The 220,954-nt window shown below is 40.7% G+C and overlaps 37 protein-coding genes across 53 annotated transcripts; 18 read left to right on the top strand and 19 right to left on the bottom strand.

Annotated features, from left to right (window-relative positions):
• Positions 1-3,613: 3,613 nt before the first annotated feature.
• On the top strand, positions 3,614-8,404 carry LOC108048412 (CLIP-associating protein). Its single transcript, XM_017129019.2, is given in 3 exon segments — positions 3,614-3,629; positions 3,701-5,307; positions 5,309-8,404. Coding segments are annotated over 2 exon segments (4,488 nt in total). The 5' UTR covers positions 3,614-3,629; positions 3,701-3,768; the 3' UTR covers positions 8,258-8,404.
• A 753-nt stretch (positions 8,405-9,157) lies between these two features.
• LOC108048413 (DNA-directed RNA polymerase II subunit RPB1) lies at positions 9,158-20,228 on the bottom strand. 2 transcript variants are annotated; one of them, XM_017129022.2, is made up of 6 exons: positions 19,720-20,228; positions 15,336-16,504; positions 12,292-12,500; positions 11,237-11,587; positions 10,309-10,707; positions 9,158-9,374 (listed from the first exon to the last, which is right to left on the bottom strand). In XM_017129022.2, the coding sequence occupies exons 2-5, from the start codon at positions 16,246-16,248 to the stop codon at positions 10,351-10,353; spliced, it is 1,830 nt and encodes a 609-aa protein (XP_016984511.2). In that variant the 5' UTR covers positions 16,249-16,504; positions 19,720-20,228; the 3' UTR covers positions 9,158-9,374; positions 10,309-10,350. The 2 variants fall into 2 exon arrangements, with proteins under 2 accessions (XP_016984511.2, XP_016984510.2); XM_017129021.2 differs by having other exon boundaries at positions 9,327-10,707; positions 19,720-19,879; positions 19,976-20,228.
• A 1,639-nt stretch (positions 20,229-21,867) lies between these two features.
• Positions 21,868-24,142, bottom strand: LOC108048414 (E3 ubiquitin-protein ligase parkin). Of its 2 annotated transcripts, XM_044456673.1 has the most exons (7): positions 24,066-24,142; positions 23,721-23,944; positions 23,469-23,661; positions 23,065-23,410; positions 22,298-22,742; positions 22,141-22,237; positions 21,868-22,063 (listed from the first exon to the last, which is right to left on the bottom strand). In XM_044456673.1, the coding sequence occupies exons 1-7, from the start codon at positions 24,091-24,093 to the stop codon at positions 21,954-21,956; spliced, it is 1,443 nt and encodes a 480-aa protein (XP_044312608.1). In that variant the 5' UTR covers positions 24,094-24,142; the 3' UTR covers positions 21,868-21,953. The 2 variants fall into 2 exon arrangements, with proteins under 2 accessions (XP_044312608.1, XP_016984512.1); XM_017129023.1 differs by lacking the exon at positions 24,066-24,142 and having other exon boundaries at positions 23,721-24,019.
• Positions 24,094-25,146, top strand: LOC108048416 (ADP-ribose glycohydrolase OARD1). The gene is made up of 3 exons (XM_017129027.2): positions 24,094-24,307; positions 24,371-24,545; positions 24,602-25,146. The coding sequence occupies exons 1-3, from the start codon at positions 24,186-24,188 to the stop codon at positions 24,749-24,751; spliced, it is 447 nt and encodes a 148-aa protein (XP_016984516.1). The 5' UTR covers positions 24,094-24,185; the 3' UTR covers positions 24,752-25,146.
• LOC108048417 (ADP-ribose glycohydrolase OARD1) lies at positions 24,691-31,045 on the bottom strand. 3 transcript variants are annotated; one of them, XM_044456678.1, is made up of 3 exons: positions 30,959-31,045; positions 25,244-25,587; positions 24,691-24,935 (listed from the first exon to the last, which is right to left on the bottom strand). In XM_044456678.1, the coding sequence occupies exons 2-3, from the start codon at positions 25,547-25,549 to the stop codon at positions 24,780-24,782; spliced, it is 462 nt and encodes a 153-aa protein (XP_044312613.1). In that variant the 5' UTR covers positions 25,550-25,587; positions 30,959-31,045; the 3' UTR covers positions 24,691-24,779. The 3 variants fall into 3 exon arrangements, with proteins under 3 accessions (XP_044312613.1, XP_044312612.1, XP_044312611.1); XM_044456677.1 differs by having other exon boundaries at positions 30,931-31,039; XM_044456676.1 differs by lacking the exon at positions 30,959-31,045 and having other exon boundaries at positions 25,244-25,609.
• LOC108048415 lies at positions 25,818-31,052 on the bottom strand. 2 transcript variants are annotated; one of them, XM_017129026.2, is made up of 6 exons: positions 30,959-31,052; positions 28,240-28,338; positions 27,836-28,161; positions 26,786-26,944; positions 26,428-26,730; positions 25,818-26,298 (listed from the first exon to the last, which is right to left on the bottom strand). In XM_017129026.2, exons 3-6 carry the CDS (start codon positions 28,136-28,138, stop codon positions 26,029-26,031), a joined length of 1,035 nt encoding a protein of 344 aa, XP_016984515.1. In that variant the 5' UTR covers positions 28,139-28,161; positions 28,240-28,338; positions 30,959-31,052; the 3' UTR covers positions 25,818-26,028. The 2 variants fall into 2 exon arrangements, with proteins under 2 accessions (XP_016984515.1, XP_016984513.1); XM_017129024.2 differs by having other exon boundaries at positions 30,931-31,044.
• A 212-nt stretch (positions 31,053-31,264) lies between these two features.
• On the top strand, positions 31,265-37,868 carry LOC108037662 (uncharacterized oxidoreductase YjmC). Its single transcript, XM_044456675.1, has 3 exons — positions 31,265-31,504; positions 34,541-35,490; positions 37,186-37,868. The coding sequence occupies exons 1-3, from the start codon at positions 31,279-31,281 to the stop codon at positions 37,342-37,344; spliced, it is 1,335 nt and encodes a 444-aa protein (XP_044312610.1). The 5' UTR covers positions 31,265-31,278; the 3' UTR covers positions 37,345-37,868.
• Positions 37,869-38,019: 151 nt separating this feature from the next.
• LOC123037155 (dynein regulatory complex subunit 2) lies at positions 38,020-40,890 on the bottom strand. The gene is made up of 3 exons (XM_044456735.1): positions 40,635-40,890; positions 39,158-40,033; positions 38,020-38,633 (listed from the first exon to the last, which is right to left on the bottom strand). The coding sequence occupies exons 1-3, from the start codon at positions 40,803-40,805 to the stop codon at positions 38,106-38,108; spliced, it is 1,575 nt and encodes a 524-aa protein (XP_044312670.1). The 5' UTR covers positions 40,806-40,890; the 3' UTR covers positions 38,020-38,105.
• A 185-nt stretch (positions 40,891-41,075) lies between these two features.
• LOC108041846 lies at positions 41,076-48,330 on the top strand. 5 transcript variants are annotated; one of them, XM_017119894.2, is made up of 10 exons: positions 41,076-41,591; positions 43,219-43,327; positions 43,432-43,590; positions 44,707-44,882; positions 45,058-45,426; positions 46,112-46,365; positions 46,418-46,640; positions 46,896-47,396; positions 47,639-47,773; positions 48,051-48,330. In XM_017119894.2, exons 1-10 carry the CDS (start codon positions 41,518-41,520, stop codon positions 48,256-48,258), a joined length of 2,208 nt encoding a protein of 735 aa, XP_016975383.1. In that variant the 5' UTR covers positions 41,076-41,517; the 3' UTR covers positions 48,259-48,330. The 5 variants fall into 5 exon arrangements, with proteins under 5 accessions (XP_016975383.1, XP_016975382.1, XP_016975384.1 ...); XM_017119893.2 differs by having other exon boundaries at positions 43,429-43,590; XM_017119895.2 differs by lacking the exon at positions 45,058-45,426 and having other exon boundaries at positions 43,429-43,590.
• Positions 48,331-48,444: 114 nt separating this feature from the next.
• On the bottom strand, positions 48,445-49,468 carry LOC108041848 (multifunctional methyltransferase subunit TRM112-like protein). The gene is made up of 3 exons (XM_017119898.2): positions 49,279-49,468; positions 49,103-49,204; positions 48,445-48,767 (listed from the first exon to the last, which is right to left on the bottom strand). Exons 1-3 carry the CDS (start codon positions 49,354-49,356, stop codon positions 48,573-48,575), a joined length of 375 nt encoding a protein of 124 aa, XP_016975387.1. The 5' UTR covers positions 49,357-49,468; the 3' UTR covers positions 48,445-48,572.
• Positions 49,469-49,542: 74 nt separating this feature from the next.
• Positions 49,543-52,001, top strand: LOC108041849 (integrin-linked protein kinase). The gene is made up of 4 exons (XM_017119900.2): positions 49,543-49,784; positions 50,315-50,480; positions 50,538-51,083; positions 51,149-52,001. The coding sequence occupies exons 1-4, from the start codon at positions 49,696-49,698 to the stop codon at positions 51,692-51,694; spliced, it is 1,347 nt and encodes a 448-aa protein (XP_016975389.1). The 5' UTR covers positions 49,543-49,695; the 3' UTR covers positions 51,695-52,001.
• Positions 52,002-53,214: 1,213 nt separating this feature from the next.
• On the top strand, positions 53,215-101,714 carry LOC108041845 (ecdysone-induced protein 78C). Of its 3 annotated transcripts, none has more exons than XM_044456681.1 (7): positions 53,215-53,737; positions 56,153-56,352; positions 65,812-66,047; positions 66,110-66,251; positions 96,325-96,956; positions 98,467-98,760; positions 99,251-101,714. In XM_044456681.1, exons 1-7 carry the CDS (start codon positions 53,652-53,654, stop codon positions 99,626-99,628), a joined length of 1,968 nt encoding a protein of 655 aa, XP_044312616.1. In that variant the 5' UTR covers positions 53,215-53,651; the 3' UTR covers positions 99,629-101,714. The 3 variants fall into 3 exon arrangements, 2 of the variants coding, with proteins under 2 accessions (XP_044312616.1, XP_044312614.1); XM_044456679.1 differs by lacking the exons at positions 53,215-53,737; positions 56,153-56,352 and adding exons at positions 61,613-62,457; positions 62,575-62,648 and having other exon boundaries at positions 98,467-98,742; XR_006417385.1 differs by lacking the exons at positions 53,215-53,737; positions 56,153-56,352; positions 65,812-66,047; ... (1 more) ...; positions 98,467-98,760; positions 99,251-101,714 and adding an exon at positions 76,781-77,259 and having other exon boundaries at positions 96,325-96,429.
• Positions 101,715-101,875: 161 nt separating this feature from the next.
• LOC108042213 (inositol monophosphatase 1) lies at positions 101,876-103,880 on the bottom strand. Its single transcript, XM_017120394.2, has 5 exons — positions 103,776-103,880; positions 103,272-103,386; positions 103,062-103,195; positions 102,638-103,006; positions 101,876-102,300 (listed from the first exon to the last, which is right to left on the bottom strand). Exons 1-5 carry the CDS (start codon positions 103,862-103,864, stop codon positions 102,036-102,038), a joined length of 972 nt encoding a protein of 323 aa, XP_016975883.1. The 5' UTR covers positions 103,865-103,880; the 3' UTR covers positions 101,876-102,035.
• A 517-nt stretch (positions 103,881-104,397) lies between these two features.
• Positions 104,398-107,498, bottom strand: LOC108042219. The gene is given in 4 exon segments (XM_017120399.2): positions 104,398-104,881; positions 104,943-105,208; positions 105,210-105,315; positions 105,713-107,498. Coding segments are annotated over 4 exon segments (1,818 nt in total). The 5' UTR covers positions 106,756-107,498; the 3' UTR covers positions 104,398-104,478.
• A 112-nt stretch (positions 107,499-107,610) lies between these two features.
• Positions 107,611-117,316, bottom strand: LOC108042218 (acetyl-coenzyme A synthetase). Its single transcript, XM_017120398.2, has 6 exons — positions 116,428-117,316; positions 109,861-110,599; positions 109,634-109,788; positions 108,970-109,138; positions 108,719-108,908; positions 107,611-108,556 (listed from the first exon to the last, which is right to left on the bottom strand). The coding sequence occupies exons 1-6, from the start codon at positions 116,736-116,738 to the stop codon at positions 108,108-108,110; spliced, it is 2,013 nt and encodes a 670-aa protein (XP_016975887.1). The 5' UTR covers positions 116,739-117,316; the 3' UTR covers positions 107,611-108,107.
• A 122-nt stretch (positions 117,317-117,438) lies between these two features.
• LOC108042220 (glycine cleavage system H protein, mitochondrial) lies at positions 117,439-118,436 on the bottom strand. Its single transcript, XM_017120400.2, has 3 exons — positions 118,109-118,436; positions 117,776-118,054; positions 117,439-117,713 (listed from the first exon to the last, which is right to left on the bottom strand). Exons 1-3 carry the CDS (start codon positions 118,224-118,226, stop codon positions 117,613-117,615), a joined length of 498 nt encoding a protein of 165 aa, XP_016975889.1. The 5' UTR covers positions 118,227-118,436; the 3' UTR covers positions 117,439-117,612.
• A 679-nt stretch (positions 118,437-119,115) lies between these two features.
• On the bottom strand, positions 119,116-123,549 carry LOC108042223. The gene is made up of 5 exons (XM_017120402.2): positions 123,160-123,549; positions 121,919-122,207; positions 120,494-120,825; positions 119,698-119,777; positions 119,116-119,638 (listed from the first exon to the last, which is right to left on the bottom strand). The coding sequence occupies exons 1-5, from the start codon at positions 123,238-123,240 to the stop codon at positions 119,320-119,322; spliced, it is 1,101 nt and encodes a 366-aa protein (XP_016975891.1). The 5' UTR covers positions 123,241-123,549; the 3' UTR covers positions 119,116-119,319.
• A 684-nt stretch (positions 123,550-124,233) lies between these two features.
• Positions 124,234-128,243, top strand: LOC108042221. Its single transcript, XM_017120401.2, has 3 exons — positions 124,234-125,213; positions 125,275-127,693; positions 127,753-128,243. Exons 1-2 carry the CDS (start codon positions 124,571-124,573, stop codon positions 127,632-127,634), a joined length of 3,003 nt encoding a protein of 1,000 aa, XP_016975890.1. The 5' UTR covers positions 124,234-124,570; the 3' UTR covers positions 127,635-127,693; positions 127,753-128,243.
• Positions 128,244-130,318: 2,075 nt separating this feature from the next.
• LOC108042217 (pupal cuticle protein Edg-78E) lies at positions 130,319-130,769 on the bottom strand. Its single transcript, XM_017120397.1, has 2 exons — positions 130,752-130,769; positions 130,319-130,678 (listed from the first exon to the last, which is right to left on the bottom strand). Exons 1-2 carry the CDS (start codon positions 130,767-130,769, stop codon positions 130,319-130,321), a joined length of 378 nt encoding a protein of 125 aa, XP_016975886.1.
• Positions 130,770-133,495: 2,726 nt separating this feature from the next.
• Positions 133,496-135,097, top strand: LOC108042214 (pupal cuticle protein Edg-78E). 2 transcript variants are annotated; one of them, XR_001769195.2, is made up of 3 exons: positions 133,496-133,680; positions 133,766-134,268; positions 134,600-135,097. XR_001769195.2 is itself a non-coding variant. In XM_017120395.2 (2 exons), exons 1-2 carry the CDS (start codon positions 133,669-133,671, stop codon positions 134,174-134,176), a joined length of 423 nt encoding a protein of 140 aa, XP_016975884.1. In that variant the 5' UTR covers positions 133,496-133,668; the 3' UTR covers positions 134,177-135,097. The 2 variants fall into 2 exon arrangements, 1 of the variants encoding a protein (XP_016975884.1); XM_017120395.2 differs by having other exon boundaries at positions 133,766-135,097.
• A 3,124-nt stretch (positions 135,098-138,221) lies between these two features.
• LOC108042216 lies at positions 138,222-140,095 on the top strand. Its single transcript, XM_017120396.2, has 3 exons — positions 138,222-138,464; positions 139,103-139,686; positions 139,744-140,095. Exons 1-3 carry the CDS (start codon positions 138,287-138,289, stop codon positions 139,873-139,875), a joined length of 894 nt encoding a protein of 297 aa, XP_016975885.2. The 5' UTR covers positions 138,222-138,286; the 3' UTR covers positions 139,876-140,095.
• A 387-nt stretch (positions 140,096-140,482) lies between these two features.
• Positions 140,483-141,036, bottom strand: LOC108042211 (pupal cuticle protein Edg-78E). Its single transcript, XM_017120392.2, has 2 exons — positions 141,007-141,036; positions 140,483-140,883 (listed from the first exon to the last, which is right to left on the bottom strand). Exons 1-2 carry the CDS (start codon positions 141,034-141,036, stop codon positions 140,527-140,529), a joined length of 387 nt encoding a protein of 128 aa, XP_016975881.2. The 3' UTR covers positions 140,483-140,526.
• A 2,068-nt stretch (positions 141,037-143,104) lies between these two features.
• LOC108040026 lies at positions 143,105-145,163 on the top strand. The gene is made up of 3 exons (XM_017117254.2): positions 143,105-143,380; positions 144,018-144,601; positions 144,659-145,163. Exons 1-3 carry the CDS (start codon positions 143,203-143,205, stop codon positions 144,788-144,790), a joined length of 894 nt encoding a protein of 297 aa, XP_016972743.2. The 5' UTR covers positions 143,105-143,202; the 3' UTR covers positions 144,791-145,163.
• A 269-nt stretch (positions 145,164-145,432) lies between these two features.
• LOC108040027 (pupal cuticle protein Edg-78E) lies at positions 145,433-145,941 on the bottom strand. The gene is made up of 2 exons (XM_017117256.2): positions 145,863-145,941; positions 145,433-145,798 (listed from the first exon to the last, which is right to left on the bottom strand). Exons 1-2 carry the CDS (start codon positions 145,872-145,874, stop codon positions 145,433-145,435), a joined length of 378 nt encoding a protein of 125 aa, XP_016972745.2. The 5' UTR covers positions 145,875-145,941.
• Positions 145,942-148,749: 2,808 nt separating this feature from the next.
• Positions 148,750-149,398, top strand: LOC108040032 (pupal cuticle protein Edg-78E). The gene is made up of 2 exons (XM_017117262.1): positions 148,750-148,845; positions 148,902-149,398. Exons 1-2 carry the CDS (start codon positions 148,834-148,836, stop codon positions 149,247-149,249), a joined length of 360 nt encoding a protein of 119 aa, XP_016972751.1. The 5' UTR covers positions 148,750-148,833; the 3' UTR covers positions 149,250-149,398.
• A 1,249-nt stretch (positions 149,399-150,647) lies between these two features.
• LOC108040030 (probable serine hydrolase) lies at positions 150,648-152,720 on the bottom strand. The gene is made up of 3 exons (XM_017117260.2): positions 152,589-152,720; positions 152,180-152,346; positions 150,648-151,727 (listed from the first exon to the last, which is right to left on the bottom strand). The coding sequence occupies exons 2-3, from the start codon at positions 152,276-152,278 to the stop codon at positions 150,783-150,785; spliced, it is 1,044 nt and encodes a 347-aa protein (XP_016972749.1). The 5' UTR covers positions 152,279-152,346; positions 152,589-152,720; the 3' UTR covers positions 150,648-150,782.
• Positions 152,721-152,967: 247 nt separating this feature from the next.
• Positions 152,968-154,490, top strand: LOC108040031 (probable serine hydrolase). Of its 2 annotated transcripts, XM_044456789.1 has the most exons (3): positions 152,968-153,144; positions 153,198-153,290; positions 153,350-154,490. In XM_044456789.1, the coding sequence occupies exon 3, from the start codon at positions 153,434-153,436 to the stop codon at positions 154,241-154,243; it is 810 nt and encodes a 269-aa protein (XP_044312724.1). In that variant the 5' UTR covers positions 152,968-153,144; positions 153,198-153,290; positions 153,350-153,433; the 3' UTR covers positions 154,244-154,490. The 2 variants fall into 2 exon arrangements, with proteins under 2 accessions (XP_044312724.1, XP_016972750.1); XM_017117261.2 differs by having other exon boundaries at positions 152,968-153,290.
• A 473-nt stretch (positions 154,491-154,963) lies between these two features.
• Positions 154,964-157,180, bottom strand: LOC108040029 (polycomb group protein Pc). Its single transcript, XM_017117259.1, has 2 exons — positions 156,958-157,180; positions 154,964-156,655 (listed from the first exon to the last, which is right to left on the bottom strand). The coding sequence occupies exons 1-2, from the start codon at positions 157,072-157,074 to the stop codon at positions 155,585-155,587; spliced, it is 1,188 nt and encodes a 395-aa protein (XP_016972748.1). The 5' UTR covers positions 157,075-157,180; the 3' UTR covers positions 154,964-155,584.
• A 617-nt stretch (positions 157,181-157,797) lies between these two features.
• On the top strand, positions 157,798-159,397 carry LOC123037167 (ras-related protein Rab-26-like). Its single transcript, XM_044456790.1, has one exon. The coding sequence runs from the start codon at positions 159,106-159,108 to the stop codon at positions 159,388-159,390; it is 285 nt and encodes a 94-aa protein (XP_044312725.1). The 5' UTR covers positions 157,798-159,105; the 3' UTR covers positions 159,391-159,397.
• Positions 159,398-168,471: 9,074 nt separating this feature from the next.
• On the top strand, positions 168,472-176,955 carry LOC108040028 (ras-related protein Rab-26). The gene is made up of 6 exons (XM_017117257.2): positions 168,472-169,155; positions 171,199-171,309; positions 174,108-174,216; positions 174,835-174,945; positions 175,018-175,162; positions 175,846-176,955. Exons 1-6 carry the CDS (start codon positions 168,508-168,510, stop codon positions 175,961-175,963), a joined length of 1,242 nt encoding a protein of 413 aa, XP_016972746.1. The 5' UTR covers positions 168,472-168,507; the 3' UTR covers positions 175,964-176,955.
• A 544-nt stretch (positions 176,956-177,499) lies between these two features.
• On the top strand, positions 177,500-180,541 carry LOC108040035 (pre-rRNA-processing protein TSR1 homolog). The gene is made up of 4 exons (XM_017117265.2): positions 177,500-177,713; positions 177,781-179,345; positions 179,407-179,673; positions 179,731-180,541. The coding sequence occupies exons 1-4, from the start codon at positions 177,608-177,610 to the stop codon at positions 180,238-180,240; spliced, it is 2,448 nt and encodes an 815-aa protein (XP_016972754.1). The 5' UTR covers positions 177,500-177,607; the 3' UTR covers positions 180,241-180,541.
• Positions 180,449-186,365, bottom strand: LOC108040033 (TBC1 domain family member 9). Of its 2 annotated transcripts, XM_017117264.2 has the most exons (11): positions 186,230-186,365; positions 185,597-185,763; positions 184,590-184,848; positions 183,967-184,528; positions 183,758-183,906; positions 182,300-183,695; positions 182,020-182,237; positions 181,702-181,931; positions 181,246-181,596; positions 181,071-181,165; positions 180,449-181,010 (listed from the first exon to the last, which is right to left on the bottom strand). In XM_017117264.2, exons 1-11 carry the CDS (start codon positions 186,271-186,273, stop codon positions 180,699-180,701), a joined length of 3,783 nt encoding a protein of 1,260 aa, XP_016972753.1. In that variant the 5' UTR covers positions 186,274-186,365; the 3' UTR covers positions 180,449-180,698. The 2 variants fall into 2 exon arrangements, with proteins under 2 accessions (XP_016972753.1, XP_016972752.1); XM_017117263.2 differs by having other exon boundaries at positions 181,246-181,931.
• A 603-nt stretch (positions 186,366-186,968) lies between these two features.
• LOC108040025 lies at positions 186,969-201,725 on the top strand. Of its 2 annotated transcripts, XM_044456736.1 has the most exons (5): positions 186,969-187,601; positions 195,128-195,374; positions 195,450-195,573; positions 195,912-198,376; positions 199,791-201,725. In XM_044456736.1, the coding sequence occupies exons 1-5, from the start codon at positions 187,047-187,049 to the stop codon at positions 201,614-201,616; spliced, it is 5,217 nt and encodes a 1,738-aa protein (XP_044312671.1). In that variant the 5' UTR covers positions 186,969-187,046; the 3' UTR covers positions 201,617-201,725. The 2 variants fall into 2 exon arrangements, with proteins under 2 accessions (XP_044312671.1, XP_044312672.1); XM_044456737.1 differs by lacking the exon at positions 186,969-187,601 and having other exon boundaries at positions 195,190-195,374; positions 195,431-195,573.
• On the bottom strand, positions 187,670-194,208 carry LOC108040036. Of its 2 annotated transcripts, none has more exons than XM_044456739.1 (3): positions 193,971-194,208; positions 190,915-191,172; positions 187,670-188,954 (listed from the first exon to the last, which is right to left on the bottom strand). In XM_044456739.1, the coding sequence occupies exons 2-3, from the start codon at positions 190,972-190,974 to the stop codon at positions 187,926-187,928; spliced, it is 1,089 nt and encodes a 362-aa protein (XP_044312674.1). In that variant the 5' UTR covers positions 190,975-191,172; positions 193,971-194,208; the 3' UTR covers positions 187,670-187,925. The 2 variants fall into 2 exon arrangements, with proteins under 2 accessions (XP_044312674.1, XP_044312675.1); XM_044456740.1 differs by lacking the exon at positions 193,971-194,208 and adding an exon at positions 191,255-191,420.
• Positions 201,726-202,262: 537 nt separating the features above from the next.
• LOC108041956 (nuclear transcription factor Y subunit beta) lies at positions 202,263-203,918 on the bottom strand. Its single transcript, XM_044456766.1, has 3 exons — positions 203,806-203,918; positions 203,533-203,620; positions 202,263-203,074 (listed from the first exon to the last, which is right to left on the bottom strand). The coding sequence occupies exons 1-3, from the start codon at positions 203,916-203,918 to the stop codon at positions 202,346-202,348; spliced, it is 930 nt and encodes a 309-aa protein (XP_044312701.1). The 3' UTR covers positions 202,263-202,345.
• A 1,278-nt stretch (positions 203,919-205,196) lies between these two features.
• LOC108041958 lies at positions 205,197-207,810 on the top strand. The gene has a single exon (XM_017120033.1). It carries the CDS (start codon positions 205,360-205,362, stop codon positions 207,727-207,729), a length of 2,370 nt encoding a protein of 789 aa, XP_016975522.1. The 5' UTR covers positions 205,197-205,359; the 3' UTR covers positions 207,730-207,810.
• Positions 207,811-208,503: 693 nt separating this feature from the next.
• LOC108041955 lies at positions 208,504-212,161 on the top strand. The gene is made up of 2 exons (XM_044456759.1): positions 208,504-208,857; positions 211,877-212,161. The coding sequence occupies exons 1-2, from the start codon at positions 208,679-208,681 to the stop codon at positions 211,965-211,967; spliced, it is 270 nt and encodes an 89-aa protein (XP_044312694.1). The 5' UTR covers positions 208,504-208,678; the 3' UTR covers positions 211,968-212,161.
• Positions 212,162-220,954: the final 8,793 nt, after the last annotated feature.

The raw sequence follows: 220,954 nt of genomic DNA, 5'->3' as shown, positions 1-220,954 counted from the left end.
AGCAACAATGTAGTCATCGTTATCTTTACTTTTTGTATCGCTTATGAATGGATATATTCTTATATTCATACCTGAGGACGCAGTTTTTTAGTTCGTACACTTTATATTTTTTAAAATACTCTTGTATCTGTTTATTTAAAAATCTTTCACAGTTATCATTTATTTTAAACAAAAAACTATTAAATACAGTACACCGGCTTAAATATTAAATCGACAATTTACTTTAGAAATGAAAGTTTAGTTTTAAAACCTTCTTCAAACTTTTTACAGAACTTTACAGATTTTATAGATTAAATGGTCTTGAAAAAAATTTGAATTAGTTGGAATCTTGAAAAAAGCCAGTAAGGTATCAAGCTCAACAATACGCCGGTAAATCGACTTTATTGGTTTTTTTGAACCTGATATACGCGTATATAATATTTCCATTATAATTAAAGTTGTTGTAAGACATTTTTTTTGATTTTTTAAAGACTTATAGTACATGTCAAAAATTTAAAATAATAGTAATTATAAAAACTCCCATAATATTTTGATTCAACAAAAATAGTAACACAGGCTTTTTTTATTCTAACCCAAAACATATTTAGCTTAAAAATTTTATTTTCAAAAAATTTTAAAAATAAAGGTTGTTTTTACATTAATTTGACGGCGCCGGTAGTTGGCAACGCCGAACCAGTGTTGAGTAACGACAAATAATACTTTTTGGTATACTTTTAAGAACAAATTAAAAAAGTAAATACATTTAAAAAGTCATAACCTGACAAAATTAAATAAATTATATTAACAAACACACAACCATTTAAAATGCTTAAACTTTCCTTTGACACATGCTAAAGTAGTTTTAGTATATTTTCCTGAGCCAGACATTGGTATTTCCGCTCTGCGTCCGTGCGGTCACACTGTGTGTAATTTTTTTCGCAACGCAACGGGCTGGCGATTTGCTGCTGAAATTAAGCCAAAAACCGTGTAATTAACTGCAAGCCGTGGCAGACAAACGAACCGATGCCGAGGCGCAACAAAATGTGATGTTTGCCGGGCACAGCAAACGCTCGGCGACCGCAAACAAAGTGCAAAACCAAAACCTCTGACCCCAAGCGCGTCATCTCTAAAGCTAGAGAGAGAGTAAGAGAGGGAGAAAAACTAGCGCTGTTGGAATTTCGTGGCTTTTGTTGTTGTCGCAGCCAGCAATAACGGTAGAGAGACGGCAACAACAAATACCAATGACAAAGTGAAACTGCGCTGCCCAAATACAACAACAAGAAAACAAACGAATTAGGAAGAGCAAAACTGTGATCTCTACTTTTTTTTGGGGGCAATTGTTCAATTTGGCTGTGCTCGAAAGTAAATTTAGTCAACTCGTTACGCGTATTTGCGGTATTTGGCATCGCTTTTTCCAACCGACGTCTGGAAAATCAATTCTTCGGCTTGCCAAAGGGCAACAACAGTTAGCAGTTGTTGATTTTTTATTGCTGCTGCGGCCCAGCCCAAAACAAAAAAGCAAAGAAGAAGAGGAGGAGGAGAAGCAGGAAGAAGAAGAAGCAGCGCAGCCGGATTTGCAAATAGGTATGTGTGTGTGTGTCAGAGTGCGTATCTTGAAGATACAAAAACAAAATGTGTTAAAATAAGGCACTTTTTCCGCTCTTTCTTCTCTCTTTTTCACTCTCTTTTTGTGACATTTAGCCGCTGAATGACGTCGTCGCCGGCTATTTTTTATCAATTAATTAACCAAAAAAAATCAGACGACCAGCTGCTGGCAAACATTTTCTTAGGTTAATTTTAACCTCGAATACCAACAGTTTGATTAACAAGTTCATATCTTATCGCAGCGAAAAGCCCTGAAAAATAGTTACGAAAGCAAGTTCTGTTGATGTTTTTTATAAATAGAAAATTGCGTATGCAAATGCTAATTTTTAGTTGAGTGAGAAACCAATTCTCCATTAAGATCCCACTCTCTTTCGCTCTCTCAACAAGTCGCTGTTGTTGCTTAGTAATTTAGATATATTATCTCATTCTGCCCATTCCATTTTTACACAGAAAGAAAAATAGATAGGATATAGGGATCAATTTCATGATATAAGATACCTTTCTATACCACACGTATCAGCAAGTATTTGATTAATAAAATATAAAATTATAATAAAATATAAAATTATAATAAAATATAAAAATATAAAATTATATTTTATTAATCAAATACTTGCTAATACGTGTGGTATAGAAAGGTATCTTATATCATGAAATTGATCCCTATATCCTATCTATTTTTCAAAAATAATCACAAATTTTATTATTTACGGATCGTGATTAAGTTAATAATAAAAATTTTATCTAAAATACGTACAAATGTTTGGCCCTGCAGTTGTATTTGAACTCGAGTTATTTTTCCAAAGACAGCTACTTTACGATAAAGCCTAGCAGTCCTTAGGCAATGAAATGTTGAATCCATTTGGAAATGAAACCTTAAAATATTGAAATATATTTTTGATTTGATATTTTGCTGCTTAATTTGCAGTGCTTATAAATAATATTGCTCTCCTCACGCAAATTGTTGTTTTGTGACGGCAGCGCGCAATGCCAAAAATGTTGCCATTCGAATCCCCATATAGAAATCCATAGACAGAGCACGTTGCTTCCTGTCCGCCACCCACTTTTCCCCTGACTTCGTCACGCTCTCGGCGCCCCTGAGATGATTCACGTTTCGTGCACGTAACAACGCCCCACCATCTGGGTGTCTGTAGCCCCCCAAAACCCTCCTGCAACTCTGGCAGTCAAGTATCCAAGTATCCATATATCCATACTACCATGTATCCATGCCCATTCCCACCCGCACAGCCGTTCACCTACTTTTCCAGCTCTCTTTGGGCCCACTTCGCCACTCCTCTCTCGTTTTATCGTTATTCTGGCTTTGTGACTTCACCTCACACGCAAATTGTTGGCCAACTTACTGCGGCTGTTGCTGCTGCTACTTCTTGCCGCTTTTTGAGGCTCTACTGCGCACGAGCGGTCCACAATTGAAAAACGATAAATGAGCAAGTACAGGATTTGGCGGGAACATTTCACCAGGGAGGATACAGCATCATATTAGTCACTACTGTTGATTTTCAAACAAAAGATATCTTGGAAATCCTCACCTTTCCTGACAGCAAGCTTATTTTCTAACAAAACGTCTCGTATCATTTCCACAGTAAGCCTCAAGTTTCTTATAATTCTTCGAAGCTATAATGTTGTGATGATGTGTTCTTAAAAACTTACAAAGTACGAGTAAACAAACAATATATAATTTCTACTGAAGCGGTTTGCTTAAATAAAGAAATTATATTGCCGTTTATTTGCAAAATAATGTAAACCGGCGACTTTGAACCTCTGCACTTCATTTTTAGTTTCAAGCTAAAAGTTGTCATTATTGGCCAAATAAAAGATAATATCAGCAAAAAAGATAAACATAAAATATATATCACATAGTATTTAGATGTTTCAAATACCGAATTCTCGGCTTAAATCTTAGTTTGATTTGTATTGTACACTTTTAAACATTCTGTCAAACACAAAAAACACATTTTCTCACTCCTCTCCGAAACCTTCCCTGGTTTTGCCATCAATTTCCAATTTAATAGTCCTTCACTTTTATGGTAACTGCATCCTTGCGCCAAAATTTGCCCCAGTCTCATGAAACTTTAATTTAATTTGCCAAACACTGCAGCAACACTAACACGGAATCCTGGTTTATTGCAGCAGCAGCAGCACGTAGGACGATAGATACACGGAACGATGGCCTACCGCAAGCCCAGCGATCTGGATGGATTCATCCAGCAGATGCCCAAGGCGGACATGCGTGTAAAGGTGCAGCTCGCCGAGGATCTGGTGACATTCCTGAGCGACGAAACAAACTCGATTGTCTGCACGGACATGGGCTTCCTAATCGACGGGTTGATGCCCTGGCTGACGGGCAGCCACTTTAAGATTGCACAAAAGTCCCTGGAAGCATTCTCGGAGCTAATCAAGCGATTGGGCAGCGATTTCAATGCATACACAGCCACCGTTTTGCCACATGTGATTGATCGGTTGGGGGACAGCAGGGACACGGTTCGCGAGAAGGCGCAACTCCTGCTGCGCGACCTCATGGAGCACCGAGTGCTTCCGCCCCAGGCGCTGATCGACAAGCTGGCCACCAGCTGCTTCAAGCACAAGAACGCCAAGGTGCGCGAGGAGTTCCTGCAGACGATAGTGAATGCTCTCCATGAGTACGGCACCCAGCAGCTGAGCGTGCGCGTCTATATTTCACCAGTTTGTGCCCTTCTTGGAGATCCCACGGTGAATGTAAGAGAGGCGGCCATTCAGACGCTGGTTGAGATCTACAAACATGTGGGGGATCGCCTGCGGCCAGACCTACGCCGCATGGATGATGTGCCTGCTTCCAAATTAGCGATGCTGGAACAAAAATTCGATCAGGTCAAGCAAGAGGGTCTATTGCTGCCTTCAGCCCTGAAGAACACCAATGGCAATGGCAACGGAGTGGGCTTGGACGAGGCGGACAACATTGGGGTGAGGGAGAGACCCACCCGGATGATCAAGCGGCCACTGCACTCGGCCGTCTCCTCATCGCTGCGCCCCAAACCCAGTGTAAACGATGTGAGCGGCGATGCCGGCGCTGTTACCATGGAGACCTTCGAGTCAAGCTTTGAGTCGGTCCCGCAGTTAAACATTTTCCATGCCAAGGACATGGACGACATCTACAAGCAAATACTGGTGATCATCAGCGATAAGAACTCGGATTGGGAGAAGCGCGTGGATGCTCTGAAGAAGATCCGTTCGCTGCTTATACTCAGCTACCACTCCCAGCCGCAATTTGTGGCCGTGCAACTAAAGGACCTGTCGTTGAGCTTCCTGGACATCCTCAAAGAGGAACTGCGCTCACAGGTGATCCGCGAGGCGTGCATCACCATCGCCTACATGTCTAAGACACTACGGAATAAACTGGATGCCTTCTGCTGGAGCATTTTGGAGCAGCTGATCAATCTGATCCAAAACAGCGCCAAGGTCATAGCCTCCGCCTCCACGTTGGCTCTTAAGTACATCATTAAGTACACGCACGCTCCGAAGCTGCTCAAGATCTACACGGACACACTTAATCAGTCAAAGTCGAAAGATATTAGATCCACACTCTGTGAGCTGATGGTGCTGCTCTTCGAGGAGTGGCAGACCAAGGCGTTGGAGCGGCATTCCACCATTCTGCGGGATACCTTGAAGAAGTCCATTGGCGATGCGGACAGCGATGCGCGCCGCCATTCCAGGTGTGCTTACTGGGCCTTTTAGGCGGCACTTTCCGGATCTGGCGGATCAGATATATGGCACTTTGGACATAGCTGCCCAGCGAGCTTTAGAAAGAGAACGAGAGGGAGGCGGAGGAGGAGGAGGTGGAAGTGTTGCCCCACCGGAAACGAGACGCACTGTATCCCGCATAGGCCGAACACCAGGAACTCTGCAGAAGCCCACTCCTAGTATGAGATCCATTTCAGCTGTGGACACGGCTGCTGCACAGAGAGCCAAAGCCCGGGCCCAGTACACCCTTTATTCAAGGCAACGGAAGCCGCTGGGGCCCAGCAACTCCAACCAGACAACGGGGACTGGTGCAGCGGCCAGCGGATCACTGCCCAGGCCACGTCTGAATTCCAACAGCGGTTCCACGCCGGCCACCACACCCGGAACGGTTACGCCACGGCCCCGTGGACGAGCCGGTGTCTCTCAGTCACAGCCAGGATCACGTTCCACCTCGCCAAGCACAAAGCTGCGGGATCAGTACGGCGGAATAAGTAGCTATTATCGGGGAGCCACTGGGGCCATACCCAAAAAGGCCTCTGGAATACCCCGAAGCACAGCCAGCTCCAGGGAAACGAGTCCAACTAGGTCAGGCGGTGGCCTGATGAAGCGCAGTATGTACTCGACGGGATCAGGATCGCGAAGGACGCCGGAGAGAAATAATCCGGTCAGGCCTTCGGCGGCAGCTCGACTCTTGGCCCAATCTCGTGAGGCAGAACACACACTAGGCTTCGGAGATGATGGACAGCCGGATTACGTGTCCGGGGACTACATGCGCAGCAGCGGAATGCGGATGGGCAGGAAGCTCCTGGGACGCGATGAGTCCGACGACATAGACTCCGAGGCCAGTTCCGTGTGCTCGGAGCGATCTTGCGACTCCAGCTACACTAGAGGTAATAAGTCGAACTATTCGCTGAGTGGAAGCCACACCCGTTTGGACTGGAGCACGCAGAGGGCGCCTTTCGACGATATTGAAACTATCATTCAGTTCTGCGCCTCGACGCATTGGTCTGAAAGGAAGGATGGACTGATCAGCCTCACACAGTATCTGGCGGATGGCAAGGAGCTTTCGCAGCAGCAGCTCCAGTGTGTTCTGGACATGTTCCGCAAGATGTTCATGGACACGCACACCAAGGTGTACTCTCTGTTCCTGGACACGGTTACTGAGCTAATCCTGGTTCATGCGCCCGAGCTGCACGACTGGCTATTTATCCTGCTGACGCGTCTATTCAACAAACTGGGCACCGATCTCCTCAACTCGATGCACAGCAAGATCTGGAAGACGCTGCAAGTGGTGCACGAGTACTTCCCCACGCAGTTACAGCTTAAGGAGCTATTCAGGATCATTTCGGACTCCACGCAGACGCCAACCACCAAGACACGCCTCGCCATCTTGCGCTTCCTCACGGATCTGGCCAACACGTACTGCAAGAGCAGCGACTTTCCCAGCGACCAGAGCCAGGCCTGCGAACGGACGGTCCTTAAGTTGGCCCAGCTGGCGTCGGACCAGAAGTCGATGGAGCTACGCTCCCAGGCCAGATCCTGCCTGGTGGCCCTGTACAATTTGAACACCCCGCAGATGACTCGGCTATTGGCCAACCTGCCAAAGGGATACCAAGACTCGGCCCGCTCCTGTATCCAGTCAAACATGCGCAGACAGAGCCAAAGTGGCAATTCGGGTGCCAACTCGCCTAGCAGCTCTCCACTGAGCAGTAGCAGTCCCAAGCCGTTGCAGAGTCCCTCGGTGGGTCCTTTTGCCTCGCTCCAGAGCCACCACCAGCTCAGCCTGAGCTCCACTAGTCCCCGCTCGCGGCAGTCATCCGTGGAGCAGGAGCTGCTCTTCTCCTCGGAGCTGGATGCCATCCAGCACAACATCCAGAAGACGTCGGAGGAGATCCGACACTGCTTTGGTGGCCAGTACCAGACGGCGCTGGCGCCCAATGGCTTCAACGGACACCTGCAGTATCACGATCTGGGTCAGCAGGACTCGTGTGCCTCCCTGTCTTCCAACTCCAAGACGCAGTCGTCGGCTAACACAACCCAGTCGAACACGCCGGAGTCGGCCACCATGCGGCTGGACAACCTGGAGCGGGACAGAGCAGGCCAGAATGCCAAATCCCCGCACCCAACAGGGGATGCCAAGGTGCCAACGGTCTCACTAAATATGGCGGAGAACGGGGAACTTATCCTGGCCAGCGACCTGATGGAGAGCGAAGTGGTGCGTGTGGCCCTGACGCTGACAAAGGATCAGCCCGTGGAGCTGCTGCAAACGTCGCTGACGAATCTGGGCATCTGCATCAAGGGCGGAAACTGTGAGCTGCCCAACAAGCACTTTAGATCGATCATGCGCATGCTGCTAAACATTCTGGAGGCGGAGCACACGGACGTGGTCATCGCCGGCCTGCACGTGCTCAGTAAGATAATGCGCAGCAATAAAATGCGCCACAACTGGATGCACTTCCTGGAGCTGATTCTGCTAAAGATCATTCAATGCTATCAGCACAGCAAGGAGGCTTTGCGGGATATCGATTCGATGATACCAAGAATAGCACCATCTCTGCCGCTGGATCTGTCCATCAACATTGTCAACCCGGTGATTGCGACGGGCGAATTTCCAACGAATCTGTGCGCCATCAAGATCCTGCTGGAGGTGACCGAGCATCATGGTTCTGAGATCACGGACGCCCACCTGGACATTGTGTTCCCGAATCTGGCACGATCCGCGGACGACACGCAATCGATGGTGCGCAAGGCGGCAGTGTTCTGCATTGTCAAACTGTATTTCGTGCTGGGCGAGGAGAAGGTCAAACCGAAGCTCTCCGTGCTGAATCCCAGCAAGGTGAGGCTGCTCAACGTGTACATCGAGAAGCAGCGCAACTGCATCAGCGGTGGCGGCGGCGGCAGCTCCACAAAGAACTCGTCGGCGGCATCATCGTCATGATTGCGGGAGCCCTTGCCAGGATTCCTGCACCAGCATCATCACCACAAACAAGACACGGACGCAGCGGCGTCCCTTGGCCTGCGAAGGAAGTGAGGAGCGGCGAACATTTAATGATATATAATACATTAACTAATTATTTATAACTAATTATTACCGATGATCCGATAATTGTGTAACTGTTTGATGCGTATATAAAGCGGATGCAAACGAACCCCAAACAAAAACCCCAAGGGCCATCGCCCTTCTGATGTGAGCAGAAAAACTATTTATACATGTACGGGAACTAAAGCGATACAACCAGCAAATTGTACTAAAATTGTAGCCAACTCCGCACCCCTCACACCACTGTGTACCCCCAATCGCTCAGTTTTATGTGTTTAACCAGCTCTTAACTATTTACTCTGCTTCTGTTTAGTTCTTAAGCCTATATACCGCCCTTTTTTGGAACCACAGACGTATGCTTTTGTACTTTAGTTCCAGGCGCCTTCGTATCCTTATTTCGTTTCCGCTCAACTAAATTCTAATTACTATTATTACTACGATTCTGCTCTTCTTACAACTGAACTATTTTTGTAATTAATTTAAACACACAAACCCACACAAAAAGATAAAAACAATAAACACTTCTAGGTTATGTAATAATATTTATAAATTAATTAAACGAATAAAACAGTTAAACAAAAGTCCCAAAATACAATGATGTAAGCAACAAGTCAGCGTTTTGTTTACCAACATCCTTTGCTAATCGTTTTGCGTGATTTATTTCATAAAATTCAAACTTTCAAATATTTATTTACACACGGACTTAATTATACTAAATACTTGGTTTTCATATTGTTTCGTCCTCGGTTTTTGTTCCTTCATTTTGTTGAAGACATCCAAATAGTTGGCATAAAATGTCAACGCTACAAGGTTTTCTTTGTTTTTTTGTTGGTGAGTAGTTTCTTTACATATTAACTAGTTTTTTGTAATTGCTATTAAACATTTTTGAATGTCGCTCGATGTGTTTGGATTTTTTTCCGTTTTGGTATTTCGGTTGTTTTTGTCTTCATTGATTTGTTCGATTTGCATTTGAAATTTTGTTGGGCCCCTTTGAAACCTGAACTTGGTTGTTTCTCTACAAGTAAATCATACAAATTCGTTACGTTTATTTGTTCACGCACATATATTGGAAATAAATTCAATTAAATTAAGGCACTCAATGCAACAAAGAAATCGATTCGAAAATGAATAAGTTGTTAGTAAATCGATAGAAAATAAATCAATTTTGCCAAGTACAAATTAGTGCGGTGGTTTGAGTGTGTCTCTGTATGGGTGTAATTGTATCTGTGTATATGTGTGTGTCAGTGTCCTAGTCTAAAATGTACTGCATTGCTTTAACATTAACTATCCGGCTTTAGATTACCGTAGCTAATCTTTAATTTGTATTTGTATTGTACATAAACGTAATTCCTAAATTATGGTGTTTTTAATTAAAGATATTTTTCAATGGCACATCTTTTTGCTAAATGTAAGATTTTTGATCCTTTTTTTTTTTTATTTTTTTGGGGGTGATTTCGGAATTTTGTGCCCCGTAAAATGTTTCCAATCGGAAACGGTGCTGTAAACAATTTTGAGTGTTCATTACATTTACGTAGAAGTTGAGAAAAAATGTCTCCTAACTCCTGGAGGCCTCGACAACTTTTAGATCCCTTTACCAACTGCCCAAGTAGCTTGACTATATCTAGAGTTACATATACGAAATGCATTTTTATGTACAGTGGGACAAGATTTCAACTTACATTCTGAATCGATTTAAAACGCTTTCGATTTAAAATACATTGAACTACTTAATTGATTATTCATTTACATGTAGATGGTTTTCTAACAATATTTTGGCTTCTTGTTTCTTTTGTTTTTTTCTTGTGGTAAATTTTGAACGCACTTATTGCCAACAATGCCCCCGACAACAACAACTTTTCGGGGGAATTCATTGTCCAATTTTGACCGAAAAAGGCACACACAGAGAATATCGAATGACAACGACTATGCACGACTACAACAACACTAACCCCTAAGCTATATATGATCCGCTCAACATCGGTCGACCGTATCTAGTAGCCGTTGCAGCGGATTTCCCCGTACCGAGCTCTTGGTCTCCCGGCTCCGTAGGCCGCATATCGCTCATACGCCATGTAGTCCGGCATCTCGTAGCCATAGCCTCGCATTCGATTCCTGGGATAGCCGCCTTGGTTCTGCTCCTCGTAGGGAAAGTAGTTTTGTGTGGGCGTAGCCGGGGGCTCTATGTAGCTTCCAGCTGGATGAGATGGGAAGTTGCTGGGCGAACTGACTAAGTATTCTTCTGTCAATCGCTCCATCAGCGATTCGGGGGTCTGCAGAAATCTCTCGGAGAAACGCCCGATTTCAGTGGATCCGAATGCCTGCAGGAAACCCGGCAAAGGCTTGATGTCCTGCGGGTGTTTTGAGGGATAGTATTAGTAGAGATTTTTGAATTCTAATGTAGTTTTTTGTATTATTCTGTATTTATGAATATGAGTTAATGGTAGTTTTCACTTTACGTTCATCTCTAAAACTACTTTTAAAATATTAATATAATTTTTGTGAAACCAATATTTATTAAATCCTATACAAATATTTTACTGTTAAAAAAACAAGTGTTGGTGGAGGTGTTTTTCAAAAACAATTCACCTATTTCTACTATTATAACTTTTAATCATATAAAACTATATTATTATTACATTATTTTATTTTGGAATAAGTTTCCAATTCAATTAAGTATTGTTTTGTTTAAGTTATTTTTTTTTTTAATAAAATTAATTTATCCTTGAATAATCATATTAATTTATTATTTGAGTTTAAGTCCATTTAGTCTTTGAACCTTTTAACAAATTTTATTATTAGGGATATATTTTTTGTTGAAAATACGTTTTTTTTACTAAAATCAATTCTAATTTAAAATTAATATTGTACTTTACTTACCCTAATTTGTTCCCTAACAACGGGCTCCATGTTCTCGCACTCGCCAGCTTCCTTTTTGGCCGCCTTCCGTTTTGATTTCTTGCTCGGAATGAGATCGCACTCGATGATGCGGTTGTTGCTGCTGACGCAGATGCTGCTGCTGCTGCGATTCCTGCCAGATGTTGCACACCGCTTGAGGTTGCTGGCCTGCTGTTGCAGCTGCAGCTGCTGCTGCTGTTGCTGTTGCAGCAGAGGGGCCAAGGCGGGTGGCACGGTCGCATTCTGGCCAAAACCAATGGGCGAGTTCTGGGGCGCCGGCGGAGTGCGCGGGCGTCGTGGCGTTGGACTCCAGTTGGTCGTCACAGGATTTTGCTGTTGCAAGTGGTAAGGAAAAAAATCGATTTAGTTATTTTCCAAGCCGTTTTGCAGCGGCAAAGTTGTTACGCTCAAGTGGCGGGCACTTGAACAACTTTGAGCTGCCAGTCTCCCCATTGGACTACCCGTTCCCCATTCCCCGCCAGCTGGGTGGCGCGTGCTCGCTGCTGGCAGCTCGTGTTACCAGGCAACCCCCAAAAGAGCCACCTTCTCCTTTTCCGAACCAGCTCCAATCTTACCAGCCAGCCACCGTCAGCCGGGTGAAGTTCAACGTAGCGCCCCAAAAATCAATAGGCGCCCCTTTTTTGTGTACGGCTCGGCTGGAACACCCTGTAAAAAGGCTTCCGGCTGAGGCGCTCTCTGGGAGAGCTTTCACCGTGCTTTCTCCCGTTTCCACCAAACTCCTTCTCAGAGTTTTACAATGAGTAAAGCCGGTCGATGGAGCTAAACGCATTTCGCTTTTGGCCTTTTCTCTATTTTGGCCAGGATGGTGAGGAGTGGCGTTCGTGTGGGCGGCTGTCATTATCAGGCTCTGGTTGCTCGTTTGCTTTGGCCTAATTTATCTCGAAAGGATAAGAGGATGGCCCCCCAGATTGCCTCTTAATTAGACCCCTTATACATCGCTGAGCTGCACGCTGCACCTGCAGTTTTAATTGCAATTTTTCCCGCCCGCCGCTAATTTGATTTCATTCAACACTTACCGCATGTCCTGTCTTCTCGTCGGTCGGCTCGATTATTGGATCACCGTTGGCATCCTGCGGCGTCGTCGGCGCATCGGAGGGTGCTCCTGCCCTTACTCCTGTCTCCTGCTGCAAATTGATTTCCGCACGCTTGGCAACTTCGGGCGGAGTGGGCGGCGCAGGTTTCACCTTATCACTGGCCACTGGTGGCGACGTGGCGCTTATGTCATCTGGAAAACAAGTTGGGAAATAAGTTGGAGGAGGCCACAGAAAGAAAAAATCAATAGGTCTGAAGCGATTTGGCTCCCTGGGTGGAATTTTGCGAATTTCTGGGGCTCTAATTATTTTGTCATGCGTGCAGGCGGCAATCAAGGGTTAAAAACCAGGCCCAGAACAGTGACCATTCGGCGTGGAATCGAAGGGCTTTTTCGCACGCGCTTATCAAATCATTTTTCCCGAGGCCAAATAAAGGAAAGAGAGAGAGAGAGAGGAAAGTCCGGAGAGCGTCATGCACTTGTTGAACGTGGCTGGCACACACTGACACACCCGCTCTCACCCATAGGAATAAAAGAGAGGAGAGAGTGGCGAAAAAGCATCAAAAAGTGTAGCGCACTTCTCGGCGCATGCGACTCAGACTGCAATGTTTACGTATTTCCATCAAGCTTGGCTATATTTTCGGACATGTTGTTGCCATTGTGGCAGTTACTGCAATGCATTTAAAGCTGCAATCAGTTGCGTCGATAAATCAATTATTGTTGCAAAAGGATTTTTAGCATATGCAGGTGATCAACTCGATTTTACGAGTTTAAGCTAATCCTTTCAGTTACAGTAGTATATTATTAAATGTTTAATTTTTTTAATCATAACAAAAAGTATCTTATTTATTTTAATAAAATTTTGTGATATTTAATTTGAATTTATTTTTAACAAGTCCGGTTTTTAAGGTTTTTTTATCTATCAAAAAATTACATTACTGATAAGATTACATTACTTTTTAGAAATACGAGCCTATTATAACAAAGAAAAGTTAATTATAATTGTATATTCAGTCTTTTTGCGGAAATATCCCCTAAATTGAATTCCTTTTTTAACTGCACTTCATTTCACATAACGGACATTGATTTTTGCCTCCATATGGTGGCCAGAATCGGAGGTTGAGGTTGAAGTTGAATTTGAGCCCTGGCTATTGCACCAGGGAGCTGTTCCTATTCCTGTTCCTCTTATTATTTCAGGGTGTCGCTGGTTCCTCCCTTGATTAGTGCACAGGAAAAAATATTGAATGCTTATTTTCAAAACGCAAGGCAAGCTGATATTTAGTAATGTTCGAAACCCGATATTTATTGGAAAATTTATTAAGACACTGTAATACAATAATATATTATTTATATTGACCCTATATTGAAAAATCTTAAACGATCTTTACTTTTTCCTGTGCATGTGTTTGTGGGTGTTCGGGTGTGTTTGCTGTCTGTGTGGGTGGGTTTGACTAACGGTAGTAAGTCGGCAAAAGCAGCGGCAACCACCGCATTACGCTGAAAAGTTCATTTACATGTTGGCTGTGATGACATTTCACGCACACACAGTTGGCAAGAAAGACACCCTTAGATAAGGCTGTGTGGGTGTTTTGTGTGTGAAAGTCAAACGCCCATTGATAACGACGTAGCTTTACAAAAAACCGCCCACAAACACAGGCAAACATGAAATCACACTGGAAATAAAATGTTCTTGATTATACATTTTACAATACAAATCTAACTTTTTATGCCATATCCCTAACGGATTTTAGGTATCTACGATTTTTAAAATGAAAGTATTCTTTCTTTTCTAAAACAAGTCACATTTTCATTGACTGTTTTGATGACTTACGTAAAAAAATTATTTGTTTAGTTTTTAACCAAAAATTCTTTAAATCATTTCCAAATTGAACTAGACAACGACTACTAATTATATTTTTCTGAAACTTGAATCTGATTTATAATTTTTCTAAGTGCACAAAGTTCGTTTGCACTGCAAAATATTCAGAAAAAAGATGTGGGTTCACTTCGCACCTGGTGGGTCATCCACATACACAGTTGACTTATTGATTTGCACACACGACAAAAAAATTAAAAAGCCACACATCACAGGGCAAAGTTGGGGAGTCTCTGGTATTCGCGTGCCTAAATAGACAGCTAATTTTGAAGTCCTGCGAAGCAGCATGACGTAGGCGCCCCAAAGCCACCCGCTCTGCCAACCGCCCACCCATAAAGCAAGCCCTCCTGTCAGGAAACGGAAGTATTTCAGCAGTTAACCAACGCTGATTGGTTGAGTGTTTGAAAAACGTCGGCTTGTCAGGCTTGTGCCTTGTGTAGGCGATTGGAGGGATGGCGGGGAATTGGAATCGGAGGAGCTGGTGGAAAGCCTGACGGACATTGCTTTACGGACGACACTCCGACCACGATGACAACGATGACGGCAACACGAACGGACAGTTCTTGCATTAATTTGCATGCAGAATCAAGCATAAGTAAAATGCGCCACAGTGGTACTGGTGATATTACTAAATTCCAATACCATTTACCTAGGTTTCTTTTAAGAAATAACTTTATTTCTCAAAAGTAAAGAAAAGGTCGATGAAAAATAGGTCTGATTTTATTTTAATTTTTGCCGCCAATGTTTTACTGAATATCTGTATTTTTGGTACAGAAGTGGATCGTTAAAAAATTAATATATTTAAAAACTTCTGTGGACATGTACTCCAAATGCTCCAAATCTCTTTTTCCATTCTAAATTTTCTGGAAACATTTCCCCATATCAATGATATTAAACCGAACATTTACACCCCATTAACCGATCGATCCCATACCTTACCACTGTGTCTTCAATCGTTGATTTCCGCTGAAGTAACTGCCCGTTGGCTGCCGCCCTTGCTGACTTCAATACTTGTTACATAATCTTCCCTGACATATGTTTGCATAAAATTACGAATTCTCCCCCGCGGCCGCGCATAATTGCAAATTAAATAGAGTGTAATGAAGAAACGACAGGCGATGCGATGCGATGCGATAAAAAAGCTGACAACTTACCGGGCATATCGAGCGGAGTGTCCGCCCTCCTGGTCTCCGCCATCGCCGGTGGCTGGAGCTCCTCCTCCTCGTAGTCCCTGCCGTCCGCCGGACAGTGATATGGCACACAGGAGGCGGACTCCACGGACATGTTAACCGGATACTCGCCACTGTAAATGGGCGTGCTCTGACTACTGTCACTTCGCGCCCGAGTGCTGCAATTGCTGATGCCGCTGTCCGTTCCGGTGGCGCTGATCATGGGCGGCGATGTGGTCAACCGCTGGGCGGGGGACTCCGCCACCGCCTCCACTTCGATGTCCGGGTCCTCGAGCTTTGGTGTGGCCACCAGCGGGCGATGCTGCAATTGCTGCTGGGCGAGATGTTGCTGCTGGCTCAGCAATTGCTGCTCGGCGCTGTAGCTGCGAAGTGGTTCCAAATAGCTGGGCGGCAGCACTGTGCGATTTGGAGCCGGCGTGGAGGATCTGCCCGGCGGGGCATAGTGGGGCGTGGGACCCGTGTAGCCACCGAAGCCACGGGACTGGTAGGAGGCGGAAGAACTGTATGGCAAGGGAGGAGGTGGCTCGTAGCCAGGCTGAGATTGCTGCTGGTGCTGCTGGTAGGGATGCGACCTGGGCGGATAGTGCAGCACGCTGGAGGGGATTAGCTGCTGCCCAGCCGGCGTGAACATCCCCTGGTGGTGCTGGCTGTAGTGCGGCGAGGCGTACGGCGCATAGCGGTAGTAGTTGGGCATGTAAGAAGCACTAGAAGACCCGTAGCCATAGCCATAGGGATGGTAGCCGGTGTAACCCGATCTGTAGGGCTGCGGCGGATAGTGCGACATGGTGGTCGTGTGATGTGGATGGTGGGCTAGCTGGTGATGCTGCTGCTGCTGCTGCTGCTGATCGTAGAAGCTGGCTGGATACCGGTCCGACATGGTAGTCCCTTGAATTCGTTACTTATTCCGCAACAACTGGAGGCTAGGAGTCGTCTGCCCCATGCCTTTCCGAGTGGCCACCATATTGCTTATGCCCGGTGTCCTCTTACATGTGGCTATTATTGATTTTCCCTTTTCGGCCAATCGCAAATCCTTCGGCTTCTTGCTTTTGTTGTCCTTGTCTGGCCACGCTTGGCTGCCCTTTATTTATGTTCGAATCAATTTTCGCCACACTTGCAGTTTTCTTATTGTCCTCCTGTGAATGGAGTGCAAAAAAAGAGAGAGCAAAGTGTGTGGGTTTATTATCAGGCAAAAATAGTGTCCTTTGTGTGTGTGCATGTGTGTGTTTCCCCGCTCTTTAATGGCTGGACATTTAATGGCCCTCCGGAAATGGGAATGCCAATGGCGAGATCGTTAAACAGTTGCCCATGGTTGCAAGCAACGAGACAATTGCGTACGGAGGGCCGCAGACAATTCAATTAACATCGGGCCAATAACATTTTATGTGAGGTACATGGTCCTGGGTTTTGTGATGGGTGCAAACTATGTGGTTTCGAGACTACTAATCTGACGGGGATAAAGAGATAAGTAGGGCTTTATTGAACTGCTCACAGGCTCCTTACGACATTTTCTTATTATTATTATTTCACATGAAATGTACATAAATAATGATACAATTGAAGGATCCTTTAAGGTCTAAAATTAATGAAAAATTATAAGTCTTTAATAAAGATGTTTATAACGTAATTATTAAAACTTTTTTAGAATTGATTTATAATAATAAAATATAAAATATGCAAATATATATATTATATTATTATTAAGAAATAATAATAATATGTACAACGTTTACTGATTTTTTTTGTAAAATAAAATAAAATATTAAATATTAAAATTTACCAAAGAGGAATTTACAGGGAAGTGTTGTAAACTTAAACAATATTTTCATAACATTCAAATGATTAAGAATATGCAGAGCAAGTAAGTTTTAAGATTCATATACTTTTGTAATCGTAAATTCCTTTCCCTTTTAAAATTGCCCCTCAGCGTTGTGCATGAAAATGCGAAAACCACAAATGCCTCAATTGTGGATCCTTGAGTTTAACTGAGTGCAATCCTGACATTCCACACATGCTAATGAGAGCCAGCAACTCGCCGAATATCCCACTCATGTTATGATGCACGAAATGCGGCTGCCGACTGAAGATGGCTGGGAAATGGAAAATTCAGGGGGCTGGTAATTGGGGATATGACGGCGGTGGAAGGACCCTGACGTTTGGGTGCATCTCTTGATGGGCCATGCGCAAAATTCCGTTTGTTTTGCACTCACGCACAGGCAGCTGAGGCACCACAACAACGACAACAAACAGCCACTCAACTTATCGAGCGCATCTCCCACACACACACCATTGCCTTCGCATTCAATGAATAACCGCATGCATTTTGGCCGCATGCAAACCGTTAATGAGCCACAAAAGTGCACACATCTGGAGTGGGATTGATAAGGACCAGCGGGTGGATGTAGGATGGGACGGTGGGTGGTTCAAAGTCGTCACCAAGCAACGCCGAATGTCTTCCAACAGCTTCTCTTAGCCACAAAACCACCCGTCACACACCCGGGACATTACATATCAGCACACACAAATACTGTACACAGAGCAAAACAAATTGTATTCGAAAAACACCTTTAATAAACCCATTTAAAGAACTATGATCCCATGCTAAGAATATGTTCTTGACTCCCATTTATATACATTTTTATAAGTTGATAAAAATTTAAATGAATATTTTTAAAAAAGGTGTTAAGCCATTTTTAAATAATTATATTAGCTTTAAAAGCATTTAAACAATGTTGTTTTAACTAAAAAAAGATTTAGTTATTGAAATCGTAATCGAATTAGTGTATTTTGTTACTAAGAGGCATAAATCTATATTCCATACAGTTGTCTTGATCTCATTTTGTGTATTGCTATATTTTCTGTGCACCGCAGTTACTTGTGGGCGTCTGTAAGTTTGTTCTTGACGTGTGCGTTTATTGATTAATAAACTTTTTTTTTCGCAAAAACACCAGAAAAAAGGCGAAAAATAATAATTGAAGGCAATCGGTAGTGGGTGGCCAGCGCGGGAAAGCGTTAGCTGGGGCAACCTTTATTGATTGGAGCGCCCGAGCAAGTGACGTTTTAGATGAGGTGGATGATGATGATGATGATGATGTCCTGGCAGCAAATTAGCAAGTCAGAAGGAGGAGGGGCAGGACAACTCTATTAGCAAAGTCAAACACGGGGGCGGAGTGGATAACATAATCAATGTAAACACAAGTTGGCCAAGAGAGTGAGAGAAAGCGAGCCATTAGCCGGCGAAGAGAGCACGGGAGAGCATTCTCGAGAGAGAGAGAGTGGCGGAGAGAGCTTTCGAGGCCCAAAGGGTTAGGTAAAACAAAAACCATCAGCCATAAATGAAATGAGCCTCGAAATAAGTTAAGTTAAGCAACGCAACTGCAATCGCTGGGGCCCCGAAAAGGTGGCAAGTCTGGGTTCTCTCTCTCCCATTCGCTCTTTGGATCCTGCGACAGGAAACGGAAGTTGAGCACGACGGCAGCCGTGTAAATGGCGTTGGCGATGGATGCTGCCCGCGTATGTATGTGTTGGTGGTGCCTCTTTTTGGGACATTGCGACACAACAGCGACGGCAGCAACAGAACAGCCTCCCACTCGCCGCCACCGTGTATATATAAATCAATAAAAACAGCAGCCCGAGACGGGTTTTCGCCTCAGCTCTTGCACTGTTTCTGTACTTTTCTTTATTTTTGTTTTCCTCCTCTGCGTCCAGCAGCAGCAGTAACCAAAGAAGGAGCAGGAGCAGAAGCACGAGCTGCTGGTGTACACAATCATTACACGGACCCGCGCGCGTCACACGTTGCGTATGTGCAATGTGGCCCGAGCGAAGCGCCCGAATGTATGCAGCGGAATATTGCGATTTTAATTGAGTCTCTGCGTGGAGGAGGATTTCCAATAAATGGGGCAGGACCTCAAGTGCGTGGGCGTATTGTAAAAATATCATAAGGTGTAACAAAATAATATTTTGCAGAAGAATATTTATAGTATTGTTTAATAATTTGTGAGCGAATTTAAGTTTAAGCATCCATACATTAAATAAACTTAAATTACTTAGCTTAAACATAAAAGTCAATATTACAAATTATTAATTTCAGTCTACAAATTATTTTAAAAAAGTAAAAAATAGTTTTACAAGATAAATACAATAAATTAAAGGAGAAGCTTTTAAAAGAACTGTAAAACAAAATAAATAAGTAAGGACAAATAATGATTGCAACCTTTAAAAAATTAATGAATTAACTAAACAAAATAAAAGCATCACCCATTTTTAAAAGTTTTTTGTAAAATAGATTTTCATTCTTTAATTATAAATGTAAAACTCTGTTAAATACTCTTTATACAATATCTTTAATTACCTTGTTTCTGATCGTTAGTTTGTTTAGTTTGGAAACTTTTACACGTCCGTTTAAAATGCCAATATTTATTTTTCACTGTTGCCTTTTTTAAAGTTTAATATTCCGCTTTTGCAATCTATTATTGAATTAAAATGTTTTATTTTTACCTTCCCTTCATTCACTACAGTCGAAAATTAAATTTTCACTAATTGATGCAATTAAAAACCTCGCCTCTGATTTCGAAAACTCTCTCCACGTTTTTCCCATTCGCACATACCACGAAAAGCCGTTAAATTTTAAATTCTAGTGCCCACGAAGAACAGTTCACAATGGTTCACTCGTGAGAGGCACTTTGCCACCGACTTTTCCGATTTTCTCTTCGAGGCTCGCGCGGAAAAATCGAAGAGCGGCCGGACCAAAACGCCAAGTGATCGGAGCACGGCGGCGTTTCTCGGACGGAGGTCTCAGTTCGATGCGGAGTCCGCCGTGTCTTGGGACGCGTTACGTATACGCCGAGTGTGTGGCGCGCGCTAAAGTCCAACGTAGACTGAAATGCGATACGCGGGCGCGCTGCCATTTATACACCGAAGGCCTCCCAAAGCAGAAGAAGCAGAAAAGCTGGCAAAAGACAAGCACCGCAGCAAGGAGCAGACGGAAAAAAAATAAATAGAAAAAAAAACACAGAAGCTGCTGCACTGGGAACTTTGTGACCCGATTCGATGGGCAACCTGCCCACATGCGCGAGCGAGCTTTTCCTTTTGCCATTCGAGGGCGGAAAATTCGCTGCACTTCGCTCTCTCTCCGGCTCTCTGGGAAATGCCAGTGGAAACTATTCGCTTTGCTTACGAATTAGAGCACAAAACAGAAACCAAACCAAAACAGAGCGGCAAGCCGAAAGGAATCTAGAACGTGGCGTTACTTCTAAATGGGCGAGAGATGGGAGAATCCCAGAGAGAAACGGCGAGGGAGAGCGAGAGAAAGCAGTGAGTGCGCAGCGAATTTTTCCTTCAGAGTCCCGCTTGGGGCTTTCCCACGTTCGGTGTGTGTGAATGAGGTATGTATAGGCTGGATTTATCGATGTCCGGGCCACGAATTTCCACCAATATGCGAAAAACCCCAGCACGCTTTCTGGCGCACTCGTAGTTCTCTCCGTCAAGGGATGTTTCCGTTTATATTAGCTTCCCATGAACCTGTGGCATTTCGCCAGCCCAACTTTTGATGACCGATAAGGCATTGGGCAGACTGATAACCAGCCAGGTGGACTTTCAAATGGACAGGCTTACTTCCTCAGCTCAACATTCTCTAATTTTTTTATAAAACGAAGTTAGGACTTCAAACGAGTTATGCTAATATATTTTGATAATGCAAGGGTAGGCTTTCTTAACAATTTTTTTGCTTTTATAAAAAATGATAGGCATTCTAAGCAGACTGTGATATTTTGTATATTCTAACATAGTTTTGATCTTATTAATATATTTAACTCCAAAATATCTTGCTTTATCAGTAAAATGCTTTTTAATAAAAATAATATGCCGGTACCAGAGAAATCCCAATTATATTGAAATAAGTTATTTTTCCTGCACATACATATATACATCTGTAAAACGATAGTACAACCAACAAGGTACAAATTACGGCTACTAATGAAATATTTATTCGTACTGTTATTTATACATATTATATATGTTTATTAACACTGAAGAAAACAATAATAATAAAGGAAAGTTAAGTACCTTCTACTTAAGTTCTACTGTACTTTAGGGTCTCTTTCTTAAAATAAAGGATAAACTTCTTCAAAACAAAAAAATAGATCCCAAATAAGGAATTCGAAAACCCTCATAGCAAATTTTTGAAATGCCTTAGCTGTCTCCTAATCAATTATTGGGGGTCCCCTTGTGGCTACGCGCCTGGGTTTCATGAGCTCAGTACCGCTGGCCACCCACTGCGCATCCGCCGCACTCTCTTGCTCCGTCCGTGGCCAAGTGCACGTGTTTGTTGCGGTTTTCGCATGCCAGCCCAAAGAGGAAAGTCCTCAAAATATTTGTGGGCGAGCGATGGAAAAACGTAAACAAAGTTTCGTGCGCACGCAACGAAGGAACAGAGTGGGGTAGGATGAGCTCCGCGGTCCTTGTCAGGGGTGTTTCTGCTATTGATTGCGTAGACGACAAACAGGGTGTTGCTCGAGCAGTCTTTACTATGGTATACAATTTAAAAGTAGTCAACAAACAAAATGGCCACTTTGGGCCGACGAACGACTAGCCGAACCAGTGAGCGCCCATGCAGTCGCGTGTCCACTCAGTCTGGCAAACCCAGCACCACTCGAATCCGCAGCCAGCGCGTGTGCAGACCATGTGCATGCAGCCGCCTGAAAGGAGGGAAAAGGATGGGTTAGGATGTATAACGAACTGCGTCTTGGATATCCCACTCCCCCACCAAACTTACCATCTCGCTCCGTGGGCGTTCGACATTTGGGGCAGGGCTTGGTGCTGACTTTGATGGTGACATTGCTGGCCTCCTCCCATCGCGCCTCGGCAGCTCGCTAAGAAAAGCACATGATTACACAAGCGGGTACGATTGCGCCTCACAGCAACAAACTTACGTTCGGGTCCACGGTGTACTCGCAGGAATTCTGGGCACTAGCACCCGTCCCCTCGGGCAGGCACTCCCCGATGTGGTAGCCCTGCAGGCAGTTGCGACAGAAGACATAGCCACAACCATTCTGGCAGGTCACCTTGCGGCACTCGGGGTCCACCAAGAGGCCCATGCCACATCCTGGTTGAGGACAGAGTACTCCGCCAGCCTGCAGGACATATTCCTCGGTGGCGAATCTCTGGTAGCGATCGTACTCCTCGCGCGTCAGCAGCTTGAAGTGGTGGATCTCCTCGATGAACGAGTGCTCGCAGCCGGCGGGACAGGGCAAAGTATAGCCAAAGTCCGGATGCGGCATAAACTGACGTTCGCCCAATCGGGAACGGCAATAGTGGCGAAAGCATTCGATGCAGGTGACGTGCTGCGAAGCACAGGGGAAGACCAAAACAGTTTCACTGCAAAAGAGAGAAGGTAAAAAAAATGTATTCTTCAAGGAACCATAACAAATCTATAAAATATATCTCTGTGTATAGAAATCTGTTCAGCACACGGATCTGTGATATTATATATATTCTACATTTAAATTCATGTTATAGCGGATTATCGTTATAGTGCTATTTTTAAACAAATAAAAATAAGTTGCTTTTTTTTAAATCGGCAAGATGATTGTATACTTATTACACAATCATAAAAAATAACTTGCACTAAACTTTTTTTAGTAGACTCTAATAAATATAAAGCCACGTCATAAAATATGCAATTTGATTAAATAATCACCTCACATCTGTGCAGGCTAGGCAAGGAACATCTTTGATGTTGTTCTTGATAAGGTTCAAGGGAGCAGCAAAGTCCTTCTCTCCGCCGGACACGTGCTCTGCACACTTGAAGAAGAACTCGGCGAAGGGCGGATCCCCCGCCTCGTTGTCCACACAGGCCACCTCCAGACTTTCACAGTGTCCGGGAATGCGGCGTGGCTTGAGGACATCATCCCAGCACTCCGGATCTCGATGGACAGTGAAGGCGCCACCTTTGCAGAGGGAGCAGCGCACCCGGAGTTTGCCATTGCACAGCTTGTCGCACTGGCTGCAGTGTACGAAGAAGTGAGCCTTGGCACGAACTCTTTCTGAAGAACATTAGGGAGTATTACGAGGAATTTACTCTTGAAAACACCTGTTGCCTACCCTCATCGGTGATGTTGAGTCGCTCCTCACTTTGCAGCTGCAAGTCCAGAAGGGTTTCATTGAGGGGTTTCGAGGGTTCTTCGCCCAGAGAAGGTTCCTCCTCCTCCAAAGTGGCCGACTGGATTTTCTGGCGTTGCACAGGCGGTCGCAAACGGATAGCATGCAAAATGCTCTGCTGGCCCAAATCACATTGCTACTGGAAGATGGGAAAATTTAACATTTTAAAGGGAGTTTAATTCTGGACTGACCTACCTCTATAGTAGTTGCATCACTCAGTTCCTTTCCTGCAAATATGATTTTTAAATCATCCGGTTGGAGTCCCAATTGCGGGGCCACCAGTTCCTTTACATTCTTGATATCCCACTGGGGCTCCAAGTTCACGGTCAAAGTTTTTCCCGTATTTGTTTTTACATAAATGCTTAACGTGTGCGTCAAGGTCTTTCCACCAAATTGCAGAAGCTCCAGCATTTTGCGTACAAAAGTGGCAATAAATTTAAAAATAAAACTCATTTGTTATCAGCTGATCGAAGTTCTTTTTGAGTGTGACCTTATATGCAATGAGGACTGCGGCAGTGTTGCAAGGTGGGGATTACTTACGCGTTGCCAAACACCAGCTGGCAGCCATTTGAAGGGAAACGCAGACACGGGAAATGCGCACAATTGAAAAAAAAAGTTTGTGGAAAAGTTATAATTTATAAAGCTAAAAAACTATTGAAAATGGCAAGTTTTACTTACAAAGAAGTCAAAGGCGACTTATTCAGTTGCAAGAGTGACTATTCCATGTGCCATTGTGTGGCCGCAGATTTGCGTATGGGCAAAGGCATAGCTATAAAGTTTCGGTAGGCCAAAATGTGTTATACTATCAGGTTTAATGATTAATTATATATTTTCCGATTCTTTAGCAACAAATTTGGGCAATTGCTGAACTTGCAGAATCAGAATGTTCAGCCCGGGGGCGTGGCCATCATTCAGGATCAGCAGCGTTATATATACTATCTGATAACGAAGAAATACAGTTGGGGAAAGCCTAGCTATGAACTCCTTCACAACTCCTTGATTGCAATGCGACAGCATATGGTAAGCGGGTCTATTTGCCGTCGCTATAAACTATAATGCCCCATAATTACCAACAGATCTCCCACCAAGTCGCCAAGTTAGCCATGCCCCGCATAGGATGCCGTTTAGATGGCCTAAAATGGCAAAAAGTAAAGGAACTCGTCTGCACGGTTTTCCAATCCGATGCAGTGGAACTGGTTGTTTATAATTTTAAAGCTCAGAAGTAAATGGCACAAAATATGCATAAATATTCCATTATTTGTTCTGCGGTGGAACAAAGTTGTAGACCACAATCTCCAGCGGTTCCTGGCCAAAAACGTACTCTAGAACTCCACTGACTTTGTCCCACTCCAAGCCATCGATGCCGCAGCCTATTCGTGGTATAGCCAGCTTATCCACGTTGTTATGGCGCTAATATAAGATATAGGTTGATTATTATAGTGTCGATATAGGGCTCTGTATTTAAATTCTCAACAAATAGCAGAATGAAAATATCTTGCTAAATAGCCTGAACATGTACATATATCTACTAAGAACTGGAAAGATGAAATGAAAAATTGCTTAAGCACGATTTTAAACATTTGCTAGTTGCTTTATAATAAAGTTGGAATTCACCACAGAATAATCTTATTTTTCAATTAATGAGATTAAATATACTTTTACAAAGAATTCCTGTAGTCTTTAAAACAAAATAATATTTTTAGCTAATTTATATTTACCATGTGCTCCCGCATTTGCTCCAGGGATGCCTGCAGAGATTCGTAGGTGGGTTTTCCCCAGCTTTGAGACTTGGTTACCAAATAGTATATGTAGCGCTGGTCATCCTTAAGCACCGCTACATCGCCACTGCCTGCTTGTTGGGCTTTCAGTTCGTCCACCTTGCCGTAGACCTTCTTGAACTGCACTGCGATTCCAGCACCCATTGCAAGATCGGCGCCCACACAATGGGCCAGTGAATAGTCCTTGGGGGCGGAGAAAAGGTCACCGTCCACCTCGCTTAGACTGTATTGTGGTTTTGATGACATTCCGACTACAAAAGCCCGTCGAAATGCGTTACGTAAATCTAGAAGTTTAGGAGAATACATTTTGTATTATTTAAATTGTTAATTAAAAGTACTGAGAGTTAGGGCGGAACTACTAGATTTCTTATAAATTCTATGGGGTGTCACAAAAATCTATAGCGATTTAAACGTTTTTTCGTCTTTTAGAAAATATTTCCTAGCATTTTTTAAAAAGTTCTGATTTCTAACAATCAGAAGAAATAACAGCATATATCAAATTAAAACTTCAACCTTTGGTTAATACCCTCTCGAGGGCGTGTTTCGTTTATTAATTTAAATACAATATAAATACCCAAAAATATAAATTTTCCGTGCATGAAAGCTCTTAGGTGTATATTCTTAACAGCTATATAAGTTTTTGGTGCATTCGGTGCCACAAGTCCCAAGTAAAACCATTTCGAATGTCATACGAAGATTTTTATATACAGAGTCTCTGCCCGCAATTAAAACGGGGTCTTTTCGCGGTGCAGGGATTGCCTAGATCCGCTGACGGATCTCGATGGCAAATGGATGGTCTTCATGTGACGACAGGTGGGGCACACCACATTCAGAGTGTCCTTGACCATTTGTGGCGGAGTGTAAAAGAAGGCAATGATGTCCACATTGTCCTCGGCGAAAACCAGATCCAGCAAACTGCGCACGCGCAACCAATCCAAGCGATCGATGCCGCACCCCAGTCGGGGAATGGCCAACTTGGTTACTCCATGCTCCCTCTAAAAAGGAAATGAAATTATAATTCAAATAATTTATGATTTGTGTGATCGAAAAGTAAGTAATATACTAGGTCACTTTATAAATTAGTCATTCAGTTGTTATCTCTTTTTATAGATATTATTTCTCACCATATGTTCACGCATGGCCAAGAGGGCATAATAGAGAGCTGTGTAAGTGCACTTTTCGTGGCTCCGTTCCTTGGTCACCAAGTTGTAGATATAGCGACCATCCTGTTCCAGAACTGCCACATTTCCGGTGTGTCGGTTCTGTCGCTTCAGCTCATCCACATGGCCGAATTTGCAGCGGAACTGGAGGTTAATGCCCGCACACATGGCGAAATCCGCACTGACAGAGTGCACCAATGCATAGTTTTCCGGGGCACTGAATAGATTCCCCCTGGCCTCCGTAATCTGACACTTGGGCGCAGCGAGCTGTGGATTAACCGGGTATGTTAATTGTTCTATATAACGATCTTGGATTGCTTACCTCCTTGGACATGTCATCATGCTCACAGATGAGTATCTCGATGGGATACTCGCTCTGGGAGAAGGTTTGCTGCACCAGGCGCTTTACTTGCCTCCACTCGAGGCCATCTTTGCCGCAGCAGATCCGGGGCATGGCCACTTTGGTGATCTCGTGGTTGCGCTGGAAGACAGTACAGTGGACATTGGTTAATAGAAACTTTGGAAGAGTGAACTTAAAAAGCCTTCCCATTTAAATAAGTACCGTTTCATAAAATTCTTAGAAGTAGTTTTAACTGCCTTATAAAACATATTAAATTAAACTACAAAATAAAAAACGGATTAATCATACTTAGATATTTGTCACCGCTGAAGTAATAATTTGTGGAGCCACAAAAATCTAAGTTTACAAATCACAAATTTATATTATCATTTTTTTAAGTAATTTTTTACGCACCTCCTAAAATTAACTTAATTCACTAAAATTGTCTATTGACCACCGCTATAAAAAAATAAAAAATATAAATGTGCAAACTAAGAATAAATTATAAAAAATAACTTCAAAATATTTGTTGGGCTAGCAATGTTAAAAAAATGTAATCTTTTTCCATTCTCAAGAGCAAAGAAAAAGTTTTAAATTTTAAGATAAGCATTGTGCTACAATGTTATTTAAATCTTTACTTTCTCCTCTGCAATTATAGTTAACCGAAAGACATACTTTAGCTAAAGAAAATAGCAATTTAGATGGGGACACCAGTTAACCGATAACTACTGTATCTCCAAAGTTCAAATAAATTAACTGTATGCAAATTCCTTTAAATCGTTTTATGACTAAACATTTTTAAACAAGTCAAACACTTTAAAGTTTGATGACAAAAAGGGGAACTGTTGTGAGATATTTACTGTATTTCAATGTACAAATAAATTAACTGTAAATTGACGAAGGCAGTGGCAAAGAAACCAGTTTTCCGAGCGTCGAAGTGCGGTTACTCTTTGGGGGGAAATGTCACTTGTATTGTATTTTTTTCGGGGAAACCCCCACCCCGTCTCGAAGACCACACTCCCTAGCACTCACCATATGTTCCCGCATACAGATCAAAGCCGCCTGGACATCATCATAGGTGCTGACCTCGTAGAGATTCGATTTGGTGACCAGATAGTATATAAATCGGGCATTATGCTCCAGCACGGCGCAGTTTCCCCTGGCAACTCTCCTCTGCCTGAGCTCATCCACATCCCCGTAGATCAGGGCAAACTGCCATGCCAAGGATCCCCGTTCCGCCACAAAGGATGACTCCACGGCATGGGCCAGGGCATGGGTCTGCGGGGCCTGAAAAATGTCCAGCTTGGACTCCACAATCTTCACATTCGCAGCCATGGCACACTTCGTGTGTATATCAACTGCAATTAAGCGGAAATTATTCTGATTGCCAACCGAAACAGCAGACGCTCAATGCCAAAAATGATTTTCGTACTTACGTGCACGCAGCGGTGGAAACTTTCACGTCGAGGTCGAAACTCGCGATAAAAACTTTATTCGGCTTCGGAATGGTTTTCAGTTTTGAGTTCGGTTTTGGACTGCACAGAAAACCAGAATGAAAACAAAGCAATTAGCGGACGCGATGCGGATTCTGAACAGTTAGCGGCTAGTTGGGAGCTTGTTTATTTTTTGGCGATTCGCCGATTTCCCACTCTCGATTCCGTTGGAGATTATTAATGAATCGACTGCCTCGGCCGGCGGTCTGCAGCGGAATGCGCATTGGGATCGGGCGAAGCGACGTGCCGGGCGAAAGCCCAGCGAGAATCTTCGAGCCCCAGTGACAACATTTCGCCCAGAGGCGCCGCCGCAGGGGGCGCCCAAAATTAATGATTGCACAGCGGAAAAAAACATAATTTTCCACTTAATATTAACAAACGCAAATATTATCCAATTTATAAATTTTTTTGATATTCATATTAAGGAATTGCAAAAACTATTTTATCTTGGCTGTTGGGAACTTTATGGTCTGAATGGCAAACTTTAAGTATTGATAAAACAGAACAGCAAATTAGGAATTACAATTTAGTGTGCATACTTTTTACTTCTATTTGATCTGTATTTAAAAATGTAAGTAAATTATAATACAATAAGTAATTAAATATGAAAAGCTTATTAAAAGATCAGATAAGTTATGCCTTATCCAATATTTTAAACAAATTTCTCAGAAGGGTTTTTAAGTACCAGCGAAATTTCAAATAACAACATTAAAAAAATGGTTTTAGAGGAAGATCGTAAAAGTTAAGTTTTAATTATTTTTATGGACTTTAGGAATTAAAGATTATTGCATCATAATTGAATCATTTAAATACACAAAAAATGTTAATCTTAAACAAACCAGTGCGAAATATAAGCAGAGCATTGAAGCTTGGCTTAGATTCTTCTTCTTTGCATCAGAAAAAAAAGACTATTGTACTTATTGCCAAGATAGAATTTGTTTGTTAAAGAATTCCGTTTTTTTGAGTGTAAAATCCACCACCAAGCATGACGATCCACTGAGTCATAATGATGATGATGATGGCGGTGATGATGACATACATGTGCTAGTAAGTGTTAGCCTGATATCGCTTGGTTTGTTTGTTTGTTTTAGCGACAAGTTGACTTGGCATCTCCCAAAATCGTCAAACCCGCTGTAACTACCAATTAAGAACTTGTGCAGGCTTCTGATAGCGCTCTATAGATTATCGACGATGGATCGTTATTAATCGTAGCCCCTGTTTACATGTACATTTGTACCTGTGCGTGGGCCTCTGTCAAAGGTAATCTCCGCCCATGTGCTAAATAGGGGCAGTCAACCGACTAGCGACATTATTCGTTGGCATGTATAAATATAAATATGACTTAAATTATTCATTAATTGAAAGGCAGGTGAAATGAGATATAAACACACGTACAAACACCAAACAAATAACCATATTAAGCGACAAGTTGTTTTCTAAAACAAACAAAACAGACAGCAGAGCAGCAACAGCTTCGATTCAATGTGAGATAAAAACATTTACATTTTGGTCGATTGTTTACTCATATTGAAAACTAAATATTGAAGTTTCTAGTTATTAAAAGCAAACCCTTTCCAGCAAATAGAAAGGTCGTTATAAGACAACAATGATTCCTTTTGAATGTTTTTAATACGCTCTTATTTAAATAAGTGGCAAATGTTGACTCATTCTATATTAATATAAATATATATGTAAATATAAATTTAGCTTATCTAAATATATATTTGTAATCCAGAGACTTAAAGCTGAAATACACTTTACATGTATATCAATATTGAGGTACAATTTTGATCCTCCTACCTTTTAAAGTTAATAGAAATATTTTTATTAAAAAGACAATTTGATTGACCTAGCATATGCATTGCAGCACTATAAAAATTGTTTTTAATTGTTTTGGATATGTCTACAAATATTCATAATAAATTCTTTTTACAATTTCTAATCATTTAAATATTTAAGCTGGTAAGAACCCACATTATTTATTAATCATTTTTAACAGTTATTACCAAATATCCTTTTTGCTTTTTAGCTTTAATTCCAACTGGAACACACATTGCGTGGGTGAGAGTCCCGACTAATGGTCAATACGTAACGGTGTAAGTGGGCGTCATCCAAGACTAACACCAATGTTTTTTGCAGCTTTTTGCAAAGCAAAAAAAAAACAAGAAAAACTAGCAAAAACAAAACTAAATTGTTGATGCTTTTAAATATAACAATTTCTTAGCGAAAACACGTTTGTTTATAAATTAAACTGTTAAACTTATTTGCTGTAAAATAAACCACTTTCCCCCTTTTAGCAACCTATTTAATACACATGTCACGCGGCAGCTTTGAATCGAAATTGTTATATTTAAATTTCGATTTCGCTTTTCCTCCCGATGGGGCACCTTGTGTGGAAAAGCGATAGCTGCGAACGATGCCAGTTCACGGCAGTTCAGACTGTCGCCTCGAACGATAAAGACGCCCGATCCGGAGAGCTATAATATTAGCTTTATAGCCCAGCTCTGATTGGAATTTGGCGTGCCAATTGGCGCTAGTAGCTTTTGTTGTTGTTGTTATTGCTGTTGTTGTTTTGTTTGTTGTGCTAATTACGTAAATTGCGTGTTTGTTTGTTAGTTGATTTAAATACATTACTTAGTAGTGGTGTGATTAGTTGACGGACCGCCAGTGTTTCTGTTTGCTTTTTATTATTTTCTGGGCAATTAATCCGCGCGCGAGTAAATCTCCCAAAACAATAAGAGAAACGTTGTGAGTCACTTGAGAATTAGAGAATAACTAAAAAGTGCAGGCGAAAAAGCAAAGCTCACAGCCGTCACGTCAGCTGATTGTGATTCTGATTCCACCCCTCTCTCGCTTACGTATACGTAATATATTACGTAGCAGACCTATTCTCAGGTTCTCCTCTCTCACTACCTCTCTTTTCGCATCTCTTTTCTTGTCTGTTTTGGTTACCTTTTTTTGTGTCTTACCTTATTTGTCGTCATGACTGCGTTGACATTGCTCCGACGATCAATTACGGCGGTCAGCTGCGATGTTTACGCCCACACTCGCGTTGCCAATTGGCGGTTTTTGCCCCGGCTTCAAAGGCGCCAATTGCATTTGCACACCTGTGGGCGTCATTCTGCACTTTTGGCCGGCAAAACAACAACCACAACAGCAGCAGCAGCGGCAGCTGCGCAGGCGCCAAACACGATTGCTAATGCCAGCGGTAAGTTCAAAACTCTATTTATGCAAATTGCGCGTGCAGTCGTTGATTTATGATGCGGCAGAAGAAGCAGTGATTCAAACCCCAATAGAAGCATATAACGTTAACCGATAGTAACCGATTCAAAGTTAAGACAACGTACAGTTACTTACACAGTAGCCAAAGCTAGGATTTCATTTCATCGGCTTGTAAATATAGGTAAATAAATATGACGTACCTATTTGGAAATCTAACCATATCCAAAAACAAGCTATTAAAAACACCCACTAAAAGAGAAACACAGCTAAATTAAACATAAATAAACATACAAAACAAACAAAAATAAGATATCAATTTTCCAAGAACATATTTCCGAACCCAGCTGAATAAAACTAAGGAGCTCCAAGTTTATTAATCCAGATGTGTATTTTTTTAAGCTAGAAATATTGTTATTGTCACAAATCTCTAATATTTCGTTATTAATAAGAGATAAGACATAACCTCTATATGTGCGTTTAACTTAAAATAATTCACTTGTTAATGACTTTAAAAGTGCTTGATCTCTGCCTAATCAGAATGAAAAAAAACTTAATTTTCTGTGTTAAATTATATTTTTATTTTTCTCAATATATTACACTAAGGGATTTTTTTGTTTTCATATAAAATTTTGAAAATAGTATTTCGAAAAGATGACAGCCCTGTCATTTTTAAATTTCGTCTGTTTCTTGTTGTCCCTCTCTCAAATTCATTCTCCCTCTTTTTTCATATTTCAGCCGGTTTTTGCTAAATTTTCTCGTAATGACTCCCACACGCCGAGCTAACGAATTGCTTTAGACTTTTATAATTAAAACAAATGTTTATATTTTGCAAACCAAGCACAGCCCAAAAAACGATTTGACGAACAAGTGGATATTTTATAAAGAAAAGGGGGACTGGCTCTTAATTAACGATAAAAACAAAAAAAAAGGAATCGGAATTCCAATGGGATGGGTGGCGTCACTTGGTCTACCTTGCATTTATTACTACTCACATTTTGTTTGCCTTATTAAAAGCTCATTAAGCACTTGCTCTTCCTAAAACAATTTAAGAACTGGTTTCATTTCAATTGCCATTTTATCAATTTAACACCCGCCGCAACAACGCTCGATCGATCATTTTTCTGCTATTACTCAAAAAAGGTGTTAATGAGCCCAGCAAATCGGTCATAAAACTTGTTTACCTAAACCCAACAGTTGTTGTTTATTATTATTACTTAACGTACTCGTCTACTCCAGATTGATTAGGACCAGAACCAGGCCTACGAAGCTCAACAAATGTATTTTGGACTACGGGCTAAATCTGATAAGATAAGGGGGCAGATGATGGAGAAATCCTCTAAACGCTTTCAAAATATTAAATAATTAGCAGATGGGCGTTGGCTATTTTTATTCCATCACAGAAAATATAAACCAAGTCGTGTTTGAGCCATTTAAAACGAATGCGAGTCAGCTTTTGTTGGGAAATAAACTTTGAGATGTTCTAGAACTCGGTTAATATCTATTTGTATTGTTTAACAATTTATTTAGTACAGTATTAGTTGTTATTATTAATATTTGCTTGCATAATTTACCATTAAACAAGAGAGAACGCTATAGTCGGGAGCCCCGACTATCAGATACCCGTTACTCAGGTAAATGGAGTGCGAGGGAGATGGAGATAGAAACTTTGATCACGCATAACTTTTTAACGAATGGTCCGATTTGAAAAATTTCTTCTACATTTCGATAGGTATTGATAAACACAATAAAACTGCATTTTTACTTTTCCGAAATATTTAAATTTTTAAAATCGTATATTAGCGATTGTGGGCGTTAAAGGGGGCGTGGCACCATTTTGAAACAAACTTGCGCTGCGTAGGAACTCCTAGAATCTGCATGCAAAATGCCAATCTTCTAGCTTTTATAGTTTCCGAGATCTCAGCGTTCATACGGACAGACAGACGGACAGACAGACGGACAGACGGACAGACGGACATGGCTATATCGACTCGGCTAGTGACCCTGATCAAGAATATATATACTTTATAGGGTCGGAAACGCTTCCTTCTAGCTGTTACATACTTTTGCACGAATACAATATACCCTTTTACTCTACGAGTAACGGGTATAATCAGTTAATTTTCCAGACTCTATACTGTATTTTTTGCCCAATTTAATTTTTTGGAGTGGTTCAACTGGGTACCGATAAGATAATGCTCGTAAACCCATCAACTTAATGGGGTGTTAGCTGTGTGCTTATTTGTGTGCCATGTGGCCCATCCGTCACACTCGCTTTCATTGTGTAAGGTCAACAAAATTATATGGATTACATGGAAATACGAAAAATCCCCTTCCCCTCTCACCAAACATTCAGCAAGTAAATGAACTCAAATTGAAATGCCCTAGACCATCACTTTTCTTTGAACTCGATCACTTGCCATTCATTTCAACGCATTAATTTCAAAGTACAGAAATAATTTCCACAAGTTCAAGGTCATTACCAGGCGCACACAGATACTCTACCCACACACGCAGCGGAAATAACTTGAAATACTCGCACACAAATAATAAATAAGCAGCGAATGAATAAATAAAGTGGGTATATAGACTTGCGAGCCCCCTATAATAGAAAATATAGAGAGGCAGATTCGAAAGAAATACAAAAACATGTTACACGCGCGAGACAATTTCAGAGATTGCGATTCCATTATATACCAAATACATCAGGTAGAGAACCCCTCGAAGACCCAGTAGAAACCTGACCAAACATAATGCTGATAAGCATATTCGCTTCAAGAATTTCGGGTTTGCCAAAAAGAATAAATAAACAGAGGCAGATAGAGCATATAGAGCCCCTTTGGGTTGTTTCCAACCGCCTAGGGTTTTGGTATGGGTGAGAGATTGCCAGAACAATTAGAAGTCCGCTTCGGTTGCCTCAGACCATTTTATATGGCTTTTGCCTCCAGTCGCTCATACGCCGCGTATCCGAAAGCACACGCTCTGCTCATCTATAAATTCTAAAGTAACATACCCCTTTTTGCAGACCGTTCTATAACCCACCGCACCATGTCCTCCGCCGCCCCGAAACTTGTGGCCGTTGCCGAGTCGCGTCGCTTCATGATCGATTGCTTCAAGGCGGTGAAGGTGCCCCAGGCGCATGCCGAGGCCCAGGCGGATCTCCTGGTGGCCGCCGATCACCGGGGTCACTTTAGCCACGGCATGAACCGCCTGGAGATGTACATCAACGACCTGGCCATCAACTCCACGGACGGAGGAGCTGTGCCCAAGATCCTGAAGGAGACCCCCGCCACCGCCTGGGTGGATGGCCTCAATGGTTTGGGCGCCGTGGTGGGCAACTACTGCATGGATCTGGCCTGCCAGAAGGCCAAGAACGTGGGCGTTGGCTGGGTGTGTGCCAAGGGATCGAACCACTACGGCATGGCCGGCTGGTATGCCATCAGGGCCATGGAGCAGGGTCTGGTGGGCATGTCCATGACGAACACCTCGCCGCTGATGGCACCCACCCGCGCCAAGGAGGCTGCCCTGGGCACCAACCCTTTGTCCCTGGGCGCCAATGCCACCAATGGCGACAAGTTCCTGCTGGACATGGCCACCACCGCCGTGGCCGTGGGCAAGATCGAGATCCAGCGCAGGAAGGGAGCCCCACTGCCCGATGGCTGGGCCCAGGATCCCAATGGAGCGGTGACCAATGACGCGGACCTGGGCTTCAGCACCGGCTGCCTGATGCCGCTGGGCGGATCCGAGCTGACCTCCGGCTACAAGGGCTATGGCCTGGGCGCCATGGTGGACATCCTGTCGGGCGTGATGTCCGGCGCCAACTACTCCACGAAGGTCAGGAAGTGGACCCACGCTGGCGCCGATTCGGCCGCTGATCTCGGCCAGGTCTTCATCGCCGTGGATCCCAACTGTTTCGCTCCCAACTTCGAGGAGCGCATGACTGACTTCAATGCCCGCCTGAGGGGCACCACTCCGGTAAGGATATATCCTTTTTTAATATAAATATTGAATTACAGAAGGTCATCAAGATATTTAATTTTGAAACTACACTAGTTTAGTAAGCGGTAGTGATTAGGAGACGATTCGACCCTATAAATACTATATATTCTTGACAGGATCAATAAGTCGATATAGCCATGTCCGTCTGTCCGTCTGTCCGTCTGTTTCAATACCGCTTGAAAGCCTGTTTAAAAGCCCAGCATCTAAAACTTTCACCTACTTGAAACTTGTGAACGCAGATCAAGTTTGAAAATCTGCCCATAGTCTATATCCTACCATAGGAAAATCATTTATCTTGCTAAGAATTGATATATTTCGCGCAGTGTAAAAGCTATTGACATAGAACTCTTTCCAAATCGTATTTTTAGGATATAGTAAAAGCTACTCGACTTCTATATCCTATTTAACTCCCATTTAAAAAATAGGGTAAAAATCGGTCCAAATTTTAATTTTTTTCATGAATATTTCGCCTGTTAAAAAGCAACTATATTATTTTTTCAATTATCGTATTTTCTTAACTCCCCCATCAACCTCGGTAAAAGCGTGCTGCTCGGACGTCTATATCCTATAGCTCCATAGGAACAATCGGATATAACTTTCAAGAATGGAAGATATTTGGCAGTGTAAAAGCTATTAACATAAATCTTTCCAAATCTTATTTTTTATGCATAACTTGATCAGGTTAAGTACCTGGCGATCGGACGTCTATATCCTATAGCTCCCATAGGAACAATACGGTGAAATCGGTTAAAATTTAATGATTTTTAGGATATTTCGCACAGTATATAAGCAATTGACATGAATCTTTCCAAATCGTATTTTTTATGCATACCTTGATTAGGGTAAAAGCACGTGACGATCGGACGTCTATATCCTACAGCTCCCATAGGAACAACAGGTGAAATCGGTCCAAATTTGTTGGTTTTCGAATTTTCGCGTAGTGTGTAAGCTACTACACACATTTTTCCAAGTCTTATTTATTTACGCATATCTTGATTAGGGTAAAAGCCCGATCGGACGTCTATTTCTTATAGCTTCCGTAGGAAAAATAGTTAAAGGCTGCAAAGTATCCCTTTTTCCATTTTTATATACACTTTTGCAGTATAAAAGCAATTGACATCAAACGACGCAAATCTAGTTTATTTATGTATACCTTATTCCTTTCGCTACTTTTTCATTTTAGCAATTTCGGCAAAGTCTGCAAGTATTAAAACTTGGCTTGCCGAAGTTAGCTCTCCTCGTTTTGATATAAATATTAAATTACAATTATCATCACGATATTTAATTTTTAAACTACACTGGTTGACTAAGCGGTAATGATTAAAAAAGTAATAATAATGTTAATACTAATACTGAACGGAATATTTTTTAAAGTATTAATAATTAGAAATTTTGATAAGAAAACAGTTCCAGCGAAATCAGTTTACGTAACTTAGAACTATATTCCTCATCGTTTGGATATAAGCCAATAAGTCTTATCTTCATTTTATTGTTTAAAAAAATCATATCAAATTTAATTATTAATTTAAAAGACTATCAGTAAAAATATAAATAGGTACAATAATAAATAAATTAATTTAACTATTAATTGAATATTTTGCTACTTAATATTTAGTTACTAAGCAAACATATATTTTATGATTTTATTAATTTTATCGATTTTCTTAACAGACCGATCCCAGCAACCCCGTTCTTCTGGCTGGTGACAAGGAGCGGAATGGAATGGCTGGTGTGGACGCTGCCGGCGGTATCCAGTATCTGGAGAACCAGCTCAAGACCTGCGCCAACCTGGCCGAGAAACTCAATATCAAACCCCTGACTTTTGTCTAAACTAAAGAGGATTGGAGGACTTAAAGTAGGGAGCCAAGCTCACCCATTGCCATATGCTGGAGACGCTTCTGCATTTTGCCGGACCAAAGCACTATGTTACTTTACACTGCAAGAAATATTGATATTCGCAACAGTTTGATTTGCGCTGGTGCTGATTTATAGTTTGTTACATATCCTCGTGTTGCACTTAAAACATATTCCTAGTTTTCTAAAAGTCTGTCATAACTGAGAAAAGCTGTTCTCGTTTAAAAGTTTTACGAACCATTTGGATGTTAAACTAAAATTGTAATTAACTAAAACACATGGTAAAGAGTAACGACATTCTTTCAGTAAACTGGCAATATAAAGTAGAGTAAAGACTTGCAGTTTGCACATTTATTATAAGTAAAACGACGTCTAAATTTCCATTTAGAAAAAAACTATCCGTTATACAAACAATTTATTGCTTTTGGCACTTATAAATATCCATGTTATGTGTTCAGCAAATACGTAATTATTAAATGAAGATTATACTCTATGACAAACAAAATGTGTTTATACTTGTCTTGAATGATTTAAGGTGGATTATAATGGCTAATATCTTATATATATATATTTTCCAGATATTGGAAAATATTTTAAAGGCATTTCAAACATGTTTGCCTTATTTATTTGGGTTTAAATTAAACATGAAAATACTTTTTTAAACTGAAAGCACTATAATTCTAAAATTTAATATCACCTTTAACGAATATGTTGGTCTCATATTTGGATTAAACACTTTAAATATATTCACTGATCACATCGTTCAAAATGGCTTCGGATTCGAATTTGGCCTCCTTGTGAGCCGTCGGCGACCTCGGGACTTTCCTGGATCTATATTCCTGGCACTTGCTGTCGAAGAGCTTGGGTGGCATCGGCTGAGTTGGAGAGGACACATGCATGGCGGTTCGCAGCTCCTCGGGATCCTCGGTGACGGTCTTGGACTTGAGGAAGTTGATCAGGCGCTGGTTGTCCTCTGTGAGGCGGCGCTTCTCCTCGAGCATCAGCAAATTCTGTGCCTCGGCCATCGCCTGACGACGCCAGAAGTTTTTCAGGCTCTTGTTCAGCTCCACCAGCTCCTCCTCGGTCATGTCCACGTGGTCCTTCAGGTTGAGCGTCTGCAGCTTGAAGTTCTCCTCCACCTGCAGCTCAGTGTCGTCGAAGACCTCGCCGCCCAGGATTACCTTCTCCGCCTCCGTCTGAAGTTTCCTGCAGGTGATGGACAGGGCCAAAAGCAACTCCCCACTCTTCACATGCTTCTCCATTTGCTAAAATACGGTTGTAATAGGAATTTGGTTTTTATCTCTCAAAAATATTTGTATACACTCTTAAAAAAATTTTGTAATTGTTTTAAAACAAAATAAGGTATTAAGGATAAAAAATCACAAAAGTGCCTTCTCTTATTTAATACAACATTTTATTATTAAAAAAATATATTTTGATTTATTTTAATTAATTTACCTTTTTAATTATTTTTTTATTTTTGTGTTAGCATTATTTATTTTTTTATTTTATAATACTAGGTGTATAAATAAATTTTATATTTAATTTCGTCATGCATTTTGGTTTAATTATATATTGTATTTTTAAATATAACTATTATTTGTGATAATAAGTGAGCTGATTAAATGAACTTTAATTGCAAACTATTGCTTAAAAATTAGTTATTTCGAATTAACGCGATATTTTAATGAAAAAAAAGAAGTTACATACTTTGTAAAACCAGAAAAAGTTAATTTTTAGTTTTTTAAAACGAATGAATGTTTTTTGGAGTGTAGGTTAATGGGCTTACCTTGGTCAGCTCGTAGCACTCTCCAGTGAGGATGCGCAGCTTCTCGTGGGTGATGTCCCGGTCCATCTCCTGGTTGAGCTCGATCTTCTTGCGCACATTGGTGAAGTACTGGAACTCCAGGCGGAGATCGTTGAGCGTGGAGTTGTTCTCCACATCCATGCGAACCATTTCGCGCTGGAGCTCAGCCTGCATGTTGATGTACTTGGACTCCTCGGCGTTCAGCTTGCGCGACTCCTCCATGAAGGCCTCCTGGCGCTCCGTCAGCCAGTGGATCTTCTCGTACTTGTGGGCATCCAGTTCGGTGCTCCTCAGCGACTCCACGAAGTCGTTGAGCTGCTGCTGCATGAACGACATCCGGCGGACAACTTGATCCCGGGTCTTGAACCTGTTCTCCACCTCGGTGTTGACGCGATCGTCGCGCTGCTCCAGATAGATGGTGTAGTCCTCCTTGATCTGATCCCGGGTGGTGATATTCGTGGCATGGATGATGTTGTCGGAGTTGGTCTGCATCGCCTCCAGCTCCTCGGTGCGCCGGCGCACCTCCTCGTAGTAGTCTCGCAACATCTCGTCCGCCTGCTGGTCGTACATGCTCCTCACCCCGCCCAGCATCACGTGGAAGCAGTCCCGGATGTGGTCGATCAGCTCCACCGTCTTGCTGTAGCTGCGCACATGCTGGTCCTGCGTCTGCAACATGTCGTCCAGCAGCATCTTGATGTGGTCGTTCTTCGCCAGGATGTTCCGCTCCGTGCGCTCGCCCCACACGACCATCTCCTCGTTCAGCTCCTTGATCTTGATCTCGCGGCACATCTCGTGCCACTCCTCGTTGCCCTGCTGCTCCATGCGCTTGCCCATCTCTAATTCCCGCATCAGGGCATCCTAAAAAGGATACAAAGAGAACTTAGAGAGAAATCTAAAAAATGATATTGGTTTATTTTCATTTGCATATCTTTAATTTAATTTAATTTTAATTTAAGATTTGCCTAAAGCAAGGCAACATCAAAATGTTATTTCGGAAGTAAGACTAAAAAAATGGATTATTTTAGTATTTTCGGAAGAGCAGGTTTTCTTATGCTAAATATAATTAAATAAACAAAATATCTTAATTGTGCGTTTGCATGAAGATTCACGCCAAATCTAAGTTGATCAAGATGGCTAAACTTCTCATTGAAAGATAGCATAACAAGTCAATCTCTAAAACAATTACATTAATCGTCACTTTTTGAATGTACTATTGAAAATCATTAATCAAATGAGAAGTTTACAATCAGTGTATTAGTAAAATTTATTGCATTTCTGTAAAGCTAATCAACTATTTTTGTCAGATAAATAATAAAATCATCAATTTCAGTTATCAATCATTCAGTAATCATCAATTTAAGTAATATTACTTATCTGAAATATCATTTTCGCTTATAATTGTACTATATTTTATATGCGCTCCTTATAACCAGAGTAGTATTTTTAAAGTTTTACCCACCCGCATGATCAGGCGCTTCTCCTCGATCATCGCCTGCCGCTTGGCCTCCTTCTTGGCGGCCTTTTTCTGGGCCCTGGTCGGCTTGGGTGGTTCCTGCGGCTCCTGCGCCTCCTCCATTTCCTGGAGATAGTTCTCCGAAATGCGCGTTATTCTCGCCAAAATGTCCGCCATATCGCTGCTGCGTTATATAACCAATAAATCAAAAGCGGAAATATAAGGTACAATTTAAGTTTGTCGGTTATCAAGTTAAATTTGAATTGTGCTACTCTACTCGAGTTGGCTTGAAAGCTAAGTCAAAGTTTCGCCACAGCTTTCTATAAGTGAATTCCAACACTGGATAAAGGCTTTCATAACGGGTTTCTCTCTTTTTTGGGCTTTGGCGCAGCATCTGAAGCTTCAATTCAACGCCCGACAGTGATTTCCTCAGTTGACGCTCAAAGCTTGGCTCGCGAGGTTGTTTACAGCTCCGTCTTCTGCGGGACTTGAGTTTCCCCCAAAGCGTGTCCTTTCCGGGTAGTTAATCCCCATCCACCCACTCGCCCACTGAAGGCACGCCATAACAGTGTGTGCTGTGGTCCTTTTTCCCGGCAGGCAGTGCCTTGTAAACAAAAATAACTCTGCTGTCAGGGTGGTTACAACCCCCGAGTGCTCGAATATACCAATCTGCGTCCAAGCCAACTACAAAGCTCCGCCGGATAAGTGGCAAGGGCACTCCTGGCTGCCAACTTTTTCGGGGTTGCAGACAGTCGGCAAACAAGCTGCGAATGCGACTTTAAATGTCCATAAACATTCGGTGAAAATAAAAAACAACAATCGAGACGCGTATCTTTAACTCGCATCTGCAAGTGCAGTCGTATTTTGTATCTGTATCTGAGCGGTGAAAATGAGCGAATCCGGTGGCTATCAGAAAATGCCGCCCGGTTGGGACTGCAAATACGATCAGACAACTGGAAATTGGTGAGCAGCGAGTGCACATATAGCAAGATGTCGTAAATATTCATGCATGCATTAACCACAATGTCGTGAGAAGCGGACTGTACTGCCAGATGTGTTGGCCAGTTGAGGGGGAGGTGGGGAATTTGATAGGTTGCCCCGGGAGACGGCTGATAAATTTGCGTGCCACCGTTGCCTTGGGCGGCACTTTCGGTGGGTGGTGGTTGTGTTTGGTGGGTGGCGGGGGCCTTGGGAGCTTGAGCCCGTCACTGATTGCCACGGCGACTTTAAAATGCCAAGTGGGTGGTGGGTGCACAGTGAAGTAAAGGTTTTACGATGCCTGCTTTTACGTTGGGAAAATTGTTCAAATGCTAACGTTTATTTTTAAACCCATTTCTTATAGTTATTCTCCAACGTACTAAAGGTTTATGGTCTATTATAAAGAGTTCTTTTTCGACCATCATTTAAAGTTAACAAACTGAAAAGGGTACAATGTAATGATTCAAATTTAACTTGTTTGTACATATTTATAAATTACTTTAATAATATTTGCTTGTTCTGGATTCAAACATTATACATTCAGTAGATAAAAAATTTTTTTTAATATTTAATCAGAAACTCTAAACTTTACATTTTCCTACCTAACACTTATTAAAATAGAAAATGGAATCACACAAACATTCTCAAGCAAACGCTAAAGTTTAATGTGTTTCTAAGAATTCTTAAAGTGTAAGCGTTGGTTAAAATTCGGCTGGAATGTTTCTATAATGCAATATATTCAAAATTCCACCGAAGAGATTTATGTGTCACCCCAAACATAGCAAATAAATATGTTTCTAATCTATGTTGAATGTTTGTGCTACTCAGCATATCCGCTTCAATTCAATTACCCATTGATGCTATGTTTTTTAAAAGCTTCTAATTTCATTCAATTAATTCAATCCAAATCTGTTTATTTGTTTTTTTGTGAAATACCAAATAAATGAATGCAATCTTATTCCACGGTTTACATTAATCTGACTTAAATATGCCGCTGTTTTAAACTCCAAAGTCCTCGTGTGACAGAACCATTCCTCCGTGGACTACTTAGGGCTCCTTAGGCACTCCAATTGGCCTCATTTCAGCGGCATAGCATAAATTGTGTCACTTCCGCATCGTCGGATGCCAGCGGGGTCTTTAACTTCGCCTTAGCCTCTCCAAAATAACCCACTCCCATTTTTAGAAAGCACTGTGCAATTAAGCAACAAGCCCAACGACTGTCATACGTTAATTCAAGAGGCCACTCAGCCGGAGACGAGTTTTCCATCCACATCCACCCATCCACCCATTCCATTTCCAAATCAGAGCGAGGATGGCCTGCCAAACGGAGATGAAAATGACGACTGTGCGTCCGCCTTTTGGCAGCTACTTGGCACGTGCCTCCGTTTTGGGGGGATCCCCTTTACCCTTTACCTGTCCGCTTCCCCCAAAGGACCATCAACATGTGGCCGGGATCCAAATGTGAATCCACATCCAAAACACCACCAACCGGCCGGCTTTGGAAATCCACCCTTGGCCTGAATCCCGGAGCTTTCGATTGGCCCTGGGTGGGAGGTCATTTAATGGCCTTTGATTTGCGACAAGCTCATCTTCCAATCGGTTCCCTTTGCAGCTATTACATAAACTATCTGACCAAGGCCATGCAGCTGGAGGATCCGCGCGGCCGCAGTTACAGGCAGCTGCAGAACGAGCGCTGCTCCACGGAGTCGATAGCCTTGCAGGTAACCTCCACTGTGCCCCTCCGGGGTCCTTTGCACTTTATTGATTTTACATTTGGCCTGCAACCTGGCACTCTGATACTCTGATACTCTGGCACTTGCAGCAGTTGGTCACTCAGCCGCAGACGTCGCACAACAGCTCGCCGTACCACGTCCATCCCAGCAACAACTTGACCGCGATTCGGGCCTTCCAAGAGCGCCAGCAACCCACGCTGCAGAACGTCTCGACCAGTCCACTACTATCGGCCTCCTCCAGGGGACAATTGGTAAGCTTTCTAAATATTATTGTAGCCCAGAAACCGCAACCATATTTGTCGTTCAAATGGCTTATTAGCTGAAATCTGGTGTGGGAGCGCTCCAGAAAAGCATAGAACATTATGGAACGTCAATTAAAGTGTATACAAGTAGATATTTCCATACAAATTTTTTAAATGTCCCACAGAAACTTCTAACGAAACCATAAGTAAAGCTGCTTGAAATTATTTAAGTTAAAACATTATAATTCGGCGTCTACCTAATAAAAAATTATTATTTATTTGAACGCCTATTGATTTATATACCTCAACGTGTGAGTTGAAGCCTTCACAAAGTTATGTGAATTTTTAAAGAGTACCTTTAAAAAGTTAAAAAGTTGTATTCTGTTCAGTATTAGTTTTTTTTTTAATGGCCTTTTATGAACAAGTAAAGATTAAACATTGAACACTGTTTCTGGTATTTTAACGAATGTGACTTGCTTGTGTGAGCTTGTGACAAACCACACATACTAATCCTAAAACAAGAAAACGCATAGTCCGACTATCAGATACCTTACTCAGCTAAAGGGAGGCGAGGGAGATAGAAACTTTGATCACGCATAACTTTTAACGAATGGTCCGATTTGAAAAATTTCTTCTACATTTCGATAGGTATTGATAAACACAATAAAACTGCATTTTTACTTTTTCGAAATATTTAAATTTTTAAAATCGTATATAAGCGATTGTGGGCGTTAAAGGGGGTGGCACCATTTTGAAACAAACTTGCGCTGCGTAGGAACTTCTAAAATCTACATGCAAAATGCCAATCTTCTAGCTTTTTTAGTTTCCGAGATCTCAGCGTTCATACGGACAGACAGACGGACAGACAGACGGACAGACAGACGGACAGACAGACGGACAGACGGACAGACGGACATGGCTAAATCGACTCGGCTTGTGATCCTAATCAAGAATATATATACTTTATAGTGTCGGAAACGCTTCCTTCTAGCTGTTACATACTTTTGCACGAATACAATATACCCTTTTACTCTACGAGTAACGGGTATAAAAACTGAGATTTATCAAAATATAAGATTGTTTTAAAAGTGAAACTTAGTTATTATTTATCTCCTAAACCCACAGGAAATGTCTTCACCCTTACCCTTTCAACGAGCTCGCCTGGGTCCGAATCTCTCTCGGCGTTCCACCATCCAGGAGACCTCGTTCACCACCCAAGCGGAAACAGATGCCGTGGTGACCAAGATCCAGAACATGTTTCCCACCGCTGGCGAGAATCATATACGGCTTTTGCTCAAGCGGTAAGAAAAACTGGTGGTAGTTTCTGGCCAAAGCTTCCGTCCAAGTCTGCTAATCCCCACTAATCTGCGTACTTACATCTCTGTCTTCTCACACGCTGCCTAACGCTGCTTACTGCACCTGTCTAACCCCACGAATTACCACTAATCCCACGCTTACTAACCCACGAACCCACAGCTACTATAATAGCGAGGCCGTCGTCATCAGCGCCCTGCAGGTGGAGAAGCACCCGGTGACCATGCCGGGTCCCTTCGTGACGCCCCCCTCGCAGCGGCACCTCTTCCACAGCAGCTCCGCCTTCTACATGACCCCACCGGCGCGTCGTCCGGACACGGTGGCTAGTCGTCGCACCTCGCGCACGGCCAGTCCCTTGCCCGGCGGACGCTTCGGTAGTCTCGTGAGCGTGCAGAGCGGCCCAGGTGGTCCTGGAGGTCCTGGCCACCAAGTAACCCTGCCTCCGGGGTCAGCTGTTGCGCCTGCTCTGCACGGATCGCCCCAGTGGCGCAGCTCGCCCAGACCGCACTCGTCGCCCAAAATGAAACTGAGGTTCGGCGGGGTTTACATTTAGGGGAATAATACATAGAGTAGATCCTCGATTTGATTTGGATTGTTGTCCGCTAAGTTGTCCGCTTAAGAGAGTGTTGTCCGCTAATAATACATTATTTCAGAATCGGTATAGAAAAACTACCTCTTGTTTCTTTGTCGACGAGTTTTAATTTCCTAATAAGGAATATATTTCCAAGACTTCTGCCCCACGCATACAAAACACAACGCCCTTAAGAAAAATAATTATAAAATCACAGCTTTTAAGGGACCTCTTATTTACAGCTTAAGGGAATTAGGAGATTACTAATTTGACGTCAATATATCCAAAACATTTGCCAATTTTACCTTGAGCATTTCCAAATATGTTAGAACAGTTTTAAGTTTATTAAACTAAAAATGTTATAATGTTTATCATCTCTTATTTTACCAATATGATATTGACAATGTCCGTCCAAGAAAGTGCCCACAAGTACCTTGTTAACTAGTTGCTAATTAGGACATTATATTCATTATATATCTAATCGAACTTGAAGAATATCCTTTCCAACACCTAAGATAACTCTCGAAAGCTACAATTATTCAGAATCTAAATGTTGCAAGCAAATATGAAGTATTTTTTATTTCTCTCGGTTTAACCTAACTAGAAATTAGAAAAGCTTGTTTAAAACCCTCACTTTCCCCATAGATACATGAAAAACATATTTCCCAAGGCGGATGAGGAGCTTCTCTTGGATATCCTGGCCAATTCGGATAACAATGTGCAGTTTGCCTCGGAGAAGTTGATATCTTTGGGCTATACAAAACGCGAGATGCAGCAGCCACATAGACCTAATAATCGTCCTCCGGAGTTGAGTCAAGATCAGAAGGCAGGCGGGGATCAGGGTACTATCCACATTCCGCTGAGACCCAAGGAATATACAGAGGAGGAGAAGACCAAAAGTGAGTGGAATTAAAGTACTTTATTCTCATCTAACTACTTTTTAATTCGCAGTGCAAACTTTGCTCAAGGAGAAGTATCCAGAAATTGCCGAGCGCATTATACTGATGGCTTTGGAGTCGGTGAACTATGCCGAGGATCGGGCCACCCAGATCCTGCAGATCGTGCAGGACGAGGATGAGCAGAGGGCTCAGAAGCAGACCTCCTCGAATCCCAAACATCTGGAGCTGACCAAGATCACGGGAACCGAACAGGTGGATGGTGCCACCGGAGACAGGTAGCTTTTGACTTTACCTTTTTCCCACTCGCAAGCCAAACGATCATCGCCAAGGTCGTGGTTGCTTTTCCACCTGCTTTTCCCACCCACTCAAACCATGTTGTTTCTCTCTTTGGCCCGCTGCTTTATCCGTTTGTTAATCGACTGCCTATTTTCTATGTGAACTTTTGTTGCCGCCTCTGACTAAAACCCCGAACCAAAAAAAAAAATCGAAATCCACACTGTCCGCTTGCTTTGCGCCACTCGATCATCCAGCCTGCTCACTGTGGTGGAGCCCGCCACCTCATCCGCATCCAAAACGAAGCCACCGCACAAGCGCCACATAATGCCATCGATCAATGTCACCACACCGTCGACGTTCACCACCCAGATCATTTTGGCCCAGGCCACGCCCACGTCCACACCCACAATGGAGGAGAAGCTGGAGACCCATCTGTCATCCATATCGAGTGCATCCTCATCGCATTCATATGCCTCACCCGCACAATCACCCTGCATCCGCCAGAAAAGCTACGAGCGCCTGACCACCAAGAGCATCCTGGCCAAGAGCGGCTATAACCACTTTGGCCACAGCGATTCTAACAACTACAGCATCGGCGGCTACCTGCATGGCTCCTCGAATGCTAGCTCCTACTCCTCCTACTCCGCATCAATGACGTCCTCATCGCTGGCCTCGTCGGCCCAGTCCAACTCCTCATCCATCGCGAGGAGGCCAGCATTCGAAAGTCGCGCTCGCACCAAAACCGATTCACTGAAGTATGCCCGCCCGCTAAACCCGATACCGTTAACTTCAACCGTTTCCGTTACCGTTTCGCTAAGTAGATTCAAAATCAGTCGTTTGCGCATGCGTTTTTCAGGATTTCGCATGGATTATAGCAGGGAATCCAGTTTTGACCGATTTTTTTAAACTCTTTACTCTTATTTTTTGGCATGCCTAAAGCTAATATTCTCTTTAAGCTTTATCACGTGTAATATTAAATATTTACTTTCTCTAACAGACACCGCCAGCAATCCTTGGGCTTTGGCAACTCCCACAACTCGGAGTCAGCTGAATTTCAGTCTATCATCGAACGAATGGCCAGTTTGGGACCCAATTCGCAGCTTAGCAAGGGCGCAGATGAAAATCTATTGCTGTAAGTAGTTAAAGGAGATTTTAAAGAATTAGAAGCCACCTATTTCTAAACCACGATTAAATTTTAATATTTGGAAATATAGTTAGCTTTTTGATATTTCAATATGATGATTTTGTGTCAAATCTTTGAAGAATAACGTGATCATAATATCCCTATTTTCTTAAATAATTTTTAAGTCATTTCCATTTTCTAAAAAACTACATTTAAAATTTTATTTTAAAACTTTAAAGAAGAATATATTAAAATTGAATGGCTTTTCTTATATTATTCTTTGCAGAGCCGACTATGTCACCTGGAATGGACCCAATACCAAGTTGATCCAAAAGCAAGCTACTCAAGGACCAGATGCCGGTCTTTTGGCAGAGCGGAGCTACAAGCCCCGGGGCGGGAATTCGGAGCTCTGCAAAGGAGCTCAGTCTGGATTGGCCAAGGGTAGCATCTACGCCCAAGGCAGCAACAAGAGTCCCAACATCAAATGCAACTAGGCGGTAGTGCGCAATCTCGAATCTCCCCCAGAGTGCCAAAGAAAAGGAGATGAATCTTAGTAACTAGCCAAGCACCACCCTCCAAAAGTTTCAGACTTACCATTTGTATGTGTCGTAAAGTGTTTTTTGCTCTTTCCCAAACCACGAGTACGTAGATCTCAACACCCCAAAAAAAAAAAAAACATATTCCATCCAAGCTCCAATTATTTTTTAGTAACTCGTAAATAAACTGACTTTAAAACTAACAAACTTACTTAATATTAATGTGGTTTTGGAGAGGGAATTATGTTACAGAAAAACATTAATGGGTTGATCTAGACTTCGTCCTCGTTGAGGAGCATGTTGGGTATGCCATCGGTGATGGGAAACACCCGTCCTGTTTCTGGGCACTCCAGTTGACCCTCGAGCACGTCGATCTCGAAGAGCAGATGGTGCAGCTTCTGAAGGAGTACCTCATTCTCGCCAATGTTCTCCGGCTGCACGGCGGGTATGTCTTCTGTGAGTTCCGCCTGGAAAAAGGAATATTAAGGAACATTTAATAGTGGTTCTTTTTATTATTATGAGGTAAACACACTGCCACATGTTTGAAAAATTGTATTATTAAAAGGTTGATAATATTACCATAAAAAGGTTTGTGGTTTCTAAAATTATATATATGATAATTTCTAAATATAGAAATACAATGCAAATCACGTTAAGAGAAAAACCATGTTTCTTAGAAAAGACTAAAAAAGTCCTTTAAATAATTTTGTAATTCTTTTAGTAAATTTAGAATATTTTAAAGGTTTTAACTATTTTGGAAAACTGTCCAGTAGCCAAAGGGCATAGAATCCATCCTACTCACCACCTGAGCAGCTCCATAAACCGCTGACCAGTCCAATTTTGGAAGAATTCGCTCCACAAATGTGGGATTAAACTCACTTTCCACCACATCTTTTTTGTTTATCTGTGGAAACATAAATAATGAAAATAAATTCTATGAAACAATCAATAGCAGGCACACCAGGCTCCAGTACTCACCGTCAGTTTCAGGGGGAAACCAACTTTCACACCCTTGATGGCCATCGAGGTAAGGAAGTTGTAGGTGCTAAGTTTCATTTTTTAGCTTTAAAATCTTTTATTTAGACCAGTAATTCAGACAAATACAACTGTTTTCAAATAAAATCTTTGCGGCGCACGTTGTATTCCTTCTTTTTCTTTCCAATTTGGGCATTCACTTAGTACGCCTTATATCGATAGTTAAATCTGCCCCTATCGATAGTTGGCAACGCGAACCGTTGGTCGGTATTTCAAACGGTCACACTGCTAAAATTTTCTAAATAGAAATTCTCCCAACTGTCGCATTTTTAAAGTTTTTAGCCGTTTATAGATGTAATTTAGGTTGAAAAACCTTTAAAAACAGTGACTGAAAGCGGAATAAAGGCGTGAGGAGTAACAATGGAAGACATATTCCACTGGTGCCGCGAGGGCAACTCGATTCAAGTGCGCCTCTGGTTAGATGAAACTGAAAACGACAACAATTTGGGGTAAAACTAAAACAAGTAACTAACTAAGATTTTGGGCTTTGTCTAATTGCTTAGTAAGTGCTACTAAGAAGTTATCGCCTCGAGGAGCAAGTTCCCTTCCCAGAAGCCCCCATTTAGTCATCGCCTTTAATACGCCCAACTTTTCGAGGGTCTTTCGACTCTCAGTGACGTCATGATTTATTCTTGTGTTGTGTAAACAGACGCATCAAAAATTATTTATATATTTGTATGTGTGCATATCGCGAGCATAAAACCCGCTTCCCACACAAAGATTGCCTTTGAATTCTAAATATTTCCATGCCATATAATCTCGTATTCCAAGTACATTATTTCTAGATAAGGATCATAAGCTCATGATCTTAAAAAAAAAACTTATATTTGTATTTTGAAACGATTGAAGGGCAATATTTCAGATCTACTATACAAATCGATCCCTCTTAATCATCAAAATATATATGTATTCTTTTATTATTGAAAACATCTCTTTAAATCAAACACCTGGCATGTCTTATAATTTTGTTCTTTTTTAGAGACGACCATGGCTTCAGTCCGTTGCACTGGGTGGCCAAGGAGGGGCACGCCAAGCTGGTGGAGACTTTGCTGCAGCGTGGAGCTCGGGTAAATGCCACTAACATGGGCGACGACATCCCACTCCATTTGGCAGCGGCTCACGGCCATCGCGATGTGGTTCAGATGGTAAGATAACGTACCCAACCAGCAATCTTTTTAACAAACATAAATCTCCCACTTCAGTTGATAAAAGAGCGCAGCGATGTAAACGCGGTGAACGAGTATGGCAACACACCCCTGCACTACGCCTGCTTCTGGGGCTACGACATGATCTGCGAGGATCTGCTGAACGCGGGAGCCCAGGTGGGAATCGCCAACAAGGACGGGCACACACCCATCGAGAAAGCCAAGCCCAGCTTGGCCAAGAGGCTGCACGATCTGGTGGAGAAGAGCGGCAGGGAGGTGAAGGTGATCAGCTTCAAGGAGCAGAGCTGGCAGGGCATGAAGACTAGGTCAAGGGATGCTACCCTATCCCGCTTTAAGGGCATCAGCATGGGAGACTTGGACCTGCACACCAAGCTCTCTGTTACGGCATCAGGAGAAACCTGGCGAGGACGCTGGCAAAAGAACGATGTGGTGGCTAAGATTCTAGCCGTGCGCCAGTGCACGCCGCGTATATCGAGGGATTTCAACGAGGAGTTCCCCAAGCTGCGCATCTTCTCGCATCCCAACATTTTGCCTATAATAGGGGCTTGTAACTCGCCGCCTAATTTGGTGACAATTAGTCAGGTGAGTTGGTTTAAAAAAACTTGTGATCATATTAAAACCTAACATAACTACTCTTTCCTCCAAAGTTCATGCCACGCTCGTCACTGTTTAGTCTGCTCCATGGAGCCACTGGCGTGGTGGTCGACACCAGCCAGGCGGTTAGCTTTGCCTTGGACGTTGCCCGCGGAATGGCCTTCCTGCACTCGCTGGAGCGTATCATACCCACGTATCACCTGAACAGCCATCACGTGATGATCGACGAGGATCTGACTGCCCGGATCAACATGGGCGACGCGAAATTCTCGTTCCAGGAGAAAGGACGCATCTACCAGCCAGCCTGGATGTCGCCCGAGGCACTGCAGCGCAAGCAGGCGGATCGAAACTGGGAGGCTTGCGACATGTGGAGCTTTGCCATACTTATTTGGGAGCTGACCACGCGCGAGGTGCCCTTCGCCGAGTGGACCCCAATGGAGTGCGGCATGAAGATTGCGCTGGAGGGACTGCGGGTAAAAATTCCGCCCGGCACCTCGTCGCACATGTCCAAGCTGATCGGTATTTGCATGAACGAGGATCCTGGCAAGCGGCCCAAATTCGACATGGTGGTGCCCATTCTGGAGAAGATGAGGCGCTGAAGAGAAGAAGGAGCAATATCAATATTTGCCGAGCCAAAATGTGCCTTGAGAAACCTTCGTTTTGCCAACTAATTGTAATTACTACTTGTGTTATCTTTGTCTAACTGAGCCTAACCGAAAACCGAACCGAAATGGCAAACAAATGCAACTGCTCTGTCTAGAATTTATGTTTCTGTGTCTCACTGTTCCCTACTCATGATTTTCCGTCGATGTTTATTGCGGGTGCTCGATTTTGTCGTACATTTTAAGTTCGATAACCTTTAGGATCGTATTTATACAGAAATATATTTGTTACTAATTAATTAAATGCACTGTGTATGATCTAGAGGCAGTACCACTTACGGGTGCACAATTGAGAGCTTTAATCCATAGAGCTTGTTCGCTGAGAAGCAAAACAAGACGGGAGCTTTCCGCCGGAGTGGGTGGCGATGCAGGAGCGCCGCGGGTCGGGGTTGGGTAACGTGAGCAAGGCGGCCCTGACCTGGTTTCCATCGCATGCACGCGATGTTGTGCAGCTCGCGTGGGCAGAGTAAACTTTGCGATTCGAGAAGAGAGCGCCGGCGTGAGAAATGCGCTGCGAGAGGAGACGAATTATTGCTTTTGCTTAAAAATAATTTTATATTTATTATGTGAAATGTTTACTTTTGCGGAAACTACTGGAAATAATATTGATTTTGTATTTTTTCTGCCCGTAAAAATTGACAGTGATATTTTTTTAACCCGTTCTGAAAAATGGTTTAGAAGAACGTAAAGGATTTTATTTGCTTTATTATTATCCAAAATTATTTTAAAAAGCTTATTAAAAATATAATTAATCATTGTATTTTGTATTTAGTTAAAAACGTTTTAAATCGTTTGCGTTTCACAGTTTAAAAATAATGTAGTGAAATGCATTTTAATGCACAATTTAAAAGAAAAAAATCCCTTTTATTTTAGAAAGTTTTTACAATAACATTATTTTTCAAAAAATATTTGTACTTTGATTATTATTTGTGTATGGTTTTTTTTATTATTTTTCTGAACTTTTCTTTTTTTTTACTTATACTTTTGTTTTCTATTTTAGTCATGATTTACATTTTTAAAAAACTACTATTTACACCTGCGTTTTCACTTAATTTCGAAAAGGTTGTGCATATTTTGTTTTTTGAAATGGCTTATATTTTTAAGTAACAATATCATTTTTAAAATTTATTTAGGCATACGTTTTGGATTAGTAGTTCTCTGCCTTTCTCCGCACTCTCTTTTTGGCACGGCTCTCACCGGCTTGTGGCTCTCTGTTTATGTTTTTGCGGCATCGCTTTATTCGGGCCATAATGTTGTTGCTGCGGCAAGCTTGCACTGAGCCATGTGATTGTTTTGCTGGCTCGCTCTTGCCTCACATCCTGTGCCAGGTCCTTTTTTGTTGCTGTTGCTGCTGCAGCTTTAAAAAGTTTTTGCTGCATTTTGTTGTCGCCGTCGTCCTGTCGCTGTCGTAGTCGTAGTCGTCGGCGCTTTTCGGGCCCAGAGGCTGGTCGCTCGGTCTCCGCACGGGCTAAAACGGAAAAACGGCAAAACTGCAGTGGCCAAAAGCCGATTTACAGTATTCCACGCCAGTTATGACGGCAGCCAGCCAAACGGCAAGAGCATTTCCGCAAGGATTCTCCCTCAGCCAGAAAGACATCCAATAAATCCGGATGGATTCTCCAGTGCAAACGTAAAACAAATATACATTTAAAGAAAAACTCAGAGCTTTGAAAATTAAATCCGCCTTCACACAAACTCACACACATCAACGTTGTGCAGTGAAAGTGAAAAATAAAGTGGCATCTTTTAGGCGCAGCGCAAAAGGCGATTGGGGTACTTTCACATCGAAGGCTTGCAATACATTTTGTTTGCCTGGAATTAGTGGTGCAACTGCTTAAATGTATTTTAGTGACAGTTCGGAAAAACAGCCAGCCCCTTGGAGGGCCGGCAATCCATGGAGTATTCAAACACCACGGGTTTGAATCACATCAAAGTCGAGGAGACGCAGTATCCGGAGCCAGAGCAGCCTACCAAAACCAGGTTAGTACTTATAAACAGTGCGCACACATGCCCCATTTAATGACCACACCTGAGCCAAAGGGATTGCCCCCTTTCGTGCTTTCACTTTTTTTATTCTACCTATCTCTTATTTCAATTAACCATACAATTGCCCGGGATAAAAATGAAAAAAACCGAGGAGAATGGGAACTTTTCAGCCACAGTTTGCCGCAGTTACTCCATCATTCATTTGGCTGACGAGTGAGCCACTAACCTACTTCCTTCACACACAAAAGCCGCAGTTGCAGGCAGCATCTGCTGTGTTGCAGCCGTGGTTATTGTTGCTGCTGCTACCGCTGTTGCCGGCATGCCACGCCCACACAATGGGCGCTGGGAGAAGGAGGCCTCGTGGCAAGCCATCCCATGGAGATGACGTTGGCGTTGATGAGTAAAAATGTGAAAATTACATGGCAGTCGGATGGAAATAAACGACGACAGTGCATAGCAAATGATGAGATTTACTTCGCACATGCAGGCTCTTCTATGGAAGAGAAAAAAAAAACCTTAAAGCGATCGATGAGCGGCTGAATAAATCAAAAGTTGCATTTGTGCCGATTTCAGCACAGAGGGAGCGCGAACAAAAAGCCATAGAATAAAAAACGAAGAAAATGGAAGAGGGCTCCTTGCCAAACTAAAATGCCACATGGGCAAATATTTCACTTGTGCTTTCGAGCGGCGCATTGAAAAGCGAAAATATTGTGACAATATAAGCAGCAGAAACATCAGCAACAGCAACAACAGCAGACCCAAGTGTCTTCCACTTGTGTGAAGTGCATAACAACGTGGAAATATTGTAAAGGCAAAACTACACACACAGGGAAATAGCAACTAAATGCAATGACAGGCAACAGCATCAGCCGCAAAGTGGAAAAGGCAAAAAAAAATAGAAAAAAAAAATACAAAAAGGACATGTGGAAATGCGAAAAGCAGCCGCAGGATGTGAAAAGATGGCAAGGCGACGGCACATGCAAAGCATCTATTGATTTTTATCCCTTTGCCGCAAGCGCTGGCTTTGGTTTTGGCTTAAGCCACAGGGCGTATGAGTAATGCAGATTGCGTATACTTGATTTATACGGCCAGCTAGATTTGTTGCTCCCAAGCTGCCGCCATCAACTTAAGCTGCAAGTGCAATAAATCTCAAGATCTCCACGGCAACGGCTCCAACTTTAAAAACAGGAAAAGCAAACAAAGTCCTCTTAAATTTCAAGCACTGCTAAAACTATCGATCAAAGTGGGAGAAACTGGACGTTATCAAGTGTTCCCACCCACAAAACGCTGATGTTCAATAAATTCTATGCCGGGCCCGAACTAGGGAAAATGGCCAATTACGAGGCAAAACGAGTTAAGAATTGTGCCAGGAGAGAGATGGCCGATACAGAAGCACTCCGTCTTGCCCCTCCCGCCGCTATATATCTCTTGGAATAAATGGCCATAGCCGCCTGCACTTAACATGAATGGCCATTTTTCCAATCAATTACGTACAATAGGGGCGGGGGGCGGTCGAGGGGGTCGGATGGCACCGGAAAATAGAGAAAAGAGTTGAATACGTGCAAGGCAAATAAAAAAGGGATGGGGCTCCAGTGCGGGTCACTCCAGCTAACGATAATTATTTGAATTTTTAAGCAACATTGCTGCTTTTCTTCCGCCGCAATTACATTTGGCATTGACATTGTGGAAACTCAGGAAAGAAAATATTTTGCCACCCCCCGGGTAATTGCGAACTAACTTGCAGACAACTAAATTGTATTCAACTGGAGCTTACCTATTTTTCTGTTATTTATATTTTTAAAGCTCATTTAATTAGGACTAATAATATTAGTCTTAGAGAATATCATCCTTAAAACACACTTGTTGTGTAATTTATCTTATATTAAAGTGAAGCCTTGGAAAATCTTTAAAAATGTATTTAAGTTTATAAAAAAAAATAAAAAAAAAGTTGACTTAAAAATTATTGAAATGTATTTATGTATTTACAATAAACTTTAGACATATAGTTAAAAGATATCTTGCTATTCATATTCGTTAAAAAATTGTGTATTTAACAATTTAATTTATTCCTAAAATAACAAGTTTTTAAAAGTAATTTAAATAAATAGGAATGATAGAACTTGTTTTCGAAGATTGTAAGGTGTATTCTAAAGATTTCTTTAGAATAGTGCTCCATTTTAAGGCAATTAAATTGTGGTTAAAGTCGGTCATGGGTAATTAATAAGGTGGTGTGGTTATAGGAGTCGGTCGTGACAGTCACGGCTGAGAATCCATGGGTCCGCAGGGAATCGTCTGCGGAGACGCCGTTGACCCAATAGAGTGGCAAGAAAAAGTTGTTTTGCCAATATTTATTATTTTTTTAAGCAAGCTATGATTGACTATAATTTCTTACCATTTTTTTCGTTGCAGACTGTCTGTGTTTGGAAGCTATATCAAGATTGAATCGCCGAACGGATCGCAGCCGATAGCTTTGGGCAGCCAGCGTTGCCTCAATACGCCCCCGACCACGCCCAGCAGTCCGCTGAGGGAAGCGCCCCAGAGTCCGTCGGACGGACACGTCTCCTCGCTGAGCTCGCATTCCGGATCGGGATGCAGTGACATTCTGTTGGGTGAGTTGTGTGAGTTGTGTGAGCTGGGAGTCCCGGCCTTTGGCCCCCGACTTTGCCCCGTTTCGTTTGATTGCATTTCCCGGTGGCTGTTATTTATAGCTGCCCACGAAACAGATCATGACCTAGGGAGTGAAGAAATGCCGGCGAATGGCAACATTTTATTGAGGTTGCTGACATTCGTCGCCGCAAGGCTCCCCTCTCCCCCTCGCTGCTCCTCCCACTCTGCGCCACTTTTGGCTAAGTTTACTGTACTTGCAACCGGCACCCAGTAAAAAGTGTTGGCCAGAAATACCAGCCCACCCTGCAACAATCTGTGCCAGATTGCTACGTGCACTGTGAAAAATATTGTTAGAAACGTGCACTGTGAAAAATTATGTTAAAAACAAATAAGCAACTTACATACAATTGCCAACACATTATTTTAAAAAGAGAATTTATTTGCTCAATTAAAACCTTCCTAAAAGAGGTCAACCATTTGATTAAAAAGTTCTACTTCAAATACTAAAATAATTGAGAAAATTTTATATAAACTTAAAAAAAAATGTTCTGTCCTAAGGTATGTATAAAAATTTGGGAAAAATTGTGGAAAATTATATAACGTTGGTGATAATTTATTATTATTTATTACTTATAATTCGATATTAAGCTAAACAGACAGGCCGCTCTTTTTTCTCTAAGTGTAAAAGTAGGTTTTCCTGCTCTGTCATTTGCATGGGCATCTCCGCGTTTTACATTTTGTATTTTCTGGCATTCTGACATTAACACGGCGTCATGGGTATGGAAATATAATAGTTTTGAGCTTGAGTTGCGAATTTTAGTTGTTTGCTGTTCCGCTTAAATTCGGCCATTGTGTGATCTTTGGCTTTGCGAAACTTTTCCTTCCATTCGCTTGTCCATCGAGTGATAATTTCTAACGCTCACTGAGGCAAAGTTTGTTTACCAGCCGAGTGCTATCAAAATCAGTCAGGCCTCAACAACAATAGCAACAATTGGTGGCGAAAGAAAAATGCGCAATGTAAACAAGAGCCAGCATTCAAGCGTCTAAAATCTAGAACCTACACCGCAAACTATTTCGAATCTTTTATATTATACAAAATTGTATCTTATTATAAAAAGTTAAGCAAACTTGTTTGAATGCGTTTGATAAATTATCACTGCTATAAACCGAGACGCCACTGCTATTAAATGTGAAAAACGGATTAATTTTAAGCGGAATAAAATGTTAAAAAAAATATCAGAAAATAAATGTTTAGACATACAAAGAAATTTATATGGTTAAAAAAAATCGTTTTTAAAAATATTTAATTTTCTAACCGATTTTTGGATTGCCCTTTGCATAGGTTTTTATCTTCGAAATATTTGTATTGTATATTTGGCATAGCTAGGATAATATTTTTAAAAATTCAGGAGTGTTAGTTAATATAGTTTTTGAATAACTCATACCCTTTTTGTTCAGTTTTGTTGAGTGTAGAGCATAGAGGCGATAGTGGCATAATAATAAGCAAATAAATAAAACTAAACGCATTTTGCGCCACTTTGTTGCTGCCCGCGCCCAGTTGTTGCTACTGTTGCTGGTGTTGTTGTTGTTTTTGCTACTGTTGTTGGTGTTGTTGTTGCTGCTGCTGTTGCTGCCTTAGATATTGTTGTTGCTGCCTCAGATGTTGCCCATGACGTTGCCCACAAGTCATTGAACTTAGACCGACGACGTAGAGCCAACAATAGCAAAATAAATAAAACGCGAAAAAGCGAAGAAGCCAAGGCAACCACCACCCCCCTCGTCGACCACCCCCTTTTGATGATAAGTGAAATGCAGTAATAATAAGAATAGTGCACCCCCCTTTTCGCCCGCCCAACCTCAACAACTCTCACTCACACACACACACCAATACACACTCAATTCGATTACACAATCTTTGCGAGCCGAGCGGCATTTTCATTTTTCTCTTCCTGGTTCGTCGTCATCGCGTGTCTCTTTGTATGGGTGAGCTTCTCTGGAGGAGTGTGCGTTCGTATCTGTGTGCCTGTGCGGAGATCAGGTTTTATCGCCCGACGCAATCGAACATATAGTATAGTTTAGTATGGTACTGTATAGCTTGGGTGGATCGGTGGGGGCGGCGGAGTTATCGCCTCGATTGGTCGTCGTACTTCGGCTTTTCGCCTGCTTTTCGCTTTCGCGGAGGATCGTGGATATATAGCTCCGCCGATCGCCCAGTTGCCGTTTTCTTGTTATTTACAGTTTCTGGTTGCTTTCGCTGCCCGTTGGAAAAATGGCAAGCTAGTATGCGGTTGGCGTCGCCGTTGCCACTGATCATTGACTTTCGTTGGTTCCCTTTTGGGGCAGGCATTCGTCAGGGAAATTGTGCAATGGGTTAGGGAAAATGGGGAAAAGTATGGGCATTACTAAATTCAGGGATTTTTTTTAAGATTTTGGAAACTCCCTTTCCGAAAATTAAATTATTTTTGTTCGTATTCCCATCCACCTATTTATTTTGTTTCTTATGGATATTTAAAATGCAATTGTTAATGCAACTGTCCCTCTCCATTATGACAATCTTAACATTTTTTATTCTTTTAAATCTGAAGTATTTAGCAGTTATCGTTTTGTTTTTGAATCCTAAAATATTATTTTCGAAGGACAACCATCAGATCATAATTTATCTTTAATAACAACTAGGTTATAAATTTATTCAGCCTTCGTTAAAAATGTCAATTGGATACGTTTTAATTCGAAAACAATTAGTACAATTGTAAAAGAAAAAAACTTGTAAAATTTAAGTGTAAAAAACTATGTATGGTTAATTAATTTTTAACAGAAAATTATTTAATTTATTATATATATATTATACATATATATAATTTCACTTTGTTACCAAAAATTAGTTTTACGATCAATTAAGTTTATAACTTTATCTTAACTGTAAATACACTACCAACATGCAATATTATTCCTCAATATATGTATTTAAAAGATACTATTTTTATTGATCTTCAAAAATAATTTTGAAGAGAGTACTCTTGTGCCAAAAACTCAAGTATACCACTTTCTTTTGAGTAGAAATCAACCGAAAACGCAGCAGCAACATGCAACATTTAAACTTCCGCATTGCAGAATTGTCTCTCCCACTTGGCGTTCGCCCTTTCTCTTTCTCGCCTGCTCAACTGAAGGTTCTTTGACCCCCCTTTAAGGCGCCCCCACTTCTGCTCTCTCTCTGTCGCACAACCATATTCTATTGCCCTCTCCCTCGAGGATAGTGCAAACTAAGTAACGGTCCGCTCTCGCTCGCTCTCCTGCCCTGCACTGGTGTGTGTGAAATTGATCTTGAGTGGAAGTATGGAAGTGTGGCTGCACTTGGAAACGTTGGAAGCCGACGCCGGCAGCGACGTCGGCAGAGGCAATAGAAATTGAAAATAGCAACCAGGAAAAGAGTTTGCAAATGGAAAAGTGCAGCAACAACACGAAGGCAGCGAGAGTGGCAATGCATGTTGCTGGTGTGTCGTTGTTGTTGCAAGTCGAGTTGTTGTTGCTGTAGCTGGTATAGTTGCTGTTGTAGCTGCAATAGTTGCTCCTGTGGTTGTTACTATTGCTTCTATTGCCGCAATTGCTGCATTTTCTATTGCTGTGGTTGTTGCTGTTGCAGTTGATGTTGTTGTTTCTACTGCTATGGCAGTTTCTAGTGTTGTTGTTGTTATCTCCTCAGTTGTTGCTATTGCTGCTTTTTGCTGTGACTGTTGTTCTTGAGGTGGTTGCTGTTGCAGAGTGTGTTGCTGCTGTTATTTCCCTGGTTGTTGCTGTTGCAGCTTGTGTTGTTGCTGTCAATCCTTTGGTTGTTGCTATTGCAGCTTGAGTTGCTGCTGTTACTGCCCTTGTTGTTGCTGTTGCAGCTTGTGTTGCTGCTGTTACTGGTGCTGTTGCTGTTGCTGGTGGAGATTAGAAAGATAGAAGCTCCAGCGGTCGCAGCACATTGACTCTCTCGCTCCGCCAGCCTTTCCCCCGATCTCCTCCAGCGATTCTGCCTCGTGCTGCGGCGGCGGCGCTTCGCAGTTTTCCCACTCCATTGGGCCACACAGCCGCATTGCATTCTATTTTCCTGCTCTTTCCACACTCACACCAGCACACCCTCACTTACACTGGCGCACAAACATCGTTCTTGTTCTTCTGCGTCGCTGCCGTCGTCTTGGACTTTTGTGTGTTGTCGTAGGTTCTGCAGTTTGGCTTGGATTTTCCCTGGCGCATTTGGAGCGCTGCGAAGTTGGCGCTTGGATCTCGACGAGGCGAGAGTTTCGTACGCGCGATCACCATTTCTCCCAAAAATATCGAGAGTCGCGAGTGCCGCCGCCCCATAACGAACATATATCATATCGATCGGCCGATTTTTGGAATACGCTTGAACTTGGAAACGAAGGACTTCGAATACAACACGGAAGTGAATTGAAAATTTATGCTAAAAACGCTATTGCGATGGAAGTGTGCAAGTGATAAATCAAAACGAGGGGGATTAGGGATGAGAAAGGCGGAATGATAGTGATAATTTAATCAACCCGTTTATGAGAAATTGTGCACACAAATTAGAAAGGGCAATTTGTCATGATTTAATTATGTGGTCAGGAATTAAAAGAGTTATGGAGTCTGGAAAAGGGTGATGATGAGGCGTAAACTCAAACTAATTGAAACTTTGGTTTCGAAAATTATACAGTTTTTACTTTTTCAATTTAAGTCTTCTCTTATCATCCAATTAATAATAAAAGATATTAAAAATAAATAAAATTTCTATAAGGATTTTAAAGGTTTATTATGGTTTTTTGCTAATTTTTTTTTACCAATTTAAAATGAGTTGGCTAGCTCTTCAAAACATCAAGACTAATATTTTTCTGGAAGTAGCTAAAGCTTTGGAAGATTTCCGTTTCAGCCTCTTAGCTTAGGCAATTTTGGGAAAGTGGTTAGGAAAAAGTTGTAGCAAAACATCAAGGGACTTAACCAAACCCTAGAGACTCCAAAGCTGAAATGACTTTGGAAGTTGCTAATGTCTAAGTTTTCCTTTCAATCAAACCGCAGCTAGAACCTAATTAAAAACTCAAATATTCGCAAGAGACTGTGCCGAACCCTTTTAAAAGACTTTATTCGAATTCCCCGTTAAGTGCCAAATAATACAGAATCGCAAAGATTTCCCACAAACATGCTGAGCGGGCGCCATCGCGGGTTGCCAACATCGATTTCCGCCAGCAGGACGATGATGAAGATGATGGATGGCCATCTGACCGATCCGATCCGAGCAACATGGATGTATACCAAATAGAGCTGGAGGCACAGGCACAAATCCGCTCCAATCTTCTGGTCGAAACCTGCGTGAAGCACTCCTCGGAGCAGCAGCAGCAGCTCCAGGTCAAGGAGGAGGACCTCATCAAGGATTTTGCTCGGGGCCAGGAACAGCATAGTGAGGAAGAGGAGAAGGAGGAGGAGGAGGAGGAAGAAGACGAGGAAGAGGACGACGACGACGACGGGGCAGAGGAAGAGGAGGAGGACGACTGCGAAGGCGAAGTTGCCCTGCTGCCGGCGGTCAATTTTAATGCAAATTCAGACTTTAATTTGCATTTCTTTGACACACCAGAGGACTCGTCCACCCAAGGGGCCTACAGCGAAGCCAATAGCTTGGAGTCCGAGCAGGAAGAGGAGGAGCAGCATCCTCCGCAGCAACAGCAGCCACATCACCGGGAATTGCAGGATTGCCTAAGTGCCATTGAAGCCGATCCCCTGCAGTTGTTGCAGTGCGACGACTTCTACAGAACAGCAGCGCCAGTAGAGAGTGTTGCAGCCAGCCTAGCCCCCGCACAACAGCAACTTGCCCACCAGCAACAGCAGCAACAGCAGCAGCAGCAACACCCTGGACAGCAGCAACACCAGCTCAACTGCACGCTGAGCAATGGTGGAGGTGCTCTGTACACCATCAGCAGTGTGCATCAGTTCGGTCCGGCCAGCGGTTCCCCCTCCTCCAGCGGCGCCCACTCCTCGCCGGACAGCGGCTGCTCGTCGGCCTCCTCCTCCGGATCGTCGGGATCCTGTGGATCCAGTGGGTCCGCCTCCTCCCACGCGGTCTCCTCCTCGTCGTCGTCCAGCTGCTCGGAGCACTTTGCACGGAGTACAGTTGTCAATGTCAGCGGCCACGCTCATACATCCTCGTCAGCGGTCAGCAGCAGCAACAACAACAACAGCAGCAACAACGGCAGCTGCAACAACAACGCCAGCAACAACAGCTCCAACCCCGCAGCAACATCTTCATCTGTTGCGCATCTGAACAAAGGTACGTGCAACTTGCAACTTGCAACTTCGACTCTTCCGCGTTGTCGACTCTCTTCTGCGGACCATTGTTGTCGCTGTTGGAAATTATGTTCAATAAATTTGCATTCATTGCATAACAGCAGCAAAAGCAATTGAAAGTCGTTGGGGCTTCGGTTTCTTCTCTTTTTGAGGAAACTATTAAAGCGCAGCATGAAAAATGTGAAAATGAATATAATTCCCTGTTATTGGCCAATGGCTGTTGCTATTTCGCCTTTCCTTTCGCAGTGCACACGAGGAAATTGCTTTTCATGTTGCAGGTCTGTCAATGTGGTTGCCTTTGCCGTTGCGATTGCGATTGGGTGCAATTGAAAGCCATGGCAAAAATGTTTTCATTTTCATAAATCGCCTTGAATTGGTCTTGGATCTCGGATTGCCTTGAATGTGGCATTTGAATGGGCTCAGCTGGGGGAGTTTTTCGTTGCCCTAATGGAATAGGTACTGAGAACTGAGCCGGAAAATGCAACACAAATTAAGTCTAATAACTATTACGGTCAGCTGCTGTCTACACAAAAGAAAAGAAATGAATAGCACAAGGGTACTTTTTATGTTGTTTTGAATCTAAAATGAAGTTTAACTATTTTTAATGACAAAATAACTTAATAACCATTTATACAACTAACACTATTTGAAGTAAAAACATTAATATATATTGATTATACTCATCTTTGTGACAAATATTATCTTTTTTTTCAATTTATTTATTTTATTCATGAAAATATTATTTTCTGATAATATATATTATTTTTTTCTATTTTCTAACGAATTTGGTATGCAAATGGAGCATTTTAAAAAAATGTTGCATATTGAAAACCATAAGAAGCATTTTTGGTTGCAAGGATTTGTTGTTAATAAAATCAATTATTCCTTGAGAAGCCATTTAAAACCTCCGATATCACTAAATGTATTAATTAAGCAGAGCGCTTAGTTGTAGACTGGAAATGTTTTAAAATTCTTCACAAGCAATTTTGAGGTCGAAAGTGTTAAGAAATATATTTTTCATACTATTCTGATATTTAAATTATCATATTTTAGATAATTGTTGTTTACCAAAAAATTAGTTGAAGTGCACTAATTTGATATGGGTATATAGTTTCATAGTTATGTTAGGCCAAAATCGTACTTAAAGTCATGTTTTAATCAATTTTTTACATAGAAAAATACGTTATTCTCCGTGCAAACTCCTCCGACCATAAAAACCATAGGCACTTGGGCAAATTTGTCTTGGCCAGACTGCTAATTGCCTGGACTTGCTGCCAAGGATTTCATTTTGCGGCTCACAACGGCAACATTTAATTGCAGCAATTAGTGCGGGCAGTTGCAGGCGAATGCAAATTGCAAGCAAATTAAATCAGTGTAACGGGGCTTGGGGGGGAAAACCAAATAGGAATTCATCAAGGAGAAGTCGAAAAGTCGACTGCTTTTCCCCGGCACTCCAATTGATATTTGCTGCGGCAAGTAATGTCTGCCATTCGCCATTCCCCACTCAATCAGTTGTCTTCGCTCAGATAAATGCAGGCAATGGAAACGGAAAAAATCGAGGAAAATATGAAGTCTTTGTCGTCTATCGTCCATGGCCTGCCTCTGACTTGTCTGACAACGCGGAAATGCCAAGCAGTTTTCCGCCAGCCCCCACTGCACCTCACCCCTTTCTTCGGCTGGGTAAACAATGGCGTTTCAAATTGTCAACTTACAAAAGCCACCAAATGATTTGCATTTGAACGCGGCGCGAAAATGAAAAGAAGGCACTTGAGTTTCCTTTGGGTTTTTCTTTTTCATTCCTGCCCGGGCCGACGACATTTTCCAGACAACGTTGTTGCTGTTGCCGGCAGGCCAATGGTGAAAATTCAATTTGCAATTGCACAAGCGCGTAACGCGCCATGCACTAATAAAAATGTTGACCACTTTCAAAGGATGCATATTAAACAAAAATTGTTTATGTCTTTTCGAATGTTAAATATGAACATTTAAATAAAAATTCAATATTCATTTTAAACTCAACTGTCTATTTTTAAATAAGTATTTTAGCTTGAAAATTAAAAATTTAATTTTTAATAATTCATATCAACCTTTGAATATTTGTTGATTTTCGAAACAGTGTCTACCTGCTACTAAAAATATTTAACGAAAGTAAATGTAAATGTGTTTGATTTATAAGGATTTTTTATAGTATTTATACATCCATTATACAATGGATTTGATTAGTAACCTTTGCAATTTGAATCAATCTAATTAAGTATACAAAAAAATGTTAATATTTATTTCTCAAAACTTCTTTCTGTGTGGCCCAATCTTTTCTTTTTCTTTCCTTTCGTCTGTTTGTCGGCGCGTGCAAGTTGCACATTAATTTCATTTTGTTTCGCATTTTTGAGGTGTGGCAACGCCAATTGGCACTGCAGCAACTAGCAACACCAACAACCAGCAACACCAGCAGCAACAACAACAGCGGCAGTTCAAACTCCGCGCTTAGTTCATTTGCCTCTTCCTCCTGCATTAGAAAAGCGAAAAAATAAAAGCAAGAAATGCAGTCAAATTGAATTCGAAATGAAATGCCAAGAAGCAAACATTGCTGTCTGGCTCCAGTTTTTCTTTGCTGCCTGCTCTTCTGTTTTCCTTCTTTTTTTTTTTGTAATTTGCAATGCAAATTTTTTTCGGCTCTCGCTGTGAAAATTGTGCGGCTGCAGTTTTTCCTCGTGACTGCCGTTTTTACAGGCAATTTATTGTAGGCGGTGGCGTATACGTGATTTTTTGGCATTTCTTCTTATCGCACATCGCTGTCGAGTTGAATGCACTCTGTGGCTAATGCATTTGACTTTGATTGCCAGCTGGCTTAAGGATGATTAAGATATGAGTCTAAAGGCTGCCGGAAAAATTGATTTTAGCCATTAGGTGGGTAAATTCAATAGTCTGCGACAGTTGTCGATTGATTGTGGCTGCCCCGTGTTGCAAGTGTGACAACCGGAGAGATGGCGTGTGGGTGATACCGTCGGTGACAGCTAACTCATTTGGCAAATTGCACAGCGAGTGTTGCACATGCGGCGTATGAGCAATGTGCCATTGCATAAGCAACCAGCTGGACAACTTTCCAGCGGAGGAAATGTGTAAACCAATGCATTTTTCCCTTGCAGAGCAACAGCAGCAGCCGCAGACGACGACACAGCTGCAGCAGCAACACCAGCACCAGCAATTGCAACACCCGCAGCAGCAATCTTTTGGCCAAGCGGACAGCAGCAACAACAACAGCAGCAACAGCAACGGCAGCAACAACAACGGGGTCTCCTCGAAATCATTTGTCCCCTGCAAAGTTTGTGGCGACAAGGCATCGGGCTACCATTATGGAGTAACCTCCTGCGAGGGTTGCAAGGTGAGCTCTTATTTTATAATTTTAAATTGCTTCCCCCTCGTAATTTATTGTCTCTCTGCCAGGGTTTCTTTCGTCGCAGCATCCAGAAACAAATCGAATACCGCTGTTTGCGGGACGGCAAGTGTCTGGTCATCCGGCTGAATCGAAATCGCTGCCAGTATTGCCGCTTCAAGAAATGCCTCTCCGCTGGCATGAGCCGCGATTGTGAGTACTAAACCTAAACTATACCTTCTGCACCCAAAGAAATATGATTAAGCCAAAACCCAAATGCCAACCGTTTGGGGCCAAAGTGAAGGGGAGGCTGCACCTCTCTGGTTTTGGTTTTTGCCCCCTTGATAACTTTATTAGCTGCGAAACCACTGGCAGATTTCTGCCAAGAGATCGCAGATTGTGTCAGTTGGCTGTCGGTGGAAATTGGCAACTCAGAGATAAAACTTTAGAGGAGCAATTTATACTACACAGAAAAAAAAGCGGGGAAGACTTGTGTTAGATGTCGGAATATCTGCGATTAAATTAAGAAGAACATATATCACATTCTAAATTATTAATGCGGTTAGTAAGAACATCTATTAATTAATACTCTTAGATCCATTTTCTCGTCCTCATTGCGTATTATTGTAAGTAGGTTTTAAGCTGCAAAGTTCCAAATGTTTTTTTTCACTTTAAAACCAACTTTTAGCTAACCATAAGGACTAGAAAACGGGCCTTAAGCTGAAAACATTGCATTATAAAACTTGTATTTTTTATAACTTTTAAGAAAAAATAAATCTTAAGTATGGAAGCCATAAAAAGAATTGCAGGCTTTTTATTTTATTTTCTCCAATAGGCTTGATAATTTAATCATCGAGCAACAGTTAATCGGTTAACTAATGCCCGCTTAAACGCTGTAAAACCTTTACTCGGGATAATTCGCCCATTTAAAAACCCAATTTGTGGACAGGGGCCGCTCATCCAGCCTTAAAACGGGTTTACAATCCGCCCAACCTTTTAGCTAAGCACCCATAAAGAACTCCAGACTCGCCGCAGCAATGTGAAGCGGGCGGAAACCACAGCTTAAATGCAGTTGAAGTTGGGTTAGCCACAAATTTTCCCCCAGCCGGCTTGGGAAATACTTCCTGCAAAGCCGAAATCCACCCACGGACCAAAAGAGCGAAATTAGTTTTTATGACTGTTGTCAGCAGCAGCAACAAGCCAAGCTAAAGCTGCAACAGCAACTGCTCCAGGGATCCCTTGGCTTTCAAATGCAATTTATTTGATGTTGCGCAATTAATTGCCCAAAAAGATCGGAAACAAGAGAGCCGGCTCATAAAATCAGGCAACGGGCGAGTGTATTGCTGCTGTCACTGTTGCTGTTGCTGTCGCTGTTGCTGTCGCTGTTGCTGTCGCCGTTGCTGTCGCCGTTGCTGCACGCGAGCAACATTTATTAGCCAAGTCTATTGGCTGCAACATTTGTTGCCATTTTTTATGGCATTTGTCTCGCTAAGAGTCGGGCCTACAGTGTTGAGCAAACATTTCCTTAATTTTCCTCGTCGCCCACGCAAAGTGAACCACAAGGAAATCCCCCACGACCCACACGACCAAGTCATGTTGCTGCCTTTTACCACATTTAATAGGTTTGCACTGCAAAGCTTTTTCATCTAACCGACTTTTAATGCCTTAAATTTAACAGATTTTTTGATTCTTATTTGCTTTATTACTATAATCGGCAAATATTTAATATTAAACAGTAACTCAATTTTTTCAATATTTATTAATATTTATGATATCACTCTTTTTAACTTTATTAACTATAACTATCAAGACCGATGTTCTCTTTCATCTAAAATATTTTTTTGTTCTTCAAAAATCTTGGTGGAATATTAAATCCTATTAAAAAAACTACATTTCTCTTTTATTTATTTATGTAAATTGCCAAACTATAAACATTATTTACTGCTCATTGTAGAAAATTATAATTTCACAGATTTAAAACCGGCACCGCAGCGATTTAAGAAGTAGTAAACCATTTTTATGCTTAAGAGGTCATAAAAGTTACATCATCATCATTTATAACTTATCGTTACTCCGTCCTATATTACTCAGCCATATTTTATTTGCCTAGATTAATGGTGTGCTCTCGCAGAGCATAGCAGCTTCGTTTCAGAGCAAAACAGTTTTTCATTTTCCATATTTTCCCAACAGCACTTTACTGATTCTTCGTCCCTGCTGGCTTTTACTTTGCGACTTTTCCTTTGCCCCAATGCATATGGAAAGTTCAATAATTTACTTAAATTGCTTGTGAGGCAAGTTTTGTTTGGGCCTGAATGGGATGTTGCTGCTGCGCCTGCGATGTTGCTGTTGCTGTTGTCGGTAGGCGGTTGCAACTTTCGAGGCGCCTTATGATTTTACTTGCTCGCTTTAATTAGACTTTGCCACAGACTTTGTTGAATCGGATGAGGTTATTACGGCCTATGGGTTATGGCAATGCTGCAGCTGTCAATTGCTGATTGCCGATTGCTGTTGCAGTTGCCGTGAGAGATTTTCCAATTAAGTTGGCTTAGGGGGCTGCTAAAATCGTTGAAAGCCAAAAACTAACTTTAATTTTAGCGTTTCCCCGTGCAAATGTTCGAGTTTAAGGATTTTAATGGGTCAACCCATTATTACCCTGCAGCTCTCCCCTGAAAAAACAAAAAACAAATGCAATTATACTGCCTGTGTGTATATGAGTGGGCGTGGCATGACTTTTATTTAATTTGCAAAGCTTTTGTTGGCAGTGGGACAAAGTACAATGAAAAAAAGGAAAAATAGCGCGATGCTTGCCAAGCAGAAATTGCATTTCGGATGTTGCAGCAGCAACAGCAACACCGTCGACGTCAACAGCAACACTTTGCATGGCTCTACAGGAATTTGGGTCAAACATAAAGCACATAACACACACACACACAGCCGCCCAAAGTTTTCATGCCGGCATGCGGCATTTTGTGGCAATATCAACATAGCTGCCAGCAACAGCAACAGCAGCAACCATGCCATGCCGGCAGCAACATCTGCCTCCCTTTTCCTAAGCCAATTATTTCTCAAACAATTTGATAAACTTTCAGTCATATTTATTTACATTTAGGATAAAATAAAGAGGGGTAATGAAGAACATGAAAATGTTTAGCGAATCACTGCTTCATACTTACTCTCTGGTATTTTTGACCCCATTAAAAATTTACAAATTGAGTAAACGATATTTGAATTTTTTCTTTTTCATGATTTTTAATAAAGTCTGATAGGTTTTAAGCGCTGAATGCGACTATTTATTTCACTTCATTTTAGAGTGGGATAACATAATCACTTATAAATATTTAAACTGGAAATTATTATCTAAGAAATTATCAATTATTTTAAGACATCTACAAAAATTGAATTCAGATCAAATATTTAAATATTAACCAACAATTTTTTGTTTATTAAAGATTCTAAAGTTAGCAATTAACTTATGAAAAAGATTATTATTATAATTTAATATGTTCCATATGTGGTTTTATATGTAATTCTTACATAATAACATAATATATTTTGTTCCTGCTCGAGAAAGCTCAAGGTAATATAATTTGTAAGTTTTCCTAAATTCTAAGGGCACAAGTTTTTTTCTCTCTACAAAAGTACTAAACTTGGATCCAGAGCTGCCGGCAGTAATCTAATTTATGTGAGAAGATTCGTCTGAGTTGGCTAATTGAAAAGTTTCCGGCCTGCTCTCTTTCTCCGCTTTTCTTTCCTATGTTATTTCTAATGCCGCCGTCAATCAAATTGGCCGCAAATCAAAATGCAATTAAAGCGCCAAGCGGGCCACAGAACTTTTTGGACAAAGTTCTGGTTGTCTGCTGTCGACTGTTTTCTGTCTGCTTGGGAATGGGCACAGAGCTGTCGCTGCCAGCGGCAACATCACCGGCAGCAGCAGCAGCAGCAGCAACAGCAACATCAACCGCCAAAGCGACACAGTAACACAGAATCAAACTACTCTCGACTCAATTGTAGTCAATTTGAAAGCCAACTATCAAATGTCAGCTACAAAGATTCGAGATTCGTTGCCACGACTCTTCTAGACGCCCAAAATCGAGTGCAAAACGAAACTGTTGCTGCCAAAAACTTCATGTTGCCGCTGCGCCTGCGCAGTGACAGCGGCAACCACAGCAACAACAGGCAACAACAAAAGCCGGAGAGCAAGACAGGCTTATAATTGTGGCGTAAACTGGGTCAGTTGCCAACTCAGGCCAATCCAAATCCAACAGCCAGACCCCGTTGCCAGTTGTACCGGAGTGCGAATGCTCATTGTTGCTGCTAGTTTCGTTCTTTGACTGGCGGCCCATTGTGGCTGCTCGCTCTGTTTCTGCGCTTCTGACAATTGTCTTTTGTTTGGCCGTCGGTTACATTAAAGTTTAGCCGCAGCCACAGCTTTATTTTGCCATTGTTTCGCCCGCGAAATTTTATTATTATTTGGCAATAGGCAAAACGGCCGAGAATGCAAAGAAAACATTCTCGAACATTGCACGGTCTTTGATTGCCAACTGTCAAATTTCCATAGCCGCTGCACGGTAAGATAAATTTATTATAAGCGATTTATTGCTCAAAAACAAACTTTAAATACGAAAATCATTATTCATCCCTTTGTTTCCTCATTTATAACTTTTAATTTTAACTGGTAATGTGAATATAAACTCATTTAAACACAACATTAAATTTTCCCATAAATGGATTAAAAATGAAAGTCAATCACTTACATATTTAATAGATTATTTTAGATTTTATAAACTAAAAGAAAATATACCTTTTCAAGTCTGTAAAGCCTTATTTCAACTGATATCTTGTTTTAATATAAAGGAACAAAGCTAAACATCCTGAGATAATGAAATGTTGATGCCCCTAGTTTGTACATAAAATAATATGCCGTTTTTCAACATTTTAAAAATATTACAAAAATTGTAATTTGTTAAAGATACAAAAAGGAATAGTAATTTAAGAATTTCATGCAGATAGTTATTGAATCAAGCTACAAGCCTTTAAATATATATTAATTTAATTTATTTTTTGGCAATTTTAAGCTTATACATTTTGGTTAGAATTTCATATCTGGGTCAGCTTTCTGAAGTCTTTTTAATAAACCGTCAATGTATAATACGGCTTAAAGTTTATAAATATTTTCCGGTAATTCCCGGAATTTAAAGATGCAAATAAATTATTAATATTTGTTTTATTTGTCCGAAATTATCACCTCAAATATTAAAGTTCACGATTATCTCTCTGGATTTCATTCAACTTTTTATCGATTTCCTCATGAAGTTCACCAAACCTCCGGACTTCGATTCCGTTTTCGAATTGAACTCCCCGAGTGCCAGCCTTCCGCTTCCTTTGAAATTCCCCCAGCGCCTTTCACTTTCAGTTGTTGCTGCTGTGCTGCTTCCGCTGCCATTGCCCAACTTCCCATCGAAGTCCCCTTCGAAAACCCCCTCCTCTTCCACAGAACGCAAAGTCCAATGCTCGCAGTGTTTATGACTTTTCGCGAAACAAATCAGCCACAACAGCAAACACAAAATGCAATAAAAGCAAGAACACAAACAACACAGCGAAAAGTAAATAAAATATTGCCAAAAAATTTGTATCCGCTGAAACATCATTTAATTTTTTAATTACGTATTTAAAGTGTTGTTATTGCCGCGCGACTCGTTTGTAAACAATTCGCCAAGCTGGCTGCATAAGCTGAAAGGTTGAGTAAACAGTTCGGCCAGAAATGAAAAACCGATCGTTAAACAATTTAATATAATAACAAAAGCGGATTGCGCCCGCACCTGTTGCAGGTGAATGAGTCAATCTCCTGATGTTTTGTGATCTGGTGGACAGCGAGTTATTGTTGTGTTGCTGCTGCTGCTGTCGTTGCCCTCGGGTGTTGCAACATGTTCTCTTTGACTAATTGGTAATGTTAATTTATGCAATCGCCTTTGCTGCGGCTCATTGTTCTCGTGTGTGTCGCATGTTGCTGCCGTGTTACGCATGCGTGCCCCGCAGCAACATCGCTGGCGACGCGAGCAATCTGTCCGCCAATTACAACGAAACTCGTTTGTATCCGCCCGGTAGATGTGCCGCCGATTGCCGATGCAGTTGTCCCTCTATTTATAGTTCAATTAACACCTTGTCGCCTTGCCAAGCTCGCAAAAAAAAAACAATAAAACACAAACCTAAACGTATGATTAAAATAATAGCTAGCAATGTAAGCTTTTTTGGCTTTGAGAAAAATCGAAGTAAAAAAATATCAAATACATTTACCTAAAATATAAAATATGAGTTTTTTAACAACAAGTACATGCAAATTCAAGCTATTTAACTTTAGTTAAAATACTCAGAAGATTCTGGAAGCGTTTTTAAAATACATAATTACTTGAAGCTTTCATTTTGTTTCAAGTATTTATTTATTTTCAGTCCTGGAAAATTTTCTTAAGAACCATAAATACTTTTGCTTAATCACATTTTATATTTCTCTGAGTTTATTAAACTTTGTGATCCCCAACAACAAACGCTTACTCACAGCTTGCTGTGCAATTGGCACATTTCTGCATCACTTGCAACTTAAAAGAAGAACATTTTTGTGAGTCAGTAACTTTCCAGAGAGCCTATGCGTAATTTGGTTCTATTTACCCGAGAAGATCACAGGTGAACAAATTGTCAAATATGGCACAAAAATTGTCATTGTCCGTGGGATTTCCCCTCGAAACAAATACTTATTTGTGGTTGGGAAAAGTCATAGCCCATGAAATGCATGAGTAGATAGTAGAACTCATTAGCAATTATAGCTATAATCGATTGTTCTCGTTTCCGATTTAAATCGCATTGAACAATTATGGGACCCCCGCCCTCAACACCCAATTAATGTCATAAACCATCGACAAATCGCCAAGAAATGTCGCACACTTACAGGGGGTGGTGCTGGTCGAGGGGGGGGAGGAACAGTGGGTGGGTGGTTGACAAAGACAATGACGGCAAAGCCACCGCAGCAGCAGCAACAGCAACAAAGCCACCCGAACGTTGACTTCTAAATGTCAATCACTGCGGACTCCCCTCTGTGTGTTTTCCCCCTTAACCAACGTGCCCGGCATAAGAATGTCTTAGTAAATATCATAAAAAACGTATATGCAAAGTGAGAAAAAAGAAGAAATTTAAAGCGAAAAACAAATCACTGGCGATGCAGAAGAAAAGAAGTTTATAAAATTAGCCAGCGCACTTTGTGTTGTTGTCTAGTGCGAAAATAAATGATTATGATGCGCTGCCATTCCCCATTCTCCATTCCCCATAATTCCCCCACAATCCCCACAAATAGTTGACAACGCATCGCCCGAGCGGCGGCAATTGCACCCGCCTTTGGGTTCAACGCCCGGGAGCAGCAGCAGCAGCAGCAGCAACAACATCAGCAGCACGCATTTTTCTTGGCGCTTCCGCGATTCTGGCCATCGACTTCAGGAATACAAGTACCAGGGCATTATCAGCCAAGTGGGGAGTGGAATTGGGGAACCAAGTGCCTTGATTAAGCTGCCAATAACATGAGCAGCTGCTTAGGTCGCTGCCACACTTGATGATGTTGCTGCTGCAAGTGCAATTTGGATGATGTTGCTGCTCCATCTGCAACTTCACGCGTCGTTGAAGGCTTACTGCCACCCGGAAGAAGCCAAAACTTGACCAATTTGGCACAGCTTAATGGGTGGATTCCAGCTGCTGGTTCTATGCAAAGCCAAGAAAAACCTTTTTTATTATAATTGCAATGGCCAGAAGCGGGAAATTAGACAGAGATTAAAGTCTACACAGTGGATAATCAAGATTCTAATCAGTTTCTTTAGTTATTTTTGTTATCTTATACATATTTATTAATACACTTTAAGGCATTGCACTTTAATTAAATTGATTAATTTGATTAAAAGATTATAATTTGAATCTATATCAATCAATCATAGATAATAGTGAAGCATAAAAGCAACTTAAAATACTTAAATATTTGTTATATTAATATTTCTAATTCCTGATATATATTATGTACGCAAACATACATATATATTTCTGGAAAGGGGATTATATTTTTTATAAAGTAAGCTATAGTATTTAAAAACTAAAAGAGTTATCAAATAGTAAGCTGGCCAATAAAAAGAAATCCCATTAATGAGGAACTGTAACGGGTTGTGTTCCAATTCAAAATAAATTAAAAATATTAAGCTACCATCGAATTTTAGTTGTTTCTTTTTGGAAACATACGTTTATGGTTAATATTTTTTTTATGTGTACTGTTATGAGCTTGTGCATGCCGCAGAAATGAGGAAGCAACTTCAAATGCTGCAGCAACCATTGCATTACAGCGAGTTGCCGCTGCCAACGCAGAAATCAGTGAAGCGTTTTGGATTTCGAACAGGCTGGCCAGCTGTATAGCTGCATTACCCCCCCTCAACTCACCCAAACCCCCCTTTGCCCCCTTTGCCATGGGTGCCTGTCTTCAATTAACACGCCGCTGCCATGTTGCTGTTGTTGTGTGGCATTTCCCTTTGCGATTTTGCAGAATGCGTTGACCTTTTTGCCGGGGAAAAGGGGCCAAGGAAAAGGCGGAGTGATGTGTGCTCTCGAGTGTGGCCACAGATGACGATGATGATCATCATGGTGGCGGCCACTTTGACGGCTTGTTGGGAACACCTTCACCGCTCCTCCTCCTCCGTTTCGGAGTTAACTGCTTAATCAAGCTGAAGCCGAGGATGGACGGAGGTTGAGGTTGCATGGTAAATTGCTCAAGCTGCTGATCTGCGGCTGATCTCAATGCACAACCTTATGAAAACGATAAAGATGATGGTGCTGCTGCTGGAGAAGCGTGATCGATGGTGGCTCCCTGTTCCAAGTACTCAAGTTCTCCGACTCTTCACCTCATCTTTAAGTTGCTACTAAATTAAATCAAAACTGGCAGCGTGTTAAGACGTGCCTGACATGCCAAAAAGGGCACGGGCATGGGCATGGGCATGGCCATCGAGGGGAAAAAGGGGTGGTTGCATTGGTTTACTGGAGGAAGTCGGCACTTGAGACGCCTGCAATTCCCGGGGACAGAGGAGATTGCCGGAGATGGATGGGGAGGAAGAGCTGGTCATAATACGTTTTTTAATACACACTTAACCGCTGTGTGTTGCGTGTTGTAAATTAGCCAGAACTACTCTAACGGCTTCCCAACTAGAATAAGGTTCACCCTAATTTATGAAGTGCATTTGCGCCCATGTTTAGCACTGCTAAAGCCTCAATTAGTTGGCTAAATCAGGGAAAATATGGTACTAACAGCAATTTAATTTAAACGTAAAGTCTTCTTGTAATTTATTTCAAAACATTTTATAATTAGTTTTGCACTTTTATAAGTGGAATGTCATTATGCTAAATATTTTAAAGTCTTAGTTTTAGTTTAATAATAGGTAATAAAATTAATTCAGTAAAGTGCTGTACGTTTACTCTAGATGTAAAACAAGAATACTTTATTAATCTTAGTTTAAGTTTATTTATAGGTAATAAAATTAATTCAGTAAGCTGAGATGTAATTGCTGTAAGAATAAGAATAAGAATATAGAATAGAATACTTTTTTAATAATTTTTTTGTTTAAAAATAATGATAATTACCTCTGGTATATCATTTCAAATAGTAGTGTAAGCTTATGATTAGAAAAAAAAAATATCAAATTCATTCAAATTTATTATTTGTAAAAGTTTATTTTAAACGTACTTTTTTCTATAGGTTTTATTTTAAAGACGTATTCCCAGTGTATACGTTCGAGACACTTTCCCAGCCTCGTTTAGCCAATCAAAGGCGAAACTTTCATTGCAAATCGACTCGATTTTTGAATATCCAGCGGATGTCATTTGGTTTTGTGTGGGAAAACTAACGAAAACTGGCTGAAAGGCAGGAAATTGTCAAGCGATGCGTCCTGTTGTCCCCGGGCAATCAGATCCAATAAAAAGCCAAGCAATTGCAACTGCAACAGCAACACTGACACGAAAAGTCACTTCCTTATTGCAAAGCTCACGCATACATGCACATTTAAGCCATCATCTAAATCAAGGCTTATGTAACTTCGGCTAAAGCTGAGACTGCCTTTTCCTTGGCTCGTTTTTCATTTTGATTTTTTGTGCCAACGGCCACGTTGCCAAACTGCTGAGGAAAAACTTGTAAAAAAAAAGATGCAAATGCATCTAACACCGGTTAGGCAGCTTTTTTTTTGTCTGCAGCAGCCAAGATATTGCAGCAGCGGCCGCCGTTGCATGCAACATACACAGCGGCAACAGCACAACAGCAACATCACGCAGCAGCAACATCAACAAATCTTGTTACTCAATTTCAATTGGTGCTCTGCCGGCGTCGCTGCAACTGCAATGCTTCCTGCTGCACTCGAAAGTTCTGCCGAGCCAAAAAGCTCTCTCCATGCTCTCTTTCTACCCGTCTCTTTCGTTTTTCTATACCCCTCCCTCTCTGATTATTAGCCCCTTCTCTTTCTGGTTTTGAAGCCGCCTGCTCTTTTCGCTTCTTTGTTTTGCTTGGGGTATTCTTCAGCTGCTGTGTTGTTGCTGCTGGCGTGCTGTAAAAGCTTTGCCGCTGCTGCCGGCGTCAACGTCAACTGCGACAGCGACGCCGGCTGAGGCAGCGACTGCGGCAGCGGCGTTGGCCACTTTTCGTTGCCTTCGTTTCGCTGTCGTTTTCAGTTGTCTCTCGTTGCTCAAAGCGCGCGGCACGCGAACGCTCCGAAAAATCTCAAGTCACAGCAGCAACACTAAGCAGCAACATCAAGCAGCAACACCCCACCCAGCAGCAACAACACTGGCTGGCAAACAAACAAACATCGTTTTTGTGTATCAATTCCCGGCCCAAAACTTCACATAAAAGTGCGTTCAATACGAAATATATATAGAAACCCAAACGCCCGCACCCGTTGCATAAATTGATTTCGGGGCATTGTGTGATTTGAATTTCAAAACCCCAGAGCAGAAGAACTCCTCTTCCTTAGCCCCGAAAAATAAAATAAAATTTAACAAAAGCAGAGCAGTGAAATTAAAGCACAAGAATAAAGAAAAAATCAAAAAATCAAAAAAGAAAAGAAAACCAGCTTAAGTGAAGTTTCCGAAATTTAAAACATCAGAAGCCCACGTACCGAGAAGGAGCCTATTTTTGGATAACCTCCGCGGCAGGAGCTGAATGGTAAATGCCTTATTTTTTCGGTTCATTTCCGGGGAGAAAATCCGGGGTTATAGAGGCTGTGTGTATTTAGCATACACGGCGTATACGCAATATCGAGTTATCACTCGACAATCGGCTGACTAATCATCCGCATCACGGGGTCAGCGCACTTCCTGTCTTTGTGGTGGGCCAATTTTACTTCCTATTTGCTTGCCAATTGCCATTTTCCTTCGTATTTAACTTTACAACTGGGCCCCCCCCAAAAAAAAAACTGGTTTGCATTGCGAAACTGGTTGGGCGTTTTTCCTTTTTGTTTTGTGTAAGTCTCTCTGGCTTTGATTTGACTCCTTTGGCCCGCGGGGCAATTGATTTGCATTCCTTGAGATCGAGATTCCCGCCGCTTCTAATCAGAACCGGAAACATAAAAAGCCAGGCGAATGAACAGGTGCATAGAGCCAATGCCGATTCCTATTAGGGCTAAATGGCAGCTGCTTCTGCGACTTCAGCTCGGGTTTCGTTGGATATCTCGACGAATCTCGGCCTGTGCATATGTACATTGGTGTCCATTATGTGTGTAATACGGCCACGGGCTATCTACATACATATGGCCGAGGCCTCGCATAAAATAGTTGACAAATTCGCAACTATACAAACAATGCCCCGAGATACATAGAAACATAGATACGTGGATACACAGATACAGATGGAGATACTCGAACTCATACTGGTGCACTTGTTTGCCGAGTTCATTAACATTAAGTGTTGTCCTTGTGCGTTTTTAGCTTTTTGCTAAGCGAATCAAATGCATAGTTTGGGGTGACTCGACTAAGGAATACCCTCGAATGGGGACACAATGGAAGAAATATAAGTATTACTATATTATGTGAGACCCTTTGGAATGAACAGAATTTAAATTAGATTCAAGATTCAAGTTTAAAGAATATCTTTAAAAAAAGTTAAAAGTTTTGATGGGTAAATATAACATTTTATTATTATTTGTTGATTAACAAAAGTTTAACACATTTAACTGGAAAATAAATGAAATGAACTTCACAGTTTAAACGGGTAAAAACATTTTTGATAGCTTAATTAATTTAATTTAGCTAAATTCAAAGTAAAAAGCGATTGTTATGCCAGATTTACCCCACAGATGGGAGCTTTTGTTTGGTTTCAGTAAAGGGTAACCAAAAGCACTAATAAATAAATGATTTGCTACAACAACTGGGTTAAGTAGGCACCAAGTTTTTGGCCAGGTTTCACCTTTATCAAAAGGCAGCAGGAGGAGCAGTGGCAAGGAGGACATAGATACACACTTGGGCCTGGGTAAATATATACCTACCCAGCGAATAACCAACAGAACGCCGATGATGATCTTTATCGTCATAATCAACGTTCGCCGGCGTCATCATCGAAAAGTCAGTCGAAGCCAAGCGAAGCGAACGAACGGTATTTGTAGTAAAAAGCGGCCAATAAACTGAACGCGTGCGGTTCAAGGTTTGGCCAAAGCCAAAAATGAAACTAAAACGTAAGGCAGAGAAACAAAAAAAAAACCAACGAAAAAAAAAGCACGAACACACAGACGACAGACCGAATGAATAACAATTAAATCTCAAAAGCATGAAATCATCTGCCGAGCGGGGCTAAACTAGCACAGCTACTAAAACTTAAGAAAAATGTATCCATGAGATAGCGAGATACGCGGCATCTGAATCCGAAGCTCATTGACCAAAAAGTCGCCGAGCGGTGGCTTCTGTTACCGTTAAGCCAAGCCAAGCGCCCATTAACAGTTAAGCTGCGAGCGGCACTGGGGCCAATTACCCAACTCAGGGTAATTGACTTGGCCAAAAGACCAAAAGAGAGTGGGGGTCATGGCTCCGGGTGCTGCCTGGAATCGGCTAAAATCATTTGCAGCTCCAGTTCCTACAGATTCTGGCCGGGAATCTGGGAAACTCGCGCAAAGTTCTGGCTTTTGCCGTCTAGTTTATTACAAAATTGACCTACATATTCCTTCTGCGAGCCAACCAGCCACCAGATACATTTGTATCTCTCGGTATCTCTGCGCGTTTGTCTGTGTTTCTTGTTATTTATTCATTATAATTTTATTTCGTCTGCTTTGTGTGTCATTAGCAAACGAATGGGTGGGTTCGCATTGTCCGTTGACATTAATGAACTTATATGGATTGGTTGGCTTGGTTAGATTGTTTGGATGGCCAAACAGCCAAATAGCCAAATATCCCATTGCAGAGTGAGAGCCCAACGTTTCGCCACTCAAATGGAGAACTTTCAAAACCATTTTGTGGGCCAGTGGATTGTGTGTTTGGTTAGCCCTCGTCATAATTGACAGTTTTGTGCCAAGAATATACCGCAAACTGTTTTAGTTTTGATTTGGACTGGCAGCCGCCGCAGAATGATTCGCTTGGCTGCATTGGCAGGTCGAGATACAGTAACAAAAAGATACATAAACCGATACCCAGTCGAGTTGCAGTTGGTAGCTGAACAAGAAGTGACCTCTAAATTCTAAGAACTCAAGTGCCAGACGCCCTCACTCGCAGCTCTCAAATCTCCGGTGTTCAGTCTCTATAGATACCATTTACGTGTTCTCAAAGTATCTAGATATGACCACAAGTGAGGCAAGGTGGCGAGCATAACCACAAAATGATAATAATGTTGTTGATGAAGGAACTGTAGCACGCTAAAAATCCGTTTAATAAGTGCATTTAATGTTGTGTTTACCTTAAGCACTGAGGCAAAACATTATATTTTGAAATCTGTAATCTAATTCCATTCTTTTGCCATATTAAAACTAACTTAGTTGCAAATCAGACTTTAAAAGAAATTAATTGTTAGATGTTCCATATTAAAAAATGGATTCTTTGAAAAAGTTTTTGGTTCTAATTGGAACTAAAGTTTTCATTTAAAGACATTCCACTAATCGACAACATTTTACGCAGTTTTAATTGAGGCAAAAATATTTTCTATCCAATTAAACACAACATTAAATTATAAGTATAAATACAATTCGACTAGCTTGCAGCATAAAAAAATTATTTTTAAGGATGAAAAAAATTAAAATAGTAATTAAAACATATTTTTTTATGAGGGGGCCTAACACGGTTGTAATTTTTATTAGGCCCAGAAGCTACTGTAGTTTTTCTTAGTGCTGTAACAACATGTGATTGACAGACTGAGGCTATTGCTTTATAACTATGACTGGGGCCTGCCACAAATGGAGACGGGTCGGCTGCTCCATTCAGAGCGCTAAACAGAACAGAACCGAGAACTGAGAACCGAGTGCCGAGTGGATCCAAGTCCCAGAGAACTAAGTCAAACCGAAGTGAACTGAACTGAACTGAGTGGAATGGACAGGGGCGTCGTCAGCAACTGTTCTGTGGGGTGGGGGTGGCTCACACTCGAGGGGAAGTTAGAAGGTGCTGGAGTCGGAGAAGCTTATCTCGTCAGTTACTTGCGAGCCGCCATTTAATGACGTCTGTTTTTATTACAAAATGTATTATAATGTTGTACAGGTGGTTTTTGTCGGTTGCCTAGCAGAAAGGGGCGGGGGAGGGGCTTACGAGGGGGGGGGGGGTTTTGCTCGGGTGGAGCTGCAGCGACGACTCCGTGTGTTGATGAGCCTATTAAATGCTGTTGATGGCTCTCAGCGGAGCCCGGGGCAAAAACAGAGGCTGTTTCCGAGGCTCCGTCTCCGGCCGATGAGACATGCGATGGATCTGCAGATAAAGATGGAGTTTTTGTCGGCTGGCTAATGACTGTGACTGTGTGCCCCGAAAACAGACAAGTTTAAAGTGGGTTAAACGCGTGGATCGGGGTCGCTGGGAAATGTCTGCGGCCAAACTTGAACACGCCTAACATGATTTCGAGGGGGGATTTGGGTAACAGTAGGCGCTGCTATTAACTTGGCAAATTTGTGTTAATTAAGCTCTATTGAATTAGCGTTTTTTTATGTGTCCAACGTAAAAAAAATGAATCTTTCAAGTGGATATGTACTGATGAAAATGATATATTAAGTTGTTCCTTATTCAAGAAAAACATTACAATTTAATTTTACATATACAATCTCAAACAGAGTTTTATCAATTTTTGAGATTTTACTAAGTCCAAAGTTTATTATTAATACAAATGCTTACTAAACGTGAGAATTAAAGTACACGAATAAATAAATAAGTTTCGTATCATTTGATTTTTTAATGTATTTTGAACAAATAAACTTAAACTTCCATTTTGTATATTTACAATAATTTAAAATATTTATTATGTGTGAAGTAAGGGTTAATAGTATGATTCTCATAGCTTAGGACATGCATTTACACCTTTCAAAGTATACCCATAATTTATGTATGTAAAATCTTTAGTTCCGCCGTACTTTGCATAGTAAATCTCTGCACTGAAGTCCATTTAAAGCACTTACCAGTAAGGTCTGCAATCCACTGCACTTTAGATCCTCCTTAGCACCTCCTCCTCCATCTGCTCCCCCCTCTCACTAGAAAACTCCTAACCCTTGAGCTAATGTGTGCCCATTTCATATTTATGCGAAGCCAGCTCAGCTCATTAGCAAACGCCAGACGTTGGATGGGTGATGGTTGATGTGCGATGGGAGTTGGGGATCGGGGGCATCTCCTCTTGGTAGATGCCACAAAAAGCAATCAGCAAGGAGGTGGGAAAGAGCTGGGAGACACACTGCCGAGAAAGAGATAGCGTTAGCACTTGGCAACTCCATCTTCAGCAATTTTCACTTGCACTTCCACGCTGTGGCAATCGCTGGAGTTAATTTTATTTGCAAAATAAAGCGAAACAAACTTTAAATGGAGTCAAATGCCAATGCACACACACAAAAACGCACACAAAAACACACTCACATACACACACGCACTCACACAGATACTCACTCACACCAGTGAAAGCCAGACGTCTGCCGAACAAAGATTGCACGCCAAACAACGCAGCACAAAAAGTTCAAACGCCAGACAAGGATGCACCAAAGTGCAAAGGCAGCCAGCGAACAAACGAAGCAACGACCCAGCTGCAGGGGCGTACCAGGGGACTGAGGGGCTGTAAGGAGGAGGGGAGGAAGACCAGGGACCAGGGGCGGAGCAGGGCCGGGGGAGGAGGGGCTGCCAGGCGGCTGGGCAGGCACTCGAGTCAGACGTCGACCAGGCGACGTTGCAAGGAAAGGGATAGAACACAGCGCACAAAAACTTAGAACGGTTTTTATACCAGCTATGATTTAAAATGTATTATGTTTAAGTTTTTAGTATTGTTTATTTGGCATTGCTAAAATGTGATCCTTCTATGCTTCTTAAATATAAAAACAATTTTTTTTTTCAATTTTAGTTATCTTATTTTTGTATTGCTTAAATATGAACACTCCTGACTCATAACTTTGCCTTTTAAACAAAGATTTTAATATTGTTAATCTTTGAAAATTTGGGACTTAATTCTTTATCATCCTGCATACAAATTTGTTTTTTAAATTTTAGGGCCAAGATATAACAATGAAGGTCTTGTGATAAGGCTAGTGACCCCAACTTTTTATAATTTAATACAATAAATTTTAAAATCGACTTATTTTGTTAACCTCTTATAATTATATTTCATAAATTAAGCCCAAAATATAATCTTGCTAAAATTTACTGCGATAAGTTGTTTAATATAGATTCTTGACACAACGAAAGAAAGTTTTTTATTAAATATTGAAATAATTTTGTTTTTCAAACGAATTAATTCCCTTGTAATTCCTATCATTAAGTGTGCTTATATTTTCTGAGTGTAATGGTTGCTGGAGGAACAGTGCTTGAAAAACGGAAAGCAAAAAGGATTGAGCAACCTGGGTGCTCAGTGGCGGGGGCGGAGAGGGGGCTGGTTGGCCAGGGGCTTATGCTGAGGGGAACGGAATAAGGGGAATGGGGGAGAAGGGGGGTCTGCCCAAACAGCAGGAGGCGACGCACGTGAAGACGACGCAGTCAAGCACACACGCACTACGCCGGCAAACACAATCACACAGTCGCACAAACAGAGAAACACAAAGGCACACACGCGCACATAAATGCGCTGCTGGTTGAAACAAGAACAAGTGCATTGACACTTTACGAACGGACAGCGGGGGAGGGGTACGGTGAGGGGGAGGAGGGGGAGGAGGCTAAGCGGACAGACGGCGGCAAGGCGACTGCAAAGGGTGAAGCACCGACAGCGCTGCATTTTGATAGCAATCCGCAAGCAGAGCAGAGCCCATAAAGGGATCGACCTCAGGGCAGCAACAGCAACACCACCGAACACAGCAGCAACATCAACGAACCCCGCAGCAATATTAACCGACCAGCTGATCGATCAACACTTACAGAAAATCATATCGACTGATGTTGAAATGATGTATTTTATTGCACTATTATAAAAACAACAACGACCAAACAAAAATATTTATATACTTTACCAGGTCCAATACAAAAAGGTTTTATTTATTTCATTTAAAAAAAATCATACGATGCATTTTTAAAACATTTTAGAAAACCTGAATTGAAATAATTCCTTTACATGTTTTTGTTATTTTTTTTATGAATATTAAGATTTATTTTTAAAGGAATCATAAACCTTTAGTAACACTAAAACCAATTTGTTCCGTGAAAAGAATACAACAAATTTGTTTACTGTGCAAAAGTGAACTTGAGGGAAAGATACAGATACGGAGTCAGAACAACTCACCGAAATATACCCAAAAAAAAAAAAAAATTCGCGTTCGTTGCACCGAATCCGAATTGCTAAATGAGCAGAGTAAAAAAAAAAAGGAACGAGGGGAGCAGTGGAGGAGGGCTACTGATTATGATATTGCAAAACAAGCAGGCAAACTCCAGGCCAGACTCTCATAATGATGACGATCGTAATCGCTTGCTGATGACGATGACGTTGCCAAACAACGCACAGCAAAAAGTCAAGAATGAAATGCCCCAGCAAGAACAACGAAGAACGACGTTTATAGTTCAACGCACTGGTCCCCTTCTCCTTCCCCTTCCCCTTTTCCCCCTTCCCGATCGGTAGCCACTGGCCAGTGCCCTGGAACTCCTGCAATGGCAGGAGAGGATCGGGGAGTCGAGGAAGTGGAGGGGACCTGGGGGACCTGGGGGAATCGGGGAAGTCACTCACGCGCCTGCAACTCTCCGTCGCGGTCAATGATCGTCTGGCTGTGTGTGGAGTATCTGTGCGAGAGTGCTCCTCATAATGAAGACAACGACTCTTGTTGACTTTCATTGACAATATGGTGACGGATCTGATGTTGATCTTATTATGCTGAGACAGTAGGGGCCGTCGGACAGGAAGCTGCTGATATCGATGCCGCTCGGCGGGATCTGATTATGCCCGGATTCGAACAGAATACGACGGGTCTTACACGGGATCAGCAAATCGAGGGGCAAACTAAAGTCGCCGATCGATAATGTTATTATATATTCAAGGTAAATTTTAACTTTTAACCAATGGGAGTTAGCAAAGGTTAAAAAAACTTCAAAAGGAAATCTGATCAACTGAGAATGATTAAGTAGAACAGCTAACTAATGTCTTTAATTGATTAAACAGTAATTGCTCAGCTAAAAATCAAAGATTTTAAATTGTAAAGTATCAACATATCAGGTTTCAGTAGACAATTCTATATAATCGATCAATGGAAATGTCTTCATTAATTTGTGACAGATAACAACAAAAACATTCTTAATGATAATTAATCAATATTATAATTTTTTCATTATCAATCAAAGCCTTCAAAGCCTTAATAAGTGTTATAATTAAATCTTTAAAATTTAATATTTTGCTTGCTCAATAACAAATAAATGTAATCAAAAATTGTTTTTGTTATTCTACTTTTTCCTCAGAATAAATAAAATATTTTTCTTGTTATTTAAAATAAGAACATTTTTATTGTTTTATTGTTTTATATAATATATGAAATGTTTTTTTATTAAATGTATTTATCAGAAATATTATAAACGAATCTTCTTAGAATTACTTTTTTAAAGCTCTACAAAAATTGAAATTTAAAACAACATGTTCATTTAGTTGGCTTTCACTGAAAACTTTCTCAAAACTCATTAATCAGCTATCATTTCTAAGAATATCATCACTCTCAGAAATTATTTTAGCCTCATAAAGTTTTCTTGTAAACCTTTAAGTTGCCAAATTTAGTAGAAAGCATACTGATTAGTTATTTGTTATTGACAAGATATGAAGTGATCATCTTAGTCTTGAAAGGGCTTTTTCGAGGGCTTCTGTCTATGGAGATCGATCCGCATATGTATATGATAATTATTATCCACTATTGTGATCCATATCTGGGTTGTTGTGATAGCTGCAGACACTCCGGCAGCTTCTGCCGATGAAAGCGCCCACGAAACGCATGCCGTTCCACTTGGCTCGCGATCATTGATCTTACCTACTTGGCGCTGTTAATTCGTATTATTAATTCAATCAATCACGGGTTGGATTGGATCGGATTGGATTGGCTGCCTGGCTGGTTGGCAGCAGCTGCCCTAACGATCGATCACCCGGCGATCGCCAATCGACAGATCTGCTGGGAGCGTTGATCTCATCTTCTGGGTGTATCTGTATCCCATCGTCTGTGCAAATGTATCTGCGTGTGTCTTTGGCATTTCACAAATGTGGCGGCGTTCTAGTTTTGCCCTGTCGATTCGCATTTTTGTCTTCGGCCTGACGTTTGCCTCTTGGCTAATTTAATTGTTTGTTTTTTCATTAAGGCTCCCTCGGCCAGATAGATGGGATCCGAAGGCTTTTTAGTTCATTGAAACATTTATAGCACAAACGCGCGTTCGCTGGGCTGGCATTTAATTCGCTAATTGCTAATGCGCTCGGCGCTTATCAAATTGGAGCATCAAAACCTATTTTGCCTCTTCTATATTTTTTTCGTGTCTGTCTTGTTTTACTTTTTTTGGCTGGTTGCTTTCGTTGGTTGTTTTGCTTTGTTTTAATTTAGTCGCACATTTTAGTGCAAATATTTGATAAGACCACTCGAAGTCGCACGTCTCGCGGCGATAATTCGGCGGCATTACTCATACGCCGCGTTGCTCTCGACTTGTTTGCCCGCTTTGCGGTTAACAGTTAGAATTGCTTCCGGCAGTTAAACGCTTTTGATTCAACCCGCTTTAATTTTTAATTTTGCATGCCTAATTCGAGGCTGAATTTCATTTTCGATTCTGACGCAGCGCAACACGTAAATGCGGTTTAAGAAAATGCTTTTTCGAGCAGGTTCAAAATACGTTTAATGATGTGGTAATTCCACTGAATTTACACATCAACAAAAATTACTGTTAATACTGCAGCTTAACGATGGTAATTCTTGTTTTAGCTCGTAGTATTTTTTCAGAAATATGATTTTTTAATGCGTTCCATATATGTATTTAATTACTATTAATCCAGCAGATCTTCACAGAGACAATTGATTTTTTTTCTGCTGCTAAATGCAGATTATTTTACTTTTAATGTGTGGTTCGTTTATTATACCCGTTACTCGTAGAGTAAAAGGGTATATTGTATTCGTGCAAAAGTATGTAACAGCTAGAAGGAAGCGTTTCCGACCCTATAAAGTATATATATTCTTGATCAGGGTCACTAGCCGAGTCGATATAGCCATGTCCGTCTGTCCGTCTGTCTGTCCGTCTGTCTGTCCGTCTGTCTGTCCGTCCGTATGAACGCTGAGATCTCGGAAACTATAAAAGCTAGAAGATTGGCATTTTGCATGCAGATTCTAGGAGTTCCTACGCAGCGCAAGTTTGTTTCAAAAAGGTGCCACGCCTCCTTTAATGCCCACAATCGCTTATATACGATTTTAAAATTTTAAATATTTCGGAAAAGTAAAAATGCAGTTTTATTGTGTTTATCAATACCTATCGAAATGTAGAAGAAATTTTTCAAATCGGACCATTCGTTAAAAAGTTATGCGTGATCAAAGTTTCTATCTCCATCTCCCTCGCACTCCCTTTACCTGAGTAACGGGTATCTGATAGTCGGGGCACCCGACTATAGCGTTCTCTCTTGTTTTAAAAATGGTTTTTAGCATTTGTAAACCTCCAAATTTTTAAATAAATACATTTTTGTATTCTTTCAATTAGATACTATAATTGCAAAATGGTAATAATTTAAAATTTTAGGATTTCTGACAAATTTCTCAAGACGTCTTAATTCTTTTGAGTGTGTTTTTTATATTTGGCGGTTGGCAGACTGCTAACGATAATCTGCGCTAAGCTGATGGCTAATTGAAATGTTTATGGCCGGACGTGAAGCGCGCCAGTTATTACAGATTTCTGATGAAGCCTTGTCTCTGGCAATTTATCTAAATTTCTACCCATTAGAGGGGTCGTTTCTGACTTCGATCTAGCCACTCTATCAGCGAGACTCCAACCACCCAGGATTCTCCGGTTTTATCTAATTAGGTAGTCAAAACAAAACCAAAACAAAAAAAAAAGAGACTGCCATATAAACTGTGTCACTAAACAAAAATCCAAGCGGAGGGGCTGAGGGAACTCAACTTTGCCCACAGAATTGTGTCAAATAGATAAAAAAGAAAAACGATGCCAGCGGCAACGACTGCGACAGCGATGATGATGATAATGATGATGATGATGGCGATGATGATGGTTATAACGATAACTGCAGAGATGGAAAAAGGCGTCGGGGCAGCCACTCCTTTCAGCGCTATAATTATAACCCCGATTCCAGCTTAATGGGAGAAAACTGGCCCCGAAAATTGTGGAGCATTTGAATAATTTGACAAGAATGCAATCAACATGAAAACAGAACGTAAAAGAAGTAAGAGCGAGAGATTGTCAAAAAAAAAAGTAGGCGGCGGCTTTTGTTGATTTAAATGGCACCCAAAAGTCCGGGGGAGGGGAGAAACTTCGGCTATATGGACAACTATTCAAATTGAGGTCATTCATCTCGCTTCGTTGAGCGCGCTTAAGTGAATTATGTATACGTAGATATATGTGGGGAAACGGGGAGCAGGGGGTCTGGAGTATTCGAAGGCGGGTCAGCAGCTTAGATGAGCATGTGAATGGAGGCAGGGAAACAACAAAAAAAAATAGAATATACACACACCCCACTAGCACCTTTGTCGCTTTGCCCCCCGAGCAAGAAATGGGTTCCATTTACACTTCATGGAAAGCCTTTCTCCAAGTCCCCGCTAATTGCCCGCAATTTGCCTTGGAATCTGTCACCCTCCTGCTGTTCGCAAATTCAGAAAATCTGATTGATTGACTCGGGATCGACGCCCTCCGCCGTGGATTTGCATAAATATTTGCCAGCTCTTTGGAATTTTGATATTATTGCCGTTCTCTATCTGCCTCGTTTCGGTTTAGTTTCGTTCCGTTTCGTATCGTTTCGCTTGACTTTATTTGATTTTCTTATGGGAGTAGGTCAGTTCAAAATTTGCATATATGGCCGCTCTGCTGGCTGCCTTTGATTTCTCGCTCGATTTTTTATTCATATTCTGACTGTTTGCCCTGCCCCAAAAACGTAAATGTGCGAACACGTGCTATACATATGATGATATTACATCGACTTGGTTGCGTTGAGTTTGTTTCGGACTAATATCTTTGCCGATGATTGGTTATAAAATAAACATTGACTGCCCACTATCTGAAGTGGAAATTCATGTCCTAACGAACGGGTATATCCCCTGGGAGTTGGGTCAATTGCAAAGTCAATAGATTGCAACAAAGTCCAGATATTGTGTCACTATTAAATGCCTATAAAAAGGCTTGTATTTTCCGCAAAAACTTAGTTGTCATTCTGATATATTACTAAAAGCATGAAGTTGGGTGAGCAATAGCTGGATTCCGATTATATATCCTTTTTCTAAGGATGGACTCGTACTTTGCAGTTTGGATATTTCTTGGAGGACTCCTGATCCTTGGAAACTATACTACCTATGGTCAGTATTTTTCTTATGGACCGGATACCACTTGCGTTTGCTCGGGTCACCCAGTGGGCGATTTGGTACCGGATTGCGAGGATTGCTCCGGTTACTACCTTTGCGGCGATGGTTATGCTGAGAAAAATAAGTGTACTCCCGGTCTGATCTTTGACATCAACATACAAGCCTGTGTGGTCGGTGAGTGTCCGAGGTGGGATGGCACTTGCTCGACTCCACCATCAACTCCAACAACTCCAGGAACTCCAGAAACTCCAGAAACTCCAGAAACTCCAGGAACTCCAGAAACTCCTGGGACTCCTGGAACGCCTGGAACTCCTGGAACTCCTGGAACTCCAGGACCGTCAGAGCCTCCAGGAACCTGTAGCAATAATGTAAAATGTAGATTCCATGGCGAAATTATTGCCCATCCCCAACACTGTCGATTGTTTTACACCTGCGTGGAAAATTGTCCTACTTTGGGCTTTTGTGAGCTGGGCAAATGGTTCGATAGGGAGAACTTTGTGTGTGATTATCCACAAAATGTCCGCAATTGTCCCTCCAATAAGGACTAGGACATGGTTTTTGATTTGCGACATATAATTTTCTACTTACCAAATAAGCCTTTTCTCAAGGCAATGAATTAATACAAATCATCCAAAAAAATTAAATACTTAACCAATAAAAGTAGTTACGGTTAAATAAAATCTATGCTTTTCAATAATTTATAAATTTTACTTAAAGACTCAACATATTCGTATTTTAAAAGCTGAATGCTAACTAATTAAACTGAAAATCAATAAAACTGTGACTCTAAAAAGTGTTTTAATTTTGATTATTTCTAGAAACTTATTTTTATTTGATCACATTTTTGACAAAATCGTTCAACTATTTCTCATTTATGACATATTAATTCATAAAATAGTGGCAATAGATGTCTTATTATTTTATTTTCTTATTTAATTCAAGTGTTTGTATTTATGTACATTGTATACGATCAAGTAATCAAAACGAAATCTTTTCTTAACTTTAAGACCATATTAGATATTAATTTAAGATTCATTTCCAACTGCAATCGGAGAAAAATCAAATCAAATAAATATGTGTCATGGCAAATCGAAGTGAGGCAAAGTTAATTTGAACGGTCATTAAACTGCAATTGTCCTCATGAATAGGCAGAGCGAATAGGCAAAAGCCAGCGAGCAGCGCCCAACAACATGGCGATAATTTACGCAAATTGCTTGACACAATTTTGCATTTGTTGTTGGTGCTGCTGCTTATGTTGTTGCTGTTGTTGTTGTTGTTGTTGCTTCGGGCGTGTGGGCGGTTGCTGCGTGTGAATTGTTGTTGTTGCTGTTGCTGGTGCTGCTACCGCTGGCAGAAAGCAACAAATTTAGCACGCAACTAACAATTTTAGCTGTTCCAGATAGAGCGACACTCGCAAACACTCGCTGACTGGCACACCCAGGTGCATATGAAAACAAACAAAAGAAGCTTCAAAAGTGGAGTTTAGTTTCGTACACGCCACGAAAAGTGGATAGACTTTTCCCTTGTCATTCCGGGAAAATTTTAGTAAAATTGGGGCCGTTTTGCAAAGTCTATTGGCTATAGTACCTCAAATGGCTTTAAAGAATTTGGGCTTAATATTTATCATTAAAAACCATTAAAATAAAACTATGTATACACCCAAAGGTTTTTAAAAAATGTTGCTAACAAATTTTAAAATTAGAATATGACTATATATAAAATGGGTCTTTCAAATTTGTTGTTAAACCAATTTAAATTTAAATATGTCAGAACTATGAAACAAATTTATGTTATATATATTTCGTTGTCTTTCTGAATTCCTAAAAACAAATATATTAATAATTTACGAGTAACTACATAAATCTTAAAAGCATTTTAGATAATTCTACAGTTTTAAATGAACTAATTTTAAAGAACATTTAAGCTTTAGTTTCGATATAATACTTAAAGTGTTTTAAAACTTTTTATTTTAACAGCACAAATAAAAGAATGAATTCCTTTTCAAAAGCTTTTAAAGATAAAGGTAGAGTAATCAAAAAATAGCCATCGTTTTGTGGAGCAGCAAACAAACAACAAACTTTCACCCGGCAGTAAGCCGCAGCATTTTGGACAATTTCGTAACTGGGTAAACACACACACCACCACACACACACACACACACTGGCACACCCAGGCAGTCATGCAAATGTAGAGTGCATAAAGTGCATAAAGTGCAGCTAGCAGCGACAGGTGAACGAACGACCTCAAACGAGGTCAGTAGTTGGGTGGTGGGAGGGGGCCATGGAAGAGGGGAGGGGCTATGGATGGGGAGGAGGAAGGGGAAACCGGGGCCATTCATGCGCACGATAAAGCCGAAAAAATATCAACTATATATTATGTATACATCCGTGTCTGTGCATGTGTGTTACCACAGCGTGGAACTTTGGCAGTTGGATGTTGCCTGTTGGCATTTGGCATTTTGGCCCTCTTCGCATGCTAATGGCCCGGTTCGGTCCGAAAAGCGACGAAAGACTACGGACCAAAAGTTGGGGCAAAAAAACAAGCTAAATGTGGGCAACATTTGGCCACTTTACGAGGCGATGCTGCCGCTTCTCGCACTTCTGCTGCCTCAGATTTCGGTGACCTAAATCCTTTTTTACCCAGGCCAGAAGTGGGAGCTCAGCTTAGCAAGAAACCCCTCCCCCTACTTTGTGCACTGAAAAAAAATATTATTTCGAATATGGTTTGTTTAGCAGGTTTATCTGTGAGGAACCTAATTAAAAACAAGAAAGGAACGCTAACTTGGAGCCGAAGGTGATATACCCTGCAAATACTCTTAAATTAATCCAAAATTATTCATATAATGCATTCTTAATACTCATAAAAATCCCAACTTCCTAGCTTACAAACACGAAAGTTAGGCATTTCCGATCAATCAGTTATATGGCAGCTATAGAAACTTGTCGGCCGATCACGTATGAAATTTTGTAGGTCGGATGGATTGGCCAAATATAAAACAAAATTTCAACTTCCTAACTTTACAAACGAAATTATGGCATTTCCGATAAATCAGTTATATGGCAGCTATAGGATAAAGTCGGCGATCCTTTAAATTTGGTGAGTCGGATTGATTGGCCAAATATAAAATCTATCGAAAATTTAAACTTCCTAACTTTAAAAAAAGAAAAATTAGGCATTTCCGATCAATCAGTTATATGGCAGCTATTGGATATAGTCGGCCGATCCTTATAAATTTGGTGAGTCGGATTGATTGGCCAAATTTAAAACCCATAGAAAACAAACTTGCGAACTGTCAAACACGTTATGGAACTTCCGATCAATCAGTCTATATGGCAAAGAAATAGTCAGCATCCCGGCCGTTCTAGACTTTTATAGTTTCCAAGAAGATCTCAGCGTTCGATAGCTTTAAAAGAACAGTTTCGAAACAGACAGACGGACAGACAGACAGACGGACAGACAGACGGACAGACGGACAGACGGACAGACGGACAGACGGACATGGCTATATCGACTCAGGTAGTGATCCTGATCAAGAATATATATACTTTATAGGGTCGGAAACGCTTCCTTCTAGCTGTTACATACTTTTGCACGAATACAATATACCCTTTTACTCTACGAGTAACGGGTATAATTATTACTTTTTAGCTATGGTCTATTTAAGAAATATGTTGCTGCCAAAATATTATATTATCATAATTTATATGTTGTCCTTAGGCAACTGCAAATATAATATCGGAAAGAAATGTTCAATTTAAATTGTGAACCAAATAGAAATGATAAGATATAGACGCCCCATATATTACGTAACCATTGAGGAGGTTATCAGTGAGATGATTACTTCTATAGGTCTTCCCTTTATGGCAAAATAATGAAATTAAGGGGAAATTTATATGATTAAGTTATCTTAAATTGTAACAAATGGGTTATATATTTCAGAACCTGAATGTTTTAAAAGAAACTTATGTAAAGCCTAAAAACATTAAATAAAAAGATAGTTTCAAGTTTCTTAAAATTTTTCAAGTGCATGATGTATTTTTCCAAGTGTGATTCTGCCTGTGAATCTGGCCTAAACGAGTTTTTCCGCCCTCTTCTTGCTCCGCACTCCCCCCTCTGCCGCTCGCCATTTGGCTGCACTAAATCACTTAAGATGCTTTTAGCTGGGAAAAAAAGTTTGAGCTTAGGCCAGCAACGCTCCACTTATTTATGTGGGCTTGGGCTCCCCAACTTGGCCCGAAGCGTGTGTAATGGATGGTGTTGACCTGGTCTGAATGGGGCCTGCTCCGTGGGTGGTGACAGGTGACAGGAGACGGGAGACAGGCGAGGGGGTCCAGGTCCGTCAGGTCCAGGTCGATTGAATAAGTAATGACGGGGATTATGCTGGGGCCATTTGGGGCAGTACTGCTCCCAATTCCGCAATGATAGATACTCCACTTCCACTCGGGCTGAAGCAGCCATCGATCTGCTCCACTTCTCGACGACTTCAGCAGCCCCTCGAATCTGGATTTGCGATGGTAAAATCTTCAAAATCAATAAACCGCAGCCCTGGGTCGCTAATTGAAAACACCTTAGAACAAACAGAGCAAGAACGCCGAGTGCCCGCCATGAGCAATTAGCGGCATATCGAAGGTGGCAGCCTCAAAAACCAATGGCCAAGTATTATGCATGCCTATATGGGGGTGCAGTGTGTGTGGTGTGGCGAATTATGCCATAATTAATTTACGAGCTGTGACAATTAACGCCAACGAGACGTTTTATGATCAACGCTCTTTGGTGGGCGGTGAAAAGCGTGACTCGAGCACAATGAGAACCTAGAAATCATAGAAAACCTAGAGTTAAGAGCGTGACAAGGCTGGAACTGAAACCTCGTCTGACGGCGGTCGTAATGGGATCATGTTGCCGCCAAACTAAGGTCAGGGAAGCTCTGGCTCAGGGTCTTCTAGAGCTGCGAAATCTATCACCAAAATGGGTCATCATTTCGGTGTTTACCTTATCAATTTCGATTTATTCGCTGGCATATAAGCATGACATTCAAAATATTATAATAATGCTTTTACTATTATATTTATTAACTGATTATGAGTTTGCTGATAATGATACAATTGATAAAAAGATAGCAACCTTATCCGAAAACTTAAAATTTCCTATTCATAAGACACAGTAAGATCGTACTAAACTTTTGAGAAACAAACAAAGAACAATAATAAAATGTTTTTAAAATAAAATTGAAAACGTTAATTAAAACACTCCATTTGTTTTTAGGGTTTCTATTTAATTTCTATTTAATATTGCAAATAATTTGTCATAAGGAAATGGTTTTATTTTTCATGATCCAACACAAAACTTCAAGTCCCTCTCTTCATAATTTTTAAATTTACATAAAATTATTTTTGTGGAAATAATTTGCGGAATGTATGCATTTATATATATTTCTTGTTGTGTAGGGCAAACGACCTTTTCGACCCTCGACCAGCACAGATGCCATGTTTTGGTGTTGTCATAAATGGGTCAGTGTGTTGGCCATCTTTCACTTGGCCAGCTGCCTTCTGGCATTTGCTGGCGATGCTTTGCGTGCAGAAGAGTTTTCCGGCTTCCCCTGTCCACGCTGCGTATGCGCAATGCATGCGAAGTTTCTTTCACTTTTGCCGTGCTCTTTCTTTTGCCTCCACATTTTGCCGTATTTTATGTGATTTTACGATGTTGTCAGCCCGAAATGCTGACGCATAGTAAGAGCAGAGGCTTTCGTCATTAGTGTTGTTATTGTGACCGTTTGTTTGGAAACCGCCGGCGGCGGCTACCGCCAGACCACAATAACAACACAGCACAACACAACTCGGCAAAGCCGAAGAAATACCCGCACATAAACTCATATAAGGCAAGAGGAAAAACAAAAAGCGGCGGCAACGAAATCACTTGCCTCCGTTTTCATATTGAGCGCAGTGGGTCAATGTCCCACTGATAAAGTGAGCACTGAATGCCGGCAACTGGAGCAGCTGCGTCTGTTTCTTTTTCTGTCTGTCTGCACTGGCTTTTGGGCAGCCAAATGCGATTTTAATTAATAAAATATGTGTAGTCTTCGGTTGCACAAAGCAAAATTTCACGTTGTGCAATTTTCACAGACAAACAAAACTGAGAAATGCCGAAAACCTCTAGCTAATGAACACTTCAAACGATGAACGAAAATTGAAATTAATTATTTTCCCCGACAGAATGTATCGCATTTCGACAGACCAACAACTTGTAGGACACGCAAATTTTCTAGTTGATAGCACAGAAATGTTGGCAATTTGCTAGAGATACTCGAAAGTATCCACAAGTGTGTGACGCATTTATAAGATTTATGCGTGTGCCAGTTTTTCTGCTTCCCAACTAAATACAAAGTATACATCAACACTCGGTGGATGCTATAATAAGTTAATCGTGTGTTTTGTAGGGAATGAATTTTCGAATTTAAATAGTCGGATGACTAACAAGCTACAAACTATAAGGCAAATACGCACTATTTTATTGGCTCAACATTATGTGCGTATCAGTTTTCTGTGGGAAAATTAAATGGGAAATGTAAAATTTAAATGAGCTTTTTTGTGGCATACTTTTGGGGTGGCGCATTAAAAATGGGCGGAAATAAGTACACAGCTCTCATTTCCCTTTTTTGCCATCATGTTTTTTCAATTACTTGAAAATATATTATTAATTAAAGGCAATATGAGTTTGTTTTGCTAATAAGTTCAATTGCCATTGAAAATAGCAATTATTTATTTAAAACAGAAACTAAATATTTCTGTGCATAAATGAAAATGCATTAAATATAGGAGGAAAAAGTATTCAACAGTACTTAAATCTAAAGTTTAATTTATTTTGAATAGTTTTATTGCAAATATATTTAAATTAAAAATGAGAATATGTGTATGTTCGCGATTTCAATATTTAGAACAATTTAAAAAAAATAATTTAGATTTTCTTTTGGAGTGCCAGTTAACTTATTGAATAGCCAGTAAGGTAATTGCAATTTAAGTTAAATACCACAGCTTGTCTATTTAAATATGCAACTTACCGTGGGGTTATTTCACTCGCAAGAATGCAATTAACTAAGTAACTAATTACCCCATTTCTCCCCCATTTTTTGTCCCTTGCAGCTGTACGTTATGGTCGCGTTCCCAAGCGTTCCCGTGAGCTGAACGGAGCAGCCGCCGCCTCCGCCGCTGCAGGCGCTCCATCTGCCATAAATGTGGATGACACCTCCGGCAGCACACTGCAACCCAATCAGTTACAGCAGCAACAGCAACAGCAGCAACATCTCCTGCAGCAGCAGCAGCAGCAGCAACATCAGCAACAGCAACATCAGCAACAACAGCAGCAACCGCATGTGAGCGGAGCTAGAGTGAAGACACCGAGTACTCCACAAACGCCACAAATGTGTTCGATCGCCTCCTCGCCATCGGAGCTGGGCGGTTGCAATAGTGCCAATAACAATAATAATAATAACAACAATAGCAGCGGCAATGCCAGCGGCGGCAGCGGCGTAAGCGTCGGCGTTGTTGTTGTGGGCGGACACCAGCAACTGGTGGGCGGCAGCATGGTGGGCGTGGGCATGGGCACGGATCACCAGGTGGGCATGTGCCACGACGGACTGGCCGGAACGGCCAACGAGCTGACCGTCTACGATGTGATCATGTGCGTGTCGCAGGCGCACCGCCTCAACTGCTCCTACACGGAGGAACTGACCAGGGAGCTGATGCGCCGCCCCGTGACGGTGCCACAAAATGGGGTAAGTGCCGAAGACAGAAATATGGACAATAAGTAAGAATTAGCAAATCGTTGACAGTTTTGTGGTCGCATAATTAAACCAGTCTTTCTATATATTTTTTATACCCTTGCAGAGGGTATTATAATTTTGTCAAATGTATGAACATAATAGACATCCGACCATATAAAGTATAATATAATTTTTAATCATGATCACATTTACAATCATTTGTTAAAAGCAAAACAATGTATACGATAGGCCGTCTGTTAAAAAATCGATGCCGTACTATCCGTCTGTCTCGTTGGTCCGAAAATTTAGTTTAAACATCGATGTCTGTTTTGGGCCACCATCGATACTATCGTTTCAGAAAAAACTATTTTTTCTTTGTATTTGCAGCAGTATATTTGAACGAAAAGGGGATTAGCCGACTATATCCTATAGCTGCCATATAACTGAACGATCGGAAATGTCCACTTTAAGGTCATGCAATTTTAAAATTAAAGAAGTTGGGATTTTCTATGGGTTTTATATTTGGCCAATAAATTTTTCGTACCAAATTTTCATTATGATTGGCCGATTAGTTCCTATATGCTGCCATATAACTGAACGATCGGAAATGCCGCAACTTTGGTGTTTGTAAAGTTAGAAAGTTGGACCTTCTATGGGTTTTAATTAGGCCTGAATCAATTTGACGTAGCAAATTTTATAAGGATCAGCTGACTATATCCTATAGCCCAAAATAACTTTTTGATCGGAAATGACATAACTTATAATTTTTTTAGGAAGTTGGGATTTTCTATGGAGTTCTTATTTTTTACCAATATAATCCGACCTACCAAACTTCATAAGGATCGTAAATATATCTTTTTGCTAATATGTTCGATTGGAATATGCCAGTAACTTTGGTGTTTTTAAAGTTTGGAAGTTGGGATTTATATGAGTCGTTAGAATGCATCATATGAATAATTTTGGAGAATATAATTTACAGAGTATTCTGCAAGGGTATATCAACTTCGGCTCCGCCCGAAGTTAGCTTTCCTTTCTTGTTTTTAAATATATTTTCAAATGTATAACATAATATAACAAATATATGTATAATTAATTTTAAATATACACATTTACAATCCTTTCTTAAAAGCAAAACAATGTATACAATATAAGAACCTTTGAGTTAAGACTTTTTAAACAGTATTTCGAAATCATTTTCTATTTTTACATAGCTTTTTGATAGTCAAATAATTGAAGTGTTTAAATTTTTTAAATATTGAATATTTTATAAATAAGGAAACATTATTTCCCGTGAACAGAAAGATTTAAAGTCATATAACCCGCTTAGAGCTACATTTCTTAGCAGTTCGGTATCATAATAATAATCATGATTGACAACTACAAAAATCCAAGATTCGATGACACATTAAACTAATCCATAAAATGTTCTTTGTAATAAAAATGGTTATTTTCTTGTGAAGGCTTAGTCAATAGAAAACCAAAACATTTTTTTAAATTTTACTAACCCAATCTTTTTATGCAGATTGCCAGCACAGTGGCGGAGAGCCTGGAGTTCCAGAAGATCTGGCTGTGGCAGCAGTTCTCGGCCAGGGTGACGCCCGGCGTCCAGCGGATTGTGGAGTTTGCGAAACGCGTACCTGGCTTCTGTGATTTCACCCAAGACGACCAGCTCATACTCATCAAGCTGGGCTTCTTCGAGGTCTGGCTGACGCATGTGGCACGCCTAATTAACGAGGCCACTCTGACACTGGACGACGGAGCCTACCTGACGCGCCAGCAACTCGAGATACTCTACGATGTGAGTAGACTTTTTGAGGTATTAATAGAACACTTTAAAATAATCGACAAACATTTTGAAATTGTTAACTTTACAACTGAATCCATGACCTATTCATGCTTAAGTTGAAACTAGACCTCGCAGGGAATTTATATTTTAAAATTATTTTGAAATGCTTATTAGCCGGGATTTTAGTAAGAGGAATTTAAGATTATTTCTGAGCTATTATATCTGGATAAAAATTAAGCTGTGTGCTTAAGTTAAAGTTTTTAAGTTTAGAAAAAACGCCTTTTATATAGAAAATATTGGTACAAAAGAACAAGTTATAAACAGCATAAAGGCATAACTATTAATTCGTTGTGAAATGATGTAAAGCATATATATAATTTGTACTGTGGTTTTATTTTTTGAAGTCATTAAATTAATAATTAAGAAGTTTTTCATAATCAATAAATAATTTAACCATAGTTATGAACTATGTTCCTTTTTTTCGGTGTTATAATACCAATTTCCCCTTTTTGCTTTCCAGTCTGACTTTGTGAACGCCTTGCTGAACTTTGCCAACACGTTGAACGCCTACGGGCTGAGCGACACCGAGATCGGGCTGTTCTCGGCCATGGTGCTGCTGGCCTCCGACCGGACGGGACTCAGCGAGCCGAAGGTGATCGGACGGGCCAGGGAGCTGGTGGCCGAGGCGCTCCGCGTCCAGATCGTGCGCTCCCGGGCGGGATCCACGCAGGCGCTGCAACTGATGCCGGCGCTGGAGGCCAAGATACCCGAACTGCGGTCCCTGGGGGCCAAGCACTTCTCACACCTAGACTGGCTGCGGATGAACTGGACCAAGCTGCGCCTGCCGCCCCTCTTCGCCGAGATCTTCGACATACCCAAGGCCGACGACGAGCTGTAGGATGGGGGATCCGGATACCCGCGATTCCAGGGCCGTGCAAAAGCAAACCGCAACAAAATATTCTACCACTTGTAGGCTTAAGCAACGTAGATATAGAGAAAAGGGAGGGCCGGAGATCAGATACACGTCTACTCAGCATTACTGGAGATAGTTCACTAAGCCTATATGCATATTTACTAGCAGTGTTAGAGCGACTAGGACTCCACTACCCGCTGAACATATCCATGCGCAAACATAAATTATTTATTTCATTGTTGACTCATCGAGATCCACTCCGTTCCACATCACATCATCCCCATGCACACCCAACCGAAATTAAGAAATCAAACGGAAATTCACCATTGGCCAGCTATCCAAGGCATCTATTTAGAACTCGACTGAAGAGCGAGCGTTAAAGTTCGATAAATACTGGTTTTTTAAATAATATTAACTACTATAAACGATATCGGATATATGTGTACGTTACATCTAGAGATACGACCCTAGCGTAGTCGAAAAGCAAAAAGACCCACTTCGTTTGCTTGCAAAAGTTGGAGATCCCATACGATTTAATAATATACATATGCAAAATGATAAATCTATGCCTAGTTTAAATCATTTTCGAGTTGAAGATCGATGCGTTTATTGTATCTGCGTGTAAATAAATTTAAATTAATTTTAACCATTAACTCGCTGCGACTTGATTATTTTAAACCCCACCACCCACTGAGTTGCTCGATGATCCATCCCAGATCTTCGGCTGCAACGGCCTCCATTCAAAGTGTTCAGTTTCTCACTTAAGATCAGACATTTACATCTTACGATTAAGAAACTTGGGTTAGAGACCATCTAAGTTAAGTGCTTTAAGGCTTCATTTGTATAACTCGGAACAATCAAATTGTTTGATCAATTTTTGAATAGATTGGTGCTAAATTTGTGTGTTAAGTTTACATGGAAACAAGCGAAGAAAACCAACAGACAGGCGAACAAAATATATATATTTAAACCTATCTATATATCAAATACATGTATGTAAAAATCAAAAGGATTCTTCTCTAAAGCTCTTCATTGATTGTTGAATTTATATAGAAAATTTTGTAAATTTTATTAGTGTGACAAAGGAAAATATTAAATGTAGAGGCAGCTGCGATCGATCTTGTGGCTGCCGTTTTATGCTCCATGTGTACCTTTCGCTTATTGAACTAGAATATCGAAATCAATATAGATCTATATACATAAATTTATAGACTACGATTCGCAATATCTTAGAAGACACGCAACTTACAACGCTAGCAATTTTCTCTCCCGATCCTCGAAAATCCCCTACACCACTATACTTTTGATCCAAGCACAAACCCAAGAAAACTCTGTGTTAATTTTGTAAACCAGTGCGCATAATGGAACCTTGTGAATGTAGCATTAAAAACGACAACAAGAACAACAGATTTTTAATTACATTATTAACTTATACCTAACTATTATATACAGATATATAATAAATATATAGATACAATTTTTTACCTACTGTAGCTTTGATTACATTTTTCAATGATGTGTCAAATTTTAAATGGTATTAACGATAGTCCAAAATACTCAACAACTACAGCAGAAAATGTTACAGCGCATTAAGAAGGCCGACTTCCTACGATCATGGCTTGTTACGTGTCCACTAATCGCTCCACTCGAATACAGTGCAAAGATCCAACCCAGATATACATTAATCAAATATCAATATGCAAGACATTGCTTAGCTGTTTACTGATCCATACCCCCAACATCCCGAAGATGAGTCGGCAGCTCCGACCTTGCAATGCCCTGTACAATTTAAAATTGTGTTTTCCGTAGATCCCCCGATAGATGACCTGTGGTCTGTGGTGAATCCAACCCCATTCATTCCGCTCACAGTGCAGGGCATTCACAATTATCTGATATGAAGGCTGCTCGCTTTACTAACTTACTAAGAAATAGAACAGAAAACCATATACATAACACTAAGCCCAAAACAAAATATAACAAATAAACAAAAGACGATAAGAACACTGCGAAAACTAATTAGAAAACGAAATACATACGCAGATTGTAATAAAATTACAGAAAAGCAAACAAACAAACGTCTTTGAATGATTTGATAAAGTAGTGGAAAAATGTGGAGGTTTATCATAGGGGTAAGAAACTATTTCGCCAGCGATGAAATATGAAATTTCCATTTTAATTAGGAATACACCATTTTCAATTAATGATAGCTATAAAAAAATTCCAACCGCATGCTTTGTTTACATAAAACGATATATTTGGTTTTCATTTGTTAGGTACACGGTCGGTATAGTTAAAATGCGTTCTTTTGGTTAGTTTGGAATGGAGTTACTTAGTTCCATTGTTTAAGTCAATATAGGTACATCAAAAGCCATTATTTAAGTATCTTTTAAGCTCAATCATCGCGAGGCAGCGGATTGAACTGCGTTAGCACCTTGGAGATTTCTTGGGCCAATTGTGGCGTGGCTGCTGCCAGGACCCTTCGCGACATAATGTCAAACTCCCCGCCTGCAGGATCGATGACCACTCCTCCGGCCTCACGAACAATCAAATCCCCGGCACAAACATCCCAGGCATGAATGCCGAATTCATAGTTGGCATCGGCGGCTCCCAGAGCAACCATGGACATGTTTAGGGCTGCCGAACCCAGAACGCGTAAACTGAAAGAGAAAATAATATATATTAACAGGAGAAACATTATATTTTGTTAGGGTATTGTCCTTAGATAAATATTAACATTCAATTATAGACTACAAATTCTAAAATCTTTAGTTACAAATTTTTAAATGTGGCATTATATGTACACACAATTTTACTGTTTCTATGGAAGAAATCTAAAAAATGGAACTATATCTTTATAAAATGATTTTGTTTCCTTAACAAACAATTATTTAAATTCTTTTCAGATACATATAAAATAAAACATTTTTTTTTCAGAAAATAAAGTATTTTAGGCCGGAACTTCCAAGTTGCTTTTGAATTTTCTTGCTAACTTACCCGTGCACCTTTTTGGCCATCTTTTCGAAGTTCTCGTTGACGACCTTCATCTTTTCCTCGTCGCGGGTGGTTCCAAACTCACTGGTGACCAGGGCCTTGCCCAGTTCCTGCTGGCCACTCACGTGGATCCTCCGGCCGTTGTAGAAGGCTCCATGTCCCCGTCTCGCGGTGAAGCGCTGCTCCAAGATGGGGTTATAGACCAGGCCCAGCTCCGTGACCTTGTTCACCTTCAGGCCCACCGAGATGCAGGAGTGGGGAAAGGCGTGCACAAAGTTCATGGTGCCGTCCACGGGATCGATGATCCAGGTGGGGTCATTGGTCAGCTTTTTGACGCCACCCTCGCCGCTGCTCTCCTCCTCGCCGATGAACCTGTAATATCCATAGATTAGCCAATTGGTGGGACAATAGGGACTGTTAATCCCACTTGTGATCCGGAAAGTGCCGGCGAATGCCGTCCATCAGCAGCTGCTCCACATCCTTGTCCGTCTGGGTCACCAGATCAATGTCGTTGCTCTTGGTCACAAACTCCTGGCGGGTCTCATTGTTGCGTGCGATTAGCTGGGAAAATTACCAGGAAAATCGAAAAATTCCATTAGTCTCCATAATACAGGAGTGATTTTCCACTTCAATTTACCCTTCCAGCCTCGGATACCAGATTGCTGACCACTTCAAAGCACTTTTCCAGGTCCACATTATCGCCCATTTTGCAGTGGTGTTGTCTGTTTGGTTTCTGGACTTGCAATGAGCCGCTAACAAATCAAAAAATTACTAGTTTTAATTTAATTATACTATTATCAACAAAGTGACCGAGGCTCGCGACCGTTAAAATATACCAATAAGATTATGGAAAATACTTCTAACATACCAGAAAAGTTCTCTGATTGGAGAACTTTTATAAATACAGAGGATCCCACAGGTAATTAATTCAGTGAAGTTGCTATTTTCGCTATATTAATCCACGAATTTTGGCATAAAAAGGTTTTGTTAACTGGTATACAGTTACAGCTAATAAACGATAATCTTATTCTGACCATTGAAAAAATTCTTTTCCCGCCCATGAACCTGGTAAAGAACTTAGCTATTTACTTATTTCAATCGATTCGCGCCAAGTTCAAATCGCCAAGTTTTTATAACTTACGTTTGTGGTGAAAGCGCCAAATGAGATCCATATATCGAGGACTTACAAGAAACAAATTTTTGAAATATCAAACACAATTTCAACGCCATAACGATTTAATTTATGTAAGACAGCTAAATATATATAACAAGAAATCTATAATAAGAAATGAAAGGGTAAACTGATAAGTATTTAATAAATAAAGTAGTAAAGTCTCGATTTTAAATTTTATTTAATCCCGATTATATATATAAGAAAATGAAATTGTGAACTCCCAAAATTATTTATATTATTTTTCACAGGCCACATAAAATTGTTGTGTGCGTATTGACTTCAAATCATATTACTCATACGTACCTTTGATAAAATAATTTATACTTAAAGACATTACCTGCCGGATCAGTAATTTTAATTCGAGTCCATCTAGGAATATAGGTACCAAAATACTTGTTTTTAATTTTGTTATATATTTAATATACATATTTAATTTGAAAATGTTTGGTACCTTCTACCAGATAATTAAAAAATTTTATAATATTACGTTTACAAGGTACACGTAGCCTAGGTCCATAAAACTAGTACCTTCCCCAACCCTGCATTCATACCATAAATATAATCTTATTTACTTAAGAAACGACTAAAGTAACTTTTCATTTTCGCCTTTTGCATTGTCAATTTATTAAACAACTAAAATTTAATATCGGCTGGTCTTCCTGGTGGTCAGTTAGCGTTCGTCGGGAGCCGCGTTTGGAACTTCCGTGTCTGTTGTATCCGGAGTGTCGGAATCCGGAAAATCAGTTTGCCCGGAAAAGTCCCTGGTTTCCGGAGCTGGGCCGTATTCGTTGGGATTCACGGATCGGGGCTCATCGTCGCGAGGCGATGGATAGTTCTGCTCTATGAGGTTGCCCAGCTCCAGAGCCAGGTGCTCGGTGGACGCAGCCAGGCAGCGTCGGGACATTATGTCCAGTTCGTCTCCAGCCGGATCCATTGCCACTCCGCCAGCCTCGGTGACTATAAGAACTCCCGCGGCCATGTCCCAAACATGCAACCCGAAGTTGAAGTACGCATCCGCCACTCCAGAAGCCACCATTACCAAACCCATGGCAGAAGATCCAATGGAACGCATCCTGCCATGGAACAGGTATTTATAATAAAGTTTTATTATAATGAAATCTCTAAGATACTCACGCATGTGTCTTCTTCATCAGACGCTGGGCATTGTCTGCGGCCACCAGGTTGCGCGCCTCATTGCTGTCCGAGCTGAACTCCTGGAGGACCATGGCCGAGGAGAGATTGACCTGGCCAGTCGTCCGTATCATCGCACCGTTCATCTCCGCCCCCTTTCCCCGTTGGGCCGTGTACATGTTCTTCATGGGCGGATTATAAATAATACCAAACTGCGTCTCCTGGTTCACCAAATAGGCCACGGAGATGCAGTAGTACGGGAAGTGATGGAACGTAGTTCATGGTGCCGCCGATGGGATCGATTACCCAGGTGGGATCATCGGTCAGGGTCACCATTCCGGTCTCCGTCTTCGAAGTTCGCTCCTCCGATATAAATCTGCAGGTTAAAAAAAAGTTCTCTATTAAAAAAAACATTTTGACTTTTTATTTCGTTTTCAAAAATTTGAAAACTACGTGGAAAAGGAATTGAAGTGTTTTTAATTGTACGTCTTTAAACGTTTTAACTATAATCTATTTTAGTTCTCTGACTTTAGAAAAATATAATTCTTTTAGTTATAAAACTTTGCATTCCCATTATGAGGGAAAACATCACCCTCTTGAATTCTTAATTATACGATTTCCAGACATCTGGCCTTTAAACATTTCTACAATAAATTATTTCGGCTATCCGACATGAAAATTCTTAACTGTAAAGCTGTAAATTCAGATACCTAATCAGCATCAGATATCAAGCGATTCTGATTTTAATTTCACCCTAAAGATAATTAACTTACTGGTGATCGGGGAACCGTGAACTGATGGCCTTGATGAAGGTCTCCTCCACAATGTTATCGGCGGGGGTACTCAGATCTTGGGCGTTCTTCTTGGGTGTGAACTCCTGCTTCTTTTTGTTCTCCGCCAGGGCGATGGCACCAGCCTGTCTCACCTCCCAGCAGGCCAACTGGAACAGATTTTCCAGATCGGTGGAGGGAAACTCGGCCGGCAGTTTGGGAGGTGGCTCGGTCTCGATCTCCGTTTCACTATCAGATAAGATCATGCCAGAAGTGTTGGTGCCCTTGGAGGCAAAATCCTTGGCCGGGTTAAAGGTCACGTCCGTGTTGGTCAACTTGCTCAACGAGCTCTGCACATCGTCCTTGCTGCTGTCTGGCTGCAAGGACGACATCATGGGCGGTGGCATTGGCAAGTCCTCCGGTCTTTGAGCTGGCGGAGCGATTGAATCCGCTTCTCTGCGCGCAAAATCAATGGACCTCCGCTGGGGTTCAGGAGGTGGTGGAGGTGGCGGTTCAGAGCGTGGTGTCGGTGGCGGTTCCGCAGCAGGAGGCTGGTTCACTGTGGCATCCGATGAACTTGAACTATCCGTTAATACAACATTTGACTTCTCCGATTTCCTTTTCTCCGGTACTCTCTCCACTTCGGAGGACTCGACATCGGCATCGACTTCCGAGTTGCGCTGCGGCTTGGGAGGCAGATCCGGAGCCACTGCGGCAGCAGGGCTTAAGGAGTTACGCGACGATATGTTTTCCGGTGGCCTGGCATCGGGAGCAGGTGTGGCAGATGGGGGCGTGTGCTCCCCAATGCGACCACTGCCCCACTGGTCATTCGCGGTCTGCAACCGCATGGACGAGGCTTTCGTGGTGGCACGCTTATCGGCGGGCACCATGGAGCCACGTCGCTCCTCGGCGTGCCGCAGTGTGTTCACCCGGGCATCCTGCTGGTTGGCTTCGTGGTCCTCCAAGCCGAAGTGGGTGGCCGCGTTCCGCTCACGGGAGTCATCCTTTTTGGGGTCATTTTTCGGCGGATGTTGTCCGTCGGCCATTATGATGTTGTCGGTCCCCCTAGCCCAAGACAATGACCAACTCCAAGTTCTCCCACTGCCACCAAGGTGATGAAAGGCCAAGCCGAAATTCTACTGAGCGAGATTGTCAGAGGTCGAGAGTTGACTACTCTACCAGGAATTATTTAGCCAGGCCGGTGCGATCTGCTATTCTACTCTAGATTTTTGGGATTGCCTTGAATAATTTTTGAACTTAAAATATATAATATATAATTGAAGTATTTTTAATATATTTCGATTTTAGGCATGTTTAGTAGTTCTCTTCAATAATTAAATGATCTTTGGTTTTTCAGGTTCAAACACATTAAAACAATAAACTTTATTATACACATACGTTCATATACAGAAATATATATAGATATGTAAATTGCATTCTTCCGTTCGCCAACACTGTAATACTAACAATCTTTTTACAATCAGACGCAGAACACCAATCAGATAATCTCATGGATTCCATTATTATCCACTATTTCTATGCCGATCTCCCAAAAATAACGAGCTCTAACAATAAAGTCCTTTATAATATTCATAGGCTTGCAGCAGTAACTTCAATGATATGTTTCGTTGCAGTAAGTCTTCTGACCATATAACATATATATATATATTGTATATAGTATATCCGAGCGGTTCTCTTTAACATGTAGATCGTAAGTAGGAATGTGTCAAGCATTATGCCACACTGATATGTATCGTTCTCAAACTTACGGGCTAATGGGCAGGGGAAGAAACCGATTCCCCGATCGGTTCCGGACTTACGTGCGTGTCATCTCGGATCTGAAAAGGTGCGAGAAGAGTGGCTACAAAACAAAAGGATACAACTGAAAAGGGTGAGCTGTGTAATTTGTGGCTACAACTGGAATCGTGTATATATTTTGTCTCATATCAATTCTACTAAAAATACATACATAAGTAAGATATAATTAAATTTGTATCACAACGAATTAGCGAGAACTTAAACTACGACTACAACAAAGAAACAAAAGAACTTGGAAAATGTGTGCGTGCTGAGCATGTTAACTACGGTGAACAGGCAAATACACGAGGTCAGACGATAGATAGTTACGTGAATCGGAAACCATCCAGTCGTCTACTTACGCACACGCTTAGGCTTACAAACTAGGTAGAATTCAGAAGGTGCTAACCACGCCGTAGCCCGGAACGGGACCAACATTAAGCAATAGGTATTTTGTATATGTAGGGGGAGATTTACAGGATACGTAATCGGGGTACGTAAGTGGTAGAAATGCGACGGCAGAGTGGAGTGGTCGGTGCAAGCTGGGTTAAGCCTTCGGTAAGGGATCCTAGCCGCTGCCAGTTGGCCCATCTGCTACCATCTACTTGGCCTCCACTGGCCGGTTGGCAAAGAGCTGCTCCACAATCTGTTCATCAGCCAGAGTCGAGGTATCGCCCACATTGCGATCGTTAACAGCGATCTTGCGCAGCACTCGGCGCATGATCTTGCCGGAGCGAGTTTTGGGCAATCCAGGAGCGTTCTGGATGACATCCGGCATGGCGAAGGGTCCGATTCGCTCACGCACCATCTTCTTCAGGTCAGAAATCAGCTTCTGGTCGAAGACCTCATTCTCGTTGGGTGTGATAAAGCAGTAGAGGCATTCCCCCTTGACGGGATGCGGACGGGAGACCACGGCGGACTCGGCAACACGAGGATGCTCCGTCAGGACCGATTCCACCTCGGCGGTGGACATCAGATGTCCGGACACGTTCAACATGTCGTCCACACGGCCAGTGATCCAGAGATAGCCATCAGCATCGCGACGGGCACCTGTCAGGGAAATTTAAAATAGATAGTTAGCAATATGTCTTTTTAATATGAATTCGTTTATCTGAAAGTAAATCGATTACGTTATATTACTATATTTTAATACTTTAGAAAACGTACAAGATTGATCCAAAATGTTTTATGATAATATCAAATTAAACTCACCGTCGCCAGTGCAGTAGTAGCCAGGGAACTTGGAGAAGTAGGTGTCCTCGAAGCGTTCATGGTTGTTGTACAAGGTGCGCATCATTCCCGGCCAAGGCTGCGAGAAGACCAAGTAGCCTTCGCCCTCGCCCTTGATCTCGATACCACACTCATCCAGCAAAGTGGGCTTGACGCCAAAGAAGGGGAAAGACTGAAAAATAATGCAAATAAATTATAATTGGGTTTTAGTTATTAGGTGAAGGACTTCTTACAGCAGAGCCCGGCTTCATGGGCGTGGCTCCAGGAAGGGGTGTGATGACATGACCACCAGTTTCCGTCTGCCAGAAGGTATCCACAATGGAGCACTGCTCCTTGCCGATGTTGCGGTAGTACCAGAGCCAGGCCTCCGGGTTAATGGGCTCACCCACGCTGCCCAAAACTCTATAAAAGATAAGAGATAAGTAAGTAACAGTTGACAGAAAATACAATTATATATTAAGCATATTGTGTTATTTTGTGTTTGAGTTCGTTAGCAAATAATGAATTTATTCTAACATACTGATAACAACAAAAAATGTTATAGATTGATTTGTTTTTTAATTGTCCTAATTTAGTATGTGCTGATTATATTAAAAAAATATTTTTAGCCAGGCAAGTGCATTTCTAAACGATATCTAAACTTGTTTTCTTAATTGACACCTTTTTTTCTAAAGTAATAAATTATTTAGCATAATAAATTTATTTATAAGTTTATTTAATTTTGTCTTCAAATGAATTTTTAATATCTTTCATTCCTTAACGAGTGAATGTAAATGTAAAACTTCCAAAACATATGATTAGAAAATGGCTAAACGTTTCAATAAAAGACTGACGACATTTTCTACATTTAAATTTAATAATTCGATGATTGATTTTAAGAAGTTGCGAGAAACTTACTTGAGTCCGCTTAGGTTATGCTTCAACACGGGACCTTCGCCATACTTCATGAGCGCACGGATGGCCGTGGGAGCTGTATAGAACTGGGTGACCTTATATTTGTCAATAACACTCCAATACCGATCGTTTCCAGGAAAGAATGGTGTGCCCTCAAACTGAAAAAAACCAGGTATTAAAGAAAGTTAGTCGGAAAATGCGCTATTTGTTTGATCTAATCGAACACTTACAATAACTGAAGTGGCACCATTGGCCAGTGGTCCGTACACCACGTAAGTGTGTCCCGTGATCCAGCCAACATCGGCGGTGCACCAGTAGATATCACCCGGCTTGTAATCAAAGACGATCTTGAATGTTGTGGCCGCATACAGCAGATATCCGGCGGTGGTGTGGAGTACTCCCTTTGGCTTGCCGGTGGAACCGCTGGTGTACAGCATGAACAGTGGATCCTCAGCATCCATCCACTCGGGGTAGCAGGCTGGTTCCTTGTCCTCCATCTCCTCGTGCCACCAGTAATCCCGGTCGTCGGTCCACGGGATCTCCTCCTCGACATGATCCGGCTGGCAGGGAGTGACGCGCTTCAAATGCGACACAACGATGCACTTCTCCACCGAGTGACCCATCTCCTCGACCTTCTCCAATGCCGTGTCGCACAGGGCCTTCAGGTACAGAGGCTTCTCTCCACGCCAGGCTCCATCCGCCGTGATCAGCAGCTTGGCCTTGCAGTCGAACATCCGCTCCGCCAGTGAATCCGGTGAGAACCCAGCAAAAACTATGGAGTGCACGGCTCCAATGCGGGCGCAGGCTAACATTGCGATGGGCAGCTCCAAGATCATCGGCATATAGATGGACACACGGTCGCCCTTTCGGATTCCATGATCCTTCAACACGTTGGCGAAGCGGCACACCTCCTCCAGCAACTTGCGGTAGGTGAGACCCCGGGAATAATCGTCGGGGTGGTTGCCCTCCCTGAAACAATGACAAAATAAAGAAAAAAACGACCATGAGGAAACACATTGTGGTATATAGTATTACTTCTATAGTATTTACATTGAGCACGCGCCGGTGGCGTTCTTAAATGGGTGGCCGCGTACCGGGTGTCCCACAATTGGGCTAATTACCCCGACCACAATTGGATCACTTACTGTAATGCGAGGCTTCCTAATTGCCCTAGGAGACCTAATTCGATTCTTTCCATTTAAATAGCCACCCAATTTTAAAGTTATCACGTATAGTTTCCGTATGCATTATACAAATTCTTCTAATTGTAAAATATCTTTTATTAGCAATGGTAAATTATGGAAGATGAATCTTAATTTTAAATCTGACAACATTATGTTTGTATTATATTGTATATTTAATACAAGTTGGCTATTATGCAGATATATAAATATACATTTTGTTAAGCAATATTAAAACCAAACTTCATGTGTGCCAATAAATACTTAGGAGTGCTATTAGTTTAACCGTAGTTGTTCTTACAATATATATACTACATACATATGTATATCATTACATTGCACAATTGTATTTACTTTATGTGCCTTTCCCTTTTTGTTCTGAACTTGGCAACAGAAGCCAATGCCAATAACCGGCATAATTGTATATACATCAGCAACAAAAAGTCTTTGACCAATTACACTAGGGGCCAAAAATAAATACAGATACAAAAGGAGCCTCAAAGAGGAATGCACATAACTCTAAAAATTGATTAACATTTTGAAAAACATATTAATACCAATAAATTGGCTATACCAGTACAACTAACAATTTCATAAAAAATGCTTATGATATCCATTTCCACATAAATAGAGATAACTATTAACGCTTCCGTAATTGTTGCTATTAAATGAATGAATTTAGAATTTGACACGAAATGTATGCAGAACTGGACAGAGCTCTGAAAGCTTCAAATACAAATATAAACAAAAATCGTGACTGAGCTAAATAGTGAATGATTTCAGCTCCCAAAACGGATATAAACATTCGCGATCGTCGACGGACGGACACGAAAATTATAATAGTAATAGGGAAAGCAATTTTCCATGGCACATTTGGAGGTCAAGACAGATTGGCAACGCAAAAAAATACAGCAATAAACTAACTGGACAAAAAAAAACGTTCAGGTGGGCAGGGCAAGTAGACAATGCAATCAGTAGAGCACAATGTGGAGTGTAAATCATCGGCTTTTTGTCCGGCACCTGCGATAAGAATTAGCCGGCAATAAAACGGCTTTTATTTCGGTCCCCGCCAAAAAAAAAATTTCCGAAGAGAAAAGCAGGAAGCAGGCGGAACAAAGCTCCCATCGTGACGTTTTTGGGGGTTATTTTGGTACCGCTGACTATTCCTCGCGACCAAAGTTCGCACTAAAAGGGGTGACGAGTGCCGAGTGGGGTTGTTTTGGCCCGTTTCGGGTGTGACTGGGCCAACAGCCATGAAATGTTATTCCACTTGAGCGAAATACCTGTTTGCACTTGAGCCTGTCAATTAGTAAGATGGTAAAAATAAATAAAATACGCATTGAAAACGCCGTTCGACTGTGAGTAGCACTGTTTTAAGTCACTTTTTTTCTTAAGCCTGACCAAAATGTTAGCTACTGTGTTTACTGATCATGGTTCTCAAATTTATGGTACTAAAACTTATACAGATAACTCAAAAAGAATTTACTTTTCATTGCTTTACTTTAGCTATCCTTAATAGAATTTAAATTGATAGTTGAAAGTCACAATCAAAACCTAGGTAAAACCCTTTTTGCGAACTTTCAAAGCATCTTTTTTTACTCAAATAAAATCGCTGTCTTTTAATTTTATAAACAAGAAAATTAATTTTTAATTTGAAATAAATTCACGATTTCACTTTGTTTTGTTTACAAAAAATGTTTAAAAATTTAAAATTAATAAATATGACTAAAATCCTAGAGACTTATAAGACAGAAAAGTTTCCATCACTCGTATTCTTATCATAGCAAAACCTTGTCTGCATTAGGAAAGTTTTATTTCAGACATTAATCTTTGAAAAATAGAACCTCCAATATCATGTTGGAAAGAAGTGATTGCCAAACTGTTCCGAATTCTTAATCAGCCGGCGACAGCTCACAGTCAAGGCCAAGTATTTGCGGACGTCCTCTCCACTTATCAGCATTTCGAGCACTTAGAGGCTTCTCCTCCTCCGCATGACTAACCGAAATTGGTGGGAAAAATATGGCGCGACGCGTCCCGTCGAGTGTATTAATTTCCAATTTAGAGACGTAATCGTGCCACTCGCCTCCTAATCTCGCCGTCGGATCGCCAGACAAGAAATTTTCCATGCTGCCTTAGAAACACCTTATGCACCGTCCCGCCATTCACCATTCACCTCTTGACCACGGGAAGACGCGTGGCCGGCTTTGCTTATCAGAAATCAGAAAATATGCTAAAAACAGCCACTCTCTCCACGCGCGTGAACCGAAAAAATTATGACGGGATAGTAAAAGAAACTACAGCAAAAACAATAGGCTCCGCTAACTTATCTTAGTAACAATAACATCAGCTGTTGATTCGCATGTCGTATAAATCGCATCGAATGTTTTTGGTTTCCTCCCTACACTGACAAAAAAACCTAGAAGTAAAAGGTGAATACCTTTTTAACGAATAAAAATATTTTAAAACATATTTCAGCTACTTAATTATATTTGGCTTAAAACAAGACCTCATTTCTAAATAATTTAAATTGGCAGCAGATCAAGATTGGGATAACATTATCTTGATAAGACCAATTCAATGCAATTTTTAAAGGATCTTAATAAATGATTAATAATTAATATTTATTATTATAAATATTTATATTTAAAAATTTGTTTTTATAATTTTTATATTTTATATATTTTATATAATTAACTAAAGTTATATAGCTATGGAGTTTTTGTAATCAATGGACTTTAAAATTTGAATATTACGATAGTGAACCTCCCTAAAGTTTTAAAAGAAGCATAAGAAACAGAAATTTTTTACTGTGTGCTCCCGCTTTCTTTCGCGTCTCTGAGTCTGACTGGGCCCTACAGTTTGGGAGACATTATCGTACGATGCTGATCTACTGTGTTTAACTACGGTTTCGTGGATATTTGTTTTGAGTGAAGGCAGCAGTTTCGATAATTTACAGGGAAGGGCAGGCAACCTGTTTATAAGGGAAAACTGATAGCAGCGCCGAAAAAAGTCGATAAATGCCTAGGCAGCATTATTCTATGCTTTTTTTGTCGCTCTTTTTTTGCCGGTAAGACAGACAGTCCATTCTTTTTGTAGTTCTCCCTCTATTTTATCTCCGGCCTTGTCTGTCTGCGGGTGCGTGAGCGGGCCGAAGTGGCTCTCTAATTGGTTGGCAGTGAATCAGACGATGTGATCGCGTGATTTTCTGGCCGCCCAGTGCAGCTAAAACTGTTTACTGTTACTGGGAAGTAGAGTCCAGGTGCAATATCTTTTTGGGTCCTATACTCGATTTCCCTGTTATTACACATTCTACATTTTCCTCCACCTTTTGCCCAGACGCCGCCACGCTGACACAGAAACCGAAAAAAAACCACAAAGTGGAAAAAATAGCAAATTGTTTAACGCAAAGACGCGCTTCCATCAATTTGAATAAACAATTTGCGCGCATTGTCAAATCGCTTACATAATATTGCTCGGCTTTCGCTCAGACTTTCGTGTGTTTAATACGATTTAATTTAGTTGCTAACGAGCCTTAAAATTGAAAACAGTTTCCGTAAATCGGTTGGGTCCGAAACTGTTATTTTAAAAGAAAGTTGGACTTGAATCGTTTTTATTGAAAATATCAAAAATATTAGAAAAAAATATAACTTTTTTTAAATAAAAAAATATTTTATTTAATTTTAAAGGACTTAAGCTCAAAGTAATTTTATAAATAGATTATATCGTATATAAAATACCAATTTGGGTATCAATGGAAGTTTCACATAATATAAAAAAAGGTAAACAAAAATGTTTGTTTTTATCGGCTAATTGTTTCTGCAATGAAATTTCTAAATGTTTCATGATCTAAAAACAATTATATATTTCTACAAATTTTACCTTTAGCAACTTCTAATCTATCCAATAAAAATGGGGCACATAAAGTTTAAGATTTTGTTTTGCTTTGGTTTGCAATAAAATTATCTGAAACGCCCGGTCGAATAGCGTTAATTATTACTCATTACCTGCACGGGTTTTTCACTCTTTCTGGGTTTGTGTCCCACTTTTATCTTATCTAAGGAAAGTGGGGGCAGATTGTGCGCTGGGATTAAATAATTCCCACAAAAATAGGAAATATTACAGAAAATAGTGATGAGCCCTCGTAACTTTGAGGCGTCCGAGGCCCAATGGGAACCAAATACCGATGACCTTGTAATTGCCTTTCAATTACCTGACTTTCATTTGCATTTCCCCCCGTACACGGACCCCGCCCACAAATCCGCCCCTTTAACTGATAACCCCGAGATAATCTTATTAGCATTAACATTTGTTTAACATTGTGATTTTTTTCGCCCTGACGCATTGTTCAGTGAACTTTGGTTCTCAAAAACAACGAGGGTTCTCGCGCAACCGAAACAATATACTTATTTCATCCAGGCTATTTTATTTAATTGCGTCTTGAGTGGCACTTCAGAATATTATGAGGTGCTATATAGTATCTGGCTCCTTATTTGCTAATCAGGGAAAAGGAGTGTCTGCTGTTTAATCGTAATCAACGAAAAATGTAGACTTATAGTGGGTAGTGAAATTATTTAATATTTGCTTTGATTGTTAACTTTTCGTTTTGAACAAGTGTCTCGTGTAGAGAAACAAACAAAAAACACCAAGATGACTTAGGGAACAGACTTTAAATAACGACTTAGGAACTAGGGATTTTGAACTTTAGAGGCAACTATAAAATGCACTTTACAAAATACGAAGCAAATATGCAATCTATAATAAAAGTTTATTGTTATTATTTTTTTATTTGACTGAATGTGCATTTTATTTTTGTATAAAAAAATAACTTTATGAAGTAATGAACCCATATAAATACACATTTAGTTTTAATTTAGAAAATTTTTTCTTAGAATTATACAATTAACACATGCGTCTTAAATTCAAAATAGAGAAAAAGTTTTTTTTACTCACACTAAAGTTTATACTTTCAATAAAGAATATAGAGAAGTCAAGAAAACCAAATATCGGAGTTTTTAAACGTTAGCTTCCCACAACCGGTTTAATAGTAAATCGGTATTAACTGAATAAATAAACAAAGAAATACCAAGCGTAAACTTGGCCGGGTCACCCTATTATGAGGGTCGTCTCAAGGAATGAAACTGACCCTGACATTGACCCAGAGTGTTTGGCAAAACTACAGTTAGAAAAGGAAAAAGCCCCCGAATTTGAATTAATTATGCCTCGATAGACTTGCTGTCGCATTTAACATGCTAATCGTCTGCATGCAAAATGCGACAACCAATTGTGCACAATCAAAACAAAAAACAATCGCTTCAATTAACTAGGATTAAAGTAATTAAGTAAAACTGCAGGCCAAAATCGATGGAAAAAGATTGGATGTGCCCTTGAGTGGCATATATATAAAAAATATACAAAAGAAGTCCTATCATCTGTTTCGAATATGGTGCCTGCGCAGTAAATCCTGTCGAGAAGAACCCACCTTTCTACGTCACGAGGCGAGAGTTTCGTAACCACACGAAAAATCAATAATCCTGTGCTGCCACCCAAAAACTTTTGTTTTCATGCGACCTACGCCACCCAGTGGGAAAGTGGGCTAGGATTGCCAGCCAGACTCACCAGTAGTATGCGATTTGGTCGCCCAGACCGTTCCTAACATTGCGATCCAGGAGATTGTAGCACAGATTGGTCGATGCACCCTCCATCCATTTGATCGAAATGGGTCCCTTGGAGATGTTGAAGTTGTACTGGAGGAACTTCTCCGGATCTGCAGGCGTTTCCCAGTGGAACTGCTTGGCCACACGGGACCAGAACTCGCCAGGATTGTCCAGCGATTCCTGGTAGAACTTCTGGTACTCCTCGAAGCTGGATATGTAGGCGTTCTGGCTAATGGCCGGATTTGGTTGGTATATTGATTTTTCCGCTGGCATTTTGTATGTGATTTGTGGTTTTAGATATCTCTTTCAATTATTTTCCCTACTTTAAGGCTTGTAATTATCCTGTTTTGCAATTATCCTTAGCTTAGTGTGTGTTTTGTGATTGTTTTTATTAGCTTTGGGGTTGGTTTTCGAGCAGCACGCGCTTCTCGCACCGCACGGAATGAGTTCTTTTTGAGCACTGACCACTCGAGTGAACCACGGCCAAGCTTTTCGCCTCCGTCGACATAGCTTTCGGATGGCAAAGCTTTGATGAACACGCTCTTCAAGTTCATTGAGACATGGGCGGCGCTTTTTGGAGGGCTTATCAGCCTCTGGATCGGGCATAATTTCAAGGCGCGACTTGGTAAATCCTTATCGCTCAAGCACGGCGTAACTTTCCAGAGGTGTGTCTGTCCATCATCAATCAGGTGATGGCTGGATGCCGTGGCGTGTGCCATCGTCTGTCCCGGCAACAGTGTTCAATGTTATTTGCAAATCCGAACAAACACGCCGGTCCAAGCTGATCCGTATTTTTATGAAACTGAGTGATTTCGTGGACTCTCTTAATCTTTTAAAAATCGAGTTCTTATCTTTGAGTGACTCTCAGCACGTTTTCTCTTCAATCTTTTGGTCTTATCGTCTAGAAGGTTTCCATGGGGGAGCAGACGTCGTCTGCCACCCGCAGGTCAAGATGCCCAATTTAAATATAATATTTGGCTTTACTGTTGATTCTTATTCGTAACAAATTTCAAGTGCTACAACAACGTGTGTATGGCGATGAGTTTGGTTGGTGATTTTTGGGTATGCGTGTAGTATTTTCGAGCTGATAACAAATGCTATAGTTTCATTTAAGGGCTACAGTCAAGATGGTGGGATAGCTGCTGGTCTAGTGATCTTCACTGCTGCTCACAAAGGTTTTGTACTGCTCCTCAGTCATGAGTGCGTCCAGTTCCTTGGGATTCTTAAGGTCCACCTTGAAGAGCCAGCCTGCATAGGGAAATATTGTGATTATAATGATCTTGGCAGGGGGTTTCTATGGCAGATCTTACCCTTCTCATAGCAGCTGCTGTTGACCAAAGCAGGTGTGTCCTCCACCTGGGCGTTTTTCTCCGTCACCTTTCCACTGACGGGTGAATAAACCTCGCTGGCCGCCTTCACACTTTCCAGGGCTCCACATTCGTCATCCTGCTTGAGTTCCGTGCCCGGTTCCGGCAGCTGGGCAAAGACCACATCTCCCAGGGCTTCCTGGGCGTAACTGGAGATGCCTACGATGGCGTTGTTCCCAGAAACCAGCTCCACCCACTCATGTTTGTTTGTGTAGCGACGTTCTGGTGGGGATTACAGTTTTAGATTCATTGGGTATTGCATAAACCATGGATTACCTTTGGCCAGCAGGCTTGTCAGGTGGAAGGCGCGCCCCTGGACGGCGGCAAGGGGCGTGGCACTCATCTGACGGGCGGCCTGCAGCCCAATCCGTGCGAATTTCGTGATGAAAACCATATTTTCCAGTCAAATTCAAAGGCAACTACCGGCGAAGTGAGTTTTCCGTCCGCTCCCGGGGGTGTTTCGGTGACAAATGATCGGATTCAAAACACACACGTTACGTTTAACGCCCTGCTCTCGAGATGAAAGTCGAATATTGCCCCGGCTTATCAGAAATCAGACAATATTCTATGAACTTTTGTTGACCCAACGAAACAGCAGCTGCTTGGAAATGGGACTAAAAAAAGTCTTAGCGCCTGGGCATCGATAACAATAACAGTGTATCGGTGTATCGCACTACTCTATATATTAGCGGGTTGTTTAATAAATTCAAAAATCTTTTTATTTTTCTTTTAAACTTATTTCTAGTATTTGTAATACCAGTTAAGCTTACATAAATCTTTAACATTTCTCCACTCGACAATTTAAAGCAATTTCTTGTATTAAATTTTTGTATTTATTTGCTAAGTTTTAAAAACAAAAAAAAAGGACTAAATACTTTTTGTGTTTCCATGATCAGGGTTTAATTTAATTATGTTGACCAATTTCTACTTGAAATTAATGTTCATGTTTAATTGCCAGTTGAAATGTAACGTGTTATACTTTTTATTTATAAAATAAAGTAGCGAGGTTATAATCAAGCAACGCGTTGGTAATTTTCGATAAAACAACTTAAATACAGAATTCATTAAATTGTTTTTGCTGAACTTTTCTCTCTTGGTAAATTTAAAATACCCCTGAAATATAGAGAACGCAGCTCAAATTTGAATTGCGTCTCGATGTTCCTCCGGTATTTATAATCTCTTCCCAATTAAATCGTAGCTGGGGGCCGTTTTCCATCTTAATCGGCGACCCGCCTCTTATTAGCTCTTTCAACTAATAATAATAACCATATAAACAAATACCGTTCCAGTGGTGGTGCAAACAACTACAACGACTTTATATATTTACAACTGCACACTTATTTTGTTATTAACATGCAAATAAATAAGAATACCATGCACAACAATAGTTCATACTGATCAAAATTGAACTAAATCTTAGCTGTCACTTGGGGGATTATTTGAGAATTATACTATGGAAGAGGGCTTTTCGGAGGGCGCCAAAAGGCTTAGTACTGGCGGGGACGCAGAACGCCATTGGGACTGAGCTGCGGTGAGTAATCGGGCTGGGGGAATCCCGCGGTGGCCACCACAATGGTCTCCTGCACCGGAACCTGCGAGGATTGGCGCAACGGACGACTGTTCTGCGGATTGGGAGCCGGGTACTGCTGGAAGGCGTTGATGTCCCGGAAGCGGCGGTCCATCAGATTGGAATCCATCGACATGTGCGCCGCGCGGACAATGGCGTCCTCGTTCACCTCGATCGTCTCCGCCATGGAGCGGGTTTCCGGAATGTAGGCGGCGTTGTTATACGCCTGGATCTCCACCCTGTCAAAAAAGATAGGAAATAAGTTCAGTGGGGCTATATACTAATCATTTTTACTCACTTCTCCTCTTCATAAGCGCGAATTGGCGGCCTGGTGGTGAGAATATCATTGGAATTCTTGCGAGGATTAAACAAAGTATCCTGTAGGAAGAATGAAAAAAATTAAATTTTATAATATGTATATTATTTTAAGTTAAATTTGGGAACCAATTTTATATATTATTTTATTAAAATACATTTGTCGGCAATTTTCAATTATTAAAAAAATATTTTTTTGGGCTATTATTGTACTTTTTTCACCCCTCAAGCTTAAAGAAGTTTTTAAAACTTTTAAAAAAAAAACTTTTTTTTAATACAAATTTTATAAGACTTCATATATTACTTGGTGGCTAGAGTTCACTAATTAAATTGATATTCATAATGGTTTGCGATTGAAATTATAAACATATCATATAATACAAAATATCACTTTCTTTTAAATGTTTAATCTTTAAAGCAGTTTCACTTTTCTCCTGGCACAACGCAGTTCAAGCGAGCTCTGCCCAGGCAGAACCCCCCTCCGAATACCCAGTTAGTAATCATTTTCCGAGGTAAAACGAAGCCGAAAACCGGCGAACACGCTATCAGGCCAATGTGGGGCCAATTACTTATCAGCCGTTACCACCACCATTCTGAATTATTGGCGACAAAGTGCTAAGTTTAGCCATGTCGTAGTCGCTGCCCGAGGTTCTGAAATTCACTTTCTGCGTTGTTCGAATGTTTTCACAGACAATGGAAATTTATGGAGTGGGAGAAGACAAAGCCAGCGAGCATAAGTGGGCGATGAGCTCACCTGACTGACCCCGACCACCACTTACCACACCATCCTTATCGGTGGCAATGCGAGTGGCTCGCATCAGCAGGTAAATGAGCAGTCCAAAGTTGATGAACCACAGAACGAATCCCTTGAAGGAGATGATCATCATCGCAATGGCGGCTACTCCACCGGCAATTAGAGTGGCAGCCATGGGATCTACGGGACCAGCATTGATGCTATTGGCATTGTACTTCAGAGCCGCATCATTGAAGCGGCCGTAGTCGACTCCAAAGATCACTCCGGAGGCCACGTCCATGCAGCAGATGGCGGCCACGAAGAAGGCCCAGGAGTATATGGCTATCAGGGTCTGCTTTGGGTTATCCTTGCGCACCCCTGTAAAGGATACAAGATATCATAGTATTAATTAAGGTGTAATACATCACAGGTGGGTTTAATGAAATCGGAAAGTCCCCTAAATAATATCACCCTTCACTTAAACATGTGATACTTAAATGGGTTTACCTATTGGTGATACATCAATCAAACTTATAATTAAGTAATTAATATATATATTTTTGTATCCTATATTTTAATTTCCCTCTAAAGTTTGCCACGCGGAGAAATAGACATTTCCGAACATTGATCTATGCGAACAAATATCTCAGTTTTAAAACTATCTGGATGGAACTTTATTCAAAATTCTTGCGGCCTTGTCAGATACGCGGAACGACTATATCTTATAGCTTTCATGAAAAGGATCGGATTTTTGTAAATTTAAAAACGAAATTAAAGTGCTCTCCCCAATCGTTTCTTGTTTGATAAAGAATATAGTTAAATATTTTACAATTGTATAAGTGGGATCTGGTTGAATATCGGGTTTCTTAATTTTAAGAGAAGTCGAAAAAAATATGTTGACACAAAATTGTAATAAGATAATGATAGAACTTATTCATTGTTAACGTATTTGTTTTTAATTATCAAACATTAGATAAGGCATGTATTTGGTATGTATATTTGTATTCCAACTAAGTAAAGAATTGTGTCCCAATTGAGTCATGTACCTACTTGATAAATTACTATTTATTACTAAGAATATTTTCTTAAACACATAAATCTATTGCTAAAACACCCTATAACATTATCAAAAAAATCTTATTGATCTAACTTACACAAAGTCTTGCATTTTCATTAATACCAAATAACACCAATAACAATTCTCAATGCAAAAGTAAAGACTCTGATATTGTGGGGAATAACCATCAATGAAATTGTTATACAACCCACCATATAAGTTTCAAGCCTACTTATCATTAGTTTTTGTTTATTTAGCTTTATGGTGGACTTTTGTGGCATGCGTGAGTCTTCTGATTTTATCGTCAGGTTTGCCTGCCTGATAAAATAAATTCCTAGATTTCTCCTAGTGAATCATAAAGTTTTCGATATCTTAACCATATATGCAGTTCATTTCCGGTTTCCAGATACTCACACAGTAGCAGCACAATCGAAACGATGAGCCAGCAGACCGAAACTCCAAGGTATACGGAATCCCAAATCAATATCTGGCTGGGATCAAAAACGGTCGACACTGTATTCAGAATAGTTTGGTCGTAGTTCTGGTAATCGGCGGGGTTCATCCTGCAACCGCCCTTAAAGTACAGGTCGAAGAAGACTGTCTTGACCAAAGTTCCATAGCTGAGGTCATTCGTGATGTAGAGCACACAGTTAAAGGCGCATATCGCTGTAATCGTAAGACCTATCCAGATGATTGACTGAGCCTTTGGGGAGAGAATTAACATTAACAGGGAAGTTAATTAAGAAGAGTGGGAGAAAACTTATTGAGATTAAACTACTATTGTACTCTAAAATTGGCAAAAAAAAAAAGAGAAATAACATTTCGGGTTAAATTGTTCTTAAATTTAGGGCGATCTTCTGATTCGTAAGGGGAATTCCCCTAAAAACAGGGACAAACTATTTTTAGGTTTTAAATCATTTCTAAAATTTGGGTCGCTTTTTCATTATCTTTTAGCGATAACCTTAAATTGTTCTTGCTTTTTTTTAATAGTTAGGAAAAAATTTTAAAGCATTTTTTTTGTATACCATCTATTAAAAAACAATTTTTTTTTATTTTTAGGAGCAGAGGGTCCACTGAAACACGGGTATGAACTTGTTTGAATTTCTTTGCTTTCGTACAAATATTTTAATCATTATTTAAATTTGCAATTCATCATTTTTGTAAAAAGAAATTTCCCAATAAAAATAAATATGTCCGATATATAAAAATAGACTTATTAATTCGAAGTCCCCAAAAGTAAAAAATTATAAAAGGTCGTTTGCATTTCTGCTAAACTCAAACCTCCGAAAAATGTAAGGATGTAAAGGCTTAACTAAGAAAAACTTATCACTATATTAAGCTGGACATTATTTATTGCCAATATGTATACAACTATCTAGATGTTGTGTTCCTCGTGTTGTTTACACACGTCAATCGGATTGGTTATCTATTTCTTAAGCCGGGGGAATCGTCCCAAATGAGTCAATGCAGATTGTATAACAATTGGCTGACGATCAGATGGAAATAGTCTCTGCGATAGCGAGAGGGCATTCAATTTGAGTAAGTGGCTTCAATGTCAGCTTCAATATCTGTCCATATCTCTTATCAATGGGCATGGAATGGGGTCGCGGTTGCTTGGTAGTGACTGTGACAGTGACTTACGAATGTTTACTTACCACTCCGAGAATTCCGGCCCAGAGTACGGCCGTTTTGAGGGAGCCAAAGTGCTTGATGCTGGGCGCCGGTGGTGGGTACATATTGCAGTGACTGTTGGATCTACAGGGGTTGGTTTGGTTTGCTAGATTCTCACGCCCCCGGATGCGGGACTTAATCGATCTGAAAAGTTCGGGTTGAGTGCGCTTTTGCAATACGCGACGTCCGTTGGCCAACTGAACGATCGCACCGGACAATTTATTTCGCGACGCGTTTTGCAACTCGTTTATTTTCCGATAGCCAAGCGATAATGCCTAAAAAGCCAATTGACCAGGGACTTTTATTATTATTTTATATTTCTATATTTTACTGCGATTTCGAGTCGATATCCGCTCGCTTTTCGTTTCGTTCGTTAACTGAACGTTCGCTTTTCGGCCAAAGCATTTATCGGGCCTTAACTTTTGTTCTGTGTTCGAATGGTAAATATTGCATTATCGCTGCTGATAAGAATTTTGCTTCGGTTAAATTGTGGCCCAGAGAGAACTAAATCGAAAGGCTATAATTGGAGCGCTGGAATCTTATCGGCCAACTGTATTAGCACATTAGTGATGTCTGTCGTTATCATTGCGTAAATGCCAGTACTTAAATGATTACCTCATTGGTAAAGTATTTCAATTATTTGTTTGGTGAATTTTCAAATATTCAAACTGCGCGGGCAAGGGCGCACTCTGGTGGTTGGTAGATGAACCGAATCTGATTGACGGTGCATGACACACAAGACACGTCATCGCTAAAAGAGGTTAGACAAGCAAATATCAAAGTTACTCTTAGCCAAATATTTGCCAAAAAAATTTATATTTATTAAATCCCTCATTTCAGTCAAGAGACCTATTAAACATTTTATTTTCTGTAATATTATTTTTTGCCATCATGCAGATTGCAATGCCGTCATATTTTTTCGCCGTCTAATCGTGGTAGACCGCCCAGGCAGCCGCCATTTCCGTGGCGTGCGAGCGAGACGACTAGCGTGTAAATTCCCGCCATGCCAGGGCAGCGAGCGTGCTAGCGAGCGAGACGACCAGCGTTTGCCGAGAAGACCGCTGCAGCAACATACGCATTTTTAACCCTAAAAAATACAGCACCGAGGCTTTAGTACAGTCAAAGTGACGCCGCGACAACCCAGAACAAAATCGAAAATTAGAAACCGGAGGAGATTGTTGTTCCTGGTGTCCAAAAAAACGAAGAGCGAGTTGTGCTGTGTGTGGCTGCCCCCCCGATTAAATAAGCAATTTGCAGTGCCCAGTGCAAAAGTGCAGCTTGTCGTAATCGCCGATTAATTGAAAAGAAGCGGCTTGCAGTTGCGCGTGTTGCGCCCGCTAAAACCGAAGAACACAATCACTACGGCGTGCTCATCCGGACTCGAAACGCCACACGATGAACAACCAACTAAACCCGGCCACCTACCGCAAGTTCAACAATCTGCTCAGTAGCGGAGCGGTCACTGTGACCGGTCCCAGCCAGCCGCGAATCCTCAAGACGACGCGTTTAGTGGTTCCCGGTGGCGGCGGCGGTGGAGGTGGTGCCGTCGGAGTGGCCAGTGGAGGTGGCTCATCGGCCGGCGGAATCGGGCAACAGCAGGCGGTCAGCGATGCGGATACGGGAGGCCTGGGCGTCGGCGGCCTGGCCACGCGATGCTACATCTGCGACGACCGCTGCGAGCCGCAGACTTCGCTCACCGAGATGTGCACCACTCATACGGCCACCAAGTTCCCCAACAAATTGGCTCAGCTCGTGGGCGAGGGTTTCCTCGTCATTGTATGCGGCGAGGATTACGTGTGCTCGCGCTGCACCAACCTGGTGAACTACTATGACCGCCTGGAGAACGACGTGGAGCGCGTGAAGACGAACTTGATTAGTCTGCTCAACAAGAAGTATGCCATTAACGAGGAGGTGGGCCTGGAGGGCAGTCCACCGCTCAAGATGCAGAAAATGGTCGCGGGAGCCGCCAATCGCTCGCTGGAGGAGAGTTCTGGTGGGGATTTACTGCGTCCTCGCAAGGTTTTACAGGGAAATCCAGGTAAGCACTTAGTTTAAACTATTTCCAAGCATACTTTAAAGGTCTATCTTGTATTTTGTAGTGGGTCAGACCAAGATCGCTCCAGGAACCCCCCAGAGCAGCGTCCAGGGCACACAGACGGTCCAACGCAAGGCCACCAAGATCTACAAGTGCACCTCTTGCGACTACAAGACCTCTGACATGCGGCTGTTCAATACGCATTATGAGACCTGCAAACAGCAAACCTTCCAGTGCAAGACCTGCCGCAAGATCTTCCCGCATTTCGGGGCCATGAAGCAGCACATGGTGCGCGACCACAACACTGCTATGGACAACACTTGTGCCATGTGCCACATCAACTTTGTGAACGAGACCAGCCTGCGCAAGCACATGGAGACCAACCACGCCACCAATGTGCTGGTGACCAGCACAACTACCATACCGGCTGCTGCTGCCCCGGTGGCTGCCGCTGCGGCCGCTGCTGCTGCAGCCGCCTCTGAGAATCTGAACGTCGTCGGAGCTTCGCTGTATACATGCAACCATTGCCAGTTCAAGTCCACGGACAAGGGCGTCTTTGATGAGCATATGCGCAAGCACTCCGCCGGCAAACCCAAGCCTTTTAAGTGCCGATTGTGCTCGCAGCGCTTCGAGACGCGCGAAGCGGCCACCGTGCACGCCAAGCAGCATCAGACCAACTTTTTCAAGTGCGGTACTTGCTCGATGACCTTCCCCAAGCGGGAGCTGCTCGTCAAGCACTTCGAGGTGCATCAGAATCCGACGGCAGCTGCGGTCTCGCCCAAGCAGCCGGTCAGCCAGAACTTGAATACCCAAAAGCTGCTCCAGGAGACCATTGATGAGGCACTAAGCGATTCTGTGCCTGCTTCGGCTTCTGCAGCTGCTGTGGTGGCTACCAGCGAGGCGGAAAACAACATCCGCTTCTTCTCGTGTAGCATTTGCTCCCTGACCTTCATTCAGGAACAGTACTACACCCATCATATGGAGACCCATAGACGTGACAAGAAGGGAGCTTCGGCTGGCGCCACTGCCCTTAATTCGGCAGCCACTGCCTTGCTCAGCGACGAGCCCGGTGAAGCATCCGGTAAAGGAGACGAGGGCGGCGAGCAGAACGCCGAGGCCGACATTGAGAGCCTATTCGAGAAGCTTCACTCCGATAAGAACGAGAGCGGCGAGGCGCCAAAGCCGGGCAGCAAAGGCGGCGAAATGGTCATCACTTCGCAGGAGGGCAGTGGAGGAATCACGTTTAATATAACGATTCCACAACCAGACGGTGACCAGTCCCAAAAGGATTCACCTAATGCCTCAGCTCCTGTCTCAGTTAGCATTGACATGCCAAATCTGGATCAAGCCGAAGATGAATCCCAGTCGCAGGGCAGCATTGACGCCAAGGGCGAAAGTGGCGAGGCCTCCTCCGCCGACAGCAAGTCCAATGCCGCTCCCGTCTCCATGCCCAGTTTAGATGATGACAATGAGGCTGCAGCTGCCGAGGCTGAAGCCGCAGAGGAAACCAAGTCGACCAGCAAAGCCGGTCAGGAGAAATCCAAGGCCAAGGCCGGGGAGAGCACCAAGTCCAAGGAGGCCTCTGCAGAGGAACCACAACCCTCTGACGAAGGGGAGAAGCGTGAGGCCACGGACACGCCCACAGCCGAATCGGAGGCTGCTGCTGCGGCCGCAGAAGGAGCTGAGTCTGGGGAAGGCGAAGTGACCGCCGGGACCGGAGCCGAGGGCGAGGCTGGGGAAGCTGCCGGCGGCGAGCATGTGGCCATGGAACTGGATGAGGCAATGCAGGCGCAGGTTGATGGCGGCCAAATAAAGTTCATCGTCAACGAGAACGGCCATCTCCTACAGCTGGACAACCACATCCTGACCGACGCCGAAGGTAACCAGATAATTGTGCAAGATCCCGAGCAGATTCAGCAGCTACTGCAGAGCGTGGGTGTCCTACAGTCCGGCGAAGGACTCGAGGGCGAAACCATTCAGATGATGACCGATGGCAGTGGCCAGATGGTACTTGTCCATGGCGACAACAATGAGCAGCAGCTGATCGATGCCTCCCTGCTGAATTCCGAGGGTCAGTTGATCATTCAGCAGGGCCAGGATGGCGAGGAGGGCGCGCATGTCATCAGCGAGGATGGAACCCGCATCCCAGTGTCCGTATCGTACACGGAAGATGGCCAACCCATCGTGCAAGTTCAACAGCAGGTCTTAGAGGCCGCTCAACAGGCGGCAGCCAGCGCTGCCAGCAGTGCTGATGATAAGGAGGGGGCTGCCGCCTCCGCCGGCGAGGAAGTGCAGGTATCGGAGGCATCCAGCGCTACGGCATCCACCACCGTGGTAGCCACCAGTACGGCCAGCAACAGTGGCGGTGCCTCCGGCGGCAGTTTCTTTGCCCTGGAGGAGTTTACGGACGCGAAGGCCGACTAGGATTGGCCCTAGGAGCGGGGCCACGACCACTACACCATACTGGCATGCGAAGAGGAATGGTAAGTTCGAACAAACACTGAGCTAAGAAACCAAATTACAACTCCTTCATCTCTTGCAGGTTTTAGTTGTGGGCGCGCATTTGGTCTATGGAGGACTTTTGCACACCCCGAATTACATCAAACACTCGGACACACACATAAAAAACCGGAACCCAACTTTACAGACAACTGAACACGAGACAGAGATACGCATGAACCTATTCAATATATATTTACATTTAGCATATGTATTAAACACTCCAGTAAACTAAACAAACGATTTATTATTCACGAACCAGAAGATAAAAGTAATTCAATCAATCAAATTGTTCATTCGGTCCGTTTCGCTCTCGGCTGCCAGGGATCTCAATCCAGATCGCTCTGGCTGCCTCTAAAAAATCGTGTCTAGGGTTAGTAATAGTATAGGCAAAACTGCAAGATAAAAGCGACAACAAAAATTGTATAAGCATAGAGTTTATGTGAAATACTTTGGATATGTTTAAAATATGTAATTACACGCCAACACAACACACAAAAACAATTACACTAAATAAAATTGATTTAAACAAAATTGGATAGGATTTGAAATTGGCCCCACACCGACGTTGCTGCTTCTTAAAAACTCGTGATTCCCATAAAATTGTACTGTTAGGTGAATGTTACCCGTAACCCACTTTGAATAAACCCCAGTTCCAGACCCGACACAAACAGATACACGCCACAAACACACCCAGAAAATATATATGTCAAGCAACTTGAAATATATTATTGTAAAAAAAGAAACGAACATCGATTCCATGTTTCTGTTTACTTTGTGAGCGATCTTTGGAATTTGGTATGCATGTAAATCAATTCAGATAAGATAATTAACAAACTTTGTTCCGATGAATATAGATGGCTCATAAGTCAGGCGGCAACCCCAACGTTTAGATATTGTCAACATCGATGAAAACATTCATATTTCAGTTCTGGTGGGCCATTGACCTTTAAAAATAGCTTAGTCAGTTATGAAAAGAAAAAAAAATTTGAAAAATTCATATTTAATAGCGAAACTTTCGACTCGCTCTTAATTGCTCGACACCTGTTGGCTATTGATGTATATTTAAATTTTCAGGTAGTTGATTAATCAGATTTAATACTAAGTTGGATTCTAAACCCCCAGCGGTGGCATAAAAGCAGTATAGACTGTCATTAAAGCTTTATGAATGCCCCGTTCCGATCCATAAATCAGCGACTGTTGAGGCTATTAAAGTAGCAACCGAAAAACTGCAACCGGATTGGCACGTGGATAAGGTTTCAGCTAAATTGGTCGGCGAACATGTTCAGATAGATCGAACTAATGTTTGTTTGATAGTTTGGGATCTAAAAATAGGACGTACACAAATTGGCCGTCTTCGCCTGCGGGTATCTAATGCATATTTAGCGCTTAATGGATCTGTTGAGAGGAAGATCAGATAAGCGAACCAGCTATGAATAATTCATATTCGAATATGGGTGATATTCTACCAACTGACTGGAGAGTTGAGTGCAGCGGCAACATTCATTCATTTACATGATGAACTTTTGGAGATGCCCGCGGTAATCTCTTAGCGATATTTGTGTGTCCCAAGGCCGGAACAAAATTGGGGATTAATTTGAGGCGTGCATCAATCAGCAACTTGTTTCGGTGACATTAAACGGTGTCAACTTAATTTGGTTTATTAGTCTGGTTACACAAAGTTGGTCTTGAAGAGTCGGTCAATATTATGCAACGGCCTTAATTAAGCTCCCACATGCAAATGAGTGGTAACAGGTGCAATCTTCTTGTTGATTGCCTCAAAAGCGAAAGGCGTTCTTAAAGACAAGGCCGCAGATCGGATCGGTATACTATGACATTTTTATAACAAAGAAGCCGGGCCAAAAGTGAACTGATAAAAGCTGACATTTTAGTGCGGTTAATTTCTGAGTCATTAGCATAGAAAACATGATTTTAACAAGTTATGCAGCCATAAATCCAAGAATTTTAAAAGAATATTCTAAACATAATTCATAAGCATAGTTGCCAGTTTCTACACTGGAAGAAATTTAATTGTTTATATCACGTGTTTTTTTTCCGCTAAAATGGAAAGGCCAATATTTTATATAGTCACTTTCATGTTTTGAATGCTTACTTTACTTTTGATCTTAAAATTAAAAGTTTTCAATATTTTTCATTTTTTTAACTTTTAATAATATTAGTATTTTTTAAAATAGTTCACCGAGTTTTCACAGCACACGTAACCTCATATTACCACAAGTGCAATCGCTAAAAATTTCATATAAATGTTTATTAAATTTTTTCAGTTTCCCAGTTGCAAAATGTTGTTCGAATTTTAATTGTTATTTATTGAATATACTTCCTTCCTATAGATAAACTTTCCGGATTTCCAGAACTCAAATCAATTAAGTCTAGTACTTTATTTATATTTCTAGAAAATTTATTGGCTTGCTATATATTTTGGCATGATTTTCTTGCTGGCGCAGTTGTTCTTTCGTATGTTCCATTTGCATGGAGAAACAATAAACATAAATACGAATCAAAAATATTACCCAACTGTAACGATGCTCGGCCAGCCGTTCGACAGCTATTGAAGCGTCGATATATAATTGTTTTTATATCCGAGAGTTTTACCAACGCCTCGAACGAAGCTCGTCCACCGGCGGATGTGTGCGGATGTACTCCAACTGGCGGATAACGTGGAGCGGAATGGCCGGAATCTGATCGCCCGTGGGCTGATAGCCATTCGCATCGGCGACGTAAGAGAAGGTTACGGGAATACCTTCGAGGGATACGAACTGGACCACTCCGACGGCTCCGTTTTCATTTCCAGCCCCCTTGGTGGTAATGCCATTGGTGGTCTGGAACTCGAAGTTGTAGCGACCAAACGGATCTGGTGGGGTATTCCGGTAGTAGATGGTCCTGGCCGAAGATGCGGCAATGGCTCCGGTACTGTGATGCACGTGGATGAGGGCCAGGAACACCACAAGCTGGTCGAGTATGTTTATTGGTTTATTTTATGGTTTATTGGAACAAATACAAATCACATAACAGAGCACAAACCTTGCCGAACGACATCATCATTGCCTAATTAATATTATTCCAGATCTTTGTTTTTACGGTGCGGATCTTGAACCTGAATAACTTATACTGAACCTGAATCAAAGTCAGTATCCCAGTTTAAACCGTTATAAAGCAAGCAGCTAATGCGACGCGATCTGCTGCGCTCGAAAGTTAAATTGAAACTGGCCAAAAACTCATTTGACCAGGCCGAAAAGGAAGCTTTTGATTGTGGTTAGAGGAAGCTTCAGCTAATCTTTGAGCTCTCTTGGAACTGTTCTCAGAATATCAAATGAGGAAGCATAACCCAGGAATCAGTGCAACCAAAAAGCAGCCGCATTGTCACCAAAAAAATACAAGTTTTAAGCCCGGGAATTGATTTATATTGATTTTGTGCTAATACCGGCTATTATAGCCTGACAATGAAGTTGTTTTGGATTTTTCGGGGTCCATTTGTAGGTGTGCCTGCATAGCAAACCGAACTGAAATCGAAAGCTATGCACAGTGGTTTCACTGTGATTCACATGTCTAACTTGCGGACATCCCGCCTCTGACAAATTGTGCCATTTAGTCATTTAGTTATTAATTTATTATAATTAAATTCTATTTTCGGCTGTAAAAGGTCATGGTTGAAATTAAGCCTTAACTAAAAAGCCAATACCAAATATATTAATTTGATTTAATGAGGCGTGCTAAATATGCATATAATACGTCAACTTTGATTATTCGATTAACTGTTTGCGATTTAACGGGAAACTGGAAATGCTAAAGGTTTACTGCATTTATCATGAATAATTCGGGTTTTTTTCGGTTTGATGAGTTATTTACCCAAGCAAATAACTTCTGTTTGTCAGGGGCTTCAAGCTGGTTGTTTAGACTTCTTTCAAATGAAATCCCTGAATAGTAAATTCTGAAATCAAACAAACTTTAAATAATGATTTATAAATATGTTAAAAAAAAACTTCTAAATAAGTATTTATATTGTTTTCTCATTTAGTTGCGACTTTTGTGAATGCATTACTCAATAATGAACATTTTCCATTAGATATTTCGTTTTATGGTCACAACCAATTCATCACAGAAAATAGGAACGTTTTAGTCATTATTTCGTCCCACTGTGTGGAATATGGAGCTAAGCAGACATAGACCTTGCACAACTTATATGATTTAACCCCGCACCCCGTTGATTTGCATAGCCCGACTTTACAACTTGCCGCTCGTCAAGCTCGTCAAGGTGTCGGTACGAAGAATCAATCAGCCCATCAATCAGAATTCATGTGTGTTTTTGCCTAATGAGATTTGCATTATGTTTGTTTGTCCTAAACACTGTTTGCTAATTAAGAAACAACGCCTGTGTTTTCGAGGATTTACATAGCAAAAGGGGCACTCGACGAAGAGGAAAGCATGAAGCGAAAATAATCTTCGGCTAATTTTCAGACATAAATCTCCAAGTCAAACGAGTTGAAATCTTTTTTTGCGGACAACATTAATTAAGTAACACAAATCGACGCCAAATAGTTTAGCCTTAGAATCGGTTGCGAAACGCAAACACGAAAAACTAGAAAACTGAAATCCAAATCGAAAACTACAAATGAACTGCCTTATCCAGTTCTCCTTCTGCCAGAAATCATCATCTCATCGTGTGTGAACTATTAGACAGTTGATGGCGATGACTCTGCGGGTGACCCCTTGGGGCATCTGACACATTTGAGAACATAAATTTAGACGCATGTAAACAACGGCTTTTTATGTCGAATGTTCTTCGAAAATTATCATAATTTATGCTATAGCATAATCTCTCGTATACGGAGCAAAAAACAAAAGACTCAGGCAACGAACTTGCTGCGACTGTATCGAAATCAAGAATCAGTCTGCTTTTGAACCTGTAAAGCTATAGAGCTTCAGTCTCTATTATTCTCTACACGGAACTGTTCGCTAATTATGTTTCTTCAGCCCGATTAACAAATCAAAAATCGTTAAATAGACTTCTGTTAATCCAAATTCCATACCGCTGTTATAATTTGACGGCCTATTTTCTACGATTTTATCGCATTTGCTGTGATTTTTATGATCAACATTTGCATTCGCTTCAAAACAAGAAAAGGCTTTAAAAATTATATTAATATTTTTTATGGGAATATTTCAAAACATGCTGGGCACCCAAATGCTTCCGTGTTTGGAACCACGGGTGGTAAATTGGACAAGTGTAAAAAGCATAAACTTTTGCTAATCGGTTACATACTAATCTTTAATCTGTGTGCAGTTGTTTTCTCTATGTGATTAATTTCCAGCCAAACAAGACATTTTACTATAACAGTTAGAAAGGTGCAATATACCCATATGGTATTATTAATTCGATTGAGTTTATTATAATAATTTAATAATAATAAAACCAAAATCGGAACCTCTGCGATCGTAAATTTCCAACGTTATTGGCGCCAGATCTTCAAGAACTCGAGCTACTTAGCACTTTTTATTATCATTTTTATTTGCATTTGACGTATGAAATCATAAAAAATGTGAATAAGCAAACATGATAAACGGAAATGAATAATATAGTCGATTCGATATGACCCGCTATCGAGAGCTAGAATTAGTGGGCAGGGTAGCCACACACAGCAGCATTTATTTCAGATACGCTACAAAAGACAGAGCCAACGATTATTGGCATTTGGTTATGCTTATTAGATTTTCGTGGCTTACGTTTTGGCCCGTTGTTTACCACATATAAATTGGAAAAGGCCAGCTGGCCCGACTGGCAGTACGGTGGCTAACTTTGAACCTCGCAGACGTCGAACCTCCGCAGCGCATCGAACCTTTAATATCTGATCGGGAATTATTACAAAATCAGTCATAAATCGCCGCGTGCCTGTTGTGTTTTAGTGCCTGTGCGAAAAGATAAAACAGATAACCGAGAAATATGCGATATTTTGTAAGCATTTTGACCCTGATCCCATACATGTGTTCCCTATCTGATTTGTGATCTTTGTGGCTGATAAGACCTCTTTTGGTTTCAGCTCATTGGCTTGGTGTTTCTGGCCCTCATTTGGGTGGAAGTGGATGCGCGACTGGTGAGGGTCCGCCGGATCCGGAGATTGGTGGGCGGCGATGAGCGGGATGCCCAGATAACGGACTTCCGGGTCTCGCCATCGGATGACGAGGGTGTGTTCAAGTACGCCTTCAAGACCAGCAACGGCATCGATGTCCAGGCGGCGGGATCTCCCCTGGAAACCATTGGCATCTATAGCTACACCTCGCCCGAGGGCGTTGCCATCGAGACACGCTATATAGCCGACGAGCTGGGCTTCCATGTGGTGGGCCGACATCTGCCTCAGCCACCGCCCACGCCGGACTATATCCTGCGATCCTTGGAATATATACGCACCCACACTGAGGACGGCAAGCTGAAGAAGCCCCAACTCTTCTGAAGTTCCTGAAGGAGCCTGTCCACCATCATGTCCAACATACACATCGATTTGGATGCAAGTGTCCAAGAAGAAGGCTGAACATACCATAGCATGTACTAATCACCAACTAACTATAGCATCTTAAGACTCAAGACCTAGACTAAGTTGTTGCTAGATGTTGTAAGCTCTCCGAAATGAGCAAATGTTTTTCGACCGCGCCAAAACCTTGGGGATGTTCTGCTTGGGTTATAAATCAATCCATCCATTGATTCTTTAGCGGCGTTAATTTATGGTCTTTCTGCCCATAAAGAGCAAACAAAGGCACGCCCAAACAGAAAATCTCAATATCGCTGGTGACCCCAACGAATTCTAGTTTGTTATCCCATTAACTGCTAACAGCTTTATTTGTCAGCGTGTCTGATTAAAATTTACGTCTATTCTCAGATATGGAAATTTGATAACTGGATGGAAATGAGTCGCGGTTCTGTTTGGCGACCTTTCGATGACTTAATAATAAGCGGTAATTTCTTTCCGGGTAACAGCCCATCTCCAAAAGAGCGCCGGGGAGCATTTGCAAAGTTTCGAAACAAGTTCGGCTGGCTCGAATTTAAATACAAGCTAACATATTTTTAAAGCGAATTAAACAATGCGAATTGCGAAAACATTTGTTAAGCCTTTGTGTTTTTTTTCAGCTGTTAGCCCAAAAGTATAGTTTGTTAAACATGCTAATTTTCAGGCTGTTAATAAATACGAATGTATATGTTTATAAATTAAACTTCACCATTGGATACGTTTTAAATAACTAAATCATTTGCAGGAGATAGATCTGATTAAATAATAATTTATCAGTATTTACCTTCTTTTTATGTCCCAGAGATATAATATAAATGTGAAAAGTAAATTGAGATAATAAGATTTAAAAAGTGTAAAAATTGGAATGGTCATTCAATGTGTACATATATGTACAGAATGGAAATTAAGAATATTCTTAAATATATAGATAGAGATTTTTAATTTGATTAAAAATATATAAATAAAAATAACAAGGTTTTTTTCTAGTGTATTTTTAGAATGGTTGGACCTAAAACATAAAAGATTATTAATATAACAACAAAATTTCATTTTTAAAAGTTAATTATGCATAAAATTAGGATAGACTTTAAATGAACATTTATTTGTATGAATAAGTTTTAATATATTTCCTGATTTTAAATCTCTAATTAATAAATAACAGCTGTTAATCAAGTCAATTAAGAGTGCGGGAGTAACCTTAATAATGATTAAATAAATTAAAACGGGAGGAGAGATGAAAAAATAAATAAGTAGAATTGCAAAGTCAAATTACATTCTTTTTTTTTAATTAATTTTTTTATTTCGAATTAATTGAGTTTACTTTCCCAAATATAATAAGAAGTTGTACATTGGATTTTCTACAAAGGAAAATATTTATTTATTGATAACTATTCGCTTTTGTTAAATATTTAAAAGTTTCTTAACCATCGACATCCATTTAAAAGTCCATTTGTATTTTTTATGAATAAAATCCGCTTTTTTATTAAAAAGTAGGATAACAATTTTGGTGCTTGAAGCCTAATAGTTTAACCGATCAATAAGTACAAAAAAATAAGCCAATGGTTTTTAGTTGCAACTGTGACATTTTAATTTTTTATGAATTAGATTAAGGGCTCGGGAGTTTATAGCTACCACAGGCATTCATTTGAAACAATATAGTGCTAAGCTATTATTTAAAGGCTCAGATAAGTTTTTAACCATTATCCTATGGCATTTAATGAAATGAAACCATCTATTTTTCAAAAAATTGATTGTCAAACATCCCAACCGTTCCACTGGGATGTGTCTCGTGTGATTTGGATATCGATATCGCGTTAGGTGATAGCGATTTCAAATGCGCTTGTCTATCAAAAAATATTAAAAGCTCCATCCCTAACTTGTAGGCTATCGCCTTACAAAAGTTTTATTTAATTTTGGCATTCCCAGAAGAAAGTACAAAAGAGGAGCTAAAGCTGAAAATGTCGTTAAAGTTCAACGAGGCAATTGAAATGCTGGTAGAAAACCTATCAAAAACTACCAAACCGGAACAGCAAACATATATGCAGGATGCAGCTGAAATATCAGAGAAAATAAATCAGGAACTCATTAACATTAATTCTATTTTCAAGGGTGCAGTTACTAAATGGGATCAGACATGTAAGTTAAAATGTTTATAACTTTAAAGTGGTCGATGTTTATGTATAAGTCCGATGAGGATGAAAAGATTGATCAGCGAAAACTTTCTTAGTTTCAATGTCTTGAGTCAGCACTTTACCACTTTGTTTACTCTTAATTCATCTGTATGAATCTCTTATGCTTGAATTTGATGCCTTGTATATATATGACACTCAAGTATTTTAAAATTATCTTTTTTTTAGATATGTTTATCGATAAGCCATATCCTAAAACGCGAGTGCCTTTGTTGTGGATTGCAATACCATTTGCGATTGAACCCCAGAAAGTTAATGTCCACCCTGATCCTAGATGCAGATTGTTTAATCTTAAGACGACCGTAAATCATCCAGCAGTTGAGAATGGATATGTGAACGGCAAAGTGCTGACCAGACGGTTCTACTTTGATTTGAACCGAGTTATGGACAGAATGCACAATTTCATTTGTAAAAGCGGAAAAATGTATAAAGTACGCACCGACTTTGTTACGCATAAACAAGCTTTCAATATCGTTGTCACGGAATGTGGCAAAAATGGCTTGGAGGACAATGAATTAATAATTTATGAATTTAAACTCGTGTTTAGATTCTCCAACGATTCTGTCCTTTACGCATATTTAAATAATTTCCTTCACCAAATTGTAAAATCCAAGGCAGAAGCGCGTGGAAGGAAGACTATTAAATTGTTAACCAATGCACAAATATTGTTACTACAATTAAAAGATGAGAATGAATCACCGACTGTACCAGCTATAAACCAGGTATTGTCTTGCATTGATTTACGTTTAGTATCCAACACGGGGGATACTTTGCTTGCGGTGAGTTTACACAGCTTTTAGTGTAATCAATTATTTCAATTGCATTTCGATTAACCATCAGGCCATGGCAACATTGATTACGTTGAGGCAACGTCAGGAACATTTGATATGTGTCTTCGCAAAATTAATACAGTTTAAGGACTCGGATTCAGTTAAAATGCCAGAGCTAATGGGTCTTTTTGGTCTGCCATAAATATTGGAACGCATTTCAAGACGCTGTAAATGTCTTGCGGAAATGGAAATGAAAGCAACTTACTTAAACTCTTTATTTTATTAAAATATAATATTGTATGGTCACAACGATGAAAACTTCAATATATGAATATGATATATTTAGTTTTGTTATTACGACATTATCTGCTCTAGAAAAGCAAACAAATTCAATGTAAAAAAAAATATGTTACTTCTTATTTTTTGTCTTAATAAAAGATTTTTTTAAATGTAAATTTTTAAATTCGCAAATTAAACAAAAACCCCTCTGCACTCCAACGTTTTTTGATACATTTTTTGGTTCGGTATTCAAAAATATAATCACTAATTATTCAGCCAAATTTCCATTTTTCTTCTCACTTTTTATTAAATTTTAACTTTTTACTCTTTAGGAATATCCTCTGAAAATTTTAAGTAAATTTACCAAAAGCAATAGGCCTGAAACTCGTTTTTTAATTATTAAGCTTTTGAGTAAACTAGGATGGTTAGAATCGGTGAAAATCTTCTTTAGTTTTAGAATTGTTAATTAAAACAAATAAAGCGATTTTAATTTTTATTTGAAGATTCTCCATTTTGTTAATTTTGGATTTGGATATTTAAATATATGTGCAAGGCTATTTTTCACAAAAAAAATCGTTATATTTTTAATCGGGAATTGGGGCATTGCCTTATGCCGATAGTTTACACAAAGAACTATAAGCTCTTGACATGAAATCACAGTGAGCGTAAAAAATATTAAATTTCGATAACGATATTCTTGTCACAAAAATGGTTCAAAAAGTTCATTCGTAATTTTAGAGAGTCGATCTGGAACTGAACCAAATGTCAATTTAGTTTTGGATTTCCCCGAGGCACGACAAAGCAAAAGCAAAAACTCCGCTATGGCTCTCAAATTCAATGAGGCTCTTGAACTGCTTATTGAAAATCTATCAAAAAACCCAACACCTGAACAGCAAAATTATTTGCAGGATGCATCCGACATATCCGACAAAATTAATCAAGAATTAACTAACATCGATTCAGTTTTTAAGGGCACAATCAAAAACTTGGAAAAGACATGTAAGTCACAATTCTTAAAAAAGCCTTGAACTTGGAAGAAAGGTCTGAGAGTTTGCACACGTTTTGTTTTGGATCTGCCATTTGGCTTACAACTAATACTTACATATTTTTTTGCAATTTTTCTAACGTATGTATGTATGTATGTACTAAAAGGATACAATTTAAAATTCGAGACTAGATTCTAATTTTTAACTGCACCGCTTTAGTATGTTGGAAAAATGGCAAAAAACAAAAATAAAGGGCTGTTTTATGCGACTCGCAAATCGGCTGTTCCAACTTGCACAAAATCATTTCACATTGATCTAAAAGAAATACGTACTTCTGACAATAACAGAAATTAACCAGAAAAGTTTAACGACGAGGAAGGCTAAATAAAACCACACTAGTCACGGGTAGATTCTAAAAACACATTTTTAAACCCATTTTTCATTTATTTGTGGATTATTGATTTCTAATTGAATTTAAAAAGAAATTGTATGACTTTCATTACCAAAATCTGGCTTGAGTTTGGCGTTTAACTCTATTGGTCTCATAAACAAAGTAAATAAATTTGTTAAGTGAACAAAAACTGAACTCACTGTCCCAACTTAGACCTAGCATACAGACCACTCTTCCATTTATTAAAGTATTTTTTGCAGGTATCTTTTTCAACAATTCTTTTCCAAAAATGTTGGAGCCGCTTCTTTGGCTTAAAATGCCATTTAATGTACAGCCTCAGCGAATTCACATTCCCATTGGTCATGGATACAAAGTCTTCAAACTGAAAACATTTACACAGCACCCTGCAGTTGAAAATGGATATGTGATCGGTGATAAGCTTACCAACCTCTTCTTTTTGGATTTGTCAAAAGCTATCGGCAGAATTTCTCAGATCGAGTGTAAAAGCGGAAAATCATACAGCCTTCGACATGGCATAGATGAGCAGAATAACTTTACAATTAACGCTTATGAACCAGGGCATGTCGAAGAGGGAATTGCTTATAGTTTTAGTCTACAATTTAGTTTCTTCGACGATTCTGTCTTATACGCCACCAACAACAATTTATTCTTCCAAGAAACCAAATCAGATCGACCAAATAAATTGGCGACCATCCACATGATCGTCCACACATTATTGGTACAATTAAAGTTGTATTTGACCTTATCGGTCAAATATATTGGAAACATATTTGACTCTGTTAACTGGAAATCGGCTTCTAACGCCGGTGATATATTACTCGAGGTAAGTCAATCCAGGCAGACTTTTCACATTTTTCATTAACATTTAATTCATCTTTAGGTTTTGATTAAGATTATGTCGAATTTGGAAAATCGCGGCGCCCTCAATTCAGTTTACTTGAAGTTATTGCAGTTCAAAAAATCGGATTCGGTCGAAATGTCAGAGCTAATGACCCTTTTCGGATTGCATTAAATATCCAAAATTAACTCAATTGAATGAAAGAAACAATAAGGACACAATGATTTTGAGACACTTTCAAAGGCTACAGAAAAAAGATAAGGTTTTTAATCTGGTTGAGGATTACACTTGTTTAAATTTGTACTGGATTTAAATTTCCCACATTGAATAAATAACGCAAGGAATAACATAGGTACAAATATATAAATGCTATTAATATAGCTTATAACGATCATAATCTGCTAAAATAAAAAGGGTAAAATCCATTTATCGGATGGTGCGGAGGCAGATCAGTTATTAAATTAGCAGCATTAAATTACTTTTTTGAAAGAAGAAAACTTGCCGAAATTATATTTTTAAACACATTAAACTTTTACGGAAAAAGCAGTTTATTTGTGAATTATGTTAAAATTAACTCATTATTTGTTCATGTAAAAGAGTTATCTGATTTGGCAAAAAAGGGTTGGCTTAAATTCCAATTATATTATTTTCATATTTTATTATTCATTTAAATAAATAAATTTATAAAAGTTTAAACACAAGTTCAAGTTTCTGTATCGACGTTCTTTATTAACGATAACTACAAGTATAACGTCCCTAAATAACAATGACTGGCCGCAGTTTTGGATGTGGTGTTGCTGGCTGTGGAGCTGGTGCTACTCCGGATTACTGCTGATCCTTCTGGACGGGCGCCGGGGGGTGGGTGCGGATGTATTCCAGGGCGCGCAGGATGTAGGCCGGAACGGGAGGCGGGGTGGGCAGGTGGTCGCCCACCGGATGGTAGCCCTCCTCGTCGGCAGTGTAGGTCAGCGAGATGTGCTCGCCCTCGGGCGACACATAGGCCACGGCACCGCGAGCTCCGTTGGGATTACCCGCCTCCTGGAACTGGATGCCATTGCTGGTCTCGTAGGCGTACTGGTAGTTGCCCTCCGCATCGGTGGCATCGTTCTGGAAGCTACGGATCTGGGCGTCCTTGTTGATGTTGTCGGCGCAGGCGCAGCCGATGAGAGCGAGGCAGAACAGCTTTGGATATTCCACATTCCACTGGGATGTGCCTCGTGTGATTTGGATATCGATATCGCGTTAGGTGATAGCGATTTCAAATGCGCTTGTCTATCAAAAAATATTAAAAGCTCCATCCCTAACTTGTAGGCTGTCGCCATACAAAAGTTTCATTTAATTTTGGGATTCCCAGAAGAAAGTACAAAAGAGGAGCTAAAGCTGAAAATGTCGTTAAAGTTCAACGAGGCAATTGAAATGCTGGTAGAAAACCTATCAAAAACTACCAAACCGGAACAGCAAACATATATGCAGGATGCAGCCGAAATATCAGAGAAAATAAATCAGGAACTCATTAACATTAATTCTATTTTCAAGGGTGCAGTTACTAAATGGGACCAGACATGTAAGTTAAAATGTTTATAACTTTAAAGTGGACGATGTTTATGTATAAGTCCGATGAGGATGAAAAGATTGATCAGCGAAAACTTTCTTAGTTTCAATGTCTTGAGTCAGCACTTTACCACTTTGTTTACTCTTAATTCATCTGTATGAATCTCTTATGCTTGAATTTGATGCCTTGTATATATGTACATATATGACACTCAAGTATTTTAAAATTATCTTTGTTTTTAGATATGTTTATCGATAAGCCATATCCTAAAACGCGAGTGCCTTTGTTGTGGATTGCAATACCATTTGCGATTGAACCCCAGAAAGTTAATGTCCACCCTGATCCTAGATGCAGATTGTTTAATCTTAAGACGACCGTAAATCATCCAGCAGTTGAGAATGGATATGTGAACGGCAAAGTGCTGACCAGACGGTTCTACTTTGATTTGAACCGAGTTATGGACAGAATGCACAATTTCATTTGCAAAAGCGGAAAAATGTATAAAGTACGCACCGACTTTGTTACGCATAAAAACGCTTTCAATATCGTTGTCACGGAATGTGGCAAAAATGGCTTGGAGGACAATGAATTAATAATTTATGAATTTAAACTCGTGTTTAGATTCTCCAACGATTCTGTCCTTTACGCATATTTAAATAATTTCCTTCACCAAATTGTAAAATCCAAGGCAGAAGCGCGTGGAAGGAAGACTATTAAATTGTTAACCAATGCACAAATATTGTTACTACAATTAAAAGATGAGAATGAATCACCGACTGTACCAGCTATAAACCAGGTATTGTCTTGCATTGATTTACGTTTAGTATCCAACACGGGGGATACTTTGCTTGCGGTGAGTTTACACAGCTTTTAGTGTAATCAATTATTTCAATTGCATTTCGATTAACCATCAGGCCATGGCAACATTGATTACATTGAGGCAACGCCAGGAACATTTGATATGTGTCTTCGCAAAATTAATACAGTTTAAGGACTCGGATTCAGTTAAAATGCCAGAGCTAATGGGTCTTTTTGGTCTGCCATAAATATTGGAACGCATTTCAAGACGCTGTAAATGTCTTGCGGAAATGGAAATGAAAGCAACTTACTTAAACTCTTTATTTTATTAAAATATAATATTGTATGGTCACAACGATGAAAACTTCAATATATGAATATGATATATTTAGTTTTGTTATTACGACATTATCTGCTTTAAAAAAGCAAACAAATTCAATGTAAAAAAAAATATGTTACTTCTTATTTTTTGTCTTAATAAAAGATTTTTTTAAATGTAAATTTTTAAATTGCGAATTAAACAAAAAGTGCAGAGGGGTGCACTCCAACGTTTTTTGATACATTTTTTGGTTCGGTATTCAAAAATATAATCACTATTTATTCAGCCAAATTTCCATTTTTCTTCTCACTTTTTATTCAATTTTAACTTTTTACTCTTTAGGAATATCCTCTGAAAATTTTAAGTAAATTTACCAAAAGCAATAGGCCTGAAACTCGTTTTTTAATTATTAAGCTTTTGAGTAAACTAGGATGGTTAGAATCGGTGAAAATCTTCTTTAGTTTTAGAATTGTTAATTAAAACAAATAAAGCGATTTTAATTTTTATTTGAAGATTCTCCATTTTGTTAATTTTGGATTTGGATATTTAAATATATGTGCAAGGCTATTTTTCACAAAAAAAAATCGTTATATTTTTAATCGGGAATTGGGGCATTGCCTTATGCCGATAGTTTACACAAAGAACTATAAGCTCTTGACATTAAATCACAGTGAGCGTAAAAAATATTAAATTTCGATAACGATATTCTTGTCACAAAAATGGTTCAAAAAGTTCATTCGTAATTTTAGAGAGTCGCTCTGGAACTGAACCAAATGTCAATTTAGTTTTGGATTTCCCCGAGGCACGACAAAGCAAAAGCAAAAACTCCGCTATGGCTCTCAAATTCAATGAGGCTCTTGAACTGCTTATTGAAAATCTATCAAAAAACCCAACACCTGAACAGCAAAATTATTTGCAGGATGCATCCGACATATCCGACAAAATTAATCAAGAATTAACTAACATCGATTCAGTTTTTAAGGGCACAATCAAAAACTTGGAAAAGACATGTAAGTCACAATTCTTAAAAAAGCCTTGAACTTGGAAGAAAGGTCTGAGAGTTTGCACACGTTTTGTTTTGGATCTGCCATTTGGCTTACAACTAATACTTACATATTTTTTGCAATTTTTCTAACGTATGTATGTATGTATGTACTAAAAGGATACAATTTAAAATTCGAGACTAGATTCTAATTTTTAACTGCACCGCTTTAGTATGTTGGAAAAATGGCAAAAAACAAAAATAAAGGGCTGTTTTATGCGACTCGCAAATCGGCTGTTCCAACTTGCACAAAATCATTTCACATTGATCTAAAAGAAATACGTACTTCTGACAATAACAGAAATTAACCAGAAAAGTTTAACGACGAGGAAGGCTAAATAAAACCACACTAGTCACGGGTAGATTCTAAAAACACATTTTTAAACCCATTTTTCATTTATTTGTGGATTATTGATTTCTAATTGAATTTAAAAAGAAATTGTATGACTTTCATTACCAAAATCTGGCTTGAGTTTGGCGTTTAACTCTATTGGTCTCATAAACAAAGTAAATAAATTTGTTAAGTGAACAAAAACTGAACTCACTGTCCCAACTTAGACCTAGCATACAGACCACTCTTCCATTTATTAAAGTATTTTTTGCAGGTATCTTTTTCAACAATTCTTTTCCAAAAATGTTGGAGCCGCTTCTTTGGCTTAAAATGCCATTTAATGTACAGCCTCAGCGAATTCACATTCCCATTGGTCATGGATACAAAGTCTTCAAACTGAAAACATTTACACAGCACCCTGCAGTTGAAAATGGATATGTGATCGGTGATAAGCTTACCAACCTCTTCTTTTTGGATTTGTCAAAAGCTATCGGCAGAATTTCTCAGATCGAGTGTAAAAGCGGAAAATCATACAGCCTTCGACATGGCATAGATGAGCAGAATAACTTTACAATTAACGCTTATGAACCAGGGCATGTCGAAGAGGGAATTACTTATAGTTTTAGTCTACAATTTAGTTTCTTCGACGATTCTGTCTTATACGCCACCAACAACAATTTATTCTTCCAAGAAACCAAATCAGATCGACCAAATAAATTGGCGACCATCCACATGATCGTCCACACATTATTGGTACAATTAAAGTTGTATTTGACCTTATCGGTCAAATATATTGGAAACATATTTGACTCTGTTAACTGGAAATCGGCTTCTAACGCCGGTGATATATTACTCGAGGTAAGTCAATCCAGGCAGACTTTTCACATTTTTCATTAACATTTAATTCATCTTTAGGTTTTGATTAAGATTATGTCGAATTTGGAAAATCGCGGCGCCCTCAATTCAGTTTACTTGAAGTTATTGCAGTTCAAAAAATCGGATTCGGTCGAAATGTCAGAGCTAATGACCCTTTTCGGATTGCATTAAATATCCAAAATTAACTCAATTGAATGAAAGAAACAATAAGGACACAATGATTTTGAGACACTTTCAAAGGCTACAGAAAAAAGATAAGGTTTTTAATCTGGTTGAGGATTACACTTGTTTAAATTTGTACTGGATTTAAATTTCCCACATTGAATAAATAACGCAAGGAATAACATAGGTACAAATATATAAATGCTATTAATATAGCTTATAACGATCATAATCTGCTAAAATAAAAAAGGGTAAAATCCATTTATCGGATGGTGCGGAGGCAGATCAGTTATTAAATTAGCAGCATTAAATTACTTTTTTGAAAGAAGAAAACTTGCCGAAATTATATTTTTAAACACATTAAACTTTTACGGAAAAAGCAGTTTATTTGTGAATTATGTTAAAATTAACTCATTATTTGTTCATGTAAAAGAGTTATCTGATTTGGCAAAAAAGGGTTGGCTTAAATTCCAATTATATTATTTTCATATTTTATTATTCATTTAAATAAATAAATTTATAAAAGTTTAAACACAAGTTCAAGTTTCTGTATCGACGTTCTTTATTAACGATAACTACAAGTATAACGTCCCTAAATAACAATGACTGGCCGCAGTTTTGGATGTGGTGTTGCTGGCTGTGGAGCTGGTGCTACTCCGGATTACTGCTGATCCTTCTGGACGGGCGCCGGGGGTGGGTGCGGATGTATTCCAGGGCGCGCAGGATGTAGGCCGGAACGGGAGGCGGGGTGGGCAGGTGGTCGCCCACCGGATGGTAGCCCTCCTCGTCGGCAGTGTAGGTCAGCGAGATGTGCTCGCCCTCGGGCGACACATAGGCCACGGCACCGCGAGCTCCGTTGGGATTACCCGCCTCCTGGAACTGGATGCCATTGCTGGTCTCGTAGGCGTACTGGTAGTTGCCCTCCGCATCGGTGGCATCGTTCTGGAAGCTACGGATCTGGGCGTCCTTGTTGATGTTGTCGGCGCAGGCGCAGCCGATGAGAGCGAGGCAGAACAGCTTTGGGAAAATATATGCAACATTATTGTTTGTGTCATTCTCCGGCAAATCCTTCCGAACTTACATATTTGTACATCTTGTTGGTAATCGAGTGCTTCTTTCTCTGAAAGCTGATGCTGTGATGATGCTGCTTGCAATGCAACTGTTTAATTCGATCAGCTCAAGTGCGTCTTTTATATGGATGAGACCCTTGTCTTTAGTGGCAGGCACCTAAACGGGTTTTTCGGAACTTGAGGACCAGAGGTGGCTATAATTGCCAAAAACTTGTCTTATCATAGCCCCAATAATGGGAACAATAACAACAATGCTCAGCTCAACTAGAGTTAAAATACATGAGTCATTTGCCAACAATTTATATTGTATGCTTTAATTCGGTTTCAGTTTCGGTTTCGCACGAGAGTGCGCATATCATTTTTGGATACCACTAAATGTTATATTACAAACAAATAAAAATTGCTGTTTAATGCGGTTTTCGGCTCATTCACAAACCGCTGGAAATTCCCCCCACCGAGTTGAAGATTTCTGTGTTACAACTTTCAATTGGAGATGCGCCCTGGGCTCGGGGCTTCCAAATGGAGTGGCAGGTGCGGATTGACTTTGCCTTTGCCCCTGGAAAGCTGTTGAAATCGGTTCGGAGATGGACAAGGTCACCTGGCAGCATGTCACCCGGAGCACCGTCAAAGATCGTCTAGCTAGCCAATGCAATGTGTGATCTTCTGATACCCTACATTTATGACTTTAATTAATTGTTTACTTTGATGTTCGGCGAATTGATTAATTACCTCGAACTTAGCGATAAGTTTGAACAAATTTATTTATACCTTTGCTCGGCACCCAAGATTTTTTGTTGCAAAATTAGCTTAGCCAACATCTTCGGAAATTTGTGTTAATTGTCAAGAATCATTTCAGTCAATAAGGAAGTGAAACTGGACTATAATTAAATATAGTTCACACCTATCTATAGGTATTTCTTTTTTAAATCATTGCCAAACAAACGACTCCAGGAAGTTCACTTCATAAAATTGTATATATCTTCATACCTCAGGTAGAATGAAAGTGTAGGTATAATTCAGACAAATCTATTCGCATAATCCTAGGCTCTTTACAGTGGATTTTCCCTCTGGTTGGATGGTTTGCAATTTGCCGGGATGGAAATCCACGGGGAAATTTTAAAGGAACTGTTCCATAAGAGATGACAATGTCAGAAATGTTATCATTCCAGAGGATTCCTTTCTGTCCACTAAAGCCATTCCAGGTTACTTTGGCTTTAACCTGCCCGATGGAGGAAAAATATGTCTAAAATATTGTGGTGACAAGTTCGGATTTTAAATGGAAACCCTGCGCTTAGGTGACATACTAATATTTTATAAAGTGTTGGCTGTATATGCAGGCCAAACTGCATCTATAAATGGAAACAAGTTGTATTTAATTTCAACGAGTCCAATTTGTATTTTAAGCTTTAAAAATAAATGGAACCATATGCAAATATTGATCAAAAAGTTGTTTTTAAACCGTTATAAAACTGCTGTATAATGCCCCGTGATTTTGGGAATGCATCTATATATATCAGACTTCTAAATTATCTGTGAAGTTGGTTATTTTAATTTTGGCAATTTAACAATTCAAATTTTTGTGAATGTTGTCGCTGCCATCTGTATGATACGTCATGGAATTTGTTTAGGGTTTGGATACGGATGGGTCGCTGAACTAGTTTGCTAGATCAGGTGGGGCGGCGATTGATGGGCATTTTATTAGTCGGAGTGCTAAGTGCGTTTAGGCCTAGACAATTTATAGCTGGACAGCAAATTTGTATGCTAATGCGATGAACTTGCTGAGATGTTTGGGGGAATTAAGAATTCCTTGATGAGCAAACAGGTTCTCCGCCTGCGCTCATCCCAAGCCAAATGGCCAATGAAATCGAAATTGAAACGTATGATAAATTGGACTGAATTAAATTTATTCGCGCACGAGTGGCTGGCCCCTTCCAAATCCAGGCCCGTCTCTGAAGTAGCCCTCGCTGGGCGGGCGAATGTCACATGTGCCATTACGATCAAGAAAACCAAGCCCCAAGCCCCCAAAACTTAACCGAAACTATTAGCCATTAAGTGCAAAGTCAGATCGGTAATTACCGCTACCAAGGCAGATGTGGATCCATCAGCAGCAACCACTTTAAATGGGTTCAGATGCTTCACTATACCCTTGCTAAGGCTGTTCTACTTTTGATAAAAGCTTTGCGACGGTTTTATGATAACTATGATATTAACTATAAGCAGTCGATACAGCTATGGAATTTTTGGGATTATAAAAGTTATATGATTATTATATAATAGTTATATTTTATCACACGCTCAACACATTTTAATTTAGAGCAATTGGTCAAATTAAGAGTATAAATATTTTCTAAAAGCTGGTTTTTTAAGTAAAGAAACTGAAGACTATAAAAATCCGAGACTTTCAATTTCAGAGTTATGCCATTAAAATTTGTACTATTTTTTTCTTAAAAAAAAACATGAAAAGACTTAAAATCCTCAGTAAATACATAGTAAAATCCTAATGATTATACAAAGCTTAAATCGGATTATAAAACCGATCAATCAAAAGGAAAATAAGTTCCGGTATTATTCATATGCCGCGGGAAGTACCGATTAAAATGAACAAGTCGCGGTTGCCTAAAAAGACAATTATATGCCGATGACCACGGCTCTTGGTAATCCAGCAATATCATCATACCATTTAGCAAGGGTATTTTACGTTCCGGTGTCCAAAGCAAGACCTCCTTTCTAGTTTTTTTTTCTGTGGCTGCGCTGAATTTTATTAAATTCGATCGGTATGCTGCTCTTTGCCGAAAAACACACAAACGTATTAAGTTTGATATTTAGTTTGGAGCGGCTGCTTGGAGTTCAGAGCCAGATTAGAGACGTCAGCAGAGGCGACGCCAACGCCAAAGTCGGCGCAGTCGTTGGCTGACTATAAAAGCCACCGCCTGCGAAGATCACCCAACCAGTGTGGATTATTCAACCCCAGAAATCAGCAAGATGTTCAAGCTAGTGAGTAGACTTTGTCGCCCGGAAGGATCCAGATCGTGATCGTGTAACCATTTCAGTCGCTCTGCCTGCTCGCCGCTTTGATGCTGGCCAATGTCCATGCGGATAACATCAACAAGGATGCCGTGATCACACGCGAGGATAGCGATCCTGCCGATCCCGAGGGAAACTACAAATTTGCCTTTGAGACCAGCAATGGCATCCAGGCCCAGGAGGCTGGAAATGGAAATGGAGTATCCGGAAGTAGTTCATATATCTCTCCTGAGGGCGAGCAGATCTCCCTGACCTATGTCGCCGATGAGAACGGCTTCCAGCCCCAGGGCGCCCACCTTCCCACCCCTCCTCCAATTCCAGAAGCCATCCTCCGTTCCCTGGAATACAACGCCGCTCACCCCCAGCAAAATTAAATCCGGATAATATTTAAATCCCATTTAAGGCCTAGTCAGTGCTCTTTCGGCTAAAAATGAGTTATAACTAGTTGTAACAAGTCTGTACATAAACCCACAAAATGATGTTGAAAAATTCCATAAAATATACGCACAGCCATTTGAACAAAGCTCAGTTTGTTTTAATTATGGAAATAGCGAAAAAAAAACTGCGATGTACTAGATTGCAAACTTGAAAGTTCCGCCGACTTATGTGAATTCATGTTTTTTACCCCCAAGTTGCATGCAAATTATATTATAATATAACTGCTATTAGAGTTTCACACATTCTAGCATAATAATTTTGGAGTAGCATTTCTATTCAAAGATGTTAATGAAGGAATTTAAAGTCACATTTAGATTTTGACAAAATATCTTATTTTTCAAGCCATTTTTCTTAGCCTTATAAGCAATGTTTTTATTATGGATTAATTTGTCAAACCAATATCTGATTCAGGAACAAAAGCCATCATGTTTTTAGGTGTTTTTATAAATTAAATCAATACTTCTTGCATATTAAATTTGTTACCAATTTAAGACAAATTAAACGGTTGTCCAAGATCATTTATCACTCTGAGACCAGACCCAGGAACTGACCAAGGCGAAAAAAAAAATTCAGCAGAAGCAACGTCAAACGAACATGAGTGCAGACAAATGTGGAAGCCGCAGGGCCATCAACTTACTTGGCTTCTTTTCCCCTGTTGCCTTAGTTCAGTTATTTTTAAAAATATACATTTTCAAAAATCATTTCCATGTAAATCCGACTGACCTCCAAAAGCGGACCGACAACAGAAAACGATGCTGTTGCCAAGAAAGAGTCTAGAAAATGATGCAACAGCCGGCTGGGATTTGGGAAACTGGTTTGCGGGTTATTAACACTTTCGCTGCTTGGATTCTACTGCGGGATGTAGGTCAACTGCCGGCGGTCTTAAGACAAATTACTTCTGCTGACGGAAACTGAAAATGTAAGCCTAATTACACTCAAAATTGTTTGGTCGAACATTAAATATTATCCATAATAAAATTACAATTAAGAATTATTTAAATCATTGTGTAATGGTTCTTGCCAAAATAATTATATAACTTGGAAGTCATTGTTATAGTGTATAGTAAATAAATACTTTAATACATTTAAAACATTTATTTTAAAATCCAAATAAGAAATATTTCAAAGACTTTTAAAAGTTAATTAAACATTTAAATTTGGTATTAGGGTTACAACTTTTGATTTAGGTTAAGATAGTGGGGTTTTCCAGTATAATATTTGCCAAGTTTGACTGTCAAAAAATTTTAAAATGCTTACTACATGGGTTAACCATTACACATAACCAGTTTCTCAGTATCCTTCACGGCTTCCCCATTAATCGGAGTCGAACCACCTCTCGGCATATGTACATTGTGTATTTATAGCAGAGCCGAGTCCTCTGCCGGGATCACATAATCAACAATTAAGTATAAAAACCTGTGCAATCTGTGGAACAATAAATAAGCTCCATTTACCATTGCGAAGACCCTTTAGAGCTTGCTCTCCTTCGCCTCCTTCGCCTTCTGACGAGAAGCAGCCACTGCCGCCGGTCCGAAGCGTTGAATAAAGTTGTTGACCGGTGCGATAATGGCCTCCGGATCGTTTATGTGCACATGGTGCGAGCCATTAACCTCCAGGTACTCGAAGTTGGGCTTCTTCTGCAGTACATCCAGCACCTCGTCGTAGTACTTCTTGTCCTCGAAATATGAGGACTGGGCGGCCTTGATAAACAAGTAAGGGCATGTGATGCGATTGGCCATCTCAACGCACAGCTCCTGGGAGCCAATGGCATAGTTGTAGAACTTCAGCCGTCGATCGCGGCAGAAGTAGTACTTGTCTGGGTACTTCTCCGACTTTCCAATATTGCGGGCCATCAAATGCTTGCAGTGCTCCTTGTTCACCGAATGGAAGGTGCCGATATACACCCTTTCGATTAGTTCATCGTAGGAATAGCTTGGCGGTTCGTTTTTGCTTCGATTCCGCTCGTCCTCTCGCAGGAACTCATCCAGACGGGTCTCCATTGTCCTTATAACAGAGGGATAAGGACGCTGATGAGGTTTCAGGGCATCAATCCCAATTATCATGTCCACCTTGTCCGGGAAGACGGCGGCGAACACAAAGGCAATAATGGACGACATTGAGTGACCTACAAGGGACACCTTCTCCCACTTGTACTGCTTCATGATCAGTCGGATCACATATAGATTATCCACAGAGTTGTAGTAGCAGCCATCGGGCAATCGGGATGATAAGCCATGGCCAGGAAGATCGATCGAAAGGAAGGCCACGTCCGGCGAGAGCAGCGGCATCAGGCGATCAAAGGTGCCAGCGTTATCCTGCCAGCCATGGAGTCCCAAAATTGGTTGGACATTCTGCGGGCCGTACCATTTTCCGGATATATGTCCCCACGGAACAGTAATGCTAATCTCCGCGAACTAAAAGGTTGGAAAAAAAGCATATGAGACAAATTATTAAAATGACTGTAGGGAATCTTAATATTCCAAGTTAATTAAGAATACACTTGAAGGATCTAAATTAAATCCGTAAACAAACAAATTTCTCCAAAGTTTATTTTAAATATCATTAAAAAAATATACAAACTTAGGCAATGAAAGTAATGTATAACTTGTTGTACTGTTGTTTCTGAAAGCGAAACCAAAAATTCTCAATTCTGATACCCGCACACTTGTATGTACGGTATGTACTTTCCAAAGAAAGGTATAAGAAAAGTTTTAGTCAGATATGAATGGTTCTTTGGAGGCCTGCAGCCAATATACATATTTGTAGAGTAGCACATATTTTATTCCTTTGCAAACTTATTGAAAAAATAGTTTTTAAGCGTCTAAGTTTAGGAAAATTGAAGCAAAGTGGTTCAAAGTACACTTACGGGTCTAGTCGGGGCTTCGCCAGTTAAATCCCCTGCATGTCGATAACGCTGGCCGAGATCACTGCCCGTGGTGCCACTAGAGTTGTCGTCCGAGTCCATTTCTGCCCGAAAACCGAATGAGCTCCAATTCCAAAGTTTAGCTAAATTAGGTGCTTATCAGCAACGACCTGGAGATTAGCAGTGCGATTAGTTAACAAATGCACGAAAACAGGCGGAGAAACACATAAAATCCAAAAGTAAACATTAAAGAGAAATCGTTAAAAAGTTCAAATATAATATCCATATCGATGCCGGCGTCTCATTGAAAGTGACAAAGGTCAAGGTAATCTCCTTGGCGACCGTCGCGAATTATCACTCACGTTTTCTTTTTGTTTTCTCTTAATCGGTAAGTTTTACTTATATTTCTTACCGCCAGATTTGATTTACTGCTTTTGGTTTAATATTTTTCTTTAATTATCAATTATTCGCATACCAAACAGGTGAAAATACGGAACAAACGAAAAATAAACACTTATCTACAGCTGTTCATTAAACTTTAGAATGGGAGGCAACGTTTATGCGGAGTGTATATCGCAAATTTAATATTTGGCCACGATTATTTTTTTTATTTAATTGAATTTAAAGTATTTGTTATTTTACCTACTAACATTCAATATTAAGGTAGTAGGGTTAATAATTATACGTTTCAAATATCTAAGCTAATTCGTTTTTTTGTTTTTCCAACAAAGCTTATACAGTCCTTACGCATAACCGAAAACGCAGTGTTAAAAAACATATGAAACAAGTTTATGTCTAGTGTTGTCAGTTGTCGTCAGCCGCCAGCGAATGACAAGATTAAAAACCTTGCTAAAACATAGTTTTCTCAGATATTACGTACCAGATCAAAGTTCATCTGGCAAAGCTGCCTCATCGCCATCCATGTGTGGTGAAATCACAGCCAGAACATTAGTCGCGCATTATTCGAGGTAGGCAACGGTGTCATTACTCAACGAAAATCATATTTTGCCTTGAAATGAAGGTGTCAAGAGGTCTTCGCCTGCTAAAACAGCTACCAAATGTCCGAAACTCCAGCAGTGGACCCACTAAGCCCCTGAAGATCGTTACCAAACACGTAGGTTATCCAGATGATGATTATTTATTGACTAATCAGCATGACTCTCCGTTCGGCAGTTTGAGGAAATCAGCATACCCGTTCCATGGGGACACATATCGGGGAAATGGTATGGACCGAAGCACGTGCGACCCATTGTCGGCATGCACGGCTGGCAGGATAATGCCGGTACCTTCGATACTTTGGCTCCGCTCCTGCCTTCGCATCTCTCTTTCCTGAGCATCGACGCCCCGGGTCATGGACTCTCCTCTTGGCTGCCGGCTGGTACCTCGTACCACTCCATCGACCTGGTGCTAATCACCCGACGACTGATGGACGACTACAACTGGGACAAGATCTCCATACTGGCACACTCGATGAGTTCCATCAATGGATTTGTTTTCAGTGCTCTGTTTCCCGACAAAGTGGATTTGTTTGTGGGCCTGGATGTGCTAAAACCTCCCGTTCGGAGTTCTCGCAGTATTGTGGATGCGCTGGCCGAACGACTGGAGTCCACCCTGAAGCTAGAACGACGCCTTAAGAGCGGCTCTGAGCCGCCCGCCTACGAATGGGATCAGTTGGTGACCAGGCTGCACGAAGGCTCGAATAAATCCGTATCCCTGGATGCCTGCAAGTATCTGTTGCAGCGGAACTGCAGGCCTTCAACACACGAGCCCCACAAGTATTACTTCTCCCGCGACAACCGACTGAAGTCATCGCTATTCTACACTCTGCACCAGGAGGTTCCGATGGAGATGGCACGCAGGATAAAGTGCCCACATTTGTTCATCAAGGCCCTGCAGGCTCCTTACTATGAACGCAAGGAGTACTTCGATGAAGTGTTGGCAGAACTGCAACAGAATCCCCTTTTCGAATTCCACGAAGTTGAAGGAACCCACCACGTCCACCTCAACGAGCCGGAGAAGGTAGCGCCAATTATTAATTCATTCATTAACAAGTACCGGCCCTTATGAGATCGGCTTAACCTTGACCTGGACATATAAAAAGTGTACAAACTTGTTGATTGATAGACCATACTCCTAGTGTTACATTTCCCCTGACGCAGATTGATGATATTGACTGGATATTATACACAAATCAATCTCAGTAGTATAAAATACCCAAACATAGCTCATTTAGTTGCTTCTATTTAATTTATTATGTACAATCGATACCGGCAATAACATTAAAGTTAAACACTACAATACAAACTTCAAAATACTTGTTTTGAGTTGTTTTTTTTTGTGTGGAATTAGCATCGTAACTAAAACTAGCCAATAAATAGCTAACACAAATGGAGTCCGACCGACAGGAACCATGCAAAATAAACAAGGTTATTAAATTCCTCACAGTTCCCACGAAGTTTCCGTTTGTAAAGCAATAAAAAATAGTGTAATAATCATAGGAGTTAAGTATTGAGTCAATGGGATCGATTTGGAATTATCTGTGCACTGCACCGCTCCGAACCCATAAAGTCAGCACTTGAGCCTTGGATGACTGCTAATAGTAGAACATTTTAAAATAAATATTAAGTGGAGATTGTGGTTAGCTAGATTCTAAAAATATTTATCAAACTACATCTATATCTTTTTGGGGTTTCTTTTGTAAAATCAGTCGGCGCGAGGAAATATAATATTAAACAATTACAACATTGGGATACCAACTTGGCAAAGATGGTGACATACTCGATTATATGCTTTTTCATTTGTATATAATTGTATATCAAGCGTAATCAACAATTGCTTCGGTTTCGCATGGAGTTTTGTAGCATATGAGTGTCTTGTGTTGTTCTCAATCAGATTCAAAGTGTTATAGAAAAATATACAATATGTGGTAAATAAATATATGTACGACATACATATCTATGCTGCAGGTTTTACAATCTATTGCAGTGGCAAGTTAAGCAGTCGCAGCATTCCGTTCATTCACCAAAAGACCGTCAGAGCTCAAATGAGCGACATTGCGGAAAGAAATAAACAATTATAATCTGAATGTACATTAAAAAAATATTGCCGATATGGTAAAAATTAAATTGTAGGGGTAAATAATGAAGTAAAAAATCAGTCTTTTAGTAAATGAGCGAATTGCGCTTGCTTAAGCTACTCTTGCACATTAAACATTGTAATAAAACAACAAACTAATAACTACACTATAAATAAATACAATAAATAAATTACGTCTTAAAGAGAAAATGCTTAGCAACATCTAGTGCGGATTTGTTAGTGCTCCTCTCAACTTTCCCCCATTTTGGTTTGTCTATTTACAATTGTTTCAGGTTTCCGTTTCGTTTTACCGGCTTTTGTTTGGGCCGTAGCTCAAGCCACTGGCGACGAGTCGCCCTTCATGTCGCGCTCGCGAAAAAAACCCCGCTCCGTTTTGCACTCGCGTATGGTGACGGTCTCCAGATTGACGGTGACATCGGTGATGACTACGCGGTTGGATATGTTGCACTTGGCCGGGAGCCAGAAGCGCGGCGGCAGAGCTCGCGGAGAAAGAGGAGTCAGTGGCTGTTTTTGGTTGATGGCCAGGTTGTTGCACGGTTTTGGTATGTTGTTGTTCTCTGGAGTAACCTGTGGTGGTTGCGGGTTGCCCTCCTCGCTGGCCAGCTCTTCTTCCTCAGCTCCAGACTCAGCGGGCGTTGTTGTTGTGGCTTCAATGGCAAGTGGGGTGACATGCAGCTCAGATTTAAGCGGGGTAACTGCATCGCCGGCTACCTTCTCCGTTTGCTGCTGATCTTGGGAAGGCTGTTGCTGCTGTTGTATAGGCGCTGCCTGTTGTGCCGGCTGAGGCTTCAGGGTAGGGCCATCTGGCGAGGTCTTAATCGTAACACCAATCTTGCCCGACTCTTTGAGCACCTCTGCCTTTCGCTTGGTACCAATAAGCGGCTGATCCTCGGAGCTGGAGGAGTTGGTATCGGGTTCGGGCACAAAGGAGTTGTGCGTGGAGCTACTGTTCGAGGAGGAGCTGTGATCCATACGCTGCCGCTTGGATTCGTGGTGGTGGTGATGATGATGGTGGGTCAGAGGGGATTCTGAGCGCCGTCCACTGCTGCGTTCGGACTTGATGTGGTGGTGATGGTGGTGGTGATGATGCTGATGGTGCTTCTTTTCCTTTTTGGGCTCCGAATCCTGGCCAGCCGTAGAGGTGGTGGCCTGATTGTTGTCGACATCATCGCCGGTGAATGTGTATTCATCCTCCTCGGATTCCGGCTCCGGATCGGGCTCCTTTTCCTTCTTTTTCAAGCCCCGTTTGGAGGGCGTGCCCGAAGATTTGTTACTCTGCTCGTAGATGTCGATTAGGCGGCGATCTAGGATGTTTACCTCCGGTTCCCAGGTGTTGTAGCGCTGGTTCCAGCCCTTCCACTTTACGCGGTACTCCACAGTGCCCTGGAAAGTGATGAAAATAGAGGGGGAAACATTGCATTTTCTTAGACAACTAATTGATTTTCCATCAACAAAAACACACGCCACACAACACACACGCACGCACTACGCACACACACACACACACATGCAACGTGCAAATGGTGGTTGCTGCAGCAGATGTCCTCTGCCCAAAAAATGTCGAAGGACATGTGACCTTGTGGAATATAGATATATCCAGCGTGTGCTGCGCATTTTGCGTTCTACATTTTTTTTGGGGCTCTTCGTTTTTGTTGCCTTTTTCGAATTTGTTTACGCTCGCTCACCTTTCTAACCCGCTTTTGGATTATTTTCTCAGCCGCGTACACGAGAAAATCGTCCCTATCGTCCGTCGCATTTTCGCGCACCACCTTCCCCTTGCCCCCCTTGCCGCGACCAGTCATTTTTAATTAATTATCGCCGTGGGTTGTTTTATTATTTGTATTATTTGCAATTTTCAGGTTTACAATTCTGCGTTCGCGTTTTTGTTCTTGTTTAGAGTGACCATGGCAGACCAGATTGTTCCATCGACAGTGAGAAATGTACTAATAAATACCAAATAATATGCGTAATAATACCAACAAGAATATGGCAACTTTTATAACGGGGGTTCGAACCTGGGTGATAACTTGGAGGACCATTTAGCGTTGACACTTACCATTTGGTAGCCTGGTCACACTAAGTCAAAATAATTTGAAATTAATATTTAAGGTCGAAATCAGCTAACGGACACCTTTAAAAGGTTTTTCAAAAAAGTTATTTATGAGCAACAAATGTTTGGAATGTTTATATTGTAAAGAATATCTATTTACTATAAGGATACATGTTTCAAGAATTACTTGTAGCTTCGCCAAAGAGTGTTACGAAAAACTTGTTTAATTATAACGATTTGCAAATCCAAATACCATATTGACAGATGGTTTTTCTGACCCATATTTCCATTTGATTATACTTTTAATTAATTTAATTAGAACATGAACCAGTTTAATTTTCTTTCTTGAACTAAATGTCAAATCCGCAAAGAGAGAGTGCGAGAGAAAGCACAAGAGCGCTCAAAAAGCTCGGAAAGGATGTCGAAAGGAAGTGGCGACTGCAGATATTTTTTACCAGTTGTATGTTGGCCGAGGGTTCGCGTGGCGGGGGCGGCAACGACGATGACATTATTTTATTTATGCTGTGATAGTGAAATAACAACAACAACAACACCTAGAACAACAACACCCAGCCCCCTCAAATCAATCGCAATATTTTCGAGGAGAGACGCAACACCAATGGAGAGTCATTATATTTAACGATAAAAACGGAAAAAATTAACCAAAAGCTTTAACCAAATAAAAAACACCAAGCAAATCGTTGCAAACCGTATAAATAAATAAAACCTTAATTAATAGTGACAACAGCACCAATTAGCGGATAACCTATAAAATATTAGTCAATATGTTTAGCTAGTTACAATTTACATAGATAACATTTAATTAGTGGCTTCAAACAAAACACCAACAACCCACAAAAAGGGGAAAAACCAATACCTAGTTCAATTGTACGGAACGCAAAAACTAACGAATAGAGATTAGGAAAACTGGCCAACTGATAAGGCTGGCGAAAATATTAAGCTTATAACGAATAGGAAATAATAATAGCAACGGCCCACCCACCCGCGCCGAAAGCCCCGAAAAGCGAATTCATTCAGAAAACGTGCCACACAACCGGACGGCAGCGACGTCGACCGCGGCAGCGACGGACAACGGTAAATGTCAAAGTCATAAAGAGAAAGCAGAGAAATGCCGCTGAGAGAAAGCTCAAAAGAAATGTCAAAACTCTAAGGAGAGGGGTGGTAAACGCTTGGGGTGAAAGCTTATCGCGAAATTTTGATTAAAACAACGTCAAGTGTCAAAATCATAAAGAGAGAGAGCAAGGAAAGTGCCGCAAAGAGAAAGTATAAAGCTCAACAAAAAGGAGAAGGCAGAAAAAGTAGAAAATCTCCGGTTAAATAATTAACCTGAGCTTTTGGTGAAAGAGGCGCTAAATATCAAACACACTGAGTAAAAATACAGCAACGCTTAGAATTTTAGTAACGACAAAACAAGCTTAACAAGTATTAAAAGGAAATAATATTAATAAAAAAGATCTTTCGGCCAAATCCTAAAAACGGGAAAGCAAGCAAACAACCGTTACGAGGACTCCTCTTTGGAATAAAACCTAAGCCATAGCTTTCGGGGAAGATCACAAAATAATTTGACAGAATTACTTTTAAAATTTTAGCGGCATTAAATATAAAATAAAAAGTCATAAAGAAAGTTAGCCAACAGAAAGGGAAAGTAAAAACCCAGTGAATCTCCGTGGAACTATACCAATGTAAAAGCCTTAAGGGAAAGCTCAGGACGAAAGCTCAAGCAAAGCTTTTGGCCAAGACACAAGCCAATAAATCGAGACCAATGGCCACCACAGCGGTGGGAATGGGAGGAGGAGTAGGTCAGGGAGGAGCGCCAGCGGGAGCAGCGCATCCCGACGACGCCAGCAGCATGAGCGACGACGTCTTCGAGGATGCGGAGACCACCCAGGCGAGGATCGAGGAGTTGCGTCGCCGACCCTTCGGCGATGGCTGCTACAACCCCCCGCAGCGCCCGCCTCTGTCTCGGCATCGATATCGACAGCAACGACGCAGCAGCAGCACCACCACCACCATCACAATCCGCACCACCACCACCACAGCCAGCTGAGCTTGACCGGAAGCCACCACTACCACGACGATGCCATCATGGCGCCCGTTCAGCGCTCAGCCACCGGATATCCGGGCTATCGACCCTCCCGCGAGGCCATGCAGATGTATGCGTACGGGGACGAGGACTACGAGAACGACTATAGCGATGGCTGGCGATCGTATCGCTACGACGAGGTGGACATGCACACGGCCCCGCCCACCGCCCACCAGCAGCCCTTCGACGACACGGTCAACCACAAAACGATCCTGCTGGGCGACTCGGGAGTGGGCAAGACCTCCTTTCTGGTCAAATACAACACCGGCGAGTTCCGGCTGGGTTCCTTCTCCGCCACAGTAGGCATCGCTTTGACGGTGAGTTTTTGAAACAGTACAACATCAGTAAGTCGAAATACCCCCAAGACTACTCTTCTGTAACTCGAAACAATCTAAAAATTTCATATAATTTCATAACATGGCAAAAAAAACGTGCATTTCAAGACAAATTATACATTTTTTTTAACAGTTTATACTATAATTAAATAAAATTAAAATTATAATTTTTAAACTAATAGTTTTAATGAGAAAATTAAGAACAATGTTAAATATTTCGTGTAGTTCTTATCAGACTTTCTTTTTTCTTAGACTCAATAATAAAAGAATTTATAAAAAAAATTTTAATTAATTTTAATAATTAATATAAATGTCTTTGAAAGGCAAAAAGCTCCAAAAAAATTTGACCGAGCTCCCAGCATGAAAGTTAAATATAGAAAGTAATAAATTTTCATATGATGACAGATGGTGGTTCGAGTTACAGAAGTTCGTGGGAGATACTCAGATTCCGAAAACCGCGTAGCCTTAGACTTGCGATTGTGGGCGAATCCGTAGCGCTGCCTGCTGCATGAAACCCGCACAGTAGCCCGCCCCGCCTGACCCCGCCCCCCTAGCCGACCCCTGTGACCGCCCATGTATTGACGCACATTCGAATGGGTTCGCTTATGTAGTACGAGTATGTCTGTGTGCATTAGCTTGCTGTGTGTGTAATTGGGGAACAGCTGGCCAGTACCTATTGGTAACTAAAGTCTTCGCTTTGACACTGAGAAAAAACGAAGTAATTCAATTCCATTAAATTGGTGGATTTGCAATTGATTTTGCTTTCAGCAATATTTGCAAATGTATTTTGCTTTTCAACTAAAAATCTTAGGAAATAAAAATATCTTTACAAAAATGGAAAGACAACATTATTATGAGCTAATATTCATTTTAAGGTTCTTGATTAAATATTTAAACTTTTCGCACCTTAGGTTTTTTTTTAACACTAATATCAGCTTCAACATATGTATGTTTCGATAGGGATTCGTCTTACTTCAATTGGCTATCAAATCCGCCCACTAGTTTTATTTGTAATAATATGTGCTATAATTATAAGTACCCAGTCCTTAAAATAGATTTAAAAAATCTTAAAGATAAATACCATATCAACAGTAGTGAACTTTTTAAAATCTTTTTTGCCGTGCAGCTTGTACCCCGCTAAATAGGCAACATATTGTTGGGGTAATCGCCGGAGATTTTCTATTTTTGGCGGGCATGTTGAAATCCCCCAAATTGATTTTTTTCCCTTAGGATAAATATAAATCGCAGCGTTCGACCTTTTACACGTTGTTGACACTGATGGCTGGCTGGAAATGACAGTGTGTGCAGCTTTCACTCACACAAACACGCGACCTGTTGCTGCCTTTCACTTTCACTCACCACACTTTCTCGCACACTGTGGCACGCACAGAGACACAGGAAGACAGCCACCGCAATGGCCGCCAGTGAAGTTCAAGTGCAACGGTTTTCAGTTGCCTTGGATGCTGCAGCTCCTGCTCCTGCTAGCCCGCTTTTCCCCCATTTCCCTCATTGCAAAACTTGGCGCGTGCTCAACTCCGAAGCACAACCATTTATGCAAGGGTGGGTCAAGGATCAAAATTAAAATAAATGAAGTTAGTCTTTCAATAATAATTTGATCGAGGTTTAAGCTTCATCCAAAATTTTATACTAGTACTTTTTTTTGCACTTTTTTTTTTTACCAATTTAAAAAAGTATTTAAAGTTCTATGTATGCTTACATAGTAATTTAATTTTTAAATTAAAATCGACTTTTTTAAGCTCTTTCTTTTGTATACATTATATTCAATATTTCAAAATAATTATTATTTTCTTACAAAACATTTAACAAAACAAAAAAGTTTTTAAACGATTTACCAATTAATGGAAGTACATATATCATAAATATATAGCGATTTTAAATTTCTTGATTTAATGAAACATTTATATTTTAATTATTGTTTTTTTTTTGCCATCCTTTACTGGTAAGGCCTTTAATTTTTCTTTATCGAAAACAGTGTGTATCTTTTAAGCCAGGCATGATATTGACATGAAATTTGGGATGGAAATCGGGGAATATTTAGGCAACAAGTCGGTGAACCCTAACAAACAGGCACCTGAGTCGTGAGGCCCCGAACCCCACCCTGCCGCGCAACCTTCCACGTTTCTAGGCCAGGGCTGCTGCTGCTGTTTCAAAGCCAAAGCCAAAGCCAAAAAAACCGAAGCCACACGAGCTGCAACTCGAACTCAATTGAAAGCGAAGCGAAGCCGAAGGACTCGGCGGCTGCGAGTGATATGGGAGTGATGCGAGTTATCCTGAGTCCGCCAGTCAGTCTAGCTGTGGGTCTGAACACTGACGCCTCGATAAGCAACGGACGCGCATCCCTTGTGGCTTTTCCGAATTTCCCAGCCAGGTGGAAAACTGTTCAAGCTGCTCCAGCCCAAAATATAAAATCGTCGCGAAACTCCGAGCCAAGTAAAGTGAAGTGCTGTTTTGTGTTTGACTATTCTGGTGCGCCTATTAAACATTTAACAAATTTTGTAGACATATTTAAACATTTTGTAAGCACTTGCATTCAAAATGCAGTCCTCTTTATTTGCTATTTTTGGCGCTTCAATTTCCTCTACCCATCCTGCGTGTGTGTGTGTTGGTTTTGTGGTGTCTGGGTAAATTGACAAGGTCCTGCGCGAGTTTAAAAATAAATGAAAACAATTATGGCAGACTGGCTCCCGTTTGGCATTTAATAATTCAAGAGCAGCGGAAAATGTTTCGAACTACATTTGTTGGTTTTTTGTGGCGTTTAGAGGATTTGGGAATTTCGGTTACCCTAAAATTGGATAATCTGTTTGAAGCTAGCACTGAAACAGCATAGAAAATGACGTGGGAGTTGGGATAAAAATAAGAGTTTTTTTTTGGGAAGTTTGTGTTGAATTTAATGTTGTACAAATAAATTCTTAAAAATTACACTTTTTGTGTTTAAATATTAAAAAAATGATTATACAAAAGTAGGATACCATTTGGATAAGCTTTTAAATTCAATTCATTTCTTTTCGTTTTTAATTTGCTTAAAACTATTTAATTTAATTAAAAATACTTTCATTTGTTTAACTAGTTTAGCAATCTAACGTTGTTTATAAATTTTAAAACAATAGTTTTGTAAAATTAAATTACCTGTCAACATTTTTGATCTACTTCTAAATTCAACCAATTTAAAATGTAATAATGTTGGAAGCTTATAATGAATGTCAAGCATTAAATATGAAATTTATGAATGCTGAAATAAATTCGCATTTATTATTACTTTTTTCTACGGAAACATTTACTAATTGGCCGGAAAAGTTCAATGATAATTTGTTAAACTTTGATAAAGTGAAAAATGGATATTCGACTGAATTGACCAGGTCCTATTTCTCAGTATTTAATTGGAATTGTTAACAATGCAATTGAATATAAGCCTATATATCCTTGCTGCTGATGTCTGTAGCGTCTTGGCCAGAGTCTATTGTTGTTTACTTGAACTTGAGTTTCTTTCAAATGCGCATTAATTATGCGAGAGCCGATAGTTGCGCATGAATGCAAACTGCTGAAGGCCATGGTTAGTATCTCCCCTCGATTTTGCCATGAAATTTTCTCTTTACCGCAAAGCGTTTATTATTTCACATTTCGTTGGAATTTAAGTATTTTTTTTAAGAAGCTTGTGGTTTCCAAGGATTTTTAGAGAGAGATAAACGAGCCATCGATTTTCGCAATTAAAAATGTTTTGGCCTCACCCTGCGATTTTCAAAAACTTCAAAGCTGGAAGTAAGAATGGGGTTCCGAAACCCCACAAACTTTTTTTTCACTGCCACAGGTGTCCTGTTTCTTGTCGTTTCGAAATTTCCAGGGGCACCCCCTCGGGGTGGAAGTCACTTGAATCGCCATTTAAGCCGATTACTAGCACAAATCTCCTGGGGGGCATGTCCTCCTTCCAAAAGAACCCCGCCTCCAGGACACCCGTCAGCGTGTCTTCCACAAGATGCACAGCCAGTAAATTGTTGTGTGGCTGCCTTGAAAGTTTTATGAAATCGCTTTGCGCGAAAGCATTTTGCCTTTTGTCCTGTCAATTGGCTCTATCCTCAAATTGAAGTTTCCCTTCAAAATCTCCACCCGTTTTGAGTGGGCTTCTCTACATAAATGACCAGAAAAATAGCTGTGTGCTAGCAGGAGCATTTAAACTCTGAAACGTAAATTAAAACTATTTGTACAGTTTCTTTCAAATAGAGTCCATTTATAATTTAAATTTAAAAAAATTTAAAAGTCCAAAATTAATAAAGAATTAAATATAAAATGTTGAGAAGTAAATTACCTTAAATTCTGTTTTTTGATGTAAATATTATAAGCAATAAAGCATATTAGTAAGTCAGGGTCACCAAAATGTAACTTAATTGTTGTTTCCGCTGATATCCCATTAAAAATTAATTTCTTATAAATTTTACTGACTAAGCAGAAAAAATGTTAAATTTCTTTTTTATGGTTAAGTGTTATTTTATTTTATTGTTGATTATTATAATGGCATCGAGCTCCAAATTAATTGAAACTATAATTTTTTAAAAATAAATGCCAAATTATAATCCAACATGTACTTGGTTAAAATTTCCCACAATTGTTGCTTTAAAGTAATCCCAAGAAATGACTATTATTCTGAGACCAACTGTATATCCTTCTGCGTGGGCGGCAGTTCATCCATCTGGCTCGTCATTTCCTTAAATCTGTTCATGCAATCAGGAAACTATTGTCTGGCGTTTCTGTCTGCTCCTTGTTGCTGCCGTTAAAGCTGCGTGATTGAACGCAGAATTGAATGAAAGTCAGTGTGTCCTTAGCATCCGTGTGTGTCCTATTTGGCTTCGTAGTCGGGTTTGTATGGGTGCGTGGGCAGGACGGACTTGTTCGCTTACATGAGCATTGTGTCCTGCGTGGGCGTTCCGGTGGCTGTGCAATGAACCGTCACACTGGCTGGTCGAGACTGCCTTTCACTTTCCTCCTCCTGCCAGCCCACTTTCTCCTTTCGCTTTGTATAATTATACACAAGGAACGCTGCAAATGGGGATTCCCCGCCCACTTACCCTGCACTCCCTTCCTGCTCACCCAATTTATGAAAGGAACTGAAAAATTCTGCTTAACTTTTAACTTTGAACAAATTTCGTGTACTCAGAGAAAGGAAATTTCTCTTTTCCTTTTTTTTGTCTGTCCGCTTTTTGTTGTTGTCACCAGCAGCGAAAGCATACACAGAGAAAAATGTCATTGAATAATGAAAATATCTCTCAAATTAATTTAATTCTTATTAATTTAATAATGAGGATTCTGATTTTTTCATTTTGTTATACATACTCTTATTATTTTATTCTTTAAAAAAACTTAAAAATAATCTATTTGAATAAATTACAACATGAGTCACTATTAAAAACTTCAATCCTGATGGATAAATAAGCCTTAAATTGTTGTTTGAAATTATTTATATTATTTTCCGTGTAGGATAAAAGAGGAAAAGGAAAAGCATCAGCTGGGCAGAAAACAGCGACAACCCAATTAAAAACTTTTGTTATTAGGCATTGCGTTTTAAGTTGATTAAAGCAAATTGCTCGATGGTTGCTCGAAAGGTTGTTTCATGGATTGACACCTCATTGACCCCCAGGCCGGAAAAAAGGGTAAACTTTGTGAATATCATTTGCCATATTTGCATAAAGGAAAACGAATTGTCCACAGGCCATATATATTATTGTATGGAGTTACATTGAATTTGGGCAAATTAAAGGTCTCCCTTTGAGTGCGTTGCCAAGAATTGAACCGTAATTGGTCAAATTATACTTTTGTCGGCCTGAACAATTTGTCCTCGACAAGCTCAAGGGCTATCCGATTTCCAAGTTCTTTTCGTTTTATTTAACATGTTTTTTTCAACAAGACTTGTGTCCTGAAATTATAAATGTTAGGTAGACTGAGTATTGTCTTTCAATTACTGACATTTCCTTCGGAATTTAGTTAATTATAATTTTAACAAGAGAGAACGCTATAGTCGGGTGCCCCGACTATCAGATACCCGTTACTCAGGTAAAGGGAGTGCGAGGGAGATGGAGATAGAAACTTTGATCACGCATAACTTTTTAACGAATGGTCCGATTTGAAAAATTTCTTCTACATTTCGATAGGTATTGATAAACACAATAAAACTGCATTTTTACTTTTCCGAAATATTTAAATTTTAAAATCGTATATAAGCGATTGTGGGCGTTAAAGGGGGCGTGGCACCTTTTTGAAACAAACTTGCGCTGCGTAGGAACTCCTAGAATCTGCATGCAAAATGCCAATCTTGTAGCTTTTATAGTTTCCGAGATCTCAGCGTTCATACGGACAGACAGACAGACAGACAGACAGACAGACAGACAGACGGACAGACAGACGGACAGACGGACAGACGGACATGGCTATATCGACTCGGCTAGTGACCCTGATCAAGAATATATATACTTTATAGGGTCGGAAACGCTTCGTTCTAGCTGTTACATACTTTTGCACGAATACAATATACCCTTTTACTCTACGAGTAACGGGTATAATAATAACATTTTACTTAATGGTTTGTTTAAGAATTTTTTTTCTTGATATATGCTTTCATCTCGAATTATTTAAAATTCGAACAAAACTTGGCAAACTTTTCTTAAAGCTATATAAATAATATAGCATATAGAATTCTTTAGAAATTTATAAGCCCCATCTTTGAAATATTTTAATGGTAATTCGAACAAATGAATTCTTTTAACAGCTTTTTCTTGATTAAAGGCTCCAAAGTATATGTATAAACACTTCTTAGCTTGAACAACTTGTTCCAGGCTTAAGGGTTATCCGATTTCATTGCCATTTCATCCCGAGCACTTTGCTCCCGTTTTAACCGCCTTCAGAAAGTAGTTAACAATTCGCACGTGTCCTCTGCCGTTGACCTGCATTTAAGCACCCACGCCGAAGGACGCCATAAAAAGAACGCTTTAAGGCACCTTTGACGAGGAGAAAGAAATAAAGGCGAACCGACAGGTTGCAGACAGCCGTGTAGAATGGATGGGAAAATTGGCACGGATCTGCGGGCCCTCAGTTTCAATAGTTCACCCCGAATCCACCCGTAAACCACCCACGTCAAAAGGGTTTTGTCTGGAGCTTGAAATCCGAACAACCATATTGATATATGTATTGGCATTTGGCAATTTGTTGGGCTGCAAATTAAATTAAAGTTCGGCGGAATTTCGCCTTGCTGCCGGCAAGACCCAAAAACGTCAAAGTAAATTAGAGCTTGTCAACTTTTGGTACATGAAATAGCCTAGAATTGGGATGTTGGCTGAGTTTAAAATCTATTCACTGCTTTTTATCGATTTAAATTTAATTTAAAGAGTTTAGTTTACTTATTGATTTAATTATTGGTTTGAATTTAAAAGAGTTGTTTTAAATTTAAAATTAGTATCTGTTTTAAATTTAAAATTTATATCTGTTTTAAGGCTAATTGTTTTATAAATGAGTAAATAAACATTCATAAGTTAACATTGTTTCAAATATTTTATTGTTTTTACACGTCTACATAAAGTAAATAACTTTTTCTAAGAAATTTATTATCTGTTCTATAAGTTAAATTTGATTGTAATTTTTATTAAATTCCAGAATTATTTAAAATCTATTCATTTAATCTATATATTTAAATTCAAATTTTAAATACTCAATTGACTTTTAAAGATGTCCTTACATTTAAATTGCATAGGGAAAATATCGAGCCATATTGTTTTTGATTCAGCTATAACTTGAAAAACCGTAACGATTAAACAGTAAATTGAGTGATAGTAATGAAAATGAAACACCTTTTCAGCTGAACTTTTTCTGGCCCCAAGAAGTATGCTAAGAAAATTGCCAAAGATACGTACAAGCGATTTGTAATCACTTAGTTAAACAGCCGCCAGGGCATTTTGTGGTTGCTAATGAGCGCGAGTTAATCACAGGATTGTAGCCATACGAACCTTTGCCTCCCACCACCCCCTTTCCCCCCTTTCCCCAGCCCCCCTCTCCATGGCCAACTTTCTCCTGCAGGACGAGCCAATGCATAATTAGCCAAAAATTTAGTTAGCCACAGCTTCGGTCCGATGATTTTGCTTTCGCTTTCGGCGGCCTTGCGGTTTGCTTGCCAACTGTTGATTTAGCGACAGTAACCGCAGCCGCCCACAACAACACACCCGCTGTTCAACCACCTCCCCCCTCCGCCCCCTCCCACTTTCACCACCCACTTTCACCCTGTTGTCAACGCCAGTTGTTGTTTTGTGGCCCTGAAGCATTTGTGGGTTTCGGTTTTCATTTCATTTCGCTTAAAAGAAAAAGCGACGAAATTTCATTCAATTTGCACCTGGTCGTTCATTGTTTTATGTGCAAAAATTCCCGTATTTTCCATTACTTTTACTGAACATATATATATATTTATTAAAGCGGCATCACAACTGTGGGGATAATGAAAGTTGCCATCTTGTTTATGCTTTTTAATGAGTTTTGATGACTTTGTCGGCAATGGCTGTGTGTAATTATGAGTGTGTGCGGGTATATATGTATCTGAGACCCAACGAAACTTTATTTGGGGAACTTCCGCCTTGGGGGTTGATTTTGCCCATCAATAATGAAGATACAACCGACATCTGAGCCGAGATTATTGATTTATGTGCGTGTGTTAAATATAGAATCAGGCCAATCAGCAGGAAGTGAAGAGGTTTCAAAGATGCGTCGTCAGCAGACCAGATATCGTAGCGATTCCATCGCCAGTCCGTTGGGTAATCGCAAGCCCTCCATTTCGGTGGCCAGTCCATCGCCATTGGCCAGTGGCTCGCCCACTCGTCGCGAGTCCTTGGTGAAGCCCACCTGGCAGCACATTACACCGGGCCAATTGCCGCCCAAGACGCTGGACAAGATCAACGGCATTGCCTCGGACGATTCCGACGACGATGGCTATCCGAAGCGGCGACCCAGTGTGATTGTCCACCAGCGCCAGCAGTCCATCTCCCAGCAGCCCCTGCTGCCGGAATACATGACCTCGGCATCCATATTCCGGGATCAGCCACCACAGACATCGCATCATCTGCCATCTGGCAATGGTTTCATGGCCCGTTTAAATAGCGTGCGATTGGCCGCTGGAGCGGAGCAACAGCCACTCCTGGATTCCGGAGGAGGAGGAGGAGGCGCAGGATCTGGTGGTGGTGAAACCACAGTGGCCAGGCCATCTGTTGCGCCTGCTCCACCTGCTCCGGGGCCGGGAAACGAGGGAGCCAGCGCCACGCTCTGCAAGAACGCCGGACGAGCACTCATCCGCATGATTTCATCATCCAACAATGCGCCGGAGGAGGAGGACGACTTCGACATCATGGGCAAGGTGAATAAGACTGGATTCCGGGGAAGGCCTTAATAACTAGTCAAAACGACAATTTATTAAATTAATTCGTTTATTAAATAGCAGTTAGCAGTAGTTTTCTGAGCTTCCGACTGAAAAGTATTAAAAGGTTTTCAAAAAGTTAGCAGGGCTTCTTTTCTTAGAAGGGATACAAAATATATTTTCAAAAGTTAGGGATATAAAAAGATAAACAAATAATGAATTTCTTTCCATTTTCTAGAAAATATCGCTATCATATTAATAAACTAAATATAATTAGAGACTTTTAACTTTACAACAAGTTCATCTTTAAATTTATAAAATAGAAATAGCTATGTTTTTTGAGAGTAAGTAAGGGTAGTAATATTGATGTGTTATGAATCAATTTACTTTCAATGATATCAGCATCGCTAGTTTGCCAGCTATAATATAATACCTGATTCTTATTGGCATTGGCCTTGAGCTCTGAACAGAATAAAGAATAACACTCAATCAATGCATTTAGACTAAAGAAAGGTGACGTGAAGAGAAAACCTTTTCTCGATTCAACTCGTCAACTGCCAATTTGCATTCCCAAAAAGGCGACAACAAAGGCGTTCCGAAGAAAATACATTTTCTTATGAGTATATTTATTTGCAACTTGAAGAGTCTGGGAGTCGAGTGATTTCCACCCAGCAACTTGTTCCTGAGGCCGCAATTTGATTTATATATTATACCTTTTTGTTTGACTGCCTGCGACTTTTACGAGTCGGCTTTTATTCGTTGCGCCCCTGATCGGCTTTTGGGCTGATTTACAATGTGATTTACATAAGCAGCCGAAAATAAAGTCATAAAATTCAATAAAGTGCAGAGTGACAAAGGAAATTAAATGGGTAGACACAGCGAATGGAAAGTTGGAGAGCAAAGTTTTTGTGACATTCGGTCGCTGCTGCAGCTGCTGTTGATTAGAATAATTCTGGGGAATAATGACAGGACTCCTGGCGGCTACTTCCTGTCAGCCAGCTGCCAAGCCAAGTTGAGAAAATAAAAAACGTATAAAACAGGAGCTGAATAAAAATTTCATTTTTTGTCGCACTCGTTAAATGTTGAGGAAATGCGAGAAAGCATTTGCATAAATCCCCCGAGGCAGCTTTAAGGCATTTAAAGTTGGCTCCAATGAAAGCAATTATTAAAGCAATTTCCATTTTAATTTCGGCCATGCATAGACCAGGTATAAAGACTTTATGCACAGAAAAAAAAATTATTTTTTTATTAAAGCAACTTTAAAAGACATAAACAGTGTCCAAATTAATCTTCATAGTATGAAACAGATGTTATTTGTTTATAACCAGGAACTCTTTTGTTTTATTATAATTTGAAAACCAGTATATGAAGAAGATACAAGTTTATAATCAATTTAAGTCAATCAAGCTAAGTACCATAGAATTATGAACGTCATTCCAAGTGAATTTAATAGTTGAAAAATAAAGACCATTTGAATTTACATTTTTGTAAAAGCAGGAATTTAATAAAAATCAGACAAGTGGTAGAACTAAATCAATTTTAAAAATATTTATTTGAAGTACTATCATTAGTTGAATACTTCTTTTTAGAGGATTTGTTCTCTGTAAATAAAAAATGTTTGCGCAATGTTTTTTCATGTAGCACTTTCGCCTAGTTAGCAGATGGCAAACACGATATTTCCAGGGAAATCAGCAATTGCAATGTTTGCATAACCGAGCTAACTTTGGGTATCCCAGCAGAGTCAACAGCAGCAGCAGAAGTAGGACCTTTTAAAAGGATTTTAAATGTAGAGGGTATAAGGGGGAAATTCACGGCAATTGCTATAGCCTGAAAACGAGAGCTTTCAGCAACTCCCGACTGGCATGTAAAATTCATAAGCAGCTCATTAAATATTTAGCTGAAAACATTAGGGCCTGGCATAAATTAATGTGCCGAAAAATTAAACCAAGACAATGCCTCCGACCCCCAAAAAATGTACATAACAAATTACCCCACTTACGTATCACATGGCTTTTCTTGGCTTTTCCCGCTGCTCCACAATAGGTCATAATGCTGGGCGATTCGGGAGTGGGCAAGACCTCACTTTTGATCCGTTTCCGCGATGGTCGCTATGTGCCGAGCTATTTCCTCAGCACGGTCGGCATTGATTTTAGGGTAAGCGCTTTATTCCCGCCGTTTGTTCTGTTCTTCTACCAGTATATTCCGTTCAAATGTTCCATTCTGTGTGTTCAGTTGCCTTCTATACTATATTGTTGTCACTGTCATTATCCTTGTTGTTGTTATTGTTATTGTTGATGTTGTGGATATTTTTCGTATCATTGTCGTACTTTCCGCATAAATGTTTTCTCCGTCTCTCATAGTTTACTCTCATCTGTGATTCTGTCTGTCTACTAAATCTACATCATTTATCTATCTATTTGAACTGCCCGTCATTGGGTACACAGAAGAAAAAGGAACCGAGGTTTTATAAACGTATTAACATATTTCAGTACTAAAACTTGTTTCTAAGCATTTCTGAGCATAAAAGTCTAAATATTAATTATAAAGTTAAGAAAATAGTAACAACCTTTAAATCTATTTTTACATGATTTAAACTCAAATATTAAAGTAACATCATATCATGAATTTAATTCAATGCACATGTTTAGTTATTTTTTTTTAAATTCTAATTTTGTTAACCTTTTTTCAGAATCAACAATATTCTATTGAGTTAGAATTCATAAAAAAATTAACTGTTAAATGTCAAATATCTTTAGTAATTTGAACTCATGTAAACAGTTTGAAAGGATAAAATAAATTGTTTAGTTAAGTAATTTATCAAAGCCAAGAAACAGTGTAGCTTATAATTTTAAGCCACTTGTTAAATGATTTTAAATAAATGTAAATGAAAGGATTTTTTTTAATAAAATACGAAAATATATGTTTTTTTATCATATACCTTTTTTAGCTAAAAATATTAAGTGGCTTAAGTATTCTATAGATAATTCTCTCTGTGTACTGCCCTCCCTCATTGTCTCCTCCTTTTTTCCACTCTGCGTGTCCTGTCAACTGTTGTCAAGGTTCTGAATGCGATTTTCACCTACTGGCCTCTTAACTCCACTGCTCAATCTTTCCCTCTCCTTCTTTCTGTCTGTCTCTGTCACTTTCTCTCCGTGTGTTCCTGTCTCTTTTACCCCGACCCGTCTATGGGTTGTGGTTTTCATGATTTCGTAGTTGCCTGCGGTTGTCCTCTTTATGTTTAGTTCTTGTTCAAACCCAACGCAAGTCCACCCAACCACCCAATTTGTTGATAGAGATAAAGATCCTTGGGGGACTATTTATTAAAAAGCATGTGAACTTGAAAAGGACTTGTTGATGTTCTTGCCCGTGCCTTGGTATGTGTATCTGTGTGTGCTGTTTACTCTCCTTCTACGGTTGTTGTTGCCGTGTTTAACTTGGTGTTGTTGCCTTTATTGTGCTTATTATTGTGCGGTTCAACATTTAGGGGCTTAGTTGTCCTGGCCGGAGGCACTTCCTTTGCCCCTGTCTATATCCTAGCATATATCCTCTTTTCCTCTGTGGTTCATGGCTCATAAATTTATTAAACTACCCGCGTTACCTCTCTCTCTGTCACTCCCCCCATGTCTGTCTTTTTCCTTCTATGACTATCTGTCTCTGTCCCGGGAAATTTTACAAGTGCCCCATTCGTTTGGCGTTTCCTTGACTTTAAATTGTTGCCATGTTTTTTATATTAAATATGTCGACTCTGGCATTGTCTAACTTTGGCCTCGGGGATGCACCTCCCTCTTAAACATCACCCACCTCACCGCTTACATTGGGGGCATTGGGGAATGACCTGAAATTTAATTCGCTGGGGAGTCGTTCATGTTGATTTTTCAACTTGGCTGATTCTTGGCCAAAGTATTAAGTAAACAAATACTGTATATGAGTGACTGGCAATTTATGGATAATTAATTGTTTAAACTTTCTAGATGTAAGAAAAGTTTTTTTATTTGATTGTTATATGATATACAATATACCTACTTATTTATTCATATCAATAACTCACTCGATGTAAAAGGAATTATTCAACATTAAATAATGAATTGAAGAAAATAGATTGATTTCCTGTCTAAGTCGGCGTCTCTTACTTGTATTTTGAGGAAAGTCATTTCATGAAATAATAAAAAAAAAGGTTTAATTGATGTAAAACGCATGTTTTCCATACAAGTGTGTTACCCCCAGTAATTTGTGGCAGTGCATTAGACCGGTGTTTGCTGATCCAGAAATTCTGGTTTATCTTTTTAGTCGTGTTTCTTTCCCCGAACTTGAAATCAAATCAAGGCAATATGCCACACAAACACATTAAAATCATATACCCGTACTTGTACCTTTTGCTGTATGTTCTGTTTTTCTATGTTATTTTGTGTGTATTCCTCTCGTACACTTTTATGGTATTGACTGACTGTCTGAGTAGTTAGTGGGGGAAACGACATGGGGCCATCGTAATGCCAATGGCTGGACGAACTTGCAACGTCTGCTGCTCATTATCCGGGAAAAAGGAAATGGAGGGAAAAAAGGAGACGGCTCATCATTATGCCGGATCCTTCGACCCAAGGCTTTCATCATGAAAATGGCCGCCTGCCCGTACTTATGAATATTCCCCCTGCCCCTCTCTCTCTCTTTTTTGCCTTCTACATGTCTGCATGTGATTTTGGGGTGCACGGTAAAGGACAGCCCACGCTGCGTATAAGTGATATGCATTAAGCATACGCAACGTAATTCCCCTTACCATGCAACTATTTTTCTCCTCCTCTGTGTGTAATTCGGTGGCACGGCTTTTGTGCATGAGCGTTTCGTGAATTAATTACATTTTACATAACAATTGCATTTCCACGGCCCACATGCGTGTTTGGAATTTTAAAAATAATAAATTCAATTTCCACCAATTACTTGTACAATAATATCGACAGAACAAAGTGGTCGTCGTCGATGGCACCCGCGTCAAGTTGCAAATATGGGACACAGCCGGACAGGAGCGATTCCGTAGCGTAACCCACGCTTACTACCGCGACGCCCACGGTGAGCTTAATTTCAGTTTTTAAAATTTTTTATTTTAGGTAAGCAGTAAAAACAATACAAAATTTTCATTTTATGAGGTGTAGATTATTAAGATTTAAAAATGTAATTTTTATTAATAGTTTAATATGAAATTTATACATTTTATATATCAATAAATAATTGTAACTCTTTAATTTTATAGAAAGGCAGCAATTTATTGCGTTTAAAATCTTAAAGTAATACTCCCTAATGCCAATGTTTTATTTAAAGATTCAAAAATTATTCCTTTCAATGAATTTTTTTCTTGGTCAATTGTTTTATTCAAATTCTGGGAAACAAAAAAACCGTTTTCATATGCAACATTGTGCATAATACTCTTGAAAGTGTTTTTGCTGCAGGTAAAAACAAAATTCCATTTATAATGCTCCATAATGAAAGCTAGCAGCAAAAAGTGATATTTTAGCTGTTATTCAAGGTCGACTTTCTAGTAAAAATTATTATTAAAGGCCAAACGTATTTATCAAAGAGCAAAACTTTTAAAACTTTTCAAATTATGTTTGATTATTTTATTCGGGTGCACGCTACATCTCTCACCCCGACTGCCTGTCCCTTGATCCTAATTAAATTTTGAAACCGAAGCTCTGCTGCTGCTGTACGACGTGACCAACAAGACCACCTACGACAACATACGCGCCTGGCTGGGCGAGATCCGGGAATACGCGCAGGAGGACGTGGTCATCGTTTTAATAGGTGAGAGATCCGGTTAAAAGGCTTTGATTACGCTTAATTAACTTTCGAGTTTCAATCGAATCCGTTTCGCAGGAAACAAGGCTGACTGCAGCGGCAGTGAGCGGCAAGTGAAGCGGGAGGATGGGGAACGCCTGGGGCGGGAGCACAACGTCCCCTTCATGGAGACCTCGGCCAAAACGGGACTCAATGTAGAACTGTCCTTCACAGCGGTGGCCAGGTATGTCATCCTTTTCAACTGCATCCTTGATTAGTCGAATTTCTGCCAACATTGATGGAAAAAATCGAGTTATTAGCTTCAAAATATATATCTGATTTCGAAATATTTCTGATTATTTATTCAACTTATGCAAAATACATTACATACATTAAATGTAAAGATAATTTATTTTCTGATTGTTTAGAAGAATATAAAATTAATTTATTTAGCTGACATTTTTTATTTTATAAACATAGGGATGAAAATCGAGTCTTGTTCTCATTTTAGCAAGGAAAGAATCGGTTTGACTAGATTATAATTTTGCCAAGTAATACTGGCATTAAACTTTTTTGTTTTCTTTGCAAATACCTTTTTCTTTAATTTCTTATGTTGTTTTTTTGGGCGTGGATTTAGCCGTAGTTCCACACACTCATTAAAATGTACAGAAAATGGTCCCAAATTTAAAGAGCCTGCTAGTTTTTAGAGAATTTAAAATTATTATTATTAAAAATACTAACTTAAAAAACAATCTTTAATATTTAATATTATCAGTACCCCAGTTCTGTTAAAGTAGTTTTAAGCGTGTGCTTGATCCGAATAGATATCAGGTAGCAGATATTTCACATCACTGTTGGCTTCTTGGAAAATGTTAAGGTCCTGTTTCTTACCTTTTCCAATTTCTCTTCACAATCTTTCCTTGACAGGCAACTGAAGAGTCGCGGTTACGAGCACGGCGATGATGGAAAGTTCAATGTGCATGATTTTGTGCGTGATAATACAAAGGCGCGCTCGGTTTGCGGTGCCCAATGCAGGAACATGTAATTGGCCAGCTCGCGAACAATAAAAGCCATATCCTCCCGATCCCGCGCACAAAGACAACAATAAACCGGCAGTCAGATCAAAGGGAAGTGGGGCACTCAGAAGGATACAGAATACGGATGGGAAATGTATGATGGAGCACGTAAGGCAGAGTCGAACTTCTGCATTTAATGAGACACACTCGAAAAACAAATTCACACAAAGACATAAGATGGCACCAATTTTGTAAGACCCTAGCGAGGAGGTAGAGTATTCGGTATGTTTTGTATGTAAATGGGAATTTCGGGGCGGAACGGGACGCGATAAGCATAATTTTTTTAGGGCAGGCCACTGGCATTGAGGCGTAAATAGGCCAAATGCATAAATATTGAACAATATATATATATATACAAATATCCATATACAACTGCATAAATTACTTTATCGGGAGAAAGCAGAAGAAACGCAGCAAAATCATGCAACATTGAGATTTATCCAGCACGCCGTTGGACTTCGCGGAGGATCGAGAAAATTCATATATACCTACCGAAACCCAGAGGAAATCTCGAGAAGTACCAAATCCAATTAATGAGAAACAATCACTCAATTTACCTACTATTACTTTTATTGTTTTACTCCTAATTGTTAAGTGTTATGGCCTATCGTTAAGTTTTAGGCCCACTTGAGGCCCCTGGAAATTATTTACAAGCCCCACTAATGAATATCCTACGCAACTAAGTTAATTAATACACCTACGTTTAATCTATGTAAGCCCAAACCAACCCATTCGAACATATTTTGAAAAGAGCGCCAAGGCGAAGGTTGCGAATAATCAAAGGCAGTTGAACCTATTACTATACTGAGCTACTACAGCAAAAGAATCCGACGCATGCATATATCACGGCATGGATGTAAACTAGCTACTAAACAGCGTTATATTCAAGCAGACGTCAAGTCTATACCATAAACAGCAAATACATATTTACATTGAATGTGGTTTAAAAAAAGAAAAACAAGCTTTTGTGTTTATTTTGGGAAGCAATTGGTGTTGGTTTCGATTATTATTGGGGATGGTTTTAAAATAAGGGGGAAATAAATTTATATGTTTGGGGCATCCATTTTTATTTCTAATAAAATTCTGTATAAAAATATCCATTACAATTTTTAAAATTTGTTCATTATACAATCAAACTGGAATTTAATTTTAATTTGTATATTTATTGCAGAAGTTCATGGACTTATTAATGAACATTATTGTGGTAATATTAAATATTAAAAGAGTTCAGCCTGATCAACATAACAAAAAACACATATTTTGATTAAACTGTGCAAAATCAATCAACAATTATGAACAATTTATTAGAAAGCAAAAAAAATATAACTTTTTTGGGATTGCTGAAAATTATTTAAAAAAGGTTTATTGTTTTAAATTTTCGCAACTTTATTTATTTAAAATGTTAAGATTGTACCGTGAGTACTTACAGTAAAATCTTAATATTTAAATTGGCGCCTAATAACAGTGCTGTTAAGGCCTAACATACTCAAGTGCACTGTTAAGCGCAGCTCTTTTGGTCACTTTGGTCACACTGGCGACGGAACATGTGCTCTGGCAGAGAAAACAAAACAGCGTAAATTAATTAGAATTTCGTGAGTCTAAGAGCTGCAATCATGGCGGATCATGCGTTTCATCGGCCGGGGCCGCTGAAGCAAGCGAACAAGGCCCACAAAACGGGCCGTCATCGCTCCAAAGGAGCCATTGACAATGCGCAGAAGGGTAAGTGCAAATTATTGAAGAGATTCACGGAGCTCTAGAGGATCTAAACCACGTCTTGCTCACACAGGAAAGATTGGCCTGAAGGCTATCTCCCACAAGCACAAGCAGCAGCAGCGCAAGGAGCAGCGTCGCAACCAGATGAACCAGCTCCGCAAGAACAAAAGGGATGAGGTGCTGGAGCAGAAGAGAAAGCTTGGAGGTCAGAACACCGCTCCCTTTCTAGTCTGCTTGCTGCCCATGCACGAGCAGATCGATCCCAAGTCCGCACTGGCCATCCTCCAGAGCTGCGACAGCGATCTGGTGGTGGAGAACTCCCCAAATGGGGTTGTTTACATGAATCTTCCTCGCTTCAAGCAGCGTTTCGCCTTTGTTTCCCCTCCTGTGGGTCGTGGCAATGAGCTTATTGCCCTGGATTACCTCAAGGTGTGCGATACCACTCTGCTCCTGACCTCCGCCGCCTTTGGCGAAGACGAGATCTTCGATCGCTGGGGCCAACGGATCTTTAATATGATGTCCGCCCAGGGAATACCCACTCCTGTGGTTGCCCTCATGGATATGGAGTCCATAAATCCCAAGCGACGCACTGCTACCAAGCAAGCGGCTCAGAAGATCATCTCAAAGCTTCTACCCGAAGAGAAGATCATGCAATTGGACACGGCCAGCGAAGGTTTAAATGTGATGCGTCGCATTGGCGGACAAAAAAAGCGCATCCTGCACAATGTAGCCAATCGTCCTCACCTCTTCGGCGACGTGGTGGAGTTCAAACCGAGTTCCGATCCCAGCGAGGATCTGGGCACCCTTGAGGTTACTGGTTTCCTTCGAGGACAATCTCTAAACGTGAACGGCTTGGTGCACATTCCCGGCTTGGGTGACTTTCAGTTGAGCCAGGTGGTTGCCCCGCCAGATCCGTACAAACTCGACAAATCACGCGATGGCGAGAATGCAGAGGTGCGTCTGCTGGACCGCAGTGATCCACTAAAGCGCACCTCACTCCAAAGCGAGAACATACCCGATCCCATGGATGCGGAACAGACGTGGCCCACGGAGGAGGAGATCGCCGCTTCGCAGCAGGAGACCAAAAAGATGAAGCTGGTGAAACGTGTGCCCAAGGGCTACAGCGAGTACCAGGCAGCCTGGATTCCCGATGTCGAGGAGGTGGAAAATCCCGGCAGCAACGATGATATGAGCGGCGACGAAGATGATGATGATGATGACGACGAGGAGGATGATGAGGACTTCATGTCGTGCGATAACAAATCCTTCGAGGACGAGTACGAGAAGCGGGACTCCGACACAGAGGAGTTTCAGGACAGTGTGTCCGTGGCCTCGGAGGCGGCCGTCAACGACGAGAAGTACGACCAGCAGATGGACTTCCAGGAGGAGTGTGAGACTCTCAAGCAGCTGCAGCAGGCACGCACGGATCAGCTTTGGCCGGATGAGATAGACACGCCATTGGATGTGCCCGCCCACGAGAGGTTCCAGAAATACCGTGGCTTGGAGTCCTTTAGGACATCACCTTGGGATGCCAAGGAGAACCTGCCCGCCGATTATGCGCGTATCTATCAATTCCAGAATTTCGATCGCACCAAGCGAAGGATTTTAAACGAAGCCAAGGAGTATGAGGGTGTGCTGGTGAGAATCCTTAAAAATTCGACTTGTAAAATATTCTTAATTTGTATATATTTGTTTATAGCCTGGTTTCTATGTCACGCTTCATGTGATCAATGTGCCCGAAAGCCGCTGGAATGCTTTCCGGTCCGCCCAGCTGACGGACAACATTATTGTGTATGGAATGCTTCCACACGAGCATCAGATGTGCATCATGAACGTAGTCCTGCAGCGAATGCCCGACTCAGAGGTGCCCCTGAAATCGAAAGAGCAGTTGATTATCCAGTGCGGCTATCGCCGCTTTGTAGTAAATCCCATTTACAGCCAGCACACTAACGGAGACAAACATAAGGTAAGGGTACTCCTTTCTGTGTAGTTGCATAAATATTAATAGATTTTACTATTCCAGTTTGAGCGCTATTTCCGCCCGTACGAAACAGTGTGTGCTACGTTTTATGCCCCTATTCAGTTTCCTCCCTCAGCCGTGTTAGCCTTCAAAGTGAATCCCGACTCCACGCTGGCGCTGGTGGCCCGCGGACGCCTGCTCTCCTGCAATCCAGATCGCATTGTTCTCAAGCGCGTTGTCCTCAGCGGACATCCCATGCGGATTAATCGCAAGTCGGCTTCTATCCGATACATGTTCTTCTACAAAGAGGATGTGGAATACTTCAAGCCGGTAAAACTAAGGACTAAGTGCGGCCGACTAGGACACATCAAGGAATCGCTGGGCACGCACGGCCACATGAAGTGCTATTTTGATGGCCAGCTGCGATCCTACGACACTGCGTTCATGTACCTGTACAAGCGAGTCTTCCCCAAGTGGACATACGAGGAGTGCCTGGTACGAACGGCAGAGCACGAGCGACAGCATGCGTCTGCAAACAGAAGAACCTCCCAGCAAATAGCAATGGAAGAGTAAATGAGTATTCGAGTGGAAGGATAAAACTTACTCTTATAGCTAAAAAGTAATCGAAGGACAATTCAAAACTGTTTTTTTTGTAATGTTTATCAATTTTAAAGTTGACCATTTTACCAAGAATGGAATACAGGATTGATGTTTAAAAGTTAAATGAAATGTCCAAACGAATTATTTTCCCCATAACCATCCCAAAAGTACATACAGTGTGTACAAAAAACCCGCATCCATTGCTATTTATGTATGACTGCGTTGTATAATAGGAATAATAGAATTATATTCACAAACAATTGTCTTAACTTAACGATAGAGGCAATACAATATACATACATAAAACATGGAAACGATTAAAAGCTTGCCGCATTGCACAAGGATCAAGGATCGGTCGGGCTCTCATATATGGCTAATACAGTTTTGTGGCTAGGATTGGGTGGTGGGGATAGGATAGGGAATATGATTATTCAGTAGTTGGTGGACAAACACTTGCGCCGCTTCTTTTGCAGCTGTTCGATTTGCTCGCTAATCTGGATGGGTGTTTGGAAACCTCTGACAATGCTATTGACGGTCAGTACCGTGGCGATGAACTGGCTAATGGATATGTGCCAGGACTCGGAGATGTTTGTGCTACTGCTGCTGCTGCCGCCGCTGCTTGTCGTTGTGGTCCTGGCATTGCCACTCGCCTGACGCAGCTCCTCCTCGAGAGCCACAAAGAGGCGAGTGGTGCCGATGGGTTCCGCTGCGGGGGTGGTGGGATTTCCATTGCTATCCGGTTGCTGGGAAGAGATAGTTAACTTGGGTTATTTTTAATCTTTCAGAAAAATAGCAAGACCTACCTCATCGCCACTGCCTCCCAAATTCAGCTGTGTAAAGCTTTCCAGGCTGGGCTCCTTCTTAATGTTGCTGTTGCCCAGTTCGAGGAGATTCTCATCTGAAAAGTAATCAATATTTAAATTAGGTCCTCTCCTTTAATATCTGAACATATTTGAAATGTACAAAACTTATACTTACAAGCCCTTTGCATCTCTTCATCTTGCACCAGACCCATGATCTCAATGATGCTGCGCCACAGAAGCTGGAAATTCTCCTTGCGCATATGCGGAATGCTGTGCTGCGAACTGGACGCCCCCTCATCCGGCTGGTCCAGCAGATAGCCTAGACTGCCCAGGCTCCGCGAATCTGTGGCGGTCGAGTCGGCGCGCTCTTGTCGAGTGGCTGCAACGAGGTCGCTGATCTGTGAGAAATTCGATATAGTCTCAACATTCAGAAGCATGTGATCGGCGGCCGCAGCCGAGGCTGCTTCGGCTGCCACATCTGCTCCCACTCCAGCTCCGGGCGGCGTCATGCGTGCCGCTCCCAGATCTGAAATATCCGAAAATGTGTCAATCGATTCGTAACGGCCCTGCTGGCGAAGCCCTCTCTGGGGCCCGTCATCGTCCCGCCCAGCATCTGTGGATGTTGCAGTACCCTGGAGTGCCGGCAGGTCCACGTAGAATGTCGAGCTGCGCTGTGCCAACGATGAGGTGTTGGAGTTCAGCGAGAGATTGGGAGTGCGCGAAAGGTCCATGAACGTGTTTCCCGAGATTCCGGCCAGGTTGTGCAGGTGCTGGGTGGCACTGATCAGGGCAAAGTCGTCGGCATCAAAGTTGTGATCCGAGGGTGAGGGCAGCGCCTCCATCGATTCTGAGGCGTCATTGCTGTAATGGATTTCCAGTGTTAATTTCACTGTCGGCTGCCAAATTTTTAACGCGATTTCAAGCATCTGGCTTTGAATAAAATACTCACTCAAAGAAATCCTCCGCCTCGAAGGCCTCCTCGGCATCGTCTTTGGTGCGAGGTCGCGGGCGACGCGAACGTTCAATCTCCGCTTTGGACAAAAGAGGCGGCAGATGAAGGACAAACAGCAGTTTTAGCTTTTCCATGCTCTTGGTAGAGCAGACTAAGCCCAAAGCATTAATGAGCTGACCGAAGTCTAGAAAACCAGTGCCTCGCTTGTCTGTGAGCTAGGTAGAGTAAGCAAAAACTTATAGATTTATTCCAGAAAGATCCCCGACCATTAACTTACCCTGAACAACTTTTCACCAATGTCCACACTAATGCACTTGCGCCAGGGAGTGAGCTCCGTGAAGAGCGTGTGGAACACCTCATAATTGACACTGTAGGCTTCGTGTCTGTCTCCCATTGCTCCTGATTCATGGACCGGCCTGCTTGGCGACTGGGACACTAGCTGGGGCATCTCTGAAAGCGGACATTGCGCCTTCTGCTGCTGCTGCTGCAGGGATTTCAGCGCATGCTTTTCCTCGCGGATGATGGTTAGCAGCATATGCAGCTCGTTACGATTGAAATAAGAATTCTGGACGTAGGCCTTAACAATGGTTCTTTCGTTGTCAATATCAAACTGTCGCATGGTCAGTCGACGATGTTTGTTCCGCAGTTCCTCTATGCGCTGCTGGGTGATCTCCTCACCGAACTTAGTGTACGCCTCATGGATCAGAGTCTGTACGGTTTGGGTTTGAATTTTGCGCTCCAACTTTCGCTTGTCAGTAGCTGGAGGAACCTGATACTCTGGGTTGTAGATCCCCTCTAGATAATCCTGCAATACAATCATGGCTTCGCCATCATCCTGGCACAGCAGCAGTTTTTCCCTGTTCCACTCGATGATTTGCAGCGAGATCATAAAGATGATTTTTGCGCCCTCGTAGAAAAAGCAGTCCAGGATGTGCAGCGAGCTTTCGTAACTAATCACGCTCATAAAGATGGTAAGGAACCACGAGATTGAGATCATCTTGATCACTCCCAGCTGCTCCAGATGTCCGTGCAAATCAGCCAGATGGGTCTCAACCAGTTCGTTTAGAACGCCCTGATCAATCTGGGCGCCCACCACCTTATCCTTGTAGTAGTCCGGTAGTAGGTTCTCGCACAGGCTGGCCAGCATCCAGAAGGCGTTCTCCTCGTCACAGAAGAGCAGGAACACCGACGAAACAATGTTCATGGCCTGGCAGTAGCCCACCTGCGGGTTGCGCAGTGCATAGGCCTGCAGGACTCTTCTCAGAGCTCCAATTCCATCGGTACTCTGGAATGCCGGATGTTCGGGCAGGGAACGCGGCAAGTCTCGATCGATCTCGTCATGGGCAAAGCAATTTTTGATGCAGGCCGCCTTTTCTACCAGGTCTTCGTACAGTCCTGGATTCATTTCCTTGTCGTGAATCGCTCCCGAGAAGATCAGCCAGATCTCCTGGCGCAGCTTATCGGGAATGCCCTCCACAATCAGATTTATCACGTCCGTGGTACGGAACATTCCAATGCCACGTCCAAAGTCCCGAAAATGTGATTCCCAACGCAACATCTTTTCCTCTTGTTTTTGTACAATCTCGGAACTGAACTGCGTCTTAAAGGTGTTCATTAGAGCTGTCTGCTTGCTCCACGAGATGTCGTATTTGGCCCGTTCGCGACTTACAGGACTGTCATAAAAAAGAGATTAGTGAATAATGTTTTAAGCTTTGTTCTATAGTCCTAAACTTACACATGAATTCGTGCGAGTAGATCTGTGATCTTGGAGATAAGCACATCTCTATCCACGATATGAGCAAACATAAAAGGCACATTTTCTGATGTGATAATGACAATTTGATTTTCGAACCTTTGCTGACCATCATCTTTTTTTTCCACACTCTAAGAAATTAAAAAACATAAATTAAACTAAGTGAGCTCTGAGAAATTTATTTTACCCACCTTTATGGTCTTCATCGGTATTACCACGCTGACCAAATCCTTGACATCGCTACGAAAGCAAAAGAAATTTGGCGATAGATAAATAAAACCGGAATTAAATCGCTTTGAGTAAGGTGTCCAAATATTGGCCTTGATTTTCCCGTCAATTATCTCCGACTGAGGCAGTCGAAAATATATGCGAAACTCCTCGGATTTCTGGCGAGCTGTCAAATCGCGTAGCAGTACGGGCTTTTTCGATGTCTTGTTACCAAACCGGGCGAAATTCGAGGGATCGTGGTCAACCACGGGACTGTCAGGATCATGGATCAGCTGTTGAATGGCCATTTTGTTAAGCTGCTCAATCAATAGATGCGCCTCGCTGGCGTTAAAGAGCATTGTAAAATTATACGTCATGTTGTTTGTGGTCTTCAGATAGATGGTATTTGCATTTCGGCTAATGTCCTCCAGCTCTGCAAAGCGTATAATGCGCTTTATCTCCTGGCCCAACATATAGGAGTAATAACAAACATGGTTCATAGAGATGTAAAGCTGACCCTGTCTTGGAATCTTGTTCTTAACATATCTAAAATACAAATCCAATTAGTAACGAATTTTTGCTAATGTAATAGGTTTTTTTTGCTTACGTGGCTGAGTAGGAATTAACAAGTCGCTCTTCTTCGGGCATTTTGAATATCTGCCTAAATTGTGAAGTCATCACCTTGAAATCCGCCGATTCGCCTGTGTCATCTTGATTGTTTTGGGTGTAGAGTGATTGGATTTTGCATATGGTGAAGTTAGTCACCTCGTCTTCGTTCTCCATTTCGTCTAACACTTTAAACAGATTGCTCTGCAGCCATTCCCAGTCCTTGACTATCTCATCCTGGGTGATGCCAATTGCGATTTCTGTGTGTTCAAAGTTTTAGTTAAATAATGATCCACTTTAAATTTGAGGTTTAAATTGGATATAACCGAAAGTAAGCTACTATACAATATTGCTGACAAACAAAAAACTTGGAATTGTTATGATAAATACATGAATTAATAGAAATATATTAGTTACACAAAAAATAGATAAGATATAATTATTAATGCAAAGGGTTCTTATATGTCAAATAGTGTTTTTAACAACAACTATAACAATGTATATTATTTATGTTTAATACTACACATTTAGAGGAATATGCCATTTTCTAAATCGCTTTACATTCCACACAGCTTAACAACCCATATCAGTATTATTTTGTGGTTTTTTGTAGTTTATCAGGCAATCTGTATATTTTCAGAAAGTTCATACTGCCTAGCATAGAACCGATGAAAAAAATGGGCCTAACTTTAAATAATTTGTATATAATTGAAGTTTTTATAAAAGTATAAGGCTTTTAAGTATTTTAAGTACACTCCTTCTATAGCCTCCATTCTTAATATATTTTAAATTAAATAACAAAAGAAACGAGACAGCCTCCGCAGCTTTTGTAATCAGCTCCGTTTTGTGTTTACGTAAGCGATGTGAGGGAACCGTAGATGAAAGAAATATTGGCATACTCCCATAAAAGCGTCGAGAAACCCGATGATTCACGGTCATAGATTGGTGACAACTGGACTGAAGGAACTGGAAATGATAAGACGGATGAATCCGAGTTGTAGAACCTACCGTAAGAAACCTCCGATGAGGGCGTCTGGTGGAGGATGCGGTATGGAGCTGGTTTGCTGTTCATCACGCTGTCGTAGGTGCCAACTAGCATGGATCCGAATCCCCGGGATTCTCCGTGGCCACGTCGCTTCTGCAGGACAAAGTATCTCGAGTGCATCTCGGCAATCCTGTGGGCGGAACGGGTTTTTATAATAATAGGTGTTTGTTTATGGGGGGCCCACTCTGCTGGGGAAAATCTGGGGGAGGGGTTTCTTTTTTACGCAGCAGGAAACACAGTTGGAAATCAATTTTCAAGCTGGTGCTGCCGACTTTGCACAGCTGCCACTTTTTGCGTTGCGAAATCGGAGCCGCCGATCCAAAGAGTTGGGAGTCTTGAACTCGCCTCAATTAGTTATCAACAAATGCAATTAAACTAACTGCAAGTACGGCGTTTATGCGTGACCCCATTACGCGATCAAAGGCTCTCCTCTTGGAATGCATTTCGTGATATCTCTTTCCATGAGACACCTTCCATAAACACAACATTGCATATACACATGCCTTCTAATTCACCCACACACATGCAATCAGGCATGTTTAAATTAGATTTTCGGCATTCCCTAAATCTAGGTTTAAATTTGGGCTGGAACTCACCAAAATGCCGAGGGCAGGAGCAGCTCCTTGGGTTGAATCCACATTTTGATCGTCTGTGGCCCGTTCGAGGCCTAAAATCAAAAATTACTCTTTGTTTAATACTGCATCCAGCGCTGATTGTTGTTTTTGCGACAAGTGTGCCCGTTTACTAGAAAGCGGAAATAGGCATTAAGAACAAAGCAGTCTATTGTGAATAGATGCTAAGCGCGGGATATTTGAATTGGTAGCGATTTTACTTTAAAATAAGTATACGTATTATAATATATATTATATAATTATATAAGCGAAATTACTTATTTTAAGCTGTACCTCTAAAAGTAATGAAAAGTTACGATTCTGTTAAATTGTATTTATTTATTTTCCAATTTTACGTTTTTTCTATTAATTATGTTTATTATAAACTAAATAAACCTGTTTATTTTCAAATTGTACGATAAATTTGTCACACATAATAAATCATTTAAGCAAAAATATTGTTTGATGTGGTAAAAAAATGTATACAAAAGAGATTGTTCTTAACCCGTGTAATTTTTTTAAATGAACATTTAATTTTTCCAGCCCTTAATATTAATAACAATATTACAAAATGATTACATTCTTTCTAATTTTTTATAATATTACATTTTACCTACATTTTTTTAAAAATTTATATTCTCATTTATGATTTTGAAATTTGAGATTTGTAGTAATCCTTGCTTTTACTTAAACCACCAAACAAAAACATTTCAGTTGTGTGACTATTTCAAAACATTACGAACGTGCTACAAAATTACTAGTTTTATCCCCAACCCTGCAAAATCCTTAGTGTTTTGCTAATATGTTGAAAAAATTCGTTGAGGTTAATGCAGAATGCAGTCCTTCAACGAATCCCTACGAGGTGCGAACCTATCTCGGCAACGAAACGTCGCCGGAATGGAAGGCAGAGAACTGTCCACCTCGCGACCGAGTCTGCCAGAAAAAGCCGCCCAACTCTACGATCTCCCAAGTGATGACCATCGAGGATGAGCTGCGCCGTATCCACCAGAAGGCGGAGGAGTCTCGCTTTATTCGGCCCTATAAGAAGCGCTGTGCCCTTTACGACGAGTACACCATGTGCATCATACCTCAGCGCACTCCCGCAGAGCTCAAAACCCATGCCGAGATGCGAGAGCGCGTGCTGGCAGCCCGCAAGGATTTTGGCCTGGTCGAGCACGACGCCAGGGTTGAGAGGACATGTCCCAAGGACCTTGTGGTTCTCAATAGTCCCATGGACATGGGCGAGGAGGAGCAGCAGGCCGAAGAGGGGGAGGAGGAAGAAGAGGCAGACGTCAAGCCACAACTAGCCACTCCCGAGTGCAGCTCGGACATGATCATTATTCCTGATAAGCGTATGGTAAGTGACAACAATTTAAATACTTATCATAAAATCTGGGAATCATACAAATTTATAAGTTTACATTATTAGCAATGCTTTTTATTGATTTGGAAATCAATGAAATCCGATTTGATTTTAAAATTAATTAAAAACTAGAGTTATTAGAAAGAGTTACATCTTAGTAATAGCGCATTTATAGCTTTCAACATTTTTTTAAAGATTGAAATCGAAATTCTTATTAAGTACATTTATTCATTAAGTGTTTTGTTCATAAATAAAATACGACTTTTCTATGGCATTGAGGCTTAGGCTAGCTTTGTTTTAGTTGATATTTGGTGACTCCTACTCGATCAACTCAATGTCATCGATGTCCGCATATATGCTACCCGGTGGCAGATCGGGCAGGCAGTTGGTCCCCGAATCAGTTTGACCAACCCCGCTCGTCGCCAGCGACAGTGTATGATATGCTCCAGAGACAGCCTGTTGCTGCATGTGGACGCCAAGTTGGGAAATGAGCTCCAGTGCCTGTATGTCGGAGTTCATCAGAGCGAACTGATGGATAATGGCCAGGTGGGGGAATACGCCATTAAGCAGGGTGCTGGTGCCGGCGTTCATCTGATCATCTGGGCTTTCCTGGTCTTCCTGCGGGGAAAGTACTTCTTCCTCTTCCTCTGGTGAGCTGGCTGGCGAGGGCATCATGCTGGGTTCACAGGTTACCATCTCCACTTCATCATCCTCGTCGAGGTGGTCAGACATCAGACTATTCTCACTGGAGAGGTTAACAAAGTCGGGTTTGAGCAGTCCTTTGTTAGCACCTTCAGCCGGATCCGCCAGCTCCCGTTGCATGAAGTTGGGTAGGGCATGCTTAAACTCTACAATAATTTCTTCGACGGGGAGATCCTGGTTTAAGGGATTCTCGCCTTGGTAGCCCAGCTCATCCGCCTCGTACTTGTACTTTCCACGGAATCGATTTAGCCAGCGGTAGGAGGGTCTAAACGATGGCAGGTTTAAAACTGCTGCCATTCGCAAAGCTGTTTCTTTAAGTTTTTGATTCCTTATGCTTATATTCAAATGGAGTTGTGTGCATCTCTCAACCCATTCGTGAAGAAGGAAACTAATTGCACTCATCTCAAACTTTCGGCGCTTGCGCGTCATCTCCTCAATTATAATAGAGGCATCCGCTTCACTTAAGCTAGCCAATTGTTGGAGCAGATCCTTTTTCTTATCCAGGATACGACGTATTTGGGTGGCGCAGCAGTGGAACATCTTGGCGAGACTGTTCCTTGAGATATTTGTCTCCTCATAATAACGGATAACGGCAATTTTCTCGTAAAAAGTTAGAATGTTACGCTCATTGCGACGGGATTTGACCTAAGGAAAAAAGAGCATAAAAGATCAGTCTAAATAAGCATGCAATGGTTTATAATTTTATTAAATTAACGTGAAAAAAGCGATAAAGTAAATGCGTAAATGTTGTTGGAAAAACAGTTAGTCGTACTATGTGTTTAGATAAACATTTAACTAGAATTGTGGTAAACTCGGCTAGAGTATACAAATATCATTTTTAAGAAGGTAACATTTAAAACGATCATGCAAAAGGTCTGAATATAGAAATCCTTCTCTTACCAAGGGTAAATATACATATGTACATGTACTATATACATTCAAAACTATATCATGCAAAAGGTCTGAATATAGAAATCCTTTCTTTTAATATAAATTTGTTCTATACATATACATATGTATATAAAGTACGTTAGAGCGGTCCTTATTTGTATGAAAATTTAAGGTAATTTTGCTTAATTTAAGGCATTCCACAGAGAATTTGTTGAATAAATGCGCTGTTAGGATTGAAAATTGGATTCCCACTTTATCACTCATTCGCACATTCAACCAATTTATTCTTACTGACATTACATGTCGTATGAGTAATTTTTATGGAAACTTTCAGACCTTTGTGGAGCACATATTTAAAACAAAAACAAGAAAGGAAAGCAAACTTCGGGCGGAGCCGAAGTTGATATACCCTTGCAGAATATTCTGTAAATTATATTCTCCAAAATTATTTATATGATGCATTCTTAATACTCATAAAAAATCCCAACTTCCTAACTTTAAAAACACCAAAGTTATGGCATTTCCAATCGTTCAGTTATATGGCAGCTATAAGATATATTCGGCCGATCGTTATGAAATTCGGTAGGTCGGATTGATTGGCCAAATATAAAACCCATAGAAAATCCCAACTTCCTAACTTTACAAACACAAAAGTTATGGCATTTCCGATCAATCAGTTATATGGCAGCTATAAGATATAGTCGGCCGATCCCGGCCGTTCCGACTTATATACTGCGTGCAAAGGAAAGAAGGGTGTGTGCAAAGTTTCAATCCGATAGCTTTAAAACTGAGAGACTAGTTTGCGTAGAAACTAATAAAAAATCCCACCTTCCTAACTTTAAAAACACCAAAGTTATTTCATTTCCGATCAATCAGTTATATGGCAGCTACAAGATATAGTCGGCCGATCCTTATGAAATTTGGTAGGTCGGATTGATTGGCGAAAAATTAAACCCATAGAAAATCCCAACTTTCTAACTTTACAAAAACCAAAGTTATGGCATTTCCGATCAATCAGTTATATTGCGGCTATAGGATATAGTCGCCCGATACTTATGAAATTTGGTAGGTCAGACTGATTGGCCAAAAATAAAACCCATAGAAAATTACAACTTCCTAACTTCAAAAACACCAAAGTTATGGCATTTCCGATCGTTCAGTTATATGACAGCTATACGATATAGTGGCCCGATCCGGCTCGTTCCGACTTATATACTACCTGCAATAGAAAGACAACTTTTGGGAAAGTTTCAAGCAGATAGCTTTAAAACTGTGGGACTAGTTTGCGTAGAAACGGACGGACGGACAGACGGACGGACAGACGGACGGACAGACGGACAGACGGACAGACGGACATGGCTAGATCGACTCTCCTGGTGATGCTGATCAAGAATATATATACTTTATAGGGTCGGAAATGTCTCCTTCACTGCGTTGCAAACTTTTGACTGAAATTATAATACCCTCTGCAAGGGTATAAATATGTGGTTTTTCGAATGCATTAATTGCAAACCAAGTTTGGTTTTATTTGGGCCACCCTAATGTACATATATTTCCAACTTAGACGCGTGCTTGTCTGACGGCCGCGTGGACACTTGAGGCCAGTTGTAAAATCCACCCTCAGCGGACCGCTTAAAGGCCAAGTTAACATACATACATACATACATACATATGTACATACAAACATATCTGGCTTCCCCTTGGGACTACTTACCCCTTTGTTGTTATTGTTGCGTCGCAGCGTCGCCGTTGGTAATGCCGCTATAGCTGCCATTTGAATAGTAGTTTAAAGTAAATTTTAACTAGTTTTCTGCTCCTTCTTTATCTCCTCCTTCTCCTTTCCCTCTTTTCCGCTAACTGCGCAGCAGCTTTCACACTCAGCCAATTGCGCTGTTGTTGTGGCCTCTCTCTCGCCACAAAGATCGTGCGTCAGAGTGAGATATAGAGCATGTGTGTGTGACTCCTTTTGAAGCTGCCACAAATAAATCGCAATAAAACAGAAATAAAAGCATTATTAATACTGCCCATGCAAATAGCAAATTGTTATTAGTCACTTTTATGAGTGTTGGCACGGCACGTTCTCAAATTCGCTTTGCCTCTAATAGCTTTTGTTGTTGCGACTCTGACATTTTTACAATTACTGAGTAATAACACTTGTGCGCCCTGTTTTTTTGGTTCCGCTCTTCGTCTCTTCGTCTGTGTGTGTGCGTTCTTTGCGCGCTCCGTATGAAATAAAAACGGTTCACTATGCTCAGTCCCTTTGCGAGGCCTTTGTTGTTGTAGCAACACAAACGACACTTGCAGCTGTTACTGGTGCACAGTTTGGGTTAAAATACTAGTGGCTTGTATTAGGAAAACCCGTATAAAATGTTTACCAAGAAAATTAAATAGAAATAGAGTTCACCCGCTTGATAAAGGTGTTAGTTCAACTTATTGTATCTATTCATTTTGAACAGTGTACATAGGTCAAAATATTAATAGTTTTTGTTTTATTAAGAAACGTGACAGATAATGTTCCAAAAATAAATCGGGAAAAGAGTTACACCACTTGACAAAGGTCTTAGGTTATTTGATTGCTAATCTTGGGTTGAAACGACATCGACCAGATAAGAAAGTATTCTTGGGTACTTCAAAGCAACCATAAGACAATTTAGAATACCATAAATTACTATTGCTGGCGTAGATATAGTACCATATTTTAGAAAATATGTGGTAAATTTGTGTATTACCAATCGTCGTAATAAATAGTAAAATTGCTTTTACTCTTCTGACTGAAAGCTGAGACTGATGTATTTTTTTATTCCAATTCTTTATTATTAGAACAAGAACATTGTTAAGCTGTAATTCAGTGGGGTGCATGAGATCAGATTAGTAGTTTTATTCAATTACAAATTTTGAAAGCTTTACGCCATTTTCTAAGATGTTTTTATTCTTGGGTTGGGTTTCCGATTGGGTTTTTCGGCAAAATTAACCAGTCTAAAAACAAGATTCATCCTTGTAAAATAAATACTGCTACTCTTTTCTTCCCATGTATGAATATATGTAAATTCTACTTTATTCAAGACCTGTAAGTCCTTATTTATTAAAACCCTGTGATAACCACTATGTTTTTAACCGCAGCTGTGAGCTTTGTTGGTCTAGTGCATCGTGCAATGTGCATATGCAAAAGCAGTGCGGTTGCAGTCGCTTCGCTTTTGTTTCATTTGCGTTTGCGTTTTGCCGCGTACGTTGTTTGTTATGTCTCGCTTGTTGTTGGCTGGGGGCGTGGGCGTTGGACGGAGGGGGTGGTTGGGCTATAGGCTGGGTTAACGATTAAAATCCGATTCCTACTCGAATATGTAGCTCTCTGCAGAAACCTCTCTTTATCTTGCCTAATTAACTTTGTGCTTGAGATAAGAGCCTGTCTACTCTTTGAACATTTCGTTTGCTACTCGAAGAATTATAAACACGCTCTAATGTTCAATTGAAGTTCAAAGCTAAAGTCGTCTTATCAATGGACAAAAAGCAATACGGATTTATTTCCGATCTTTAGGGTGTAATCTGGTCCACAATAGAATCTAGTAACAAATAATAATAATTTATATACATATGTGAAGCTTTGCCGTTTTAGTAATAATGGTTTTTTAAAAGGTATAAAGTTCAATCGCAATGCGGCTTCCCAAAATTTTAGAATACAATTGTTGGACACTAAATAAATCCTTTAAAGGAAATAAAAATTAGTTGGTGATTTATTATCATTTTCGAGTTAGAGTTTGCTTACTAACGTTTTCTTCAAAGTAGGTTTAAAGCTAAAAGTATTTGATCACTTCAAAAGGGTCCTTAAAACCCAAAAAGGACCCCTTGTTAAAATTTACGTCTCTGTTTCTGCAAACTTTGCCTTTTTCAGGGGCGCCGCCAGAGGTTGTTTGTTTGCTGTACACTTTATAGCTTGGCATCTGTATATACCATACATATGAATATCTGCGTTTCGTTGGGCGGCTGCACCTGGCAAATACCAATTTTAATTCGAAGTCAAATTCATCACCGAGGCAGTTTTTGCAGCCTCAGCATTTTTGAAGCAAGCAGCTGCCTTTAAATTGATTGCTCTGTCAGTTCCCTTTAGGTTCTTCAAACCGAGAATACGTGGCATTTTCTTATTGGCTTACAAATTGCGGCTTCTTTTTTATATACGATCAATTGTGAAAATGCATCTACACGCTAATTTTAAGTATATTAAAGTCATTTTTTTTTTGTTTTTACCAGCAATTCCCATAAAGAATGCTTTAATTCAGGATAACCATCTTTATGATTCTTGCAGCCATCTTTTTGTCTATATAAGCTGTTGGTTTTAATCGAAAGATAAAAGATAATTACACTTACAATTTTTTAATTACAACCCCGTACTCTGTGTCAACCTGTTCTTGCTAGGATCATGCTAGGTATCATTTATATTAATAACAATCTAACGAAAACCCGTAGATGTTGTTGTTCTTAAAATAAATTAAAAAGCCACAAATACATGGGTTTAAGATTCTGTCTGTGCCATTAAGAGCTATAATTAAGTGCAGATCCCAGCACACCTGTCTTTGGCAAGATCTTGCAGTCCCCGCAGCAGACGGACCCCCCTCCGCACCATCGTTACCCTACCTAGTTTGACATTTTGCCAGCGCGCCTATTTTTCGAGAGGGTTGCGTAGTGGAACCAACTTGTGCTGTTGGCAACTGCGCTTTGGTATTGGTATTGGTATTGACGTGGTCGTATGCTATAACTGCGCGATACTGCGACGCTCACCTGGTTCACCTGGTCGCCCCAGTACTATATGTCTCGATTTCTGTGGTTGTTGTTGCTGCAGCACGCTACTAGATGACTTGTTTGTTCTGCAGCCGAGACAGCCTCGTGTTTGCTCGGGGGTCCGGGTTTCTGGTCTCGGGCTTGTCGGTTTTGGTTGGGTTTTTGGTTTTCGGAACGAACGAGAGCGATAAGATTCCGTGATGTGGCACTAAGCGCTGTTCGTTGTTTACTGCTCTGTGGATGGGACGCCTCTGTTGTTTGGTGGCCGTCATCGTGGCCAGCCAGCCATAGAGGCACACTCACTTATACGGACGCACCCCGTACCCATACACATGCAGCAGCGCATATAGCGCGGCGACATCAGGTCGTTATAGTCAGTCTAGTTGGCATTTCGTGCTTACCTTATGCCGCTTACTAACTTTTTGATGAGCGCAGAAAAATACAGAAGAAAAAAACAAAAAATAAGTAAAACAGGCCTCCCGTACATACCCGTACAAGACCAAGACAAATACAAACGCCTCCTATATACGGGGCGACGGGCATCGGTGGCGTATGCGTGCTATTTTCAGCCGCATTAAAAGCTTATGGCCATGGCCAGGAAAACAGAGTCGCCGAGTGAAAGCACAGAGCTTGCACAGAGCCAAGCGCTGATAACTGGCCATATGTTACCCAATCGCCAGCCAAGACTATTGGGTTTCTAAATAATTCAGTTGGCTGGCATATCCTAATTTTATTTGTGGCTAACTACACCTTTTGTTGACCCCACAGACAGAGAAAAAGTAAGGAGCAAGGGCGTTATAATCTTTGGAAATATATTCTTTGGTTTATTTTCTATTATTTTAGAACCCTTTTGATTATTATTATCTTTAGTTAGTTGTAATATACCAAATGTTTTAGATTAACTGAAAAAAGATTAGCAGTTGTGTTGAAGCTCCCATTTAATTTCAAATATCTCTTAAAATGAATAACTAAATATATTTGAATTGCATACTTTCATAGAGATAAAGGCATTAAAATGTGACTAACCTATAACAAGAATATGTTTTTATTCTTTGTTACAATATTTGTTGAAATTTCAGCTTCAATATAAATGGCATTTATTTGTAATATATATCACGGTAAATAAAAACTTGTATAATTTTTTTCTCTGTGCTTAGTTGGAGTTAAAGCGTCCCAAGAGTCGCATCTACCTAAACGAGACTGAAGTGGGTCCCCTGGAGGATCTGCCCTTCCCCTCCTACAACCCGCGAATCCTGCAAGAGGGATTAGAGGGCGAGAATCTCAAGACCTACGACATTATAGAGGGGTGCAGTCCGCAGGATTTGTGGACATGGAATGTGGGCTACCAGAGACGCGAGGAGGAAATGGACCAGGAGTTCATCGCCGCCTCCTTGCCCAAATATGGTGTGTACTTGGCGGGGGAGATTCCCTTCCCTTCGAACTTGGCTATTCTAATCTAGCTTCATCGAAATTTTGCAGAAAACGACGGAGAACTCACGCTCTATAATATACCCCAGCAGCTGGAGAAGACCTTTACCGCGGAAATTGTGTTCGGAAATCGGAATATCTATCCGGAACCAAAGCAGGAATCCTACCGAATGCAGTGAGTGAACCTGTGACAGTTCTTTTAACTATATATATTGAAGTTAATTTAGTTCTTTGTTCAATGCTTATCAATTTAATATCTGTTCAGTAATAGTTTTGGCATAGGTGGAGATTTTGACTTAAATCTATAGCCGTAAAATATCAGAACCTAAATTGAAGAGAAGTTTATTTTGAAGTCCAAGTACCATTTCTTAGGGTTATTGATTTAAAGATTTAAAGACATTCAATTACCCAAAAAAATATGATATAAATAATGTTGGTTTTATTTAATATTCTTGCTATCCCAAGATTCCCTCAAAAAAACATCGTAACACCGTAACCCTTTTTCTATACCAGATATTATAATCGGCCCAGTGAGATCGGAGCTATTATAGTGGCCTTCGTGGAGAGCTTTCGTTTGAACCCCGATTTCTGGACGGCTGGCACCATGGACGGAATCCTTAAGCGCGGCGTGAAGTTGACCAAGAAGAGCGCCGATCTAAACTACAAGTCGGAGGTTAACGACTTCGATATCATTCAGCAGGTGGTAGAACGCGATGCCGCCGTGGAGATCAAGATCCACTTCTCCGGCTTGCTAAAGAACGAGCCGAATATGTTTAAGGCCCTTTCGCTGTTCTTCTCCAAGTACAATGCCTGCATCTTCACGTCCCGCGATCTCTTCCTGCTGATCTGGAAGCGTTGCCTGAACTCGTACTATATCTTCGATCCCAATGGTCGCGATGAAAACTGCGAGCGGGATTTCGAGGAGGGCAAGTGCTCACTGATGGCCACTCGCTTTACAGAGCACCTGGTTCACCTGATCACCAAGTTTAGCGATCTGCAGCCGCAGGATGAGTTCAACATCTTTGAGATAGCCTTGACTCAGTATGGAAAACTAAAGGAACCGCCGCTGAGGCCGGTGGAAAATGAGGAGTACCACAAACTCTGGGCTGTGGTTAATGAGAACTTTGCGGTGAAAACTGCGGCCACGGGTGGCATTCACCAGCCCATCTCCGGAAATGAGAAGAATGCCTCGCTGGTTGTGTCGCTGATAGCTCTCATTTACTCGGAATTTGAGCTGGCCAAACTCTGGAAACCGGGCACTGTGGATGATATCATAAGGTATGGCGTGGCCTACTACAAAACACTGCGCAAGAAGTTCCGTCTGGATGGCAAGCGGTGGAAGAACAAGAAGCCCCATTTGAATGTGGTGGATCTGCCGGAAATGTTCCTCATGGGTGCCTTCAAGGCCACGGTTCGCAAGCATCCCTTTATGATCAATGGCCATGTGGCGGACTGTAAGAACTATTTGGAGTCCCAGCTAACGATGGCCCTGCATCAGTTGTTCAACATGCCCCAGTGGCCATCGGCCTTGCTGCAGATCGATAACTCAGTGATGGCTTTGTGGAGGGACAAGGAGTTCTTCTATGTCTTTGATCCCTTCCGGAGGAATCGAACGGGTCTGGTGGTGGACCCCGATGACTATACCATCAAGGGTCTGGCTGTGCTGCAACTACACGCCACTTTTGACTCCTTTGTGCGTGTGATCTACATGAATGCTCTGAAGATGCGACGTGGTGGCAAGTTCTTCATCCATGGGATTCGGACGGGCTGCATCCGACCTCTGCAGGTGATGACACCGCAAACGAACAAGTTCCCGGGTCTGCAGATGGGTCTGCCCACCTTCACGGATGAACCGCCAATACCGGAGCTGAAGCAGAAGAAGAGTATTGAGAGCATCCCTGAGGAGGATCGCTTCCCCACCGTCGATGAAAAGGAAATGGTGGAGGAGCTGATCAACATGATTATTAATAGCATTATTAAGGAGTTGCCGGAACCACAGCCGAAGAGGCCACATATCTATAGGCCAGCCCAGAAGGTTCTCTTGCGCACGGATCAGGAGAATCTCAAGGCCCTGCGGCTGAAGATCAAGCGAGGCTATGAACTGGGCCAGGAGGAGGAGGAGGATCTGAAGAGGGTGCTCACCGTGGAGGAGGAGGTGGCTCTCAAGAGCAACTTCAAGGCGTTACCGGATGGTTCCTGGATCATCGTGGGTACCACGCAACTTCCTCAGTTGGACGAGGAGATGGCCAAACTTGGAGGTCTTCTTGCTGGCTTGGTGGCCATGGCCGTTTCCTCCAAGTATAAGCTATCCACCTGGAATGCAGATCTCATTGAATTCTCCTTGGAGTCGGCAAATAGTTTCGGAGAGGATTACCAGAACTATGAGTACATATTGGCCTGTCTTTTGGCCAAGAAACTACCGGATATTGCCATTGGCGAGAGCAACTTTACATTGGAGGTGAAGAAAATTGTGAAGTCCTCGATCATGGTACCTCTTCGCCAGGTCCTGGTGGATCTGCTGGTGGACAACAACAGACTGCTCCTCGTTTGCCAGCGCTTCTCCTGCGTGATCTTCAAGCGCTACAACTTTGTCTACATGTTTATTGGCTTTCCCTGCAATGCCATTGGTTATAGGAAAGGTGGATCTGGACCAGCTTGCCTGCTCCGATTTGTGGAACTGGATGCTTTGATCAAGCGCATCGAATTCGGCTGCAATCCCCAGGGCTGTTCGGTGATGAACTTTATCGTGGCCTGCATCCAAATGGTGGATAATAACATCAGCGGGAGGTTCCGACCCTGGCGCAAGGAGGATGATGATAAAGAGGTCAAACAGGAGACGGCGCGGCAGAAGAAGCTGCGCGAACAGCGGCTGGAGAAGATGCGTTTCATCGACGAGGAGCTCCAGAAGGAGAACGAGCGCATCCAGATGTTCCTCAAGGCCAAACAGGAGCACATGGACCGGAAGGCTGGAAAGAAACGTGAGTGTCTATTAGGGAGATCTTTAATTTTGTGGTACAAAATAATTTGTAACTTTTTAATTTCGCTTTTGAACTTCGGATATTTCTCAGTTTAAAGGTGTTTTCAGGGACTGAAAATAATAATTGTAATTATCTTTCCATATCCTTTATAATTTGAATATTTATCATTTTTAAATATTCTGTAAGAATTGTGATAAGGGTTGAGCAAAAAATTAATACAGCACAATAAAATAAGTAACAGGTGCAGGCTTATAGATTCAAAATTATGTTTATATAGACTGTTTTAAGAACATCTGCGTAATTGGTTTTCGTTTTTAACGTTGGGGGTTTCGATTTTGCGCCCAAAAAATATCACAACACTTAATCGAATTCTCGAGAGTGGCTTATCATTTTTATTGTGACGCAAATGACTTGAAATTTTACATTTCAATTAATTTCTTATTACATTGGAAGTGAAATAAAATATATGAGTACTTTGGTAGTGAAGTTCGCATCTATTCCCAAGGCATTTGAAGAGATAAAAACACAAAAACCCTTGAATGTTTGTAGAGGCGCCTGTTTTCGATCAATTCAGATAAAAAAACACCATTGTGCGTGGATCATTGTAGCTATACAATTTATTTTGTAAGAATCCAAATGTAACGGGTCACAGCCTAGCCAAAAACTAGTCGTAAACTGTCAAAATTATATAAAATTTTAATTTATAATCCAGTAGGCAATGATTCATTAAAGAGTGTAAAAATCCATATTTTGAGGTAAATAAGCATATTAAATTGTTTCCTCCTAGATATTTAAAAATACGCCTGTTTTTTGTATTCTATAAATTACAAAACAGACGCTTTTACATACATACTTGCTAACTATTTTAATGTGCATCTGTGTTTTGTATTTTAAAAAGCCTGTTCAACACATTAAATGCCATGGGTATTGATTTGAACACAAGATTTATATTACTGGTTTATAGATGTAAATCGTCATATATCTACACACAGAATACGCAGTTTCAAAACAAGTTTTATTTTGAGAAAAAAAACAATATTTACTTTTATATTTTTAGCATTAAAAAAGTATTAATTTTAATTGTTTTTTCTTAAAACTAATCATTATTTTAAAATATTATATAATATATAATCCGTCAATCTTTGTTTTCTAAATTTTCTATTAAAAGCTGTTTATGTTCAATTGGTCAACAAATTTTTAATGCCTCAAAAAAACAAAAAAAAATGTTAATAATTTTTTAGTAATAAACAGTTTCAAGTAAGTTATTGTCGTTATATATTAAATAGTTTTTGATTTTTTCGTGGGATACTCATAGTTTTATTTAAATGAGATCATAGCGCTTCTTTATTTGGACTTAGGATTAAATATAATATTTCTGCCATTTATGTAAACCGTTTGCAAACATCAATTGCAGCCGAGTACCGTGACATTGGCATCGACGAGGGCGAAGGCGAGGAGGGCGACGAGGAGGACGACATGGTCGGCATTGAGGATGGCGAGGAGGAAGGCGAGGGCGAGGAGGAGGTGGAGCTGAAGCACCGTCCAGGCAAGAAGCTGCCGAAGGAACTTCGCCGTGCCTACAAGCCCCGTCCCATCATGTTCGGCTACAGGATGCGCGAGAAGGACTGCAACTTCAAGATCCAGGGCAGCGTGGCGCTCGAGGGCCGTGACGAGGGCTCCATCAAGACGATCAAGCCGTGCTACTTCGCCTCCGCCCTGGCCATCATCAGTTGCTCCTTGCGACCTTTAAACCAGTGGAACTCGTACCGCATCGACCGGGTGATCAACAATGCCAAGGCCATTTCCACGGGGGTCTGTGAACTGGAATCGGTGTTCGAACGCGTGGTGCGCCACGTGACCATCGACGATTATGAGTTCGACATCTGGATCCGGTGCTTTGAGGCGGCGGGAATGTGGACTCCAACGCCGGTGAAGAAACCCGGTTCTCCGGATGTGGGTCTCATGCTCTTCAAGAAGAAGTTTGGCAAGTTGCTGAATGTGCGCAAATACATGATAATCTTTACGCCCAATGGAAGCTATGCCATCTACCACGACGAGTTCTTCCACCTGTTCGAGCCATATGGTAGTATGGAGAAACCTGGAGGAGATGAGGAGCAGGAGGACGAGGGTGACGAGGAGGGAGGAAAGAAGAAGAAACGATGCCGCAAGGGTCCAAAGCGCTGGCCCGAAAGAAACACCGCCTCCTGGGTGCTCCTCTACGATGTGGATTCCCTGATCAAGTACATCGATGATCGCAGTGCAGCCAAAGACTGGAAGGAGAAGAACCTGTACAAGTTCTTCGTTGTGGATGTACTATCGCACAAGAAGGCGGCACCGAATGCGAGAATCCTGCAGCTGCTCACCGATCTCTCCATACCGATGACCTGCACCAATAAGCAGTACGGTAGACCCGAGTACGAGATCTGTGCCACCAACGAATCGCTGGGATGGTTGGAGCTGGAGAACTGTCTGCCCGTCTGGAGCAGGCTCAATCGGCGGAATACGGCGGGCAAGTATCGCAACCTGCCCATCAGCAAGATCAAGAAGTTTGACATCGAGATCGAGGGTCGCTTGTGGTCTCTGTGGGGCAACCTGCATCCGGAGGCTCCTGTCTTCGAGGACGATGTGAGGGGCCGTCAGTATCTGGGCTGCTATGTGATGGCCTGTTGTGCGGCCAGTGTCTACCGGCTGATGGACTGGAGTCCCCATCTCCTGGACACCATCGTGGTGAGCGGAAACACCTACTTCAAGGAGAGCATCGACCAGATCAGCAAGGAGGACTACGAGTTCTCGCTGGAGAACCTGAACATCGACTGCTCCATGGACACCATCAACTTTGTGGTGCACATCGAGCATGTGTGCTACGGAAAACTGTACCGCGTTCCCACTTTCAACCGGATGAACCTTTCCGAGGCTCTGATCTACTTCTTCAGCCACTATCAGTTCGGGATAGTCAGTGTGCGAAAGCGATCGCTGGCCATTGGTTTCTGTCCCGGTCACGATGGCGGATACTTCATGTACGACTGCCAGGAGAAGGACCACCCACTGTTCCCCAAGCAACAGGGCGCCTCCTACATGCTGCGCACCCGCCATCTCCAGGTGCTTCTCTACTGCGTGGTGGTCACCCTGAACGTGCCCTTCTACAACATCGACTTCAGCATCCACAAGGTGGAGATGCTGCGCGAAGGAGCCACCGTGGAGAACGAGGAGGAGGAGGGCGGCGAAGAGGGCGGACCTTGAAGGGGAGCAGGAGATTTGTTTGGTATTCAATGGGGCAGACGCTGAAAATTAGTTACTACTTGTTTGGATAATATCTTTTGAAAAGGGAATAAAAAAGCAAAACATTTTATTTTCAATGAATCATTGTTCGGGATGGTTTAAGTGGGGCTTGAGGTTTTTATATTTCTATAAAATAAATGCTAAGCTTTAAGTAATAAAGCTCTCTAACTAAAGCTCTCTAACTTTACCTATTGAAATCCTTTTTTAAAGTGTTTTGCTTCTAGTTTACTTTTTCATCTGCATTGCTAATTTAGATTTGTGGTTTTTTTAATGTGGTTTGATTCTAGTTTACCCCTTCATCAGCATTGCTACTTTAGATTTGCAGAAAGGAAGTGCAACCTTTTTTTTCGATCCATAGCTTACCTTAATTAATTTTGATAATGGAATGCTCAATTTCATTATTTTTGAAATTGTTTAAGGCATAACATATAGTTAAAGTCCAAAGCGTGCTTAAAAATAATTTAATTTTGATGTCTGATAATCTTGTTTCAAGATTTCCATAAATAGAATGTATTCGCTTTACCCGCTTCGTGACTAATGGAACCCAGCCAGAATTAATCAAAAGCAGATTCTCTTCAAAGTCGAAATTTAATCGGGTCTCTTAGAACTAAGCTAAACATTTAACAACAATCGGTTGACGCATGGTCCGATGACTCGATGTCGTCAGGCGGTGACTCAATGCTGGATGACTTAATGCCGCAGACGCAGCTGTTCCTCGGCCTGTTTGTAGTGATAGCCATCGGCACGGAGTTCGTGGGCGGGCTCTGGCTCCAGTTGCCCCTGGGTCTCCAGATCGGATGGAGCCATTGGCTGCTGGACATCCAGGATGTAGGGCATCTGCTGCTCCTCGGCTGGCTGATCCTGGAATTGCTGAGGCTGCTGTTCCTGGGGCTGATCCTCCACCTGTTGCTGCTGCTGCTGCTGCTCCTGCATCTGGTACTGCTGCATCTGCTCCTGGTATTGCTGGTAGGTGAGCTGCTCCTGGGGAACTGGTGCGGGCGGCAGGTAACGATGGGCGGGCTCTTCCTGCTGCTGGAGCTTCTCCATGACGGCTTCCTCGGGAGCCATCATCTCCATCTGGGGCATCATAATAGGCTCGGCATCCATCTGGACGGGAACTGGAACTGGTGCAGGTGCAGGAGCAGGGGGCAGGTAGCGTGTGGAGGGCAGGGCTTCCTCCTGATCCGCTGGAGCGGGAGGAGTGAGCAGGCTGCTGGGCATCGCCTCCATCTGACCCTGTTCATTCGGCCGCATGTACTCCACCTGTTCGGGAAGTTCGCGCAGCTCCTGCTGCTCGATGCTCATGGACACAGCGTGCTCCGGACGAGCAGGCGGAAGGTAGCTGCTGCTGGGCTGCAGGTGCGACACATCAGCGGCGGCCAGGCAGGCGCACAAAGCGAGGGTCAGGCAGAAGGTTTTCTAAATGGAATGAAAATGTATTTATTTGCTCATATTTAAAAAAAAAAAATTTTTTTTGCAACTTATATAAAAATGGTCCTTAAACAGAACTCTTATAAAAAAAGAATCTGTGTTTCTTAATAGTTATTTAATGATATTTAATTTTGTTTATCTCCTCTCTTTTAAATAGGGATGCTATAAGGATATTTAAAAAGTTTTATTTTTCTGAGCGATGATTTTTTAAACTTGCCATAATTAAAGTTGGTATTGTAATGCAACATTTATGAGATTTTTTAATTTATTGTTTTTTCGGAATATATTGCTTACTAAAATATGTAGAGCAAAAATGTAATTGGTAAAATATTTAAATATTGAAATCTAAAATTTAAGACCACTTTTTCTGACGTCTTTCTAGTGCTATACCTATACTCCTAGTAATCCTTCTTTTGGGGCATATGATACCCATTGCGAATGCTTACCATCTTGTTGGATGTTTGGCTGTGGAGCGTCTGATGTCGGAACAGATGGAAGTAATGATATTTATACGGGCACAGCTTCAGAGGAGACCTTCGGGTGGGCCAGTCAATAAGTTCAAACAGTGGGCTTCGAGGCGGGTTCCGTTATTTGCGAAGACCATCGATTTGTCGTCGGTTTTGAGCTTTGGTTTTTTTTTAGCGCATCTCAACAAACAATCAACAAACAAACATTCGAAATGCCTAAATGACCAAATATTCGAGCTGAATCATCGTCACTGGCCGCCAAGCAAACCAAAGCAATCCGATCCCATCCGATCCAAGTCAAGCCATAGCGAAGCCTCAATTGGACTCAGTTTAAGCCGCTTTTGGCTATTTTCGTACTCTTGCATAGGGTAATTACTTTTTTTAATGCCCACAAGGAAGTTTTAAAATATATTTAAAGAAAACAATCCAAAGCAGTTTGTTTATTTGGTCTGATTGTCCAACTATTATTATTTTAGGGAAATCTTTAGACAAAACTATTAGTATTATATAAACAAATACTTTTTAAATTAAATTAATTACTTTAAGTTTATAAATTGAAGAGATTATACTGATGGCACTAAAGAGTTAAGAAGAGTTGTATACAAAATAACAAAAAGGCACAATTAATATATAAGTAAATTCTGAATATAAAATACAAAATATACTTTTAAGTTTAATTTCCTTATATGGTGTTTTTTAATATAAAAAGTTTTATTAGAATACTTTTGAAAGGAAATAAGCATTTTCAAGTCATATTTTATACCCAATAGCTTATAATTAATATAACAACAATTTGTTTTACGTAAAGGTTTATAACCAAATTACATTTATATGGTAATCAAAATAGCTGTATTAAAGCGATTTATATTTAAAATGGTAAATAATTTTATATTTTAGATGGGTACTGAAAATTTGAATTTTAGTTTAGTATAGTATTAAGCCGTTGTACGTTGGTTATTAACTGTTTTAAAATCAACAGTTTAAATATATTTTATAGGCTGAAACAGGGTATTCAATCATGACCATTAAAAAGAGCTTGTTTATCCATTTTCAGCGTGTCTTCTCTTTATTTCAGTCTTCACCTGCTGACAGGTGCCACTTGACGGGGCGTTTGACAATCTCAATTGCGCTCGAGAGCTCCGGCTCGAGGCGTATAAACTGGAGCATGGCTGGTCTGGGGACCCAAGGTTCCCCGAATTTGCTTTTCACTCTGCAAATTTTGCACGTCCCCTCTTGACCTTCGGGTGCGGATTTCACGGTCAATGGATGGGTCCAGCACCTGACCTAAGATGTCTCCGTGTCTCCAAGGGGCCGGACCGGAAAAGCAAATACCCAATCATGCAAGAAATACCATACAACCTTAAGTCTACAATTTATAATTGTGATTGCTGTTTTCTTAAGATTTGCATAAAATAGAGGTAACATTTTAAAAATAGAAATTACCATATCTTTAATTGTATGGCTGTACCTTTTAGTTTTTTTGAAATGCTTTATTTCAAAATATTTATAAATATAGGCCAATATAAGATTTTGGAATTTGGTTTTATTACTTTTTATTTGTTTGCTTCTTATAAATATATATTTAATGATAAAAAGTTTATTTTATTATTTTATTTTTCATCCAGTTGTCATGTTGTGAAAACTCAACACAGATCTGTAACCATTTTATCACTTTCACATCGTTTACACTCCCCTTGGTGGGAAACGAACCAAAAACTGTTTTTATGTATATTTTTCGGTAGTGCTTTTGTAAATTGTTTTATAAGTGTTTTTATTGGATTTTCATCATCCCGGTCTGGATAGAGTATGTACGAGTGCAGTCGCTGCGGTCATCAAAGAAGCAACTTAAATCTTCGCGCCGACGAACAGTTCCAATCCGCTGGAGAGGATTACATAGAGGGCGCCTCCAGCTGGTGCAACTCCTGCGGGGAACTGACCTTCTTTATAAAGAGCCACGTTGACACTAATTTCGTTCAGCCACTTATTACCAATAGTGTGGACTCCATCGATTCGGTTCCATTTAAGGGATCAGCTGCTTTCTTTAGAGGTGTTCTCCATCCTCGTACGATTATCCAGAACAAACAGGCCGCCAGTCTGGCTAACCATCTGAATAACTGGGCCGTCGAGGCCATGGATCCTCCGAAAGGCGGGGGATCCTTCACTACTCTGCCCAACAGACATGGCCTTTTCAGCCGGAATCAACGTAGTCAAGAAGAGGATGGACCCCCGCCACCCATAACTCCACTCAATGTGATTTCTACATTGAGTCCGCGTTCCCAGAGCGATGATGAGAAAACCATTCGCAACTCAAGTCCTGTAAGAGCGGAGAAAAGAAACCCATCTTTGGCCCGAAGTCGGAAATCGGAGCAGGTCAAGGGTATCGAGCTCTTGCGTTCCACGCCGCCCAGTCATCTGAGCCCAGAATTGCCACGCGAACAAGATCGACGTCTTTCACCGGTTAATCCGTATACCAAAACCTTTAAGAATCGAGTCAAGACGAGTCAAGAACCTGCTACCTCCACTAAACCCAAATTTAGTACGGATCAAGACGCAGGAATTCCTCGTCCGGGTATTTCCCTTAAAGAGGTAAAGAAAATGAAGCGTCGCTATGCTACTAATGATTTCTCCGGACCGGAGACCTCAAACCACTCCACGGAGCGAACCTCGCCCGGCAGTTACCCAAACAGTTCAGAGACCACCAGCCAGGCTCCCAGCAATGTGAACATCCAGAAGAGACTCGTCGAGAAGCGGCTGCAGATGAGAAGGTTAACCTCAATGCGATCGAGGCTCGAGGCGGAATTCGAGGAGACCCAAATGGAACTGGCTGACCTGGAGAGAAGACACCGAAGATCGCAGTCAGGACGAAGCCTTCGAGAAAGCGGCGGGGCTCATCTCACGTTTACACGACTTGTACACAAAAGACAAAAGGATGAACAAATAGAAGGCAAAAGGTTGGAAAAGAAAGATAAGCTTGAAACCCTCCTAAAAACCCTACACGAACAGGATTTGCCGCATTTTAAGAGTTGGAAGGTCGAAAAGGATCAAGATCAGGATCGGGAGTATCTGGACAGCCACAAGCCCACTGCTCCGCCTCTAGAAACTGAAACAGACAGCGGGACTGAAAGCGATGAGGACTTAGAGATCGAGTCCAGCACAAAGAGTGCTTCATCAATGGAGAGAGAAAGTAAAGTAAAAAACTTTAGGAAAATATATAAACCTCTGCCATATCAGCTGAAACATCCGTTTGCCAATCTTGATACCTTCGACTTTTACATGCCGAACGCCCACGAACCCAAGGATAATTTCCAGCGATCGAAGCCATTGAGCAAAACTCGCAGCATCCAGGTCCTGGCGTCCTCGGCGCAGCGTGCCAGCTTCGGTGGCGTTGTCCATGATCCCCTGGAGGCAGTGAAGCGTATCAATACTCTGGAGGATGCGAGGAAAGTCCAGCAGAAAGCCCCTGAAGCTCATTTCTCCACGGTGGCCTGCGAGGAGAAGGAGGTGATCAGGCTGATCAAGAAGAAGCCGTATGTGACCCAGCCTGAGAAAGTCAAGGAACTCGATATTTCACGATCGCCAGTCCGCTGCCCCGATTCCGATTGCAGGCGGATGTCCTTTGTCTCGGATTTCAATAGCCACCTCCTGCTCGACCACCGATCCTTGACCATGGAGCGGATTAAGGCGAGGGAGACCAAGACCTTCTTTCTGGATACGAATACGACGCTGATGGACCAGCCCAAATGTCATATGCTTTATATGGTGAGGGATAAGGTATTCGACACCAAGGGCAGGGAACTGTGCGATCTACTGCCCGTCCTGGTGATGAGTGCCCGCACCCGGTTGAGGACCGTTTTGGCATCCTTTGGAGTTCGGTCGGCACGAGCCATTAAACGGAAGAGACCAGGCGGCGGTAAAAAGTTCTTTGTTCTCTGGCTAACCGGATTGGTGCCGCGGAATATAAAACTCATGGCGACGGTTTCGATGTGGTCCACCCTAGGTTCTGATTTGGCGGATTGCGTCAGTGTTAATACCACCCATATATACGATATCCGGGCACCCAACGAGATGGGTCCCATCTGTCGCAGTCGCTGCTCTATGATGGTGCCCATGAGTATGATCAAGCGGATGACCGACAAAGGACGCAAATTCCTGGCCATCCAGGTGCAGGTCTACTGAGGAGTAGTCACAAACGAAGGCAAAATTTTACCAGTGATTGGATGATTTCACCAAATACAAGATACTAATACCTTTTTTTTACCATGTGGTCTTGTCATTTTTAATAATTGAAATTGGGCGGGATTATAAGCTTTTAAAATAATATGTACATGGAAATAAATTAATTAGAAATGTTAAAAAAATGTTTAAAGGTGTTTATAAAACTCACATGATTTCGACGAATTTATAAAACCAAAATACTTACAAAACAAAATAATAAATGCATAAAATATAAAACTCAGGTAGATAAAGATATATTTTAATACCATTTCCATGCATTTGCTTAAAATTCTGAATGAATCTAATTATTAAATATGAAGTGAAAAATTTAACGTTGTATTAGTAATATAGAAAAAGACAAGATTAGCTTTTTTAAAAAAGTTACATTTTTCCGGCAAACAGAAATTTTTTTGGAAGGCAAAGTTCTCTCAAAAAGCTGGCATACTTTTAGGCTTCATGAGCAACGTCCTCCAAAATATTCGGAATATTCTGTTGCCTTCTTTTTTGGGACCTTTATAGCTGGGATTTGAAGCGTTTAAATCAATAAATAGTTTATTGGCTTGAGCTTGTTCGGGAAGTTATCCCATAAGTATTTATCAGAGTGAATAGCCCAAAAAAATAATGATAGTTATTTTTATTTAATAATAAAGATCTGAGCATATTTTTATAAAACAATGTTTCTTTACAAGTTTAAAACTTTGCCTTTTCTGTCTTAAAACACTATTTACATCGAAAGCACTCACTCAGTTGTCAATCACGAAAAATACGCAAAATATATTTTATTTTTTGTGTGTCACCTAGGGAACGTAAATTTTAGATTTTTAAATTTCACTCTATTTGTAAATTGAGTCTTCAAGTAAACGTTTTTCCCCTCTTTCGGCCCAAAACCAAGATAAGTGAGGTGCCGACCATGTCGTCTCAGTTCGGCAAGAAGTGCGGGGGTTCCAGCAGCGGTGGCTCCAGCGGCAACAACAAACTGGCGACCATGGATCCCACGGAGAGCAACTTCGGCCTGGAGCTGAAGCCGACTCCCAAGCAGACCTGTATTCCGGAACATCAGCGCCATAGATTGGCCAATTCGGATACCAAGTATGTTTCATATTTAAATTTCAAAAGGATAAGTGTGCTGTCTTGCAAAAGATAACGGACGTCCATTATGTCTTCAAGGATTGTTATACCCGTTACTCGTAGAGTAAAAGGGTATATTGTATTCGTGCAAAAGTATGTAACAGCTAGAAGGAAGCGTTTCCGACCCTATAAAGTATATATATTCTTGTTCAGGGTCACTAGCCGAGTCGATATAGCCATGTCCGTCTGTCCGTCTGTCCGTCTTTCCGTCTGTCCGTCCGTATGAACGCTGAGATCTCGGAAACTATAAAAGCTAGAAGATTGACATTTTGCATGCAGATTCTAGGAGTTCCTACGCAGCGCAAGTTTGTTTCAAAAAGGTGCCACGCCCCCTTTAACGCCCACAATTGCTTAAATACGATTTTAAAAATTTAAATATTTTGGAAAAGTAAAAATGCAGTTTTATTGTGTTTATCAATACCTATCGAAATGTAGAAGAAATTTTTCAAATCGGACCATTCGTTAAAAAGTTATGCGTGATCAAAGTTTCTATCTCCATCTCCCTCGCACTCCCTTTACCTGAGTAACGGGTATCTGATAGTCGGGGCACCCGACTATAGCGTTCTCTCTTGTTTTATGACGAATTCATTACATTCAGAAAGGGGATGTCAAAAATCACCAAAAACTCAAGGTCGTAAAGCTCCTAAAGCTGCTCGTTGTGCTATTCTTATTAAAACCAATATTGTATGCTCAAAAATGCATATAAAACGAGGACGGAAGCTAACTTCGGCAAGCCGAAGTTTTAATACCCTTGCAGACTTTGACGAAATTGCTAAAAGTGAAAAAGTAGCGAAAGGAATAAGGTATACATAAGTAAACTAGATTTGCATCGTTTCAAGTCAATTGCTTTTATACTGCAAAAATGTCATATACAAAAGGGATACTTTCGCAGCCTTTAACAATTTTTCCTATCTCCTTTAAGATATAGACTTCCGAGCGGCAAGCGCTTTTACCCTAATCAAGATATGCGTAAATAAATAAGAATTGGAAAAATTTATGATAGTAGCTTACACACTTCGCGAAATATTCTGATAATCATCAAATTTGGACCGATTTCACCCTATTGTTCCTATGGGGGCTATAGGATATAGACGTCCGATCGGCACGCGCCTTCACCTTGATCAATGTATGCATAAAAAAATACAATTTGGAAAGATTCATGTCAATAGCTTGTATACTGCGCGAAATATCCTAAAAATCATTAAATATTAACCGATTTTACCCTTTTGTTCCTATGAGAGCTATAGGATATAGACGTCCGATCGCCACGCGCTTTTACCCTGATCAAGGTATGCATAAAAAAATACGATTTGGAAAGATTCATGTCAATAGCTTGTATACTGCGCGAAATATCCTAAAAATCATTAAATTTTAACCGATTTTACCCTTTTGTTCCTATGGGAGCTATAGGATATAGATCAAGGTACGCATAAAAAATACGATTTGGAAAGATTTATGTCAATAGCTTTTACACTGCGCGAAATATCTTCCATTCTTGCAAGTTATATCCGATTGTTCCTATGGGAGCTATAGGATATAGACATCCGATCGGGGCGGTTTTCAAACTTGATCTGCGTACACTTGTTTTAGGACGAGTGTGAAAGTTTCAGATCGCTAGCTTTTAAACTGAGCTCGCAAACGGTATTGAAACAGACGGACAGACGGACAGACGGACGGACGGACAGACGGACAGACGGACATGGCTATATCGACTCCCCTATTGATCCTGATCAAGAATATATATACTTTATAGGGTCGGAAACGTCTCCTTCACTGCGTTACAAACTTCTGACCAAAATTATAATACCCTCTGCAAGGGTATAAAAATATAATAAAATTTTTACCAGTTTATACTGGTTTTTAATGTTTTAAAAGTAATCGAAAGATATTTAATGATTATAATTGAATTTTAATTAGAAACAGTATTACAATATTTTTGCCCTATTTTATTTGTTTATTAAGAACAGGGAACATAATCATAATTTTGTTTCTTTTTATACCCTTGCAGAGGGTATTATAATTTCAGTCAAAAGTTTGCAACGCAGTGAAGGAGACATTTGCGACCCTATAAAGTATATATATTCTTGATCAGCATCACCAGGAGAGTCGATCTAGCCATGTCCGTCTGTCCGTCTGTCCGTCCGTCTGTCCGTCCGTCTGTCCGTCTGTCCGTCTGTCCGTCTGTCCGTCTGTCCGTCTGTCCGTCCGTTTCTACGCAAACTAGTCCCTCAGTTTTAAAGCTATCTGCTTGAAACTTTCCCAAAAGTTGTCTTTCTATTGCAGGTAGTATATAAGTCGGAACGAGCCTGATCGGGCCACTATATCATATAGCTGCCATATAACTGAACGATCGGAAAAGCCATAACTTTGGTGTTTTTAAAGTTAGGAAGTTGGGATTTGCTATGGGTTTTATTTTTGGATAATCAATCCGACCTGCCAAATTTCATAAGGATCGGACGACTATATCCTATAGCCGCCATATAACTGATTGATCGGAAATGCCATAGCTTTGGTGTTTGTAAAGTTAGGAAGTTGGGATTTTCTATGGGTTTTATTTTTGGCCAATCAATCCGACCTACCAAATTTTATAAGGATCGGCCGACTATATCTTATATCTGCCATATAACTGAACGATTGGAAATGACATAACTTTGGTGTTTTTAAAGTTAGGAAGTTGGGACTTTTTATGAGTATTAAGAATGCATCATATGAATAATTTTGGAGAATATAATTTATAGAATATTCTGCAAGGGTATATCAACTTCGGCTCCGCCCGAAGTTAGCTTTCCTTTCTTGTTAAATAATGAATTACAATTATGGAGAATAAGGACAGTTTGATTAGATGATTGTTTCTTGAATTCCGTTTCTAATGAATTGAATTGTTGATTTAAAATGCACTTTAATAATCATTATTTGTAGCTCTTTAATTAAGCGCTTATAATAGGCTATAACTTCCATTTTATTTTTAATTTTTTTGCAGCGTATACCAGCGGAATATTGGTTACGATATGCCGGACAAGTCCTGGTCTGTGCTGTATTTTGGTGCCGGCAAGGACAGAGCTATGAAGTAGCGTCAATAAAACCGCAGACCAGACAGATGACCCGGTCCCCATCCCAACATCCCGTACTAGCACCAGTTTAAATCGAATGTCTGCGAGCGCCTGGCCCACTGATTGACTCCTTCGCCACCACATCCATCCACCAGTCATCCATCAGATGTCGCGAAATGTTATATAAAATTGAAATTCGCCCTCGTGCCAGTGCATATGTGATCTTTATGTGTGGGTTGTGGTACGGCTGCAATTGATGATGTTGTCGCCGGAGATTCTGATATTTACGATTGTGATTAATGGAGACAGCGTCATTGAGCGCGATCTGCGGCGCTTGAGACATATAGTACTATAGTATTCGCACAACGATCGCAGAGCAATCCATGATGTCATTCATGGCACCCGACACATTGAGCCAAGATTGCTCTTGAGAAGTGTCATTTGTATCAAAAGCGGAAATAATGGCTTAATGAGACAAATGACGCGACACTGACACATCTGACAGTTTCAAAATACGTGTGAAATTCATTTAATTGATGCCCAGTTTTTGCAATCATCTTTTCAATGCCAGTTATACAAAATTTTGGCTATCGGTTTCAGCACGAAATGCTAATCTCCCAATGAATAATCTAACGTACATCATTCTTTAGTTTTTGTAGGGGAACCACAAAAAGTGTTTGTAAAGGTATTTTAAAGCAAATACAATGATCTCTTGAATTAATAATCTAGGCTTACTAATTTTAGGCAGACAGGTAATAAATTTGAAAGGGCTGGCCGCAAATGTTTTCTATAAAGAGTTGTTAAATGGGTATACCTTAAAGTTATTGATAAGATGTGTAGGTAAGGTGACAGTTCCTATAAGTTCAACAATATAACAAACTATATTTTCAGTTGTAAAAATATATATAAAATATCTGATAAAAGCAACTGTTTCTTTAAAATACTTTTAAACCATTATTATAAGTCTGAATTTTGGCTTCCGTGCTCAAGTGACTTTTTGTGATTCCCCCTCCATTAATTTATGGTCTGTCTGCGTTTTAAAATAGCTCCGAAAATAGCTTTCTTTCAAGCATGCCAAAATCTGTTTGTCTGCTCGTTAGCATATCTGCATATACTGAATATTTGGCACTGCCTGCAGATGGGTGGACTTAAAGATTCCGGACCACATGTCAACTTTAAACCCATCTAAAGTGTATGTCACAAATAATTAATTTTATGAATTTAAAAGTCTGAATCACAAAAAATATTTAGATTAGGATATACAAGTATTCGAAATGGGTTAAACAAATATTGCATTTATTCTTATCAACAAGTGTAACCTTTAATTTCCCCTGCATTGCGATAAGATAACGTTTATATTTCTGTAAATTCTTTTGATATTAAGATTTTTCCAAGACCTTGTCTGTCAATCACAATTTTTACAATGGGCCAAAGCAATGTCTCATTTCCGTTGTGAATTTGTGATTATTCGCTGCATATTTTCCCCATTGCCAACTGCAATTTATAAGTGGCAGTGACATCAGTTCGCACTCGTCTATAACAAGAACATATTTATACCATTCAAGTGAAAAGTGAGATCAGATCTGGGCAATTACGAAATTTTTAAAAATTGTTTGGTCTGTGAAAGGTTCATTTATTTGGCCAAATTTCTAAAACATTGCGAACTCTCGTTGCAAATAATATAATATATACATTTGCCTATTTGTTTGCCACATTTTGTGGCCTGCTCGTTGCTGTGTTCTAATTGAAATGGACCACAAAATTGCTCTTCTCTGGATGCGGCACGCCGCAAACTTCAAAGTTTCGCTTTACTCCGACCGCTTCTGATTGATGGTTATGATTGATGGAGTCGCACTCGATTTTCGTTTATTTTTCTGACCGCCGTATGGTTTTTTGCATTCGTTTTTCGCCAATTTGATACAATTGAACTTTGTCGTATGTCCAAACCAAATTCTTTCCATACATTTCGCATCATTTGCATTAAAAATACGGGAAAGCTCAAAGTCCAAAGTCGCCTGTGTTTTCCTTTCCCCTTTTTTGCATAGCTGGTGTTTTTTTCTTATGCAGTAAAATCTCACATTTCCATAAGGCAAACATGAGCATAAGCATAAAATTATATATGCACAAGAATTGGCAGAGCCATCGAAGCAACAGCCACTGCACTCGCAAGTTGCAACAATCTGAGCAGTACACTGGAAAAATATTTTCCTTTTTGGACAAACAATATATTACAGAAAAATAAATATATTTGTAAACCAAACCGTTGTAATTGTAAAATAATAGTTAATTCAAAAGGTAAATAACGTTTATGTAGGCCCACTAAATTTTTATTTTATATATTCAGAGCTAGCTTAACCAGATTTAAACGATTAATAAGATATTAAAATTAGACTTAAAACAAATTAAAATAATTTGTAAGCCAAGAAAAGAAACTTGTGCTAAAGAATCTGTATTTGTTTTAATACAATAATTCTTGTTTTGTTGAGTATATTTTTGATAATGGAGTGTGGCTACAAACAAAAATATTCTGAATAATTGGATAAAATAAATTAATCTAAAACCAAAATTTTTTTTTTTTTACCCTTAACTTATTTTGTAATATTGTTGTATGCTTGAGAATCCTATTTTGTCCAAGTGCAACATGATTGGATAAGGGGCGACAATTGGGAGCGGGGGTTTCTTTGCTCTTGCCAAATTTCGCTTCACTTGTTGTGGCTGTAATTGCTGCCGTTTCCGAGGGGCCAAAGGGGCGGAGTGCGGTGTGCGGTGGGTGGTGGGTGGCGGCCAGAGGATTGGTATCTGTCATTGACATGGATGGTCGTCGTGGTTCGTGCTTGCAGCTTAAATGCGTTTTGCATAATTTTAAAGCCTCTTTAAAGCGAAATGCAATTACGGGTTGCGATTTTGTGACCGAAACTATTTCGCTCATTTTCCTTTTTTTTTTTTCGTTGAAGCAAATTGAATTTCACTCTTCGCTGCACATCGATGGGGAGGGGGGAGGGAGGAGGGTTGGAAAGAGAGATTTTTCATTTCCCATGCGTCGTATACGTGTTATTTGCGAATTCGCAAAGCGCGAACCATTTTGATCAATTTCTATGCAATTACTTTCTGCCAGTTAGAGAAAAATTGATTAATTAGCCTTAGCCAGCGCATATGAAATATGCTCAATCAATTATTGATGATGCCGTGCAAAAAGGTTTATGGCCCACATCTGTCGTTAGTTCTGTCAATTATTCACAAATGATGAGTTTATTGAAAACGAAAACTAATATTCTAAACACAATTTTCAAATTACTCATGGCTGCAAGAATTGTTTTGGTGATTCAGGTAGCGGATTCCGTTTATTCACATCGATAAGAATGGCTAGTAAGGCCCAGATGATTCAGATATCTGCGACTTTTGTGATGTTGAGTCAGAGAAGTTCCAGAAATGTAAAAATAAAAATGTAACACGTTTTATTCCGGCATTGATCGTTTATAATTTTTGGGAATCAAACGACACAAACGAAGCTCCCTAATTGAACTTGAACTTGGTGTTAAGTGACAGCAATTGAAATGTCTTAATTTCCACCCTCAAAAATTTGGATCAATTTCTATTGAAATTCTTGGAATGCAAACAAGTGAATAATTCCATAGTATTATGGTTAAGCAGACTCACGCCAAAAATGTTCAGAAAACAATTTATCAAAACTTGCGTAATTTTTTGAATAATTTTGAATATGCATAAAACCAGAAACAAAAGCGCTGCCCCAGTGGCCTAAACATTGTTGTACTATATGGCTTGTGAATGCCGTCTAAGCGTAAATATATTGAAAATCGATTAGTGCAAAGTGAACAGGAAAATCAACAAAATGGAAATGACAACGCCAGACAACGTGGCTCTGGGAACTGGGGGCCACGCATAATTCTTGAGCTGGTGGCTTCGGGCCTATTGTACTGAGAAAAAATGCTTAACGAAACTAACCTGTTTACGATGAATAAAATTTTCATGATCACGTCAGTTGTATCTAAAATACCTATTATCTATCTTAAAAAGGTATTTGCTATATAAGATAAATATAAATATTTAATATTAATATACATATAAAAATGTTATGATATGGAATGGAAAATGTATTTTTCAAATTTACACAATACAACTTTATTTATATATGTATAATTGCAAAAATATTAAAAATTTGACTTTCATCTAGTTAAAATTTGTAACTTAATTTCGAACGCTTAGAATAATATTTTTTATACGAAAAAGGTTATAAAGGTAAAAAAGGCTTCTTTTAATTAATAACATTTAGCAATTTAAATATTTTTTAAATATGTTTATATTATTTCACTTGTAAAAGCCCAAATAAAAAAAAAAATTTTTTTTTTTTAATGGCAAACTAGATGAATTGCCTAAATATTATTTTAAGTGGCATCAAAAATTGTAAATATAAAAAAAAGGCAAAATATGCTAGAATGGTCAATAAATTAGGATAATTTTCATTAAACTTCTAATAAAAATTTAAAAATTGTAGGAAACCTAAACATAAAGTTTTATCAACTGGTTAAACTGCATTTTTAAACTCATTTTTCTCCGTGCACAGTAATCATCAATGACAAAGTTTGTTCGCTGCCGGGGGACAGGTTGCAGTTGGCTCCGACTGCTGACCACCGGTCACCAGTTTCCAGTATCGAGTAACCAATGACCACCATCACCATCGCCAGCTGCCCAACAAGTTGTCTTCAATTAGCGCCAATCGCAGCACAACAACGAAAAGCAATTAAGTCACGCAGCACTAACCAACTTGGGTGTTCTCCGGCCCCTTATCAAATATTTTTTAATTGAAAACTTATTACTGGAAGTATCCCAAACTTGGTTATCGGCTAAGTAAGTTATGTTATGAAGAGATTTGCATAATTGGAAACACGTTTAAGGTATTCATCAGTGCCTCTCTCCTTCGCACGCAGATTTGCATAGTGCATTACTCACCAGATACTTGAATGATTCAGAGGTGTAACCTTCAATTGGTTAGACCCTAACTATATTGCCAGTAAAAATTTAATTGAAATCGACTGCCTTTATTGAGCAATTGTCTTCGAGCAAATGCAAGTTGCCTTTTAGTTTCAGCATATTTATTCGCATTTTATTTTCTTTTCTCATTTTCAATTTTTCGGCTTTGGTCTCGGTGGTGCGATTCAAATATGTGGCGATCATTCTGGACCGAATTTTTGGTCTTATTTCTTATTAGTGGAGCATACCCAGACGCAAATCTCCGAGCACCGACACATGTTGCGCTTGCCGTTCTGTATTTAAGTTTTTATATATTTGAATATAGCCAAAATGTGCGAAAACTTAAGACATTTGCCACATCTGGCGATTGGAATAGGCAGGAAACTATCTTGGTAATAAGGGAATTTTTTGTCTGGGCTTATTTGTTTTAAACTTGTCGAAAGGTTAAGTGAAATTACTTTGAATTTATTTGCTATCCAACATGAAAACTTATTGATTTTCTGGGCTTTCCATAGTCCACTTTTATTATTTAATTTCTATTCAAATCACTCTATTCTCAGAGGAGTACATTTATTTGCGTTCATAACCTATCATTTTTTTTATAAATATGGTAGAATATGTCTTACTCATCAAAAGAAGCCCCATCTAGAAAGATTTTTTAACGTTCGGGTTGTAAATAAAGTCCCAGGAGTCGCGAGAAAGAATTGCACATCTACTTGGTTATAAGTAGACCGGTGTTTATCTAATACAATGATCCAAAGATAAAAAATCACAAGTTCATGGCAGTATACAGTCATAACAATATTATCCAATACTCAGTGCTCTCTAATATATCTGTGAGTGTAGAAAAAGTCTGATATATGAAAAGGATGGATCACAAAGAGGAAATTGTCGTTCTTCTATTGTTATCGTTAAAAGTAATGAAGAAAATTAAATAATTACAATTTATTACACCTGAATAAATAAAACTCAACAGTCTAATTTTATCTGAGGAATATATATCCATAACTTTTCCCTAACATTTTTTTAAGAGTGTCATTCCTATCGCGTTTTTACAAATCGCCTAGTCCAATTATTCAAGAAAGTCTAAGATATTCAACTTCCCGAAATAGTATTGTTTATTTTGAAGCGTCCCACCTTTATTTTATTCTTTTATTGTTGATCAACCTTTTTTCCCAGCCCCTGCCAATACCGCATTTCATTATTTCTCTGATACAAACACTTTTCTGACCACGTGCTGTGACCTCTTCGATGGGTCAATGTCACGCCAGAATAGACTCTCGATGAGTTTGTTTAGGCTCTCTTCTCGGGTCAGCAGAGGAAATCTTTAAATTGCCATAAATTACAAGAATTAGAGGCCTAATGTTAGATACGGCTGCCAAAGTTGCGCAAACATTCGCCGGAGTCAAGTGCAGAGTGTCGATGGACGGAATAGAACGAGATCGAAACGAAGGCGTATTCGGGCACAATTTAAACGGAATTAATGGGTCTGGCCTTTGATAGCCCCAAAAGAGTTGAGCTATCGCATAAATCATGGGCGACCTTCCCCAGTGAAGATCGTTATTGTAGTTTCTATTCGAATTTTCCGGGTGTTTATGGCCGCCAAAAAATGTAGTCACCCAATTCCCCTTAAGAATTTTATACTGTAACCATTCGGTCATCAAAGATAGCCTGATTTTATTTCTCCTACACCATAAAGAAAATTTCTTGATTTATTTTTGTTCACAAATGTTTATTTGCTATAATTTATGCATGTGGCTATATTTTTTAATTGGTTTTGTATTTGTAATTTTCATTTACTTTGTTTGAAATTGGTTTTAAGATATATTTTCAAATTGGAACAAAATAGTTTTATAATGTGCGAAGAATCTTAATTCTCGACCGCAAATGCCGTACTAACCGTTTAATATTATTATACAAGTATTGCCAAAAAGATAAAGTATTGCTTAGATAAAAGTACTTAAAATCCAAAAAGAATTATTGATTTCTTTAAATTGTTTATTAATATTTAACACAATATGTGATTTTATCCAAAAATTTTTTTCATACTGTACTTAAGTACCACTAACATTGATTAATATTCTTAGAAAAGCTATAATTAAAATATTGTTTAATGCATTTTTTCTTGGTGTATGCTCGTAACATTACACAAATGCTGATGTTTATGCACGGATTTTTTGGGGCAGCTGCCGCACATGTTGGCAGGGCGGCGCCATGCCACGCCACCCACTCAATGCCAATGTCCAGAGCAGATGGCGGCACGCTCACCCACCCACCCACATCCACATCCACTTCCACACCCAGATCGACCCCACCCACATCCACCGCCCAACGACCTACGCCCGGCGATTCTATTTCGAATTGGCAGTCATCCCTATTTTTAGTCAGTATGGATCATCCTGTGTGGCCAAGCATGGTAACTCTTTCACGTACCATAAATTAATCTATTTCGATTCGCGATTCCCATTTTCCTGCCGGGAAACTATTCCCCATCGCAAAATTATGATCCATTATTCTTCATTTGGGGGTTCCATAATTTTTCAAATTACTTTTTTGTTTACAATTTGTTTGCTCGATTTTTCAAATATATTTTTTCTTGAGTGCGCCTTATTTGTTGCGCGTTCTGTAAACATTCCGTTTTGTTTATCAGCTTACAAAGTGCAGCAGATTAATAATAAACTGGTCCGTCAATTTGACCACTTTATTGGGTGATTGGTTCACCCTCTACGCCCATCCTTTGGGGTTTTATTTCTTTATACACTGACAGAGGTTGTTAAAATATAATGCAAAAGATTGAAGGCCAATATGAAAATTATAAAAGTTCTTTGGAATGAAAAGATAAGTAATGTGTCTGCAAAGTCAATAAGGCAATTGCAAATTAAATATGGTTTTATGTTTGTTGATCTTTTATTTATTTTAGTTTAGTTTGCAGGTGTAATCTTTAAATATATACTTTACATACAATCGGCGAGATGTGCTTGTAAGCATGAAACTAAGAGTTGAAAAAACATTATTCTTAAAAAACAACAAGTGGACAGTTTTATTTATGGCTATTGGCATAAGATAACAGTCCACCATACTATAAAGAATATCAAGGTGTTAGGTAGGTGTTTCAGTAGTTTGCAGGTGTAATCTTTAAATATATTCTTTATAAACAATCGGCGAGATGTGCTTGTAAGCATTAAACTAAGAGATTCTAAAAACATTACTCTTTTTCATATACCGATTTCTAAACTAAAAGGAACTTTGGAACTTTTTTTTCTAATATATAAATTAGCACGTCCCCAAGCTATTAAATATCTGAAGAATGAAATTTTAAATATAATAATGAAAATATATTTCGAATTGTTTTGAATAGATTGCTTTGATTAAGTTACTTTGCTTTGATTCCATGAGCCTTACATTTTGATCCTATATATTGGATTTATTTGAAAATAACACTTTACTGTGGTAGGTATACAAAGTTGATTTCCTTTTTGCCTGCCTTGGAACGGTCCAATAATAATGATTGTAAAATAAGTTTTAAAACAAATTAACTAAAACGGAAATAATAATTTTATTATCAGCAAGGGTATTTGAGATTCACCCTTGATAACTAGCCTTTATTTCTTGTTATTTTAAATGGGTCAGGCGCGCACAAGCAATGAAAATGTTAATGTTGCTGCTTGAATACAGTGTTGTTGCTGTTGCGGCTAAGGTTGCACTTGTTGATGTTGCTGTTGTTGCTGATGTAAATGTTGCTCGTGTTCTCAAAGCTAATGGTGTTGCTGCTGGGTATTTGGTTGCTATTCGTGTTGCAGTTGTTCATGTTGCTACTAGTTTAGATGTTGCTATCAAAGTAGCAATTTCATGTTGTTGTTTTAGCTGCGCTGGATTTAGCTTATGGTGCATTTTGTTACACGAGTTGGTATTGTTATGATGATTTTGCCTTCTTTTTTTGCAACTCTAATGTTGAACGACGAGTAGTAATAATGTTGCTGCTGTAGTGGTTGATGTTGCTGTTGTCAATGTGGTTGCTG

Source organism: Drosophila rhopaloa, unplaced genomic scaffold (genome assembly GCF_018152115.1).
Source record: "Drosophila rhopaloa isolate 14029-0021.01 unplaced genomic scaffold, ASM1815211v1 contig_150, whole genome shotgun sequence".
Classification (NCBI taxonomy): Eukaryota; Metazoa; Arthropoda; class Insecta; order Diptera; family Drosophilidae; genus Drosophila; species Drosophila rhopaloa.
Note: the sequence above shows the minus strand (reverse complement) of the source record. Positions and strands in the feature narration are given on the sequence as shown.

Coding starts and splice junctions, on each gene's coding strand:
- LOC123037155 (XM_044456735.1), bottom strand. CDS start 40,805: ATGGCGGACATTTTGGCGAGAATAACGCGCATTTCGGAGAACTATCTC. Junction 40,034..40,634: donor AGAAGCGCCTGATCATGCGG/GTGGGTAAAACT, acceptor TATCCTTTTTAG/GATGCCCTGATGCGGGAATT. Junction 38,634..39,157: donor AGTGCTACGAGCTGACCAAG/GTAAGCCCATTA, acceptor ACCGTATTTTAG/CAAATGGAGAAGCATGTGAA.
- LOC108040031 (XM_017117261.2), top strand. CDS start 153,192: ATGAAGGTGTCAAGAGGTCTTCGCCTGCTAAAACAGCTACCAAATGTC. Junction 153,291..153,349: donor TGAAGATCGTTACCAAACAC/GTAGGTTATCCA, acceptor TCCGTTCGGCAG/TTTGAGGAAATCAGCATACC.
- LOC108041846 (XM_017119893.2), top strand. CDS start 41,518: ATGAGCGAATCCGGTGGCTATCAGAAAATGCCGCCCGGTTGGGACTGC. Junction 44,883..45,057: donor ATACGGCTTTTGCTCAAGCG/GTAAGAAAAACT, acceptor ACGAACCCACAG/CTACTATAATAGCGAGGCCG. Junction 45,427..46,111: donor TCGCCCAAAATGAAACTGAG/GTTCGGCGGGGT, acceptor CTTTCCCCATAG/ATACATGAAAAACATATTTC.
- LOC108041849 (XM_017119900.2), top strand. CDS start 49,696: ATGGAAGACATATTCCACTGGTGCCGCGAGGGCAACTCGATTCAAGTG. Junction 50,481..50,537: donor ATCGCGATGTGGTTCAGATG/GTAAGATAACGT, acceptor CTCCCACTTCAG/TTGATAAAAGAGCGCAGCGA. Junction 51,084..51,148: donor ATTTGGTGACAATTAGTCAG/GTGAGTTGGTTT, acceptor TTTCCTCCAAAG/TTCATGCCACGCTCGTCACT.
- LOC108041955 (XM_044456759.1), top strand. CDS start 208,679: ATGTCGTCTCAGTTCGGCAAGAAGTGCGGGGGTTCCAGCAGCGGTGGC. Junction 208,858..211,876: donor TTGGCCAATTCGGATACCAA/GTATGTTTCATA, acceptor ATTTTTTTGCAG/CGTATACCAGCGGAATATTG.
- LOC108042223 (XM_017120402.2), bottom strand. CDS start 123,240: ATGTACCCACCACCGGCGCCCAGCATCAAGCACTTTGGCTCCCTCAAA. Junction 122,208..123,159: donor GGGCCGGAATTCTCGGAGTG/GTAAGTAAACAT, acceptor CTCTCCCCAAAG/GCTCAGTCAATCATCTGGAT. Junction 120,826..121,918: donor TTCGATTGTGCTGCTACTGT/GTGAGTATCTGG, acceptor TATCCTTTACAG/GGGTGCGCAAGGATAACCCA.
- LOC108042216 (XM_017120396.2), top strand. CDS start 138,287: ATGGCTCTCAAATTCAATGAGGCTCTTGAACTGCTTATTGAAAATCTA. Junction 138,465..139,102: donor CAAAAACTTGGAAAAGACAT/GTAAGTCACAAT, acceptor TATTTTTTGCAG/GTATCTTTTTCAACAATTCT. Junction 139,687..139,743: donor CCGGTGATATATTACTCGAG/GTAAGTCAATCC, acceptor ATTCATCTTTAG/GTTTTGATTAAGATTATGTC.
- LOC108041956 (XM_044456766.1), bottom strand. CDS start 203,918: ATGCAAGAGTACGAAAATAGCCAAAAGCGGCTTAAACTGAGTCCAATT. Junction 203,621..203,805: donor TTTGGTTTGCTTGGCGGCCA/GTGACGATGATT, acceptor GCCCACCCGAAG/GTCTCCTCTGAAGCTGTGCC. Junction 203,075..203,532: donor GCCAAACATCCAACAAGATG/GTAAGCATTCGC, acceptor CATTCCATTTAG/AAAACCTTCTGCCTGACCCT.
- LOC108041958 (XM_017120033.1), top strand. CDS start 205,360: ATGTACGAGTGCAGTCGCTGCGGTCATCAAAGAAGCAACTTAAATCTT.
- LOC108048413 (XM_017129022.2), bottom strand. CDS start 16,248: ATGTCGGACCGGTATCCAGCCAGCTTCTACGATCAGCAGCAGCAGCAG. Junction 12,501..15,335: donor CACTCCGCTCGATATGCCCG/GTAAGTTGTCAG, acceptor CTTGTTTTCCAG/ATGACATAAGCGCCACGTCG. Junction 10,708..11,236: donor TTGTTAGGGAACAAATTAGG/GTAAGTAAAGTA, acceptor AAACACCCGCAG/GACATCAAGCCTTTGCCGGG.
- LOC108048416 (XM_017129027.2), top strand. CDS start 24,186: ATGGCAAGTTTTACTTACAAAGAAGTCAAAGGCGACTTATTCAGTTGC. Junction 24,308..24,370: donor GGCATAGCTATAAAGTTTCG/GTAGGCCAAAAT, acceptor CCGATTCTTTAG/CAACAAATTTGGGCAATTGC. Junction 24,546..24,601: donor TTGCAATGCGACAGCATATG/GTAAGCGGGTCT, acceptor AATTACCAACAG/ATCTCCCACCAAGTCGCCAA.
- LOC108048414 (XM_017129023.1), bottom strand. CDS start 23,978: ATGAGTTTTATTTTTAAATTTATTGCCACTTTTGTACGCAAAATGCTG. Junction 23,662..23,720: donor GTGATGCAACTACTATAGAG/GTAGGTCAGTCC, acceptor ATCTTCCAGTAG/CAATGTGATTTGGGCCAGCA. Junction 22,064..22,140: donor AACGCCCACGGAGCGAGATG/GTAAGTTTGGTG, acceptor CCCTCCTTTCAG/GCGGCTGCATGCACATGGTC.
- LOC108048415 (XM_017129026.2), bottom strand. CDS start 28,138: ATGGCTGCGAATGTGAAGATTGTGGAGTCCAAGCTGGACATTTTTCAG. Junction 26,945..27,835: donor TCTGTATGCGGGAACATATG/GTGAGTGCTAGG, acceptor ACTGTCTTCCAG/CGCAACCACGAGATCACCAA. Junction 26,731..26,785: donor ATGATGACATGTCCAAGGAG/GTAAGCAATCCA, acceptor GTTAATCCACAG/CTCGCTGCGCCCAAGTGTCA.
- LOC108048417 (XM_044456676.1), bottom strand. CDS start 25,609: ATGTATTCTCCTAAACTTCTAGATTTACGTAACGCATTTCGACGGGCT. Junction 24,936..25,243: donor AGCAAATGCGGGAGCACATG/GTAAATATAAAT, acceptor ATCTTATATTAG/CGCCATAACAACGTGGATAA.
- LOC108040028 (XM_017117257.2), top strand. CDS start 168,508: ATGCGTCGTCAGCAGACCAGATATCGTAGCGATTCCATCGCCAGTCCG. Junction 169,156..171,198: donor ACTTCGACATCATGGGCAAG/GTGAATAAGACT, acceptor GCTCCACAATAG/GTCATAATGCTGGGCGATTC. Junction 171,310..174,107: donor CGGTCGGCATTGATTTTAGG/GTAAGCGCTTTA, acceptor TAATATCGACAG/AACAAAGTGGTCGTCGTCGA.
- LOC108040036 (XM_044456739.1), bottom strand. CDS start 190,974: ATGGCAGCTATAGCGGCATTACCAACGGCGACGCTGCGACGCAACAAT. Junction 188,955..190,914: donor GCAACAATAACAACAAAGGG/GTAAGTAGTCCC, acceptor TTTTTTCCTTAG/GTCAAATCCCGTCGCAATGA.
- LOC108042211 (XM_017120392.2), bottom strand. CDS start 141,036: ATGAAACTTTTGTATGGCGACAGCCTACAA. Junction 140,884..141,006: donor TGTATGGCGACAGCCTACAA/GTTAGGGATGGA, acceptor GAATATCCAAAG/CTGTTCTGCCTCGCTCTCAT.
- LOC108040026 (XM_017117254.2), top strand. CDS start 143,203: ATGGCTCTCAAATTCAATGAGGCTCTTGAACTGCTTATTGAAAATCTA. Junction 143,381..144,017: donor CAAAAACTTGGAAAAGACAT/GTAAGTCACAAT, acceptor TATTTTTTGCAG/GTATCTTTTTCAACAATTCT. Junction 144,602..144,658: donor CCGGTGATATATTACTCGAG/GTAAGTCAATCC, acceptor ATTCATCTTTAG/GTTTTGATTAAGATTATGTC.
- LOC108037662 (XM_044456675.1), top strand. CDS start 31,279: ATGACTGCGTTGACATTGCTCCGACGATCAATTACGGCGGTCAGCTGC. Junction 31,505..34,540: donor CACGATTGCTAATGCCAGCG/GTAAGTTCAAAA, acceptor CCCTTTTTGCAG/ACCGTTCTATAACCCACCGC. Junction 35,491..37,185: donor GCCTGAGGGGCACCACTCCG/GTAAGGATATAT, acceptor TTTTCTTAACAG/ACCGATCCCAGCAACCCCGT.
- LOC108041848 (XM_017119898.2), bottom strand. CDS start 49,356: ATGAAACTTAGCACCTACAACTTCCTTACCTCGATGGCCATCAAGGGT. Junction 49,205..49,278: donor GTTTCCCCCTGAAACTGACG/GTGAGTACTGGA, acceptor ATGTTTCCACAG/ATAAACAAAAAAGATGTGGT. Junction 48,768..49,102: donor TTTATGGAGCTGCTCAGGTG/GTGAGTAGGATG, acceptor TCCTTTTTCCAG/GCGGAACTCACAGAAGACAT.
- LOC108040025 (XM_044456736.1), top strand. CDS start 187,047: ATGTTGAAAAAATTCGTTGAGGTTAATGCAGAATGCAGTCCTTCAACG. Junction 187,602..195,127: donor TTATTCCTGATAAGCGTATG/GTAAGTGACAAC, acceptor CTCTGTGCTTAG/TTGGAGTTAAAGCGTCCCAA. Junction 195,574..195,911: donor CAGGAATCCTACCGAATGCA/GTGAGTGAACCT, acceptor TTTCTATACCAG/ATATTATAATCGGCCCAGTG.
- LOC108040030 (XM_017117260.2), bottom strand. CDS start 152,278: ATGGACTCGGACGACAACTCTAGTGGCACCACGGGCAGTGATCTCGGC. Junction 151,728..152,179: donor GCGAAGCCCCGACTAGACCC/GTAAGTGTACTT, acceptor CCAACCTTTTAG/TTCGCGGAGATTAGCATTAC.
- LOC108040035 (XM_017117265.2), top strand. CDS start 177,608: ATGGCGGATCATGCGTTTCATCGGCCGGGGCCGCTGAAGCAAGCGAAC. Junction 177,714..177,780: donor CATTGACAATGCGCAGAAGG/GTAAGTGCAAAT, acceptor TTGCTCACACAG/GAAAGATTGGCCTGAAGGCT. Junction 179,346..179,406: donor AGGAGTATGAGGGTGTGCTG/GTGAGAATCCTT, acceptor ATTTGTTTATAG/CCTGGTTTCTATGTCACGCT.
- LOC108042213 (XM_017120394.2), bottom strand. CDS start 103,864: ATGGCGTTGAAATTGTGTTTGATATTTCAAAAATTTGTTTCTTGTAAG. Junction 103,387..103,775: donor TTGGCGCTTTCACCACAAAC/GTAAGTTATAAA, acceptor TTGATTTGTTAG/CGGCTCATTGCAAGTCCAGA. Junction 102,301..102,637: donor ATGGCCAAAAAGGTGCACGG/GTAAGTTAGCAA, acceptor TTTCTCTTTCAG/TTTACGCGTTCTGGGTTCGG.
- LOC108042221 (XM_017120401.2), top strand. CDS start 124,571: ATGAACAACCAACTAAACCCGGCCACCTACCGCAAGTTCAACAATCTG. Junction 125,214..125,274: donor GGTTTTACAGGGAAATCCAG/GTAAGCACTTAG, acceptor TGTATTTTGTAG/TGGGTCAGACCAAGATCGCT.
- LOC108041845 (XM_044456679.1), top strand. CDS start 61,628: ATGGATGTATACCAAATAGAGCTGGAGGCACAGGCACAAATCCGCTCC. Junction 66,252..96,324: donor CGCTGGCATGAGCCGCGATT/GTGAGTACTAAA, acceptor TGTCCCTTGCAG/CTGTACGTTATGGTCGCGTT. Junction 98,743..99,250: donor AACTCGAGATACTCTACGAT/GTGAGTAGACTT, acceptor TTTGCTTTCCAG/TCTGACTTTGTGAACGCCTT.
- LOC123037167 (XM_044456790.1), top strand. CDS start 159,106: ATGGCCACCACAGCGGTGGGAATGGGAGGAGGAGTAGGTCAGGGAGGA.
- LOC108042220 (XM_017120400.2), bottom strand. CDS start 118,226: ATGGTTTTCATCACGAAATTCGCACGGATTGGGCTGCAGGCCGCCCGT. Junction 118,055..118,108: donor GACAAGCCTGCTGGCCAAAG/GTAATCCATGGT, acceptor AATCCCCACCAG/AACGTCGCTACACAAACAAA. Junction 117,714..117,775: donor CAGCAGCTGCTATGAGAAGG/GTAAGATCTGCC, acceptor TTCCCTATGCAG/GCTGGCTCTTCAAGGTGGAC.
- LOC108042218 (XM_017120398.2), bottom strand. CDS start 116,738: ATGCCAGCGGAAAAATCAATATACCAACCAAATCCGGCCATTAGCCAG. Junction 110,600..116,427: donor GACCAAATCGCATACTACTG/GTGAGTCTGGCT, acceptor TCATTGTTTCAG/GGAGGGCAACCACCCCGACG. Junction 109,789..109,860: donor ATGGTGCCACTTCAGTTATT/GTAAGTGTTCGA, acceptor GGTTTTTTTCAG/TTTGAGGGCACACCATTCTT.
- LOC108040029 (XM_017117259.1), bottom strand. CDS start 157,074: ATGACTGGTCGCGGCAAGGGGGGCAAGGGGAAGGTGGTGCGCGAAAAT. Junction 156,656..156,957: donor TCCAAAAGCGGGTTAGAAAG/GTGAGCGAGCGT, acceptor ATCACTTTCCAG/GGCACTGTGGAGTACCGCGT.
- LOC108040033 (XM_017117263.2), bottom strand. CDS start 186,273: ATGTGGATTCAACCCAAGGAGCTGCTCCTGCCCTCGGCATTTTG. Junction 184,529..184,589: donor GTTAATTCCTACTCAGCCAC/GTAAGCAAAAAA, acceptor TTTGTATTTTAG/ATATGTTAAGAACAAGATTC. Junction 183,696..183,757: donor CTACTCGCACGAATTCATGT/GTAAGTTTAGGA, acceptor TTTTTATGACAG/TCCTGTAAGTCGCGAACGGG.